Source organism: Taudactylus pleione, unplaced genomic scaffold (assembly GCF_031769625.1).
Source record: "Taudactylus pleione unplaced genomic scaffold, aTauple2 ptg000214l, whole genome shotgun sequence".
Taxonomy (NCBI): Eukaryota; Metazoa; Chordata; class Amphibia; order Anura; family Myobatrachidae; genus Taudactylus; species Taudactylus pleione.
This window is the reverse complement of record NW_028284616.1, coordinates 5,755,132-6,043,489: the sequence shown is the minus strand read 5'-3', so window position 1 is coordinate 6,043,489 and position 288,358 is coordinate 5,755,132. Positions and strand designations below refer to the sequence as shown.

Sequence of the window (288,358 nt, the reverse complement as noted above, 5' to 3'; positions counted from 1 at the left end):
TCTCATTGGCTGCTGCGCCCAGTGCAAGAACTGGGCTCCTGCAGCGGGTAATGGGAGAGACGTCATGAAGTCTCTCCCATAATGCAGAGCACGCCAGCCCGGGAGGACTGACGTGCGATGGCGGCGGGAGCAGTGGCCGGAGCCGGAGCATGGATTCAGGTAAGTGTATTTTTTTAAAAAAAATGTATTACTTGTATTTGTCTGCCCTAATCGGAGGAGAGGTGGGGGGCACTGCTCTGGAGGAGGTCCTCTACTGGGGGCACTACTGGGGGGGACTACTACTGGGGGCACCGCATCGTGAGGGGGGACCTCTACTGGCGGCACTACTGGGGAGGGACTACTACTGGGGACACTGCATCGGGAGGGGGGACCTCTACTAGGACTACTACTGGGGGGGGATTACATAAGGGGCTTAATACTAGGGGCACCGCACTGGGGGGGACCACTACTGGTGGCACTACATTTGGAGGACCTAGACCACTACAGGGGGCACTGTATAAGGGGCACTGTATAGGGGGGGGATCACTACTTGGGGCCTGCATAAGGAGGACCACTACTGTGGGCACTGCATAGGGGGGACTACTAATGGGGACATTATATAAAGGGCACTGCATAGGGGTACCACTACTGGGGGCTCTGCATGGGGGGGACCACTACTGGGGGCACTGTATAAGGGGCACTGCATAAGGGGGACCACTACTGGGGGCACTATATAAGGGGCACTGCATAAGGGGGACCACTACTGGCGGCACTATATAAGGTGCACTGCATAAGGGGACCACTACTGGGGGCACTGCATAAGGGTGACCTCTACTGGGGGCACTATATAAGGGGCACTGCATAAGGTGAACCACTACTGGGGGCACTATATAAAGGGCACTGCATAGGGGGTATCACTACTGGGTGGACTGCATAAGGGTGACCGCTACTGGGAGTACTATATAAGGGGCACTGCATAAGGGGGACCACTAGGGGCCTCATAGGAGGGACCACTACTAGGGGCCTCATAAGAGTAAGACTATATAAGGGGGATCACTACTGGGGGCACTGTATAAGGGTAACTAATGGGGGGCTGCATAAGGGGGATCACTACTGGGGGGTACTGTATAAGGGGCACTACTAGGGACCTCATAAGAGGGACCACTACTGGGAACATTGTATACTAGGGGTACTGTATAAGGGGCACTACTGGGGTTAAGGTGCATATGGAAAGGAATGTTCAGAGTGACGAAAGATTTTGACACGACCCCATTGTTAAGTGACCATGCCCATTTTTTTTGCCGCACGCGCCTTCAACGCGCGCACTTAGGGTGGGTGTGGCTCCAGTTTTACATTTGCCCTGGGCTCCAAATACCCTACTTACGCCACTGTTCTCTATGTCCATCACCTACCACTCCACCCCGCCGCAGTCTACGCATACGTGGTGATGCGGTTAAAGCATACTTACCGACATTTGTCTTCTCCTGCCCGGGGAGGAGAAGCAGGTGGGATTTGTTGGGGGTGGAGCGACAATATGGCGCGAACGGTGCATATTTAAATAAGGGGGTGGGACCAAATGACACGATTCTATGAAAATCGCCTCATTAGGTCATGCCCCCTACTCGCAGACCCGCCGGTCCGCAAGAAGATCCTCCTTATTCTGCCCACTTCACTAAGAAGTGGGCAGAATGCTGGAGAAGTGCCTACCCTTCTGGGGCGTGCGGGGGGTACCTGAAAAATCGAGAGTCTCCCACGACTTCCGGGAGGGTAGGCATGTATGGGTTAAAGCCATAGTTAGAGGGCGAGTTTGTTCAGTGGCCAAAAAGTAAATGTTATAGGCGACTGGATGATGCAGGTGACTGGATGATGTCACACACTTTACGCACATCGTAAAGGATGCCAGCCTGCTCTTCAGCACCCCAAACATACGCTCAATGACTGACTCTGTAGCAATGTGTGTGTTGTTGCACCGATGCTGTGATGCACCTCGCGGTTTCAACAGAGGTGTCATGAGCCAAGTCTGACACCCATATCCTGAGGCACCTAATTGATGAAAGAGTGTTAACATACTTAAAACAATAATTCAACAAGAGGATTTTAATAATTTAATGACCCAAATAAAAAAATAAAACAACTACAATTATTTTTTGCAATACTTGCAATTTTGGAGAACAATAAACATGCTATCACAATCAAACACCATTATAAGTTACAATCACACATGAACTAAAGAGTGTATACTAGCCAGTAATCACATGTTAACTTAAACTACACATTATTAGAGATAAACTAACACACCTCGTTCTGCTAACATTATATAAATACAGGCAAAATAACATACCAAATAGCCAGCCCTCCAGCATGTGTCATCTTCAACCCTCTCCCACAGGGCTGACTGGCACAGGATATAGGCCATACTTGCCTTTTTTGAAAACTAGTTTCAGGGAGAATGTAGAATGCGGAATGTGGCGCGCTGTTAACGGGGCATGTCATGCTCTGCTCAAAGGTTGTGTCTAACTCCACCAGTGGGCGTATCTATTGACACTCAGAGTGTTTCCTGCAGTGAACCAGGAGACTCCCGCAGGATAGGTAAGTATGCTCCTTACCGATAGTACCCAGAAGGCGCACAACCCCCATACCCATACAGTGCTCAGCAAACACCCCCATACCCATAATGTTCAGTATACAACCTCCCATACTTACACTCAGCATACACCCCCCATACCCATACAGTAATCACCATGCATCCTTCCATAATAACACAGTGCCCAGCATGCACCTCCTCCATACCCACACAGTGCTCAGTATACACACCCCATACCAACACAGTGGCCAGTATATACCCCCACATAGTGCTAAGCATATATACCCATAGTGTGCACACCCCATACCCATACAGTGCCCAGCATGCACACCCCATACCAACACAGTGCCCACTATATACCCCCACATAATATGAGATATGGTAAGAACTTACCCTTGTTATCTCTATTTCTACGAAGTCCATAGGGTTCCACAGGATACCTTGGGGTATAGATGTGACGTCAGTCGCAGGGCACCAAAGAGTTAAGCTTTCAGCCTCCCAGGATGCACTAGGTCCCCCTCCAATACCCCGCCCCCGGGCCAAGGCACCTCAGTTAGTTACCAAGCCATAGGCCGGAGGAGGAGAAGGAAGAGAGAGAACAAAGATCTGGACACATACAAGAATCACATTCTCACCAGAGGGAGACGGAAAACCGGTGACCAGAGCAAAGCCCATCTGCAGCACAGGTGCGACAGGGCGGGAGTCCTGTGGAACTCTATGGACTTCGTAGAAATAGAGATAACAAGGGTAAGTTCTTACCATAACTCATATTTTCTACTTCAGGGTCCATAGGGTATCCACAGGATACCTTGGGGATGTCCCAAAGCAGAATCCTTTAAGGGTGGGGACGCTCCTGTGCAGAAAGGAGAATCCGCCGCCCGAAGGAAGCATCCTGAGAGGCGAAGGTGTCAAACCTGTAATACCTCACGAAGGTATGGACAGAAGACCACGTAGCAGCCTTGCAGATCTGAACTGCCGAGGCACCACGTCTAGCTGCCCACGAAGGACCCACAGACCTAGTGGAATGAGCCTTCAGAGAAGGAGGGACCGGTAGGCCTTCATGAAGATAAGCTTCAGAAATAGCCATACGGATCCAGGCTGCCAAAGTTTGCTTTGAAGCAGGCCAACCCTTTTTACGGAAGCCATAGAGGACAAACAAAGCGTCCGACTTCCTAAATGAAGAAGTGCGGTCAACATAAGGCCCGCACAACATCCAAAGAGGCCTCACCCACGGAAAGACCCGGTGAGTTAAAGGCCGGAACAACTATTTCCTCGTTAACATGAAACTGGGAAACAACTTTGGGAAGAAACTCGGGCCGAGTGCGGAGCACTGCCCTGTTCCCATGAAAAACCAAGAAAGGGGGTCTACAAGAAAGAGCCCCTAACTCAGAAACACGTCTGGCCGAAGCAATGGCCAGAAGGAAAACAGTCTTAGCTGTTAGCCATTTAAGATCCACTGAGCCCAGTGGTTCAAATGGCGGTCCTTGGAGAGCCCTCAGGACCACAGCCAAATCCCAAGGCGCCACAGGTGGAACAAAGGGCGGCTGAATACGGAGAACACCTTGCATAAAGGTGCGCACATCCGGGATTGTAGCAATCCTACGGTGAAACCAGACAGATAGGGCCGAAACCTGTACCTTCAAAGAAGCAAGGCGAAGCCCATGATCTAGTCCCGCTTGCAGGAAGGCGAGAATCCGAGACAGACGAAACTCCCGCGGTGCATAACCTCTCGGTCGACACCACTGGAAGAACGTATGCCACACGCGATGGTATATCCTCGCGGAAGACGGTTTCTGAGCTCGTAACATGGTACGCACCACAGAGCTGGAAAACCCCCGGGACCTCAGCATGGCTGTCTCAACAGCCACGCCGTCAAAGACAGCCGAGTCAGGTCCGGGTGAAGGCAAGGACCCTGAGACAGAAGGTCCGGTCGTAGCAGCAACCGCAGAGGACTGTCCACGGACAGACCCTGAAGGTCTGAGAACCAGTGCCGTCTGGGCCACGCGGGAGCTATCAACAGGAGCGTCCCTCCTTCCTGTTTGAATTTCCGGATTACCCGCGGAAGAAGGGAGACCGGAGGGAAGAGGTATGCGAACCGGAACGTCCACCGGACGGACAGAGCATCCACCAGAGACGCCCCTTCGTCTCTTGTGCGAGACCCGTACACCGGCAACTTGTTGTTGTGCCGGGACGCCATGAGGTCGATTTCTGGAAGACCCCACCTGTCCACCAGTAGTTGAAAAATGTCCGGGTGCAGGAACCATTCCCCCGGATGAACGTCCTGGCGACTTAGAAAGTCCGCCTCCCAATTTAGCACTCCCGGGATGAAGACCGCTGATATGGCCGGAAGATTGCGCTCCGCCCAAACCAGGATCCGAGAGACCTCTACGAGAGCCGCCCGACTGCGAGTTCCTCCTTGCCTGTTTATGTAGGCCACGGTGGTAGCGTTGTCCGACTGGGCCTGCACCGGGTGACCCTGGAGAAACCGCTGTGCCTGCAGGAGAGCATTGAAGACCGCACGGAGTTCCAAGATATTTATTGGAAGCTCCGCTTCTGTCGGCGTCCACCTGCCCTGGAACAAGTGTGGACCCGAAACTGCTCCCCAGCCCCGAAGACTGGCGTCCGTTGTCAACAGGACCCAATTTGGAACCCAGAACGGACATCCCTTGTTGAGGTGGGTCGTCTTTAACCACCACGCAAAGGACAGGCGAACCTCCGGGGTGAGCACAATCGTCTGGAACTTCAGAGACTGAGGCAGCCCATTCCAGTTGGACAGGATCAGGTGCTGCAGAGGTCTGGAGTGAAACTGGGCGTATTCCACCATGTCGAACACCGACACCATGGAGCCCAGTAACCTCATCGCCGAGTGTAAGGACACCCGGCGGCTGTGCAGACAACTGCGCACCCTTGACTGTAAAGCAGAGATCTTGTCCTCCGTCACGAAGATCCTCTGCTGTCCCGAGTCCAATAAGGCTCCAAGATGCAGAATCCTCCGAGACGGGATTAGAGTGGACTTCTGCCAGTTGATTAGCCAGCCGTGCCGTTGCAGCAGTGCAATGGTCAGGTCCAAGTGGTGTAACAGGAGCTCTGGAGATCCTGCCACCAATAACAGGTCGTCCAAGTACGGCAACATGCGGACTCCTTGCAGCCGCAGAGAAGCCGCCATGACCGCCATCACCTTGGTGAAAACACGTGGTGCTGTCGCCAGGCCAAAAGGTAATGCCCGAAACTGGAAGTGGTCGCAGCGGATTGCAAACCGAAGGAACTCTTGATGGCGCAAAAGAATAGGGACATGCAGGTAAGCATCCTGTATGTCCAATGACACCATGTAGTCCCCAGGTTCCAGCGCCAGAATGATGGACCGTAGGGTCTCCATCCGAAACTTCGGGACCCGCAAAGACTTGTTGAGTGCTTTGAGGTTGAGAATCGGACGATATGACCCATTGGGTTTCTGTACCAAAAATAGATTTGAATAGAAACCCAGGCCCCTCTGGGAGAATGGAACAGGCACTATAACTCCAGCCTGGAGCATAGTGTGCAATACCTTCCGCAGCTCCGTAGCCTTGTTCCGGTCTGATGGTAGACCCGTGGTGAAGAATCGAGCTGGGGGTCTGTGCCGGAAGGAGAGGGCGTACCCGTGGGAGACCACCTCCAGAACCCAAGTGTCTGTCGTAGTGAATGACCAACACCGGGAGAACTGCAGCAGGCAGCCTCCCACCCTGGGATCCCCCAAAGGGAGGCCCGGACCATCAGGCCGCAGGCTTGTCATCTGGCTTGGGGGCCGGACGTCTGGTACTCCATGCCTGTTTCCGGGGCTTGACCGATTTCTTAGGGCCAGCCTGTCGAGGAAACGACTGTGGTTTGGGCCTGCCCTGGGCCCTAGATGACCGAAAGGACGATGGTCCAGAACCAGAAGGAGCAGCGGCCGACGGGAGACAAGCAGATTTGGCTGCCGCCAGCGTGGCCACAATCTTATCCAGATCCGGACCGAAGAGAACTTCTCCGGTAAACGGCAACGCTTCCAGACCTTTCTTGGAATCTGCGTCCGCCTTCCAGGATCGCAGCCACAAGGTGCGACGAGCCGCTACCGCTGCTGAAGAAATTCTAGACACCAGAGTACTAATGTCTAGAGCCGCCTCGTTGATGTAGGTGGCCGAATCACGGAGATTGCCAATCAACTCCGCCTGTTCGGCCGGACAGTCGGATTCAAAAGAAGCCTCTAATGAATCTGCCCAGCGCTCCATCGCTCTGGCAACCCAGCAAATGGCCATAGCCGGCCGTGCTGCCCCCCCTGCAAGGGAATAAGCGGACTTCAGGCAGATTTCTACCTTGCGGTCCATAGCATCCTTAAGGGAGGACATGGATGGCATCGGCAATGTGGCACTACGGACAAGACGGGTCACGTGAGAATCCACCTGTGGAGGGGATTCCCACTTAGCAAAATAATTATCCGCGAACGGATAAGCCACTGCCAGGCGTCTCTGCGGCTGGTATCTTTTGCCAGGTTGTTTCCACGCCTCCTCTAAATGGTCCACCAACTGACCCGAAAGAGGAAAGACTGTGGCATCGCCCTTCACATCTTTGAAAAAGGCATACTTAGATTTAGCCGCTGGGGGAACTTCGTCCTCAATCACCAAGGCTGTGCGGACCGCCCGAATAAGTCCAGGAATATATACTTTGGACTTAGCATCAGCGTCCTTAGTATGGAGAGGTTCCTGATCGTAAGGATCCAGAATCTCCCCATCATCAGACGTCCCTTCGTCATCCTCATAAGGAGCGGACAGAGACGCCACCGGCCTTTTATGAGGCCGCATCACAGACTCCCCTTGCAACACATCCGACAAGTGCTGTACAGAACTCGTCAGGGAGTTAACCCACGCTGGCTCCTGAGAACCCGGGAGCGGGGAAATAGGGAGACTGTGGGGTACCACCAATTGTCGTGGGAACCCCTGCATGGGTGACGACACCACAGACTGCTGGGACAAACCCATCGGAGTAAACGCGGGCTGCGGAGCTAACTGGCCCACTAAAGCTGTTAACGCCTGAGCGAAACAAGCCCAGGGCGGCTCCTGTACCGGTGCTGTAACCGTAATAGGCCACGCCATGGACAAACACTGCCGGCAAAGGCCCTCCGCGCTACCCTCCCCCTCCGCTAACGGTACTTTGCACGTGGTACACTGTAGCCGGAGGGGAAAATCACTTTCAGACATGATGGCACCACGTATGTGACCTCTCTCACCAATTAAGTATTAAATAGGCGAGAGACCACCCTGTAGCACCGCACTGCAAGGGCTTTAGCAGAAAGAACAGGGACAGTAATAAAGCTGACAGTTTTGAGAAGATAAAGTTACAGGCAGCAGCGCTAGCACAGTCACATACAATGCAGAGAAATAACAATTCCTGCACTAACAGCGCTGATCACTCAACTACACAGACACAGGGCCTGGTAGGACACAGCGCTGCATACACAGACCTGAGCCACAGCGGAGGAGAGGTATGCGGGGGGACCCAGACCACGATGCTTCCTTCCAGGCTTCCAGCAGCGTTCACCATGCGTTGCAGAGAAGATGGCCGCCGAGGAGCAGAGAGAAGCTGGCCTGGGGGAGGAGCGCTGACACAGGACCAGTCAGCACAGTGCAGAGAGGGCTGTGTGCAGCGGGGGAGGCGCCGGCTGTGAGACAGGGAAGGCGCGCTCCCCTGGCATGCATTTAACCCCTGGGACGCCTCAGCAATACCGCTCTGCTGTGGTCCGCTGTCCCAGGGGGCAGTGGAAAGCGCAGGTTCAGTACCTGGCTCCACGCTGCAGCCAGTCCCCAGGGAGCCCCCTGCCTGGGGACTTAGGACCATGTGTCCAGCGGGGACCCACCGCGGGACCCCGCTGCTTACCTTTGTCCCCCTTGGATCCGGCCATGGTCCGGAACATCTGGGGTCACCGCTAGCTGTGACCCTAGATGCTCACCAGCATCCCCGGATCGGTACCGGCGTTCTGGTACCGGCGGGGGTGTAGGGAAGACAGCATGGACGTCAGGACTGACTGTCCATGCTGTACATCCAGATGTGCAGCCACAGCTGCACTGAAGAAAGCTTCAGGGGCTCTTCTAGCCCCCACTCCGACAGGTGCTCCCGACGCCAGCCGGGCACCAAACTAAACTAAGGTGCCTTGGCCCGGGGGCGGGGTATAGGAGGGGGACCTAGTGCATCCTGGGAGGCTGAAAGCTTAACTCTTTGGTGCCCTGCGACTGACGTCACACCTATACCCCAAGGTATCCTGTGGATACCCTATGGACCCTGAAGTAGAAATACCATACAGTGCTCAGCATACATACCCATACAGTGCCCAGCATGCATACCCCATATCCACACTGACACAGTACCCATCATACACCCCCATACAGTGATCAACATACAACCCCTATACCCACAAACTCAAAGTGCCCAGCATACAGCCCCCCTACCCATACCATGCACCCCCCCATATACATAGTGCCAGACACACACATACAGTACAGCAATACATTACTATTCTATACCTGTAGCGCAGCCACACAGCATCTGTCATGGCCCTGTGTCCAGCAGCAGAGAGCAGGGATAACTAGAGGAGAGGGTAAATACTGCCCTCACTGCAGAAGGGTGGCAGCTGAAGCTCTACAATTCCAGACACCTTTCTTTCATATGCTTTCCCCCTGGTGGCCGCCGGATGCAATTACAGCTAGAGAAGGTGCTCTACAATTGCCGACAGCAGAGGAATGTGGGGGATTTAATTAAGTTTCTGGGGCATCGGGAGACTGTGCCTTGATCCGGGAGTCTCCCGCAGGAATCGGGAGGGTAGGCAGGTATGATATAGGCATCATGGCAAGACGCTGGGTAACCTGCAACCACGCTGAGTATCTTGAGGTTAGCATCGCAGACCTCCTGCACATTGAGGGAGTGGTAGCCATGTCTATTTACATAGACAAACCCTCTTTAATGCGGTGTTCTTATCCCAATGTGGGTGCAATCTATGGCTCCCAGCACATTAGGCAATGCTGAGAGCCGATAGAAAGCTACCTTTAGGTCCTGCTACTCGGACTCATGATGGGGGAATGAGATATATGTACACCACAACTTCTTCAGGGCAGATAACACTTGAGATAAATGCCTGGAGAAAGTGGCTTGTATAATCCCCAGCACTCTTCCGCTCACTGACTGAAAAGATCAGTGGCAAAAAAATGCAGGGAGCGTATTAATTTATGCAGCAAAGACAATGCATAGCTGCTAGCAGCCAAAGGCTCCAAATCATCTCTCACCTGCTCATATAGGGTCATGAGGTTTGTGCTGTTCAGTCGAAATAACTGAACCACCTCATGATCTGAGAGGGAGTCCAGGTCCATCCTTATTCTATATCCTCGCCTGGCACGGAGCCTAATAGAGACATGGATTTGGAAATGCTCCTGCGCCCTCCTCCTGTGCAGCTCCTCCATAGTAAGCAGGTCACAAGCATACAGCTCCAATAACGACTGTACAAACTACATTTCTCAAACCCTCACAGGTGCAAAGGCTGTAGGTGTGATTTATATAGGGATGTTATTGTGATTTATGGAGTCCACCTGAGTAAATTATGCTCAGATTTGTTACATTCATGAAAAGGTCATTTAACTCGCCTATCTGAGCCTGTTCTAAAGTTTGTGAGATTTTTTGTAATGTTTTGGATGCAATTTTATAACTCGAACCCTTTTACATTTGGCGAGTCCTATCTTTAACATTGGAAACCATCTGGATGAGAGTTTGAAAATCACGACTTAGCTAGAGGTAAGATCCATGCGAATTTGCCTGTTCTCACACCCTATTACATTTGCGAGTTCTGAAAAATTGCGAATTAAACGACACACACACATTTCACAAAATCGCAACCTGTTACATTTGGCCCAATACAATGCATGCCCTTTCTGTGCCAATTCAATTTCTTGACAATTTTCAAACCCTTGACTCTGGACAGATAAGGGTGAATTAGTATGAAAGTGAACAATATATACATGCATCTACTTTACTTGACCGAGAGACCCTGATTTTGTAACTTGTCAAAATGTGTCAGGAATGTCAAACTGTAGAGCACGGACCCTTCTTTCGGCCCAAACGTGGTGTGACGATGAAGTTATTCTCCTTACCCCAAATGGAAACAGGGAAAGATATAGTATTATACCCTCACAAATATTTATTTTTAAAATCAAATAAGATCACAAGGAGCATCAACATATGACATGCATAAGCTTACAAAGAGCATCAACTTATAAAACATGGGCCCTCATTCAGAGCCGTACGCTCTGAGCAGAGTGCACGCTCTGAATGAGGGCCGGCCTCCATGAAAATGGAGCGTCCTTCTGGACGCTCGTATAGCTGTGGGTCACCACCCACAGGCTATACGAGCGTGCATTTTGATGGCCGCGATGGTCGAGACCATCGCGACCATCGAAATTGCGAGCCGGAGCCTGCGGTTGAGGTTTTCAACCGCAAGCTCCGGAGTGATTTTGGCTCTATCAGAGCCAAAATCACTCCCACTGACATCACTAGTGATGTCAGTGGGCCGGCTTTTGACGGGAGGCGTTCCCGTGGGAACGCCCCCGTCAGGGAGGCACGCCCCCGGCATGCCTACCAAAGGGGGCGTGCTGTCAATCAACATTGACAGCACGCCCCCTTTGATCGGACACAACGAGCGAAGGACTTTCCTTCGCTCGTCGCGTCTGGCACATGCGCATGACGGAGCTCCCTCCGTCGTGCGCATGCTCAGTCCAGAACATCGACCCACTTGCGAGCGGACAGCCGCTCGCGAGTGGGTCTGAATCAGGCCCATGGTGTACTCATACAATGTAGCATTGGTATAGGAATGAAGGATCCCTTCAAATCAAGGTGATACTAATGGGTGCCAATGGGTTTTGAGTGCTCCAGACCTCTTTTTCACACCGCCCTGAGTAATATTCTCATGATCACACCATGTATTTTTCCCCTGCTCTACAGTTTGACATTCTGGATACGTTCTGACAGGCTACAAAATCAGGATTACTCAGTCAAGGAAAGTAGATACATGTATATATTTTCTTACATACTTTCACCCATATCTGTCCAGCTCCATGTGTAAACTCAGGGCTGCAAACAGCTCCGCCATGCCCAGATACTGGGAACGGGCATGGTCAACTAAGGGAGGTGTGGCCAGACCCCCTCCTTATGAAAAAGAAAAAATATAATATAGGCACCACTGTCTGTGGGGCGGGTGAGTGTGATCGCTTCCCCGGCATATCACACAGGGAGAGAGACAACTGACTGCTGCTGTAAGTCCATAAGTCCCACCCCTAATCTGCCCAAATTCCAACCACATCTGGCCAAACCTCTAACCCATATCCACCCAAAAAAGCCAACATTTGGACAAATCCTCCTACTTCCTTTTGAGGTCTGTGAATTGGTCTGGCCCTCAAACATACCTTTGCAAGGTAGTGACACAGTCTGATATCATGAACCACGTCTGATATATGCCTCTAAAAAATTATTTTTTAAACACTGAGAAAAATTAAAAGATGCAAAATGTTGTCTCCATTATCCAGCAATGAGGGCTGTTTTACCAAGCCGCCTCCACGCTCCATCCTCTCTGCTAGTACAATTTTCTTATGTGCATCGACGGCATGATGGCTGTGCATGCACTGTGTCCCAACCTGAAGTAAAGAGATAGCAATAGCTATCAATGTACCGCCAAACGATTTGCCAGGAAAGGCTCCTATTGAAGCTGCTGTCCAGGCAAAGTGGCTTTGTCCAAGAGCAAATGTGTTGCTTTTTTTTTTTGCCTTGGTCCTAACTCAATGAGACCCATTATGTCTTGAACAAATAATTTCAATAAATATTTAAAAGGAAAAATAAACATAAAAGGGATTAATAGTGCCAGGTTATTAACCATACACATACATGCCGACAATCAGCCCCCTCCTTCCGGGAGGGAGCTGATTGGCGGCTAACAGCGGGGGGCGTGTCCAGCCAGATGTGACACATTGCCGTTATTTTCGGCACTGTGAAGCAGGGGCGGGGCCATGATGACGCGATTCAGCACAAATCGCGTCACTGGCCCCCCGCTGTGGGGATTTCTAGTGGATTCTGGGGGGAGGTCGGGAGGGTTGGGGAATGTCGGGAGGCTTGTCTGCCTTTCCGGGGGGCCGGGAGCTGCACCCGAAAATCTGGAGGGTAAGCAAGCCTGACCATACATGACCCACCTACTGGTCCCCATCCAATAAAATAACCCCTGGGGGTAGATTTATGAAGTGTCGGTCTGTCAAAGCCGCCGAGCATCAATGGCTTTGACAACCTGCCCGTTAGTAAATCTACCCCATAGTTTTAAGCATTTTGTCTTTGTATAACATAAAAGTACTGCTAACATATATAGAAACTTCTGGAAATAGTTATGTATAAACTGAAAATTCTGATGATTCTCATAATTTATCATTGCTGCTGAGTTCAGAAGAGATTTTAGTGTTCATTAGAAAAATGTGTGTATCTTTAAAAAGAACAGACCCATACCATAAATAATTACAGAGATTAGAAGTGACCTTGGAGATAAACTTGTGTGATCATTGGGCTTCTCAATGATTTATAATAACCTTTTAATTTTACAGCGGGGAGTATTTTATTCCATCTATAACCCTCTACTACTAGAACCAAACTACAGAATAATAGTGAACTATAGTGTTATGTCAAATCAGCTCAATCATATGATATAATAGAATAACACAAGGGCAAATCAGCCAGAATCCCAGGAAGTCTATAGCATTCTCTGGATACTTGTACAGATTATATCCTGTCTCTCTTCCTCTGCAGTCTGTATGGACTGAAATAACTGCACTATATGGTTAGTTTACATTACTCTGAACAGGAAGTTCATGTAGTTAGCTGGTGGCTAGGGATTTCTAGTGTCATGGCAGAGACATTTTGTTCTGAAAAATTGGTTGGAAATAATCATATTAAACAATGTACTACAAACAATAAATCAATTGTTAAACAATGTTGTGGATGTGGCCTCTGCCCGAAACATCTACATCCAATTGCAGCATACCCTCCACCTTCAAACATACATGAGACAATCACAACACACATACTGTAACTTACAGTATACACAAGACCAATTGCAGCTTACATTGGCTCCATTCACTCTCCTCTAGCTTTCCTTTTCTCTTGTCCCTCCTGCTTCTGTCAATTACATTAATTGGGTCTCTTATGTTCATACCAATGGGTAATGGAACTCAGTGGAATCACTAAGGGTGTGTGGGGGCTGTAGCCCGCAACAGGTGACACCATCTGAGGGGCGACAGCAAAATAACAGAGCTGCCCAAAGCTTCTTCCCTTGTGGAACAAGATAATACTCTTGCTCACTCCATAATGGGCTTATACGTTCCTCTCACTCCTAAATACTTTCTGCTACTGATGTGTGTTGCTGATGCTACTCACCATCAGCATAAATTATTTAGGCATATAATCCCGGCAATTAGCTGCATGGAAAAAACACAGGTCATAAACGTGATCATAGCCAAAGTGTGGCAGATATATTCCATGGAATATGTGACTAGCATTCTCAGGAAGTCTTCCAAAAGTTTCACCAAAACATGTGAGCCAAGGACCTCTCATTTGTATGCCCTTCGAGTATTTAACTGAAAATCTTTGACATCATTCTATTGCTATCCCCTTGCATGGACATGCTGCCTTTGAGACTGGTTTGCTATTCGGTAGATACGTAGAAAAATACAGCTGAGTTAAAAAATCACCCCACCCTTTTTCTGTTCCACCTCTTTTTCTTTCCTCTTCTTTTTGGTTGTGGGCATCCACCCTACTTCCCCCAATTACTTTCTTCACTTAATATTATTATTCTTATCATCTTTATCTTTTCTCTACACTTTTCTTCGGTAAAATACAAAATCTGGATGAGATTCCCTTATTGCACACAAGTGCCTTATACACAGATTTTACCTGTCCTAATATTGTTTTGCAAGACTCATGCTTATTATTGTTGCAACACTTGTCTTTTATAGATCTCTATGTAGGCCACTTATCTGTTGCCTCTCGTCCATTTAATAAAATTTCCTTTAAAAAAAAAAAATCATGTTCTCACAGTAATGTTCTGGAGGCTCCATTTATATTTTTCTATTAATTCCAAGTTCAAGAAAGCTGAAGAGGTATAGCAGCATGTTGCACAAGGCAGATACAGCAATCAACCAACCGTATTGTACTGGATTTTGCTACTGAAGAGTAAGTGTCACTCTCGTCAACACCTGATCTTTGTGTATAGCCTTTTGCAACAAGACAATCTATGTAACAGGCGATAGATCCATCTGCTTTCATCTTTTTGCAGAAAATCCATTTGCTCTTGACTATATGGTAGTGACTTGGTCTCTTACCTATAATCCATGTTTTGTCATTGAGTAATGTAATGTTCTTGTATATTGCTGATTTCCACTCACACCACTCATTGATTGACTTTGCCTCTTGTATATTTTGGGGTTCACGGATGTGATATTTACAAACTCACAATATCTCGTTGGTAGTTTTCTATTGTTTGCTCTTGCAGAAGTCTTTTTCTGTAGTTGGATGTTACAACTTTTGCAGCTTTGAATACTTTATATCTTTATACTTCATATTCCTCTGACTGTAATAGGATCACATGTGTTCTGTGTAGTGAACAACATTTATTACAACTGAAATATGATACCTGAATCAATATACCAGAAATCTGCTCTGCAGCTGTCTGTGACACTTAAAGTTAATTCATTGCTACTATTGCACTTCTTTTTCTCTGCCGTATCCACATTTTTCAGTTTACATTCAAACAGTTTGTGTCCTGCCTTGTGACATACATAACACTTGTACTTGAATTTTCAGGTATATTAAGTGTGTAATGCAGTATTCTCAGCATTTAATTAAACTAGTGCACATTATTGGAACTGTAACAGTTTTGTCTTAATGATTTCTCGGCCTGATTCATTGCTAAATGCAGATCCCCGATGTTCGGGAATCTGCGCAAGTGCATTACCCATTCTGCGCATGTGCAATCCTGCTTGCAGACTGGCAGCAGACTGTTAGTGATTGACAGTCTGCTGCCGTTTGTGGGTGGGGAGGGGGCAGTGATGCCCTCCGTTCCCCGAAACGGAGGCGTGTCGCCGCCGTTGGGGGGGGGAGGGAAGAAGCCAGCATCTGTGTCGGCTGATGGGGATTTCATGGTGAAATAGTCGCCCAGCTTATAGGCCCGGGGGTGACTAGTTTTAGGGCTCCTGGACCTACGAGTCCACTGAAGAAATATTGCTGTTTTGAAACTTTGTGTAACATCTTGCCTGTGAAACTACCATATCCTGTGTACCTGCCTGTGGTGAGCAATAATACTACTGATGGATTTTACCCGGTCTGTGTGATTCTTGTCACATTACAGTATATATATATATATATATATATATATATATATATATATTGCGGCAGTATCACCAGAGGTGGCACTGGTGAGCAGCAGATTCTGTGTGGGGCAGGGGAGATCCGCCCACACATACTAGAGAAGCATTGTGGGAAGATGCCTAAATGGCTGCCTTGTGGATAGAGCACAGGTATGGGCTGATGAGAAGGCAGACCAGTCAGAAAGCCCAGTGAAGCTGAGCGAGCCAATGGGGGCCAAGAGGCTTGTGTCTGGACCTTGCAGAAGGAAAGGGGGGACCACAAACTCTCAGACTGTGTGACAAGAAAGCAGTGAAGCTGCAGGCTGAGGAAGCCAGGACCTAAATCTGCTGGATACATGGAAGGCCACCAAGACTGTATTTGTGTAGCTGTGGCAGCCAAGCCAAGCCAGGCTGGAGCCAGCGATAGACCTGCAAGAAGCAGACAGAGACTTTGTTGCCAGACTAGCTGCACCACGCTAGAGAGGACTCAAGAAGTGAGTTAGATGCCCTAAACAGGGGCTAGGTTGTTTATTAATTTCTGTTCCTCTGTGTTGTACCTGTTTTTCCCTTCTGAAAGTAAAGCACCATCTCATTTGTTTTACTTGAAAGCTGTGTGTGGACCCTCATTATGCACCTAAACACTGCACCAATCCACCCTCTGCCAAGCTAATTACCCCCAAGATATCTCTATATATATTATATATATATTAGGGGTGAGCGGGTTCGGATTTCTGAAATCCGAACCCCCCCGAGCCCCCCCGATCCGAGTCCGATCCGAGTCAGGCTCGACTTTTCCCGCCTGACTCGGATCTGAAATCGAGGCAAAACGTCATCATCCCGCCTTCCAAGTCTCGCGGGTTTTGGATCCTATATAAGGTACCCGCGTCTGCGCCATTTTCTCACTCGGCTGTGGACAGTGAAGAGGGAGGGTGGGAGTTAGGGCTGTGTAGTGTAGTGTAGTGTAGTGTAGTGCTGCTGTTGTCCACTACTTCAAAGTCCATAGGGGCTGGCTGTGTTGTGCTGTGCTGCTGTTGTTAATAGGGGCTGTGTCCACTACTTCAAAGTCCATAGGGGCTGGCTGGACTGTGTTGTGCAGTCAGTTCTCCATAGGGACTGTGTCCACTCCAAAGTCCTGTGCAGTGTCCCAGTCCTAAAGGAGTGCTGTAGTGTTGTCCAGGGGGTGCTCTGTCCATCAGGGGTGCTCCCCCCAAGTGCTAAAAAAATAATATATTTTCTGTGTTTGTGAATTGTGTGCGCAGTAGCCGCACGTGCATCAACAAAGTAGTGCCAAACGTGCGCCTGTGTCATAAGTAAAGGGCCGGCTGGCTTGACCATTAAAGGGTGCTGTAACCCCCGAAAGTACACTCCAGTCCAAACCAAAAAAAAATTATTTTCTGTGTTTGTGAATTGTGTGCGCAGTAGCCGCACGTGCATCAACAAAGTAGTGCCAAGCGTGCGCCTGTGTCATAAGTAAAGGGCCGGCTGGCTTGACCGTTAAGGGTGCTGTAACCCCCGAAAGTACACTCCAGTCCAAACCAAAAAAAAAATTATTTTCTGTGTTTGTGAATTGTGTGCGCAGTAGCCGCACGTGCATCAACAAAGTAGTGCCAAGCGTGCGCCTGTGTCATAAGTAAAGGGCCGGCTGGCTTGACCGTTAAGGGTGCTGTAACCCCCGAAAGTACACTCCAGTCCAAACCAAAAAATAAATTATTTTCTGTGTTTGTGAATTGTGTGCGCAGTAGCCGCACGTGCATCAACAAAGTAGTGCCAAGCGTGCGCCTGTGTCATAAGTAAAGGGCCGGCTGGCTTGACCGTTAAAGGGTGCTGTAACCCCCGAAAGTACACTCCAGTCCAAACCAAAAAAAAATAATTTACTGTGTTTGTGAATTGTGTGCGCAGTAGCCGCACGTGCATCAACAAAGTAGTGCCAAGCGTGCGCCTGTGTCATAAGTAAAGGGCCGGCTGGCTTGACCGTTAAGGGTGCTGTAACCCCCGAGAGTACACTCCAGTCCAAACCAAAAAAAAAATTATTTTCTGTGTTTGTGAATTGTGTGCGCAGTAGCCGCACGTGCATCAACAAAGTAGTGCCAAACGTGCGCCTGTGTCATAAGTAAAGGGCCGGCTGGCTTGACCATTAAAGGGTGCTGTAACCCCCGAAAGTACACTCCAGTCCAAACCAAAAAAAAATTATTTTCTGTGTTTGTGAATTGTGTGCGCAGTAGCCGCACGTGCATCAACAAAGTAGTGCCAAGCGTGCGCCTGTGTCATAAGTAAAGGGCCGGCTGGCTTGACCGTTAAGGGTGCTGTAACCCCCGAAAGTACACTCCAGTCCAAACCAAAAAAAAAATTATTTTCTGTGTTTGTGAATTGTGTGCGCAGTAGCCGCACGTGCATCAACAAAGTAGTGCCAAGCGTGCGCCTGTGTCATAAGTAAAGGGCCGGCTGGCTTGACCGTTAAGGGTGCTGTAACCCCCGAAAGTACACTCCAGTCCAAACCAAAAAATAAATTATTTTCTGTGTTTGTGAATTGTGTGCGCAGTAGCCGCACGTGCATCAACAAAGTAGTGCCAAGCGTGCGCCTGTGTCATAAGTAAAGGGCCGGCTGGCTTGACCGTTAAAGGGTGCTGTAACCCCCGAAAGTACACTCCAGTCCAAACCAAAAAAAAATAATTTACTGTGTTTGTGAATTGTGTGCGCAGTAGCCGCACGTGCATCAACAAAGTAGTGCCAAGCGTGCGCCTGTGTCATAAGTAAAGGGCCGGCTGGCTTGACCGTTAAGGGTGCTGTAACCCCCGAGAGTACACTCCAGTCCAAACCAAAAAAAAAATTATTTTCTGTGTTTGTGAATTGTGTGCGCAGTAGCCGCACGTGCATCAACAAAGTAGTGCCAAGCGTGCGCCTGTGTCATAAGTAAAGGGCCGGCTGGCTTGACCGTTAAGGGTGCTGTAACCCCCGAAAGTACACTCCAGTCCAAACCAAAAAAAAAATTATTTTCTGTGTTTGTGAATTGTGTGCGCAGTAGCCGCACGTGCATCAACAAAGTAGTGCCAAGCGTGCGCCTGTGTCATAAGTAAAGGGCCGGCTGGCTTGACCGTTAAAGGGTGCTGTAACCCCCAAAGTACACTCCAGTCCAAACCAAAAAAAAAATTATTTTCTGTGTTTGTGAATTGTGTGCGCAGTAGCCGCACGTGCATCAACAAAGTAGTGCCAAGCGTGCGCCTGTGTCATAAGTAAAGGGCCGGCTGGCTTGACCGTTAAAGGGTGCTGTAACCCCCGAAAGTACACTCCAGTCCAAACCAAAAAAAAATTATTTTCTGTGTTTGTGAATTGTGTGCGCAGTAGCCGCACGTGCATCAACAAAGTAGTGCCAAGCGTGCGCCTGTGTCATAAGTAAAGGGCCGGCTGGCTTGACCGTTAAGGGTGCTGTAACCCCCGAGAGTACACTCCAGTCCAAACCAAAAAAAAAATTATTTTCTGTGTTTGTGAATTGTGTGCGCAGTAGCCGCACGTGCATCAACAAAGTAGTGCCAAGCGTGCGCCTGTGTCATAAGTAAAGGGCCGGCTGGCTTGACCGTTAAGGGTGCTGTAACCCCCGAAAGTACACTCCAGTCCAAACCAAAAAATAAATTATTTTCTGTGTTTGTGAATTGTGTGCGCAGTAGCCGCACGTGCATCAACAAAGTAGTGCCAAGCGTGCGCCTGTGTCATAAGTAAAGGGCCGGCTGGCTTGACCGTTAAGGGTGCTGTAACCCCCGAAAGTACACTCCAGTCCAAACCAAAAAAAAAATTATTTTCTGTGTTTGTGAATTGTGTGCGCAGTAGCCGCACGTGCATCAACAAACTAGTGCCAAGCGTGCACCTGTGTCATAAGTAAAGGGCCGGCTGGCTTGACCGTTAAGGGTGCTGTAACCCCCGAAAGTACACTCCAGTCCAAACCAAAAAAAAAATTATTTTCTGTGTTTGTGAATTGTGTGCGCAGTAGCCGCACGTGCATCAACAAAGTAGTGCCAAGCGTGCGCCTGTGTCATAAGTAAAGGGCCGGCTGGCTTGACCGTTAAAGGGTGCTGTAACCCCCAAAGTACACTCCAGTCCAAACCAAAAAAAAAATTATTTTCTGTGTTTGTGAATTGTGTGCGCAGTAGCCGCACGTGCATCAACAAAGTAGTGCCAAGCGTGCGCCTGTGTCATAAGTAAAGGGCCGGCTGGCTTGACCGTTAAAGGGTGCTGTAACCCCCGAAAGTACACTCCAGTCCAAACCAAAAAAAAATTATTTTCTGTGTTTGTGAATTGTGTGCGCAGTAGCCGCACGTGCATCAACAAAATAGTGCCAAGCGTGCGCCTGTGTCATAAGTAAAGGGCCGGCTGGCTTGACCGTTAAGGGTGCTGTAACCCCCGAAAGTACACTCCAGTCCAAACCAAAAAAAAAATTATTTTCTGTGTTTGTGAATTGTGTGCGCAGTAGCCGCACGTGCATCAACAAAGTAGTGCCAAGCGTGCTCCTGTGTCATAAGTAAAGGGCCGGCTGGCTTGACCGTTAAAGGGTGCTGTAACCCCCAAAGTACACTCCAGTCCAAACCAAAAAAAAAATTATTTTCTGTGTTTGTGAATTGTGTGTGCAGTAGCCGCACGTGCATCAACAAAGTAGTGCCAAGCGTGCGCCTGTGTCATAAGTAAAGGGCCGGCTGGCTTGACCGTTAAAGGGTGCTGTAACCCCCGAAAGTACACTCCAGTCCAAACCAAAAAAAAATTATTTTCTGTGTTTGTGAATTGTGTGCGCAGTAGCCGCACGTGCATCAACAAAGTAGTGCCAAGCGTGCGCCTGTGTCATAAGTAAAGGGCCAGCTGGCTTGACCGTTAAGGGTGCTGTAACCCCCGAGAGTACACTCCAGTCCAAACCAAAAAAAAAATTATTTTCTGTGTTTGTGAATTGTGTGCGCAGTAGCCGCACGTGCATCAACAAAGTAGTGCCAAGCGTGCGCCTGTGTCATAAGTAAAGGGCCGGCTGGCTTGACCGTTAAGGGTGCTGTAACCCCCGAAAGTACACTCCAGTCCAAACCAAAAAAAAATTATTTTCTGTGTTTGTGAATTGTGTGCGCAGTAGCCGCACGTGCATCAACAAAGTAGTGCCAAGAGTGCGCCTGTGTCATAAGGGCCGGCTGGCTTGACCGTTAAAGGGTGCTGTAACCCCCAAAGTACACTCCAGTCCAAACCAAAAAAAAAATTATTTTCTGTGTTTAGCCGCACGTATATATCAAATCGATATAACATAAATGGAGGACCAAACTTTCTCCGATAAAAATAAAATAGAGAAATATCAAGAACCACTTCCTCCTAGTGCTGAAGCTGCTGCCACTAGTCATGACATAGACGATAACATGCCATCAACGTCGTCTGCCAAGGCCGATGCCCAATGTCATAGTAGAGGGCACATACAATCCCAAATGGCAAAGTTCAGGAAAATGACCTTGAAAAAGACATTTAAATCAGCTGAAGAGAAACGTAAACTTGCCAATATGCCATTTACGACACGGAGTGGCAAGGAACGGCTAAGGTCGATCCCTAGTATGTTCATGACTAGTGGTTCAGCTTCACATGACGATGGAAGCCCTCCTCCCACTAAAAAAATCAAAAGAGTTAAGCTGGCAAAAGCACAGCGAAGAACTGTGCTTTCTAAGAAGATATCACAAATCCCCAAGGAGAGTCCAAGTGTGGTGGTGGTTGCGATGCCTGACCTTCCCAGCACTGGACGGGAAGAGGTGGCTCTTTCCACCATTTGCACGCCCCCTGCAAGTGCTGAAAGGAGCACCCACAGTCCACTTGCTGATATGCAAATTGAAGATGTCACTGTTGAAGTACAACAGGATGAGGATACTGGTGTAGCTGACGCTGAGGAGGAAGTTGACGAGGAGGATTCTGATGGTGATGTGGTTTGTTTAAATCAGGCTCCGGGGGAGACAGTTGTTGTCCGTGGGATGAAAAAGCCCATCACGGTCATGCCTGGGCAGAAGACCAAACATTCCACCTCTTTGGTCTGGCAATATTTCTATCCAAATCCGGACAACAACTGTCTTGCCATATGTACCATATGTAAAGGTGAAATAAGTAGGGGTAGGGACGTCAACCACCTAGGAACATCCTCCCTTATACGGCACCTGCAGCGCGTTCATAAAAAGTTACTGTCAAGTTCAGAAACTTTGGCTAAGACCGTAAGCAGTCCAGGGACACCTAAATCCCGTTGTCCTGTTGTATCCAAGCGCCTGCAAACCACACCGTCAACTCCCTCCTCGTCAATTTCCTCCTTAGTCAGGATCGGAAGTAGTCCTGCAGGCCATGTCACTGGCATGACTGACTCTCCTATCCGGGATTCCTCTGGAGGATCCTGCATTGCTACGCCTACTGCTGCCGCTGCTGCTGTTGCTGCTGCTGGGAGTCGTTCATCATCCCAGAGAGGAAGTAGGAACACCACTACTTTTACTAAACAATTGACCCTCCAACAGTCCTTAGCGAGGAGGATGAAGTACGACAGCAGTCATCCTGAAGCAAAACGTATAACTGAGGCCTTGACTGCTATGTTGGTGTTAGACGTGCGTCCGGTATCCGCCATTAGTGCAGTGGGATTTAGACAATTGATGGAGGTAGTGTGTCCCCGGTTCCAAATCCCGTCTAGATTCCACTTCACTAGGCAGGCGATACCGAGACTGTACAGAAACGTCAGAAAAAGTGTCCTCAGTGTCCTGAAAAATGCCGTTGTACACAATGTCCACTTAACCACGGACATGTGGACAAGTGGAACAGGGCAGACTAAGGACTATATGACTGTGACAGCCCACTGGGTAGATGTATCACCTTACGCAGCAACAGCAGCAGCGTCACCAGTAGCAGCATCTCAGAAACGCCAGCTCGTTACAAGGCAGGCTACGCTGTGTATCACCGGTTTCAGTAAGAGGCACACCGCCGACAACCTCTTAGAGAAACTGAGGGAAATCATCGCCCAGTGGCTTACCCCACTTAGACTCTCCTGGGGATTTGTGATATCTGACAACGCCACCAATATTGTGCGGGCATTACATCTGGGCAAATTCCAGCACGTCCCATGTTTTGCTCACACAATAAACTTGGTGGTGCAGAATTTTCTGAAAAGCGACAGGGGCGTGCAGGAGACGCTTTGGGTGGCCCGAAAAATTTCTGGCCACTTTCGCCATTCAGCGACTGCGTGCCGAAGACTGGAGCGCCAGCAAACACTCTTGAACCTGCCCCGCCATCACCTGAAGCAAGAGGTTGTGACGCGGTGGAACTCAACCCTCTATATGCTTCAGAGGATGGAGGAGCAGCAAAAGGCCATACAAGCCTATACATCCACCTATGACATAGGCAAAGGAGGGGGTATGCACCTGACTCAAGCGCAGTGGAGAATGATTTCCGTGTTGTGCAAGGTTCTCCAGCCCTTCGAACTTGCCACACGTGAAGTCAGTTCAGACACAGCCAGCTTGAGTCAGGTCATTCCCCTCATCAGGCTTTTGCAGAAGCAGCTGGAGAAAGTGAAGGAGGAGCTAAGACGGAGCGATTCCGCTCGGCATGTGGGACTTGTGGATGAAGCCCTTCATTCGCTTTGCCAGGATTCCAGGGTGGTCAATCTGTTGAAATCAGACCACTACATTTTGGCCACCGTGCTTGATCCTAGGTTTAAAGCCTATGTGGTGTCTCTCTTTCCGGCCGACACAAGCCTGCAGAGGTGCAAAGACCTGCTGGTGAACACACTGTCAGCTGAAGCGGAACGTGACACGTCAACGGCTCCTTCTTCATTTTCTCCCGCAACTGGGGCTGCCAGGAAAAAACTTAGGTATCCTAAGCAACCCGCTGGCGGTGATGCAGGGCAGGCAGGACCAAGTTTGGACATCTGGTCCGGACTGAAGGACCTGGCAACAATTTCTGACATGTCTACTGTCACTGCATATGATACTGTCACCATTGACAGAATGGTGGAGGATTACATCGGTGACAGCATCCAAGTAGGCATGTCAGACAGTCCATACCTGTACTGGCAGGAAAAAGAGGCAATTTGGAGGCCCCTGTACAAGCTGGCTCTATTTTACCTGAGTTGCCCCCCCTCCAGTGTGTACTCCGAAAGAGTGTTTAGTGCAGCCGGGAACCTTGTCAGCGAAAGGCGTAGGAGGTTGCTTCCACAGAATGTGGAGAAGATGATGTTCATCAAAATGAATTATCAGCTCTTCCAGGGAGACCAGCCTCCAGAAGGTACAGAGGGACCTGTGGTGGTGGATTCAAGTGGGGACGAGTTAATACTTTGTGAGGATGAGGATGTACACACTGAAGAGGGTGAGGAATCGGTGGATGAGGAGGATGAGGATGACATCTTGCCTCCGTAGAGCCAGTTTGTGCAGGGACACATTAATTGCCAGCTTGTTTTGTGGGGGCCCAAACGAACCAATCATTTCAGCCACAGTTGTGTGGCAGACCCTGGAGCTGAAATGATTGATTTGTTAAAGTGTGCATGTCCTGTTTATACAACATAAGGGTGGGTGGGAGGGCCCAAGGACAATTCCATCTTGCACTTCTTTTTTTTCTTTGCATTATGTACAGTTTGGGGCCTAGTTTTTCTAACTGCCATCCTGTCTGCCACTGCAGTGTCACTCCTAGATGGGTCACGTGTTTGTGCCGCCCACTCGTGTCGCTTAGCATAGTCATCCAGCTACCTCGGTGCAACCTTTTGGACATGAAAACACTATTGTGAGGTGTGAGGTGTTCAGAATAGACTGGAAATGAGTGGAAATTAAGGTTATTGAGGTTAATAATAGCATAGGAGCAGAGAAACCAACAAATTCTGTGATTTTAGCTGTTTTTATGCTTTTTAAAAAAAAAATACAGATCCAAAACACAAAACCCAGAACCCAAAACACGGAAGGGTGGTTTTGGCAAAACCAATCCAGATCCAAAACACGAAGAAAGATCCAGATCCAAAACCAAAACACAAAACACGAAAAGTGGCCGGTGCACACCCCTAATATATATATATATATATATATATATATATATATACATATATATATATATATATATATAGATAGATAGATAGATAGATAGATAGATAAAGTCAGATGTCCTGACTGACGCATCCAAACCCCTGGACCTAGAAACCTGAAAATCGGAGAGTATACTCCATCCATGATGTAGGTGTCCACTAAGAAGGGATTTCTCGAAATTCAACTCCTAAGGGGGTGAAAAGGGTTAAAATTTTTCATCCCCTATTCAATGTCCTGCCTGTCTGGCTCATCGTGGCTGTAGCACAGATCATATTCATACACCAACTGTTATCCCAAGTGCAGCCAAACATCACTGGCAGTTGGTGAGGGAGGAAATTTTCCATGAAAGATGATACTTTGCCTCTTTCTGAGACCCAAAATTTGCCGGGAAAAATCAGAATTTGGCAAGAAAATCCAAACCGATCTTAGCCTGCACATCTTATTGCATAAATATTGGGACATTGACAGAATTTTCATATTTTGGCCTCTATTCACCACCACAATGGCTTTGAAATGAAACAAACAAGATGTGCTTTAACTGCAGACTTTCAGATTTAATTTGAGGGTAATTACATCCAAATCAGGTGAACGGTGTAGGAATTACAACGGTTTCTATATGTGCCTCCCACTTTTTAAGGGGCTAAAGGTAATGGGACTATCAACTCAAAAGCTATTTCATGGACAGGTGTGGGCTATTCCCTCGTTATTTCATTATCAATTAAGCAGGTAAAAGGTCTGGAGTTGATTCTAGGTGTGACATTTGCATTTGGAATCAGTTGCTGTCGACTCTTGAAAAATCAAAACAAACCCATCAGAGAGATAGCAAAAACATTAGGTGTGGCCAACTCAACTGTTTGGAACTTTCTTAAAAAGAAAGAACGCACCGGAAAGCTCAGCAACACCAAAAGACCCGGCAGACTATGGAAAACAACTGTGGTGAATGACAGAAGAATTATTTCCCTGGTGAAGAAAAACCCCTTCACAACAGTTGGCCAAATCAAAAACACTCTCCAGGAGGTAGGTGTATATGTGTCAAAGTCAACAATCAAGAGAAGACTTCACAAGCGTGAATATAGAGGATTCACCACAAGATGTAAACCATTGGTGAGCCACAAAAAGAGGAAGACCAGATTAGAGTTTGCCAAACAACATCTAAAAAAGCCATTACAGTTCTGGAACAACATCCTATGGACAGATGAGACAAAGATCAACATGGGAAGAGAATAGTATGGAGAAGGAAAGGAACTGCTCATGATCCAAAACATACCACCTCATCAGTGAAGCATGGTGGTGGTAGTGTCATGGCATGGGCTTGTAAGGCTGCCAATGGAACTAGTTCCCTTGTATTTATTGATGATGTGACTGCTGAAAAAGCAGCAGAATGAATTCTGAAGTGTTTCGGGTAATATTATATGCTCATATTCAGTCAAATGCTTCAGAACTCATTGGACGGCACTTCACAGTGCAGATGGACAATGACCCGTAGCATACTGCAAAAGCAACCAAAGAGATTTTTAAGGCTAAAAAGTGAAATGTTAAGCAATGGCCAAGTCAATCCCCTGACCTGAATCCGATTGAGCATGCATTTCACTTGATGAAGACAAAACTGAAGGGAAAATGCCCCAAGAACAAGCAGGAACTGAAGACATTTGCAGTAGAGGCCTGGCAGAGCATCACCAGGGATGAAACCCAGCGTCTGGTGATGTGTATGCGTTCCAGACTTCAGGCTGTAATTGCCTGCAAAGGATTTGCAACAAAGTATTAAAAAGTGAAAGTTAGATTTAGATTTGCTTAGTTTGTCCCATTACTTTTGGCCCCTTAAAAAGTGGGAGGCACATATAGAAACCGTTGTAATTCCTACACCGTTCACCTGATTTGGATGTAATTAAACTCAAATTAAATCTGAAAGTCTGCAGTTAAAGCACATCTTGTTTGTTTCATTTCAAAGCCATTGTGGTGGTGAACAGAGGCCAAAATATGAAAATTCTGTCAATGTCCCAATATTTATGCACCTGACTGTATGTGTATATATATATATATATATATATATATATATACACACACACACACACTAGCTGAAGTACCCGGCGTTGCCCGGTTTTATATCTTCAAGTTGTTAAGTTAGGCATCCCTGACCAATTGCCGCCCCTCTGTGACGTTTTCATCAAAATCCATCCAGTGGAAGGCCCAGAACAGACTCTCTGTTTGAAATTTCTATCCAGCATACACCAATGGAAGGTCCAACAGGGACAAAATCCTCAAGTTATTAAGTTAGGCATCTCAGACCAATTGCCCCCCCTCTGAGAAGTTTTTCATCTAAATTCATCCAATGAAAGGCCCAGAACATGCTCCCCGGGTCAAAGTTCTGCTCAGCATACACCAATGGGAGGTCCGACCGGGGCCCTAACCCCCTAGGATATCTTCTGGGATTCTATATTACTATTCTGTGAAGTTTTCATCCAAATCCATCCAGTGAAATGCTCAAAAAATGCTTCCGAGGTCCAAGTTCTGCCCAACGTACACCAAAAGGAGGTCTGACTGGGACCCTAACCCCCATAAAATCTAGCCAGGATACAAATGGACCACCTCACATTGATTTAATCTCAATCAGTTCAGGGCTATCCAAATGTATTACCAGACAGACAAACAAACCAATTAATTTTTTCTATAAGATATATATATGTGTGTGTAAGTCTTGGAAGACCAGCACTCTGCTTATATAGTTACAATGTACTCTGGTGCCCTCTGGATAATTGTAATATGGGGACTATATCAGTGGCACTTGGAGACTTAAAGACTGTTAAAGCAAATAAGTCACATAGACTACCAACGTTTTGGGGCCAGCATGCCCCTTTGTCAAGGCGAGTACAAAGAATGAAAAAATATGAGATATGGTAAGAACTTACCTTTGTTATCTCTATTTCTACGGAGTCCATAGGGTTCCACAGGATACCTTGGGGTATAGGTGATGACGTCAGACATCGGGCACCATAGAGTTAAGTTTTCAGTCCTCCCAGGATTCACTAGGGTCCCCCTCCTATACCCCGCCCCCGAGCCAAGGCACCTCAGTTAGTTACCAAGCCATAGGCCGGAGGAGGAGAAGGAAGAGAGAGAAAGAAGATCTGGATACACACAAGAATCACACTCTCACCAGAGGGAGACGGGAAAACCGGTGACCAGACCAAAGCCCATCTGCAGCACAGGTGCGACAGGGCGGGAGTCCTGTGGAACCCTATGGACTTCGTAGAAATAGAGATAACAAAGGTAAGTTCTTACCATATCTCATATTTTCTACTTCAGGGTCCATAGGATATCCACAGGATACCTTGGGGATGTCCCAAAGCAGTATCCTTTAAGGGTGGGGACGCTCCTGTGCTGAAACGAGAATCCGCCGCCCGAAGGAAGCATCCTGAGAGGCGAAGGTGTCAAACCTGTAATACCTCACGAAGGTATGGACAGAGGACCACGTAGCAGCCTTGCAGATCTGGACTGCAGAGGCACCATGTCGAGCTGCCCACGAAGGACCCACAGACCTAGTGGAATGAGCCTTCAAAGAAGGAGGAACCGGCAGACTTTCATGAAGATAAGCTTCAGAAATAGCCATACGGATCCAGGCTGCCAAAGTTTGCTTTGAAGCAGGCCAACCCTTTTTACGGAAGCCATAGAGGACAAACAAGGCGTCCGACTTCCTAAATGAAGAAGTGCGGTCAACATAAGTCCTTAAGGCCCGCACAACATCTAAAGTATTCCTCATTAACATGAAACTGGGAAACAACTTTGGGCATAAATTCAGGACAAGTGCATAGCACTGCCCTGTTCCCATGAAAAGGGTCTACAAGAGAGAGCCCCTAAATCAGAAACACGTCTGGCCGAAGCTATGGCTTAGCTGTTTGCCATTTAAGATCCACTGTGCCCAGTGGTTCAAACGGCGGTCCTTGGAGAGCCCTCAGGACCACAGTCAAGTCCCAAGGCGCAACAGGTGGAACAAAAGGTGGCTGAATACGCAGAACGCCCTGCATAAAGGTGCGCACATCAGGAAATGTAGCAATCCTACGATGAAACCAGACAGACAGGGCCGAAACCTGCACCTTCAAAGAAGCAAGGCGAAGCCCATGGTCTAGTCCTGCTTGTAGGAAGGTGAGTACCCGAGACAGACGAAACTCCCGCGGCGCATAACCTCTCGGTCGACACCACTGGAAGAACGTGTGCCACACGTGATGGTATATTCTCGCGGAAGACGGTTTCCGAGCTCTTAGCATGGTACGCACGACCGAGCTGGAAAACCCCCTGGACCTTAACATGGCCGTCTCAACAGCCACGCCGTCAAAGACAGCCAAGTCAGGTCCGGGTGAAGACAAGGACCCTGTGACAGAAGGTCCGGTCGGAGCGGTAACCGCAGAGGACTGTCCATGGACAGACCCTGAAGGTCTGAGAACCAGTGCCATCTGGGCCATGCGGGAGCTATCAACAGGAGCGTTCCTCCTTCCTGTTTGAATTTCCGGATTACCCGTGGAAGAAGGGAAACCGGAGGAAAGAGATAAGCAAACCGGAACGTCCACCGGACGGACAGAGCATCTACCAGAGATGCCTCTTCGTCTCTTGTGCGAGACCCGTACACCGGCAACTTGTTGTTGTGCCGGGACACCATGTGGTCGATCTCTGGAAGACCCCACCTGTCCACCAGCAGTTGAAAAACGTCCGGGTGCAGGGACCACTCCCCTGGATGAACGTCCTGGCGACTGAGAAAGTCCGCCTCCCAGTTTAGCACTCCCGGGATGAACACAGTAGATATGGCCGGAAGATTGCGCTCCGCCCATACCAGGATCCGAGACACCTCTACGAGAGCCGCCCGATTTCGGGTTCCTCCTTGCCAGTTTATGTAGGCCACAGTGGTAGCGTTGTCCGACTGGACCTGCACTGGGCGACCTTGGAGAACCCAATGCAACTGCTGGAGAGCATTGAAGACCGCTGTGAGTTCCAAGATGTTTATTGGAAGCTCTGCTTCTGCCGGAGTCCACCTGCCGTGGAACAAGTGTGGACCCGAAACTGCTCCCCAGCCCCGAAGACTGGCATCCGTTCTCAACAGGACCCAATTCGCCACCCAGAACGGACGTTGAGATGGATCGTCTGTAACCACCAGGCAAGGGACAGGCGAACCTCCGGAGTGAGCACTATTGTCTGGGATTTTAGAGACTGAGGCAGTCCATTCCATTTGGACAGGATCAGGTGCTGCAGAGGTCTGGAGTGAAACTGGGCATATTCCACCATGTCGAATACTGACACCATGGAGCCCAGTAACCTCATCGCGAAGAGCAGAGACACCCGGCGGCTCTGCAGACAACTGCGCACCCTCGACTGTAAGGCAGAGATCTTTTCCCCCGTCACAAAGATCCTTTGCTGTCCCGAGTCCAATAAGGCACCGAAGTGCAGAATCCGCTGAGACGGGATCAGGGTGGACTTCTGCCAGTTTATCAACCAGCCGTGCCGTTGCAGTAGTGCAATAGTCAGGTCCAAGTGGCGGAGAAGGAGCTCCGGAGATCCTGCCACTAAGAGAAGTAAAGTACAGGCAGCAGCGCTAGCACAGTCACATACAATGCAAAGAAAAATCAATTCCTGCACTATCAGCGCTGATTCTCAACTACCCAGACACAGAGTCTGGTAGGATACAGCGCTGCATACACAGACCTGACCCAAATCGGAGGAGAGGTATGCGGGGGGGCCCAGACCACGATGCCTCTGATTCCAGGCTTCCAGCAGCGTTCACCATGCGGTTGTAAGATGGCCGCCGAGGAGCTTAGAGGAGGCTGGCCTGGGGGAGGAGCGCTACTACAGAGCCAGTCAGCGTTGCAGAGAGGACTGTGCAGCAGGGGAGGCGCTGGCTGTGAGACAGGGAAGGCGCGCTCCCCTGGCATGCATTTAACCCCCGGGACACCGCAGCGCTACCGCTCTGCTGCGGTCCGCTGTCCCAGGGGGGTAGTGGAAGCGCAGGTTAGATACCTGGCTCCACGCTGCAGCCAGTCCCCAGGGAGCCCCCTGCCTGGGGACTCTGGACCATGTGTTCAGCGGGGACCCACCGCGGGACCCCGCTGCTTACCTTGCTGTCCCCCTTGAATCCGGCCATGGTCCCAAACATCTGGGGTCACCGCTAGCTGTGACCCCAGATGCTCACCAGCATCCCCGGATCGGTACCAGCGGGGGTGGAGGGAAGACGGCATGGACGTCAGGACTGACTGTCCATGCTGTACTTCCAGATGTGCAGCCACAGCTGCTTGAAGAAAACTTCAGGGGCTCTTCTTAGCCCCCACTCCAACAGGTGCATCAGACTCCGGCCGGGCACCAAACTAAACTGAGGTGCCTTGGCTCGGGAGCGGGGTATAGGAGGGGGACCCTAGTGCATCCTGGGAGGACTGAAAACTTAACTCTATGGTGCCCGATGCCTGACGTCATCACCTATACCCCAAGGTATCCTGTGGATACCCTATGGACCCTGAAGTAGAAAGAAGCTTACTTTACATAGGGAGAAGCCTGCTAGAAATGATGGTTGGATGTGGTTCAGGATGCTCCATGTGGCGCCCAGAGTCCCGCTTAGATGACTTCACAACGGGGGCGCCCACCTGTTGTCACAGCAACCTGGACCAGCCCAGGTCAGTGCGACTGTCAGTCCTGCCGAAAAGAAAATAACAGAGAAACATAGTGCATTGACAGTGAAAAGAAATCCCAGTGTGTGCAAAAAGTAAAGAAATTAAATATAGAGTGGGTACTACAAAAGCATCAAAAACAAATCTAAGAGAAAATACTGGTTACATATACTGTAGAATGGTAAGATATGCAATACATTATAACACTGGAACAAAAGGTGGACAAAGGAAATAAAGGGGGGATAGAAGAGAACGAGGGAACCGTAAAAGGTGGGGGACATAAAAGAATAGGGAAGAAAAATGAGGGTGAATAAGGAAAGGAATGGACATAGAAAAAAAGGCTTGAAGACTCCACAGATTAAGGTAAAAATAACAAAGATGCTTGAAAACCCAAAAAGGGTGAAATTATCAATATGCAGAACAATATATGTTTAAATATTTAACATAACACAATGGCAATTACAGCAATTACTATAAAGTAGATAAATAAGCAAAATAATAGAGCTGAGAGACTCAAAGTCAGTATGGAACTGTCAGGCTTAATAGAACACACTCCATGCAATTTTATCATTGAGACCATAAGAACTGATCATGTTCAGGTTGAAGATTCACCTGGCTTCCAACTGTAAAAGGCGACCAGCCCTGTCCCCTCCTCTGCTGGAGTTTGGTATATGATCGATGGCTTTATGTTTAAACATGTAAAAGGAATGATTCTTCTCCACAAAATGCCTGGCTGCAGGCTGATCAGAGGGTTTGCCAGATAGAGCGGCCTTAATAGCCGACCAATGGAGGGCCATGCGCTCCCTACTCATGTACTCTAGGCGCAAGGGCATGTGATCAAATATACAATAAATGTGGAGGTGCAAGTCATAACGTGCTTTATATTGTAAATATGGCCCGTATGGGGAAATCTTAAAGATGGACCCATCTCCATGTTTCGGCAGGTGATGCAGTCAAGACATTTCTGATGCAAAGTTGGTTTTGACGGTATGCACAACTGTATCTATGATGTTCCTACCCCTGGTAAAGAAGGCCATGGGTCTTTTGTTCTTAAAACAAGGTAGATCTTTATCAATAGAAACGATAGGTCACAATCAGGGGTGTATCTAGGGGTCCAAGCGCCCCAGGCAATGTAATGGACTGGCGCCCCCCTCCCCCCATAGGCAGTGCTTTAGTTGTAATCCCCCCTATGCTGCATTGCCCCCAGTAGTAGTCCCCCCTATGCTGCATTGACCCCAGTAGTAGTCCCCCCTATACAGTGCCCCCAGTAATAGTCCCCAGTAGTAGTTCCCCTATACAGTGCCTCCAGTAGTAGTCCCCCCTATACAATGCCCCCAGTAGTGGCCACTCCCCCTAAATTGCCCCCAGTAGTAGCCACCCTTAAACAGTGCCCCCAGTAGTGGCCACCCCTCCTAAATTGCCCCAAGTAGAGGCCACCCCTATAAAGAGCCCCCAGTAGCGGCCACCCCTATTTCAGTGCCCCCCCTGCTGTGCCAGGCTTACACACACACACACACAAAGAAAAAAAAATACACCTTACCCGATTCCCACTCCTGACGCAATCGCCGCTGTCTTCTATGAGTCCCAGCTCTCCTGCATGCTGCGGGGGGAGCCGGAAGACGGAGCTCATGAGTGAGCTCCAGCCAGCTCCCTCCGCGGACGACGCAGCAGCAAATGAGAGTCTGTCTGACTCTCATTGGCTGGCTGCTAGTGCAAACACACAGCCGCCGCTGGCAGCTGAGTGTTTGTAAACTGTGTAGGGCAGACCGCTCTCACTGCGGTCTGCCCTACACTTGTGGGGCCAGGGAACTAGTCCATCCCTTGGCTGCTGGAGGCACTACCGGACGGCGCCCCCCCTTTGGTCGGCAATGTAATATGCACACCAGTCAGAGGCACAATAATAGGTAAGTCCTGCTAATATTTAGACTGTGTAGTGCAGCTTTGGTTCATTTTTGGGGTGTGGGTCCCCTAGATTGCTTTGCTGATCTGCTTCAGGGCACCACAGTATAACACATTTTCCTTTAACACATTTTAATACCTCACTGTCTGTTTCTTTTATATATCTGTATTTCACTTTTTTATTTTTATGCTTTATATGCGGCCAGCGGCTGCTCTTAACACTTCACTTTTCTCATTAGAGCGGTACCTTGGGGTGGTTTGGCTGGGCTAGTTTGGGGGTGTCCTGCGCTCTGGATTTGAGCCTTAGTATGTTAGGGACCTGCCCGACAAGAGGTTACCCGGATATGGTGGGCAGGCCCATAACCTTGGCCAAGATTATGCCAAAAACCTCTATTGTATTTACTGCAAAATGTCTTTATTTATATATAATCAGTTAATTTGGAGTTGTGCACCTGTATTTCTTCTTTGTGTATATATCAATGGTCTCCACAGGTAGCACCTCCAATTATATATATATGTCCAGAATGTGCAGTCTGAGATCTATTTTCTTTGCTAGTGCAAACACACAGCCGCTGCTGGCAGCTGAGTGTTTGTAAACTGTGTAGGGCAGACCACTCTCACTGCGGTCTGCCCTACACTTGTGGGGCCAGGGGACTAGTCCACCCCTTGGCTGCTGGTGGCACTGCCGGACGGCGCCCCCCCTTTGGTCGGCGCCCCTGGCGAGTGCCATCCTGGCCAATGGGTAGATACGCCCCTGGTCATAATGCTTTTGTGGCTCTCTGGATTACAGCACTAGAGGTGCTGTATTGACTTTTCTGGGGAATCGCCCCTCTCTGCTTGGAATGGAATAAAAAACTCCTGGGTAAAGATAAAACCTCACGTTCTGATTTTTCAAAACTGAGGGATTATACACCCTTTGCAGAAATTTGCTGATGACCTTGTCCACTTCATGCTCCATTTGGGCCATACTGCTGGTAATTCTTACCACTCTAATCATCTGGGACTTAGGAAGCCCTTTCTTAAGCGCCATTGGATGATAGCTGTTGGCCTGTTATTATTATTATCCTTTATTTATATGGCGCCACAAAGGATCCGCAGCGCCTTACACAGTACATAAATGAGCACACAAGAAAAAACAGTAATAGTAGTACAAAACAATGCAGGACAAGGACATGGTTTATAAACATTGCTGCATACCACAAGCAACAGGGCATAAGCAACCAAGTGTTAGGTGCCAATTGGGGAGTTAGGAGTACATGATACTATAAGTAAGGGAGGAAAAGCACATGAGGGATGAGGGCCCTGCTCGTGAGAGCTTACATTCTAAAGCCTATAGAAGAGTATTCTTGTCCATTGGCTTTGTGTAAACTCCATTTTAAATTATGCCATCAGCTATGGTTACCTGAACATCAAGAAAGTTTAAAGAGCTGGAACTGTACTGGTAGATAAGTTTAATGGGGGGCTCTCTGGAATTGATGTTATCCATCAGACTTTTAAAGCTGTTTTCACCTCCGGACCACAGCAAAAAAAGATAATTTATGTAATGAGCAAAGGTTATAATGTGTGTAGAGACACTAGGATCTTCAAAACACGTAGCATTCGTCCCTGAACATAAATATGTTTGCATATGAGAGTGGTACTTTACTCCCCTTAGCGCAACCGGTCTTCAAAAGGTATATACTACCATTAAACATTAAGTAGTTTCTAGTGAGTGTCTGCACTAGAAGATGCATGAAGAGGGCCAGGTCAACTGAATTCATTTCCTCAGCTCTTAAGAAGGTATCCATAGCTTCCAATCGGTCTTTATGAGGAATGCTGGTGTATGGGCAGTTTACATCCATACCACAAAATTAGAATATTTGGTGGAATAGTGTTAATGTTTTCAAGAAAAAAACATAATAAAAAAAAAAATGTAAAAAAATAATATATATATCTATATATATACTGTATACATACACATACATACAGTGGGGCAAAAAAGTATTTGGACAGCCGCCGATTGTGCAAGTTGTTGCACTTTAAAAGATGAGAGAGGTCTGTAATTTCCATCATAGGTACACTTGAGAGAGTGAATCAGAACAAAAATATAAATATTTGGACAATCATAAAGCTAAACTCAATACTTTGTAAAGTAACCTCGGTTGGCAATTACAGAGGTCAAACGTTCCTGTAGTTCTTGACCAGGTTTGCACACACAGCAGCAGGTATTTTGGCCCACTTTCAGTGCAGATCTTCTCAAGATGTGTCATATTTTGGGGCTGTCGCCGGGCAACACGGACTTTCAACTCCCTCCACAGATTTTCTATTGGGTTGAGGTCTGGAGACTGGCTAGGCCAATCCAGGACCTCGAAATACTTCTTACGGATCCACTCCTTAGTTGCCCGGGTGGTGTGTTTGGGGTCATTGTCATGCTGGAAGACCCAGCTACATTGCATTTTCAATGCTCTTACTGAGGGAAGGTTTTTCCCAAAATGTCACAATACATGTCCACATTCATCCTCTCCATAATACGGATCAGTCGTCCTGTCCCCTTTGCAGAAAAGCATCCCCAAAACATGATGTTTCCACCCCCATGCCTCACAGTGGGTATGGTGTTTTTGGGATGCCACTCATCATTCTTCTCCCTCCAAACATGGCGTGTGGAGTTTATACCAAAAAGTTCTATTTTGGTCTCATCTGACCACATGACATTCTCAAAATCCTCCTCTGGATCATCCAGATGGTCACGGGCAAACTTTAGACGGGCCTGGACATGTGCTGGCTTAAGCAGGGGGACCTTTCGGGTACTGCAGGATTTGAATCCATGACGACGTAGTGTGTTACTAATGGTAACCTTTGTAACTGTGCTCCAGCTCTCTTGAGGACATTGACCAAGTCCCCCTGTGTAATTCTGTGCTGATCCCTCACCATTCTCAAGATTATTGATACCCCACGAGGTGAGATCTTGCATGGTCGAGGGAGATTGTCAGTGATCTTGTATTTCTTCCATTTTTTTATAATTATGCCAACAGTTGATCTCTTCTCACCAAGCTGCTCGCCTATTGTCGAGTAGCTCATCCCAGCCTTGTGCAGGTCTACAATTTTGTCCCTGATGTCCTTAGACAGCTCTCTGGTCTTGGCCATGGTGGAGAGGTTGCAGTCTGACTGTTTGAGGGTGTGAACAGGTGTCTTTTATACAGTTAACCAGTTCAAACAGGTGCCATTAATACAGGTAACGAGTGGAGGATAGATGAGCTTCCTAAAGAAGTAACAGGTCTGTGAAAGCCAGAATTCTTGCTGGTTGGTAGGTGTCCAAATATTTATTTTCCGCAAGAATATACAAATAAATTGATTAAAAATCATACAATGTGATTTCCGGAATTTTTTGTTCTGATTCTGTCTCTCACAGTTAAAGTGTACCTATGATGGAAATTACAGACCTCTCTCATCTTTTAAAGTGCAACAACTTGCACAATCGGTGGCTGTCCAAATACTTTTTTCCCCCACTGTGTGTGTGTATATATATATACACATATATATATATATATATATATATATATATAAAGACTACGGGCTGATAGATGTCAATTTACAAATTAAGTGTATGTGTATAAAAAAAAAGTTATATCTAGTGGTGAAGAATGCAGATCAATTCTCATGTTTTCTGAGAGTCAGTGTAGGAACTAGTCAGACAGAAAGACTTTGACATAGTTGTCTTAATATATAAAAACAAATGTCCTGACTCACTGACTCATCCCAGCCCAAACCTCTGGACCTACCAACATGAAATTCAGGGAGTATATTCCTTCCATGACCTAAGCACCTACTAAACAGGGATTTTTCAAAATTCAACTTCTAAGGGGATGAAAAGTGGCAAATATGTTTCCTTCCCCTGTGCAATGTCCTGACTGACTGACAACGCCCTGCCCAAACCCCTAAACCCAGAAATATGAAATTTGGGGAGTATATTCCTTCCATGATCTAAGCACACACTAAGCAGGAAATTTTCAAAATTTGACTCGGGTGAAAAGGAGTAAGATGTTTCCTCTCGACTGAGGTGATTGGGTGACAAAGCAACATGGCCCAAGCACTGTGGGACTGTAAGCTCATTGTCTGGGACGAGAGTACCATGGCACACAAGGGGGGTATTGAGGCCCTGAGCAGAACCCTAAAAGACATCAGGGTCAACAATGGAGTTATGGGGGATGTCACCGTGCAGGTAGCTGGAGACTTCCAGCAGACTCTGCCAGTAGAACTGAGGGGAACTCGAGCTAACAAAGTTAAGGCATGCATCAAGGCATCGTATCTGTGGCCCCTCATCTGGAAACCCTCAGGAAAAACATGAGGGTCCACTGGAAGAGCGATGTGTCTACTGGGCAATTCTCCTAACCCCTACTCAAAATAGGAGGGAAAGGTGACCATCCCTGCAGGCCTAGGCATAGTGGGGAAGACCCTAACAGACCTCTCAGTCAGTATATATGCTGATATTGTCGATATCTAAAAGAATTCCATGGACTGGCTGTGCGAGCATGCCATTCTAGCCCCCAAGAATGACACAAATACAGTATTTAATGACACTCTACTTCAGTTGTATGAAGGGACAGAAATGGAGTACATGTCCGTGGACTTGGTAGTGTAAATGGATGATGTGGTCCACTACCCCGTGGACCTCCTCAACAACCTCGTTACTCCTGGCCTCACAACCCACAAACTTCTCATCAAAGTGGGGGTTCCAGTGCTGTTGCTGCGGAACCTCAGTCTGCCTAAACTCTGCAATGGCACTAGGCTGCAAGTAAAGGCCCTCCACATGAACGTCATCTAGGCCCAATGTTCAGCGGCTGTACTGAACATGCAGAAAACAGAGCTGTATCAGCCGGAAGCATTGAAGAGGAGTCAGTCACGGTAGACGAGTAATCAGGGGTACTGGAGGGGGGGGGAGCACTGTGGTGCATATAGGTGGGAGCATGCCGCATCTCCCGCACCCAGCATAGGGGTAAATGCTGATGATAGAGATGACTGCTGCTGGAATGTTGCATAGACATACGTCTCAGAATACTGCCGTAGAATTGAATTTGCATACTGATAGTAATGTGCATGCAGCGTATGTGTGCCAATGGGAATGCAGTCAGGATACCGACGGGTGCTATCCCGCCCGCCGATATCCCGACACTTTCATCCCGACATGGGTCGAAATCTTGACGCCTATTATTAGCCCCACTACGGAATCCCGACACCCGGCTTACCGAACAAAGGTAAGCCGGGTGTCTTACCGCCTAGCTGCGGGGGGAGGAGGGTTAGGTTTAGGGACCCCCGGGGGAACTTAGGGTTAGGCACCCCCCAGGAGGGTTAGGGTAGGGGAAGGGGGGGTTTAGGCTTAGGCACCACTAGAGGGGGTTAGGGTTAGGCAACCTCCCCGGGTGGGTAAGGCTTAGGGTGCGGGAAGGGGGGTTAGGTTTAGGCACTAACGGGGTAGGTTAGGATTAGTCACCCCTAAGGAAGGGTTAGGGATAGAGGGGGGAGAGGGGAGGGTTAGGGTATTTACCTTCAGCTGTCATGATTTCGACCCGCCGGGCTGCCACTGTCGGTATTTGATCCGCCAGCATTACTTACCGATTCCGTGCCAATGAGTATGCATTAAGTTCAACTCAAAATACGACCAAATGACCCTGGTATTAAAATATAAATTTAGGACCAGTAGCAAGTATTTACATCTATGCATGCCTGTGTGTGTTTTTAATTTTCCATCCTTCACAACAAAAGAAAGGGTTACAATACTAGGGATATTTTAGACGAAAAGTACTATTGTGTCCTTGTATAAATATTATACCTCAGGCTTCCTACTCCAGCACTGTACATGTCCTTGTGAGATAAGACTGTGTGTAAATACTGTGCTTTATTAGGATGTGTGGAAGGGCTATTGCTGGGTCTCCTGTTTTTAAATGTTGTGTTCAATTGGATGTTCCCATCCCTCTGCAATGTATGCTATGTTTGGCTGACAAAAATGCTACATTTCATAAAAACAGTAGCTTCTTGTCCATGGTTGTTTTAAGATTCAATAGGGCAAAGAGCAGAGATGAAGTATGGGTCATTGTTTATAAAGGGATTGTGACAGATGCTAAAGAGAATTACATCAAGAATACATAGCAAGTGGCATTGTTAGTGTAGTGAAATACAGGACTTATGGAGATGTTTCTTGAACTAGGAATAGTAGATTTATATGTGATTATTTTTTTTTATTGCTGATGGATTGTACAGTACAAGAGTTGGGTCACAGCATGGCTTTCAGCCAGCAGCTTTGAGACCATTAAAAAATTATAGCACTGTTAGTGATCACTTCTTCCCTGGATGTGTGGATTTCTGGACCTGTTGTCCTGGCGAGGGATCTAGAAGTGATTCATCTAACACTGGTTCTCAAACACAGACCTCAGGACACCAAATAGTTCATTTTTTTCAAGTCACCTGTGGATCTTTCATGTATGACAGTTGGTCATACACTTGCGCACCTGCTAAGTGACCTGGAAAACATGAACTGTTTGGGGTCCTGAGGGTCGAGTTTGAGAACCACATACATCTGCAATTAACTGGGACAATTTGGAGTTTTGCAGATGATTGCCCCAAAAATATCTGTAGTACTATCTAATAGTTTGAATTGGCTCACCTGTATAATGCAAACCTGGAGTTTAATTTTTAACAGACACCTGCAAGAAAATATTGGCCTTTGCCATGGGATGTCCACAAGCTAGTTAGACCCAGCAGGCAACAGCTGACCATGGATAGGACAAGGCAATAATAAGATCAGTTTACAGAACATATTCATAGGCAAGTCAGATGTGGACAGAAAGCTATACAATGAGGCAAAAGTCAGGGGCAATAGCAAACAAATGTAGCTAAAAGATCAATTAGTTATTTAGAATAGCACTGAATCGAAGGTCCTAACTGTAACCCCTTTCTGTGGCATGCAAGGTAAAGGTGTATGCAGTGGCGTAACCAGGGTATTTGGAGCCCAGGGCAAATGTAAAAATGGAGCCCTTCCCCCCATGTGCGTGCGCCTAAGGCGCGCGCGTTGAAAAATGGGCGTGGTCACTTAAAAATGGGGCGTGTCAACATGACACACACCCCTCTATCGTCACTCTGAACATTCCTTACCATATGCACCTTAACCCCATTAGTTCCCCTTATACAGTACCCCCAGTATGCAATGCCCCCAGTAGTGGTCCCCCTTATGCAGCCCCTCATTAGTTCCCCTTATTCAGTGCCCTTTATACAGTTCCCCCAGCAGTGATCCCCCCTATCCAGTGCACCCTGCAGTGGTCCTCCCTGTTTAGTGCCCACAGTAGTGGTCCCCCGAGTGCAGTTCCCCTTGTAGTAAGCTCTTATATAGTGCCCCCAGCAGTAGCCCCCCCATGCAGTGCCCCCAGTAGTGGTCCCCCTTATGCAGGCCCCCAGTAGTGATCCCCCCTATCCAGTGCCCTTATACAGTGCCCTTATACAGTGCCCCCTGTAGTGCTCCTCCCTATTTAGTGCCCCAAGTAGTGGTCCCCTTGTAGTAAGCCCCTTAGTGTCCCCAGTAGTAGTTTCCCTTGTGCCCCTAGTAGTAAGCCCCTTATATAGTGTCCCCAGTAGTAGTTTTCCTTGTGCCCCTAGTAGTAAGCCCCTTATATAGTGCCCCCAGTAGTAGTCCCCAGTAGAGGTTCCCCCTCCCGATGCAGTGCCCCAGTAATAGCCCCCCAAGTTGTAGTCCCCAGTAGTGCCCCACCCCCAGTAAAGGTCCCCCCCAGTAATGATGCCCCAGTAGTAGCCCCCCCTCCGTAGTGCAGACACACAAGTTAGAAAAAAAAAATACACTTACCTGAATCCACGCTCCGGCTCCGGCCACTGCTCCCGCCGCTGCACGGCAGTCCTCCCAGGCTGGCGCGTTCTGCATTATGGGAAGGACGTCATGACGTCTCTCCCATTACCCGCTGCAGGAGCCAAAAGGCGGAGATCATTAGTGAGCTCCAGCCCGGCTCTTGCAGTGGGCGCTGCAGAAGTCAATGAGAGTCTGTCTGACTCTCATTGACTGCTGGTTAATACACACATCGCTGCTGCGCTGGCGGCGATGTGTGTATTAAACTGCACAGCCTGAGGCCGCCTCTCACCCTCCTCCTGGCGCTATTGGGTAAGCGCTCAGGCGGAGGGAAGGGGCTCGGCTGTGCAGCACAGGACCAGTGCTGGGTGCAGGGAAGCCTAGTGCCGGTCCTGTGTAAATGTGTAGAGCTGACCGCACACACTGTGGTCGGCGCTACACTGCCTAACTAAGACGGGCCGGGCCATGGCCGGCCGTGCCTCCCTTCCTCTGCCTGTCCTAAGGCACCCAGGGCACGTGCCCCGCTTGCCCTGCCCTAGTTACGCCACTGCTATAGAAGTTGTACACACACTAACAGTGGACCCAGGTGTAGGCTTAATTAGGCCACTCTGGCCTACTAACTCATTGTGAAGGTTAATAAGTGCCTCGGTTTGTGACCGAATAGCCTGAGTGAGGTCAAGCATCCTTCAATCAATATTGGTAGCCATTCTAATTTGTGTTCCCTCTGCCACTCTGTTAGTATTAGCTATTTTTTTTAAAGAAGATGATGTATTGAATCCATTTGCTGTGTTTGTTTCTCCATAAAGAAGATTTTCTTAGTTCTAAAACTATCAAGGGACAAAGCTATCTCATGCACAGAAGGGGGACCTGGAGGCGATGTGTGCTCCATTTGCTGGGTATTGTTTGTAACCACTGAATATTTTCATCCACAAGCATAGCAGGATCTACTTTGACTAATACCTTCTCCTGATCATCATCTTCTTCCTGACGATTAATTTGAGGATTTGGTGGATGTGGACTTGATGGACCTAAAAAAAGGTAAGGATTATTAATTTAAGTGCTCAAAAATGTTTTCTTGGGGAGGAGGGGATCTACACAGTTATTTGGACACTGCATTGATTTTGGTTTGTGTCCAGATGACATTATAAATCAGTGTCGTGGACTAAAAAACTGTGAACATTATACTCATTAATTTATGCCCGCTTTAGGGACATTTTGCCGCTGAATGGTAATGTACATACTAATTTGTTGAGTTTCCTACTTTTCTATTTTAGCACATATGTGCTGCATGTTCTTCTACACGTGGACGAGTCCTTTTGGAAGAAGCCTTCTTCCTCCCTGGAGCAGCTGCAGACAAAAATTCCAGACATTATTGTTTGCCTCATTACATGTATTGGCAAAACTATTTTGAGATGCACAAATGTCTGTATTAACAACACCATTTTGAATAACTAAATAGCGAAACAAAACTACTGTCTGTGTTTTCAACCAGCGCAATGGGCCTTTCTGTGCTACAGCAGCTTATCTAACATACATATTATGGATGTGGTTTATTATCGTTTAGTTTGCTAACATTTAGATTAAACACCACAATGCATTAATGGACTGTAAGTGCTGTAGAACAACACATCCCAGCATACACAAAAATGTAAACTCATTTACTCTGTGCAATCTATGTCACAGCATACATGTATGAGTTGTTCTACAGCAGCAGCTTATTGTACACTAACAGAGCAGCACTAACACCCAAGTTGATTACGCTATTATAAATATGTAATCTAATAGTATTGCTATGTTCCTCACCAGTAGGGGCAGAGGTTGGAGGACGATCTGTATCCTATATGAGTTCTGGGTAGGATCTCTGGTGGAATGATCTGTTTCAGCTCTTGTTCATAAGCTGTGCAGTGTATGGAGATGTGACGCCCACCACCGATCTTGCGGGACAGCTTAACTTCATCTGCCGTTTTCTCCTTTAACACACATTTGATATCGTTTTTTTAACATTTGAAATGTCAAGTCTGCAGCTACTAACAGCTTCTGTGATGCCACATTTGTTTCTTTCTGGCCAGGGGGGTACATTGTGCACGTTCTCCCAGTAAACGTGTGAACACTGGTACCATAGCATGTACCAGTGCTGAATTTTCTTCATAAGTGAAGCGAATATTGCGCACACAGCGCTTCTTCCTAGGCAAAGGATCATCTGGCCCAACATCCCCCACCTCCTCCTCTTCATCCTCCCCCTCATCTTCATCCTCCTCCTACTGTGTGTCTTCATCCTCCTCCTGCGCTTCCTGGTCAGACAAACCTTCCTCCTCCAGATCACTCAGACTCTGCCTGACAAACACCTCCTGATCCTCAAGCTTCTGCTGAGCTTTCCTGCTTGCCATGCTGCATAAATTCTTGGACAAACCACACCTACCCTCTCATGCACTCAGGGCCCGATTCAGACCCGCTCGCTAGATGCGTTCGCACGCAGCCTTTAGCTGCCAAAGTATGCCAATCCAGCGTTCGCACGGCAAGACATTAGCACACCCACTATGCGTGTGATCGCGGTATGTATTTAGACGCCCACTTTCCCTGAGTAACACACGTCATCTCCAGGAAGTTATTAAATAATCGGTAACATCGGACACCATACGCAGCACTTGTGGCTGACCATACCCTACCGCAAGCACTGCGAGTGATGTGTGTAATTCAGCCATGTGACGTGTATGCTGACGCTGCGTCTTAATTATGCACGCCCCTGAAACGGCGTTCAGATGCACAGACACGCCTGCGTTCGCACAACTATGCCCCGTTTCCAATGACCACCCTCATCACCACCCACAAACGACTTGTTCTGTCACTCATTCTAGCGAGGCGTCTATGTGCAAGGGGCGATCGCATGAACTGGTTTGCTCACGCGCACTGCATCTTATACGCATGCGCAGATTGCAAACATCGTCAGGCTATGTGCGAAAGCATCCTAGCGAGTGGGTCTGAATCGGGCCCTTAGCTCGTCACTTCCTATCAAAGCACAAAATAGTGCCTATGGAGTTTATATGGTGTGTGTAGTGGCTAAACCATGGGACTTTGCCCTGCCAATGGGTGATTCTCTTTGTGTCAGTTTGCCTGCTGAAATGAATGTCACATTCCAGTTGATCTGAAATTTGCGGGTCTTACCAGGGAGTATTCTCGCGAGAAGTTGCATGCGAACAACGTATGTGGCTGAAATATCGCTACGTATTACTTACATGAATTGGGAGTAAAACTCGCAACTTAAAAACAAGCGATTAGGTGCGAATGCATGTGTGTGCAAAAACTCACACCCTGTTACATTTGGTCCATTATCTATCAGAGAAAACAATATCCCTGTGAGAGATTTTATGATCAAAAATCAGTTTTACTTTCTGATCTTCTGTATTCCACACTAGCTGGGATACCCGACGGGTTAAAGACTGGACCCTGAAGTAACCTGCAGCATTCATTTTTTTTTTTACATTGTCCTCGTTTATAACCTGGATAACTATGCAAATTAGTAGTAAATTACAGTGCACGCAGGCATGTTCTCATACCGTTTGGAATGGGGTATTTCAGGAGCAGACTGACTTACAGAACAGAAATCAGTATAGCTTCCAAATCAGTTGAGATTCATAAATCACTGCAGAACAGAGGGGGTGGTTCAGCTGCGAACGCATATGCTATCGCAGCTGCTAACATGGTAGCAGCTGCGATAGCTGTAATATGGTAAAGCAGCAGGAGGTGTCACAACTCCTGCATGCATTATTGATCTGAGTTGCAACCAAGGATGCAACATTGGATCATCTGTGATCCCTTCGGCCGGCTGAGTGACCACGGGATCACGTAAGCCGGCCAGGCAGATAAGTAAAAGAGGCCAGGAAATCTCCGTCAGCTGACGGAGATCCTGAACGCAACACTCCACCCCCAACAGTGGCGTTAAGTCTCTGTTTGGGAAACAGGCCATCGCCGCCCCCTCCCTACTCAGAAACGGCAGCAGACTGTTAATTGCTGACAGTCTGCTGCCGGGAAGCGTGCAGGATCACAGACCCATACTGCACATGCACAGTACGGGTCAGGTGCTTGTGCAGATTCCTGACAATTGAGAATCTGCATGATCCCTGTCACTGCATCCACAGCTGAATCCCCCCTGAAATCACTCTGCAGACCAACATTGAAGACCATGTCTAGCAGGGCTGCCATCAGGGGGAAAATGCCAGGACTGGAGACCTGTTCCCGGACAGAGGGGCACACACCCACAGTGGCACTGTGTGGCTGAGATCAATATCCCCTCCAAATTGTGGATTGATTATGCTGTCTGCCAGAGTCTGAATTTATCAAGTGCTGAGCTGCTCATGAGCCTGCCAGGCACTCTGCTAAGACCCCCGGGGTGACTGCTGTAAGATGAGACAGTGAGTGAAATGCTAATAATGCATACTGTTTAATTTCAAAGTTTATCATGCAAACACAGAGAGCTGACTGACTCCGTACTCCATGTATGCGACTGTTGGAAAAGTGATATAACACAGCACTTTGGAAGAGATGAGAGTGAGTATGAAGTCAGCCCTAAAACCTCTGTAATTTAAGAATGTCCTGGTTTTATGAGATTGTGTTACAGTATGTGTCCCTGACTAAGTTCAAACCTAGGCGAAAACCTAATCATGGTAAAACTACACCACCATGCCAAATCTGGTGGATCTAGGTACAAAACTCTGGCTATGCATAAAGGGCAAACAGACAGAGACACATACGTTTTCTAATTTATTATATAGATAAAACATTCCAAAAATAGATATTTAAGTTTATATTATCTTATATATAAAATTGATTGGTCTTTTTTTTTGTTGTCTGTCCGTTTATGCATACGGACACCCCTGCACCAATTGGATTAAACCAACACGAGGTTGTCAGTTTGGATCCTGGCCAGATTTTAGAGGGGTTAGGGTCCCGGTTGGACCTCCCATTGATGTAAGCTGGGCAGAACTTTGACCTGGGGAGCCTGTTCTGTGCAATCCACTGGATGGATTTTGCCAAAAACTTCACAGAGTGGTAACATTGGATTCCAGAAGACATATTAGGGGATTGGAGTCCTGGTATGACATCCTGTTGGTGTACGCTGTGCAGAACTTTGACCCAGGGACCAGTGGCATAACTAGGGTTTTTGGAGCCCAGGGCAAGTTTAAGAATGGCACCCCCCCACCCTAAGAAAAAATTGCGCGTGGTCACATACCGATGGGGCGTGCTAACATGCCAAATGGGCATGGTCACTGAAAATGGGGTGTGCCAACATGACATGCCACCCATTTCTCATCACTTTAGAAACATTCTTTTCCATTCCATATGCATCTTACCTATACGGTAGTTTCTCACAATGTGGGACCTCTGAAGAGATGTATCTTCCCTGGGACGACGGCGTCTTCAGTCGGTATTCAATATTCATGTTCTGTAGGTCACATCATCCAGAAGATGCCTGTTTGTGTAGGAATATTAACAAGGTCATCATCATACAACAGCGGTTGAACCAGACTCCTTCCCCCTGTGTAACTGCCTTCACCATGCATATCTCAGTCACACAATCTCCCCCTGCATCGTCTCTTAGCACACAATCAGCTCCCTACCTGCATCGTCTCTCAGCCACACTATCACCTCCCCCGTGTCGTCTCTCAGCCACACCATCTACCCCCCTGCTTCGTCTCTCAGCACACAGTCACCTCCTCCCTGTGTTGCCTCTCAGTAACACCATCACCTCCTCACACTGGGTCGTCTCTCAGCACACCATCACCGCCACCCTGCGTCATCTCTCAGCCACACCACCACCTACCCCCCTGCATCGTTTCTCAGCAACACCATCACCTTCTCCCACTGGGTTGTTTCTCAGCACACCATCACCTCTCCCCATGTCGTCTCTCAGCCACACCATCACCTCCCCGTGTTGTCTCTCAGCACACCATCACAGATACACACACACGGACATATGCACACACAGACACACACACACTGATACAGACACACTGACAGACAGACACACTGACACAGATATCCACACACACAGATACACACACACTTTTCACACAAATGCAGCCAGCCAAGTAAAAACATTGCTGACATCAAATGAAAGTCATGGCCCCCTCCCCTCCTCATAAGTCCAACCCCCCCTCCTCCCCATGGTAGTCTGACTCCCCCCACAGCAAAAAAAATAATACTTACCTGTCTGATCCGGAGCAGAGAGAGCGCTGGGTAAGGAGAATCACCCCGTCAGTCACACCATCGCCTCCGGCGGCAGCTCTCAGTCAATATAGATGGAATGAGAAGACTGCCTGGGAGGGGCTGCGTACTTCTGCTGCAGCTCCCCCTACAGTCAACCCCAGCAGCACTGCTTGTTCAGTCAGTCCGGGTGCAATTGTGGCGGGGGTGGGTACGATATCCTGGCCGGGGGTGCCCCTTCTGCTGGGCCTGCTACGGTGCCCAGGCCACGTGCCCCACTTGACCTGCCCTAGTTACGCCACTGCCAGGGACACTGGGCAGAACTTTGACCCAGGGAGCCTGTTCTGAGCTTTCCATTGGATGGATTTGGATGAAAACTTCACAGAGGGGTACAATTGGTCTGGGATGCTGAATGGAGTGGTTGGGGTCCTGGTCGGACCTAATGGCAGAGTGCGCCGGGCAGAACTGTGACCCAGGGAGCCTGTTCTGGGCCTTCCGCTGGATGGATTTGGACAACATAACATAATAAAACTTAATAATTTGATTAAACCTGGGCAACGCCGGGTACAGCTAGTTTCAAATATTTATAATAGCTGGAGTACCCGATGTTGCCCGGGATTTTAAGAATATTTGGTTACACATCATCCTCCAACCAATCTCTCCTTAGGCAGGCCTCAATGAAAAGTCTGACAAACTTCCCCATAAACAGTCGTAAGGTCTTCGAAAAAAGTAGGACCTGTAACGGTGTAAAGCAAACTTTGGAGATAGAAGCATTAAAAATTTGTTGGATGTACAGGGCAAACACGGCCAAGAGCTTCTGTTGCTCTGATACCAGGATGACCATCTACAGCGACTCCCTGTTTTCTGTGCAGAAAAACTTTTGGAGAAGCATTCCATGTGTAATTTTTTGGCAGCTCACAGTACAGAAGGGTCTTTGCAAAGTTGTCATTTTGACAGTTGGAAGAAAGAAGTGAATGTTTTTTCGTAATTTGGTATAGTCAGAGAGCTGAGAATGCTTGCAAAGCCTGCTAAAGCTCTCTTTGATAAAAAACATTAAGATCATGACAAAACATGACAACACAAAACGCGTGCTCCGAGGCCCTACCCATATGCCGTGAGGCCCCACAATGATCATCCAACAAAAATTTTATTTTTTAATTAATTAAAAATTAACAGTAATTAATTTCCATTTAAAATGTTTTTAGTTGCCTCCGCCTTTCTTCCATTTTTCGTGTGATGCCCTTGGAGTGGTCCTTGGCTGGATTCTTTTGGGCTGCCCTGCGCCTCGGACATGAACCCCTTAATGTTAGGGACGCCGGTATAGAGGAGCCTTGACGCTGGCCCGACGCTAATTAATCATATATTTGCAAATGTATGCAACCAATACCTCTAAATTGCTATTATTATGTAGGATTCAAATATTTTTGCTAATATTGCTGCAGTGTGCTGGAGGGAATCTCTTTTTCTCTGTGGTTCAGTGTAAACCCCGCCCATTACAAGCACCTGGGCAATATCATTAAGCTGATGTGAGCAACCACCATACTTTCGATTTGCAGTTCTGAGAGGCATGAAGGGAGCCAGCATTGGGAGGATGTGCTGGTCCATATAGTGCCATTTGGAGGTTTTTGGGGTACCTCCTAGGTGAGTCGGCTCTCAGCTTATACATGTGCTGTTATTATGCAGTACATTAATTGTAATTATATGACCCAGAGTGGGTGCTACTATATTGTAGCAATAATTATTTTGGGGTGAGCGTTTGGGCGTGGGGACCCCGGAGTTGCTCTGGCTGGGCCTTTTTCAGGGCATCACCACTTAATTCACATAGATATTTTTTCATCACCTTTCTATTTGTTTATTATTTATGTAATTTTAATTCCTTCTTATATTAACACTTATTGATTATCTTGACACATCTATACTTTACACTTCACCACTATCACCTTTCTTCCATTTTTCGTGTGCCCTGGGAGTGGTCCTTGGCTGGGTTCTTTTGGGCTGCCCTGCGCCTCGGACGTGAACCCCATAATGTTAGGGACGCCGGTATAGAGGAGCCTCGACACTGGACCGGCGCTTAATCATATATTTGCAAATGTATGCAACCAATACCTCTGAATTGCTATTATCATGTAGGATTCCAGTATTCTTGCTAATATTGCTGCAGTGTGCTAAAGGGAATCTCTTTTTCTCTGTGGTTCAGTGTAAACCCCGCCCTTTACAAGCAGCTGGGCAATATCATTAAGCTGATGTGAGCGACCTTCATACTTTCGATTTGTATAGAAAGACAGAAGTAAAGAAGGACAAATTTTCGCTTTTATATAGTATAGAAGAAGATAGAAAAGAAAAAATAGTAAATAAGCTAAATCCTTTTCTAATTCCGTACCTGACCTGTAGAGGGCAAATGCTATGCAAAAATTGTGGTTTTTAATTAATTAAAAGTAATTCATTTTGATTTAAAAAATTTTTAGTTGCCTCCGCCGTGTTTTATTTAATATGCTCGTATGTAAAATATCACGATCGTGGCTTATAAACTGGGATTTGTATAGAAAGACAGAAGGACAAATTTTCGCTTTTATATAGTAGATAATATGTTTGCCAGAAAACATTACAGCTAAAGAGCAGTCGCTAAGCCCTGCCATATAATTTAACGAAATGATATCTCTATTTGCATCCCACTGACTTAGTGAACGGAAATCCTTTTGACAGTGGCATGTGACAGGATGCTTGGTTTTAAATGTAGGAGGAAATATTTTGAAACATTAATGGGACATCAAAATGATAAAAAAGCCTTTAAGTTTATGTACTTCCTTCTTCACAAGCCTTATCTCCCAATTCACCTTCCAGAATCTTTTCCTTGTGAGACATATGTTAAAGTAGCTTTACAATTTTCATAAATTACTCATAGGGAAAGAGTAATATAATTATAAGGACACTGCGTGACTAATACATAAGCCTAACTGATACAAAGCTGAATGCATTTTGCGGAAAAAAATAAAAACGCAGAATTCACCCAAAAAGGCACATTTTACACAAGTTGAAGACAATTTTCAAACATAGTATAAGTGCCAGTTTTAAGCTAGGAGAAATATTAATATATGCACCAAGTTCATGTAAAATACAATTAAATTCAGACATATGTACTGTACAAAATAAAAGAATAAAGTGCAATTAAAAACAAACATCTATTGCACAGGTTCTCATATTCGGTCCTCAGTACCCCAAACAGTGCATGTTTTCCAGGTCTCCTCAAAGAATCACAAGTGAAATAATTAGCTCCACCTGTGGATCTTTTAAAATGTGTCAGTGAGTAATGAATACACATGTGCACCTGCTGGGTGACCTGCAAAACGTGACCTGTGTTTGAGAACCACTAATCTATTGTATTCCCTTTTTAAATATCAAATGGGAACCTACTTTCATGCTTTAGATCAATTGCAAATATTAACGAATCTGAAAAGTGTTTATAAATCTCAGAAACCCGGCGCTCAGAATCCCGACGCTGCCATCCCGACAGGGTTAGGATACCTACACCTGCAGGTAGGTATCCTAACCCACTTCCTAGTGGCCTAAATCTAACCCTCTCCCCCCACAGCCTAACCCTCCCCCTAAATCCAATACATACTGTCAGGAAGCCAGTGGTTACATGGTAGTTACTTTTATATGTTTGTAACAATTATATTTATGACATACTAGCTGTAGTACCTGGCATTGCCCAGGCAAGTCCATGACCAAATGTCTGTAGACTTAAATTCATAGGGGATTTTGTATGCAGACATCGGAGTGACATTTAAAGTAATGTTATGAAGAACATAAATAATAGTAGTGAAGTTCACCGCAGGCCAGTTTTATAGACAATATTTAATGTTTTTGTTTCTGGCGACAAAGTATTCAGATTGCCACCACTTGAAACTAGTGAGCAAGCCGCGTAAACCTGTCCACGAGAAAAACAAGACGTCTCCAAGTGTATACTTGCCACTTTCAGAGTTTGGCCCTGTGATTTGTTGATGGACATGAGTACATTTTCTCCCTTTGCTGATCTTGTTGAAATGGTAGCTCCGATGATATTTTTTCCAAGACTCGTAATATTGTATCGTTACATAGTTTGCACTGCTCCTCCATCTTCCCGATTGTTATTAGAGGATGAGACGCTGTATTCATTGGAAGGATCTTAGTGAAATGCCGCCATTAGCATAGAAGCCCAATTAGCCCTTTTCAAATTAGTGCATGCCACATGTAGCTGTTGAAGCCTTGCATCATGCTGTTTGTCTGATTGGGATGCTGGAAATGAGGTTTCATAGTCAGCAGCAGCCTCTCGGCGCATAATCGTTTGCTCTTGTGTATCAGATGATTGAAGCTTCATTTGTCACTGAGCTTGCCTGTGCGCTCTCATTTGTGTTTGTGCAGAAGTTTCTCCAGTGCAAGCACTTTTTGCTGTTCTAGCATTAGAGGATATTTTTAACAAACTGCTCTTATGTTTGCCTGGCATTATTATTGGAATAAAATGTGTGCATGTGTTACATTATTGAAACAACACTGGAAGCAAACTACACTGGAATATGCACTGCTAGAGAAACATAGTAATGCTATAATCTTGTAATGCTACAGTATATTCTTTTTTTCAGTGGGAGTTATGGGAAAACATATAGCCTATATTCTAATCCAGCCTCTAAACTAGTCTTATGCCAATTTTCAAGTCAATCAATTAAAAGGTTTGGGTGTGATTGAATAACAAACATCCATTTCATTTTTACATATCAGTAGGGATATTTCTAGTGTTGCTCTGGTTTGTATTCTTGCAGTCGCAACTATTTTTTTTATATTAGCACCAACACCATATTGTTTCTGTGTGGTTTGCCTTTTCGAGGGTTGGTCACTTCAGGTGAAGGGGCAGGTATATTATTATTGGATTAATACAATTTTATTGAAAAGCGCTTGCACCATTCTATATGTATACTTTTTCTCTAGCTGATACATATATATAGCTGATCGCTTATTGGTCTCAAACATTGTCTCATCACTGCCCCTATCAAGTTTTTCCCTTTCAGCCTAGCCCACAATGTAAGGTTTTATAGTACATAGCAATCTGACCTTGTGTATTTTGCTACTCTTAGCTTTGGTCAGGTGCTGCTGGGCTGAACCACAATACAGGTTATCAAGTAGGTGCACCTAAGTCCATACAACTGCGCCAACGCGTTTCGAGTACTGCTGACTCTTCCTCAAGGTTGTATAGACTTATTGGGTAAGGCACCACTATTTAAGTGTACTTTAACCCAGAAGTGCACTCAATCATTAATTTCTAAAATACTCCCAAATAACTAAAAGGATAATCAAATCACATATGAACATTTACAATAAGATATATATATTTATCCTCAAACCGTCGTTGAATAATCCTATAAAATGCAAAAATAAAAAGTATTACTTCCAGGTCATTCTGCATCTCAACAAAGCTGGCTGGAAGGCAGTAATGTGTCAGCCGATACATCACTTCTGGTTAGGCAGACACATGGATCGGGAGACATGTACCCTCCAACTGGGACGCTATTAGTCATATATACTTCTTATTAATAGAGGCTTGGATCACTGTCTTCTCCGATAAACCAGAAGTGACATTTGCGCTTCTTTGCGCTATCACCGGAAGTGACGATAGCATCTTTTGTGCCTACTTGGTGCTCCCATCCTGTTTGAGGGTACATGTCTCCGGATCGGTACCTATCAATTCAGTTACCGCTGTGGGGGGCACATTTTTGAAGACGGACTGACGCTTCTGTGAAACCGGAAGTGAAGTCACAATCCATGTGTCTGCCGAAAACGGAAGTGATTACTGCCTTCCAGCCCGCTTTGTTGAGATACAGAATGATCTGGAAGTAATACAAAAATAAAAAGTATTTTATAGGATTATTCAACTACTGTGAGGATAAATATATATATATATATCTTATTGTAAATGTTCATATGTGATTTGATTATCCTTTTAGTTATTTGGGAGTATTAATGATTGAGTGCACTTCCGGGTTAAGGTACACTTAAATAGTGGTGCCTTACCCAGTAAGTCTATACAACCTTGAGGAAGAGTCAGCAGTACCCGAAACGCGTTGGTGGACTTACGTGCACCTCCTTGATAAAATGTATCGTGGTTCAGCCCAGCAGCACCTCGCTTTGAAGGAAGAAGGAAAGGGGATTCTGGAACCTCCCATTTCATACTCACTTCTAAAGCACCTAGTGAGGTGCTGAATACGGTACGGTTTTATTTTGGCCATTCAATGATATTGTTTTTATTTTGTATAACATTTTATATTTAAGGCTAAGAATTAAGGCCTTTTTTGTTTGTGATTTTTATTAAATCAATTGTGGACATACTGCACTATTTGCACTCTGTTTTTCTCTTTTGGGGTCATATTGATGAACGGCTGGAAACATTGACTGTTTGAACAATTGACTGACACCATTGAATTGTATACTGTCATCTTTTGGAGAGATCAATGGGATTTAAACATCACAAGAATTCCCATGTAGTAGCGCCACAAGTGTCATTTGCACCTTTATTATTATTCATTTGACTATTTCTGTAGTTTGTGGAAATCCACTATATTTGATATTGTGGCAGCTTTTTAATACTTGAGCCATTTTGTTCTTTTTTTAGATACGTTTTATTTGACTATTTTCCACTTTAGAACTAAAATAGGCTGCAATATGTTCTCTCATTTACAAAATAGAGAGAATTTGGTTAAGGATATTTTTAACCCACAGGTAGGAACAGATAGTATTGATATGACAGATGACAATCTGGAGACAGCCATGGGAAAATTAGAAACCTGGCTGCTAAAAGAAAATAAGTTGTGGTGGGAGGTGGCACCTCAGAAAAATACATGTCTGATCAAATAGTACCAAAAGGTCTTAGATTGAAAAAAGCACCATCTTTTAATAACGGAAGTGATTAATTTCATAAGGAATGAGATCTTATACTAAGCACTTGCTCTATCTTCCTTATTCAGGGAGAAGGGAGATTAATGAAAAAATAAAGATCTTACAAACCCTTGTAAGACCCTTCCAAGAGCTGCTGGAATTCATCATTTTAGAAAAGGAGATAGAATTCAAAATAAAAAAAGAACACTATTTTTAAGAAACAGAAAAAACTCTCCATAGATTATGAATTTTACAATAATAAAGGAAATATCATAAAAACTAAATGTCCAGATAGTCCCTTAACTTTATCAGAGGAATCAGACTTGAGTGAAGATGATACTCCTAGAAAACACAATAGACCTGTCTATAAAGCTAAATTTCCCAATAGGAAAGAGTCGAAAAGAGAAGTATATAGAGGATATACCCATAAGAGGGACTTTAAACACCAATGGAAAGAAAACCTATTCTCTTCCCTATAACAAGGAGAATGGGCAGATCAGATTTTAAAGGAGAAAAAACCATAGGAAGCAATACTATCAATTCAGACCTAGATTTAGGGATGAAGATGGACAGAAATTTACTAATAGTAGGGATCGTAATACCTATGACACAAAGGAAGGTTTCCTTACTAATATATATGAAGCATTGGAATATGACACTTATACACCAAAACCTTTTTTAGGGAAAGAAAGGAGATTCTCCCATTTGAAAAGATAAGATACCCCAAGTATAGAGGAACTAGAGGGGGTGCGGGAAGAAATTATAGGAAAAAAAAAGAGAAAATCCTATTCGAAACCCATGAATCAAACAAATTGCCCTGTACTTCTGGTGATACTAACTTTTTTAACATTAGCAATAAAGTGCTCACAACTCATGAACAAAGCCTCTTAAAAAAGGGCCTTAAATTTGCCCCTACTAAAAATGCAGATGTTTTTAAAACTTTTATATATATTCTGAAATTTGTTCGCAAGATCACCCTTAAAAAATTTTTCCGGCTAAACAAATTAAGGAACCCCAAGCACCAACTATAGAAGGTCTCCCATTCAAGATATTATCTGTGTTTTATCCATCCCATATGAAGGGAACCTTTGTGGATTGTTTTAATAAATTGGTGACTGAAGATTTGAATAAAATTAAAAAAAATTACAAACCCATGAATAACAATCTTACCCGGAAAGAAAAAGATATAGTAATTAAACCCAGTGATAAGGGAGGGGGAGTCACCATAATGGATGAAAATTATTATACCAAGGAGATATATAGACAATTGGGAGATGGTGGCACATATCAAAAATTAAAAACGGATCCTATAAATAGAATTAAATCCAATTATTTTAAGTATCTTACAAAATATAGAGAAATAGGTACTATCTCTAAGAAGGAATTTGATTTCCTTGCAATAGAACAACCAAAAACTCCAACAATATATATACTTCCAAAAATTCATAAAAGCATGCTACCTGGAAGACCCATTATTGCGGGAGTTGGTGGCATTACCACCCATTTGTCAGAAATGATATTTTTATCTGCAACCTCTGGTAGTAAAAAATAAGTCCTACATTAAAGATACAAGTGATATCATAAATAAATTGAGGAATGTGAATTGGGAGGAATCGATGTTATTGATAACTGCAGATGTGACATCCCTCTATACCATAATTTTGCATGAAAAAGGACTAGAAGTGACAAAATCATTTTTGGACCAATCCGATCTTACGGAAGATAAAAAGAACTTCATAATTGAAGGGATGAAATTTATCTTAGAAAATAATCATGTCTTTTTTTAGGGAACATATTATTTACACAAAATCAGGACTGCTATGGGCACAAAATTTGCGCCGTGCTATGCAAATTTATTTCTGGCGTATTGGGAACTCTCTACTGTTTGGAGGGAAGGATGGGCACAACAATTAAGATTATGGCATCGTTTTATAGACTATGTCATTTTCATTTGGCAAGGCTCTAAAGATGATTTAGATATTTTCTGTAAAATGCTTAATACTAATGACCTTAACATCAAGCTCTCTTTTGATATTAGTCCGAAATCTGTTAACTTCCTGGACCTCACAGTTTATATAAAGGAAGGATTTTTGGAAACAAAGGGATTTGTAAAAGCCACTGATTCATAGAATTATATCAATAAAAAAAGTCAACATCATATGAATTGGCTAAAAGGAATACCTAAAGGCCAGTTTATTCGACTCAAAAGGAATTGTAGTGAATTTGTAGGAGTTAAGGAACAAAGTGAAAAGATGAGCCAAAGGTTTCAAGCATAAGGATATCGTACAGAAGATTTAGAAAAAACAAGATAGGAAGTCACCCAAATGAAGAGAGCTTTACTGGAACCAAGAAATTCCAAGATAATAGATAAAACTATGGGCCTCATTCAGACCCACTCGCAAGCGGCTGTCCGCTTGCAAGTGGGTCGATGGTGTGCACTGCTCCGTCGTGCGCATGCGCCAGAAAGTCCTTCGCTCGTTGTGTCTCATCAAAGGGGGCGTGCTGTCGATGTTGATTGACAGCACACCCCCTTTGGTGGGCGTGCCTGCCAGACGGAGGCGTTCCCAAGGGAACGCCTACCGTCAGAAGCCGGCCCCACTGACATCACTAGTGATGTCAGTGGGAGTGATTTTGGCTCTGATAGAGCCAAAATCACTCCAGGGCTTGTGGTCAAAAACCCCGACCACAGGCTTCTGGTCGCACTGGCGATGGTGGCGATGGTCAAGACCATCGCGACCATCATCCTGCACGCTCGTATGTGCTGTGGGTGGTGACCCACAGCTATACGAGCGTCCAGGAGGATGCTCCATTTTTATGGAGGACGACCCTCATTCAGAGCGAGCGCTCTGCTCAGAGCGTCCGGCTCTGAATGAGGGCCTATGTATGATTTCTCTTTCATTACCACCTATAGTGCCAATCATAAAAAAAATTAAAATATTATTAAAAGGCACTGGCACATTTTGAAATCAGACCCAATATTACAGGGTTTGATCCCCTCAAAACCGAATTTTATATATAGGAGAGCGCCAAATTCAAGAAGCCATCTAGCCAAAAGTGCCCTACCTTATAATAATAGTAACCCTATAAGAACAGAAGGGTTTCATAGATGTGGACTTTGCATTTTTTGTCAATTAATACCTAGCAAGGAATCTAAATACACCAACTTTGTGGTAAAAAATAAAGAATATTAAATTAAAAACTTTATCAATTGCCAAACAAATAATGTGGTGTATTTGACAGAATGTGAACTAATCTCTATAGGTCAAACATCCAGAGCTCTTAAAACTCGCCTTTCTGAGCATGCTAGGAGAATTAAGAAGGGCTTAGAAACTCATAATTTATCACATCATTTTAAGACATGTCAGGATTGTAATATTAAGGGTATTAAGAAATGTATGGGTATCCAAACCATTAGGGCATCCGGGAAAGATAGAGATGAGGAATCTATGTTGGCCAAGGCAGAAATGTCCTGGATCTACAGATTTGATACTATCGTGCCCCAGAGCCTTAACAAGGAGTTCAAATTAAAATGGTTCTTCTAATATTCATTATTTTTTAGTATTTATATTAGTATTAATGTGTAGTACAACTCAGGTCCCTTTATGTATTTACATTTTATAAAAATATTTTTTATATATATATTTATTATATACATTTTTATATGGATTTAGGAATATATTTTATGTATATTGTCTTGGGAATTTTTTTTATTGAACCGGATGTTTACATTTTTCCATTTCCGGTTTTGGCATGTTATGCACTTTATTGGTTGTCATTTAAATATTTTTGTTATCACTGGAAGCCGCATGGTGTGGTGTATCCATAGCCGTACTGGGAGGCTATTAGTCATATATACTGTACTTATTAATAGAGGCTTGGATCTTTCCGGCGCTGTCCTCTCCGATAAACCAGAAGTGACGTTTGCACTTCTTTGCGCCGTCATCGAAAGTGACGATAGTGTGTTTTGTGCCTACTTGGTGCTCCCATCCTCTTGGAGGGTACATATCTCCTGAGCGGTACCTATGAATTCAGTTACCGCTGTGGGGGGCACATTTTTGAAGATGGACTAACGCTTCCGTGAAACCGAAAGTGAGGTCACGATCCATGTGCCTACCGAAACCGGAAGTAATGTATCGGCTGACAAATTACTGCCTTCCAGCCAGCTTTGTTGAGATACAGAATGACCTGGAAGTAATTCAAAAATAAAAAGTATTTTATAGGATTATTCAACTACTGTTTGAGGATAAATATATATATATATCTTATTGTAAATGTTCATATGTGATTTATCATTTTAGTTATTTGGAAAAATTTTAGAAAATTAATGATTGAGTGCACTTTCGGGTTAGGGTACACTTAAATAGTGGTGCCTTACCCAGTAAGTCTATACAACCTTGAGAAAGAGTCAGCAGTACTCGAAACGCGTTGCCGCAGTTATATGGGCCTAGGTGCACCTACTTGATAACCGGATATCGTGGTTCAGCCCAGCAGCACCTCGCTTTGAAGGAAGAGGGAAAGGGGATTCCAGAACCTTCCATTTCATACTCCCTTCTAAAGCACCTAGTGAGGTGATGAATATGGTACGGTTTTATTTCGTCCATTTAAGGATATTGTTTTTATTTTGTATAACATTTTAGATTTAAGGCTAAGAATTAAGGCCTTTTTTTGTGATTTTTATTAAATCAATTGTGGACATACTGCACTATTTGCACTCTGTTTTTCTCTTTTGGAGTCATATTGATGAACGGCTGGAAACATTGACTGTTTGAACAATTGAATGACACCATTGAATTGTATACTGTCATCCTTTGGAGAGATCAACGGGATTTAAACATCACAAGAATTCCCATGTAGTAGCGCCGCAAGTGTCATTTGCACCATTATATTATTCATTTGACGATTTCTGTGGTTTGTGGAAATCCACTGTATTTGATACTGTGGCAGCATTTTACTACTTGTGCCATTTTGTTCTTTTTTTATATACGTTTTATTTCACTAAATTACATGACCAACTGGAATAGGACCAGTAAAAGTACACATTATGCAATGATTGCTGACTTTCCCTAAACTGATAATGAAGTCATTCAACAATTGGTAGTGTGAATATAGCAGCAACAAATTGGTATAACTATCTGGAAGAATAAGTTAATAAAACACTCATATATGAGATCCTGCTTTCTCCTCAGTTAAATACATAAAACATGTGAAGGTTGATCATATAGTTACATTTGGCACTTCTAACTTTAATGTCACATTATATATATATATATATATATATATATATACACATATATATATATATATATATATACACATACACTACCGTTCAAAACTTTGGGGTCACTTGGAAATGTCCTTATTTTTGAAAGAAAAGCACTGTTTTTTTTAATGAACATAATATTAAATTAATCAGAAATACACTCTATACATTGTTAATGTGATGGTAGATGACTATACTAACTGCAAATGTTTGGCTTTTAAAGGAATATCTACATTTCCATTTCCAGCAACCATCACTCCAGTGTTCTAATGGTACATTGTGTTTGCTAAGCGCATCAGAAGACTAATGGATGATTCGAAAACCCTTGTGCAATTATGTTAGCACAGCTGACATAATTGCACAAGGGTTATACCAGTTTTATAGCTTCTGTAACTGCTCGTTACAGAAGTTTTAAAACTGGCCTTCCTTTGAACTAGCTAAGTATCTGGAGCATCACATTTGTGTGTTCGATTATACTCTCCAAATGGCCAGAAAAAGAGAACTTTCATGTGAAACTCGACAGTCTATTCTCGTTCTTAGAAATGGAGGCTATTCCATGCGAGAAGTTGCCAAGAAACTGAACATTTCCTGCAACAGTGTGTACTATTCCCTTCAGAGAACAGCACAAACAGGCTCTAACCAGAGTAGAAAGAGAAGTGGACTGTGCAACTGTAGAAGAAGACAAGTACATTAGAGTCTCTAGTTTGAGAAGTAGATGCCTCACAAGTCCTCAACTGGCAGCTTCATTAAATGGTAAACGCAAAACGCCAGTGTCAACATCTACAGTGAAGAGGCGACTCCGGGATGCTGGCCTTCTAGGCAGAGTGGCAAAGAAAAAGCCATATCTGAGACTGGCCAATAAAAGGAAAAGATTAATATGGGCAAAAGAACGCAGACATTGGACAGAGGAAGATTGGAAAAAAGTGTTATGGACAGACGAATCGAAGTTTGAGGTGTTTGGATCACACAGAAGAACATTTGTGAGACGCAGAACAAGTGAAAAGATGCTGGAAGAGTGCCTGATGCCATCTGTCAAGCATGGTGGAGGTAATGTGATGGTCTGGGGCTACTTTGGTGCTGGTAAAGTGGGAGATTTGTACAAGGTAAAAGGGATTTTGAATAAGGAAGGCTATCACTCCATTTTACAACGCCATGCCATACCCTGTGGACAGCGCTTAATTTGAGCCAATTTCCTCCTCCAACAGAACAATGACCCAAAGCACACCTCCATATTATGCAAGAACTATTTAGGGAAGAATCAGGTAGCTGGTATTCTGTCTGTAATAGTGGCCAGCGCAGTCACCAGATCTCAACCCCATTGAGTTGTTGTGGGAGCAGCTTGGCTGTATGGTATGCAAGAAGTGCCCATCAAGCCAATCCAACTTGAGGGAGGTCCTTTAGGAATCATGGGGTGAAATTTCTTCAGATTACCTCAACAAATTAACAGCTAGAATGCCAAAGGTCTGCAATGCTGTAATTGCTGCAAAAGGAGCATTCTTTGACGAAAGCAAAATTTGAAGGACAAAAGTATTATTTCAAATAAAAATCATTATTTCTAACCTTGCCAATGTCTTGACTATATGTTCTATTCATTTTGCAACTCATTTGATAAATAAACAAAATTGTCTGGGTGACCCCAAACTTTTGAACGGTAATGTATATATATATATATATATATATATATATATATATATAGCTAAATAGTACAATAATACCTAATATTTAGTTTGAATAATTTTAAATAAAGAGTGTTTTTATGGATTTACTTTTAGCCCATTGTGCACCATGTTGCATGACCTCACATTTTTGTGACCTCACAGCCAAAGGTTCTGGTCTGCGCAAGCCCCGTTCTGAGTGTGTGCTCAACGGGCCCTGCATGATCGCTCTTTCGCCCCTTAGCCGCAGCATGATTGACATGTTGCAGTTTCTTGGGCTTGGCAACCACTATTGTACAAAATGAGGGCGTCGCCCCATTTTGTAAACGTGCCAAGTCCAGGGTCTGTGTTTCCAGCAACCATCACTCCAGTGTTCTAATGGTACATTGTGTTTGCTAAGCGCGTTAGAAGACTGATGGATGATTAACCCTTGAAAACCCTTGTGCAATTATGTTAGCACAGCTGAAAACGGGTTTGCTAGTTAGACAAGCTATAAAACTGGCCTTCCTTTTGAGCTAGTTGAGTATCTGGAGGATGCTCACGAGGATGCCTTGAGAAAGCCTGACTGGTGAAACGGCCGTAGGCTATCTGTAACCGAATGTTAATGTCATGTAACTAAATTCAATGTTAATATGTTCCCAAATGCATATAAACCCCAGCCATTGACGTGTAAGGTAAAATTATATATGCGCTATACATAGTGCTGAGACGAATTGCTATTGCCTACAATTATTGAAAGCTATGCTAAATATATGAGGTGTATGGTCCAGCTAATGATGTATACAATGATACATGTGCTATATGCAGTGCTGGGAATGATTGCAATTGCCTAAAGGTTCAGCTGCATTATTGTATACATGAATACCCAGAGCTGCAAAGGTTAACATTTTTACCTATAAAATCTTTTTTTATGGTATGCGATTCACACACATATGATATAATGGGAACTACTAATATATCACATGTAGTGGAGACCCATTAATACTAGGTGTATTGACCAACTATATACTAACATAATTATACCTGCTGTGTGGAATTTAACCTTATAGCTAAGAGACTCAGAACTACAACATATATTTGTGTATACTGTATAGCTAAGAAATATTTACTATAAGCATTGCATGGTAATACATAAGGATAAGCATAGGAAGAGGAGACACTATCAGTTTGGAATACTGACTATACACTATCTTAGTCACTGCATTGTTTGATACAATTTGCTACTTCCTTCTAGAAGCTGATGAAGGCATTTAGCCTTAACAAATCATTATTTGCACATAAATAACAGAATAAACTACAAGTAATGAACCATTGTGTTACTAAAACACTTATCATATTGAAAGAATGACAATTTGACAACGGTTTTGTTTTGCATATTTTATTGTACACGTTAATTTTCATCTCTTTTGCACAATTCTATATTTTTATATTTCACCATCTAAAATTTAATACAGTGAGATTTTAATGCATACCTTTTAAAAATATAAATTTTAAATTACCAACGTGGGTCCCAGTGCACCCATTAAAACTACTTACTTTTCTACTTTGTATATGTGATTTCCTATAATGTTTAAGTAGTGGGTAGCACCTCAGCAAGCTTTATATTTATCCTGTAGATACAGATGAACTGAGTAACTGCTAATTGGAGACAGGACAAACGAAAATGTAAACTATAAATTACACAATAGATGGCTGGTGCGGGATTGGTGCTCTATCTGTAACTACTGCGGAATAAGCTTTGGCTTACGCAGACTGGCCAACGGCAGCGACCATCGCGACCGTCTACGGACACTGCACTTGGATCGTAGATGCATGCAGAAGGTGTCTGTTTCTTACAGACACCTCTGGCTGCATTTCCATTTTACTTGTACGGTATTGTGCTGCCACTTCCCTGCAGCTGTGCAATACCATCCACATCGGAATCAGGCCCAGTGTTCCTTTTAATTGCAATTTCATGAAATTGAACAAGAAATTTTTTTTCGACAGAGATAAGTCATTCCATCATCAGGCTGAACTAGCAAGTGTTGGTAATTATAAATCAGATTCAGTATTCTGCGCTATAAGTATAAAATGAACGAAGCAGCTCAGTAAAAAATAAGTACAATAAAAAATATATATGAGCACTAATAAAATTAAGAGAAAATATAGAAACATATTAAAAAAAAATTATGTTTATAGCCCTTTTAGGCACGGGTGGGAGTTAGTGGGATATAGATGTTAAGTCCATTATAAACTATGCACATTGCGGTCCATGAGGTGTGGGCTGGATGCTAATACTAGCCCTATTAAACCCTACCTCTAAGGACTGCAAGTCCTCCATGGATTACTGTAAGCTGTCAGCCGGAGATCGAATTGCCGTGTCACCCGTCGATGAAGTCAGGCGTCCAGGCTGTGTATGGTAAACACTGGTGGCTTCGTATAAGGTGCTGCTCCACTTTGCTCTGTCTCACCGTGTTTCACGCTGCTGCGGGTGCTTTTTCAAGGAAGAAGAGGACCTTAAAAGCTTATCCTTTTATAGGGAAACTTTATAGAAATCTTTAAAAATAGGAAGTGCCATCACAAAAAGAGCGGTATGCACATGGTAAAAATTATTTTTCTTTTTTGATTTTTTTGATACTTTCTCTTATATGAAAAATAAATAAAAATATGAAACATGATTGTCTGTTAACTAAATATAAATAGGTATTTGTGGCAGACAAATTTAGAAGAATTTTAATTAAAGAAACACTTTTAGTTCTATGTATATATTTAATCCATAGGGTTCCAGGGTTTGTAGTTGGTAGATCCATTTGGTTTCGTTTTTCTTTAGTTTTTTGACCAAATCTTCACCTCTCCAATGTGGTGTAATTTTCTGAATGCCCTGGAATTTTAGTCCTTTAGCATTACTGTTGTGAAATTTCAAGAAGTGTGCAGAAAGACTATGAGCAGTTAGGCCTCTTTTTATATTGTATAAATGCTAAGATATTCTGATTTTAATTTTTTGTTTAGTTTAGCCTACGTATTGAATTCTACAAGGACATTCAATCAGATAAATGTCCCCTTCTGTTTCGCATGTGAGTTTTTCTTTTATTGTGAATTTTATCTTTGTTTTGTTCGATTGAAAATCAAGAATGAGTTTCGTTGATGTTGATTGATTTTTACAGCCCGTACAGTTGAGGCAATGATGAAAACCTTTGTGAGGTTTCTTCTTGTTTCTCCAAAGGAATTAAGCTACTTGTTAGTTCATTTTTGGGGTTTCTGGCCTTCTTATAAATCATTCTTGGTTTTTCGGGCAGTATTTTCTTGGCTTCTTCATCTAACATGAGTATATGCCAGTGATTTGATAATATCCTCTCAATTTCTCGATAATTTCCATTATATTGTGTGATGAAGGTTGGGGATCTTTCCATCTCTTGGTTTTCTTTGCTTTTATATACTAAAAGCTCTTTTCTATCTAGTTGGGATACTTTGATATTGATTTTGTCTTTCACAAAGATTTCCAAATCAAGGAAAATCAACATTTCTTTACTGTTTATTGTTGTGAATTGTAAATTCAGATTGTTAAGATTCTAGGTCTTCTTTTGAACCTTTCCAGACAAAGAAGAGGTCATCAATATATCTCGACCAGTGAAGAATTTATTTTTTGAACAGGTTGTTGTTCCATATGTTTTGATGCTTCCACCACAAACAGGATGGCATAACTGGGTGAAAAGGATATTCCCATTGCGGTACCTCTTAACTGCAAAAATAAATCTCCATCAAACCAGAAATAGTTGTGGTGCAAAATAAAATAGATATTGTCCATTATGAAGTTGATTTGGATATTTGATATTTTTGATTGAGTGGATAGTGAGTGGATAGTGTCTTGTGACTTGGCAACCTGCTTCATGGTTTATTACCATGTATAAAGATGTAATGTCACTTGTGCATAGGATGTAAGACTCTTTCCATTCAATCATTTAGATTTTTTGGAGAATGCTCATAGTATCTTTCAGAAAACTTTTCTGTTGTTCTACCAGAGGTTGTAGAAAAAAGTCCAGATATCTAGAGAGATTTGCAGATAACGATCCTATTCTGGAGATTATTGGTCTTCCCAGCGGTTTATTTCTATTTTTATGCACTTTGGGGAAGTGATACATGGTAGAGATTCTTGGGTGTTCTTCATGAATACAGGCAAATTCTATCTGTGTAATTATTCCCAAAAGGAGGCCTTCTTCTAGTCACTCTGTCAGAGCTACAGCATTCCTCTGTGGAGAGAGAACCTTCCAGAAGGACAACCATCTCTGCAGCAATCCACCAATCAAGCCTGTATATTAGAGTGACCAGACGGAAGCCACTCCTTAGTAAACAGCACATGGTAGCCCACCTGACAAAGATTGAACTCTTTGGCGTGAATGCCAGGCGTTGTTTGGAGCAAACCAGCCAATACCATCCCTACAGTGAAGCATGGTTGTGGCAGCATCATGCTGTGGGGATGTTTTTCAGAGGCAGGAACTGGGAGACTAGTCAGGATAGAGGGAAAGATGAATGCAGCAATGTACAGAGACATTCTGGATGAAAACCTGCTCTAGAGTGCTCTTGACCTCAGATGGTCGAGGGTTCATCTTTCAGCAGGACAACGACTCTAAGCACTCAGTCAATATATCAAAGGAGTGGCTTCAGGACAACTCTGTGAATGTCCTTGAGTGGCTCAGCCAGAGCCCAGACTTAAATCCAATTGAACATCTCTGGAGAGATCGGAAAATGGCTGTGCACCGACACTACCCATCCAACCTGATGGAGCTTGAGAGGTGCTGCAAAGAGGAATGGGCGAAACTGCCGAAAGATAGGTGTGCCGTGCTTGTGGCATCATATTCAAAAAGACTTGAGGCTGTAATTGCTGCCAAAGGTGCATCAACAAAGTAATGAGTAAAGGCTGTGAATACTTATGTACGTGTGATTTCTTAGGGGTTTTTTTTTAATTAAATTTGCAAAAAACTTTTTACACGTTGTTATTATGGGGTATTGTGTGTAGAATTTTGAGGACAAAAATGAATTTATTCCATTTTGGAATAAGGCTGTAACATAACAAAATGTGGAAAAAGTGGAGCGTTGTGAATACTTTCCGGATGCACTGTATACCAACCTTCATGCAAAATTTCAACAGAATCGGAGATGGGGGCCCCTGGTCCATTTGACATGGAATGACCCATTTTTAGTTTTTTTTTTTTTGTAACTGCACAACGACATGAGAGAAAGAGACGCTAGTCTGAGGGCCTGATTCAGAGACAGACCCAATAGCGATATTTACGCAAATCGAGCAATTGTTTGCCATTGCGCATGCGTGTCATTCGCTCTGCGCATACTTAGTGACTGTTTACGACCACAGAGGATTCACTCGCAAAATGAATGACAAGTACTGAGTGTTTGGAATGCAGATATTGGGGGGCAGGAGGGGGGTAACAGGGGGTGGTTAGGCAAAGGCAGATGTGTCTGAACGTTTAAGCGCTGTTTCATGGGCATGCCATTGTGATCACTTTTGCAGCATTCGAGCACTCTGCATGTCAGGAGAGCTGCATTGTTTGCGGCTGCTCAGACTTGACTTACAAGCTGCACGACTGGCCGATGTGCGTTAATGTTACCGGTTACTGAGCGACATTAGAAGGATATGAGAAGGCAGCAGTGGGCATCCCTATGCTTGGGTAAACTTTGGAAGCATTAGCATATTTTTGCAGCTGCGTTCAGCTGTGATGGCATTAGCACCTGTCTCTGAGTCAGACCCTGGGTAGTAAGCACTCATTCTGCCACTGAGTCTAGAAGCCTGTGACAGCACACCGGGCTTTAAATCTGGGTAGACAAGATCACAAAACAATGCTAAAAAACAAAACTCAGGAGTGTAGTTAGAAAACAAACATAAAATGTTAAATCAGTATTTCATGGTTTGACAGTTATTGTTTCTTTTTAATCTATCCTAGGCAAAAAAAGAGTTAGAAAAAGCCTAGTAAGTATTAATAAAAAAATATTCGCTGGGTTATGGGATACGATACGTGTAAGATGCCGGTGGACGGGATCCCGGATGTCTATATACTGATGGCGGAATCCCGACGCTCGGTGTAATGCAGACGACGCCATGCTGAACACATGAGGATACCAATGTCCGGCATCCCGAACGCAAGGATACAGGTAAGTATTACACTTATCCCGGGGATGGGGGGGGGTTAGGTTTAAGAACCTCCCTGGGTGGTTTAGGGTTGGGCAGCCCGCAGGAAGGGTTAAGCTGCGGGATGGAGGTTAGGCACCCCCGGGGGAGGTTAGGGTTAGGCACCCCCTGGGGAGAGTTAGGTTTAGGTTGTGGGAAGGGGAGATTAGGCATCATCGTTGGGAGGTTAGGGTTAGGCAACACCAGGGGGAGGTTAGGCACCACCAAAGTAGGGTTAGAGTTAGGGAGGGATAGTGGGAGGGTTAGGGAACTTACCGGACCCTGTCGGGATTCTGCACGATCAGGATATGAACCGCTGAGATCTCATGCACCGCCATATCATACCCAACCCGTGTTATGCTGGTTACAGATGTATAATTATTTCAGTAAATTAGGCACTGTGTGGCCAAGTCTTAGGTAACCAAACTGATCGATCCATTTGATCAAAGGAACCAGGTTGGATAAAGACCATTAATAGCTGTGTGGGAGATCACCAACTGATCCAAAAGTAGTATGGGAATGGCAATCTAGTCTGTCACCATGGACCCCGAGGATTAGATCTGTTAAATCTTGCCCTCATTTGTGCGTACCACAAAAAGGCCGTGGTCTCAAAAGGGGCGTGGTCACACAATAGTATCCCCAATTCAAATTACGCCACAGTAGCACAATCTTATTCACATTACACCGCACATAGTGCCCCTGATTTACAGTACACCACATAGTAGTGTCTCTTATTCATGTTATGATACACAGTAGTGCTTTTTACACAATGCCCACATTAGTGTCCCTTATACACAATACCCACAGTAGCAGTGCATAGCTCCCAGTAGTGGTGCCCCTTATGCCGTGCCCCCAGTAGTAGTGCCCCTTTTGCAGAGCCCGCAGTAGTGGTGCCCCTTATGTAGTGTTCCCAGGAGTGGTGCCCCTTATGCAATTCCCCCAGTAGTAATGCCCCCATTAGTGGTGCCCCTTACACAAAAAGAAACATATAATACTTACCTAAAGCCCCGCTCCTGCGTCCGCTCCTCGGAACTATGGGAGAGACGTTATGACATCTCTCCCTTAAACCACTGCGGGAGCCGGAAGGCAGAGCTCAGTAGTGAACTCCAGCCTCCGGCTGCCGCTGTAGGGAAGGAGCCGGGCAAACGCTGGTAACAAAATTTCAGCGGGCACCAGGCAAATGGAGTAGGCAGCAGCAGCGCCTCTCCAGCCTGGCGCCTCCCTGTGGTGCAGGGCTGGCTGAGCGACTGGCTGGGTAAGATGGGCGGGAGGAAGTGGAACTCGTTCAGCCTCCAAATAGAACTGACGGACCACAGTTCCGCCCCACTTTAACCCCTGGGTATACTGTATGCAAACAATATTCACATTTGTTTCATTTTATTCTAAAGCCCTAATAAAATTTACAATCTACATTTAGCGTGAATCGAAAATGTGCATAAAAAATTTTCTACGTCAGTGAGCCGTCAAAGAGTACTATAGCTATCACTGATTACACTCTGCATTTATTTTACTTTGCCGGATGACTTGTGGCGGTTCAGAAACTGAATATTTAAAATGATGGCAAGATCATTTTTAAAATTTCTGGGTAAGCACATTCTTAAGGCATGTGAAGAGGAGCGAGAAATTTTGTTTTTCTGAGGAAAAGTAAAAGACTTTTCCTGCTGCAGCAGTATGATGCTTTGAAGTAACCATGTGGGAAGTTCATTGGCAGTATAATGCACAGAGCGTTGGGCATTACATTACACACTATATTCTAATACAGGTGTCAAAATAATAAACATAAAACTTTTACAATCACTAAATATGTTATACGTGTACAGCAGAGTGAGAAATTGAACTGAGTCTACTGGGGATAGGTATAAATATGATGTTAGCAGAAGATGAGCCCAGAATGGACTGTATGATGTCCAGAATGTCTGCATTCCTATACTATGTAATGTCTGTGACCAGAACACTAATATAAATAACAAATATCACCATAGAAATATTACTTGAATTTTCCAATACAAAATAAATTGAAAAAGGAAAATAAGTCCATCATTTGTTTTCACAATGTAAATATACATGTTCCAAATCGCTTAAAGTTTCATCAGAAGCATGTTTTCTGCCTTAAAATAGTACATACGTTCTTTTGTTTAGTATATATGTGTCTTAGATTTGACCTTGCTCTGACAATGGGATATTTACTAGGTTATAAAAGGAAACCACACAGCTGGGAGTCAGTCTACAGAGAAAAATCTCTTCAGTGTACTAGAGAATACTTAGGGATTTGGAAACTTCCAAGAACCACACACATGAATAACATCAGTACTGACTCACACCCAATCTCTCAATTTACTTAAGAAAAAAAAAAACATTTTAACTACGTTCTGGAGGCTTCCTTTGGCTAGTTCCAGACAGATTTGTGTGTGTGCTTACCAGTATATCATCTTTACAGGAAGTCTATTTTGTAAATCCACCACCCATTGTGTAAAGCAGTATTTCCTCTCATCTTCCCTTCCCTGACTTGGACAACGGCTCATGTGCGTAATAAAATATTTACTTTGCCATTGTTTGCTATTAAAAGGAAAGTTCCAATGAAAGCATGTATCAGTTGGACATGTAACATGTCCCTGTGCATGACAATATAATTATTATAGGGAAGCAAAACAATTAGTTTGACAGATTCCATTGTATTGCTTTATAAACAGGAATACAAAAGATATTAAATAGTTCACCCCCAAATTCATCATGTTGTTGGTTTTGTTGCCAAGACAAACTTCTCACTACACAAATCTGTTTGTGGAGTGTATCTTACGTGTTTTCCACAACTACGGCTAATGCAGAGTAGTATCATATGCATAGTTACTAGTTATTGAAGGAGCTTTCTCTCGTATGCTGAGACTCAGTGGACCTACAGAGCGTCAAGAGGAAAAAGACTGCACCAGCTAAGTGGATAAATATATGAGACAGTCACAAAGTGCTAGTGAATATGGTGAGACAGAAGGAAACACACAAACAAGATTTTTTTTTTTCAAACTGTTTTATTGAGAAATTTTACTAGACAAGGGCGGGGGGAGGGGATACATAAGAAATCTAGCTTTCACAACACTGGCAAAGAGATAGATATCCAATTGTCAGAAAACATATGTTCGGACTAAACAGAAAGTCAACTATAGTCAATATTTGCAGTAGTCACTGTCAAATTAAAAGTGCAAATCAGCAAGAGGGAATTTGGGGGACCCTAACCAATATATAAGCCTATCAACAAGACCCAGATAGAGAACCAACCCAGTTTCTATAAACCAAAGGATATGGGGAGAGGAGCCTTCTTTTCAATGACACTTGAGATGCGTTCCATCTGCTATAAAAACCAAGGACATAGATATTGGATTTATATTTTTCCAGAAGTGAGAGATCTGGCATTTGGTACCGTTTAGAATGTAAAAATGACTGGGTTTTGATAGATTCGGCAATGGTCTAAGAAAGAGAAGCATGGGAGTATGATCCCAGTGATCCAGGATGTTAAGTAGATGAACCTCTTTTCAAGTTGGGATTATTTTAGAGCAGGACCAGAAGATGTGGGGCAGAGCACTCAGCTGACCACAGCCTCTCCAACATAAATTCCAGGTAGAAGGTAACATTTTATGTAGACTATCCGGTACGAGGTACCAATGCTGATACACCTTCAAGGAGTTTTATCTAATGCGTACTTAAGAGAAAGAGGATACAAGATTGTTACGAATGTGCACCCAGGTGTCCCATTCAAGGGTCTTCCCCATGTCCTGCTCCCATGCTAACTCGTGCGGTCTCTGGTGGGAGTATTATAAGAGAGCAAAAGGCAGTAGATAGATGATAAACCCTTAGCTATGGAGGGAAGCCAGCATAAGGATTCTAAAGTCTTTCATTTTCCAAAGGGCAGGTGTCACACATCAGGGCCTGAACCCTCAAACTTGGTTCAGTGGCGTCACCTTAGGAACATCTGTGCTCCTTCTGGCTGCCTATGGCACTCCTGTGTCACTGTTGTAAACAAACAGTCTGGTTGCATGGGTGTAACCATATTGGATTCTTGTCAGGTAAACACTGCAGGCCAATCAGGACCAGGACTGTAATCATATGATTCCTTCCACCAATGACGGTTATGAGTACCCTATTTAAACCTGCTCCAGTGGTTTAGTCATTGCCAGAACATCTCACTACTTTCTCTGGGGATAGTTCTCTGGCTCAAGGTATCTGCTGGTTCCATCACTGTTCATGTATTATCAACAAATATCCTGCATAATTCTAGTGCCAGTGTCATCTGCAAGAATCCTATATTCTCCTATTGCCTGTGTTATCAGTGGTGACTTTGTTAAGTGTCCAGTCTCCTGCAAGCATACCTGTTTACCTTCAAATGCTCCTGATCATCTGTAAGCACACTGGTTCATCTGCAAGCACTCCTGTTCATCTACAAGAATGTTGGTATCCTGTTGCCCCGTCATCTGTTATCACTCCTGAGACTCTACTGGTGCTCCAGCAAGTCCACCTGCTGCTGCAGTTGTTGTAAAGGATTCCACATTCAATCCAAGGATTTGTCTCCAGCAAAAGTTACCATCCAGCATCTGTCCTAGTCAGTGCTCTGCCTCCATCTACCAGTCTTGCTACTTACCACCGTACCGATCCACCTAACACATCCTAGGTGTGTTTGGTGAGTTCCGGTTATCTACTAGCTGGGGCTATTGCTGAGTCTCAGTTTCCATTTCCATTTCTGTGCTGGTGAGTGGGGTCCGGATCTAGGTGTCTTTGGATGCACAGGTCTACACTCCCCTCCTCTAGTCTCAGGTCTGAGTTCTTGATTCCAGTCAAAGTTCTATTTGGTTCTGAGTCTATACTTGTCTAATCTCTGAGTTTTCAGTAGTGGGTGCCAGTCTCTAGTTCCTGGGGTTCAAGTGTTGAGGTTGAGTTCGCTATGATCGGTTCCAAGGTCTCATTCTGGTGGATTGCAGTGAAGTCTCTGGTTTCAGGGTCATTCCCTATTCCAGTGCTTCTCTGTTACAGGTCATATTGGATGAGCAGAAGTTTCATTAAGGCACCTAGTTTCAGCTTTCAATCAGCTTCAACTAGACCCAAGGGTCCCGATATGGATCAGCAAATACAGACAACTGTGATAGCAGGTGCTTATCAATAAATTATAAAAATTGCGGATTTAGATATGTTGAAATAGTCTATTCGAGGGAAGATTCAATTCTGAGATCTGCAAAGGTAGGAAAGCTTCTAAGGTGAGCTTAGTCAGAGAAATAGGAACCACCAAAATCCAGGAAGTGAAAGTCCTATGATCTAAATCTGAGGGGAAAGTAGGGTTATCCCAGACAGGAGAGAGAGAAGGGGAAAAAAGGACAGTAAAGAAAAGGCACAAGTTGCAAAATCCAATATGGTGAGGGAGAAGGAAACTGTGGGAGACTGTTTAAATAGTGGATTTCTACAAATAGATTGGATCCAACATGAACAAAAAGGACCTGAAAAACATAAAATAATATAAGCAGGATAATTATTTTAATAGCATTTCCTCACCCTGTTCAAGACATAAACTGCTAACTCCATCTGGCCAGGTCTGCCACTACGGTCCAGCACAGTTCTGGGTAATTTGTAGAGTAAAACTGGTCCTAATTTTTGGTTAATGCCCAGATACCTAATGTGTTTTTTTGCCATTTAAAATCATAATTGGAAGATAAACTCATCCAAAGAGAATGTGACACATTAAGATCCAGTATCTCTGTTTTACTTGAGTTCATCCTACAACAGATTTGTGAGGGTAATTAGTGGGTTTGTAATTGTTAACAGAATATCATCTGCATATAATTACATTTTAAGTTCTGAGGATCCAACTACTACTCCTGAGATATCAGGGTTACTGTAGGTCTGATTTTGGCAGCTAAGGGTTCTATAATTAAGGTAAATACCAATGGGGAAAAGAGGCATTCCTGACTCTTACCATTATGAATAGAAAAGGAAGAACATAGTTTTTTATCCAGGAGGTGGTTGGGTTGTCATAAAGAGATTCAACAATTGTAAGGAAATCACCATTGAGATGGGAAGACCAGACAACTTAGAACAGTGAATCAGAGATATGGCACATCTGATATTATCAAGTGTTTTTTGCCCAGGAATGAATCCCATGATTCGATAACGCTAGCAAAGCGGTTTGCTAGGATTTTTGCAAACAACTTAAGATCATAACTTAAAAGTGAGATTGGGGCGGTAACTGCCACACTCAGTCAGGTCTTTAGGAATCACCATTATCTCGGCCCTTGTGATGGTGCTATCAAAGTTGCCACTCTTAAGAATGGCATTTATGAGCTCAGTCAATACTGGGATAAGGGGTCTTTGAATTTATTTTATAATAAATAATGGGAGACCAGTAGGAGCGGGAGCAGAGGAGGATTTTAAAGATTTAATGGTATGCTCAATCTCTTCGGAAGAGATAGTCTTATTGAGCTTAAGGACTTGAGAGGAGTATGTCTTAGGTAAAAAAACAGGGATGTGGAAAATAATCTATTCTATTCTTGAGAGAAGAACAGTTATGGTATAACTTCAAATACATTTCCTGAACATTGTACAATAGATTGAGGTTTATAAACCAGTTGGTCTGAGGAGTCTTCAACAGGTAGTATGCTATTGAGAGTGTGACGTGCTCATTTGGAAGCCAGCAGGACATTTTCTCGATCATAGAAACAATGTTGGAGCCATAAAAGTGTTTTGCCCACTTTTGCTGATATGATTTGATTTATTGGCCTTTAAGAGAAAGCAAAATGTATAAATGGAGCATCTGGAATGAAGTTGATGACTCCTGGTGAGCTCTTCAATTTGAGGGGTATATTTACTAAAGTGCAGTTTTTAGAAGTGGAGATGTGGCCCATAGCAACCAATTAGATTATAGCAATTATCTTCTAGAACAGTGTTTCCCAACCTCGGTCCTCAAGGCACACTAACAGTCCAGCTTTTAGTGATATCCATGCTTGAACAGTACTGATTGAGACACTTGTGCTCAAGTATGGCTATCCTTAAAATCTGGACTGTTGGTGTGCCTTGAGGACCGTGGTTGGGAACCCGTTCTAGAAGATGCTAGATAAATGTTAAGTAGAATCTGATTGGTTGCTATGGGCAATATCTCCACTTCTAAAAACCCGCACTTCAATAAATATGCCCGAGTTTCCAGTGCGATAATCCGTTGATGTTCTGTAAATCCATGGGCTTTAGTGACTGAAATTAAGTGGCCTCTAATGCATGCCTTATGGGCCTCCCAGACTATAGTGGGAGATATATTTGAGGATTGTTTAATAGAGAAGAATTCCGCAAAAGCCCTCTACGCTTCCAAGATTATATCAGACTTAAGCTAAAGAGATGGATTGAGCTTCCACTTGGGGGGTGGGAAGGAAAGGGGGAGGGGGTTGTAGCAGGAATACCTAGAGAGACCACGGAATGATCGGACCAGGACAGAAGAGACTTAAGCCCCAGACAAGCCAGATTGCCATGTCATTAAAAAGAAAGTGGAGGGTATGAGGAGATGAGTAGTGTGTATAAGTACGGTCCTGTGGACAAAGGGCTTGATTCATCACAGAAATGCAATTGCAACCGCGTACGCAGATCGGTCGATGGTGCGTACTGTGCATGCATCGCAGTGCGCGTTAGCACTGTTATCATCGATGCAAAAAGAAAGCCATCGCAAAGTGAGAATGGGCGGAGAAACGCAGGCGTGCCAGTCTGTTTGAACGCCATTGCATGGGCGTGCATAAATTAGCCACTGCGACATGCGACGGCATATGCAGCTTGAGTACATACTGCGTGCGACAAGGTTAGCAATTTCTGAGTAACGTAAGACTTGCTGTAATTGGGCATGAGGGGCAGATGTAACTCCATGTTACCCCGATGTATACGCAGGACTGCAAGGTATTAGGGATGTGAGATAGCGGTAGTGGGTGTCTCTATGCTGGCTGTGCAAATGCTTTGCGATTGCAGTCATTAACATGTTTTCACAGCAGACCTGTGAGCGTAATTGCAGCCACGATCACAATAGCGATCCGTGCTGAATCAGGCCCAAAGAACTCTCCAAGCATAAAAAAGGTTGTTGTTTAATGAAGGATGCAATTTCATTCAATTCAGAAAAGAGGAGGGACTTATTTTAATCTTGGGGGACTAGTCCAATTTCAGGTCCAGAGTCATGTTAAAGTCTCCTACAATAATGCGGCACACTTTTTTTGATCAGGCATGTTAAGAAGGAGGTCAGAAAGGCACTCTGGGCCTGATTCATAGTTGGGAATAGAGTGAGATATCTCTCTCAACTGTGAACCTGAACAAACCCTATTGCAATGCAAGGGGTGTAAATACATACATTGTTTTACATGTGGGGTAAATACTGGCTGATTTTGCATGTAGCCCACATACAGTCAGGTGCATAAATATTGGGACATTGACAGAATTTTCATATTTTGGCCTCTATTCACCACCACAATGGCTTTGAAATGAAACAAACAAGATGTGTTTTAACTGCAGACTTTCAGATTTAATTTGAGGGTAATTACATCCAAATCAGGTGAACGGTGTAGGAATTACAACGGTTTCTATATGTGCCTCCCACTTTTTAAGGGGCCAAAAGTAATGGGTCAATCTAAACAATCCTAAATCTAACTTTCACTTTTTAATACTTTGTTGCAAATCCTTTGCAGGCAATTACAGCCTGAAGTCTGGAACGCATAGACATCACCATACGCTGGGTTTCATCCCTGGTGATGCTCTGCCAGGCCTCTACTGCAAATGTCTTCAGTTCCTGCTTGTTCTTGCGGCATTTTCCCTTCAGTTTTGTCTTCATCAACTGAAATGCATGCTAAATCGGATTCAGGTCAGGGGATTGACTTGGCCATTGCATAACATTCCACTTTTTAGCCTTAAAAAACTCTTTGGTTGCTTTTGCAGTATGCTTCGGGTCACTGTCCATCTGCACTGTGAAGCGTCATCCAATGAGTTCTGAAGCATTTGACTGAATATGAGCATATAATATTGACCGAAACACTTCAGAATTCATTCTGCTGCTTTTGTCAGCAGTCACATCATCAATAAATACAAGGGAACCAGTTCCATTGGCAGCCATACATGCCCATGCCATGACACTACCACCACCATGCTTCACTGATGAGGTGGTATGTTTTGGATCATGAGCAGTTCTTTTCCTTCTCCATACTCTTCTCTTCCCATCACTCTGGTACAAGTTGATCTTTGTCTCATCTGTCCATAGGATGTTGTTCCAGAACTGTAATGGCTTTTTTAGATGTTGTTTGGCAAACTCTAATCGGGTCTTCCTGTTTTTGAGGCTCACCAATGGTTTACATCTTGTGGTGAACCCTCTATATTCACTCTTGTGAAGTATTCTCTTGATTGTTGACTTTGACACATATACACCTACCTCCTGGAGTGTTCTTGACTTGGCCAACTGTTGTGAAGGGGTTTTTCTTCACCAGGGAAATAATTCTTCTGTCATCCACCACAGTTGTTTTCCGTGGTCTTCCGGGTCTTTTGGTGTTCTGAGCTCTCCAGTGCATTCTTTCTTTTTAAGAATGTTACAAACAGTTGATTTGGCCACACCTAATGTTTTTGCTGTCTCTCTGATGGGTTTGTTTTGATTTTTCAACCTAATGATGGCTTGCTTCACTGATAGTGACAGCTCTTTGGATCTCATATTGAGAGTCGACAGCAACTGATTCCAAATGCAAATGTCACACCTAGAATCAACTCCAGACCTTTTACCTGCTTAATTGATAATGAAATAACGAGGGAATAGCCCACACCTGCCCATGAAATAGCTTTTGAGTTGATAGTCCCATTACTTTTGGCCCCTTAAAAAGTGGGAGGCACATATAGAAACCGTTGTAATTCCTACACCGTTCACCTGATTTGGATGTAATTACCCTCAAATTAAAGTCTGCAGTTAAAGCACATCTTGTTGGTTTCATTTCAAAGCCTTTGTGGTGGTGAATAGAGGCCAAAATATGAAAATTCTGTCAATGTCCCAATACTTATGCACCTGACTGTATACTGCACATCTTTATTATTACTCTACAATTTAGATGTCAGTTTGGAAACACTCATCCCAAATCTAAATCTCTCTGCAAATTTTAAATCTGCCCCACCTGCAGTGCAGCATGGTTTCACCAAGATGATCAGTTGAGAGAGATATCTCACTCTATTCCCAAGTCTGAATCAGGTAATCTGTCCCATGCTAGGGGCATAAACTGAGGTGATCATTAAGTATGATTGGGAGAACCGAGCAACAACAATGATAAACTGGCTTTGGTGGTTCGAATAGGAGTTGTCAACAGTCAGGGATAACGTGCTTCAGATTAAAAGAGCTGTGCCTGTTTCTAATACCCCTTTTCCACTGCTTAAAAACACCTGGATAATTGCTGTGTCTACCAGGGACTCAGCTCAGTGGAAATGGCTCCAAGGAAAAAATCCTGGGTCTACTGACCCAGGATCTCTTCCAGGGTATCTAGCAGGATTTTTAGCAAGTAAAACCCGGTGACTCTGCAGTGGAAACAGCTCTTAGGGTGCATACACACCAGGACGATATTGGCACGATTTGAGATATCAGCATGACAAATTTTGTACATCACCTAGTGTGTAAGCACAAATGCGCCCTCCCGCTGGTCGCAAACGTTATAGCGTGATTGGCTGTGCTGCACAGTCAATCATACGATACCGCATGCGGCGCCATACATATTAATGAAGGACGGAAAACAAGTAATCATTCGGTCGTTCATTAAATTGTGCAGGTTGTATTGGCAATCATGCGATGTCCAGGGTGAAGGCAAATCGCCCTGAACATTGGCACGATTGCCGGTCGTTTAGGTGTGTACCCAGCCCTACCTGGGTTTTTTGACCCAGGTAATTGCAAAAGCCGCCGATTGGTCCTTCCAAGGTGCTAGCTGCTGTTGTAAGCATTAAAGGACCCAGAGACCAGAGGAGATGCCTGAATAAAAGATGTCATTAAAAATTGTCATTAAATTAAATAAATTATAAAATAAATAATAAGAATTAAATGACATTAAAAAAAAATAACAATAAAGGATGTCATTAAAAATGTCATTAAATGTGGATGTCACTAAAAATGGCCTGAATAAATGACATCCACAGGTTTTGCTGGGCTTACCCGTGTTCAATGGAGACGGAGGCGACCTAGGAAAAACCTGTGATGAGGGTGCAGTGGAAACGGGGTCTAAGCCGGGTACCACCCGGCAAAATGCCAGGTGAAAAATCCTGGGACAGACCCAGGATTTTGTTGGAAAAGGGGTATTAGTAGAAGTAGATTAGAAGGTTTGTGGAAAGGAGTTAGTAGTCAAGGAAGGGTGGTCAAACTTAAAATGTGTCTTTTGTAACAAAATAACATCAGGTTTTTGTCTTTTAAAGAATTGCAATGTCAGGGTTGTTATACAAGCTTTCCCACTTGCCAAAATACCCGGGTTATTGCTGTGTCAACCCGGGTAGTGGCTCAGTGGAAAAGGCTCCTAGGAAAAAATCCCAGGTTGATTGAACAGGGATTTCTTCCGGGGGTATCGAGCAGGGATTTTAGTGGGTAATACCCTGGCCAAGCTCAGTGGAAACGGGTTATCAGCCTCTTCCGACTCGAGACCCCATTTCCAGCTTGGTGATTGGGTGGTATTCAGAAGCTGTCTGTATGACAGCTGTCAACGGGGAGCGATTACAGCCTCCCCGTATGGTCCGCACCATTACGGCTTTTACCTCATTGCCGCTTCATACAGGGAGGCTGTAATCCCTCCCTATCCATCTCCCCGGTAATAGCTGCGACATCAAAGCCTCCTGAAAAGACAACCCCTTTCAGACATAAGCAGGGTTTTTCAGTGTTTTACAGTTTTGTCATTTAAAGTGGACGCTTTGCTGGCACACAATAATGAGGTCATGCAAAGGTTCATGCCAGAGTGTTTGCCCACTGTGATTTCCATCCTGCTTCTTCCAGTTAGCTGCAGCCTGTAACGGACATGTAGCTGAGCCAAAATGCCAGAAGTATATAAACAATAAACCTTTCTCTAGCAAGTAGTACTGCTGTAAAGTATTCAGACGGTCCTCAGAAACTTATAAATTGCCCATTTGATTGATATCATTAAGGAACAGTTGAGTGTTGCATGTGAGATTAGGGGGTAGAGTACGCAAGACCAGAAGATTGAGGAGTTGTACTTTTTCATTTTGTTCCAGACTCCAGTTCTCTATGTAACCAAAGGTCTGTCTAAGGCACATCATTCACTTAGAGGCGTGTCCACTCCACTCTTCTCTCTGTGTGTACATAGAGCAGCCCTAGCCTAGCTAGGCGCAGCCCAGGAGTAAAATCCCAGGTTGCACCATTCAGACATGGGCAGGGTTGTCTTCCCAGGACTGAAGTCCCGGGAAATACCTGGTCAACTGCAGAGGCGGCAACCCAGGAACATACCCCCGGGTTGGTGCCTTTAAGAAAAACATGAGAGCTGGGAATTTTGCCCGAGACAGGCCAAAAACCCGGGAATCTCAGTATGTCTAAAGGGGGTATCATTGTAGGAGCTTAGTCCTTTGACATTTAAAGTCAGAGCTCTAAGTCTCATGAGGGGTCATATGAAGTAGAGCACTGGGGAGGGCTCCAAGGCAATGTCAACCTAGAAAAACTAAAAAGGGCTAATTTGTGTTGGAAGTGGAAGAGAGCTGGGAGAGTGGCAATTTGGGAATGGGGAATAAAAACCATAACAGGAAAGTAAATGGTCAAAGCCAACCAAGGGCACAAGGAACTCCAAAAGAAGTCCATAAGCGGGGTCGTGGTGGTAAGGGATAGGACAGCTCAGTAGGTGAGCACACCATAGTTAAAATCAGTGGGGATGGTATGTAGATGGGAACACAAGGGGGCGAAGGTCAGCTACTTTTACGGGGGGTGGGTGTGATCCACAAGAAGAGGCAGGCTATAATAAAAAAAACAAAAACAAACCAACTATAAAACAAAGAAAAAGGTCTTCTGAACCTGTCACCCACAGCAAAACACAGAATCCAGTGGAAATTAGTCAATGTGGTGTGATAAATGGCATCTGAATGAATGGGGCCAGAAGAACCTCAGGACCATTCAGGCAAAGGAGGGCCTAGCTTTCTTGGGGCTGGGAGTAACGAAGGTCGGAGCAGGTCTCAAATGGCTCACTGGAGAAGAGCCCCAGCAACTTAAGAATGGCTAGGCCCTAATCTGTGGATGTAACAGTAAAAGACTTTCCAAGATGCGAAAAGGACAATAAAAAAGGGGAATCCACATTGATATAAAATTTTACGGTTGCGTAAAGCCTTAGTCACTTGATGCAAGTCCCTTCGCTTTTTTAGCGTGCTGGGCCCCAAATCTTGGAAAATAAGTGGATGTACACCTCTGTAAGGAATCGCAGGGACATGGCGTCAAGTCAAGGGGATTTGGAATTTAATATGGAAATAGTAAAGTCAGAGGACTATATCTCAAGGAGGTTGATCCCCAGGAGGATTAGGTCGGAGGGCTCTATGGGCCCAATCCGAAGGGAACAGATCAGTGGGAGTATCAGGAAGAATCAGCAGAAATAAACCTTCCAAATAAGAGAAGAGCTCAGAATTTTCGACTGTCTCAGGGATGTTTATGGTGCGCAAGTTGTTGCGTCTAACCAATTCTCAAGAACTCCTGGTCCATAACTTCTTGATATTTACAGATGTCATCTGATTTTTTTTTTTTAAGGGCATCAGTGCGGATCCCAATAGATACAATTTCTGCTTTAAGTTCCTGAACTGCTTGGTGCAGAAAGTTCTGTGATTCTCGTGGGGTAGTACAACAAATTGATAAAGGTCAGCTGTGGGAGTAGGAAAGCAGGGCTCAGAGACAGGGTCCGCATTTGAACCAGACAATGTGGTGAATTTGCTTTTCTTTGCAGAGAAAAGTAGGAAACATCTCCGAAAGAAGGTTTGCTATGTCACTGTGACATATTGGAGTAGATGTATTAACTGCCGAAGCGGCATCAGCGCACGTTACGCTTCTTCCCCATGTATGATTGGGGGGTTTGGCGATAAATGACTGGGGCATGTCACGACCAGGGTCTCTCGGCATGGTAGTCGACGGGTAATACCTGTGAGGACGCTATGGTGAGGGGCGTCTGGCGGTGGCAGTGGTGCCTGGCGAAGAGCATTGGCTGTGCATGGTTCTGTGGGGGCATACTATCACTCTGGTCTGGTTAGGCCTGGGGGTGCTTCCGTTCCGTTCTGGCAGGGGCGCCGCCATCTTGTCTCCGGTCAGGTGACCTAGTTGCCCTATCCTGTTGTGTCACATGCTCCTCTCTGACCTGTCACGGCTGAGCACTGGGGATTTAAGGGAGTTCAGAGCTCCCTTGCATTGCCAGTGCAACGTGTATCTCAGCCTAGCTGAGAGGGAGTTCTCTGTGATTATCCTGGTTCCTGTGACTTCGCTGTCTGCCAGTCTGCCTGTCAGCTCCTAGCTTCCGCTGGACTACCCCACTTCCTCCATCACCCTTGCCCATACCTGAGTGCCTGAGCCTGCTGACATCCTGCTCATTTGCCTTAGTTCACTACCTGAATACCTGGCTTTCTATTTCCTGCATCACTACCTGTATACCTGCTTGATCATTTTCAGTCTCACTACCTGCACACCTGGACAGCTCTAATTGTTTCTGCCTGGACATTAACCCATTGCTCCCACCACAGAACTTTTGTGCACATTTATATATTCCTGGACTTTTATTTACTGCCATAGTTTATGTCTACTCAAGCACATATTAAAAAACCTAGTTTTTTATTCAAACCCGCTTCTGTGATTGCTCCTGCTACCACCTCGAGTCCACAAACAACCCAGAACATAACAGGGTGTTATGCTCCCGTCATTATTGGCACTGCTATCTACAAGATAGCAGCGCCGATAATCTGGGTAATGTATGAATGGTCAGTTCTCCTGACCATTTCGCCAGCTGCAGCTATCGATATCGGCAGGTGCAACTTGGCGATTCCCTATCCCCACAACAGGGACAGCGCTGTCCCTACTGCGGTGGCTGCCGGCCGGGACTGAGACACAGCGCATCAGCATTAGGCTGATGCGCTGTGTGCTCTAGTGGGGATTGCCAGCCGATGAGATGTTCTTACATCTCATTGTTAGTGCTTCCTGCTTCGCCTCGGTAAAGATGACAAGCAGGAAGCGTTGTAGCGGCACACTAAGTGCCGCTATAATACATCTCCCCCATTATTAATAACAGGAAAATCAGTCACAAAGGTAAATATAATGCTTTAGAATGCTGCATCCTTCAGTCCCTCTTAGGGGAAATTACATAGACGCTAATAACCAGAAGTAGGAAAATATAGAAAATTTCAAGTCAGGCATAAAACAGAAAAAAAATTGTAGAGCTCCCTCTAGGGGTGGGTACAGATAACCACTGAATAGAATATTATATTGAGCTGGTAATTTAAGTGAAGAGGAGATTGGATGCAATCTACAATGCAAAAAAGTGGTGACACCAAAACCCACAGGTGATGGAAACAGCTGGGGATCCCTCAGTTTCAGAAGACAGCAGTTAGTGAGAAAGAGCAGGCACCACTACAACCAGCACATCTGAAGGCACCAGCAGTGACACCCAAAATCCCCAGGGCAGGAAGGTGTCAGCTATTCTCCTATGCCAAAGGCAAGCTGGCAGGGTGCTCTCACGGTGAAGCAGTAGGGAGCTGTTCAGCAGCCGGATCAATGTGAGGACGCTGATGTAGACAAGGCACAGGCTCCAGGGACACTGAAGAGCGGTCCGTCAATCAGAACTGACACAGGCAACACTACCAAAGGCAGCCCGGCGGGGAGTCAGACAGGAGGGCTCTGTACCAGCGAGGCACAAAACGAATAGCAGAGAGGGCCTCTGCGTCCTTGTCTTTTGTGTATATCTTTTTTTTTTTAATTTGTATTTATTGAAAAAAAAAAAAAAATAATGCACATCGCATATAAACAAAAAGATGGTACATAGGAAAAAGTGTATAGTGACAAAATCCAGCAGGGTAAAAGGAAGCAATATTGATAAAAATATTTTTAAATTGTAGATAATATTAATAAAATAAAATAAAACCAGGAGACCCAATATACGTGAAAAAAAAAAAAAATCGCAAACCCTGACATGAAAAGCAGATAATAACCTAGTCCAGAGGTTCCCAAAGTCCGCCATTACAGTCCACATTTTAGGGATATCCATGCTTGAGCACAGGTGACTTAATTAGTACCTCAATCCATTTGATTTAACCATCTGGACTCAAGCTTGGATATCCCTAAAACATGGACTGTAATGACGGACTTTGGGAACCTCTGACCTAGTCTAAAACAGAGGGGATCCTTTAGCAACCACTTCCATGTTATACCATGTAGTCACACTGACTACTTTTCTAACATACAGTAATCTCTAGTAGATAATGGTAAAGTAATCAAATAAGGTAGCCAAATTGTGAAGAATTGTTCAGATCAGGATTCAACATCTAAGGAACATTCAATCCAATCCATCTGGTACAAATAAGCCAAACGAGGTAACATAAGAAAGATGGGCATAGGATCTTTGTGTATCCATTGGGACAAAATATTTTTTTTAGAAGCGGCTGTCACAGAAGCAAGCAACAATCGAACTCTCTTCTGCTTAGGGGAAGGGGTCGTGGGGGCATCAAAATTTCAAAAAGCTCAGGACATGTGAACCGTAAAAGATTTACCCAAATCATTATTAATGTAAGCTTGAACAGCGGTCCAAACAGCCTGCACCACTAAACACCCCAACATTCAGTGAACAATATCCGCATCCATAGAAGAACATTTAAAGAGTTGTCTGAAGCACCCATGAGAAACCGAATATGCTCTATGAAGCAATTTATAATGCATCTCTGCATAAGAAGATGAAATCAATTGTCTATTAAGCGTGACACATAGCCTAACAACAGTTTTCAAATCAATCCCCGCAAAAATGTCTCTACATTTGGCTAGCCCTGTAGTGACTTTAGAGAGATCCAACTGATGTCTGGCATAAGAATAAATCAGTGATGTAGTTTGGGTATTTCGAGATTGCAGCCTCACTATACTATCGAAAGAACTAGTTAAATCAGTAGATGTAAGACGGGATAGCAGTTGAGTGATGTAGATAAAAGGGGAAAATCAAGAGTGGGGTATTTCTCTTTAAGTTGTGACAAGGTGAGAACAGAGGAGCACTTCAAATCTAAGAATTGATATACCAAGACCGAAGACTGAAGGTGCCTTAGCTTCACCATGCTGAAAATCTGGATTGGAAATCGAGCGCATAAACAGAGTTTGATGATTGTAAACCAAGACGTTTTCTAAGTATACATCAGGCGTATAAAAAAAAGAGGGTTCGTTAGTAACTCAGGAAAATAAAGCCTGAGGAGTGTAATAAACTCACAAGGTCTGAGCATGTACTAAAAGCCTGATCCAAGGCAATATAAACAAAATCATCACCTCCTCCAATCTAATGCATACCGGTAATTAGCAGCCAGAGCATAAACCTGTGCACAAGGGAGATTGACCCCCACCGAGTAGCAGATTTTGTTGTAATTCAAAAAAAGAAATAGAGGATGTTTATTAGCCCATATAAATTTAGTCAGTGCCACATTGATGTTGTCAATCTCCCATTTTGTAAGTACAAAAAGGAGCATTTGGAGTAGATCGAGGAGGCGAGTTAAAGAGATCATTTTGTATAAGTGATGGCTTCCCAAATTTGATATTGGGAGATGTTTCCATCTTGTGAAATCTTCCAACATTTGGTTAATAAAGTAAGGGAAATTACTATAACATAAATCTGAGGGAGAGGGCGGAATACGTAACCCTAAATATTTTAAATGACCTTGTGCCCACCTGAAGGAAAAATATGAGATATGGTAAGAACTTACCTTTGTTATCTCTATTTCTACGAAGTCCATAGGGTTCCACAGGATACCTTGGGGTATAGGTGTGACGTCAGTCATCGGGCACCATAGAGTTAAGCTTTCAGCCTCCCAGGATGCACTAGAGTCCCCCTCCTATACCCCGCCCCCGAGCCAAGGCACCTCAGTTAGTTACCAAGCCATAGGCCGGAGGAGGAGAAGGAAGAGAGAGAAAAAAGATCTGGATACACACAAGAATCACACTCTCACCAGAGGGAGACGGGAAAACCGGTGACCAGACCAAAGCCCATCTGCAGCACAGGTGCGACAGGGCGGGAGTCCTGTGGAACCCTATGGACTTCGTAGAAATAGAGATAACAAAGGTAAGTTCTTACCATATCTCATATTTTCTACTTCAGGGTCCATAGGGTATCCACAGGATACCTTGGGGATGTCCCAAAGCAGTATCCTTTAAGGGTGGGAACGCTCCTGTGCTGAAAGGAGAATCCGCCGCCCGAAGGAAGCATCCTGAGAGGCGAAGGTGTCAAACCTGTAATACCTTACGAAGGTATGGACAGAGGACCACGTAGCAGCCTTGCAGATCTGGACTGCAGAGGCACCACGTCGAGCTGCCCACGAAGGACCCACAGACCTAGTGGAATGAGCCTTCAAAGAAGGAGGAACCGGCAGACTTTCATGAAGATAAGCTTCAGAAATAGCCATACGGATCCAGGCTGCCAAAGTTTGCTTTGAAGCAGGCCAACCCTTTTTACGGAAGCCATAGAGGACAAACAAGGTGTCCGACTTCCTAAACGAAGAAGTGCGGTCAACATAAGTCCTTAAGGCCCGCACAACATCCAAAGTGGCCTCACCCACTGAAAGACCAGGTGAGTTAAAGGCCGGAACAACTATTTCCTCGTTAACATGAAACTGGGAAACAACTTTGGGAAGAAATTCAGGCCGACTGCGGAGCACTGCCCTGTTCCCATGAAAAATCAAGAAAGGGGGTCTACAAGAGAGAGTCCCTAAATCAGAAACACCTCTGGCCGAAGCTATGGCCAGAAGGAAAGCAGTCTTAGCTGTTAGCCATTTAAGATCCACTGAGCCCAGTGGTTCAAACGGCGGTCCCTGGAGAGCCCTCAGGACCACAGCCAAATCCCAAGGTGCCACAGGTGGAACAAAGGGCGGCTGAATGCGGAGAACACCTTGCATAAAGGTGCGCACATCCGGGATTGTAGCAATCCTACGGTGAAACCAGACAGACAGGGCCGAAATCTGTACCTTCAAAGAGGCAAGGCGAAGCCCATGATCTAGTCCCGCTTGTTGGAAGGTAAGTATCCTAGACAGACGAAACTCCCGCGGTGCATAACCTCTCGGTCGACACCATTGGAAGAACGTATGCCACACGCGATGGTATATCCTCGCGGACGACGGTTTCCGAGCTCGCAACATGGTACGCACCACAGAGCTGGAAAACCCCCTGGACCTCAACATGGCTGTCTCAACAGCCACGCCGTCAAAGACAACCGAGCCAGGTCCGGGTGAAGACAAGGACCCTGCGACAGAAGGTCCGGTCGTAGCAGCAACCGCAGAGGACTGTCCACGGACAGACCCTGAAGGTCTGAGAACCAGTGCCGTCTGGGCCACGCGGGAGCTATCAACAGGAGCGTCCCTCATTCCTGTTTGAATTTCCGGATTACCCGTGGAAGAAGGGAAACCGGAGGAAACAGGTATGCGAACCGGAACGTCCACCGGACGGACAGAGCATCCACCAGAGATGCCTCTTCGTCTCTTGTGCGAGACCCGTACACCGGCAACTTGTTGTTGTGCCGGGAAGCCATGAGGTCGATCTCCGGAAGACCCCACCTGTCCACCAGCAGTTGAAAAACGTCCGGGTGCAGGGACCATTCCCCCGGATGAACGTCCTGGCGACTTAGAAAGTCCGCCTCCCAATTTAGCACTCCCGGGATGAAGACCGCTGATATGGCCGGAAGATTGCGCTCCGCCCATACCAGGATCCGAGACACCTCTACGAGAGCCGCCCAACTTCGTGTTCCTCCTTGCCTGTTTATGTAGGCCACGGTGGTAGCGTTGTCCGACTGGACCTGCACCGGACGACCCTGGAGAACCCGATGTGCCTGCTGGAGAGCATTGAAGACCACACGGAGTTCCAAGATATTTATTGGAAGCTCTGCTTCTGTCGGCGTCCACCTGCCCTGGAACAAGTGTGGACCCAAAACTGCTCCCCAGCCCCGAAGACTGGCGTCCGTTGTCAACAGGACCCAATTTGGTACCCAGAACAGACGTCCCTTGCTGAGATGGGTCGTCTGCAACCAACAGGCAAGGGACAGGCGAACCTCCGGGGTGAGCACTATCGTCTGGAACTTTAGAGACTGAGGCAGCCCGTTCCACTTGGACAGGATCAGGTGCTGCAGAGGTCTGGAGTGAAACTGGGCATATTCCACCATGTCAAACACCGGCACCATGGAGCCCAGTAACCTCATCGCCAAGTGTAGAGACACCCGGCGGCTGTGCAGACAACTGCGCACCCTCGACTGTAAAGCAGAGATCTTTTCCTCCGTCACAAAGATCCTTTGCTGTCCGGAGTCCAATAAGGCTCCGATGTGCAGAATCCGCCGAGACGGGATTAGAGTGGACTTCTGCCAGTTGATTAACCAGCCGTGCCGTTGCAGCAGCGCAATGGTCAGGTTCAAGTGGCGTAGAAGGAGCTCTGGAGATCCTGCCACTAATAACAGGTCGTCCAAGTACGGCAACATGCGGACTCCCTGCAGCCGCAGAGAAGCCGCCATGACCGCCATCACCTTGGTGAACACACGCGGTGCTGTCGCCAGGCCAAAAGGTAACGCCCGAAACTGAAAATGGTTGCTACGGATTGCAAACCTGAGGAACTGTTGATGGCGCAAATGAATAGGGACATGCAGATAAGAGTCCTGTATGTCCAATGACACCATGTAGTCCCCAGGTTCCAGCGCCAGAATGATGGACCGTAGGGTCTCCATCCGAAACTTCGGCACCCGCAAAGACTTGTTGAGAGCTTGAGAATCGGACGATATGACCCATTGGGTTTCTGCACCAAAAAAAGGTTTGAATAGAAACCCTGGCCCCTCTGGGAGAATGGAACAGGCACTATAACTCCAGCCTGGAGCATAGTGTGCAAGACCTTCCGCAGCTCCGTGGCCTTGTTCCGGTCTGACGGTAGACCCGTGGTGAAGAATCGAGCCGGGGGTCTGTGCCGGAACGAGAGGGCGTACCCGTGAGAGACCACCTCGAGAACCCAAGTGTCTGTTGTGGTGACCGACCAACACCGGGCGAACTGCAGGAGGCGGCCTCCCACTTTGGGATCCCCCAACGGGAGGCCCGGACCGTCAGGCCGCAGGCTTGTCATCAGGCTTAGGGGCCGGACGTCTGGTACTCCATGCCTGCTTCCGGGGCTTGGCCGATTTTTTGGGACCAGCCTGTCGGGGAAAAGACTGTGGTTTGGACCTGCCCTGGGCCCTATAAGACCAAAAGGACGATGGTCCTGAACCAGAAGGAGCCGCGGCCGACGGGAGACATGCCGATTTGGCTGCCGCCAGCGTGGCCACAATCTTGTCCAGATCTGGACCGAAGAGAACTTCTCCGTTAAAGGGCAACGCCTCCAAACCCTTTTTGGAGTCAGCGTCCGCCTTCCAGGATCGCAACCACAAGGTGCGACGAGCAGCCACCACTGCTGAAGAAATTCGAGACACCAGTGTACTAATGTCTAAGGCCGCCTCGTTCATATAAGTGGCCGAATCACGGAGATTACCAATCAACTCCGTTTGTTCGGCCGGACAGTCGGAATCAAAGGACGCCTCCAATGAATCCGCCCAGCGCTCCATCGCTCTGGCAACCCAGCAAATGGCCATAGCCGGCCGCGCAGCCCCCCCCCCGCAAGGGAATAAGTGGACTTCAGGCAGATCTCCACCTTGCGGTCCGTAGCATCCTTAAGGAAGGACATGGATGGCATCGGCAACGTGGCACTACGGACAAGACGTGTCACATGAGAATCCACCTGTGGAGGGGATTCCCACTTAGCAAAATAATTATCCGCGAACGGATAAGCCACTGCCAGGCACCTCTGCGGCTGGTATCGCTTGCCAGGCTGTTTCCACGCCTCCTCTAAATGGTCAATTAACTGGCCCGAAAGAGGAAAGACTGTGGCGTCACCCTTCACATCCTTAAAAAAGGCATACTTGGATTTAGCAGCTGGGGGAACTTTCGTCCTCAATCACCAAGGCTGTGCGGACTGCTCGAATAAGTCCAGGAATATATACCTTGGACCTAGCGTCAGCGTCCTTAGTATGGAGAGGTTCCTGATCGTAAGGATCCAGAATCTCCCCATCATCAGACGTCCCTTCGCCATCCTCATAAGGAGCCGACAGAGACGCCACCGGCCGTTTATGTGGCCGCATCACAGTCTCCCCCGGCAAAACATCCAACAAGTGCTGTACAGAACTCGTCAGGGAGTTAACCCACGCCGGCTCCTGAGAAACCGGGAGAGGGGAAATAGGGAGACTGCGGGGTACCACCAATTGTCTTGGGAAACCCTGCATGGGTGACGACACCACTGACTGCTGGGACAAACCCATCTGTGTAAACGCGGGCTGCGGAGCTAACTGGCCCACTAAGGTTGTAAGCGCCTCAGCAAAACAAGCCCAGGGCGGCTCCTGTACCGGTGCTGTAACCGTAATAGGCCGCGCCATCGACAAACACTGCCGGCAGAGGCCCTCCACGCTACCCTCCCCCTCCGCTAAAGGTACTTTACATGTAGTACACTGTAGCCGGAGAGGAAAATCACTTTCAGACATGATGGTACTAAGTATGTGACCCTCTCACCAATTGTATTTTAAAAAGGTGAGAGACCACCTTGCAGCACCGCACCGCAAGGGCTTAGTAGAAAGAACAGGGACAGTAATAAAGCTGACAGTTAGAATAGAAGATACAGGCAGCAGCGCTAGCACAGTCACATACAATGCAAAGAAAATCAATTCCTGCACTAACCAGCGCTGATCACTCAACTACGCAGACACAGGGTCTGGTAGGACACAGCGCTGCATACACAGACCTGACCACAAGCGGAGGAGAGGTATGCGGGGGGACCCAGACCAAGAGGCTTCCTTCCAGGCTTCCAGCAGCATTCACCATGCGTTCAGGAAGATGGCCGCCGAGGAGCAGCGAGGAGGCTGGCCTGGGGGAGGAGCGCTGCCACAGGGCCAGTCGGCAGAGTGCAGAGAGGGCTGTGTGCAGCGGGGGAGGCGCCGGCTGTGAGACAGGGAAGGCGCGCTCCCCTGGCATGCATTTAACCCCTGGGACGCCGCAGCGCTACCGCTCTGCTGCGGTCCGCTGTCCCAGGGGGTAGTGGAAGCGCAGGTTTTTACCTGGCTCCACGCTGCAGCCAGTCCCCAGGGAGCCCCCTGCCTGGGGACTCTGGACCATGTAACAGCGGGGACCCACCGCGGGACCCCGCTGCTTACCTTGCTGTCCCCCTTGAATCCGGCCATGGTCCGGAACATCTGGGGTCACCGCTAGCTGTGACCCCAGATGCTCACCAGCATCCCCGGATCGGTACCGGCGTTCTGGTACCGGCGGGGGTGTAGGGAAGACAGCATGGACGTCAGGACTGACTGTCCATGCTGTACAACCAGATGTGCAGCCACAGCTGCATGAGGAAAAGCTTCAGGGGCTCTTCTTAGCCCCCACTCCAACAGGTGCACCCGACTCCGGCCGGGCACCAAACTAAACTGGGGTGCCTTGGCTCGGGGGCGGGGTATAGGAGGGGGACCCTAGTGCATCCTGGGAGGCTGAAAGCTTAACTCTATGGTGCCCGATGACTGACGTCACACATCCTGTGGATACCCTATGGACCCTGAAGTAGAAACTAATCTCCCCACCCAGTCTTAGTATCGACATTTAAGGCCAGTGCTTCAGTTTTGGAAAAATTCATAAGAAAACCAGACAATTAATTAAAATCTGGTAACGAGGCCAGTAAAGAGAGGAGCGCTGCCCGTGGCTCACTAAAATATAATAAGAGATCATCTGCAAAAGCAGAAACTTTGATAGCATGGACCCCGACTGCAATCCCCCTCCACTCAATGTCACTAATAAAAGTACGGATTAATGGTTCTAAGGAGATATTAAAGAGCAACGGAGAAAGGGGACAACCTTGGCGAGTTCTCCTATACAACATGAATGAAGAGGTGTTGAGACCATTAACTGTAAGGAAAGCCTTCAGCTGGGCATAGCGCATTCAAATAAGTGTATAAATTCCGGGACAAATTGTTGAAAATGAAGAACTCAAAATATGGTACCAGGAAACGCAGTCAAAAGCCTCATCTGCGTCACAACTGACAATAATTGCCTCATAACAACACTGTGAACAGAGCAGTGCTGCGATTAACATACGAAACATTGTGCACTGAAGTTCGACTCTTGATAAACCCATTTTGTGCAGGATGAAGAATACGTGGTAGAATGCATTGGAGTCGCTGGGCAACTAATCGGGTAAACCGTTTCAAGTCTTGGTTTAACAATGAAATAGGCCTATAAAATTGTACCAGAGTTGGGCCTTTCCCCGGCTTAAGAAAAACCTAATTCTAGCTTCATTAAAGCCAGTAGGCGGGAAATGGTCTTCTATCAATGCAATAAACAAGGATAATAAATGAGGCAGTAAGTGAGGAGCCAATAGTTAATAATATTCGGCTCCAAAGCCATCCGGGCCAGGGGACTTCCCTTTCTTTAGTGATTTGATTAAAGAGAGAAGTTCCGATCCGTAACCGGTTCAATTAAGAGCTCTCTCTCCTAATCAGTCAAAACCTGTACACCAGCTTTCCAAAGAAATTGCATACCCAAGGCCGCGTTGTCAAGAAGAGCCTCATATAATGTGCGATAATACTGTAAAAATGCCAGATATAGCAGATGTGTCAGTAAGAACGTGTGAACCATCAGTTTTCAATTGTAGAATGTGAGAAGGAGCGAATCGGGACCCAATTAAATTTGCCAACATTTTACCACATTTATTGCCACCACGAAAAAAACTATTATGGTGAATATTATAAGAGGCTTGTTCAGTGCACAATGAATCATATATTTGTTTCGCAGTATTATAAATTTGTCTGTTCTCAGGGGAGTCCCTCAGCAAAAGAGCATCATAAGCATTCGTTAAATCACGGCTAAGATCGTCCAGCCAAGAGGCCAATAACCTACCCTTGCTGGACACATATTCCATAACCTGACCATGTACTACCAGCTTTGAAGCAGTCAAAAACAAATTAATATCATTCACATGTTCTACGTTATCATCTACATAATTAAGAAAGGCCCTTTCCAAATGACTACGAAAATCAGGAGATTTTCTAAATAGGCAGGGAACCGCCAATTATAAGAAATAGAAATGGGAGAGGTTAAAGGAAACTGGAGCGCGGTGAGAAAGAGTTACGGGTTCAATATTAGACGTTACTACACGTTGAAGGAGAGTATTAGAAATTAGCCAAAAATCATAACGCGAAGAGGAATGATGAGGATGAGAATAAAAACAAGAAAAAACAAGAAAACAAAACTACTTTTAAAAGACATTTTAGGTATTTGAAGATCCCAAGAGAGCAACCCAAAGGACCGCCATGTGAAGCTGAGAGCAACAGCTTCAGACAAGAAAGGGGAAAATGGGGAAGTAACAGGAAGGACGGATAACATACCCAGTAAGAACAGGAAAGGAAAAAGGAACAAAAGGAAAGAGAGTGGAGGAGAAAGATAAATGCAGAGCACGGAAATATAAGATATTGTGAAAAACATAAAAAGGTACATGACAGAAAATACATTAACTTATACAGTATGACAAACACAAATAAAGATTAGGTAACATAAGCATAGTGGTAAAACATCTTATAGACAGCAGCATCCAAAACAAAACTACAAATAGTATGATAAACCTGAACTTGAGCCAAGTAGGAGACTTGATACAAGAGACGTTCACTATAAATCAGCCTGCATCATTTATGTGTATTGAGGACTGTGAGGTAAGAGAGTCCACAAATTTTTTTGCGTCAAGAAGGGTATCAAAGAAATAAGATTTTCGAGCATGGGATACCCTCAATTTGGCAAAATACAATAACACAAAACGATATCTCAGTTCTGTGAGAATTCTCTCCTCTTGGACGCCACCATGTAAAAGAAATCTTGGAATAGGAGTAACTTGTCGCCTTAATACATCAAATCTGAAAAGGGAGCTGGGCGGTCAGGGTCGCCCAGCCGCTTGCAAGATGGTGACCGCGACAGCACCCTGTCACACAGGGCTGGATGCCGGTGTTCTGGGAATCGCGGGGGGGAGAGCCTCACGGGGTCCGAGCAGATGTTCACCGGCCACCGCTAAGGTACACCCGCTATAGATGGTATATTAGCTAGGTGGCCGTGGGAAGAGCCGTAAGCCAGCGACCATGTAAGTAGGACAGCCCACTGGAAGTCCCTGTATACCTTTTTGATATTTCATATTGCAAAAACAATATCAGTACATAGAATGCATTTCATTTGTGACAAAACATGCAAATCATAGTGGACATATTATAACAGAAGATACAGATGTGTCCACATACATCTAGCCTCCTTGTGCGTTAAATAGCCCTTCTAGTCGCGCCATGCCGTGGTGTGACTCTGTAGCGCCTAGCGTCTTTTTCCCTTAAAGTGTGCGTTATTTGCAAAGCGATGCAAATAGGATGCACAAGTAGCTTTTGCTGATTAAAATGATTATATTATGAATATTCTGTGTGCGATTGCGGGTGCGTTACATGCTGGGACAATGTAACGTAGCATTTCGTGTGCAGATACAGCTGCAGTCACACACAGAATATAGGCATGCTGCATATCTTGTGTGTCCTATTCGGATAACTTTGCAAGTCAGACGCTCTGCGCTACCGAGTCGCACGGCACTCATGCATTATGTGTAACACGACTTGTAATGCACGGAGGATAGATGTATGTGAACACATCTATATGCAATAGACTGAAGAGCCACCAATAACATACTAAAAGGGGAAGCATAAAATTAAATTAAAGATCAAAGGTGAATTCCAAGTGTGCCCAGTTGGGGGAATAATAGGGGAGGCTATCATCAGTTTTCCCCGCCTCCACTATCCCTGCTCCAAGCAATGTAAACTAAGGCGTGTTGTTGACTTTTATGAATTTGATATCTGGTGACATTAGGAAGTGTGGTAATATAGCTATGTGTTTTTCTTTGTCTCATAAGTTCTCAAGCCAATCCATTCTAAAGATGTGTACTAACGTCTCCCTTTTAAATCCAATTTTGTTGAATGTTTTTTATACCAGCTGTTCTTATTGCTGAAATTAGTTTTTTTTACTGTGTCTAGTGAATCTCTGACTCTCAGAAAAAGGCCTCCAACACTGCCCACTCGGGCCAAATGGGACACAATTCACCAGCTGATTTTCAGCATAAGTGCATATCAATACCCAGAAACATCTCTCCCATAGTTCAGAGGAGCAGCCAGGCGGACCGGAGTCAGCGGACGCAGAAGTGGGGCTTAAGGTAAGTATTGTTTGTTTTTGTATAAGCAGCTTCACTATAGAGGGCATTACTACTGGGGGCATTACTACTGGGGACATTACTATTGGGGCATTACCATTGGTGGCACCACTCCTGGGGGCATTGCATAAGAAGCAACACTATTGGGGGCACTATCACTGTGGGCACTGCATAAAGGGCAGCTCCACTACTAGGAGCACTGCATAAGGGGTACTACTACCGGGGGTAGTGCATAAGGGGCGCTACTGCTGTGGGCATTGTATAAGGGGCACTACTACTGTGGGCATTATATGTATTAGGGGAACTACTACTGTGGGAATTGTGTATAAGGGGCACAAATGTGGGCACTGTGTAAAAGGGGCACTACTACTGTGGGCATTGTGTGTATTAGGGGCACTACTACTATGGGCATTGTGTATTAGGGGCACAAATGTGGGAATTGTGTAAAAGGGGCACTGCCATATGTCATACATGAAAAAAGGACACTACTATGTGGTGGAATGTGAATCAGGGGTGAATCGACGCGCACTGTCCCTATTTTTTTTTTTTTAAGCGCAGAGGCAGGGGGAGGGGGGGGCGAGGGTATTAGTTCCGCCACTTCTCTAGGACCACTTTAACCACTGTCTCTTACTGTATGTGTAATATGCTTTCCACAGCTCATGGGGTTGATTTAATTAAAAGCAAGTTGGCTTGTCTCACTAGTAATTGCGTAGGTGCAGCACTTAGGGCAGCGCCGTATTTGGTGATTTTTGTATGTAGGACTGCTTATTAAATTCTCAGAGTCAGGGCTGAGATGAGGGCGAGATGAGGTACGATTGCAAGCGTTTCTACAACATTGCTACAGCACTTCACCCTGCTTGCACCTAATAAACTGAAAACTCCTTGGGGCAAAAATATCTTTAACATTCTGATTAATATCATTGCACATAATTTGTTTGTATTTTGATCCGCTCAATGTACAGGACTGCATAATATGACAGCCCTTTAGATATACACAATATTATTATATAAAGGTTTCAACATTTGATAAATAGTTTGTTTTATAAATCCTCTTTTTTTTTTTTTAATACTGCCTTCCTAAACTCTTCTGTGTATCTTTAATGGACATTTTCAGGTCTTTGATTGGTTTCCTGATAAGTTCTGAACTGTTCTAGTGACCATTCTCTGAATTCTTCCTGTTTATCTGCTTGTATGGTCTCCACAACTGTACACAGTACTTGAGCTAATGGGGCACATCCACTAGCAGACATAGAAACGACTGCACAATTACAACATTGTAATCGTTCAGTCGTTTCACAGTCTGGTGCTGTGCCTACACTGAACGTTCAGTCGTTCAGTGTAGGCACATTAATCATCCATTAACATGCTCAACCTGATGTTATGATTGATTGATGTCGGAAACGACCAGTGGGAGCGCGCATCGCTGGCACGATTCATGAGCGGTTGAACGATAATGTTATCGTTCAATTGCTCACTGAAATCGGCAAGTGGATGTGCGGCATAAGGCTTTACTAGTGACATATAAAGTAGCAACATCAAAGTTATCTTTCTGCTATTTATATATCTTCCTGTACAGCCAAGTCTAGTGTCTTTTTCCGCTGCCTGACTACACTGCTTGCTTACCTATATATTACATCACCATCTATTCAGTTTTAGAGATTTTGTGTCCCACGTGCACTGTTTTACTCATTGATCAACATGAACCTGTTGTGAGCATTTCTAGTACCTTTCATGTATAGCACTACAAAAAGGGTTCACTTCAATTAGGGGCGATGCAAGTTATGTGCTGTGTGGAACAGTACAACTCCTCTTTCTCTTTGCACCGCAAATAAGTGAGCAGGAAAATCAGCAATATGCACAGTACCGTAATGGTCAAATATTGACCCCTAAATGCATATTACAGTTCTGTTTACAAAGGCATACTGTACTGTATATTCAGACAAAATATAATCAGCCAAATATGAATACAAGTATACGTTTTAAACAGTTGGGATATATTAGGTAGCTAGTGAACAGTCAAGTTGATGTGTTGGTAGCAGAAAAAATGGGCAGACATAAGCATCTGAGCAACTTTGACAAGGGGGAAATTGTGATGGTTAGATGACTGAGTCAGACACCCCAAGTCTTGTGGGGTGCTCTCGGTATGTAATGGTTAGTACAGGTTGATTCTCCCATATCCAAATATTCCAAAATATGGAATATTCCGTTATATAGTTTTTATTGAGCACGACTAAGATATTGACAGCTTTTCTTCCTGATGTTTCAATGTACACAAACTTTATTTAATGCACACAATTATTAAAAATATTGTATACATTTATCTTCAGGCTGTGTGTATAAGCTGTATATAAACTTAAATTTTGGGTATGTATGCACACTTTGTTTGAGGCACAAAATTATAAAAAGTATTCTATAAAATTATTATTATGTATATAAGGTGTATATGAAGCATAAATGCATTCTGTGTTTAGGCTTGGGTGCCATTCCCAAGACTTGTCATTATGGTATGCTATTCAAAATACGGAAAAATCTGATATCCAAAATACTTCTGGTCCCAAGCATTTTGGATATGGGAGACCCATGACCCTGAACCAGCAACAGGGTCATGGGCGCCAAAGGCGCACTGATGTACGTAGGGAGTGAAGGTTAGCCCGTCTGGTCTGATCCCGCAAAAGAGTTACTGTAGCACAGATTGCTGAAAAAGTTAATGTTGGCTATGATAGAAAGGTGAGAGAATACACACTGCAGCACTGCTTTCTGCATATGGGGCTGTGTAGGTGCAGATCGGTCAGAGTGTCCATGCTGACTTCTTTCCACCACGAAAGTGCCTATAACGTGAGCGTCAGAACTGGAGCATGGAGCAGTGGAAGGCCAGGTCTGTTAAATAATTTTTTCTTTTACATCAAGTGGACAGACAGGTGCGTGTGCGTTGTTTACCTGGGCACCATGATGCACTATGGAAAAAAGGCAAGCCAGCGGAGACAGTATGATGCCCATGGCAATAGTCTGCTGGAAAACCTTGGGTACTGACATTCATGTGGATGTTACTTTGACATGAACCACCTACCTAAACATTGTTGCAAACCAAGTACACCCGTTCATGGCAACGGTATTCCCTGATGGCCTCTTGCAGCAGGATAATGCGCCCTGTCATACTGCAAAAATTGTTCAGGAATTATTTGATGAACATGACAGAGTACAAGGTGTTGACTTGGCCTCAAAATTCCCAAGATCTCAGTCCGATGTATATGGTTAGCAGTGTTAACGTAAACAATTTACATAAAATTAAATGCATGATGTGATCAATCTAGTCATGTGTTGTCTTATTTGACAGCTACTGTATACATTTCATTAAGGTACACTTTCAGTCATATAATACAAGTGATACAAGTTGGAGGACTGGATAACTTTTAAAACTAACCAATAAACATAACAAATGTGCATTCAATAATACAAATTAGCTATAGAAGTCTAAATGATTGGAATCCAACTAGTTTGATATTGTCTTCAGAAGCTAAGAAAAGTTACCGGTGTGTCTAAAATGACACAACAACATATAATTATGCCATATATGTAAAAGGAAGTCACTTTCCAATGCAGAAATCAGAAAATATAATATCCAGGATGTCCTCTGCTCCCACCTTGCCTGTGATAGAGCCAAGTTGCCTCTGAGCAATACGTAGCTCCTCTGCAGCCAGAACCAAATCCTGTTGCCGATACACATTGTAATGTTCCAGGGCATTTAGACATGCAGTAAGGTGATGTCTATGGCGAGTTTGTGTGATTGTAGGTGCTCCCTGAAGAGGATCTCCACAGCTGCAGATAAATGGAGAACAAACATTGCAGTGTTCAATATGGAGGAAATAAACCCATTTACAGTATACCACCTATATAGACTTGATATATCATGCCTTTAATTTGGGACACATGAATTACACAGGTTCTGTGGCTGGCTGACTTCCAGTCTCCATTTCACCTGGTTTTAATCAGCCACAGAGCCTGTATAGTTCATGTGTCCCAAATTAAAGGGATGATATGGCAAGCCTACAGCTATACAATCCAGGGAAAATATAATATGGTATAACAACTCAGTGACAGAATGTAAAGAAACATTAAAAAAAAAAAAATTATATATATTATATATATTATATATATATATATATATATACACATATATATATATATATATATATATATACATATATATATGTGCAGCATGAACATTGTCATGGGGTATTGCATGTGTTTTCCTATTTTGAAATGTAACATCTACAGCTCTGCATACAGTATTTATTGCATAAAAAACTTTGTATATAAAAGGGCTGGTATACATATAATAATGATATACGAATTGTGCACAAATCCATTTTCTCTATCATACATTTGTATGCAAAACTAGACTGCACTATTAATTCATAGAAGAGGTGCATCTATCTCACATGGCTTCCAAATTGTTTCTGAGGATTCTCAAAAAGTCGCTGACTCCTTCTCCCGTATGGCAGGACAGAAGACACATTGGTGGTAGCTCAGGCTCCTGGCATAGCTTCTGCATGTTAATGAAACTCTCTGGACTCAGCAGGTCTATTTTGTTCAGCACCACAATAGCACTCCTGCGAGTACGCCCCTGCATGCTGGAGAAAAGGTTCTGCAGGTGGGAAAGCAGAGACTCCTGAGACAATAAATTGCTGCTGAGGTCTATTACTGCTATTAAGATGTCTGCTTCCTCAGCCCTAAAAAACAACAATAAAAAAAGGATTAGACCATCAAGAACACTGCTTAACAATTTCTGATTTAATATAAGATTATTGCTGCTGTATTTGGAAAGCTATTGGTGCTTAAAGTGGATGCAGTATTCACAGACACAAATATCTACTATAATAGTATTGTTGCAAGAGTCTTTAGCCACTGCTGTTTAAGCTCTGCACATTACTAGTGTTTATTCTAGCACCCTGCACCTGTCACAACCCATGCAGTTGCGCTTTCCTGCCTGGGGTGTCATTTATACTTTGGTCTCTATATCAGAGGTTTGTTGCATCGGCTGAGTGTGCTAGAAGCACCAAAACAGAGAGCGACACCCCAGACAGGAAAGAAGAACTGCATGTGTTGTGACAGGTGCTAGAAGTACCAGAGCAGAGAGTGACGCCCCAAGCAGGAAAGAGGAACTGCACTTGTTATGACAGCTGCAGAGTGCTAGAATGAACACTAGTGTACACTCAAATGCAGGGCAAGCATACCTGCAAAATTCACAATTGCATCATTTTGGAGGCATACTTTTTGGACCTGCTATAGTGCAGGTGCCAAGTGCACACAGATGAGGACGACATGTCGCAAATTAGACACATAAACGACCTATGCAAACATATAGGCATCTTGGGTGTTTCTTATTTTAGAAAATAGGGTTTTGTTTGAGTGAAAGTTTCTTTTAAATAATTTATTCCCAATAATAATATATTTCCAACTCTGCATGAATCTCAATCTAAAAACAAAAATACTACAAAACAGAAATTCTTTAGTACTGTTGAAAGTTAATAACCCAAAGCTATAAAACATATCCAAAATGTAAATACATGCACCCCCCTAATTCACCATTATTCAATTATATAAGACAATGCTACTTAAAAAAAAAAAAAGCTGTTAGAAGATTTTATTTACAGGAGAGGTTACAGATTGTTACAGATCCTTGTATGTAGAAGACACAGGGCCTGATTCAGCTTTGGGAATAGAGTAAGATATAGCACATAACTGATCATCTTGGTGAAACCATGCTGCACTGCAGGTGGGGCAGATTTAAAATGTGAAGAGAGATTTAGATTTGGGAGGGAGGTGTCCAAACTGAAATGTAAAGTGCAGTGTAATAATAAAGCTGTGCAATATATGTGGGCTACATACAAAAGCAGCCAGAATTTACACTATATGCAAAAAAATGTATGTATTTACACCCCTGGCATGCAACATGGTTTGTCCAGGTACACAGTTAAGTGCTAATTCTCACTCTATTCCCAAAGCTAAATCAGGCCCCATGGTTCCAAATATTGCAGAGATCATATAGGATCGAAAGAACAGGAAGTTGAATAGATGACTGAACAAATTTGTTCTATAATACTCGTATATGCAGTTCAAGATGCAAGGTTACTTTCATTGAGTAATTTGAATGCCTCAATTTAAGGATAAATGCAAATTTATATCACACTGGTATAAATACCTTTTGTTTTAAAAAGGCAACTACTACGTTGTATTTACAATGAAAATAATTCTGGTTTCTTGAAGTCTACAACACTGTAAATGTATAGCTGCTTTGTAAAATAGGATTTTAGTACTTACCGATAAATCCCTTTCTCCGATTCCACAGGGGACACTGGAGCCTCAGTACAATGGGGGTATAGGAGTGGGTTAACTGGGAGCTGGCACCTTTAAATAAAAAACTACTGGTAGCTAGCTCCTCCCCCTCTATACCCCCCCCCCCCCAGGTCAGTCTAAAAACAACTGTGCCCGAGGGGAGCTGAAAAGTAAGGAGACAGAAAAGCTACATTAATCACATATACATAAGAAAAACACATATACATGAAAACAAGAACAGGTCAGTCAGACAACATTAAACGCAAACTAGCTTCTGATCCTGTAAAAACAGTAACAATGCAGGCAGAACAGCGTAGTGGTGGGTGTCCGGTGTCCCCTGTGGAATCGGAGAAAGGGATTTATTGGTAAGTACCAAAATCCTATTTTCTCCTTCATCCACCAGGGGACACTGGAACCTCAGTACAATGGGGACGTCCCAGAGATTACATCACGGGTGGGAGAGCGCTGAGAGCCCTGCAACACCGCACGGCCAAACTCCGAAGCGGAGGCCGCAAAAGTATCAAAACGATAGAAACGTAGGAAGGTATGCGTGCCTGACCAAGTGGCTGCTCTACAAAGCTGGTTTAAGGAAACCCCGCGAGCAGCCGCCCATGAAGGACCTACCGAGCGCGTAGAATGCGCCGTAATAGGACCCGGTGGTTGTTTGGAAGCCATCACATATGCTTGCCTGATAGTGAAGCGAATCCATCTAGAAATGGTCTGTTTGGAGGCCGGCCAACCTGGACGGGCCACATCAAACCGAATAAACAAAACATCCGATTTACAGAAGGAGGCAGTCCTGTCAACGAAAATCCGGAGTGCTCTGACTACATCCAAGGATTTTGAATTGGAAGAGTCATCCTTAAACACCGGAACCACGATAGGCTGGTTTATATGAAAAGCTGTCACCACTTTGGGAAGAAAAGCCCTTTGAGTGCGCAGCTCCGCCCTATCCTCATGGAAAATAAGATAAGGATGGCGGCAGGATAAAGCACTGAGTTCTGACACATGCCTTGCCGAAGCGAGAGCCAACAACAGAACCACCTTCCAGGGTAAGTACTTTATCTCCACTCTCTGTAATGGCTCAAAAGTATCAGACTAGAGGAAGGCCAACACCAAATCCAAATCCCAAGGTGCTGTGGGAGGTACAAAGGGGGGTTGAATCCTCACAACTCCCTGGAGAAAAGTCTGTATATCCGGAAGCAAAGCCAATTTCCTCTGAAAGAAAATGGACAACGCGGATACCTGTACCTTTAATGAACCCAGACGAAGGCCTGCTGTGAGACCAGCCTGAAGAAAAAGGAGATGTGATACCTTAAAGACTGAAGGAGGAAAATTACGTCTCTCACACCAAGCCACGTATGTCTTCCATATGAGGTAGTAATGTTGAGAAGTGACTTCTTTCCTAGCCCGAATCATCGTGGGAATTACACTAGACAGAATACCCTTCTTTCTGAGGACGGCCCTTTCAATAGCCAGGCCGTCAAACGAAGCCGCCTTAAGTCGCGATAAACAAATGGGCCCTGAAGAAGGAGGTCGTCCTGAAGAGGCAGTGGCCACGGCTCGTCTATTAACAGATTCTGTATCTGGGAGTACCATGCTTGTCTGGGCCAATCTGGTGCTATCAGAAGCACCTTGATCCCTTCCTGCCTGATTCTTTGAAGCAGGCGTGGAATGAGCAGAAACGGAGGGAGTAGGTAAATGTAATGAAACTTCCACGGAGCCGTCAGTGCGTCCACTGCAGCTGCCCGTGGATCTCTTGTTCTGGAGTAGTAAACTGGTAGTAGGTGGTTTAACCTTGACGCCATAAGGTCGGCTTGAGGACAGCCCCACCTCAGCGTTAGTTGCTGGAACACCTGAGGATTGAGTGACCATTCCCCTGGATGAACGTTCTGCCGACAGAGGTAGTCGGTCTCCCAGTTTTCTACTCCTGGGATGAAGATCACAGAAATCGCTACTGCGAATTCCTCTGCCCAAAGCAGAATCCTGGTTACCTCCCTCATGGCGGCTCTGGTTTTTGTGCCGCCCTGCTTTTTTATATACGCCACTGCAGTGGCGTTGTCCGACTGGACTCTGATTGCCTGCCCCTCCAGCAGCGGATGCGCCAGCTGGAGAGCATAAAATACCGCTCTCAACTCTAGGATATTTATGGGCAATCTGGCTTCCTGCTGCGTCCAGTGCCCCTGAAAATGCTTTCCCAGAGTCACTGCTCCCCAGCTCCTCAGACTTGCGTCCGTGGTGAGGAGGGTCCAATCCCACACCACAAACCTTTTCCCCGCCAGCAGGTGGGAAGGGTTCAGCCACCAAATGAGAGATGTTCGAGTCTGAGGCACCAGAAGAACTCTCTGATGGAGAAAAAGGTGGGATCCTGACTACTGGGAGAGGAGATCCAATTGAAAAGGACGGGCATGAAATCGTGCATACGGAATCACCTCGAAGGCCGCCACCATCTTTCCCAGAAGGTGGATACAGAGATGCACAGACACTCAGCGATGTTGTAAGACCAGGCGCACCATATGCTGAAAAGAGGCAGCCTTGTCTTGAGGCAGAAAAACTCTTTGCTGCACTGTATCATTCCCAGGAATAGTAAACGCTGTGTGGGGATCAGGGAGGACTTTTTGAAATTTAGTATCCAACCGTGTTGTAGGAGGATGCTCTGAGTTAAGCGAATGTCCTTTAACAGCCGAGCTTCCGAAGAGGCCTTTATCAATAGATCGTCTAAGTATGGAACAATGACGACCTCGTGACCCTGCAGTAGGGCCATCATTACCGCCATAACTTTTGTGAAGACTCTTGGAGCTGACGAAAGTCCGGAAGGTAGGGCCTGGAATTGAAAATGCGACTCTAGGACCGCAAAACGAAGAAAGGCCTGATGGGGGGGCCAGATGGGGATGTGGAGATAAGCGTCCTTTATGTCTAAGGACACCAGAAACTCGTTCCTGTCGAGACCCGCTATAACGGATTGGAGAGATTCCATCTTGAATTAGAAAACTCGAAGATGAGGGTTTAAATCCTTGAGATTGAGTATGGAAACGTAAAAGGCACGCTCCAACCCTGGGATCCCCCAAATGAGAAGGAAGACGTCATGCGGCAGGCTTGGCAGCTGCCTTGTCCTGCTGAGTATTGGAGGCGGCTGATGCTGAAGTTCTACCTCGGCCTCTGGAACCTCTGGAGAAGGCCAGACCTCCTCTGGAACGCCCCCTAAATCTTCCAGAGGCACAAAAGGATCGAAAGGAGGGACCTGCCAAAGATCTTCTAGTAGGAGGAGGAGCTGCAGATGGTAGGTAAGTGGATTTCCCACCTGTAGCTTGTGAGATCCACTTATCTAATTCCGATCCGAAAAGTACCTCCCCAGTAAAGGGAAGGGCCTCTACCGCTCTTGGACTCTGCATCTGCCTGCCATTGACGCAGCCACAGAGCCCTTCTAGCAGATATAGCTAATGCTGAAGATCTGGCGGATAGATTACAAATGTCCTTAGATGCTTCTCCGAGGAAAGCAGCCGACTCTGCGATCTGTTCGGCTATCTGAATTAAGTCGTCAGATTGCGTACCTATCTTAATCCCCTCAGCCAGCTGCAGTGCCCAGGCTTCAATGGCCTTGTTCACCCACAAATGACTAGTGCTGGACGCATCAAAACCCCTGCAACTGTATACAAGGATTTCAATGTGTGTTCCATCTTCCTATCCGAGGGTTCCCTTAGGGAAACCGCGCCAGGCACCGGAAGCACCGTTTTCTTGGAAAGACGGGCTACTGACGGGTCCACTGCTGGAGGAGTTTCACATAATCTCATACTGTCAGGTGGGAAAGGGTAATAAGACAGATATTTCTTAGAAATTTGAAATTTTTTGTCTGGGTGTTTCCATGCGGAAAAAAGAATCTCATCCAGCTCTTCAGATGCTGGAAAGGTAACAGACTGTTTAAATCTTTTACCAAAAATCGATGGTTTTTCAGTAACCTCTAAATCCTCTACGTGCAACACCTGGTGTACTGCTGAAATTAAAGCATCCACGCCCTGAGATGCAGGTTCGGGGTCTTCAGGAATGTAAATTTCCTCTTCCTGAACCTCGCCCTCTTCACTGTCCTGCAACTCCTCATCTGACTCATCCCAGTGTAAGGGATTATGAATCAATCTCTTACTAAGGACTTCAGCAGGAGAAGAAGAAGCAGGTGGGGCCTGGGACATTACTTTTGTAAGTCCCTCCACAGATCTGGCCAGAGAGTGAGCCCAATCTGGTTCAGCTGCTGTTTGTCTCAGCCTCTCCCTGTCCTTACGAGCTGATTCCAGCTCTGATGACAGATTTTATATAACTGCAGTCACTTGTTCAGACCACCTAGGCTGGACTACAAGATTAGTATCCTGAGGTAAAGACACACATTTATCACACAGTAAGGAAGCATTAGATTGTCCCTGTGTGAATTTTTCACCACAAGTCTTGCATGAAAAAGACTTCTGTGCTGCTTTAGACCCCTTGGTAGACATGTCTGTTACAGACACCACACCCACACACACAGAGAAAAGGACAGTAATGCAATAACAGATTTTTCAATCACACCACACAGAGACCTGAAAGGGGCACAGAGGGAAATAAACTATAATGCTTGCAGCGCTAATAGTGCTGATAACAAGAATAAAAAATGCAATTGCTGATACACAGAGTACTAGCCTGACTCCTGCACAGCTCTCTCTCCACCCTGTAGTGCGTGCGCCTTGTGCTTAAAATGGCCACCAGCGGCCTTCTGGAAGCGCTGAGGCTGCTGGGAGGCAGGAGCAGAAGGGAAACTTAGGCTCCACCCCCCCCCGCTATGGCGCACTCAGCGCTAGCGGAGCGCACTGTGAATGCCCGCCTAAATACATGTCCTGGCTCCTCTGCTAACCAGGGAGCCAGGAAACACTAACCTTAGCCCTGCCTGTGCTGCCGGCGGAGGGCATATGCTACTGGGTCCCGCGACGTGCACTGCATGCAGCGCGTCTTTGGGAAACCTAGAGACTGAGGTCTCTGTAGCAGGAGACCTCAGCGCAAACCGCATGCAGCAGCGGTGAGGATCTCCCCGGCAGCTCCCTCGTCGCAGACAGACAGGGGCAGTAGGCTGCCTGTCTGTCCTCAATGCTTGAGTATTTTTCCGGAGCCCTAAGGAGGCTTACGTCCAGCTCCCAGGGCACATTTTTAGACTGACCTGGCGGTGTATAGAGGGGGAGGAGCTAGCTACCAGTAGTTTTTTTATTTAAAGGTGCCAGCTCCCGGTTAACACACTCCTATACCCCCATTGTACTGAGGCTCCAGTGTCCCCTGGTGGATGAAGGAGAAACTATTTACTATAATCTTATAATTATTTATTATGATCATTTATATATGGTGCAACCAATTATGCAGAAAGTGCAGAGAATATTTATCATTTATATCAGTCCCTGTCCCACTGAAGCTAAATTCTCTAACACATCTACAATCTAAAGCCGCGTACACACTTGCCAATATTTTGAAGGATTGAACGATAACCATTTCGTTCACAATATCGGACAGTGTATGCCAAAAACGACCAGCGATGCACGCTCCCGCTGGTCGTTTACGATATCCCCAGTCGGCTGTACAAGTAGCCCAATCTGGGTATATCGTGAGCGTTGACATACTGTTGAATGCGGCATGGCCCCGCTCATTCCCACGCCGTCTGTCACTGGTCGGCATCGGCAAGTGTGTATACACTTGCCGATGCTGGCACCCCCCTCCGGGCCCGCCGATGACGATATCGCCACATACACACACGGTGTAGTGTGTATGCAGCTTTAAGTCCATAGCCATTTAACCTACCAGTATGTTATTGGAGTGATGGAAAAAAACAGCAGGACCTCAAGAAAACTCACACAAAGAAACATACAAAGTCCACACCATTCATGAATGGAACTCACCCCTGTGCTATAAGGCAGCAACACTAGCCACTGTGTGACCAAAGCTAATATTCTGCCCGCACCATAATTTTATTATTAGTATTCCATTGGCTGTAGATGTAATAGGAAAATACACATGAATATTTTTGTACTGTTCCTTCCTGTAGAGTAGAAAACATAAACTGGAATTTATGTTTCAAATTTTTATAGCAAATCTGGTCCTATGTGTTTAGGTGCGTACTTGATGACAACAGCTATCAGCACTAAGAAGAAAATCAGATGACATATTGCTAGCTCATACCACTGAGAAGATACTTTGCAGCATGTATGAAAACCATTAAGTGGTTCCTATGCTTACCATATGTACCCCTTGTATAACATATAAACAGTGGTTTGAAATCCCACCCTAGTATGGTGTACAAAAGGATACAGCTGTCTGTATCTTTCCAGGAAATGTTTATCTGCCAAGAACATACAGTAGTAGGAACTTTTTTCCCCTTAGTAGTAACTGACATTTGGCAGAAAAGAAGAGTGAGATGGTCAGCTCAGTGACGATGATTGCTTATGTGCCCCCTGCTTTTCTTAGGAAATGTAAAATGGCGGTCCAAATGTGGGATGTACAAACTGTAGCTGTAATTCCTTTTAAACAAAACAGATACACTGTTTATGAATAAGGATTATGGCCTAGTAAAGAATTAAATTAGGATTTGGGAGTAAACTAAAGTTACCAGTCATTTTTTTCTGACACTCTCAATTAGGAACAGTTTTCTGCTGTTCTCTATGGGGATTTTTGGGAAGGCATAAGTCAGGGTACAGGGCGAATTTAGACTTGGGGTTTGTTTTATTAGGTAGCTCTTGTTCCAGGGAAGGTGCTTTTTGGGGTTCAGGTAATTGAGAAAGTTACAGTTTTTAAACTAATACCTCACAAATGACCTTTTATATAGATAGGGAGCTTTAACTTGTTGCGCAGCTTCAGTAGGTGCCTCCAGCAGGGGGGTGTACTCACTGTGGCTTCATCTGGGTGCACCAAGATGGCTATCCTTTGCAGGCGTTAGCGGCAACGGGACCCGGCAATGATAGCGGGCAGTAGCGACGGCAGGGACCCGGCAACGATGTAGGAGTTAGCCAGACTGGGACCTGGCAGTGGCGGTGCGGGCGTCAGCGGCAGTGGGGGGAACTGGCGGTGTGGGCATTGGTGGCGGGCCTGGATCCGAGTGGATCCAGTCCCACCCAGCTATTCTGCAAAGTTCGGCAGCAGAGCCCATTTAAAAAATGGCCGCCGCGAGCCAATCACGGCTCGCGACGTCATCGCCCCGCCCCCTTGGGTGGCTTATATAAGCCAGCGCGAGGAGGCGGCATGGCAGTCCGACAGCCGGGAGGGATCAGTGAAGAGCTGCTGAAGAAAGAATACAGATATGGTATGCATTCACACCCTTTGGTTAACTATAGATTCAGCACTCTCACAGAGTGAGATTGCTGTCACTCACAAAATGGTGGAGCTGCTAATTCACAGAATTGTGTGCTCTTTGGAATACACACATGCAGTCTATGCAAATGAGGTCTGAGCAGAAGATAGAGCTGCGTAGAGGAGATCAGCGGTGTTGATGGGGAGAGGAGACAGAGCGAAGTAGATGGGGGAGACAGAAAGGAATGGAGAGGGGGAAGATTAAGCAGTAGAGATGGGGGGAAACCAAAGTGATTCAGGAGGGTGGAAAACAGTTTTGTGGATGGGGGGGGTGAAAAGTGATGCAGTGATGAGTGTAGAACAAAACATTGCTAAATGTGGGTGGACTTACCAGGATGTAAGAATTCCTATATTCCTGTAATACCCATTTCACATCGCAAATGTACCCTTTCACACTGCGCAGTAACCCGGGTTGCTGCGCATTCATGTTCAATAACCCAGGTTATTTGACGGCAGTGTGAAAGGGGTATTATTCTATCAAAGTTTAAATATAATCATTCTGGATTCTCTACATAGCAAGTCAAGTTACTTTTTTATGATAACTTTTCTATACTAAAATTGAGTACAATGGTATCTTTACCTTGCACAACATGTACTCTTAGCAACTCATTTTCCACTGTTTATGGATTTCCTTCTTCCATAATCTCAACATGCCCCAAAAATCAGATCCAACACAAGTGACCCATGCCATGCAGCTTTATGTTTATTCTGCGACTTTATATCAATTCCTCTGTGACAACAAAAAAATAATCCCAAGTACCTAGTACATTATTTGTGAATTAAGAGGTAAGATTGAGGAAAAAGTAGTAAAATGATGGAATATGTAGCAAAGTTGTGGGAAAAGTAGCAAAACTGAGGAAAAATGACACAGAGCGGGAATCACGGCATATGGTGCAAAAGGGATAGGTGTACATCAATGCCGACATATCTGGAAACTGCTCAGACCTTTATAACTCAAGTCCTCTTTCATGCCCGAAAAAACAATAGCCAGGATGGGACTGTGTTCTCAATGCTAAGTGAATGGCTGGCTTCTATGTGCTACTTCCTCCATATAAGAAATTGATATGACAACAAGGTGATTGCCCAGACATATTTTACACTGTTTAGTAATCCTAGCGAGCCTGTCCAGCCACTATTCCATCTGGTGAGTTCTGCCGTTCCAGATCCAGACTCTGGCAAGAAACCCCTTTCCAGCAGTAAGAAAATATTTCCCTGTATATTCCAATGCACATCTAGTTTCCTATTACTTATGTAGACAGGGCATCTGTTCACAGTGCGGGGAGGGTCCTGGACAGCCCACCACCTATGGGAGTGCTGGGAATGTCCCCACAGTGATGGAAAGAGGCACGTTCCTTTTTGGTGTGCCCTCGTTGGTGATCAGCACCCTGTCCTAAAACCTAAAAAAATCCTATAGTGTACACTAGAACTATGCGCACTGTCCAAACAATGCTTTGTATAGAACATGCTGAAAAGAAATTAATTCATATGTGGAGTTGCTGAAGCCAGGGGACACATTGTGTTATGGAAGCAAGAACACATAGGCAAGGTTTACAATTGCCCACTTCTTATAAATAAATTTAGTATATGCCATAATACATAAATTGTGCCAGAACAGTTCATTACTTGCAGCCCGTTACATAGACACCACTATTTTTATTTTTTCTCCATTGTTGCTGCCAATAAGTTGGTTTACACAGTGCTTATTCTGTGCCATAGTCTTGGCCATCAATTTTAGTGACTAGTATATATTCACTTTAGTAATGCTGCATTCCCTTTTCTTGTATGTGACCTATTTCTGCTGCTTGAATAGGCTTAAGGCAAGGCAAACAGGCAACTCAATAAGTATTTTACATTTTAGATGCCTGTTCTGGATGCTGCAACAGAGGATCTGGCTCATTTGGTGACCTTCTATATGTGATGAAACAGGCAGGACACATGTCCTATTGATGCTCGGACTTATGGCCCTGATTCAGAGCCGGACGCTCTGAAAGAGCGCTCGCTCTGAATCAGCTATTGCGAGTGGCCAGAATGATGGTCGCGATGGTCAAGACTATCGCGACCATCGGGCTTGCGACGAGACCCTTGTGGTAGGGTCTCGTGGCCGCAAACCCCAGAGAGCTTCTGGCTCTAATAGAGCCGGAAGTTCTCTCACTGACATCACTGGTGATGTCAGTGGGGCCGCCCACAAACGGCAGGCATTTGCATGGGAACGCCTCCGTTTGTGAAGCCACCCCCACGCCACGCCTCCAAAACGGTGCGAGCTGTCGATCAAAATCGACAGCCGCCCCCTTTTGCTGCGAGACCTGGAGCGACGGAGCGACAGTCGCTAGCCGGGTCTCCCGCATGCGCACGTCGGAATCGGCTCCGGCGTGCGCATGCGCAGTGTCCTAACATTGACGCGCTCGCAAGCGGGTTTGAATCAGGCCCAATGTCCTATATCACCTTGTGCAATTTTACTAAATCAATCTTTGTTGTTTAAGAAATAGGACTAAATATTAATATGAAATGGTTTAGTAAAGATATTATAAAAGGTTATGAAATAAAATCACAGCCTAGCTATAAGCTAATCACCTTGCTTTGGCCCGTCTCACACCTTCCCTCTCAACTGGGTCCTCAGACTCTCGCAGCCCTGCAGTGTCACTCAGGATAATGGGATAGCCTCCAATATTCAGAGTAGCCTCCACCACATCTCTAGTGGTACCAGGGATAGCAGACACTATGGCAGTCTGCTTCTGGCCTACAAAAGAAAATTGATAAAAACAATAAACTAACATGGTAAACCTAAGAATTCTTATAGATCTTAAATAACCAGCAGAACTCAAATCTACAAAAACAAAACGGATTGCACTACAGCGCACTTTCTTTTGGGTGTCCAGTATACTGAAACCTTTAGGGGAATAAGGGCTTGATTCAGACCCGCTCGCTAACATGGATACTCTCGCTGCTGCCGATGGTATGCAGTGTGTATGCATCGCAGTGCGCATGTGCATACCTTAGCAAAAGTTCACAATGCATTCACTCACAGGACATAGACAGCCCATCAGAGTGAGTGACAGGGGAAGCAGTTTGTAGGTGGTAACAGGGACTGACCATTAAAAACGGGGGAGTGGAGGTGCAAACACAGGCGTGCCTGAGCATCTCAACGGCGTTTTATATGTGTGCATAATTATAAGACAGCATCATAGTACATGCCACCTGGCTTGTTTTTACACTGAAGTGCTCGCAGTGCTTGCGGAAGGGTAAGGTCAACCTCAAGCGCTGCGATAGCATCAGATGTTACCCGATGTACCGATGGTTGCATACACTTCCTGGACATGACATGCACAAGTGGGCGTCTTAAAACAGGCTGGTGGTGGTCTGCATACACTATGTGATCGCTCTCTAAGAAATACTGGGCGTGCTAATGCATTGCTGTGCGGTAGCACTGCCTACGCAATTTGCATACACATCGTGCGAGCGGCTTTGAATCAGGCCCTATGTTCCAAATGCATCCAGAGTTCCATTAAAATAAAGGTCAGGCCAATTGGGCAAGCCATCAGTAAAGGTTATCTTTAGATTGCTTTCCACCTTGCTATTCATTTTCTTCACCTATTGAGGATTTTATGTCATTTGCACAATTAACACCACAGGGATTGGAGCAACAAAGCTGCTTTACAGCGTAAACACAACCTATTACTTTGTTTGTGCTTTTAACACAGTGTAGGCACGCTCTCAAAACTTCACAGTAGCATAGTGTCCTATGTAATAAGTACTCCCATATATCTCCATTGTATTTTACTAAGCATTAATGCGTCTAAGTGCAGCAGGCAAATGTGAAATTAAAGTGGAGTGAAGTAAATGGCTGTCAGGAACCTTATGTGCAAAGCTCCATTTGCTTACATTATTTTCACCATTTTCAACTTAAATTAATGAAAGTGTCATGAAGTTCAAATTGATATTTGAGGCATTCACATGTGGTGAGAGGAAGGTAGTCTTAGGCAAAATACATGTTGTATAGCTGTTTGCCACAGATGTAACAAAAACTATAAGGGGGGGAGATTCAATTAGGTGTGGGGCTTACACTGCAGCTAATTGAACACGCTGCCTGATACACTTAGCTGCAGGAAACCTGCATTAAGTCCCAGAGGGTATATTTTTCCTCGCAGTCTCAGGAGCTGCGAAGAAACATCTGCGTTAGAGTGCAGACTCTGCATTTTAACATGGCTTAACCCATGATTTACCATGCTGGGAAAATGCAGATTAACTGCATAGCTTCGTGAGTGAAAGGCTGAGCTATTCCACCGTGCCTAATTGAATTCCCCCCAAACCCCATCCAAACCCAGATATGAGGAGGTGTGGTTGTGAATAAAGGCATTCAGTCCTGGTGGGAGACATGTTTTCAAACTGTTTAACACATACAGTATATCACTGGCAATACAGCAATTTCTGTGACTGTTGCACAACATATGTACTATGCCAGAATAACTGCACACCTCATATCTGGGTTTGGATTTATGACACTACTGTAGCATTTCTTGAATTCACATTTTCAACAGTGCATACATACACTTTCACCTCCAATTCCCTCCTTCAGTCTGGAGTATTTTAGTCATTAAAGCTCATCACAAACTTGCTTGTGTGCTTAGTTTTTACGCAAACAAGAAAAATTATCTAAGCGCTACGCCTAGGCATATGCAATGGTACCAGTGCATTCATGGAAGAATAAGAGAACCATGGAGAGAATGTGTCGTTGATAATTAAATACTGTAGTGTGTTGAAAGCAAAAGCAAGCTTATGCTGGGTACACACTAGACGATATGTCGTCCGATCCGGCATATCGGGCACATCGTCTAGTGTATTCCTGCTATGTCGCTGACAATGCGAGATCAGCGACATCCTCCGTTGGTCCTACATGCAGCGCCGATGTGGGATGTCATTAGCGAGGGCCATGATACCGAATGCAGCATGGCCCCCGCCGTCGCTCCATCGCTGCCCGCATCGGTAAGCGTGTATGTTCTTGCTGATGCAGTCTCTACCATCGCTGCTGAGGTCTGGCTGGGTACACATCATCTAATGTGTACCCAGTCTTACAGTAGTAGAAAATCTTACATTTTTTACGAATATACCCAGAAACACAAATAGTAACATTACTATTAGGCAGTTCAGCGTATCCAGTGTGTAACATGTGACATATTATAGTTCTAGCACTGACAAGGTATGAAATGGAGTGTTAGACAACATAGTTACAATATAAATCTATTTATAGCTATTGTAAACTAGAATACAAAAAACACATCAGGATAATAGATAACATAATCAGGTTTAAATAGCAAATAAGTGGTCAGATATATACTATAATATGTTAATATATTGATGTGTCTTGTCACTGTGGTGAGTATGCTAATTAAGCAATAATGCAGGGCCTGAACAGGGCCTGATTCAGCAAGGAACGTAGTTGCTTATACACATGCGGTCCATTAATTCCCACTGCGCATGCATCACAGTGCTATCAGAGAGGGGCTGTTATGTAACGCCTACACCAGCAGGGCATTATTATTCCCACCTCCAGACCAACTAACATGCCCATTTAGCGATTCAGGGATAGATATGTGCAACTACACCTGAAGGCTGACCCAGGACCTGCTTGTTGTTAAGTCTTGCATAGCTCCCTACTACCCCACTGTCCCTAGTACTGTCACCATCCTATCAATTATAGCCGTCGATAAACAATAATATCATCAAGGGCGCATTTTTCACCATTCCTTTATACGCCATCTCACAGTTTCTGTTTGTTGTCATTTACAATGAATGGCAGTGTAGCTGACATGTTTAGTCCAGCACAGTAAAAGTCCCTCTATGTCTAAACAAGCCTAACAAGGGGATGGCCTCTTAGATCAACACTTATCCAGTATGTGAATGATCTCCTTTTGTGGAGGCTGGATTTACAAACACCTCTTTCTGAAATGAAATTAAACACTTCTCCATGTATTTGTAAATAAGGGACACTATTCAAAACTGTAGCTGACACAACTCACAGTTGTGTACCTTGGAAAGTAGTTACACCAGGCACCAAGGTCCACACTCCTGTCCTGCATACTGCTCCAAGATCTTAGACAATCTGTGAAGTCCACTCATTCCTGACTCAATAGCTACTGATATGAAAGGACCAAAGTATATACACAATTACCATGAGCCGCCACTTGTCAATTTAGGCATCCCTATCTAGAGTCCTAAGATGGGCCACCATGCACCACTTCTCGGGAAGTAGAAGTCACTATTGACAGCAACTTTAAAAATGCACATGTCCAGCCCAACCATGCTCACAATATCAAGCCAGGAGGGTTTTTAATGAAGTTTATGTGCAACACACATCTCCATGCATGTTGGGAAGAACCATTCCAAGTTCTCCTAAATACTACAACAGCAGTTAAAAAGAAGATTGCATGACCCACTCATACATAAGTACCACAACCAGTAGCAGCTCTCTAGCAGATAAAAGGCCAAAAGCTGAGGACTTCAGGAGGAGAAGCAAGCGTCAATAATATTACATCATCACCCTCGGCAAAGGCGGCTGTCACCCAAACTTTTGAAATTCCAAATCATACAACGCCTACAGTATACCTTTTCAAAAGCAGAAATTACTAGTTAGCGATTATTCCCCACACCATTATAACACAGCTACTGTAAGAGCTTGTCACTGCTTATCTGCTATGTGATTTTATTCTTGTTGTGACCCCATTCCCAATGTTGTAAGACGGCAAGTACAGTCCCATTTCATAACATATATAAATCATGAATGTCCTACCACCTAATATTATACTTTTTATGTGTGATCTGTAGTCACTACATGAATTCCTAAATAACGCACCGGAAAAAAAAATGTTTTCCTTTAATTACCTCTCTTGCCCTGTCTGGATCTGTTTGCTACAACTGCTTTTTCCCATCACACTTCAGACACTTTTCAAAGAAATATTAGGGGAGGTTGACCCCATTAGTTATTCCTATTGCTATCAAACGGGTCACATCCTAAAACGAAGAATACATATTTACACAATGATACACACTTACGTGGAAGGAAACAGAATCAAAATGCTGTAATGAATGATGCATGTGACTGTTTAACCTCATTTGAGGAAGTACACTGTCAGCAGGCCTGGGACAGAAATAAATAAATATATTATATATATTATTGTTAATTTGTAGTTTTAATTCCAGAAAACAAAACGGAAAATAAAATAAAGAAGACTTCTTACAAAACACCATGCTGTATGCATCAGTCACAACAGGGGGTCATCAAGTTGCTTATATGGATCTATAGAGACTCATTGGATTGACACATATAAACATTAAAACTTAGAACATGATCACTAAAAGAAACCATAAGAATTTTACTATCAAAATTACTAAAACATATTGGAACTGATGCAGAGTGGGCAAAAAAATTTGAGCATTTTACAATTGAAAAACGTGCGTAAAATTAGCATGTTGTGACCTATATGGAGATCTCGAGATGTATTCTGGTCGGCAACAATAAAACTATGCGTCTGGTTTACAACAGGCAGACATCACAAAGACTATTTTCGCTGTTTATTTTATGTGCAACACATTCGCTGTTAGGCATCAATTAAAATGGAAAAATTTGTCTAATACAGTACAAACAACTGCTCGTCTTGCGTACCCCAAAGAAAAAAAAATGTGCTTAAGTCACACAAACAGAACCATACCTTATGCATGAGCAACGAATAAAAAAATCACCAAACAGTACAGTGGTTAACTAGTGCTGTGACAGTCTTCGTCATCATCATGATACTATTTACATGTGCTACTGACCACCTGAAAATAATACGGCTTTCCCAGAAGCATATGTGTATTTTTCACAGTCAGCATGTGTTCTCAATTGCGCAAAAACTTTCTTACTTTACCTGCAGTAGAATGCCCATGTTCCACCAATCCAGACACAGTCAGACATAAATAAAGAATCAAGCAAATCTGCATTATTGCCTGTGCATGTGCCCACTGTTCGGCGGCATTGCAGTGAAAATTCAAACAAAATACGCTACCATAGCTAGCACTGTACTAACTAACTAACTAACTAGGTACTGCATCAGTCCCATTATTTTAACACAACTTACTTTACCAAAAAATAGTTCGTAAAATGACAGAAAGATAAAACAAAAATCTTCTGTTTCCAAGGTAAAAGACAGCAACATAAAAAAATGAGTTACAGTATGGTAAAACTTACCTTTGTTAACTCTCTTTCATCCAAGTCCATAGGGTCCACAGGGAGACCTTGGGGTGTAGGTGGTGGTTGAGGACCTGGCACCACACAGTTAAAGCTTTCAGCTCCCAGGATGCACTGGTCCAACCCCCTATTCCCCAGCCCCCAAGCTAGAGGCACCTCAGTTCTTGACAAGCCAAAGATCAGAAGAGGAGAGTGAAGGAAGACTGGTATACACAAGAATCACACTCTCACGTAGAAGGAGACGGGAAACCGGTGACCAGAAACATAGCTCATATGAAGTCAGGTGTGTCAGGGCGGGTGCCCTGTGGACTTCGAAGAAAGAGAGTTAACAAAGGTAAGTTTTACCATAACTCTCATTTTCTTCTTCAGGGTCCATAAGGCTCCACAGGGAGACCCTGGGGATGTCCCAAAGCAGTCACTTAAGGGTGGAGACGCTCCTCAGCTGAGAGGAGAATCTGGCTTCCATATGAAGCATCCTAAGAGGCAAATGTATGAAAGGCATAAAACCTCAGAAATGTATGAACAGAGGACCACGTGGCTGCCTTACAAAGCTGCTCAGCTGAGGCGCCACGGCGAGCTGCCTACTAAGGACCCACAGAGCAAGTAAAGTGAGCAGTAACATTAGCGGGTACAGGAAGGCCTGCCTGCGTGTAAGCCTGTGAGATAGTCATAAGCCATCTAGCCAATGTATGTTTGTTGGCTGGCCATCCCTACTTGTGATATCCATAGAGCACAAATAAGGAGTCTGATCTCCGAAGGGAACTGGTACGGTCCACATATATCCTGAGGGCACGGACCACATCCAAGGAGGCCTCATCTGCCAATAGGTCCGGTGATTGCAAGGCCGGGACTACAATTTCCTCAGGAGAGCGCCCCTAAATCTGACACCCTTCTGGTGGACACCATAACCAGAAGAAAAAGAGTCTTCGCTGTGAGCCACTTGAGTTCCACAGAATACAGAGGTTCAAACGGAGGACTCTGGAGGGCATGAAGCACCACTGGAGGGACAAAGGGAGGTTGTATATGAAGGACACCCTCGAGGAAGGTGTGGACATCCGGGAGTGGAGCAAGTCTACGCTGGAACCAAATGGATAGAGCAGAGACATGCACTTTCAGTGAGGTCAGGAGTCCAAGGGCCAATCCAGCTTGAAGGAAGGCTAGGACTCTGGAAATCCTAAACACTTGGGGGTCATAGCTTCTGGTACGAAACCATTGGAAATATGTATGCCACACTCTGTGGTAGATCCGAGAAGAGGCTGGCTTAAGTGCTCTGAGCATAGTTTTGACTACAGAGCTAGAGAATCGTTTGGACCTCAAGAGGGATGTCTCAAGATCCACACCGTCAAAGACAGACAACCCATGTCCGGGTAAAGGTAAGGAGCCTAAGACAACAAGTCCGGTCGTTGAGGTAGCAGGAACGGAGTTTCGATGGAGAGACTCCGAAGATCTGAGTACCAATGACATCCACCAGCAGGGGAGTAGCGTGTAGCCAGGGTGCCCAGAGCATGTGCGTGCTATGGCGCAGAGCCCCCCCCCTCAAGTGTTCCATGGAGGAGACGGGTCCATATGGAATTTAAAGAGAAGTAAAAACTGTAGTAGTGCCCATATGCAATGCCCCCTGTTGTGGTGCCCATATGCAATGCCCCCTGTAGTTGTGCCCCTTAAAGTAGTGCCCCTGTAGTTCTGCCCCCAGTAGTAGTGCCCATAAGCAATGCCCCCTGTTGTTGTGCCCATATGCAGTGCCCCCTGTAGGGGCGGCGAATGTGACGATAGAGCGGGAGAATTCTGAGTAGCAGCTGTCTCTGTGGCACTACAACTCTCATTACATTTTTCTGACTACATGTCATGTTGTGGGCGGAAGAGAGGATCACATGAACTCTGGAGGGTACCGGGTGGAAGTGACCCCTATGTTACATGCACATACAACGCTTGTAGCAGATGATATCCGGCAGTGGAACCTTATAGAAAAACGGAAGTGACGCTTGTGAACTGGCATCGTCCGCAAACCGGAAGCGACACTCCGCCACCGGGCGGACGTGACGTATACTGAAGGACCCGGGCGGAAGTGCCGTCACTGGAAGCTGCCGCACGGCAAACCGGCGGAAGTGAGGGGGAGGACCCACAGTCAGTGGGTACTTAAGGAGTAACAGAGGGACGTTCTCACCATCCTGACGAAGCCTGAGGTGCGGGCGAAACGCGTAGATCAAGTGAGGTAAGGGACATCTAGAGACGTGGTTCACACGTTCTCCACCCTTACAAGTTTGCCGGCAAACGACCTCTACCTCTACAGACACCTGACATACAAGGCATTGGGCTGTTTAAGCCCCTGATTAAGGTACCGCTTTTATTGACTTTCTTTTACAATAAGACATTGGAGCAATACAGCCCGGAGGGTGTTACACACTATCTGAGAGACCAAGAACTTAGCGCTATAAGCGCACTTCCTCATTACCGACCCACTGAGGGCTGCAACTCATAATTTTTGTTTTATGTGGTTTGTCTTTATATGTTGTCTACTAGTAGTAGCTGTTTTATATATTTACTTATAATTTTTGAATGCCCTATTATCTAATTGTGTAATAAATTTCAGATACATTTTTATTTACGGTTATTGATTCTTTTTTACGATCCTCATACTGAAGCGCCAGGGATAATTCTATTTTCCAACTAATTTATACAGGGCAGGTGAACCCCTGTCATTTCATCCCCAGGCAGCATCCCAGAGGTGTTTGGGAGTTATAGCGCAGCCATCTCAACCCCTATTTTTGTTCCCACTGTAGTGGTGCCCATATTCAGTGTCCCCAGTAGTTGTGCCCTTTAAAGTAGTGCCCCTGTAGTTCAGTCCCCCCCTGTAGTTCTGCTTCCCCCAATGTAGTTCTGCCCCTGTAGCTGTCTCTCCTCCCCCCCCCTCTCCCAGCACTTACCTCATCCATCGCGGGCGTCGTCCGGGGTGTCATTGCCACTGCCGCCCTGACTGGATCTAGCTGGATCCACCAGGCGCGGCCACGCAGGCTCCTCAGCCGCACACTGCATCACTGGGAACACTGGTCTCTGAAGTGATCGGAGTCTTCCTTAGCCTCCGATCACTTCAGAGACAAGCGTTCACAGGGCAATTCTGGCACCTGGCAGGCTGTCAGCTTAGACAGCTTCCGGGTACACAGCGCGCGGTGCCTGCGGACAAATTCGGTGCCTGGAGCTTGTACTCCACTGGAACCGCCCTCCCAACGCCCCTGTCCACCAGCAGGAAAGTGCCTCCGTCTTGTCTGAACTTTGGAAGAACTCGAGGAAGAAGGGGGACTGGAGGGAATAGGTACGCAAACTGGAAGGTCCACTTCACTGATAATGCATCTACAAAGGTTGCCTCGGCATCTCTTGTTCTGGACCCGTACACTGGCAGTTTGTGATTGTGTCGGGAGGCCATGAGGTCCACCTCTGGGAGGCCCCATTTGCTCACTAGTAGTTGAAAAACCTCTTGGTGAAGAGACCATTCCCCGGGATGTATGTTGTGACGGCTGAGGAAGTCTGCTTCCCAATTGAGAACTCCCGGAATGAACACCGCAGAGATGGCCGGGAGGTGACCCTAAGCTCATGTCAGAATGCATGACACTTCTGTCATCACTGCCGGACTTTGAGTGCCTCCTTGATGGTTGATGTAAGCCACTGTTGAGGCATTGTCGGACTGTACCTGTACAGGTTTTCTGTGAAGTATGTTCTGGGCCAGTATGAGGGCCCTGTAGACAGCTCAGTTCCGATATGTTGATTGGCAGGGTTGATTCGACCAATGTCCAGCGACCCTGAAAGGAGTGTGGACCGGTCACTGCGCCCCAACCCCGGAGACTGGCGTCCATTGTTAGGAGTACCCAGTCCGGGATCCAAAAGGGGCGACCTTGGTTAGATGAGATGTCTGTTGCCACCATGGGAGTTACAACAGCAAAAGGAAAAAGATGTAGTGTAATGGTGCACAAATCTATTAATTTGCAAATTAAAATATAACTTTTATTAGGTATTCATTAAGAAATAATTCTGCTCCGTGAATAAGTAAATCGGCAGTATTCAAAAAAATTATAGAGTATAGAATAGAATGTGAAAAAAATTAAAATAATGTGCCAGGGGTCTTGTCATACCATTCAAAGGAAACTCCTTATAGTATCCTAGATATTAATGGTCACTATTATATCATCTATTCATCTGATGATCACTAAGATATACTGTATGTCTATATCTTGTCTATTTGCCAAATATAATATGTGGTTAAAATGAATAAAGCATATGATTTAACAAAAGTTGTGTGTTGTTCTTCTGCATCATATAGAACACAATATAACTGTCATGTGTGTAGGTATTGTATACACACACAGAATAGTCTGGAGGTGCAATTATCATCTTTTATTATTAGGGATATCCATCTCCTATTATGAATTTATGATTACTGAATTAGGTTATTACACGTTAATTAATTATCTAGTGTCGAAGCTGGTTTAGTGGCTGAGACAGAATCAGTGTAAAATTAGCTTGGAGCGACGCCATCTTGCAAATGGCAACAAGACTCCATCTTAAAAATAAGAATCTGCAAGACACCGTTTTGTGACCAGCGCCATTTTAAGTTACAACTCACGAGCCATTCTGGGGACAACCTTGCATAGAGAAATACCAAAACAAACACAGTATCAGGTAGCAACTAGAAAAACAGCTTCCTGAGAAAAGGAATTAGAAAAAAACAATACACCAGAAACTGTGGGTGTTTTTGCATGTAAATGGAGATACTCCACATGTGGACAGGTGTAGCTGTGGCAACTGTAATATGGCCCAGACACTTGAACTAAATCTGCTCTTTTAAACTCAGACAGGCTGGCACCAGCACGGTTGGGGGTCTCCACCCTGTTTGAGAGTGAAGCTCATTGTCCATAACACATTTGCATTGCAGTTTGAAAATGTTAGTAAGAAATTATATATATATATATATATATATATATATATATATATTGTGATAGGATCACTGGTAAAGTGGTCTGTGGCAGGTACATTTGTCCCAGATTCCTGTCTTATGTGTTTTAAACCCCCAGGAGAAAGTCTGCAGTGTAGCAGGCTTGAGTCTCGGCTTTTTGAAAAGCCGGTTTGCAACTGGGGGTTGTGGATGAGAGGAGAGGGAGGGCTCCACCCACGGCCACTCCAGGTTTTGGTTCTCGCAGCCTGGTAACAGGCTTGTTAGGGTTCCCACCTGAGAGTGGCCAATATAAGCCTTGTGTGTTTAGGGCTGAGTGTCTCACCTGGGAGAGCAGGCAGGGAGTTTGCTCAGAGACACTCGAAAACCTAACTGTGAGTGTTGTGCTGTGCCTTTGTTGCTGGTGAGGGCATTAGGCCCTGCCAGGTTCTGGTAGTGAGGGAACCACCTGTGAAGTTAGTGCCCCGACAGGGCTAGGATTTATGTTTATGTTTTCTTTATGTTGTTTCTGACATTGTACAATAAAGACTGGCGCCGACTAGCTTGTACTCGCATCCAGACTGGTGTGCTGCTTCCCTGCTGCTGTGTGTGTGTGTGTAAGGAAGGAGACCTCTACCCAGGAGAGGGACCCCTAATCTGACTGTGTCACAATATGGTGGAGAACGCGGGCAACCACACACACTGAAGTTGCAGCGACAGGAAAACTTTCCGTTTAAAAATTAAAGGGACAGACACCCAATTGGTGAGTGTGGAAATAACACTGTGTCCTTGGAGTCCCATAGAGGAGGCGTCAGCCAATGCTCAGAGAGACAAGGTTCAGCTTCCAACCTACACCCCAGGACAAAATGGAGGACATTATTAAGGCCTTGCTCCAAGCTACAGCAGGAGACAAACAGAGTTCAGCAGGAATCCACCAGGGTGCAACTGTTGGCCTTGGAGACAGCCCAGAGGCAACACCAGGTCGCCGTCGAGGAAACCCGCCAGGCCTTAGCGGAAAACAGCCGGGCCTTAGCGGAAAACAGTCAGGCCATAAAAGAGGTGGTACAGCACCTGGTCGCCCAGCCCAGAGATGTTACTACTGGTCCTCCCACCACCACTCACTCCATACGAGCCAGTCACTTCCTCCAAAAGATGACTTCGAGCGATGATGTGGAGGCCTACCTCACCGCATTTGAAAGAACGGCCGAAAGGGAGAGTTGGCCCAAGGAGCAGTGGGCAAGTCTGGTGGCACCTTTTCTTTCGGGGGAGCCACAAAAGGCCTATTTCGACTTATGCTGGGAGTTCCATATGGATAAGCCTCCACGTTCACAGATGCATGACCTCGTCCATCTGTCCTCAAAATGGCTACAGCCTGAGACGCTGACGGGACCACAGATCGTGGAAAGGGTCGTGATGGACCGGTACCTGCGATCATTACCTGTGACTCTGCGCAAGTGGGTGAGCCATGCAGACCCTAAGTCCGCGGACCAGTTGGTCGAGCTGGTGGAGAGGTACGTGGCGGCTGAGGAGCTGATGAGTATACCCCACCGAGCCCCGATGGCGCACCGGCGAACTCCCACAGACACTGGTAAGACTGTTCCAGGGGAGAAGGGTGCTGGGCGGTGGAATGTACCTAAGACTGAGGGTGTAGAACCTGGAGACAGGCCTGCCAGGCAGGGAAGGTTCTTGCCCCGTGAACGACTAGACATTAATATGACTCAGTGTTTCCGATGTGGTGGCTTCGGCCATATTGCCGCTAATTGTTCACTTACAACTGAACCTATGCAATGTGATACTGCTCATGTCTACCGCAGGGGGTCTTTCTTTGCACAGATAGCCTGTACGGCTGACCGGCAGGCTGAGACTGATAAGCACATGTGTGTACTCACTGTAGATGGCAACCGAGTAGAGGCACTGTTAGACTCTGGTAGCTTGGTGACACTTATAAAAGCTGAGCTGGTGAACCCCTTACGGCGTTAGGGGAAAACTGTTGGTGTGACCTGCATACATGGGGATACTCGATATTATGTTACTGCCAAGGTGAACATCGAGACACCATGTGGTTCTGCTATAGTTTCTGTGGGTTTGGTGCATGGTCTGATGTACGATGCAATATTGGGGAGAGACTTTGCTCACTTCTGGAAGTTGTGGGAAAGCCGTTTTGTTCCAGAGGTGAACAACCCCGATCCATTTGAGAAGGTTGTCGATGTAGTGGAGGAGGGAGTTTCTTCTGAGTCAGAGTTATTCCCTTTTTCTACTATGATTGGCGAACTAGAGAATGCGGAGCGTGACAGTGGCCCGCCAACTGATGTGCCTCCCACTGAGGTGGGAAGTGTTGTTGGGCCAGGTGATCGTCTGCCTGATTTAGAGGACAGAAGAGAGATCTTTGCCGTGGAGCAGTTGAATGACCCTACTTTGGTAAAAGCCAGGGAGAATGTAAAAGTAGTTGATGGTAAACCCGTAGACCCTGATAGTCCTTTGTCCTATCCCCACATGGCAATGTGGCAGGATTTGTTATATCAGGTGACTAAGAAGGGGGAAGATGTTGTGGAACAACTAATAGTTCCCAAAGCCTACAGAAGAACAGTGTTGGATCTGGCCCATGGTTATATAACGGCAGGCCATCTAGGGGTAGAGAAAACCACTGAGCGAATAATGCATAAGTTTTTCTGGCCTGGGCTTCATAAAGAGGTATCTGACTTTTGCGCATCCTGCCCTGAGTGTCAGTATCATGCTCCCAGGCCACATTTTAAGGGTCCACTAGTTCCATTGCCTATTATAGAGGTGCCGTTTGAAAGAATAGCGATGGATTTGGTTGGACCCTTAATGAAGTCTGCCAGGGGACACCAGTATATTCTGGTCATAATGGATTACGCTACCAGGTACCCGGAAGCGATCCCGTTGCGCAATACGTCAACCAAGACCATTGCCAGAGAGCTAGTTCATGTCTTTAGCAGGCTGGGTATACCTAAGGAGATACTAACTGACCAGGGTACACCGTTTATGTCAAAAGTCATGAAAGAGTTATGCCGCCTGTTCAAAATCGAACAATTAAGAACTTCGGTTTATCACCCCCAAACCGATGGGCTGGTCGAGAGGTTTAACAAGACGTTAAAACACATGCTTAGGAAAGTGGTCGACAAGGATGGTAGGGATTGGGATTACTTATTGCCGTATTTATTGTTGGCCATAAGAGAAGTTCCCCAGTCCTCCACCGGGTTTTCACCCTTCGACTTGTTGTATGGGAGACACCCAAGGGGGTTACTAGACATTGCCAAAGAGACATGGGAGGGGCAGTCTAGTCCTTACAAAACGGTGATTGAGTATGTTTCTCAAATGCAGGAGAGAATTGCTGCGGTAGTGCCGATAGTGAGAGAGCACCTGGAACAGGCTCAACAGGCACAGCAGAGGGTATACAACCGCAATGCTCGGTTAAGCAGCTTTGCTCCTGGGGACAGAGTGTTAGTATTGGTTCCCACTGTGGAAAATAAACTTTTGGCTAAATGGCAAGGGCCCTTTGAAATCTTAGAAAGAGTGGGGCAGGTCAATTACAAAGTTTACCAGCCGGGGAAAAGAAAGCCGGACAGATATACCATATAAATCTGTTAAAGCCCTGGAAAGATAGAACGGTATTGTCGGCCGTCCGAGCCCCTCCAGTAAATCCAGGGCCCTTAGTTCCCGAAGTGACAGTGGCAAAAACCCTGTCGGCAATTCAACAACAAGAGGTCAAGGAGTTTCTGATCAGAAATAGGGTGCTGTTCTCTGACGTACCTGGGAAAACCTCGGTCATTAAACATGACATCATCACTGACCCAGGGGTTAAAGTTAATCTAAAGCCCTATAGGTTACCAGAAGCACAAAGAGAATCGGTGTCGAAAGAAATTAAAAATATGCTAGAGTTAGGGGTTATTGAAGAATCACATAGTGAATGGTCAAGGCCCATTGTGTTGATTCCAAAGCCCGACGGGAGTGTGCGTTTCTGCACTGACTTCCGAAAGTTGAACAGTGTTTCAAAATTCGATGCATACCCGATGCCAAGAGTGGATGAACTGATTGAGAGACTAGGGACGGCAAGGTATTTAACCACTCTTGACCTAACCAAAGGGTATTGGCAAGTACCGTTAACCGAGAGTGCCAAACAAAAGACAGCTTTTTCAGCGCCAGAGGGCTTGTTTCAGTACAAGATGTTGCCCTTCGGGCTACATGGGGCACCTGCTACCTTCCAAAGAATGATGGACAGGATTCTAAGGCCCCATAGACGGTATGCGGCTGCTTATCTGGATGACGTGGTCATTCATAGTCCTGATTAGCAGTCTCACTTACCCAGGGTACAAGCAGTGTTGGACTCCATCTATAAGGCAGGTTTGACAGCCAACCCAAAAAAGTGTTGTCTAGGCATGGAGGAAGTAAAATATTTGGGATACACCATTGGCAGAGGCCTGATAAAGTCTCAGCTCAATAAGGTTGATGCCATACAAAACTGGCCACGGCCTCTGAATAAGAAGCAGGTGAGAGCCTTCTTGGGAATTACGGGGTACTACAGGAGGTTTATACCCAACTTTGCCACCATGGCAGTCCCACTGACGGACCTGACCAAAGGCAAACAAAAAGTCATGGTGGAATGGAGTCCTGAGGCAGAAAAAGCTTTTCAGGAGTTGAAAGTAGCATTGTGTTCCCAACCAGTCCTGATGACTCCTAATTTTGACAGGGAATTCATAGTACAAACCGATGCATCAGAAGTAGGTATAGGAGCGGTCCTGTCCCAGAACAAGGAGGGTGAGGAACACCCTATTTTCTATCTAAGCAGAAAGTTGAATGTACATGAGAGAAACTATGCCACAGTGGAGAAGGAGACGTTGGCCATAAAGTGGGCGTTAGAGGCTCTCAGGTACTACTTGGTTGGAAGAAAGTTCAAATTGATCACTGATCATGCCCCTTTGAAGTGGATGTCCGAAAATAAGGACAGTAATGCGAGAATTACGAGATGGTTCTTGGCGTTACAAACTTTTAAATTTTCAGTGGAACACATGCCAGGAAGCCAGCTGGCCAATGCTGACGCGTTGTCACGTGTTCATTGTTTGGGAGCTTCAGTTGTTCCGCCCCACAGGTCGAAACAAAGGGGGGGGGATATGTGATAGGATCACTGGTAAAGTGGTCTGTGGCAGGTACATTTGTCCCAGATTCCTGTCTTATGTGTTTTAAACCCCAGGAGAAAGTCTGCAGTGTAGCAGGCTTGAGGCTCGGCTTTTTCAAAAGCCGGTTTGGGACCTGGGGGTTGTGGGTGAGAGGAGAGGGAGGGCTCCACCCACGGCCACTCCAGGTTTTGGTTCTCGCAGCCTGGTAACAGGCTTGTTAGGGTTCCCACCTGAGAGTGGCCAATATAAGCCTTGTGTGTTTAGGGCTGAGTGTCTCACCTGGGAGAGCAGGCAGGGAGTTTTCTCAGAGACACTTGAAAACCTAACTGTGAGTGTTGTGCTGTGCCTTTGTTGCTGGTGAGGGCATTAGGCCCTGCCAGGTTCTGGTAGTGAGGAAACCACCTGTGAAGTTAGTGCCCCGACAGGGCTAGGATTTATGTTTATGTTTTCTTTATGTTGTTTCTGACATTGTACAATAAAGACTGGCGCCGACCAGCTTGTACTCGCATCCAGACTGGTGTGCTGCTTCCCTGCTGCTGTGTGTGTGTGTGTAAGGAAGGAGACCTCTACCCAGGAGAGGGACCCCTAATCTGACTGTGTCACAATATATATATATATAAAATCCATCATAAATAGAATCACATGACGCACATTAGCGAATGCATAATATCCTGCATGCGAACGCTGTTTATTAGCTGCATGCGTGCTCATCTGCCCCAAATCAGATAAACCTAACTAGCGTCTTTTCCCAAACCCCTAATACTTACATAATGCACACTCACATAAAAGGTTCCATAACTTTAAAGTATAAGATCCAAGTTTTATTCATTTATTACTAATGCTGTGAAATAAAGGCTATTTTGGTATCTAAGGTTTAATACGTGATAAGTAAGCCGTGTTTGGTATTATACTGATCTGCACTTTCTCAACAGCTTTCCGGTATCATCGGTGTGAAGATCGCAACATGTATTCTCAACTTATGGATCGTAGAGATATAAAGCATAAAAATGCATTTTGTGAAACTAACAGCTTAGATTTGCATGCAGGGGGAATAGAGGAGACAATAGACTGTCGGAGGCTGACCTGTGTCCATTTGAATCAACCTGTTAAATATCCTGTAACAGATGCACCCGCACTGGGAACCAATGGGATCAGCAACAAACCTCTCTGTTGTGTTGTCTGTTTTTGTAAGGGTATAAATGTGTGTGTTGTGACCCCAGTCTGGAGTCTTCTTGCTGATTGACGGAGGTTTCTTGCTGATGCCGGTATCTGGTCAAGAGCGCGTGCGTATGTAAAACTGTATCTTGGGTCTGTATAATTCTTTGCGCTAAATTGTACTTAGATCTCAGTGTGTAACTAACTGTACTTTACTTGAATAATACTTTGTGCTTTGGAAACACATGATCAGGGTCTAAAGTCTTTATTTTACTGTATGACTGCGTACGCAAATAGCGTCAATTTTAGAGGTTTATAGGCAGGGTTTAGAAGGTATAGGTAGCTGCATTTAGAGGTTGAAATCCAGTATCCTTACTAGTCTTGGAGCTATACAAGGTGATCTTCTCCCTTGTATTCATAGATACAATAACCTCATAGGTATATTTGAGGGAGTATCCGATTATATCTATGACCATTCCCCAATCGTCACATAGGGAATCTTACCAATGAAGTAGGCTACATGTATATATGAGTATAGTGCCTTGATTGTAATTCTGAGATATTTCCCTCTCTAATAAATAAATAAATCTGAAGTTATTTGGAAATATCTCAGTTATAACATATACATATGCCCCTACAGACTAGTTTGCACAAAATCTTAACAAATAGAAATCAAGTAGTTTCTGTAAATCTGTTCATTCACAGAGATGAAATATGTGACATATTGATATTGAATCAAACGGGGTAAATCACATATCCAGCTGTACCCACACTGTTTGAGAGCATGGATAAATTGTGTGCTAGGATATTTGTTACAATACTCGTTTGTTACATTGCATCTTCCTAGCAGTGAATCTATGCACACATCTTCTGGGAGCTACTCTGACAGTTTTGCCCAGCATTCAGACACAGTCACTGAAGCCATGGTCAGCGTTTAGTAAGTAGCACGCGGTATGAGGGAACCCCTGGCATACACACCATTGCGCATTTCACCTAGTGCTTAATCATGGTAACAACCAGATATGTTCTGCCACCAAGAGAAGGAGAGACGCACCTCCAGATAGAGTACCATTGTCTGAGCTTTGATCCGATGGGGTAACCCGTTCCACCTGGAGAGGATCAGCCTTTGCAAAGGCCTGGAGTGGAACTGAGCATACTCCACCATGTCAACGGTGGACACCATGGATCGCAGAATCTGCATTGACTGGATCGACACCCGGCGACTGTGGAGACATCTGCGCACTCATAATTGAAGTGTGGAGATCTTTTCTGATGTCAGAACAATTCTCTGATCCTGAGAATCCAGCAGGGCTCCCAGATGAATCATTCTCTGTGAGGGATTCAGGGAGGACTTTTTCCAGTTGATTAACCATCCATACTTGTGAAGGAAACCAATGGTTAGCCGCAGATGGCGGTGAAGCACTTCTGGGGATCCTGCTAAGAGCAGGAGGTCGTCCAGATATGGCAACAGTTAGTCACCCTGACCATGCAGGTGAGTCGCCATAAATTTGGTAAACACCCGTGGAGCTGTGGATACTCCAAACGGCAGAGCCTAAAATTGGAAGGGTTGCTGTAGTATAGCAAACTGGAGACATCGCTGATGTGAGGGCGCTATAGGTACATGTAGGTATGCGTCCTGAAAATCCAGAGATACCATAAAGTCCTCAGGCTCCATAGCTAGGATGATGGCGCGTAGGGTTTCCATCCTGAAGCTGGGTACCCTGAGGAATTTGTTCAGGGATTTGAGGTTGAGGATAGGCCGATGAGACCCATTCGGCCTTTGAACCAGAAAGAGAGTAGAATAGTAACCGGTCCCCCGCTGAGATAGCGGGACTGGCACAATTACCTCTGCTTGCAGCAAGGACTGTATGGCTTTCTGGATTTGTAAGGCCTTGCTTGGGTCTGAAGGAGGGTCTGTGTAGAAAAACTGGTGGGATGGCCGTCAAAGAAATGAGAGGGCGTACCCGTGAGAGACCACTTCTCTTACCCAAGCACCCGTGGTGGTTTGACACAGCACTGGACAAACTGAAGAAGTCGGACCTAAAAGATGTAGTCCGAGGCTTTGCAGTAGTAGTTGCTGAAGGCAGAAAAGCAGTTTTTGATACCGCCAATGTGGTTACAATCTTGTCAAGGTCTGGGCCAAACAAGATCTCCCCATTGTAGGGTAACACTTTTAGGCCTTTCTTGGAATCCGCATCTGCCTTCCATGAGCGTAGCCACAGGGTACGGCGGGCAGACACTGTCGTAGCTGAGACTTTGGAGGTTAGGAGACTGGCATCCAATGTCGCTTCTCCAAAATAAGAAGCTGCATCTCGTATGTGAGCAACAAAAGACATCTGATCCCTAGAAGCATCTGAGGGAAAAGAGTCTTCAAGTGCGTCAGCCCAGCTCTCTATAGCTTTAGCCACCCATGCAATAGCCATGGTCGGACGGGAAACAGCCCCTGAAAGAGAGTATAATCGATTCAAGGCAAGTTTCAACCATTCTATCCGTAGGGTCCTTCAAGGAGGATACCGTAGGGATAGGCAACGTAGTGCTTTTAATAAAACACGTAACATGCGAATTCACTGCAGGGGGAGTCTCCCATTTTGAACAGTGAGCCGCAGGAAATGGATAACAGGAGGTCAGATGTTTTTGGGGCTGTAACCTCTTACCAGGCGACTGCCAGACTGCCGCCATGTGTTCAGCTAATTGATCCAATAGAGGGAATTCTGCTGAAGCCACTCTGTTGTTTAAACAGTGGGTGCTTTGATTTAGGGGCTAGCTTGTCATCTTTTATTAGTAAGATGGACCTAAAAGCTCGCACCAAGGCAGGAATATTAATTTTAGACTGACTCTCAACCTACCCCGGAGGGGAGTCAGTGTTAGAGATATCAGCATTTTTTTGTCTCCTCAGATTACTTCAGAATCTGAGAGCTGCGTGGACTGTGAAGATAACACAGGACGCTTAGAATTATTGATTGCTGTGGTAACCCCATAGGGGCAAAAGTAACCAGCACCCGAGGAAAGGAAGCGCCGGGGGGTCTCTTGTGCAGGAGCTGGGGGGTCTGATGGGCCTGGTGGAGTATAACATTTAACACATAACCCATCTTGTATCAAATCCTCCTCACTTAAGCCTGCAGCAGATAATTTGCATGATAGCATTAAGGGTGCAGATGCTTGCTTTGCTACTCTTGCCTTGCTAGACATAGCTGTACAGTAGTATAGCACACAATATGGCACTGGGTATAATGCAACTACTGGGTATGTAGGATACAAGTAGGAATGCAATATACTGAATCTGTCTTAGGCTTGGGTAAGCTGCAGGAGCGCACAGCACAAATATTGCATTGTGCAGTAACCAACTGTATGTGACAACACTCACCAATACATTTATTGTAGAGATGTGAGGTCATGGGAAAAATCCTGAATACACCTGTATGTTAGGGCAAAGTCAGAAAAAAAGGGAAAGATATATGCTGACAGTATAGAGAAATAGACAGGCAGCGCTAGCATAAGTCACATACAATGCAGAAGTACAATATAACTGCAGAATGGCACTACAATCAACTACACAGATTCTGTGGTCAGTGACTCAACATCTGGTAGGTTATAGCGCTACATGGAGAGGTATGTAGGGGGACTGAGAGAGTTGTGGCTGAGCCTGGAGAAAATTGCCACCGGAGACCTCTGAGGGGGCGTGGTTGGAGGAGGATAGCAACTCAGGGAAGCGAGACCTCAGAGGAATGGCGCCCTGAGCTGAGGGGCCGATTTAATGGGGAAAGCTGACCTACCCATGCTGATTTTTTAACCACCGGGACGCTGGATTTCAGCTCCATATGTACCCTGGTGGTCTAGCGGATCACTGTGGACAAAGCCTGTGTTCACTCTCAGCTCCTCCGGTCTATCCCGAGACCGGAGGTATGACTGCCAATCCGCGGGTGTCCGGGCTGCAGTCTAGATCCGTCCGATGCCCGTCGAAATCTCCAGCCGAAGCTGGCGTTGCAGCGCCCGGAGGGGTGATGGAGCGGCAGCGCAGACGTCCTGCTGACAGTCTGCTGCTGCTCGCTCAACAGATAAAGTACTAAAAATAAATAAAATCATAAAAATAAAGCTATTTGGGCTGCCTAAGCAGCCCGCTGCATAATGGTGACCCAACTCCGGCCGGCCACCAACGAAACTGAGGTGCCTCTGGCTCGGGGGCAGGGTATAGGGGGTTGGGCCAGTGCATCCTAGGAGCTGAAAGCTTCAACTGTGTGGTAGCCCAGTCCTCAACCACCACCTACACCCCAAGGTCTCCCTGTGGAAATAAAAAAAATCATTGCAGAGTGCCAGCACTTTGATCATTTTGTATATGGAGATCCAGCAGAGTCTGCAGAATGATCAAAGTGCTGGCACTCTGCAAGGAATAAAGGGCGCTATTCTTACGCCAAGATTTGGGATTTGGATAGTCAGAAAAAAATAGTATAAACTGTCTGAAGAAGAGTGCAGCGGTCCCGTGAAATATGGAACAAGTTCATTCGGATTTGATGTACATATGCTGTATTTGATGGTCGCCTTTGAGACACAGATGTGATTGAATTAATGACCTATGACAATAACTTAATAAATCACTGGCTTTTAAGAAGTATTATTGACTATTCAAATGGGGGAACCTGTGAGAGAAAGGACTTTGCTTATTGATATATGTTAGGACAACCTACTTCAAAGTAATGAAACAGTGTACAGTGGACCTATTTAGTTAAATACTCACACATTTTATGTATAGTATATTATTCAATTCTCTGTGACACACATTTCATATAGGTTGATGTGTAGCTTTACTTGCTTTGCAATGTGTTGCACAGAGCTGTACATTTCTCCTTAATTTTATTCAGAAAAATAAGTTCTAAAGTAAAATAACATGTAAGTTATAAAGTAAAATAACATGTAAGGTTTGGACAAATCTGCAACTGCATGTTTAGTGTTGTGAAAATCAGTTTCCTGTGCACTCCTATTGGGAGTTTATGCTTTTATTGTTTACTGGCTATTTTCAAGATTTTGACTCTCAAGTGTAGTGTTCAATTGTGTTCAGATGTTATTTAAAAAATATACTTTTCTGGGGAAGTAAGGGGAGGGAGCAGATGGCTGCTAACCAAGCAATGATGGTTTAAAATAATTTAGGCATTCAGTAGTACTACCAGTAGTATTTCATACACATGATATAATGCTGAGAATTGTGACTTTAAGTGAATTGTGTCCCTCAAGTATTAGTCCTATGCCCCCCACTCTTTTCACCTCGATTTACTTGCCCTACCCTGAGTTCTACCCTTCTCTCTTCTCATTTCAAACTGTCTATATGTGATCTCCTCTTGGATGTCCCAATACGTTCCCAGACTTAATATGTCTAAGACTGATCTCATTGTCATACATCCTTCTTGCTCCCTCCTCCCCCTATCACCGACAAAACCATCATCTATTCAGTTCATCAAGTCCGCTGACTGGCCCTCACTCTCTGCTTCACTCCCCACATTTTATCTACTAAGCCTAGGATGGAAATAAAGTGGACAGAGATAAAGTACCAGCCAACCAGCTCCTGTCATTTTTCAAACACAGCCTGTGACATGGCAGTTAGGAGCTAATTGGCTGCTACTTTATTTCTGTTCACTTTATCGCCTTCCAAGGCTTAGTAAATAGACCCCTCAGAGCCTTATTTATTATCGAGTTTTATTTGATAAATGATGCCCTCAGTCACTTAGAAATTCCTGTCGGTTCGATCTTTGGAACTTCCCCAGAATTCACCCCTTCTTCTCCATCGGTTACTAAATCATTTGTCCATTCCCACAATTTCTTGTCTGGACTATTGCAACCTTCGCTTTCTGATCTTACCTTCAACTGCCTCTCTTCTCTCCTCAACAATTTTGCTATATCATTAGTTTTCAAACTTGGTCCTCAGGACCCCATACAGTTCATGTTTTCCAGGTCACTTGTGGATCTTTAAGTGACAGTTGGTCATACACCTGTGCACCTTCTAAGTGACTTGGAAAACCTGAACTGTTTGGAGTCCTGAGTTTGAGAACCACTGTGCTAGATTGTTCTTCCATTAACTATTCTATTGCCGGGTACACACTAGACGATAAAATGAAACTATATGAACAATAACGATATATCGTCTAGTGTGTATGGCCCGAACGACTAATGATGCGCACTCCCGCGGGTCGTTAACGATATCCCCAGTCGGCTGTACATGCAGCTCAATCTTGAGATATCATGAGCGATGCCATGCTGCTGAATGGCCCCACTCCATCCGCCCCCCCACCGTCTTTCTTCAGCATCGGCAAGTGTGTATGCACTTGCTGATGCCGACATCCCCCGCCGCTGACGATGTTGCTGCATACACACATTGTCTAGTGTGCATGCGGCATATGTCTCTGTCTACCCTCTTCCCTTCACTGGCTCCCTATCCTATACAGAATGCAGTTAAACTCATCTTCACCTAAAAACTTTTACACCCACCTCTCCTACACATCCATCTCTTTTCCACTCACTCTCTCGCCTGCCCGCTCTCGTCAGTCGAATACCACAGCTTCACCTTCCGACTGATTTCCACCTCTCCCTCCTGACTCCAAGATTTCTGCCGTGCTGTCCTTAACGTATGAGAAACTCTCCCTCATCATTCATGGCTACAAACGCGCCTTTCAAACTGACTTATGCACCCTAGCCTACTGCATCTATGCCTTGTCCGTTCTTTCCGCCCACATCCTTTACCCCTCCTAAATCCCCAATACCCTCACTCCTTTCCTTCCTTTGTAGAATGTAAGCTCTTGCGGGCAGGGCACTCCCTCCTATTGTTTTATCCTTCCTATTTTTTGTTTTATAATTGCTATATAAGAAGCTGCAGAAACTTGTGGCGCCCTATAAAAAAATAAATAATGCCCTTCTGCTCCACGGGAGGTTTCTGTCCTCCCTCTCAGCCTGATAATATTATTGAGACCCCTGTTATTTAGGAGGCACATCTGTAAATAAGTTGGAATTTCAACTGTTGCTTTGATTGGGTACCAAAAATGCAAACAAAAACCACACAAAAAATACACTCATTAATTTTTCTCACAGCTACTTTCATGCAATTAGCGAACCGTTAAATCATTACACAAGTTATAAAGAGATTGTCCCCTATCTTTCATATTTCCCAATGTTTTATAGTATTTTTTTTAGACAGAAAACTCTTAAAAGTTATGATGTAAGCTAAAACCAACAGTAAGGTAACTGAAATTAAAAAATAAGTGTACCAGGGGGCATGACCTGACGGAGAAGTGGAGAGGACGCACGTTTGGGAGCTCTCCCTGTGAACAAGCTTATTCTGCCTGATTCGGGGTTATTCAGACCCCCCTCACCGGAGACTTACCTCCAGATAACAGCACACCGGAGCGCGCTGGACTGAGGGACTTTGGAACCTGACAGGCATCCTTTTGCCTTGCGACCTAGCGACGCTGCTGGAGCCGGGGACTGGAGTCTGGGACCGGAAGATCCGCGAATAGTCACCGGACATTACAAGGAGGGACCTACACATGACTACAGCACTGCTGCTTGTAGAAGATATCCCCCGGGTGCAGCGGTGAGTTGTATATGTGGAACACACAGATTATACTCTTTCTGCTGGGCGTCTAGACGCCGTTACCGCTCCTGCGGCCGCCATCTTTCTTTTACATCCGGCCACCATTAACACTACCCTCTGCACTCTCCCTTTCAGTGATCAAGGTGGGTGACCTGACGGCTGGCCCGGGCTCTATAAACTACCACTGACTCTTCTGTTGTAGAGTTGCGCAATTTAACCTGAAGCAGTGCCCACACAGAGGGCTGAATTGCAGCATCATATGCATGCCAGTTATAGCTGGTTTGGAGAACTCACTTACCCACTGCACGTACGACCTCCCCTCCATTTCTCTCTGTTTATAGATGCCCTGCTAACCATATTGCAGTGACTAAATAATATCTTGGGGAAGGCCTGCGCTGTGGACCCACCATTGCGGCGGACCCTCCACACTTGCAGGGTGAAGAACAGCTCCATGCCTCTGCCTCATATTAGTGGCAGCTGACAAATACCCCTGCAATTTGAAACCGATTAAAGTGATGCCCTCCCCCCCCCTCATGTCGGTTGATGGGATCCAACGGTATATAAAATGATCTGTGTCTAGAGGTGAGACATATATGGAAGTGAATTAATCTAGCTGCCCTCACTTACAAAATCTTTCCTCCATCTACAAAAGTCTGTGCTTATATTTGCCCTCATCTCTTATACGGTTAGAAATGGAGAAGTTTGTCACGCCTAAGCCTCCGCGATCACGAGGAGACTGTCGCAAAACAGATGGTTTACCAACGGATGCTGCAGGGCAAGACGATTCTTCGGTAGAGGGTTCTGACCCACAAAATTCAAATCCCATATCGTATAAAGACGTTGTTAAAGCAATAAAGGAAACAATAACAGCAGATGGATACATTTGCAGCAAGTATTAAATATTTAAAGAAACAACTAACCCAGACAAACACACATGTGAAAATGAATGAACAACATTTAGGTGAAGCGTTCCAGGATATTGCCCAATTGTGACAGCAAGTTGATCTGGACTCTAAACTTAAAATTCAACTCAAAATAGAATAGATGACCTCGAAAATCGTTCAAGACAGAATAATTTACGCCTTGTGGGGCTACCGGAATCCATTAAATCCGACGTGTTGGTGGACTTTGTCTCAACCACATTGCCTCTGTTACTACAATTCACTTCAGATTTAGGCCCTCTGATTGTAGAATGAGCGCACCGCTTGGGTCCCACAAGGGGAAACATAAACATACGACCCAGAGCCGCCATATTCCGCTGTATCAATTATGCCCAAAAGGAGGAACTATGGAAGGCTTTTAGGAAAAAAGATTTGGTGAATTGGGAGTCAAATCGTCTTCTCCTGTTCCAGGACTTTTCGCAGATGTTTCTAAGGCCCGGAGAGAGTTTACGCCAATATGCTCAGCTCTGTTTAAGAGCAACAGACGTATTGCACTTCTTTTTCCGTCCTGACTACGAATATTCAGCGATGACGGTTTCAAGGACTTTCTTTCAGTTGATGAGGCAAGAGGTTATCTACAGGAGGAGGAGGCTGAGACGATAGATCATGTCTACGATTCAACTATGTTAGACCAGGACTGACGTAAGATCCAACCTTTATGGGCTTATCTACTACAAAGCTTAAAAGTCCCTTATATCTTTTTCTTTGTTTGAACAGAAAAGTATAGGGATAATGTTATGACTAAATGAACGTTTTATATGTCTACTGTTTGATACATTCAAAGTGAGAGTTTGATGTATTGCCTTTGCTGGTATTAGATTGTAATGTGAGTGGTAGTGTCTTTCCTACCATATTGACTAGAAACTAAGATATATTGTTCTGTATGAACACCTCAAAATGAGCGATTACGCTGTGCTACTATTTGATTTAGTTTTATTGGAATCCTAAAAACCAGAGAGGGGTATGTTATGCTCTTTGCGACCTGAGGTGTCTTCCCATGATTTGGGGATATCCCTTCAGTTCACGATGGAAAATTTGTTGGACAAGGGTTGCCTAGGGGCTTCCTTTGTCGAAGTTATCTGTTGATGCGTTTATATGTTTTACCTCTTTTTGAATAGAAAGAGGGTGTTATGTCTGCATACCTTTTTGTGTCCTCCCTTCCCCTGGTCCTGTCTGATACCTTTCATCCTTTATGTTAGGATCTGGTGTACCTCCCGTGACAAATTGTCCTTGGTTAAGCACTTCCATCTATCTGCATACTATACATGTCTCCTGCACTGTGTAACACACTTAGCTCCACTGACAATATTTATGAAAATCTATTTTACCCAACATAAACTCCCAGTTGCTTTTTGATGGTCTCGTTGAAATTTTGTACATTTAACATTGGTGGAATCAATTTGCCAGCTAAGAGAACGAAAATACTCACACTTCTGAACAAATTAAATGTTGATGTAGCTATGTTACAGGAGACATCTCACGGATGAGGAACATGAAAGACTGACAAAGTTTAAATATAAAATAGTGGCTTATTCATCTTACAACTCGAAATCTAGAGGAACGACTATTCTAATTACAAAATCTGTACCCTTCGTTATACATACTAAAACATGTGATCCAAATGGAAGGTTTGTGATAATGGATTTATCTTTTTGTTCAAGATGTATTACACTATTTTCATTATATGCCCCGACTGTTTATTGTAGATCCTTCTTCACTATAGTAGTCAGGAAACTTTATGCATACTTAGATTCTAATATTTTAATTGGAGGAGATTTTAATACAGTGGCTGCTCCAGAACTGGATTGTAGTGGCCCCATGACACGACGAAACATCTCTTCCCAGCTAGGTATTAAATTTCAATGCGCTCAGTTAAATCTTAGTGATATCTGGAGAGCGAGAAACCCCACAACATGTGCATATACGTGTGTCTCTGCTGCACATGGGTCTCTCTCCCGTCTAGACTACCTTCTGGTTTCAAAACACTTGTCACCAAGTATATCTAGGACAGATATTGATCTGGTTGCATTATTAGACCACGCGGTGTTATGGCTTGACATAAGACTCTGGAGACTCTAGGGGAGGACATAGACAGTGGAGATTTCCCACTTATTTGGCCTCGTCTCGTAGTTTCCAGCAATCTTTACTTTGTTTGGGAAGATTATGTATCTAATAATGAGAACCATAGGTCAGATCCAGCCCTATTTTGGCAAACGGCGAAAACTGTTTTGAAAGGTCATATAATCTCTTATACTAAGGCACAAAATGTGTCAAACTCTCGCTCTTTTCTGTCCCAGTCATTTCGTATATACTCGAAACATCCTACAAGAGTGAACAGACTGAAATATATTACTAATAAAACACAGTTTAAGGCTCTACTTGCACAAGAATCGGATAAAAAGATTTTATCCTCTAGATATAGATTTTACAGATATGGGAATAAGGCCCTCATTCAGAGCCGCTCGCTAGCGGCAGTATGCTCGTTCCGAGCGATGTTCGCACATCTGCGCATGCGTACGGTTTTTAGTACGCATGCGCTAACCAGTCAGTGCGGCCGAAAATCGTTTGTACGCTATATAGCGAGTGCCTGCCATTTTGAGTGACAGAATGAGGCATATGTGGGTGGTAACAGGGGAAGGTGCTTGAAAACGGGGGAGTGGAATTCGAACGCAGGCGTGCTTAAAGGTCAAAACGGGCGTTTTAAGGGAGTGCATAATTAATACAGCAGCGTCATTGACCACGTCACTTGGTTTTTTTAAACTCAGAACGGCTCGCAAAATAGCGGTTGAAAAAACCAACCACAAGAATAGCGAGCAGTTCATACGCTGTACGATGTACTCGATTAATCTAATAAATAGCGGACATGACGTAAGGTGCGAGCGGCCAGGGGGCGTTTTTATCAAATAAACGAGCGTATGTTTTGCTCGCTCGTTCAGACTTAGAGGTGTGAACAGACTGCAATTTGCGAACGGATCATTTGAATAGCCACCCCTTGTTTTTGAACGAACGACCGCAAATAGCGAACGGCTCTGAATCAGGCCCTAAGTCGGGTAGGCTACTTTCACATCTTTTAATCACATCTCCTCTATCATCCTCCGGCTGTAATTACAGCTTTGCAGGATGATAGCGGAGTCACGAGGACAAAGACTGAGGAAGTACTAACTATACTTATAGGTTGGAGTAAAACTCCATATAGTCAGGACCCTATATCAACAGAGAATAAAAAAACAATTCCGGGAATCTGTGACCTTACCGCGAACCACCCCAGAGCACATAGAAGCTCTACTGGCACCTATTTCAGAGGAGGAAGTAGGGGGAGTTATTCAATCTCTAAAATCGGCAAAAACCCCAGGCCCTGATGCACTCAGTGGGGAGTTCTTTAAGATACTTAAAGATAAAATCGTACCCACATTGACCGAATTTTACAATTCTATAATAAATAATGGCTCCATGCCACTTTATTTTAATGCAGCGTTAATTAGATTAATACCTAAAGCAGGTATAGATCCATTGTCCCCTGCCTCTTATAGGCCAATATCTCTACTTAACTTGGACTACAAAATATATACAAAATTGTTAGCGGAAAGGCTTAAAACCATAGCTCCTTCTTTAGTACATAAAGACCAGACAGGTTTTGTCTGGGGGAGACACTCAGTATCTAATGTTAGGAAAGTGATTACTGTGATATATCAGATCCAGACCTCCGGGGGCCCGAAATCCAATATGTTAATCTCACTTGATGCAGAGAAAGCTTTCGATATGGTTACATGGGACCACCTTTTCGAAGTGCTTTAGTAGGTTTGGGTACCCGGAGGCATACCTAAATGTTATCAAACTGTAATATCACGCCCCATATACGCAAATTTTTGTCAATGGATAATTGTCCCAACCGTTCAACATACAGCGTGGAACGAGGCAGGGCTGCCCTATGTCTCCCCTGCTTTTTGCTCTAGCTCTTGAGCCACTGGCAGTAGCGTTAAGGAACTGCCCAGATTTTCACGACATACGGTTAGGAGTAAAACAGTATAAACTATCACTTTTCCCAGATGATATGCTTTTAATGCTATCTCAACCTGACATTTCTATCCCTGCCATTCTAAAAACAATCGGCACATTAAGCTCTTTTGCTGGGTACAAAATAAATTATGACAAGTCTGGGGCACTCCCATTGCAGAAACTCTCTCACAGTGGTATATATCCAACCTCATTTGCTCTTTTTCGGTTAGTACATGAAAAGATCAAGTATTTAGGGGTGTATATCACTGATTCCGTAGAAAGTTTATATTCAACCAATTACCAACTACAAAACCTTTCTAGCTATTGAAAGTTTAATAATACGGTGGCAACATTTTCTGCTATGAATTGTGGTTATCAAATCGATTCTGTTTCCAAAATTAACTTACCTGATGCAGATGCTACCTCTTAAAATGACAAATGTCGACATGCGTTAATGTACGCAGCAATTTTTAAAGTTCTTGTGGCGGGAGGGAAAGCCTTGGATAGCTCTTAGAAAATTGACACAGACTAAACTTAAAGGGGGCTTGGGGTTCCCAAACCTGGTAGCCTTTCAAAATGCAACACACTTCAGATATGTTAAAGATTGGCTTCTGAACACATCGGCATTTACTGATTTAGAGTTGGAGAATTTCCCTATTCCACCCCTATGCACCAGTGTCTTTGGTACAGACACCGAGACATAAGATTCCAGTACAATTTCTACATAATATAATATTTAGAGATACGTATCCCTCATGGTTAACTATTAACAAAAAACTAGGCCGCTCGAATGTCTCAACTAAATACATCCCGATCTGGGGAAATGTAGACTTTGAACCATGGCTTCAAAATACAACTTTTCTTGAGTGGAGAGAAGCAGGAATAGCTCAGATAAAAGACGTGTTTGACCCAGGAGGTGTGTTATATTCATTCCAACAAATGCAAGATAAATATGCTATACCACGCACACATTTCTTTATGTATCTACAGATTCGCCATTACGCTCTTACTTTTACTTCCTCACTTAATCATTTGCCACCTTCAGATGATTTAGAAAAGCTACTTCGTTATCTTAAGACTAACCCATACTAGATCAAACAGTTATATGTTGATCTCATGAATGTTAACCAGTCCAAATTGTGGTCTAATACTTATGCAGCATGGACACCTCACTCAGATGGGCAATGCCCATCTAATTACATCCTAAAATATTATCCCAATACGTTAAAATATTTACGTAGCTCTTTATTACAGGAAATTCACATTAAATTTATTAACAAAGCGTATATATCTCCTACACAAAGAAGTCAATTTGTCAGAGACACAGTGGGGGATTGCCCGAAGTGCAAGACGGAAGGAGCTAATTTTTACCACTGTTATGGAGGATGTAGGAAAATCAAACGCTTTTGGAATAAAGTTTTGAATTACATAAATGAAATAACACATCTACGGTTGCCTTTGCATATAGTCCCCATTCTATTCTGCAACTTTGATGTTTGGGTTCCTTTTATACAGAACCATAGCAAATCTGAGGTGTTCCCTTTCCTTACCGTTATACTGACGGTGGCAAAGAAAATTATTCTTCGAACATGGTTAAAGCTCCCTTACTCTCCGTAGTTCAAACTAATCTGCTGGAAATTCTACATTTTGACAGACTCTCTACATTCCTTGATATAGAAAAAGGGGTGGAGGGCTTCTTTAGAAAATGGGGGGTTTATATACTACACTTAAACAGCTCAGTACAAACTGACATAATGAAAATCTTTGAAACTATTGTATGCTCTTCGAACAGAAAACGGTCTGCCTCACCAACGTAGGCAGACGAGTAGAGTAGATTTTGCTCCCCTACTCTTAAAGTTAAAAGGATAGGCTTACCGGTCTTGCCAGAATATATGATAAGCTTCATAACATAAAGGTATTATGATTATAGGATTTATAGGTTGCGGAGAGGTATAGTAAGAATGTAAATTAGTGAACAGACAGGACCTTCCCCCCCCCCCCCCCTTACTTCCCTTTTCTCCGTTTATTTTGCTTATATCTTTTGGATACATTTTATATACTGTATGATTTGTTATGATTACAGCAAATTACATTGGCAACTTAATTGTCTTGCTATTTGAATTCGCTTTGTCCTATACTATAATTCGATTTTACTTTGTACTCCAGCTGAGGTATGTAAAAAATGTTCTTTTCAAAAATTCAATAAAAAAAGATTTGTAAAAAAAATAAAAAAAATAAAGTGTACCAAGCATTGACTTACAGACTATACAGACTAAAGGTGCGTATCCACTAGCAGATAGTGAAACGACAGTACGATTACAACATTTTAATCGTACAGTCATTCCTCTTTCCCTGCAGTGCCTACACTTAACGATTTATCATTCAGTGTAGGCACCCTCCCTCATACCTGAACATGGTCAGTCTGTCATTATCGGCAGACTGACCAGCATGTTCAGACGATGATTGATGTCGAAAACAACCAGCGGGAGCGTGCATCGCTAGTCGATTTCGTCATTTTCATGCTCGATTCATGCCCGATTAATGAGAGATTGAACGATAACGATATCGTTGTTGTTTATTTTAATCGGCAAGTGGATACGCGGCTTTAGTTTTGTTTTCAGGCTAAAAATGGTTAAAACCTGATTTCTGAACAATATATGCTTCCATACTAACTGAACAATATATGTTTCAGTACCATCTTGTGGCCAGCTGTATTATTACAGGTGTAAATAACAAATATAGTTAAGCCTTAAATTGTTATTTAAACCTGTAATTTTGTGGCATAAGTACATCCACAATAAAAATATATCCTTGCCACATTTTCTGTAACAGTGCAGGGTTCCTGTTGAAACCATGATCAAACAATGGGGCAGATGTATTAAACTCTGGGAAGTGATAAAGTGGAAAGTGATAAACGACCAACCAATCAGCTCCTGTCTGTTATATTTCAAACACAGCCTGTAACATGACAGTTAGGAGCTAAGTGGCTGGTGGTTTATCACTCTCCACTTTATCACTTTCCAGAGCTTAGTACATCTGCCAATGGGTCCTGAAAACCTGTCCCTCTTCCAGTCTTTACTCACTGTATGGCCCCTTCCCTGATGAAGTTCTGCAGTGGGTAATAACAGCTGTACATTAAACGCTGATGGGAACATGTAGGGATGAACGCTTTTGCACCCTGAAGAAGAGATGTATGAATGTATTTATTTCAAGTTCAACAATACATCAGCAGCACATGCCATATCTACATCAGGAGTAACAAATAGGCAGTAGTGGATTTACTGCTAGGCAACATAGGCCGCAGGGGGGAATTGTTTATTTCCAGGGGGAGGGGGGTGGTTAGGCAGCGGATCTGGCCACAGGAGGGGTGTATGTTTGGTGTTACCAGCATACACTGGCTATAGTCCAGGGGAGGTAGTGGGCGGTTTCCATGTGTGTTTGGGGGGGTGATGTGATGTGCGCACTATATAAATAGCAATGAACAAATGTGAAGGAGCTGCGATTCATTTCACCTAATAAATGTACCTTTAAATAGTTTAAGGATTCAGAGCACGTGGATCACCAGCCGCTGCTAATTGGCTGCCGATCAGCGTGCTCCAACTGGTTCATGACAAGTGCCAGAAGGTGAGTTGCTGGGAGAGAAGGCATAATGTGTTAGGGGCATTACTGTGTGGCGTAATGTTATAAGGCGCATTACTGTGTGTGGCATAATGTGTAAGGGGCATTACTGTGTCGCATAATGTTATAAAGAGCATTACTATGTGTGGCATAATGTGTAAGGGGGCATTACTGTGTGGCATAATGTGTAAAGAGCATTACTGTGCGGCATAATATGTAAGGAACATTACTATGTGTGGCATAATGTATAAGAGGCACTACTACTGTATGGCATAATTTGCATTAGGAGCAATACTGTGTGGCATAACGTCAATGGGCTTTGTGTGGTGCAATGTGAATGGGCTCTGTGTGGCATAAAGTGAATGGGCACTACTGTGTGGTGTAACGAGAATGAGGAGCACTACTGTGCGGTGTACTGTAACTAAGGGACACTGCTGTGTAGTGTAATGTGTTGCAGGGGCACTACTGTGCTCTATAATGTGACTAAGGGGCACTACTGTATGGCATAATTTGAATTGGGGGTACTATTGTGTGGTCACACCCCTTACCAGCGAAACCACACCTGTTTTTATTGGCAAACACTCTGCCTGCTTCAATTATGGATAGGTGCACTATTGCTCTTTATTTACACACAGGACACCAAAATGTGTAGTAATGGCTTTGCTTTGGTGTGCACAGATGTCTCCTCTGTTTTCAGCACCCCTGCCCTAAAAATGTCATACAGTGAACACTATATAATCCTCTACAACTGCTAAACTAGGGCTTGGTCAATTGGGAAATTGCCTTCCCTTTCTTTTTGTGTGACCTACAGTTTTAATAAATAATTTTTATTTACCATGTTTTTATGTTCCTTCTCAATGCTTGTAACATGAGGAAAAATGACAAATAATGCAAGGAGAATAAATCAGGAATGAAAATATAGTTATAGATTGTTTTAGTCAGGGGGGGTCCAAATCCGTGTCTTGCTTAGGGACCCATGAGGTCTAAACCAGCCTCTGCAAATAGGTGTAAGGAAAGTGTAGGGTTTGCAAACAGATGTGGCTTGTCAAAGTAGTAAATGCTAATGTTGCATTAACCTGTTTGTACACAATATAATAATACAATGAAGTGTCATAAAAAAATCTTCCCTGATGGACGGCTGTAAACAAATGTTTTATCCTGTACTTCTGGAAGAGAGAAAGCTGTTAGAAGAGGCTGTGCTCAGAACTGTTGCGTAAGCAGCGGGCAGATAAAGCAATGAAAACCTATATATTGTACAAAAGACGGTTGTTACAAATCTGTGGTTACTCAGCTGAGTTGGCTCAGTTTTTTTTTTTTCATTCTGCTTTGCCCTTGATAGAAAGCAAAAACTGAACATATCAGCACATATTTAAGTATAGCAATTTTTATTAAAATATCTGTTTTTCAAGTAAATGTAAGCTAAAAGTATGGTAAAGGACATTTTTATTATAAGAAAGAACATAAGTAAGATCTAAGGATCTGAGTAGGCACACAACCTGACCCACCCATTTTACACAAACAAATTGGTATGCATCAAACTTCCAGGTTTCAACCTGAAAACTACCATTGGCTGAGAGGTTACATCAACTAACCTAAGTTTAAGAACAACAAAAAATGAGAGTTATGGTAAGAACTTACCTTTGTTAACTCTCTTTCTTTGAAGTCCATAGGGTCCACAGGGAGACCTTGGTGTGTAGGTGATGGGAACCAATCCAGGCACCACGCAGTTAAAGCTTTCAGCTCCAAGGATGCATTGGGTCCACTCTCCCTATACCCCGCCCCAGAGCCAGAGGCACCTCAGTTGGTAAAATACCAAAGACCGGAGGAGGATAAGAGAGAAGGAAGACTGAAACACTCAAGAATCACACTCACAGAGAAGGAGACGGGAAACCAGTGACCAGTATGATAGCCCACATGAAGCCAGGCTCGTCAGGGCGGGTGCCCTTTGGAACCTAATGATTTCGAAGAAAGAGAGTTAACAAAGGTAAGTTCTTACCATAACTCTCATTTTCTTCTTCAGGGTCCATAGGTTCCACAGGAAGACCTTGGGGATGTCCCAAAGCAGTCCTGCGCTGAGAGGAGAATCCGGCGCCCAAAGGAAGCATCCTGAGAGGCGAAGGTATCAAATCCATAGAACCTTAGAAAGGTCTGGACAGAAGACCACATGGCTGCCTTACAAAACTGAACAGCCAAGGCGCCACAGCGAGCTGCCCACGAGGGATCCACAGACCGAGTAGAATGAGCCTTAACAGAAGTCGGAGCAGGCAGGCCTGTCTGCGTGTAAGCTTCTGAGATAGTCATACAAAGCCATCTAGCCAATGTTTGTTTATTGGCTGGCCATCCCTTCTTTTGAAATCCATAGAACACAAACAAGGAGTCTGATTTACGAAGAAAACTGGTACGGTCCACATAAATCCTTAGGGCGTGTACCACATCCAATGAGGCCTCACCTGCCTAGAGGTCTGGTGATAGGAAGGCCGGTACTATATTTCCTGATTAATATGGAAACTAGAAACAACCTTAGGAAGGAACTCAGGGCGAGTACGAAGCACAGCCCTGTCCTGGTACAATATCAGAAAAGGAGGACGACAGGAGAGCGCTCCCAATTCTGACACCCTCCTGGCAGATGCAATAGCCAGGAGAAAATTATTCTTAGCTGTTAACCACTTAAGTTCCACTGAATCTAGTGGTTCAAATGGAGGACCCTGGAGGGCCCGAAGAACTACTGCCAAATCCCAAGGAGCCACTGGGGGGACAAAGGGAGGTTGAATCCGGAGGACACTGTCAGAATGCGGCCTGGGATCGGCCGCTACTCACCTCTGCGCTGGTGTCCTTGGGCTTAGGTGTCCAGACGCTGGGAGTGGAGGTGAGTGGTGACTGAGTATTCTCCCTGGGGTCCGCTAGGGCTTCCATGCGTGCGTCCTGGTTTCCGGGGTGCCGGGCATGGGCGCAGCCATGTTGGCTCATATCACCTGACTAGTCTCTCCCAATGATAGTCCTGTGGTCACTCAGCTGATCTCCTGACCCAATGATCAGCCACCCAGGTATTTAAGTCTGACTCCAGGAACAAGTAACTGCTGTTCAACTTCGTTGTTCCAGTGCCTGTGATACTCCCACTGTTGCTCTGTGCTAATTCCTTCAGCGTGTTGCTTCAGCCTGCTCACAGTTCTCCAGTTTCCTGTATTAGCTTCTATGCTAACCCTTAGTCTGAGACTTTAGCTCTCTCACAGTACTTCAGTGTTTCATGTCTCTTTCCTGTGTGTCTTTGTATATGTGCTGCTAATTCTATTGCAGTTTTCCTGTGGCTATTACCTTGTGTCACTGAGGTGTCAGATTACCTGCTATTACTATTAGCTCCCGGCTGCACCTTTTAGCTTTCCCAGTATATGCCTGTCTTTTCTCTGTGTCTTGTTTGTGCAATCTGCACCTGCATATGTAATTATTCCCAGTTTATGCATGTGTCCAGTCTGCTCTGTGTTTGCATGTGTAGCCAGCACAATCAGTGCCAGCATTTCTAGCTTTCCCAGTATTAGCCTTTGTCCATGCTACTCTGTGTTTTCTGCACTAATCAGCACCACCATATTTAACTGTTTTCCAGATCCATCTCCAGAGTTCTAGCATTCCGTTCACCTCCAGTATTATAGCATTCATTATAGTCCCGGTCTTCTGCCATTCCCAGGTAACTGTCCAGAGGGCCGCGACCTGCTCACTTGGTGCAGCGAAAACCATATTAATCCTTGACTTAGGCTCCGCCTCTTGCAGAGGGGAGTCGGGGTTAGAGGCATCAGCCACCTCTCCGTCATCAAAAAACATCTCAGACTCTGATAGCTGTGTGGATTGAGATGACAACACATGACGCTTAGCAGGCCTAACGGGCTTTACACTCTGCCACATGGTCTGAAGAGCAGTAGAGGAAGCTGCCAGACTTTGCACTGAGGTAGAGAAAACATCCACCCATGGTGGAGGTCCACTCTGTGGTAATCCCATTGTTGGAATGACAGCCTGCTGTGGTACAGGAAGGGTCTGCATAATAAGTGGTAGTCCCTGTGAGGGAGAAGTGGGCTACTGTGGTACACCCATAGGAGGAAAAACAGCTGGGACCGCCAGGGGGTCCACAATGGAGGCCAGCATCTGGGAAAAAGCCACCCAAGGGGGCTCCTGTACTGATGTCGGGGGTTCGAGGAACGTGGCAGGTTATAACACCTCATACATACCCCATCCCGAACCACATCCTCCTTTGCAGTACATAATTGCAATACATAATCTGCAAGATTGCGGCATGGGTACAGGAATGTGTTCATTACCCTTGTCTGCAGGGTAAAATAATGCACAATATGGCACTAGGTAAAAAGCAACCACGAGTATAAATACTAACAGGGAGCAATATACTGGTCCTGTATTATGCCTAGGTAAGCTGCAGGAACCTGTTGCCTAAATATGGCACAGTGCAGCACACAACAGCATGTGACAGACCTCACGAATATTTAATTTTATATATATATATATATATATATATATATATATATATATGGTCAGGTATGAACCACCCTAACAACACCTGTATTAGGGCAGAAACAGAGAAAGGGTATAGCCATAAGCTGACAGATAGAAAAAAGAGACGCAGATAGGCAGCGCTAGCACAAGTCACATACAATGCAGCACTACACTCAACTACACAGACTCAGTGTCTGGTAGGAAATAGTGCTACATACGCTGACCCTAGGGAGAGTATGCAGGGGGACCGGACCACGCGTTGTCCTGGGAGAGCTGCGACTGCACCATGAAGAAAATGGCCGCTGGAGACCTCAGAGGGGGCATGGCCAGAGGAGGAGAGCATCTCAGGGAAGCCAGACCGCAGTGGAAAGGTGCGCTGAGCTGAGGGGATGAGCCACTTAAAACAGGAAAGCGGTCTCCCCTGGCCGATTATTAACTCCTGGAACGCTGGTTTCCCGCACCAAATTGTCCCTGGTGGCCCAGTGAAGTGCGATGGCCGATGCTTGTGTCCACACTTAGCCACCTTGGGTCTGTCCCCTGACACCGGAGGTATCGACTGCCATAACGCATGGGTCACCGCGAGCGGTCAATTGGACTGCCGCTAGCCTGCACATCACATATTAGGTACGGCTGACACTAATAATATTAATCCATCTCACGGCAAACTCGGGTTGCCTTGACAAAACTTGTAAATGTGAAATGTACGTCGCCGGTGGGAGTAGTTTTCACTACTCAGATGTGTTTTTCCCAATATAAATGTATTAATATCTAACTACTCTATCTGTGTGTGCTATGCTATAGCGATATCACCAATCAACAGCCCTTGCTATATGTGCTCAATGCAATAGGCACTTTGTTGCAGCGCTATTTAGAATTATTAGCGATATTTTGTTATGATACAGCCCAGTTTAGGCTAAATAGCACCTGACATGACTGCTAATTCAGCACGCTATGCACGTGTCAGCCGTACATAAAATGTGATGTGCAGGCTAGCGGCAGTCCAATTGATGTATCTTCTCTTACTGTGGCATAACGCTGCTCTAATCTAACAGCGCAGGATGCACAACCAAATATAATATACACTATAACAATAGCACTGTTTGGTAGAAACAATCCTGAGTGGAGGTAGTGCCCAGTGTTTGACTTTTCAGACTACTCAGTTCTAGTATTACTATAACAGCGCTTAATATAAATATTAACACAATACGCTGTGCACGTGGCAGTAGTACTTAACAGGCAGCATGCAGGCTAGCATTTTTTCTTTTTTATTACTGCGATATAATACTGCCCAAATTGAATAGTGCGTGGTGCAGAACGCAATATAATATATTGTATGTTAGCAGCATAAGATTAATCCTGAGCAGAAATATTGCTCAGTGTTTTTTGATTACTCAACCATCAAGTAATATTCATATTTAAAAGCCAGAGATTTTGTCAGTACCTGACACTCCTTAAATTAAGAGGGATTTAATACTTAAACTGATCCTATATTTTGGGATCCTAAATAAGCATACACAGCTCCTAAATCGATCTTTATTTAAGATTATATGGTCATCAAGAATACTCACTATAAAATTTGCCATCAATTGTTGCTTTATCCAACTCTATGCAGTCATTGATATTTTGTATGATTTAACATAGGGTTGGAAATTATAATTTCACTGGATCGATATCACAAATTTATGCACATCATTGATATTCAGGCCCTTTTAGTTGATAGTGACATCTAGTGGCCAAGAAAACATTTGTGGTTTTCTGAATTGCAACATTGTTGTGCAATCAAGAAAATTATTATTTATTAAATGTATTGTGTGACAAGCATCAATATTCAGAGCTGGATCAGAGCACTTTAATAAGATTACAGCTTAAATGCAGAGCATAATCACAATGATGAGTAAATATATGATTTGATCGATATTATTAATTGGGATACAAAACACCATCACTTATTTAATATATTGTTATTACATACAATGTTTCTGTTATATTTCACGTTATGAGTTTATGTTTAATTTTTAGCATAATGAATAAAAGTTATATTTTAAACTAACCTTTAGTGCGCCAACAAAGAGGACATTCTTCTCTCTTTTTGTGTTGTTACAATAATTCAATATTGTCCTTGGCAGCACCCCCATCAACTTTATAAATAATGACATTTGATAATTGTTAAGTTGGGGCGTTCTTGTTACTTACCGTCATAAAAATACCTACTAGTGCAAAAGTTTTCCCACATTCCTTTTCCCTTTTATACTTGTTAATTATAATGTATGCCTTTCAACTCTACTCCATCATTGGCTCTACCTAGCTCAAGCAGATCATATGAACACACTGTAGACGGTGGATAGAGTCAGTGATGTCTCAAATACAAAGAACACATTAGTACTCACTTATTATGTTCAACAGGCTGCTTTTCCCAGCATTGGTTTCTCCTGCTAGAACCACCTGTACGCCATCTCTCAGTCTCTCTCCTCGTCGGTTGTCCCCGAGATGCTCTTCCAGCTCTTTCTGAAGCCTTTCAACCTTTTCATCAACTGTCAAATTGAATAAATAAGATAATGATATTAAAACTACTGCAACTTTAAGAGAGTATCTATTCAGATGGAAATGCTAGGTCTGGATAAACATTATACTAGTGGCTTAATTCACACTTCAAACTAATCCAGTCCACACAGTGGCCCTCATTCAGAGGCGGTCGCTAGGGCATGGTTGATCGCAACGAGCGATTTTTTGTCATGTGCGCATGCGTGTCGGCATTGCGCGTGCGCAAGCCAGTTCTTGCGAGCTAAATGGAGTCTGTCGTCAGTCACTACTTGGTCGTAGCTCTGATTGACAGTTCCATTTGTGGGTGGTAACATGGGAAGGTGCATGTGAACGAGGGCGTGGCGCTGCGAACGCAGGCGTGTCTATTGTAAAAAGAGAGATTTCAAGGCGTGCATAAATTACTGAGCGGGTCATCGCACATGTCATACCGCAGCCTTTAAGATGCTACTTCTCATAGTGCTTGAGTTAGCCCAGGGTCTTCATCAAGCACTGCGACTGCAGGCGATGGTTTCTGCCTCTGCCGATGTCTGGAGTCAATTAACAAAGTAACAGGTGTTTGTCATTGCAATGTATATTAGCAAAGTGGTTGCGTTAATTGGCTTTTTTTTCTTTTTAAAAGGAAATTACATTTGGTTGATCTCGGTATGTGATATTTATATTACATTTGTTTGCAAAACCATTTAAAATACATTTAATAATCATAATTCTCTTTTTTTGGTTCAAATGCTAAATACATGTTTTTGTAGATTTTTTTTATATTTTTTTAGGTTTGTGGTACTGCACATTCCAGCATGCTTTGTTTTTTTAAATAATAAAGCCAATAGCCAGATTTTTTAAACCAAACATCAAAAAAACACATGCTAAATTTACATTAGAAGAATAGACAAAAAAAAACAAAGCGATTGCACGCTGCTTGCATTCGCTTCGAAATAGGCAAAAGAACCATCGAAAGTGCAGATGTGGAAACTTGACTCTGCCAAAAAACCACGATGGTCACAAATATTGGCGCCAGCGACCGACAAATTTCTGCGACTGTAGTCCATGCCCACCCCTTTACGAGACTCAGGAGGTGTGTTTTCATTGTGATGGGAGTTCCCTCGCCTACGATGTGCGCTGCGATTTTACGCATGATTTGCATTTTCTCGTTCTTTTATGATACGATCGATCGCGCCCTAGCGACCGCCTCTGAATAAGGGCCAGTGACTTTAGCATTACCTTATCAATTAATTTATAATACATAATATTTGACAATCTGAATTATTTAACTGATATGTACAAAATACCTGTTTGTGATGCTAGCCAATTGAACATTATGTTTACATATGAGCAGCCAAAGTACCCTAGTACTTTAAGAAAATAAGTATTGTTTTCTTTACATAACAAATAGAAATTTCTTTAGCACAAGCATCCTGCTCAGTCAGTGATGTGTTGAACGTTTCCATGAGTATACAACGGGATTCAAAACATCGTCTTCTGCAAGTATAACAGTACAATGAATACACATTCTTCTTGGGCCTGTTCATGTATTACATGGATATGAAAGGTTTTAGATTTTGCTACACTAAAGGTGCGTACACACTAGACTATATTTTACACGATTCGCCCGATTTCGAAAGCATCGAAACGACAAATCGTGTAAAATATGTCCAAATCGTGAGTGTCCACTCAGTATCACAATGCGCGTACCCGCAGGTCGTACATCGCATCTTCAGATCTTGCCTACAGCCGGTAAGATCTGCCAATCTCGTACACAATATGGCGGTATATCGTGCAGTGTTTATGCCTGAACGATATGTTGTTCGAATCCATATACGAAGCAGACATCACTTGCATGCACGGATCAGGGAGATCCGTGATGCATGCATCTGTGTAAAAAAAAAATTAAGCACAGATGCATGGACGGAAAAAATAAAAAACGTAGTGGCCCTTCCCCTTCTAAAGCACAACCAGCCCCAGGCTTTTGAGACCCAGTACTGGTTGTGCTAATTACAGGGGACAAATGACGTAGGGGTCCCCTGTAATTAGCGCAACCAGCGCTGGGCTCTGATCCGGACCTGGTTCTGGAAATACAGAACAACAAGTACCAGCATGCAGGGCATTACGGGCCCGCTGGTACCTGTAGTTCCACAGCAAAAGCAATATAAAAAAAACACAGAACACACACTGTAGAAAGTATAACTTTATTAAAACATAAATGCACACACACATGTACACACACTATCTCACATACTGACCTATGGCCCTCATTCAGAGCCGCTCGTTAGCGGCAGTACGCTCGTTCCGAGCGATGTTTGCACATCTGCGCATGCGTACGCTTTTTAGTACGCATGCGCGAACCAGTCAGTGCGGCCGAAAATCGTTTGTACGCTATATAGCGAGTGCCTGCTATTTTGAGTGACAGAATGAGGCGTATGTGGGTGGTAACAGGGGAAGGTGCTTGAAAATGGGGAGTGGAGATCCGAACGCAGGCGTGCTTAAAGGTCAAAACGGGCGTTTTATGGGTGTGTATATTTAAAACAGCAGCGTCATTGACCACGTCACTGGGTTATTTTAGAGCCAGAACTGCTCGCAAATTTGTGGTAGCAAACACCAACCACAAGAATAGCGAGCAGTTCATACCCTTGTCGATGTACTCGATTAATCTAATAAATAGCGGACATGACGTAGGATGCGAGCGGCCAGGGGGCGTTTTTAACAAATAAACGAGCGTATGTTTTGCTCGTTCGTTCAGACTTAGAGGTGTGAACAGACTGCAATGTGCGTACGGATCATTTGAATAGCCACCCCTTGTTTTTAAACGAACGACCGCAAATAGCGAACGGCTCTGAATGAGGGCCTATGTATCCCTGAAGCCCATCGCGTCCACTTGTCCAGTAGAATACATAAGGTACCTGTAAAAAAAAAAAAAAAATCCATACTCACCTGCTCCTATGCGTGGATCATGTCCTCTTCGTTCAATGTAGGCAATCCCTGGTCTTGGCAAAACAAAAAAACGGAAATACCCAGTCCCCCTAAACTAAGTACTGTCCTCTAAGGACAGTACTACCCGAATGATCGCTCAGCTGCGGTATTTCCTTATGGAAATCCCGGTGCTGCTCGCTCATTGGCTGAAAGAGGCGAGCCTCCCACCTCTCAGCCAATGAGCGGTTCCCATCAATGAAGTTAATGATGAGAACCGCAAAGGTAACCTTAAGTAACTTCGCGATCATAGTAATCAGATTTTTTTAATACACAGCAATAAATAAGTATATTCTGGATTGAAAAAAAAAAAATTAATATTGGGAGTGTTGCATGTGTTATGGCCCAACTCGGGGTCCTTCTTTCGAACAGATATCTGTGGTTTCTTTACGCTTAGCAAAGTGATCTTTCAATGTATAAAGTAGAAACTTGCGAATAGCAAGAGAACATTTCCTCAAGGCTTAACATTATCCTATTATGGGCCATATTCAATTAGAGCGGACCCGCGATACTTTTCCGCCTCCCAGACTTTTTGCCTACATCGCGTGTTTTGTAGGCGGAAAAGTATCGCGCGCATGCACGCTTTACCCCATATTCAATCTGAGTACGCGAAAACAGGACCCGGCGAAACTTGAATAGGAGGAAAGTACTGTCAGATTTTGGGAAATCAGCCTGACACCTCCCCAAAAGATGCTCTGACATGGGGGTTAGCTATGGTACCCCCCCCCCCGATTTAGCTTGCAGAAGGTATTTGGTGTTTTTATACGGGCTCAACAGCTGCTAAATAGCGTTTTTGTATACGTGGTGCAGAATAGCATTCAGGAGGTTTTTTTGCAGAAAATAAGTTGTCCCAGCAGATTTGGGGTACTTGAAAATGGGGGCCAGCATAATTAAAAGTTGCTAAAGTTAAGTTGAAAAAATCATTAAAATCCACCTGGCGCAAGCACCTGCAATCTAAAAAACACTTGGGGCATACTTGGGGACCCCCCCCAGAGTCAAGTTCGCTAGTTTTTAACTTTGTCCCCCAACATTTTTTCTTTTACGCCCCCAAATTCAAAGTAATTTTTTTGGGGTGTTAAGTGTTTTTTAAAAAAAATTTGAGACAGTTTACCTTTGGGGGACTGTCTGAAGGCTGCACGGGGGTTCCCGCAAAATTGCACCCCGAAACCCCAATTCTGCACTTTTTTCCGCCTCCTATTCATAGGCAAAACTTTTCCGCCTATTACAGTGGTTCCCAAACTTTTTGAATCATGGCGCCCTAGAGTAGCCGCATTGGTTTCACGGCACCCCTCAGCCAAATGTTTGTTATTGAGAAGTTCAGAAAAAATGTAGTAAAGTAGTAAAGTGAAGTAAATTGTGCTGACCTGTCATCCTTAGGTTCAGTAAAGTGGTTGTGGACAGGTTTAAGCTTCTGTTTGTCCACATATTTACATTACATTGACCATAAATATTTTGATTTGGTGCTGGACTACCAACCTGAGGCACCCCTGCAAGTGTCCTGAGGCACCCCAGGGTGCGATATCAAATCAAAAAGAGAAGGACAGTGTGAGACTATTGAGGTGCACACTAAGACACAAGGAAATCGTATTTTAGCAAAATAATAAAACTTAACTTTTATTCCATATGTAAAAGACACATATTTATATTGACATTTTATGATTTTTAAAATAAAAAGAGAAAGAGGTGCTAATAGTATGAGAAAAGTGTTTTAAAAATCAGTCAAGTCGTTCCATAGAGTCACAGTAGGATAATATTTTTAGCTCTTATATTTCATTCACGTGATAGCCATTTCATATATGCCGTCAATAATTCTGTATAATCACCAAGTAAAGTGAGAATACATCAATTATTGTTAATTGGATAGTGGTATGTGATAACGACACAATCGATGTTTTTAAAGGCACAGGATAATTTTATTTGCAATTAGAAAGAGCAGCCGCAACAGTGTAGGCTAGTTATTGCTTCACTGTTGCTCTGATCCACAGTTCAACTGTATTGTAACAAATTGTTAATATTGTGTCCACATATCTATTTAACAGTCGTCTGGAATTCCTATGTGAGAAAGAAGGTGTATAGAAATTCTTATATTGATCATCTTTGTTCTTAGTATGAACGCACTAATCTTCATACATACATTAATAATGAGGTACACATATGATTGAATATATATCATAAAATGATATTTCGTAGTTGTTTGCATGGGTGCTTATTCTTTAATCTCACAATTTATTCTGGTATTTATACAGCAATGTAATTGATCTATCATACACTGCTGCTGTGAGAAAAAATGTATATAGGAATTCTTGCATTGGTATTGTGTTGTTAATATGAACACACTAACTTCATGTGTATATTAATAATGAGACACGCATATAATCAGGTATATATCATGTGATGATATTTCAATATTATTTGAGCATAAGCGCTTATACCCAGGGTGCCACGGCACACAGTTTGGGAACAACTGGCCTATTACATTGCATTGACTTTCCGCCTAGGTAGAAAGTCTTCCAAATTGAATATGGAGTAAAGTCAAAATAGGCGAAAATGACGTAATTGGCAAAAAGTTTCCGCCAAAAATACGCGGAAATTCGCTTTAAATTGAATACGGCCTATGTGTTGTACCTTTGTTGAGGATTATAATATATCTGTCTCTATCTCAGATATATATATATATATATATATATATATATATATATATAAGGTTCAATTAAATACTGTAGTCTCAGTTTTAATTTCACATTACGGGGGAGATTTAATAAAGCATTAAGGGGAAGATTTAATAAAGAGATATATAATTGTGAGAGATAAAGCACCAACCAATCAGCTCCTGTTATTTTTCAAACACAGCCTGTAAAGTGACAGTTAGGAGCGGATTGGTTGGTGCTTTATTTATCTCCACTTTATCGCTCTCCAAGCTTTAGTAAATCTCCCCCTTAGTGTGCAGGCAACATCATCAAGCCACCATCTATGGTTTCAGCATCAATTTGCAAATGAATCTATAACGGAACTTGTATCAGTTATTTAAAAAATAGTTTATATTATTTGCCTTGTTCTGAAGTATAGTGTTATAGATATACCATATTTATAGCTTATGTTTTAATCATTGTATTCATTTGGATAAGTTATGTACCTATTATGTAAGTTCGTATTTTGTTCTTTGTTTTTATTATCAGACTCATCGATACATACATATCCAGCATTCTCAATACATAGTTTTAACTTTGTTTTCTATATTTTCATCTCTCTCTCCCATTCAGTCTTTTCTCTGAGTCACCAACAGTCTACTGTCTATTCTTGCATGATGCTGTGCTTCCTTAAAAGTAATGGCCTATTTCTGAGTTAAATAGGTTGCAATTTTTAGCTGACTGAGCATGCACTACAGCAAACATATCCATCACTGCAAATTAGAGACAGATTAATCTCAGCCATTTCTCTCCGTACATGAATTGGGCATTTCTGAGTGTCAACCTGGTGGCGACTGGGCATACGCATTGAAGATGACAGTCTCTCAAGAGTGTCATGGATGTGTAGCCACATTGCGTCCTATTAGGAGCTATGTGTATGCTGAGGGGTAGTTTACATCAGATGGATCTTTTACAGCTAGCATGTGGTAGATTTAGGTGCCGATACTAATGATGACAGTTGTTCTCATTCAAGGAAAAAGTGGGGTGATGTGATGCTTATACATTACGTGACATACATCAAATTCGCATTCCATTTTAAAATCCACCAGCATTCCAAATGCAGCCGCATTTGAACCTGTGAGCAACACCAAATCAAGGGGGTCATTCAGACCCGCTCACGAGCAGCAGTACGCTCGCAAGCGGGTCGATGTTCCCCACTGCGCATGCGCACGGCGGAGCTCCCTCCGTCGTGCGCATGCGCGAGACCCGGGGAGCAACGGGCTTTCCATCGCTCCGGGACTCGCACCAAAGGGGGTGTGCTGTCGATGTTGATTGACAGCACGCCCCCTTTGGTGGGCGTGCCGGGGGCGTGCCTGCCAGACGGAGACGTTCCCATGGGAACGCCTACCGTCTGAAGCCGGCCCCACTGACATCACTAGTGATGTCAGTGGGAGTGATTTTGGCTCTGATAGAGCCAAAATCACTCCAGGGCTTGTGGCAGGGAGACCCTACCGTAGGGTCTCCGTCGCAAGTCCGATGGTCGCGATGGTCTTGACCATCGCGACCATCATCATGGACGCTCGCTATAGCTGTGGGTGGTCACCCACAGCTATACGAGCGTCCAGGAGGACGCTCCATTTTCATGGAGGAGGGCCCTGATTCAGAGCGAGCGCTCTGGTCAGAGCGTCCGGCTCTGAATCAGGCCCCAAGACCAATATCTCTATAATGGAAGTCCATGCCCTTTCACTGGCCATGGTATCCTCTCCAACACCAGCCTCTATCTCCCTCCATTGATCGCACCTCCCCCTTTCGGTCAGTCAAGTCCACTGCCTGGATGTCACCCTCAACTTCGCCTTCTCTTTCATCCCTTCAACTCTTTCAATAATAAATCTTGTCGATTCCACCCAGAATGAGGTTCTCCCTCACCCTGGAAGCTATTAAAACGCTTATTCACATAATCTCTTGCTTAAGATTTCTGCAACCTACTGATCTCTGGCCTTATGCAGTTTATCCTCAATACTGCTGACCACCAAAATTTTCTCTCTCGTCACTCCACCGTCCCATTCAGTGATCAATTTCAAAGCCGTAAGCCACTCTTCTACTCCCTACATCTCCCTCATTTCCAGACACACTCCCTCTCACGCACTTTGTTCTGCCAAGGATAGTCGCCTCACATATTCCCTGATCATCTCTTCCTACTCATGCCTTCAGGATTTCTTATGTGTTGCTCCTATCCTCTGGAGTGTAGTCCTAAACCCAATAAGACTTGCAACCAGCCTACTGGTCTTTAAATGTGCCCTTAAAACTCATCTTTTCATTCAAGTCTACCACCCTTTTTCATAACTATCTTACCTCTGAATTACCCAACTCTGCCCCCACTCTCTAGTTTCCTACTATTTCTGCTGTAGAATAGACGACCAGGGCCCTCCATTCTCTAAGTAACTGTAGTTGTATAATTTTCAGGTTTCTAATTGTGTGTATGTATACACACACACATATAGATGAAATAGTAAAAAAAAAAAAAAAAAATACTATAGGAATACTAAAAAAAAAAAAAAATTGAAAATGAATGAAGTGAAAATAAATGACAATAGACATGTTATCAATAAATTTGCTACATGTAATACAAAGAATGTTGCATATTTATATAGATTGTGAATGCAATAAATTCTATATTGGTCGGACCTCCAGACCATTAAAAATAAGATTGGCAGAACATTTACAAAATATAAAAAATGGCTTTGAAGCACATGTACTTTCCTCGCATTTTACAAAAAAGAACGTTTGCCAGCAATCTAATATAAAATGTTTTGGCGTTTTAAAGGTAGTATCAGGCAATTGGAGAACCAAGGATATTCCAGGTAACTGGTACGATCAGAAATTAAGTTAATTTTTGGGGGGCGCGGCCTAGCAGGACGCATCTCTGTGCGGCTCCCACCTTCCCTGCTTCCAACGGCTCAGAACAGGCCTCCCTCTCTTTCCAGTACGGCAAACCAGCTCCCCACAGTCACCGCCGATCTCGACTCCCGCTGCAGCGGCTCGCACCCGGCGGCAACTACCGGCTATCTCCGCCCACCCACGGACTGCACCATTAGCCCTGCTAACGTCTTGCATAGCGGGGACGCTGCAAGACACCACCTGGAAGCCCCAGCTGGCCCTCAACCCCCGTGTGGGCCACCCTGCCTCCACCCGCGGATCTCACCATTAGCCCTACTAGTGTTCTTACATAGCAGGGGCACTGCAGGATACCAGAAGCCCCAGCTAGCCCTCAACCCCCGTGTGGCCCCCATGCCTCTGAATTTCTGCTCAAACAAGTCTGGTGCTGCTGTGGAGAGTCTGCCTGCTATGAGGTTTTTTTTTTCTCTCTCACTACATAATGCCTTACTGCTCTCATACAATATGCCTCTTATGCTCTGAGTGATACCCTGACCAAAGTGTGTAAGTGGGGCTAACTTGCTCTTTCAATGAGAGTCTATTCCTGATCAAATCCTTTCTTTAAGGGAATATTACTGCTTACATCACCCTTCTGTGGAGCTGATTCAACATTCACCATGTCAGAGACAACGTAGACCTGCTGCTACTCCTAAATCTAGCATCCTCATGCGTGGGAATAATTAGGTTCCCTTGCTCGACAATCCCCTCCTTCTGATCATGTGTCAGGTCCTGATGATATCTCTCCTTCTGATGTGACCCTCTCTCCTAAAGATATTGTTTCTATTGTCACCAAGACGATTCAATCTGAAATTAGATCTATTCTCGCAGAAGTACGGTCGGAAATTACGAACTGGGTTCTCGCACTGATGCTCTAGAGCACAAAATGGAGGAGGTATGTCAATTCCAAAACGTCATGGAACAAGAGTTCACCGATCTGAAAGCGGAGCTGGAGTCCCAGGAAGAACAACTTGAGGATTTGGAGAACCACAGACGGAAAAATATTCGTATTCGCAACATACCTGAAACAGTGTTGGCGGAAGCCCTCCCGGATTACTTGGAGGGCCTGTTTTTACAGCTCGTTCCGGATATTTCCAAAGACTTCCTCCTTTTGGATCGTGTTCATCGAGCCCTCCGTCCCAAACCACCACCAGATCAGCCGCCACGAGATGTCATATTGCGCTTTCATTATTTCAAGACTAAATACCAAATAACTGCATCTCAGCTCCAAATATTTCAAGACCGTGCTCAATCAACACTTCGGAAGCGGCGAGATTTGTCAATGAGACAAAGGCACTTCGGAATCATAACATTAAGTATAAATGGGGTTTCCCTTTTCAACTTCTCGTCACCAGAAATGGATCAACGCTTGTTGTTAAGACTCCCACTCAAGGCTACAAACTCCTTCAAACTTTCGGCATCATAGATGAACTTCCTGAGGCCTTACGGAAACAGATTGAGTTTCCCAGTCTTTCCGCACCCACTTCAGAATGGTCTACAGCTTGATAACTCCCTACACTGGGTTTATACATGAAACTATGCCTTTGAGATAACGAACTTGCCATTATATACTGTTTACTACTTGGTATTGTGTTTCTAAGTTCCGATTATATGCCATCGTCATCATCCTACGATTATCTACTTACATTGTATTATATGTGCCATTGTTTATTACTAAATACCTGTTAACTCTATATATAGGTCTTCCTTTATGTTACATTTTAAGTGGTGCGAAATACGATATATAGGCCTATCCTTAGGTCACACTTTACATAATTCAACGATGACCTAATTATACCGTATTACATATGCTATTGTTTATGACATTACATTTGTTGACACTATCTAAATGTTTACCCTTATGTTACACTCTATAGTTTACTCCACTTTGTGCTTAACTGATGTTTTCTATGTGTATTTATGTATTCAAGTGTAGGAAGTCATGTTTGTTTCATCTCATTTTAATATATCTTTTGTCACCAGGCCATCATTTTCATTTATTAATTTATTTTATCTTTATTTTATTTGATATTTTTAAGGCGAGTCGTTATTCTGTCACACTTGATATTCTATTTTATTTGTCCCTTTCAGGAGCTCCCACACTATGCCTAAATAAGTTTTCCAAGCTTTCCTATCCCCTCTCACCACTTGGTCACCATTCACAACAACACCCCCTAATGCTTTTTCTTCTCTATCTCCTACTGAGCTTGTGCCACGCTCCCCTCCGAAAGGAGTGTCTCCACTGCACTTTCCCTTTCCACGATAGACCCAGCCTTTCTTAGGAACGGGTCCTCTACCTCCCTTTATTCTCTTTTCTTTTTCATATGTTTTTTATTATATTTATTTATTATTATTTATTAACAGTTTCTTATACAGCTCAGCAAATTCCATTGCGCTTTACAATTTGAATCAACATTAACATTTTACTGGGTTGTAAAAGACATACATAAAGGTAAGAGGGCCCTGCTCGCAAGCTTACAATCTATAGGAACAATTACATATCCTTTTTGCTTCCATCTTTCCCTATCCCCAGTCGTTGTGTGTCCCCATATCTCTTTTCTGCTCAAACATCTTTTATCCACCATGAAATTACTCTTAATGTCAATGGCCTCAACTCCCCTACTAAACGTACCATGGCTATCCAATATTTTTCACGGCGCAAACCTGACATTGTCATGCTGCAAGAGACCCACCTGAAAGCCCCCCATCCTTCTCTAACATGTAAACAATATCCCCACGTTTATTATTTCTCCATGTCAGCCAAAAGCAGAGGCACTGCTATTATGTTACACCGTGACCTCCCTACTGTTATCCAGGATTAAATCACTGATCCATACGGTCGCTTCATCATACTTACCACCACTTATAATCAGACTCCCATTATACTTGCCTCCGTTTATGCCTCAAATGTGCAGCAAGGTTCCCTATACTCCTCTTTCTTTGGCCAACTAGCTCGTCTTCCCAAGTGTCTTACAATTATAGGAGGTGACTTTAACACCACTCTCAATCCCACCCTGGATAGATCCCGCAGAGGTGACTCCCTCCCAAGCCCATGCTAAACTTTCGAAAAGCCTCCTTTCACAGCTTTCTCTCCATAATCTCTATGACGCATGGTGGGTCTTATACCCCTCAGCAACAGGTTATATTCACTATTCCCCTCCCCGCGATTTATACACGCGCAATGATTATTCCTTTGTAGACCGTGCATCCACCCAGACACTCCTCGGGCTCAAACACTTCCCATTTCTTGGTCCGACCACTCGGCAGTGGAAATAGAAGGAACCGTCCCACAATCGCCCAGTTACACCCACCATTGGCATTGCAATGATTCGTTATTGTTAAAAAAATCCAACTTAGATGACCTCAAAAAAGCTACTATCCGTGGACACGTTAGTATGTCAGCTGCCCAACGGAAAGCTGAAATTGCACGTATCTTGGAACTTGAACACGCACTCACTTCCCTGACTCAACTCCATCAACGTAACCCCAAGAACAGTACATATTTGAGAATCCTTGCTACCAAAGGTCAACTCTCACAAATAAAAAAGCTGGGTCCGGCAGCAGTTTTAGGAGAAATTCAATAAAGCAGACTCACTTTTAGCGCACAGGCTCTGTGCCAAACGCACCCGTAATCATATACATGCCCTGAAGTGTCAAGATAGTTCCATTACCCATGACCCCCAGGAGATGGCTAAACAATTTTGCAACTTTTATGCATCACTCTATAACCTCTCATCTACTCTCCCTAATACCCCCCATCTGGGGATGCTATTCGCCAATACCTAAGCTCTAGTTCTCTTCCTAAATTGTCTATGGCTCAACTTGCCGCACTTAATTCCCCCATTACAGAAGAAGAATTAACTGAGACCATTAAGCAGCTCTGTCGCTCAGCTGCACCAGGTCCAGATGGTTTTACTAGTCTTTATTACAAAAAGCTATCTGAGCATCTACTCCCTATGCTACGATCTTTATTTATCTCGCTCTTAGAGGGTAATTCGCTTGGAGAAGCCACTACCAGGGCTAACATTATTGTGATCCCTAAACTGGATCGTGACCTCCTAGAAATGGGTAATTATAGACCGATTTCCCTTCTAAATGTCGACATAAAATTGTTTGCGAAATACTAGCTAACCATTTGGCTCCACTCTTACCCTCCCTGGTTCACCCGGACCAAGTGGGGTTTATCCCCAATAGGCAAGCGGCAGACAACACTTGTCGTCTCATTGATCTTATTCATCTCACACAAGAACTCTCTTTGTCGGCACTGGTAGTGGCTCTCGATGCGAAAAAGCCTTTGATAGAGTAGACTGGCCTTTTAATCGTTTATTCCATTCCTGGACCTGTCAAAACATTCTCTTTCCTCTCAATATTGCTCCGTTGCGTACCTTTTCCTGACTTTGCCAGCATACAGACTCGGTTCTGCATCCCACAAAGTTTTTTATCAATACCTTAAAATTCGCCATTTCTATCACTGCCTATCGACAAACTCTCCACTCCTCACTTGTCTTCCCATAGAATCTCTATGTAGGCACTCTCGAGCCTCTAGGAGTCTTATCTCAACTATATATATATATATATATATATATATATATATATATATATATATATATAAGTTGCTACTATCATACAACCAACCTCCAAAAGGAGGCCCATGAGCTCTCCTGGGAACGTGACACAGGGGAGGCTCTGACCCCTGAGAAGTGGTCCGAAATTAGATTGGAGATTGCCAAGAGCTCCATCTCTGTAAACTCTACTTTCATTGATACATGGTTTCTACCCATCTACACTCAATTTATTCTACCATTTCAGATTAATGTTGGCGCTTGTGTGGCCAACGGGGAACCTTGCTGCACATTTGGTGGTCCTGCCCTCACATTCAACCCTTCTGGAGAAAACTTCACAACTTAATTAAGTCTATTATTGGCATTTCAATGCCTAACTCTCCGCTTCACTCTTTGTTATCCCGACCCATACCACAGGCTCCACGCCCACTTCAAAAGCTAATAAAACATATTCTGAATGCAGCTAAATGCCACATTCCCTCCCTCTCAGCTACTATTAATGTGATCTGGTCCATTTACAGAATGGAAAGGATCACCTCTGTATTACATGACACCCCAAATCACCTAATCAAGGTCTGGACTCCATGGACTATTCACTTTGAGGCAAAGCCCCCATTAAACACGATATAACTCTTTGACTGTTTGTTCTAGATATATGGACTGTGGTGACTCATACCGACTGGTACCCTTTACCCTCCCTCCACCCCTCTCATTCTATACCTTCAACCCTGGCTCTCTTCCTATTCCATACTAATCATCCCCCAGCTTAATATAGTTTTTGCATTTAGGTCAGCAATAAGAATACTGCTTTATCTCAGAGATTTTCTTCAGTCATTCTAGCCATTTACTTATTCACATCTTCCATCTGTGTATTACTCTATTTCAGATTATTTCTCAGTCAAATTTTGCAGCTGATTGTGCCCTACTGGCTCTTACTCCCCTTTATGTTGTTTCTTATACATAATTTTGTATACTGTGTAAAAAAATAAAAATAAAACTTCAATAAACAAATTATTAAAAAAAATAAAATATATATATATATATATATATATATATATATACCCTGATGCCGTCAGGATTAAACAAGGATTTAGAAATTAAATGCTTTTTAAATTAGAGACTATATTTTTAAAAGGATGATTTTAACATATTTTAATGGTTGTATAATTTTTCTCCAATATCAGATTACAGTTTATATGCACATTATGACATTCTTTACAATTTGTCCAAATCAAAATGGTGGAAAGGAGACTGCCTGTGAAATCGAAACTAAGCCAAAATGGCAGATTGGATACTTCCGGCTGATACACCATAGGATATATAATTGAATTCCCCCTCAAGCGGAACCGGATATAATTAGACTTTGGGCGCCAAATGAACATGCCATTTAACTGCTAATAGGAAGTCTTCATAACAACATCATCCGGGAACGGTGATAATTATAAAGACTGCTTTTTAGTTAAGTGTATTAATTGTATAGATAGAAATGTCTTGGTCTTGGATCTTTATGGAAAGAGACCTTTTTTATGTTTGTGATGTAATTTACTAGACACGCCCATGCCCATCTCTCTTTGGTTGCTTAACATATAAATAGTGAATTCTTTAATATTGGCTTGAAAAAGACCATATATTGGTCGACGCGTTGGCAGAAAGGAGCGGTTGGCAGTGTGGACCTCCAGACAGACATCAACCTGTAGTTGGTGCCTGTGAACTACCCTTGGGAAACACAGAAAACTTTTAAGGTCATTGTTTGTTTTACATCTGGTAGGGGGCCATCTACTCAGCTTTTTAATCTTGTTATTTGTTTATGTGTCTGTGAATCCTTTACATAGTATGAGTGAAAATAAATGTAATGAAATGGGATCACACTATGGAGAATATGTTTTCCTTTACATAATTATTGCATAAATTCTTCTGATGAGAGGAGAGGAAGGAACCTGATGGAAAGTTGAGAGAGTTGTTGATATGCCCATATATACTGTGTATTACATTGTGTTTGTGAGTGCATCATTTAAAGGGGTTGAAAAAATCCCAGAATATACAGAGTTTCTATTGCTATGGTTAACTGACGCATCTACTATATTTATTTCACTGAGTGGTACGTTACACATATGTTACTGCATTACGCGATCAGTTTGTGTGTTTTATCTTTTTTATGTATATCTTGAGATCCAATTGGAAGATAATATATGCCCAATGGTTGGACAAAGAGATGGAACACAAAAGTTTTGAAAAATAAGTATTTCCTTTTACTTTCTTACATATGTTTGTGGATTTAAATTTACCTATAATGTTGGCGAAGAATTGGACCATACATTGGTCAGCCAGGGTATGCGTCAGTGGTTGACTCAATTCCCAACCCTCTCAATGGAGGATTTAATACGAGGGTTATCAAGATCACGTGCACTATTGAGTGCTAGCACATACAATGAGTTATTTTTAAACATTTACCATAGAACCTATTTATCTCCCCACAGAAGATACAGAATGGGTCTGTCGGACACTCATACATGTCCTAGATGTGATACAATAGAGGCAGACTTATATCATTGCATATGGCAGTGTTCAGCAGTTCAGGGCTTTTGGAGAAAAGTCAAACAAGATGCTGAATTACACCTGGTAAACTACGTACCCTTCACACCAGAATGGGTGGTACTAGGTATTTTTCCAAAGGGGCAGAGGCTCACCCAAGGCAGCAGAAAACTATTAATAGCTATAAGAGCTGCAGCTAAGAAAACTATCTTACAGGAATGAACATAACTTTCACATTGTACAAAGAAAAACTGAGATTTATTTTTAGAATGGATTGGGTAGAGACCATGTTCAATAGAGAAAGGAAGGCCTCTTCTTTTTTTTGAGACTTGGGAGAGTTATATTCCCACCTTGTCAGACACAATGCAAACACAAATTTCTAACTGTATGCGTAGGACACAATGGTATGAGACACGGATCCACTGTCCCTATAGTATGGCAGGGTCTTTATTAACAACGCTTGCAGAGCTATCGCATATGTGGTAGACCCTTGGGCACGGTTCCTGGTCCAAATAGCAATTTTTAGCAGTTGAGAGTCACCAATATATGGGAAGATGGGTAGACTCTTGATAATCAATGGTGGTCACGTAAAAGCAAGACTCTCAACTGCTAAAAATTACTATTTGGACCAGGAACCGTGTCCAAGGGACTACCACATGTGTGATAGCTCTGCAAGCATTGCTAATAAAGACCCTGCCATACTATACGGACACTGGAACTGGTAACTATAGCCCAAACGGGAGTGCACATCCCTACTCACCATATAGGGTCTTTGGGATTTGGAGTCTCCATGAGATAATTGCGTCAAACTTATCTATAACTGCGATTGCAGCAGTACATGGTGGTTAATTTTTGTTAGACATTTTACAATCTACAAACTGCAATTGCAGCAGCATATGGTGGATCATTTTTGAGATTCCATTGTGGTTTTAGCGTGCATTCAGATAATATTGAGATTAGTGTATTTACTTCTATACACACGTTTTTATATTTCTTTTTATTTATGGTCATGTTCAAGTATACGATTACATTTTATGCATCTCATCTATGTTGATTGTATTTATACTATTTTGCGCACTGGTATATTATACTATTGGTTCTTTACCCTGAGACAACAGGTCTACTCGTAGAGGAAGCTGAAGAGGAACGTCTATTCAGAGCCTTTGACGATCGGAGTACCAGTGACATCTGGACCAGGCTGGAGCTATTAACATGACTGTGTCTCCCTCCTGTCTGAACTTTTGAAGCACTCAAAGAAGCAGGTAAATTGGAGGGAAGAGATATGCTAAATGGAAGTTCCATTTAACCGACAATGCGTCTATGAAGGCCACGTCGGGGTCCTTTGTTCTAGATCAATAAACTGGAAGTTTGTTGTTGTGTCTGGAGGCCATGCGATCCACCTCCGGAAGACTCCATTTGTCCACTAGAAGCTGAAAGACTTCTGGATGTAGAGACCACTCTCCTGCATGCACGTCGTGACGGCTGAGGAAATCCGCCTCCCAATTGAGAATCCCCGGGATGAACACTGTGGAGATGGCTGGGAGATTGTGTTTGGCCCAGGTGAGAATGTGGGACACTTCGGTCATTGCTGACTGACTTTGAGTGCCCCCTTGGTGATTGAGGTAGGCCACAGCAGTGGCGTTGTCGGACTGTACTTGTACTGGCCTGTTTGTTAGAATATTCTGAGCCAGAATGTAGATGGCTCGAAGTTCCAGGATGTTGATTGGCAACACTGCCTCGACTGGGGACCATCGGCCCTGGAAGGAGTGCTGGCCAGTTACTGCGCCCCCCCTCGGAGGAGAGGCCAGTCCGGGATCCAAAAGGGACGACCCTGGTTCAAATGGGAAGTCTGTAGCCACCAGGCTAGGGACAGGCGAACCTCTGGGGGAAGGGGATCACCATCTGGGATTTGAGCAGATGGGGTAGCCCGTTCCACCTGGAGAGGGATCAGGTTTTGAGGGGCCTGGAGTCAAACTCCACCATGTCGAAGGTAGACACCTTGATCCCAAGGCCTGCATTGCAGAGTGAATCGATACTGCGATTGTGAAACAGTCTGCGTAGTCTGAGCTGCATTGCTGAAATCTTGTCCACCGTTAGGAAGATTCTCTCAACTCAAGAGTCCAGGAGAACTCCCAAATGTACCATCCTTTGAGAGGGTATCAGGGAAGACTTTTTCCAGTTGATCAGCCAACCGTGCAGCAAGGCAATGGTTACCTGCAGATGGCTGTGAACGGTTTCTGGGGAGCTTGCCAACAGCTAGAGATTGTCTAAGTACGGGAGCAGTCTGATACCTTGACGATGAAGACAGGACACCATAACTGCCATGATCTTGGAAAAGAACCGAGGGTCCGTTAAGAGGCCAAACGGCAGAACCTAGAATTGGTAATGTTGCTGCAGTGTAGCAAACCGGAGATATTGTTCATGAGAAGGCGCTAGGTACATGTAGGTAAGCGTCCTGAATGTCTAGGAATACCATAAAATCTCCAGGCTCCATAGCTAGAATAATAAAAATGGAAGGTTTCCATGCGAAACTTGGGCACCCTGATAAACTTATTCAGGATAGGCCGATGGTACCAATTGGGCTTCTGAACTAAGATAAGGGTAGAATAATAGCCCTTGCCCCGTTGTGAGGAGGGGACCCGAATTATTACTCCTGAATTCAGTAAGGACTGAATGGCTTTTTGGAGCAGCAGGGCCTTTGTTGAGTCCGATGGAGGTCCTGTGCAAAAGAACTGTTTGGGTCACCTCAGGAAGGAGAGGGCGTATCCGTGGGAGACCACTTCTCGTACCCAGGCATTTGACGTGGTCTGATGACAAACTTTGGCGAATTGAAGAAGTCGGGCTACCACCCTGGGAGGGGCCCGACCCACAGGCTGCAGGCTTGTCCTCAGACTTGGCAGTTGGACGTCTAGTAGCCCAGGCTTGTTAGGCCCTAGGCTTGGAGGCCTTGGCTGATGTCTGTTGCCGTGGAAAGGACTGACCCTTGGCTTTGCCTTGAGGGCAAAAGGACCGAAAGGATGACGTCCGCGGCTCTGTAATATATGCAGAGGGCAGGAACACAGTCTAGTTAGTCGCCAAAGTAGTCACAATGTTATCCAATTCTGGACCAAATAGGATGTCTCCTGCATAAGGCAGAGACTCTAGAGCCAATTTTGATTCTGAATCTGCTTTCCAGGAACCTATCCAAAGAATACGGCGGACCACTGCCGAAGTGGCAGATACCCTGGAGGCCAGGAGAGCCGTATCCATAGCTGCTTCATCTAAGCAGGAGGCTGCATCTCTAATGTGAGATATGTAGGACAGCTGTTCCCTCGACGCATCAGGAGGAAAAGGCTCATCTAGGGCCTCTGCCCAACTCTCAATGGCTTTTGTCACCCAGGCCGTAGCCTTAGCAGGACGAGTAATAGCTCCTGTAAGAGAGTATATAGATTTATGACAAGCTTCTATACGTCTATCTGTGGTGTCTTTCAATGAGGTTGCAGTAAGAATTGGCAAGGTGGCATTTTTAACCAGACGTGTTACATGATAATCCACCATTAGGGGAACTTCCCATTTAGTACAATCAGTAGCTGGAAGTGGGTAAAAGGAACTGAACGGTTTTAGAATTTGGAACCTTTTACCGGGCATATTCCAAGCTTCACTCATGTGATCAGATAGCTGGTCAGAGTGAGGAAACTCTGGTAAAACAACCTTTTGTCGCTTAAAAAGTGCGTGTTTTTTCTTAGAAGCGGGTTCATCCTCTTCTATTTGTAGAATATTTTTAACAGCTCTAGTTTAGAGGGTGGCTCCCCTTCTCCTGTGACGGAGTCAGAGTGAGAGAGATCTGCATCTTATGCCTCCCCAGATGATATCTCAGAATCAGATAACTGTGTGGTCTGGGAAGATATCATAGTACGTTTAGTAGGTAAAGTATTATCTTTTTGCAGCATTTGCTGAAAACCTGTACAGGTATTAGCCAAACTCTGTACGGAGGTAGACAGTACGTCTATCCATGGGGGAGGCAAAGGATTTGCAGGGGGTGCCTGCTGTGAACAGTCCATAGGGGGAGCTACCACAGGGACTGCTACTTGGTCCACAAGTTTTACCAACATTTGTGAAAAGGTAGCTCAGGGTGGGTTCTGAGGGAGAGATACCGGGTCTGATGGACTTGGGGCTGTGTAACAATTAATACAGAGACCATCCTGAATGAGGTCCTCTGTGGCTAAGCCCGCAGAGCAGGACTTGCAAGATATCATAGTAGGAGGAGCAGCAACAGGCTACTTGTTATTCTTTCCTATGCCAGACAGTCACAAGAATAATAGAATACACAGTATGATACAGTGCAATGAACACCTTGCAATGTAATATGGCACAATGTAGTGTGCAACAGCGCTATATATTACACAGTGTAGTGTGCAACCGCGCTATATAGTATGTGATAGTCCTCACACTTAAATAGCAGATGTGAGGTAAAATTAATCCCCAATATCTTAGTATGTAAGGGTATAGTAGAAAAAAGGGACAGGTATAAACTGACAGTATAGAAAATAGAGATTAGCGCTAGCACAAGTCACATACAAACGCAGAATCAAAATCAACTACACAGACCACAGTGGCTGGTATATATAGCACTGAATAACCTGGCCCGTGGGAGAGGTATACAGGGAGACTTGTCCCAGCATTTCCCGGAGACCTGCTTGTCTAAAATGGCTGCCGCGCGTCTCTGAAGGGGCGGAGGGTGAGGGAGGAGCAGCTCAGGGAACACCAAGACAGCAGTGGAAAGATGCCCTTAGCTGGGGGAGGGGCTGCTGGGAGAGTGCCTTATCCCCTGGCTGACATTTACCACCGGGTCCTCTGGCCTTATAATATGCCTCTGCACCAGTATCATTATGCCCCGGTGGTCTAGTTGAGTAGTGGGCGAGCCAGTGTCCACATCAGTGCCTCCGGTCAGTCTCCTGAGACCAGAGGCAAGACTGCACAAAGACGCTGGTCCACGCGAACGGGGTTCTGCCTCATCTGACCCCTGGATTTCGGGCTGCAGTCTGGGGTCCGGGGAGCCTGCTAGCTAGTCCCCCTCGGAGCCCTGCCGGTAGTACCTAGCACAGGCTTGGTATCATGGCGCTGAGGAGGGGTGATGGACGTCTGGAGGACAGTCTGGTGCTGCTCACCCATTTGGTAAAAAAATAAAAAGTTAATTAAATCATAAAATTAAAGCTTGGGCTGCTTAATGCAGCCCTCTGTTATAATGGTGGTCCAGCTCCTGCCGGACACCAAAAAAATCTGAAGTGCCCTCAGGCTGTGGGCGGGGTAAGAGGGGGAAGGCCTCGAGCATCCTGGCATTGAAAAGCTTTGCTGTTGGTGTCTGGTCCTCCAGGTCCCACCTACACCCCAATGTCTCCCTGTGGAGCCCTATGGACCCTGAAGAACAAATATTACATATAAATATACTTATATATATATTTTGGGGGGTTTGTGGTCGCTTTCTGCTTGATAGCTATAATATATTCTCACATGCTAACATACTTCTTCACTTACTGTAACTGTGAAAAACTTTTCTTATCATTTTAAACACTGCAAGTATATTGCTCAACATAACGAAGGTTAAAATGGCATGTAACAATGCAGTCTAAAGATATCAATCTAAACATACGTTAAGAGGTTAACCTACCAGAATACAAAAATGTGCAAAACACTGGTGTTAGTGATGTGGTCAGGAGACACTTGAGAAACTTAAAAACCAAATGGGGTATGGTAGGCTGAAAAGTTTTCACATGATGCTCTCCTCTGCTTACATTGACTCATAGGCAACCTCTAAGGGTATTAAGGGCCGTATTCAATTAGACGCGAAAAGCCGCTTTCAGCTAAAAAGTTTCGCCGATGACATCATTTCGCCAGGCGGAAAAGTATTGCTGTATTCAATTCCAACTACTTTTTGCGTATGCGAAAACGCAATGCTATGTAACAGGCGAAAAAGATTCGCCTATGAATAGGTGGTGAAAAAAGTGCAGAATTGTGGTTTTGGGGTGCAAACATCAGGAAACCACTCAGCACCATTGGGACAGCCCCCCAAAACATAACTGTGTCAAAAAAAAGCCTAAAAAAATGACGATCACCACAAAAAAAAAAAAAAAACAAAGACTGGGTACACACTTAAAAACTAGCGAAATAAGCTTTTGGGGCGTCTGCAAGTCTGGGAGAGGTGTTTTTTTCATTGCAGGTGCTTGCTGAAGGTGCGCTTTTTACGTTTTTAAAAACTTCACTTTTGCAATTTTTACCATGCTTGCACCCATTTTCATGTACCCCAAATTTGCTGGGACTAGTTATTTTCTCCAAAAAAAAAGCTAATTGCTATTCTTCACCACTTGTGCAAAAGCGCTAATTAGCAGCTATTGAGAGCATTTAATACCTTCAGCAGGGCTATTCGGGGGGATCTACATTGATCCCCAATGTTAGTGCATCTTTTGGGGGGTGTCAGGTTTCCCCTAATCTGACAGCACTTTTTTTTTGCCTGTTTGCGTTTCGCCGGGTCCCGTTTTCACATCCTTTGGAATTGAATAGGGCCAAAAGCGGGGCTGCGCACAAACAGTTTTTTGCCTCCAAAACACACAAAGTCGTCGAAAAGTAGATTCCGCCGACGGTGGCAAAATTATCGCGGCAAATTGAATACGGCCCTCAGTCATGATGGTTTTTTTTAATGCAAGTAGTATTTATTAAAATGTTTGCATATGGACAAAGAAAGTGACAAGGCAAACAAACAAAAACTACATAATAATGCACGTGTACATCTGAATAATGAAATGGATACATATCATGGAAATAGTCACTATGTACCAACAAAATCAAAATTACATAAAGTATCCAACTTAAAAATAAAAAATACACTCTATAAACAAACAAGAAAGATAGAAAGAGTAAAAAAGACCAAGAAAGAAGAGAGAATTACGGAAAAACCTTTGATGGAATATCTTCACAGAATTCCAACAAGGGGAACCAGATCAGCGAATAATTCTGAAATTTATCAGGAGAGGGCATTATGATGTCATCCATTGATCTAAATATTTCTATTCTTTGAAACCAGTCAGTAAGGGTCGGTGGGGAAGTAGATTTCCAGCGTACAGGTATAATAGTCTTAAGGGGCACATCCACTAGACTATCTACTCCCTGTCCAATCTTTAAACGATTTTCCCTTGATTTTTTCCCTTGAAATTTTATCTTTCAGTCTGAACGATTTGCAAACGATTGCAAACTATCTTTAATAGATCAAGTGAACTTGACCTGCATGTTCAGTCGACTGATGAGACGATCAAACAACCAGCGGGAGCGCACATCGTTGATCGTTAACGACCAAACACTGCACGATTTATAAACTATTTTTAAATGATTGAACGATAACGACGTCGTTATCGTTCAATCGCCTGCTAAAATCGTGTAGTGGATGCCCCCCTTTGGCTGCACCGCTGAAATAGTTCAACAGTGAGTTTTTGTAAACCAATAAGGGCGATACATGAAGATTTAATAACCAGAATTCAGGCCCATCTGACACCCCTGAACCTAGTACTTTGCGTGCAACCGATATTACGTTATCCCAGAAAGTTTGCAAAACCGGGCAGGACCACCATATATGAAGTGGGGAACCCAAATCCGCATCATATCTCCAACAACTTGTCGGTACCCCAGGATACATCTTGGACAGGGTGGACGGGCATCGGTACCAACGGGACATAACCTTAAAATCCCAAGAGTCCCAAGAGTAAGTATTTTAGTAGAGCTACTCCAAAACTTTTCAAAGAAAGACCTCCACTTAGGGATACAGATATCCATACCAAGGTCCCTCTCCCAATGTTTTGTGAAATTTGGTAATATACAGAAATGGTTCTCAATTAGATATTTGTAAATAGATGATAATAAGTCATGATGTTTTAAGTATCTGAAGTATCTCTGAATAACTGTAAAAAAAAAAAAAAAAAACAGCAACTAGCATTTTCCTTCAGAGGGTTTTCCAAGCTATTTAAAGCACATAACATGTCAGCTAGAATTATCTTGGGATTTCTTACCAGCAATCAGAACGCCTTCCTCCACATTATCATCTTCACTAAAATCTATAAAGGCTTCAATATGGGCTAGAGCCTGGCAAGAAAAGAGTTAAGAGTTCAGTAAATCAAAATTAAAGAGTCTAAACAATTGGACTTTAAATATTGCTTATATGTACGCTAAGGAGAGACTTGCATTAGCAAGTTTTACTGTTTTTCACAAACCCCGAAAATGATCAAATAGTTACTTATGCTGACCCTGAAAGGCTACACAATGTATAAAACTTTGAATTGCAAAATCATATACAGACTACCATTAGGCACACCTGAACGGAATATGTTTTTCCACAATGACTATACCTCCTTTATTTCTATTGTATAGGTATGACCAAACATGGAATGCAGCAATGACAAATCTATAGATTATTCAACTGCACTGAAAATAAATTGCACTTCTTCAGAGAGCACAGAGCCTATTTTATTTTTATTTATTCACTATTGAAAGTCAAAGGCAAACTGTTAATTTTACCTTACGATAAGTAAACTTCATTAACTTGCATTAGATTCCACATGTACTCCAAGGGGTAAATTTACTAAAGTGAGAGTTTTTAGAAGTGAGTTTTAAAAAGAGATGTTGCCCATAGCAACCAATCAGATTCTAGCTATGATCTTCTAGAAGGTGCTAGTTAAATGTTAAGTAGAATCTGATAGGTTGCTATGGGCAACATCTCTTCTAAAACTCACTTCCAAAAACTCTCACTTTAGTAAATTTACCACAAAATCTCCTCCACATGCCCACAACATGCCACTTAGACTACCCAAAAGCCCAGTGATTTAGTATATCTCCCCTTCTGATTGGAGAATGACCAGCACCATCCATTAATCAGTCTGCTACACAGTCACAAACTGCATGGTAGTGCCTGAGAACAGGCAAAGGAGGCTTCCTGGTCACTAACATTGTGTTTAAAACATAATGAGAGCAGTCGGGCAGGATCCTCTCTCTGCTTTTCACCTGTCAGATACATTTATGTAGTGTGCAGCTTCAGAGAGCCTGTCTGTGCTAGACACCTTCCCCACACAGACCTCCCAAACTTGCCTTTCATCCCTCCACACTTAAACTTATTTTAAACAAACCTCCCAAATGTCCTGATTTTGCTTGGGACATTCCTGAATCTCTGACCTCAAATGGGCTGAGCTTGATTAGATTGACGATGGGGCTTATTTTTCTCAAATCTCCATGTCTCAATGCGGTGAGGTATGCAGCTAGTTCTACTAGTTGCTGCATTCAATACTCACCACAAAGAAGGAGAAGACACTGCACTCCCTCCTGTGTTATGCGGTGACATCACCACATTGTGCAGAGGGAGTCACATGATGTAGAAGTTGCTTCCAGTCAAGTCTAAAGGCCCCTACACACTAGACAATATTTTTAACGATTTGGCCGATTCCAATGCATTGGAACAACAAATCGTTGAAATCGTCCAGTGTGTACGCACTATGCGCACTCCCGCGACCTCGTTCGTCTCATCTTCAGATCTTTTGTACATGCAGGAAGATCTGTCAATCTCATTAACAATTCCCCTCAGATCGTGCAGTGTGTACGCACTACCAAACGACCAGGCGATATGGTTACAATACATAGTTAACGATCTAACCACCAAAAGACGCACAATATATCGTTTGATCATTTGTTAGATTGCACAGTGTGTATGCACTAAATAGTTTCCTGGGAGTTCAGGCGAAATCATTGACGACATTGCATAGTTTGTAAGTAGTCTAGTGTGTACCTAGCTTAACAAAGCAGAGAGTAAGTGGGATAGAGAGGAGCTGACTGGTGGATGCAGGTGAAATTTCCATGCCTACCAGTTGCCCAAAACGGTTTTAGATGTTCTTCAAAAACAAGAGATATGGTAAGAACTTACCTTTGTTATCTCTGTTTCTACGCAGTCCATAGGGTCTACAGGGTTGACCTTGGGGTATAGCTGGATCTGGATCCACGGGCACCACGCAGTTAAAGCTTTGCTGCTCCCAGGATGCACTTGGGTCCGTCCTCCTCTATACCCCGCCCCCGACCACAGTTGGTGAGCAGCCAAGGCCGGAGGAGGAGACTAAACAGAGAGAAGGAAGACTGGAACACACAAGAAACCATACTCACAGAAATGGGAGACGGAAAACCGGTGACCAGCCACACAGCCCATTTGAAGCCAGGTGCGTCAGGGCGGGCGCCCTGTGGACCCTATGGACTTCGTAGAAACAGAGATAACAAAGGTAAGTTCTTACCATATCTCTTGTTTTCTACTTCAGGGTCCATAGGGGGTCCACAGGGTTGACCTTGGGGATGTCCCAAAGCAGTTCAACTAAGGGCGGGGACGCTCCTGTGCTGAAAGGAGTACCCGGCGCCCAAAGGATGCATCCTGAGAGGCGAAGGTGTCAAACGCATAAAACCTCAAAAAACGTCTGAATTGAAGACCAAGTAGCCGCCTTACAGAGCTGAACAGCGGAGACGCCACGTCTAGCAGCCCAAGAGGGACCCGCAGAACGAGTGGAATGAGCCTTAACAGAGGCTGGCACAGGTAAACCCTCCTGTACATAAGCCTCACAAATAACTGAACGAAGCCAACGGGCTAACGTTTGCTTGTTGGCAGGCCAACCCCTCTTGTGAAAACCGAAGAGGACAAACAAAGAATCCGACTTCCTAACCGAAGCAGTCCGGTCCACATAGATTCTAAGTGCCCGGACCACATCCAAGGAAGCCTCACCAGCAGAAAGATCAGGTGACTGAAAAGCTGGCACAACAAGTTCCTGATTAATGTGGAACTTTGAAACCACTTTGGGCAAAAACTCAGGACGCTTGCGGAGCACTGCCCTGTCCTGGTGAAAAATCAGAAAAGGAGGGCGACAGGAAAGTGCCCCCAATTCTCAAACCCTCCTGGCAGAAGCAATTGCCAGGAGAAAAATGGTCTTAAACGTCAGCCACTTGAGCTCCACCGACTCAAGCGGCTCAAAAGGAGGACCCTGCAAGACCCTCAGTACCACCGCCAAGTCCCACGGAGCCACCGGAGGCACGAAGGGAGGCTGGATCCTGAGAACACCTTGAAAAAAGGTGTGAACATCTGGCAGTGTAGCAATCCGTCGCTGAAACCACACGGACAAAGCAGACACATGAACCTTCAGAGAGGCCAGGCGTAAGCCGAGGTCCAAACCCGATTGAAGAAACTCCAAGATTCTGGAAACCCGGAACACCTGCGGGTCATAGTTTCTGGATTCACACCACTGAAAATAAGTGCGCCACACCCTGTGGTAAATCCGCGCGGAAGCAGGCTTGCGTGCCCTAAGCATGGTACCAATGACCGAACTGGAGAAACCCCTAGACCTCAAGACGGCCGTCTCAAGAGCCACGCCGTCAAAGACAGCCGACCCAGATCCGGGTAAAGGCAGGGCCCTTGAGACAACAGGTCCCGACGCCGAGGAAGAAGGTACGGAGCGTCGATGGAGAGGCACCTCAGATCGGAGTACCAAGGACGTCTGGGCCACGCCGGAGCCACCAGCACGAGCGTGCCGCCGTCCTGCTTGAATTTCCGCAGAACCCGAGGAAGCAGGGATATCGGAGGAAACAGATACGCCAGGTGAAACGTCCATTTCACCGACAGAGCGTCTACCAGACAGGCGCCTGCGTCTCTTGTCCTTGACCCGTAAACGGGCAACTTGTGATTGTGACGGGAGGCCATCAAGTCCAGCTCCGGCAGCCCCCACCTGTCCACGAGTAGCTGAAACACCTCTGGGTGAAGCGACCATTCACCGGGATGCACGTCGTGACGGCTGAGGAAGTCCGCCTCCCAATTGAGGACTCCGGGAATGAAGACTGCCGAGATCGCTGGAACGTGACACTCCGCCCAAGCAAGAATGTGAGACACCTCCGACATTGCTGCCCGACTGCGAGTTCCCCCTTGGTGGTTGATGTACGCCACCGTGGTGGCGTTGTCGGACTGCACCTGAACCGGCCTTCTGTGAAGAGCGGGACCGGACGACTGCAGGGCCCTGTGCACAGCCCGCAGTTCCAGGATGTTGATGGGGAGAAGTGCTTCTTCCGCGGACCAACGACCCTGAAGCGATAATGAGCCGGTCACTGCCCCCCAACCCCGGAGACTGGCATCCGTCGTGAGCAGGACCCAGTCCGGGATCCAAAAGGGGCGCCCCTCGACCAGATGCACTGTCTGAAGCCACCAAGCCAAAGACTGCCGAACCTCCGGGGACAACACACCAGCACCTGCAAGCGGATCCGGTGAGGTAACCTGTTCCATTCCGATAGAATCAGCCCCTGCAGGGGCTGGGAATGGAACTGGGCAAATTCCACCATGTCGAATGTCGACACCATGGACCCCAGAACTCTCATAGGTGAATGGACCGACAGGCGGCAACTGCTCAGGCAACTGTGTATCCGCAGCTGCAGGGAGGAGACCTTCTCCGGAGTCAGGAAATTCCGTTGCTGACGAGAAACCAGCAGGGCTCCCAAATGAATCATCCGCTGTGATGGAATCAGGGAGGACTTCTTCCAATTTATCAACCACCCGTGTGCTTGAAGACAAGCAATGGTCAGGTGGAGATGTCGAAGAAGCACCTCCGGGGAGCTCGCCAGCAGCAGAAGATCGTCCAGGTACGGCAACAGACGTAGACCCTGACCCCGAAGGTGGGCAGCCATAACTGCCATCACCTTGGTGAACACCCTCGGAGCCGTGGAAAGGCCGAAAGGCAACGCCCGAAATTGGTAGTGATGGTTCAGGATAGCAAACCTCAGATACCGCTGATGTGCCGGTGCTATGGGCACATGGAGATAGGCGTCCTGGATATCGAGGGAGACCATATAATCCCCAAGTTCCATCGCCAGAATGATGGAACGCAACGTTTCCATCCTGAACCTGGGAACTCTGAGGTATCTGTTCAGAGACTTCAAATTCAGGATAGGGCGATGAGAACCATTGGGTTTCTGTACCAGAAACAGAGTAGAATAGTACCCCGTCCCGCGCTGAGACTGCGGAACGGGAACAATGACCCCTGCTTGTAGCAAGGATTCTATAGCTACCTGAATCTGACCAGCTTTGGTCCTGTCCAGAGAAGGACTCGTACAGAAAAACCGGTGGGGCGGCCTGAACCGAAAAGACAGGGCATACCCGAGAGACTCCATCTCGAACCCAGGCATCCGTGGTGGTATTGTGCCAACACTGGGTGAATTGGAGAAGTCGGCCTCCCACTCTGGGGTCCCCCAGAGAGAGGCCCGTCCCATCAGGCAGCAGGCTTATCTTCCTGCTTGGAAGAAGGGCGCCGAGCACTCCATGCTTGCTTCTTGGGCTTGGGTGCGGCCTTGGTCGCCGAATGTCTCGGGAAGGACTGGCCCTTGGCCTTACCCTGAACCTGAAAGGACCGAAAGGCAGAGCTCCTCACTTTAGCCGGCGCAGAGGCCGAAGGGAGGAAAGCCGACTTGGACTTAGCCAAAGTATCCACTATTTTGTCCAAATCCGGACCAAATAGTAAATCACCATTAAAAGGCAAGGCCTCCAGACCCTTTTTTGAATCTGCATCAGCTCTCCAGGACCTCAGCCACAGGGAGCGCCGAGCAGACGCCGCTGCAGCCGACACCCTAGAAGTGAGCAGACTGGCATCCAAAGACGCTTCCCCAATATAGGAAGCTGCATCCCGCATCTGTCCCACTAACGCTCTCTGGATATCCGGAGCCTCATCAGGAAAGGTATCCTCCAAGGCATTGGCCCATGCCTCAATGGCTTTAGCCACCCAGGAGATAGCCATGGACGGGCGAGCCACCGCCCCGGAAAGAGAATAAATGGACTTTAAACAAGTCTCCACCTTCCTGTCCGTGGGATCCTTCAAAGAGGAGATAGACGGCAATGGCAGCGTCGCGCTTTTGATCAAGCGGGTAACGTGGGAATCTGGCCCTTGAGACAACAGGTCCCGACGCCGAGGAAGAAGGTACGGAGCGTCGATGGAGAGGCACCTCAGATCGGAGTACCAAGGACGTCTGGGCCACGCCGGAGCCACCAGCACGAGCGTGCCGCCGTCCTGCTTGAATTTCCGCAGAACCCGAGGAAGCAGGGATATCGGAGGAAACAGATACGCCAGGTGAAACGTCCATTTCACCGACAGAGCGTCTACCAGACAGGCGCCTGCGTCTCTTGTCCTTGACCCGTAAACGGGCAACTTGTGATTGTGACGGGAGGCCATCAAGTCCAGCTCCGGCAGCCCCCACCTGTCCACGAGTAGCTGAAACACCTCTGGGTGAAGCGACCATTCACCGGGATGCACGTCGTGACGGCTGAGGAAGTCCGCCTCCCAATTGAGGACTCCGGGAATGAAGACTGCCGAGATCGCTGGAACGTGACACTCCGCCCAAGCAAGAATGTGAGACACCTCCGACATTGCTGCCCGACTGCGAGTTCCCCCTTGGTGGTTGATGTACGCCACCGTGGTGGCGTTGTCGGACTGCACCTGAACCGGCCTTCTGTGAAGAGCGGGACCGGACGACTGCAGGGCCCTGTGCACAGCCCGCAGTTCCAGGATGTTGATGGGGAGAAGTGCTTCTTCCGCGGACCAACGACCCTGAAGCGATAATGAGCCGGTCACTGCCCCCCAACCCCGGAGACTGGCATCCGTCGTGAGCAGGACCCAGTCCGGGATCCAAAAGGGGCGCCCCTCGACCAGATGCACTGTCTGAAGCCACCAAGCCAAAGACTGCCGAACCTCCGGGGACAACACACCAGCACCTGCAAGCGGATCCGGTGAGGTAACCTGTTCCATTCCGATAGAATCAGCCCCTGCAGGGGCTGGGAATGGAACTGGGCAAATTCCACCATGTCGAATGTCGACACCATGGACCCCAGAACTCTCATAGGTGAATGGACCGACAGGCGGCAACTGCTCAGGCAACTGTGTATCCGCAGCTGCAGGGAGGAGACCTTCTCCGGAGTCAGGAAATTCCGTTGCTGACGAGAAACCAGCAGGGCTCCCAAATGAATCATCCGCTGTGATGGAATCAGGGAGGACTTCTTCCAATTTATCAACCACCCGTGTGCTTGAAGACAAGCAATGGTCAGGTGGAGATGTCGAAGAAGCACCTCCGGGGAGCTCGCCAGCAGCAGAAGATCGTCCAGGTACGGCAACAGACGTAGACCCTGACCCCGAAGGTGGGCAGCCATAACTGCCATCACCTTGGTGAACACCCTCGGAGCCGTGGAAAGGCCGAAAGGCAACGCCCGAAATTGGTAGTGATGGTTCAGGATAGCAAACCTCAGATACCGCTGATGTGCCGGTGCTATGGGCACATGGAGATAGGCGTCCTGGATATCGAGGGAGACCATATAATCCCCAAGTTCCATCGCCAGAATGATGGAACGCAACGTTTCCATCCTGAACCTGGGAACTCTGAGGTATCTGTTCAGAGACTTCAAATTCAGGATAGGGCGATGAGAACCATTGGGTTTCTGTACCAGAAACAGAGTAGAATAGTACCCCGTCCCGCGCTGAGACTGCGGAACGGGAACAATGACCCCTGCTTGTAGCAAGGATTCTATAGCTACCTGAATCTGACCAGCTTTGGTCCTGTCCAGAGAAGGACTCGTACAGAAAAACCGGTGGGGCGGCCTGAACCGAAAAGACAGGGCATACCCGAGAGACTCCATCTCGAACCCAGGCATCCGTGGTGGTATTGTGCCAACACTGGGTGAATTGGAGAAGTCGGCCTCCCACTCTGGGGTCCCCCAGAGAGAGGCCCGTCCCATCAGGCAGCAGGCTTATCTTCCTGCTTGGAAGAAGGGCGCCGAGCACTCCATGCTTGCTTCTTGGGCTTGGGTGCGGCCTTGGTCGCCGAATGTCTCGGGAAGGACTGGCCCTTGGCCTTACCCTGAACCTGAAAGGACCGAAAGGCAGAGCTCCTCACTTTAGCCGGCGCAGAGGCCGAAGGGAGGAAAGCCGACTTGGACTTAGCCAAAGTATCCACTATTTTGTCCAAATCCGGACCAAATAGTAAATCACCATTAAAAGGCAAGGCCTCCAGACCCTTTTTTGAATCTGCATCAGCTCTCCAGGACCTCAGCCACAGGGAGCGCCGAGCAGACGCCGCTGCAGCCGACACCCTAGAAGTGAGCAGACTGGCATCCAAAGACGCTTCCCCAATATAGGAAGCTGCATCCCGCATCTGTCCCACTAACGCTCTCTGGATATCCGGAGCCTCATCAGGAAAGGTATCCTCCAAGGCATTGGCCCATGCCTCAATGGCTTTAGCCACCCAGGAGATAGCCATGGACGGGCGAGCCACCGCCCCGGAAAGAGAATAAATGGACTTTAAACAAGTCTCCACCTTCCTGTCCGTGGGATCCTTCAAAGAGGAGATAGACGGCAATGGCAGCGTCGCGCTTTTGATCAAGCGGGTAACGTGGGAATCCACCGCCGGCGGAGTCTCCCATTTCCTGCAATGAGCTTCAGGAAAAGGATAGTTCGCCGCCAACCTCTTCTGTGGATGGAACCTCTTACTGGGTAATTGCCAGGCCGCCGCCATATGATCCGATAATTGATCAGACAGGGGGAACACAGTAGAAGTCACCTTGGCCTTTTTAAAATTAGGTAACTTCGACCTAGGAGCCGGTGCATCATCCTCAACATGTAGGATAGCCCGCACCGCCCTAACTAAGGCTGGAACATTAATAGAGGACTTAGCTTCCACCTCCTGCCCCATGGCATCAGAGTCAGAGTCCTCATGGATTTCGCCATCATCTTAGGACACTTCCGAGTCCGACAACTGTGCAGCTAGTGAACTCACAACCGGACGTTTAGACGCCCTTGGTGGCACATCACCTTGCAACATGGACTGAAACGCCGAGGATGAAGCCGCCAGACTCTGTACGGAGCTGGAGAGAACATCCACCCAAGGCGGAGGAGCCGTCGGAGCAAAACTCTGCAAAGGCACTACAGACTGACGCGTCACTGGGGAAGACTGCACATACACAGGCAGTCCCGAGTAAGGAACCACAGTCTGGGCACCGGGGGGAGACCGCAACATTTGTGGAACACCCGGGGAATGCGGGATGGTGGGCTGCGGCAACGCCCTAGAAGGGACCGCTGATGGGACCGATAACCAGTCCGCAATAGACGCCAGCACCTGTGAAAACATCGCCCAAGGAGGGTCCTGTGATACAGGGGGGTTGGAGGGGCCCGGTACCAACTGGCACCGCCCGCACAGACCATCCTGAGATAAGTCCTCCCCATCAACTCCAGCAGCACAGCGTCTGCAGGAAAACAGCACAGGAGCCACAGAGCGCTCAGTCTCCTCATCAGACATGATACCGTAAATCACCAGAAATACGTATCACCAGAGGAATTACGGTTTTAACACCCGCGCACTCACCAGTATGCGACACAACAGCCCAGATATGGTACTGTGTAGCACACAACAGTATGTGACTGACCCCACAAATACGTGATTTATATAAGTGAGGGTCTCAGAAAAACGCCCCTCCCCCACACACCTGCCGGGCCGTAGGAGAAGGAAAGGGATAGTTATAAACTGACAGCAAGGAGAATAAGTCACAGACAGGCAGCACTAGCAATCGTCACATACAATGCAGAAAAGTTAGTACTCACTGCACCTTCCGCTACAATCAACCGCCCAGATTCAGTGTCTGGGAGGGCTATAGCGCTGTGTACACTGTCCTTTAGCAGGGGAGAGGTACACAGGGGGACCGGTCCACTTGATACCGCCTGGGAGTCTGCGATACCTGCCAGTAAAGATGGCCGCCGGAGACCTCAGAGGAGGAGTGGCCGAGAGATAAGAGCAGCTCAGCGACGCCAGACTGCTAGTTGAAAGGCGCGCTGAGCTGAGGGGAGGAGCCGCTAGACAGGGAAGGCTGCCTCCCCTGGCTAGCAATTAACCCCCGGGTTGCCGGTCCCGCTACCAGCCTGTTACCCTGGTGGTCTAGCGGACACGCGGGGTATTCCTCAATAGAGGGGGAGCCCGCCGCCGCCGCTAGCGCCTCCGGTCTGTCCCCAGAGACCGGAGGCTTCTGACTGCATAAAAAGTATCCGCGGGCCGCCGCACGCGGCGACCCACGGCTTACCTGATCCCCGTCGCGTCCGGCAGCAGTCAAGGGAGTCCCCAGACCCGGCTAGTACAGGCTCTGGGGTCCCGCCGTGATCCCCAGAGCTGTACTGGCGTCGCGGCGCCAGCGGGGAGAAGGAGCGGCAGCGTGGACGTCCTAAAGGACAGTCTGATGCTGCCGCTCTAACAGTGTAACAAAAGTAGAAAAAAATAAAAAAATTTCTCTTTTAAAATAAAGCTTAGGGGCTGCTCCTGCAGCCCCACTGCGACAGGGTGACCCGACTCCGGCCGGGCACCAACTAAAACTGAGGTACCTGTGGTCGGGGACGGGGTATAGAGGAGGACGGACCCAAGTGCATCCTGGGAGCAGCAAAGCTTTAACTGCGTGGTGCCCGTGGATCCAGATCCAGCTATACCCCAAGGTCAACCCTGTGGACCCCCTATGGACCCTGAAGTAGAAATAAATTTATTTTGAAGGATTTATTAACGGCTTTAATTTTGGGGGGCAAAAGTTTGCTGTTTGTTTTGTCATGCTCTGAGGTTTTTGTAAATTCGACCTTGGTTCAGAGAGAAGGACAATTGTGCGAAGCTTGAACTCTGGCTACTTCAGTCGACTTGGGCTGAAATCAGCTAGATCTGTACTTGAGCTGAACCGGACTGGATACAGGGGATTTGCTGAACTGCGACAGCACAGGACCTGGGTGCAGCATCCACTGTAAGGGACAGGTCTCTGAGGAGCACAGGTAGTCTGGACACAGGCAGGGCTGTGGAAGACGTTGCACTGGTAACCAGACTGTGAAGCAGGAAGTCTCTTTATGGCACTGCCTGAGCACTGATTGGCTAACAGGGTCAGGTGTCCGCTATAGTGAATGATTGAAGAAAGGGAACCAGGCGCTAAGTGGTGCATGGAATCATGTGACCGCTGTAGAGACAGAGGGTCTCATTCAGACCCAGTCGCAAGCGATGAGCGCTCGCAACCGGGTCAATGTTAAGGCCCTGCGCACGCGCAGTGCGGCCCCTGCCCCGCAGAGTGAGAGAAATTCTCTCGCTCCGGAGCTCACTACAAAAGGGGCGACTGACGATGTTGATCGACAGCTCACCCCGTTTTGTAGGCGGGGCGGGGGGGTGGCAACAAAAACGTTCCGCCGTTTTCTGGGCGGCCGCACTGACATCAGCAGTGATGTCAGTGGGGAGCTTCCTGCTCGATCAGAGCAGGATACTCCCTGGGGCTTGCGGTTGCCGAAACCCAACCTTAGGGTCTCGTCGCAAGCCCCGATGGTTGCGATGGTCTTGACCATCGCGAACATCACCCTGGTCGGTCGCTGAAGCTGTGGGTGGTAATCCACAGCTTAACTAGCGACCAGGAGGCCGCACTAAAAAAAAAAAAAGCGGCCGCCCTCATTCAGAACGAGCACCTCTGAATGAGGGCCAGAGACTCTACTCAAAGCATATGGAGAATGCCGGACACTGGCATCTCAGAGAAGACCATGCTTCCTCCTTTTGACAACACTGCACATTACAGCCATGCAGGTAGAATGATCAGCACTAAAGGACTGGAACAGTACATCCACATGATCTCTGTAGCCCAGGTCTAAAGCTGGCCACACACTAGACCAACTTTCATCCAACTATCCAACTAGTTGATTGGTTGGAATGAAAATCTGGTAAGGAATGGGAGTAACTGATGATCAGCAATTTGCTCCTAAATGCCAGAAAACAGATCAAAATGGCCGAGCAGACAAGTTTGTTTAATGTTTGATCTAAACAATTTGTTCTAACAACAGTTTTTGTCCATTTTCCGGCGTTTGGGAGCAAATTGCTGTTTGTCATTTGCTTTCATACCTTATCAGATTTTCATTCCAACCAATCAACTAATTGGCTGGTTGGATGTAAGTTGGTCTAGCTTAACTCATCAGCTCTCACAGACAGAGAGACTCACAGGTGTGCAATCAGTCCAGAAAGGCATTCCTGGAGCTAGCAACACAGACATGCTGCAGCCTGCAAGTAATCTGAATATCCTGACCTGCAGAGCAGGTTACAAAGGTAAGTCACAGGACAATTAGTAAAACATAAGTCAGGATCGTGATATGTTTAATGCAAGAATATTGCCACGGCATGGCGCGACTAGGTGGTTTATTTAATGTGCAAGGAAGTAAAAATAAGAGTTATGGTATAATATACCTTTGTTAACTCTTTTTCTTCGAGGTCCATAGGGTCCACAGAAAATACCTTGGGGCATGTGGTTGGAGTGATCCAGGCACCAAACAGTTAACAAGCTCCCAGGATGCCCTTGCTCCTCCTCCATATATACCCTGCCCCTTGCTATAGGCAGTTAGTTTGTTATCAAGCCCAAGCAGGAGAAGAAAAAAAGATGAGAAGGAGGAACCCTTGTACTCCAGAAAAGATTACCCAATAACACAAGGTGCGTTAGGGTGGGTGCTCTGTACCATAACTCTCGTTTCCTTCTTCGGAGTCCATAGAGTCCACAGAAAATACCTTGGGGATGTCCCAAAGCAGTTCCCTTTAAGGGTGGGGATGCTCCTTTGTTTCAGTAGAAAGGAAAATCCTACGCTCAAAGGAAGCATCCTGAGAGGCAAATGTGTCAAATGTGTAAAATTTGACAAAGGTGTGGACGGAAGACCATGTGGCGGCCTTGCATATTTGTTCAACAGATGCACCACAACGAACCGCCCACGATGGTCCCACAGATCGAGTAGAATGTGCTATTACTGTGTTTGGAACCACAAGACCAGCTTGTATGTACGCTTGAGAAATTGTCATACGCAACTATCTGGCCAAAGTTTGTTTGTTAGTTGGCCAGCCTCGTTTATGACAGCCATACAAATAGAGAATCCGACTTTCTAATGGAGTTGGTGCGATCGACATAGATACATAGTGCATGAACAACATCCAGTGATGCTTCACCTGCCGAGAGACCTGAAGCCTGCAAAGCCAGAACCACAATTTTTTCATTTACATGAAACCGGGATACCACCTTAGGAAGGTACCCCGCCCTAGTACGAAGAACAGCTCTATCCTGCTGAAATATCAAAAAAGGAGAGCGGATAGAAAGGGCTGCCAAATCAGAGACCCTACAAGCAGAAGCGATAGCCAGAAGAAAAACGGTCTTCGCTATAAACCAGTTTAGTTCTACTGATTTCAAGGGTTCGAATGGGGGAGTCTGTAAAGCCCTGTGAACCAACGTCAAATCCCACAGGGCTACCGCAATGGTGTCACCCTTTGCTGAAACCGAACTGAAAGTGCAGATACCTGAACCCTCAGGGTGGCCAGACGGAGAGCCCGATCTAACCCAGCCTGAAGAAAAGAAAGCACTCAAGAGACTCTAAACACCTTAGAGTCAACATTTTCTCAGTTGCCACCACTGAAAATACGAGTGCCAAATCCTATAATAAATGCGGGCAGAGGAAGGTTTCCGTGCCCTCAGCATTGTCTGAATTATGGGATTGGAAAAACCTTTTGCTTTTAAGACGGAGGTCTCAAGAGCCACGCCGTCAAAAGACAGACGAGGAAGGTACGGATATAAGCAGGGACCCTTTATTAACAGGTCCGGCCTAAGAGGAAGAGGCCACGGAGTGTCCATGGAGAGACTCTGTAGGTCGGTAAACCAATGGCATCTTGGCCAAGCAGGAGCTACAGTGCATCCGGAAAGTATTCACAGCGCTTCACTTTTTCCACATTTTGTTATGTTACAGCTTTATTCCAAAATGGAATAAATTCATTTTTGTCCTCAAAATTCTACACACAATACCCCATAATGACAACTTGTAAAAAGTTTGAGATTTTTGCAAATCTAATTTAAAAAAAAAAACTAAGAAATCACATGTACATAAGTAGTCACAGCCTTTGCCATGAAGCTCAAAATTGAGCTCAGGTGCATCCTGTTTCCACTGACCATCCTTGAGATTTTCCAACAGCTTAATTGGAGTTCCACCTGTGGTAAAATCAGTTGATTGGACATGATTTTGAAAGGCATACACCTGTCTATATAAGGTTCCACACTTGACAGTGCATGTCAGAGCACAAACCAAGCATGAAGTCCAAGGAATTGTCTGTAGACCTCCGAGACAGGATTGTCTCGAGGCACAAATCTGGGAAAGGGTACAGAAAAATATCTGCTGCTTTGAAGGTCCCAATGAATGAGAACATTGGCCTCCATCATCTGTAAATGGAAGAAGTGTGGAACCACCAGGACTCTTCCTAGAGATGGCCAGCCATCTAAACTAATCAATCGGCGGAGAATGGCCCTAGTCAGGGAGGTGACCAAGAACCCGCAGGTCACTCTGTCAGAGCTACAGCATTCCTCTGTGGAGAGAGGAGAACCTTCCAGAAAAACAACCATCTCTGCAGCAATCCATCAATCAGGCCTGTATGGTAGAGTGGCCAGACGGAAGCCACTCCTTGGTAAAAAGCACATGGCAGCCCGTGTGGAGTTTGCCAAAATGCACCTGAAGGACTCTCAGACCATGAGAAACAAAATTCTCTGGTCTGATGAGACAAAGATTGAACTCTCTGGCGTGAATGCCAGGCATTGCACCCACATTCCAGACCCACGGCCTACTCCCACCGAAGCTCCTCATCCCCACGGGGACCTCCGGTTGGCCTCAGCCGTCCCATTTGCATCGCTCCCACACTTGCTGCTGCAAGCGCCTCCACCCTAACCATACAGACCACAGATCGTCACACATCAATCCCGTCCCGGGCAGTCCATCTACCTGCCAGAAGGGTGACCCACACCGCACCCCCGGCTCTCACAGGGGGACCCACCCCAGTGACCCGGCACCAGTGGCAGCTCCCACAAGCAACTCAACTCCACTGCTGCATTCACAACCACCAGCACCACCCGGTCGCTGACCGCTGCAAAATAGAAGATCCTCTTGAACAACAGCTACTCATCTTTACCACCGCAGCAGCTTCAACCAGTCAACAAGGTACTGCAGCAACGCAACAAACCTACGGCCTACCGTCCTCAGGCCTTACCTACCGGTAGGTACAAGACTTTTCATTCATACGCGGGACACCGCCAGGTGTACTACACCCACCCACCACACCATACCACTCTCGCTCCCTCACCCACCGAGACTCCCAAGACTGTACACCATAGTGTCCAGCCGGGGGAACGTGCCGATCTATTGAACCGTGCGGAAAGAAGCCCCCTGAAAGGGTCGTCCCACCTCCCCAGTCTCTCCCCCCTCACACCTACCACCACACCCACCTTGTTGCCCAGGACTATATAGGAGAAGCACTGTGGAGACTACATTGGAGACTACTCCAATAAAACCGTTTACTCCCACCTTGTGTCCGCCTCTTGCATTCCATTGGTCCACCCCTCCCCACTCATTCACACCACACACACTAGCAACCACTTACACAGTCCAACACTCCCCCATCATCATTGCACCCACAGGGCGAGCGCACCTTCCGTACCCCACCGTCTCTATCCAATTTTACGCAGGACCCGGTACGCCTGCGATCAGGAAGTACAGCACCCCACTCACTCATATAGCACACCTTTCAGCCCACTAACATATCACATCTGCCCACATAGCAGAGCGCAGTCCTACCCAACCATCACCGCTCATCACCAGGCCAATACCATCCCTACAGTGAAGCATGGTGGTCGCAGCATTATGCTGTGGGGATGTTTTTCAGCGACAGGAACTGGGAGACTAGTCAGGCTAGACTAGAGGAAAAGATGAATGCAGCAATGTACAGAGACATCCTGGATGAAAACCTGCTCCAGAGCGCTCTTGACCTCAGACTGGGGCGACGGTTCATCTTTCAGCAGGACAACGACCCTAAGCACACAGCCAAGATATCAAAGGAGTGGCTTCAGGACAATTCTGTGAATATCCTTGAGTGGCCCAGCCAGAGCCCAGACTTGAATCTGATTGACATCTCTGGAGAGATCTGAAAATGGCTGTGCACCGACGCTTCCCATTCAACCTGATGGAGCTTGAGAGGTGCTTCAAAGAGGAATGGGCAAAACTGCCCAAAGATAGGTGTGCCAAGCTTGTGGAATCATAATCAAAAAGACTTGAGGCTGTAATTGCTGCCAAAGGTGCATCAACAAAGTAATGAGAAAAGGCTGTGAATACTTCTGTACATGTGATTTTAGGTTTTTTTTAATTAAATTTGCTAAAATCTCAAAAAAACGTTTTACACGTTGTCATTTAGAGGACAAAATTTAATTTATTCCATTTTGAAATAAGGCTGTAACATAACAAAATGTGGAAAAAGTGAAGCGCTGTGAATACTTTCTGGATGCACCGTATCAGTATTACTATCCCGCCCTCCTGCTTGACCTTCCTGATGACCCTTGGAAGAAGAGAAAACGGAGGAAACAGATACGCCAGTCTGAACTTCCACCTCACTGCCAGAGCGTCCTAAAACTCGGCTGCAGGATACCCGGTTCTGGACCAGTAACTGGAACCCTGTGGTTGTGATTTGAGGCTATGAGGTCTACTTCTGGAAGACTCCATCTGTCCACCACGCTCTGAAATACCTGTGGATGAAGAGTCTGTATATCCTGCCGACTTAGGAAGTTCGCTTCCCAATTGGGGACTCCTGGTATGAACACAGCGCTCTAAATACTGCCCTTAATTCCAGAACGTTTATGGACAGGAGAATTTCCCTGGCTGTCCATTTTCCTTGAAATGTGTCAACCTGTCACTGTGCCCCATTCGTGGATGCTGGCATCGGTCGTAAGGAGTACCCAATCCGGAATCCAGAATGGGCAACCCTTGTTGAGACGGTATGTCCGCAACCACCATGACAGGTGGTCTGTGACTTTATTGAGTGGTACTCCCCGTTCCAGTGTGAGAGAATTAGCCGCTGCAATGGTCTGGAGTGGAACTGGTCATATTCCACCATGTTGAAGGTGGACACCATGGATTCCAGAACCTGCATTGCTGCAAGAACAGATACTGACCAGCTGTGAAGAAGCCTGCGTATCCGCAGTTGAATGGCTGCGATCTTATCTTCTGGCAGATATATCCTGTGTGCCAGAGAATCCAGGTGCGCCCCTAAATGCACCATCTGCTGTACTGGAAGAAACGTTGACTATCCAATTTATGATCCATCCATCTCTGTGTAAACAGGCAATTGTCAGTCTGAGATGATGCAGCAACTCTTGTGGCGATTGTGCCAATGGTAGGAGATCGTCCAGGTATGGCAGTATCATGACTCCCTGGTTCCCTGGCAGGCTGCCATTACTGCCAAGATTTTGGTAAACACCCGAGGAGCTGTTGATAAACCAAACGGCATTGCCTGAAATTGGAAATGTTTCTGCAGCACTGCGAACCGCAGAAACCGTTGGTGGGACGGTGTAATTGGTACATGAAGATATGCATCTTGAATATCCAAAGACACCATGAAATCCCCCGGTTCCAATGCCAACACAATCGACCGTAGGATTTCCATACGAAACTTGGGTACCCGGACAAATGTGTTGAGTCCCTTCAGGTTTAGAATAGGCCGGTGAGACCCATTGGGTTGGAATAATATCCCTTTCCAAGTTGATTCACTGGAACCGGGATTATTACTGTATAGCCTGCTGGCTGGCCAAGGCTTTCGTAGAATCCGTTGCCGAAGTTGTGCAGAAAAACATTTGCGGGGGACTTCTCCAGAAAGTAAGGGTGTACCCCTGGGAGACCACCTCCCGAACCCAAGCATCTGTTGTCAGATGACAGGTGTCTGAAAACTGAAGAAGTCGGCCTCCTACCCTGGGATCCCCCAGGTGGAGGCCTGTATCATCAGGCTGCAAGTTTAGTTTCAGACCAGGAAGCCGGACGTCTGTTTGGCCAGGACTTCTTAGACTGTGGTTTCCTGCGAGAACAAGTTCTAGTGGAAGATTGACCTTTTGCTTTTCCTTGCAGCCAAAAGGACTATTGCTTAGGTCTAGTACTAGATGCTGAAGGTAGACCAGCCGTTTTAGACGCTGCCACCATAGCAACAATCTTGTCTAACTCTGTGCCAAACAAAATGCCTCCCGTGAACGGAAGGGATTCCAGGGGTTTCTTAGACCCTTCATCTGCTTTCCAGTCTATTAACCAAAGGGCTCTCTGAGCCACCACTGAGACAGCTGATGCTTTAGAGGATAACATACCAGCATCCAATGCTGCCCCTCCCAAATAGGACGCTGCCTCCTTAACATAGGAGATAATTGTCAGCTGTTACTTGGAAGCTTCTGAAAGGGTATCTTCCAGTGCCTTCATCCATTCCCCAATGGCTTTGGAAACCCAGGCCGTAGCCATGGCTGGGCGAGTAACAGCTCCTGATATAGAAAAGACTGCGTTGAAACAGGTTTCAAGTCTCCTATCTGTGGAACATTTAAGAGAGGATGCAGATGGTATGGGCAATGTGGCACTCCTAACCAGATGTGCCACATGCGTGTCTACTGACGGCGGAACTTCCCATTTGGTGCACTCGTCCAACGGAAAGGGGTATAAGGCCTCAACCTTTCTTGTAATATGGAATTTCCTATCCGGAGAACTCCATGCTTCCCCCATAAGTTCCGAAAGGTGCTCAGACTTGGGAAATTCAGCTTTCACAACTTTCTGGCGTTTGAATAATTGAGCCTTTCTTTGTACCAGCTCCTCATCGTCTATGATTAGCACAGCTTTGACTGCCCTAATCAGGGAGGGGACATTTGCTGTTTGAAAATGGTCTTCCTCTTCCGAGATAGACTCCTGAGAGGAGACCAGCATATCCCCACACTCTTTAGAAGATGTACCAGAATCTGTGGGCTGGATGGCGTGTGAGGCCGACTGCCTTCTGGTTTTTGGCTGTACTGGCCTAGCTGCTTTTTGCGGTTGCTGGAAAGCTGCTGAGGACTAAGCCACATTCTGACCTGAGTGAGCATACATATCCATCCAGGACGGATGCATAGGGGGCATAAACATAGTAAGTTGCAGCTGCTGAGGGTATCCCATCATTGGGGACGGCCCAGGGACCACCAACCTGTCTGTAACCTGCGCCATGATCTGTGAGAAGGCAACCCAAGAAGGTTCCTGTCCAGAAGCAAGTAGAATTGACTGATGTGGTGACTCTTTAAAACAGTGACCACATAATCCATCTCGTATGAAGTCCTGTGGGGATAACCCCGCTTTACAGGCCATACATGACACCAGAACAGGGGCAGCAGCCACCTGTCTTTCAGTCTCTTTGGACATAACAATGGCCCTCATTCAGAGCCGTTCGCTATTTGCGGTCGTTCGTTTAAAAACAAGGGGTGGCTATTCAAATGATCCGTACGCACATTGCAGTCTGTTCACACCTCTAAGTCTGAACGAACGAGCAAAACATACGCTCGTTTAATTGTTAAAAACGCCCCCTGGCCGCTCGCACCATACGTCATGTCCGCTATTTATTAGATTAATCGAGTACATCGACCAGCGTACGAACTGCTCGCTATTCTTGTGGTTGGTGTTTGCTACCACAAATTTGCGAGCAGTTCTGGCTCTAAAATAACCCAGTGACGTGGTCAATGACGCTGCTGTTTTAAATATACACACCCATAAAACGCCCGTTTTGACCTTTAAGCACGCCTGCGTTCGGATCTCCACTCCCCATTTTCAAGCACCTTCCCCTGTTACCACCCACATACGCCTCATTCTGTCACTCAAAATAGCAGGCACTCGCTATATAGCGTACAAACGATTTTCGGCCGCACTGACTGGTTCGCGCATGCGTACTAAAAAGCGTACGCATGCGCAGATGTGCAAACATCGCTCGGAACGAGCGTACTGCCGCTAACGAGCGGCTCTGAATGAGGGCCAATATCTCTAAAGTTATGCAAAGTCTGAGTATAAATGTGAAAATGTTTCACATCCAATATATATCCCATACACCTGTAGGAGAGGGTTAGTGAGGAGAAACAGCAGTGATAGCTTATGGCTGACTGTTATTCAAAAATAAAAAAGGCCGCATAACACACAGCAGATTTCATAAGTCACATGCAATGCACACAGATATACAAATGATATATCAATTGATATATATATATACACACACATATATATGCACTAAGCTCTATAGTCAACAACCAATAGCCCAGGTAGGATATGGAGCTCCGTATGACCTGATCACCGCAGGAGAGGCATACAGGGAGACTGACCCAAGCTCCTGAGCACACTGCCACCGAGAGCACCTGAGAGTGGTCTCTGTCCAACTCATATAGAGGGAGGCTGGGAGGAGCAACCGGGACGCGGGAAACTCTAATCTGAACCAGCGTCTGAGTAGGGGGAGGGGCCGCCAGAGGAAAGCATACCTCCCCTTTGCTGTATAGAACCACCTGGCACACAGACATGGCCGCCGCCATCAAGCCCCTGGCTGTCAGGATCCCTCATGTCCCAGTGGTCTAGTGTTGGAGACAATTTGCACATGGCTCCTCACAACAGCGTCTCCCGGTGACTTACCACCGCCGGAGGCAAGGACTCCACACATGGTTCCCTGCGTCAGTGGCCACGGGGACCACCTTACTTGCATCACTGATGTTTCCGGTTGCAGTCCTGGGCTGGCTAAGCCTGCCGAAATCACCAGTTCAGTCATTGGTGTTGCGGCGCCGGAGCAGCGACACAGGCGTCTCCCCTCAGTCAGCACATGCCGCTGCTCGGAAGGAAAAGAAAACAAAACTTGTATGGGACTGCTGCCGCAGTCCCACTGTCAGTAAGGTGCCTTCTCGCAAAAAAAAAAAAAACTGACTGCCTATAGCCAGGGGCGGGGTATATATGGAGGAGGACCCAGGGCATCCTGGAAGCTGAGAGCTTGTTAATGGTTTGGTGCCTGGATCACTCCAGCCACATACCCCAAGCTATTTTCTGTGGACCCTATGGACCCCGCAGAAGAAATGTATGTGGACACATCTGCACTTTCCAAATCTGACTTCTTATCCAGTTAGAATGGCATTATTTTATTCTTGTAGCTAACATATTCCCTTAGATGTACTGTGTCTGGGTTAAGAGCAAGTTTATATAAACAAATGTCAAAGTAGATAATAAGAGAATACAATTCTTGTAATCCCCATAACAGTGCCAATGGTCCTATAGTCATCATACATAGAACAAAAGTATTTAGATCCTAACCCTGAGTAATTGATTGCTCCATCTATGGTATAAATGTCCAAGATCTCCAGACATCTGGCGCAAGGCCTGCCGCCTCTGAGCCTCAGTTTCTGCATGGATGAGATCCCCAAGACCTTCTACTTCCGTCAGATCAAGTTTTCCATTCTGAAAGGCTCTTTTTGTGAATTCGCCTGCTTCCGCTGGACGGAGCATTTGTAAAAATCCTAGAAACAAGAAATTAAGAGGGAAAAGTTTCTGTAGTTTGACATTATGATGGACTTGTTGTTTGGTTTAACACATAAAAATCTCTATTAGTCTAGCTGTAATATACTACTTTAATGACGTAATATGTTTAATGTCGTTTTAGTGTTAAAATATATAGAACTCATTTAAAGCATGCCTAATGTTCACAGTAGCCCTTTTTGCAGTTTATGGGGTCTATGTACTAAGCAGTGATAAGAGACAGAGTGAAAAGTGATGGGAGCTGATTGGCTGGCACCTTATCACTTTTCACTCTGTCTCTTATCACTGCTTAGTACATAGACCACTATATTTCCTTAATTATACTAGTATTGTAATTTTTTTCTAATATTACAAAAAATGGTGTTTAAAAATTCAATATAATAATGTCCATATACAATCTAATTGAATTCCTTATATCCCCCTTGTTAATTGTGCTCACAGACTATAGGCTTGCATTTCCAAATGAAATAGATATGAATGTGTCTCCACTTTTTCTTCAATAAACATCAAAGTAAATTGTTTCTTTCACTCCTTCTGGCCCATATGTGAAGGTCCTGAGGTATCAGTTGGTTGGTGTGCAGCACAAGAAACCCTGCCACAAGTGTAGGAGGCAAGAAAGAAACAACTTGGCATTCAAATTGAAGTATACTGAAGAAGAGAGCGGGGACATCACATCAATACGAACAAGCAAGCCTACAGTCTGTGAGTACAATTCACAATGGTACGCAAAGAATGAGTTTAATTATATGAACTTATTATTCTTTGTACTGAAGGTCAATTTTTTGGGGATATTAGAAAAATTTAGTACCTCTGTTTGTATAGTGTTGGAGAGTGTCCAAGGCGTTAAGAAAGAAGAAAAAGCAATAGTTATTATCTGGATCTACCAGTGTCCCCAATGTCTGTGCCACACCACTCTCCTCTTGCCACTCAGCAGAACACCATACCACCTCCCACCCAAAATCCGTTACACCTAGGATTTAAGGAACCCACAGCAAGTGAGAAGAAATGAAGGTGATAATTGTGGGAACCTTCCTGGAATAGAGATTGACAGCCTGATTAGGAGTCTGTACAACAACAGGACTATGGCTCTCATTCAGAGGCGGTCGCAAGAAGTGATCGCTCTCTCTGAATGAGGGCGGGCGCTTCTTTTTTCTGTGCGGCCTCATGGTCGCTAGCTAAGCTGTGGGTTACCACCCACAGCTTAGCGACTGACCAGGGTGATGGTCGCGATGGTCAAGACCATCGCGACCATCGGGGCTTGCGACGAGACCCTAAGCTTGGGTCTCGGCAACCGCAAGCCCCAGAGAGCTTCCTGCTCTGATCGACCAGGAAACTCCCCACTGACATCACTGCTGTCAGTGCGGCCGCCCACAAAACGGCAAGCGTTCCGTCAGGGACACCTCCGTTTGTGTAACCATCCCCCCGCCCCACCTACAAAACGTATCAACATCAACAGCCGCCCCTTTTGTAGTGAGCTCCGGAGCGAGAGAGTGTCTCTTTCGCTCCGGGGCTTGTGCACGCGCAGTGCGGCTGCTGCGTGTGCGCAGGACCAAAACATCGAGTCGGTTGCGAGCGCTCAGCACTAGCGACCGACTCTGAATGAGGTCCAATGTTTTCTGCAAACTCATATTAAATCTGTCCCAACTTTGAACTATCCAATGATATCCACAGCTATCTGTAAGAAATGGACCAATGTCTTCATGGCCAAAACAGAAAGAAAGGAGGACAATTTCCCTAGTAATCACCAATGAGAATTAAAGGATCCATTGAAATTAAACCCTTGCCTCAGACTAATTTTAGCAAAACTGCCTGATATTTCCAAGAGCTCTAAAATAGACTGCAGATAGCTCAGCTCGCCATATAAATTGCCTTCTCAATATTAAATTTTTGCAAGTTAGATGGCAAGCCAGATCTATGGCATCCTCACTTATGTTGAACACCATAAAGATACTGTCAGTGGCCAGACTGAATCCAACTTGCCAAGGTTCAATCAACTTTGCAAACACTGAAAAGGTGTTCTGCCAGGATTTTGGTATACATTTTAATGTCAGAATATACAGCAAAAAAGAACTGTCATTTTTACATAGCGTACAATCCTCGAAATATTACTATCAAGCATGTCTACAGCAACTGGTTTGCTCTGAAAAAGATGATTAAAAAAATCTGTTTCGGGAATTACTTAAAACAGGAGCAATTTTCTTAAAATATTGGCCAGATTAAAATCCTGAATTTCCCTTATTACTTGGAGGTTCTCAATTGACACTATTATCTTATCATCCAGTTTTACTGCTGGGCACGCTCTCACTTGTACTTTTAAATTGGAACAGGTTCTATTACAGACAGTTTCATAAAATCTAAGTGGTCCATATCAATCTGTTACTAGACTATATATCACTGTTGTATTTGCAGATATTTCAGTTTTAATGTGCTAAAAAAACAAGAGATATGGTAAGAACTTACCTTTGTTATCTCTGTTTCTACGAAGTCCATAGGGTCCACAGGGTTGACCTTGGGGTATAGGTTGGGAACCAAATCCGGGCACCACGCAGTTAAAGCTTTTAGCTCCCAGGATGCACTTGGGTCCACTCTCCCTATAACCCCGCCCCCCAGCCAGAGGCACCTCAGATTGTAAGTAGCCAAAGGCCGGAGGAGGAGAGAAAAAGAGAGAGAAAACTGGAACACTCTAGAACCATACTCACAGAAAAGGAGACGGGAAGCCGGTGACCAGTAACACAGCCCATATGAAGCCAGGTGCGTCAGGGCGGGCGCCCTGTGGACCCTATGGACTTCGTAGAAACAGAGATAACAAAGGTAAGTTCTTACCATATCTCTTGTTTTCTACTTCAGGGTCCATAGGGGGTCCACAGGGTTGACCTTGGGGATGTCCCAAAGCAGTTCAACCAAGGGTGGGGACGCTCCTGTGCTGAGAGGAGAATCCGTCGCCAAAAAGGAAGCATCCTGAGAGGCAAAGGAAACCAATGCCTAGAACCTTAAAAAGGTATGGACAGAAGACCACGTGGACACCTAGTAAGGCAAAACAGCCGAGGCGCCACGACGAGCCGCCCACGAGGGTTACACGGCCCGAGAAAAAAACAAGCCTCAACGACAGAAATGCCCACCCATGGGTAGGCCCCTGAGGAAGACATACGAGGCCATCCAGTCAACATTTCATTATAGGCCGGCCATCGTTTCCTGTTAAAACCAGAAACCGCAGACCACCAATAAGGAGTCCGCTTACCATAAGGAACTTGAACGGATCACATAAAGCCAAAGAGGCCGGACCACAGTCCATGAGGCCACAACAGCCGAGAGGACTGGGAACTGAATGGCCATACCATAAGTTCCAGAATAATATGGAACCTAAAAACCACTTTAAGAAGAAACACAGGGCGAGAGCAACTCACACCCTGACATGATGCCCTCCAGAAGAGGGAGCCACATGAGAACGCTCCCCATTCAGACACTCTCCTGGTTGATTTAAACACCCTGAGAGAGAGAGAGAGAGAGAGCTTAAACAATAGACCATGTAATGGCTATCACAACCAGCGGTTCCATGGACTGTCCCCGGAGGGAACAAAGAACCACTACTAACTCCCCAGGAGTCCCTAGGGAGGATAAGTGGAGACATAATCCAGAAAACACTCCAAAGGATGAACTGGATACCAGAGCGGAGCAATTCCATATCTTAACCATACCGACAGTGTAGAGATCCGCACTGTCAGGAAGGCCAGGCCAAGGGTGAAACCCAAGCCAGCTGGAAGGAATGCCAGAATATCTGGAACTCCTGGACACCGGAGGATCGTATCGACAGGTACGATACCATAAGAATTATGTATGCCACAGTCCGTGGCAGATCCCAGCAAAGTCTGGCCTATCTGCTCTAAACATCTCAATGAAGACAGAGCCAGGGAAGCCCGAGGACCACAGTAGGGGCGCAGTTAAAGACAAGCGATCCAGATCCAGGGAAAAACAAGGACCCTGAGACAACAGGTCCAGATAGTGAAGCAGTAGGAACGGAGCATCGAGGAGGAGACTCCGAAAATCTTAGTACCAGTGATGTCTGGGACGACCTGGAGCCCCCAGAAGGAAAGCCCCTCCGTCTCGAATTAAACTTCCGAAGACCTCGAGGAAGAAGGGAGACCGGAGGACACAGGTACACAAAGTGGAAGGACCACTTCACTGACAAAGTCACTGAAGGTAGCTTCAGTACTCCTAGAGCTGGACTGTAACACCGGTAATGTGTGATCGAGTCAGAAGGCCATGGGGATCAATCCCCTCAGGGAGGCCCCCTCTGCTCACCAGGAGTTGAAACCTCTCTTGGAGAAGAGACTAGTCCCCGGGATGCACGCCGTGACGGCTGAGGAAGCCCGCTTCCCAATGGAGAGCTCCGGGAATAAACACCGCAGAGTTGGCCAGGAGAAGACCCTTGGACTATGTCAGAATGGGTGACATTCCTAACATTGCCACCCAACTACCAGTGTTGCCTAGATGGAAGCCACTGTTGTGACACTGTCGGACTGAACCTATTCAGGTTAACCGTGACAAATGGGTTAGGCCAGAGTGAAAGTCCAAGACAGCTTAAAGTATCAACAAGGTAAGTGGCAGGGCAGAAGCGACAGACGTCCAACTGCCCCGAAATGAATGCGGACCAGACACTGTCTTTAGCAAAGAACACCCTGGACGAGATGGCCATAGCCACCCGGACAGAGACCAACTCGCCTCCGTAGAAAGTATCATCGTTCGAACAGTGATCCGATGGAAAAAACTCGATCCATCTGGAGGGGAGTCAATTATGGCAAGGCCTGGAATGGAACTGAGCACATTCCACCCTACCAAAAGGTAGACACTCTGGTAGACCGCGCATCACAAAGAGTAATGACATATGTCGACTGCGTAGATATCCGCACCCTCGAAGTTGAAGAGTGGAGATCTTGTCTTACGCCAGAAAAATTCTCAGATTCTGAGAATCCAGCAGTGCTCCCAGATGAAGAAAACCCTGTGAGGGATGCAGGGAGGACTTTTCTGTGACGAGAAGAAGCCCCGGTTATCCTGACCTGGCGGTAAAGTACCTTGGTGATCCTGCTAAAAGTAGGAGACCGTCCAGAGAAAGGAGCATTCGGATACACTGAACAGGTGAACTGTCAGAAAATCCATAAAGCTGGTAAACCCCGGTGGAGTTGAGGACAGCCCCAAAAGGCAGAGCCCGAAACTTACAAGTGTTGCTGTGGCACAGCAAACCTGAACCCATGCTGATGAGAGGGCTCTGTATGTACCCGTAGGTACGTATCCTGAATACTCGGATATACCATAAAATCCCCAGGTTCCAAACATCGGATGATGGAGCATGGACGATTCCACCTGAGTCAAGGCACCGTTGGAATCTGATTCAGGGATTTGAGACAGAGTATAGGCAAAGGAGGACCAGTCGGTCACCGCCCCAAAAAGAAAGTAGAACAACCAGTCCCTCACTGAGATAGTGAGGTTGGCCGAAATAGCTCTGCTTACCACAAAGACTGTATAGCTTTCTGGGATTGTAAGGCCCTGATCAGTTCTGAAGAAGGGCCCGTGTACCAATGCCTGTGAGGAGGCTGCATGAGCAATGAGAGGCCGTTGAGAATCAGTACCTCACTCTGGAAATTCCCCAGATGTAGACCTGTCCCGTCAGGCTGAGGGTATATCCTCAGGTGTAGAAACAGGGTCGTCCGGAAGTCCAGGACTGCTCGGTACTGGATATGGTGGCCCCCGTGGAGGCCGACAGCCTAGGAAAAAACAGGCCTTTAGGCTGACCCTGAGGACAAAAAGACTTAACAGAGTTAGTCCGAATGTAGTGGGAGTAGCTAAAGACGGTATCTCCCCATTAGTGATACTGCCAATGATGCAACGATCTTGTCAAGGTCAGGACCAAACAAGAACTTCCCCCTGGAAGGAGTGTGCACCTCTGCTTTCCCATAACGCAGCCATAGGGTACTGCGGCGGATACAGATGCCGCCGAAACCCTGAAAGTTAGAAGACCGGCATCCCATGAGGTAATCCCACATATGACCACTGCATATTTTGTGAGCGGCAAAAAGATATTTGAACCTCAGACGTGTTGGAGGGGAAAAACGTCACAAAAGCATCACCATGCGATGGCCATGGTAGGACGGGCAACAGGCCCTGAAAACGAGTACATTGATTTCAGGCAAAGTTACCACCTACGGATCCGTAAAATCCGTCCAGGCCGGGATGGGAGGCGTATTAATGCCTGTAACCCGATGATTAACATACAAATCCATCCCAGAAGGGGATTTCCATTACTTGTGAGGACCCTCAGGGAATGGGAAACAGGAGGCCTTTGTGACTCCTCGTATCTGGGGACAGCCAGACTCCCGCTATGAGATCCACCCGCTGGGCAGAAAACGGGAGATGTATGATACAGGTGCAGGATCGACATTCTCTATATCCAGAATGAGCCTGGCTACCAGCCCCAAAGCAGGGATAATAATACTTGAGATCGGCTCCCCCCCATGTGAGAGGGAAAGAGCCGAATATACCATCCAGTTCACGGCAGAGCCACTGGTCAGTAACCACAGGGCGTATATCACGCCAATTAGTATTTCGTATAAAACGACATCCACCAGGGTGGCCGTTGTGGTAATCCCTGCAAGGGGAATGACAGACCGATGTGGTATCGGAGGTAATTCATGTACTGTGAAAAACCCCGGCAGGGAGCGATAGTCTGTGACACAGGGGTAAATTGCAAGAAATTGCGAGATACCCCGAGTTCAAAAGGGCAGTATGGTGAAGTAACTCCAAGCGAGTGACGACAATGGGGCCCGCCCGGCGATCCTCAAAGGAGAGGATCCTGAGAAACAACGCCCTTTAAGGGGGTCGTGCAAGGGGCCCGGCACCAGATGGTGCCGCATACGTAAACCTTTCTGAGTTAAAATCCTCCGCACTAATTCCTGCAGGCTATGACTTGCAGGATAGCAATAATGGGTGCAGTATCGTGTGTAATCTCCTGGTCAGATATATCTGACTATCTTGACGGAAATATTAAGCAGCGCCATACCGGTCCTGACTGACGCTAAGATTAGCTGCAGGAACCCATTATCAGCGTACGCAACTCACAGTTCCATCTAAAATATGGCAACGTGCAGCACGCAACAGTATGTGACAAACCTCACAGATATTAACAAATATATATATGTGAGGTCTCAGAACCACCCCAGGTACACCTGTATTAGGGCAGATAAAGAAAAGGGATAGATATACACTGACAGGTGAGAGAAAAAGCAGACAGTCAGCACTAGCATAAGTCACATACAATGCAGAAAAATATATATACATACATAAGCATGACATATAATATACTGCACAATGTCGCTACATTCAACTGCCCAGATTCAGTGTCTGGGAAGGCTATAGCGCTGTGTACACTCACCCAAAATGGCCAGGTACGCAGGGGGACTGGGCTCACTGACATCCTAAGAGTTCTGCAGCACCACAGAGAGAAAATGGCCGCTGGAGACCTCAGAAGAAGCGTGGCCCGCGGAGGAAGCAGCTCAGCGACGCCAGACTGTATTATTGAAAGGCGCGCTGAGCTGAGGGGAGGAGCCGCTAGACAGGGAAGGCTTCCTCCCCTGGCTAGCAATTAACCCCCCGGGATGCCGGCTCCCGCTGCCGCTATAATCCCTGGTGGGCTGTGGACACGCGGGGTATGCCTCCATGGAGGGGGAGCCCGCCGCCACCGCTAGCGCCTCCGGTCTGTCCCCAGAGACCGGAGGCATAAGGCTGCATGTACACGCGGGTCACCGCAAGCGGTGACCACGCGACTTACCTGTCCCCGTCGATCCGGCAGCAGCCCAGGGATTCCTCCAGAGCCCGGCTAGTACAGACTCTGGGGTCCCGCTGCGATCCCCAGATCTGTACTGGCGTCGCAGCGCCGGCGGGGTGTAGGAGCGGCAGCTCAGACGTCCATTGGACAGTCTGATGCTGCCGCTCTGAAGAGTAGTAAAAAAATAATAAAACAAAACTCTTTTAAGCTTAGAGGCTGCTAAGCAGCCCCCCTGCAGTAACGGTGACCCGACTCCGGCCGGGCACCAACTTAAACTGAGGTGCCTCTGGCTGGGGGGCGGGGTTATAGGGAGAGTGGACCCAAGTGCATCCTGGGAGCTAAAAGCTTTAACTGCGTGGTGCCCGGATTTGGTTCCCAACCTATACCCCAAGGTCAACCCTGTGGACCCCCTATGGACCCTGAAGTAGAAACAGTGAACCTCACCAGTGTTCTCCCCAGAAATTTTTTCCAGCCGGGTGGCATCCAAAAGTACCCGGGTGGGGGCCTTCGCAATTATGCGCGCGCCGGGAAAAGGGGTATCTCCCAGACCAATCCAACCTGACATGTCTAAGGCTGCTCCCCCACTGGTTCTCAGTCAAAAGTGCCCATTATGCAGTGCCCCCTGTACTTGTGCCCTTTATACAGTGCCCCCGGTAGTTTTCCCCTTTATGCATTGCTCCCTGTAGTTTAGCTTTGCCCTTATGCAGTTCCCCCTGGCTGAAGTAGTGCCCCTATGTAGTGCCGCAGACTGGTCCCTTATGTAGTGCTACCAGGCTTAAATAGTGCCCCCAGGCTGGCCCCTTATGCAGTGCCCCCAGGTTTAAAGTGTCCCTTATGCAGTGCCCCCAGGCTGGCCCCTTATGCAGTGGACTACATGTACCCTCACAGCAATGGACTACTCCAACAGCATAATGCACCATGTCATCGGCCGCAAGTTGTCCAAAATTAGTTCGAGGAGCATTCTGTAGAGTTCTGACAAGTGGTGTGGCCACCACGTTCACCCAACATGATCCCAATCAAGCATTCATGGGACGTGGTGGAGAGGTCCATTCGCACCCAAGATCCTGCACCTACAAATATCAGGGAGCCATGGGAAGCTATCCAGGTGGCATGGGTCTACATCTCTCCAGAGGTCTTCCGTCCACTTGTAAAATCGATGCCACATCGAAATGCTACACTTCGTTGGGCTAGTGGGGGTCCTATACTAGGCACCTATCTCATGACTTTTGGCACTTCAGTGGTCTTGTAAATGAAAAGAGAAGCAAAGATCCTTGATGGGAGAATAAATGAGTATATAATGGAGCACATTACTCAAGAAGAAATGTTGCTAATGAACAAAGCTAAGGTTATGGCACCAAAATGCAATGTCTATTGATTCCTGTAATGCAAAAAGTGGTTCTGCACATATATCTAAAAAAATATAATGCTAGTACAATTACTGAATCACTATCGATCGCAATATTGCATAAGCACACAGTTCAACTGCGATAGCAGGCTAATCCACTGCGATCGCAATGCAAACTCAGCACTACATAAGGATGCCCACTTTACCATACGCACATCCGTAATACTTACCAGAATAGTGAAACCATCAGTACCATCGGACCCATATGCACAGTTGCACAAACCCTGACCTTACTCAGAAATTGCTAACAGCCACGCACACTAGACCTCAGGCTGCGTAGGCTATCGCAGTGGCTAATTTATGCATGCCCCTGCAACAGCGTGCGAACACACTGGCATGCCTGCATTCGGCCGACCACCCACAAACGGCACTTCCTGTCAATCACTCTGCGATGGGCCTGCTTAGTCACTGCGTTCGCAGTCCCCATCACAATAGCTAATTTGCGCACGCGCACTCCAATGCATACACATGCACAGAACGCAACAATTGACCGACTACACGCGTATTAGCAACTGCGATCCTTGCTGAATCAGGTCCTAAATTCTTCACAATTTACAACTCATCATAATATTGTATGATAAATGAAAGCCTTTCTCCAGACACTGAATTTTGTTAGAAGCTCCCATAAAAGTGAAAGTTTGTCTTCATTAACAAACCTAAAGCCTGTAGTATGCCACTGATCACAGCTGGCCCACCATGGACATGGTATTCACAGCAATCTTCTCCTGTGAAGCTACGTGGACCTGCAAAAGAAAATAAATTAAAATCTCAAAAGGTTGAATTACAGTATATTTAAATTATTAACCTACTGAAATTTCTGATAATATAATGAAAATATTTGAAAACACCACCTGGTCATTACTGCGACATCTCACCTAGATCTATTCATCCGTCAAAACATTTCTCTTTTCGCTTATCTTTTGGATTTTGGGGCTGATTCTGAAATTTTTGAACAACTTTTTTTTTTTCCCTATATTTTATTTTCTATTTTCATTTTTACTTTTTTATTTCCCCTTTTCGACCCTTCTATTTCTTTCCCCCCAAAATAAAAATATGTATTCATTGTTGTTACTGTCAAATGTATTTCCTTATTGACATTCTTTATGTAATACAAACTTTTACATTTTATTGTAATATTGTCATACACTGAATACAATAAAAATGTTTTTCAAAAAAGAAAAAAAATCTTGACAGGTTGGTCAAAAAAAACGGAAGCTATGTTAGAAAGCTCTAAAAATATGTGCAATAAAAAACGGGTATTAAAGAGACATAAAAACATAAAAGTGCTGTCTGTATATCGCATAATATTCTTTGCTCTCCATTAGAAAAAGCAATTGTGGTAGTGTATTCATGTAAATTTAATTATCATAGTTATGGTGCTTAAAATGGATGCTATTGGCAGATTTTGTAATTCAACATTTAAATATTTTAGTTTTGGTAATTATTTTCACATCCATAAAGAGAACTGCCCACACCCACGAGTCAGTAAAGGGAGGGTTTGGCCTGTTACAGGGATAAAAGCATTGCTGTACTTCACAACACAACCACCTTTTTATACTCTTGTTACATAATGCAATGTTTAAAACTTGCCTGCACATCGCTACTGGGAACGCAACAAAGAACACACTTTGAGGGGGAAGACAAGACTGACATATGGCTGCACAGCAGTTTTGGCAGTGGCGTCACAAGTAGGGTGACACCAAGGTGCAGACTCCCCCTCAGTAACAGGAGCCGGGTGCTGCACTGTATAATTAAATGCAGCACTTGGCTCCTGACACTGTGAGGGAGCCGATCGGCACTGCATACAGGGCAGTCCGCACCTCCGGCACCCCCCCTGCCCCCCCAGTAATAACGGGATCACGTGGGTTCGGCTGCGAGGCCACGCACACAGCATCCCTCCCCATCCCGGGTGACACCGCGGGGAGGGACGCCACTGAGTTCCAGCTACCACGGGCAATCTGCCTAAACTATTTGAGAGGCATGCAGGTCCGATGGGCGACATAGTCAGCGAGGGTCATGCTGCCAAATGCAGCATGGCCCCCCGTCGTCGCGAAATCGCTCCCATACACACTTGTCAATGCCAGGACCCCCGCTGGGTCATTTAGCACAATAGTTCGACTGGGTACACATTGTTAAATGTGTACCCCTCTTAAGATTAATTGGCATTACATTAAAATTATCAGTTCTTGACAAATAATCTTTATTGGCACATTATCTGCACTCAGAAAGCTGTATGCTATGGGTTGTAGTGTTTACAGAATGGTACACCCATTTTGTTTATTTGCAAAAATTAAAAATATCCTAAATACAGTAATATTCCATTTGTAAAACATACTTAATTTGAACTTTTTTTTATCCCAAAATAATGCTCATTTGACCTTTTTTTGTTTTAAATTACTCATGACATTTAATATTGTTTTTTGTGATTATGTTTTCTTTTCAAATTGTCCCTTATTTAAGTAAAAGGCATCCAACTGATAGTAATAACTCCTCCTATATTGGGAACGTATATACACACCCCCCAGCCCTAATTTGTACACTGAGCAAAAAGGAGCCTTATTGACGATATAGATGTAAATTACAGTATGCAAAAAACTGAGTTGTTCCCAAAGCGCAACCTCTAATGGAACCTATAACAATAATGTCCCATAAATATCCAAGTGTTCTTTTATGAAGTGATTACACCTTAATGTAAATTAGTCCACGCATCCCCTAGTGTGTATGTATGTATACTTTAGCAGTGAAAATTTCTAGAAGCCAAATAAAAATCACAGGAAAGAAATTGATACTCAATACAACTGTTTTAATAATAGCGTTTGTTTATAGAATGGAACTTATTTTCCCCAATGGTAAATAAAGGCATAAAATATTATAAGAATACAAATAGATACATTTATATCTAAATTTTTAAATCTGTAGGTGTGGTATAGAAGATAATATTATGATAAAACATATTTTAATAATTGAATATCAAATATAAGCAAAACCGTAATTTTTATTTAATATTCCATTATTAAAATACAGTTTTTATCGGGTAGCTCGGTGGAAATCGAATCCAAGACCTCAGAGCACTGAGGGCGATTCAATTCCCACCAAGGCTGTATCTGTGTGGAGTTTGTTAGAGCTCCGCATGTTTGCGTGGGCTTCCTCTGGGTTCCCTGGTTTCCTCCCACTATCCAAAGACATACTGGAAGCTTAACTGGCTTCTAACAAAAATTAACCCTAGTGCATATGTATGTAATGTTTGTGTACAGCCATGGCCAAAAGTTTTGAGAATGACACAAGTATTGGTTTTCAAAGTCTGCTGCTTCAGTGTTTTTATGATGGCAATTTGCATATACTCCAGAATGTCATGAAGAGTGATCAGATGAAATGCAAAGTCCCTCTTTGCCATGACAATGAACTTAGGGCCCGATTCAGACCCGCACTTTAGATGCGTTCGCACGCAGCCCTAACAGTATGCAAATCTGGCGACCCACTGTGTTTTGGCGTGCGATCGCAGTGTGTACTTAGACACCCACCAGCCTGTCATAAGACGTCCACTTATACATCCCCAGGTAGTGTATTCAACAATCGGTAACATCAGACCCATATGCAGAACTTGTGGCTGACCATACCCTACTGCAAGCACTGCTAGTGCTTCAGTGTGTAATTCAGCCATGTCATGTGTATTATGACGCTGCGTCTTAGTTATGCACGCCTCTGAAACGTCGTTAAAACACACAGACACCTGCGTTCACACCACCACACCCCACTTCCATCGACTAACCCGTTGCCACCCACAAACGGCCCAACCTGTCACTCATTTTAGTGAGGTGTCTATATATAGGGTGCGAACGCTTCCCGCTCGCATGGACTAGTTCGCGCATGCGCAGTGCATCTTATACGTATGCGCACATTACAAACATTGGCAGGCTATGTGCGAACGCAAGCGAACGTGCCCTTAATCCCAAAAACAACCTTTCCACTGCATTTCAGCCCTGCCACAAAAGGACCAGCTGACATCATGTCAGTGATTCTCTTCGTTAACACAGGTGAGAGTGTTGACAAGGACAAGGCTGGAGATCACTCTGTCATGCTGATTGAGATAGAATAACAGACTGGTAACTTTAAAAGGAGGGTGGAGCTTGATATAATTGTTCTTCCTCTGTTAACCATGGTTACCTGCAAGGAAACACGTGCAGTCATCATTGCTTTGCACAAAAAGGGCTTCGTAGGCAAGGATATTGCTGCTAGTAAGACTGCACCTAAATCAACCATTTATCGGATCATCAAAAACTTCAAGGAGGTTCAATAGTTGTGAAGAAGGCTTCAGGGCAACCAAGAATGTCCAGCAAGCGCCAGGACCATCTCCTAAAATTGATTCAGCTGTGGGATCGGGGCGTCACAAGTGCAGAGCTTGCTCAGGAATGGCAGCAGGCAGGTGTGAGTGCATCTTCACGCACAGTGAGGTGAAGACTTTTGGAGGATGGCCTGGTGTCAAAAAGGGCAGCAAAGAAGCCACTTCTTTCCAAGAAAAACATCATGGACAGACTGATATTCTGCAAAAGGTACAGTGATTGGACTGCTGAGGACTGGGGTAAAGTTATTTTATCTGATGAATCCCCTTTCAGATTGTTTGGGGCATCTGGAAAAACGCTTGTTCGGAGAAGAAAAGGTGAGCTCTACCATCAGTCCTGTGTCATGCCAACAGTAAAGCATCCTGAGACTATTCATGTGTGGGGTTGCTTCTCAGCCAAGGGAGTGGGATCACTCACAATTTTGCCTAAGAACACAGCCATGAATAAAGAATGGTATCAAAACATCCTCCAAGAGCAACTTCTCCCAACCATCCAAGAACAGTTTGGTGACGAACAATGACTTTACCAGCATGATGGAGCACCTTGCCATAAGGCAAAAGTGATAACTAATTGGCTCGGGGAACAAAACATCAAAATTTTGGGTCCAAGGCCAGGAAACTCCCAGACCTTAATCCCATTGAGAACTTGTGGTCAATCCTCAAGAGGTGGGTGGGCAAACAAAAACCCACAAATTCTGACAAACTCCAAGCATTGATTAGGCAAGAATGAGCGGCCATCAGTCAGTATGTGACCCAGAAGTTGATTGACTGCATGCCAGGACGAATTGCAGAGGTCTTGAAAAAGAAACGTCAAAACTGCAAATATTGACTCTTTGCATAAACTTAATGTAATTGTCAATAAAAGCTTTTGACACTTATGAAATGCTTGTAATTTTACTTTAGTATACCATAGCAACATCTGACAAAAAGGTCAAAAAACACTGAAGCAGCAGACTTTGTGAAAACCAATACTTGTCATTCTCAAAACTTTTGGCCATGGCTGTATATGTGGAATATAGATTGTGAGCTCTATAGGGGCAGGGACTGATGTGAAAGACTAAATATTCTCTGGAAAACACTGTAGAATATGTGTGCATAAATATATGTTAACAAATACAATTTTTGTACTTACCAATAAATCCATTTGGGGGACACTCCCTATCCTTGGGATACAGAGTGCACAATGCAGCATTTGGCATTCAGACAACTTGTTTGTAATGTAGCTCCTCCCCTATACAACCCCTCCTTGCAATACAGATGTGTCCTCATACATCTAGCCTCCTTGCGCGTTAAACAGCCATTCTGGTCGTGCTATGCTGTGGCGTGACTTGGTAGCGTTGAGCGTCTTTTCGTGCAACTTTTTAAATGTATCTTATTCACACAACTATGACAATAGGTAGCACAAGCAGCTTCTGCTGATAAACATTATATGCAGCTCGCCTATATTCTGAGAGCAACTGCGGGTGTTTCTGCACGTGAAAGTATACATTACAGTGAGACTATAACGTAACGTTTAGCATGCAGATACACCGGCAGTTGCGCACAGAATATAGGCATGCTGCATATCATTTTAATCAGCAGAAGCTGCTTGGTTACCTATTCACATCGCTACGCGAATAAGACGCATTTGAAGGTAAAAAGTAGCACGAAAAGACGCACGGCGCTACAGAGTTACGTCATGGCATGGCGCGACTAGAAGGGCTACTTAACGCACAAGCATGTAGGAGATGGCTAGATGTATGAGGATAAATCTGTAAAAGAGTGCTGTCTTTACAATACAGTACAATTCTAAAAATAAGTGCTATTACCATATTGTTACAATGTATATACAATACCGTAGAACATAATAACAAAATTATTAGCAGCGTAGCCTACATAAGGAAAGCACTAAACCGAACATAGCATACTATACACCGTGTAGTGCTGAAACAAACATATAGAATACCATACCATGGCGTAGGTAATGGCATAGGTAATATATAGTGTGTAGTAAATGTACAGTGCAATATGCATAAAAACAGTGCTGTAGCTATGCATATACAATACCATCCAACTTTGCTTTGCTTGAGGGCGAGGACCCCGAAAGAAGTCACATGTCAGGTGTGGGATGTCAATGGAAGGAGGTCCGTGGCCGGAGCCTATTTACCCACTCAAAAGTGCAGACAGCCTTCTGGCTTTATACCCAATGACCGCCATAGTGGTGGACAGGAAACAGAAAAATAAAAGATACAGGCTGCATAGGCAGCAATCTGTAGCACACCTACCCTGCTAAGGCACTAAAAAAAACTAAGGAGTTATTGCAAGAAGAGGTTATATGAGGGAGAAGCTACATTATAAATTAGTTGAAACAGTCTGAGTGCCAAATCCTGCATTGTGCCCTCTATACCCCAAGCTTATTAGTGTCCCCCCAAAGATGTAAGACAAAAATATTTTTTTTCTTACATTTTTTAGCGTAGTATCCAATTATATCCTACACATGTCATTACTGCTCAGTGTAGCAAAAATGAAAAGAAAAGTTTGAAAAAATTATCACCCCGGATTAAACACTATGAGGTCAATTCAATAAAGCGTGAGGTGGGTGTAACAGCTTGGAAACACCGCCAACAGCACTGCAACTCACCCCCATTATCAGGACGATCTCGACTCGGACTCGCAATTTATTGCACTCAGCCCCATGGGCTGTGAACAAAAATCCACGAGTCCAGAGGTACCATAAATGCGACAAACAGCCGCACTTACTAACAGCTGTGTGTAAGTAGCATCTAATTGAATTGAGCCCTATTTAACTGATACGTTTATTACATTATATAAGCAGTGGCATTACATTTGTGTAATTAAATTGTTTGTGATATGAATTCATACAAACAATAATAAAAAACAATAGCAGGTATAAAGAAAAGTTGACATATATTAGCATTTGGAGCAATTAAACTATGGGTTCAGATGCGATGTATGGGTGATGTTGGCAATATGGCATTATGACAGTGTTTGAACACCAGGAACAGCACCATACAATACATTTTACCTTGCAGCCCCATAGGGATGCGCAGGAAAATGCACAATGTTAGCCTACCATGTGCAACTAAACTGACCTCAATGGGTCTCTAGGAGAGTCCAACGCACATCTCTTTTATTAGAGTGAAATATGCATTTACATACTGCACACACATCAAAAATGCTTATAAATACGTATGCAGTTTCTGTTGCATCCCACAATTGTGACTTGTAAAGGAACGGTGGAACGGGGAAGATAAGGGTCAGGGTACAGATTGAGCATTTTAATGTTATTGCAATATAATTAGAGATTGTCACATCCCCACACACACTCGTCAGGAGGTAGAAATGTTGCAGATACTGAACTCGCAGAGTTAAGAACTGTGGTGAAGAGTTAAATAAAAGAACATACTCCCCTCTCTTTTTAGTTTGTCTCATCATTGTCAAGTTGATCATGGTATGTGGCAACATAAATATACGCTTAAAGCAGGGGTGGGGAACCTTTTTTCTGCCAAAGGCCATTTTGATATATATAACAATATTTGCGGGCCTGGTGCAGGCCACGCCCCTCCATGTGATGTCACACAGGGGCGGGGCCACAATAGCTGGTGATTACAGCAATGCCCAGAACATCCTGAGGATGCTCCAGGGAGCTGTAAGGGCAGCAGTGTGACTATCTGAAGCATTAAGGACTCTCCAGGCGGCACTGCTGCATAGATTCTGGCTGCAGGATCCCACTCTAGGCACCCTGATAGCCAGATGAGGCCAGCAGAAAAAAGCTCAGAGGGCCAGACCAAATGGTAGAAGGTTCCCCATCCCTGGCTTAAAGCATATCTTGAGGCACTTTAACCGTACCTTCAGACAGACACATAACACAACATACTGAGTTGCACGTTTCTTAAGGTATTACCACTTAAATGCACAATTTTACAGCATGCATTTTACATGTACAGTGCATCCAGAAAGTATTCACAGCGCTTTACTTTTTCAACATTTTGTTAAGTTACAGCCTTATTCCAAAATGGAATAAATTAATTTTTGGCCTCAAAATTCTACACACAATACCCCATAATGACAACATGTAAAAAGTTTTTTTTGAGATTTTTGCAAATTTAATTAAACAAAAAAAAAAAAACCTAAGAAATCACCTGTACATAAGTATTCACAGCCTTTGCCATGAAGCTCAAAATTGAACTCAGGTGCATCCTGTTTCCACTGATCATCCTTGAGATGTTCCTACAGCTTAATTGGAGTCCACCTGTGCTAAAATCAGTTGATTGGACATGATTTTGAAAAGGCATACACCAGTCTATATAAGGTCCCACACTTGACAATGCATGTCAGAGCACAAACCAAGCATGAAGTCCAAGGAATTGTCTGTAGACCTCCAAAACAGGATTGTCTCGAGGCACAAATCTGGGAAAGGGTACAGAAAAATATCTGCTGCTTTGAAGGTCCCAATGAGCACAGTGGCCTCCATCATCTGTAAATGGAAGAAGTTCAGAACCACCAGGAGTTGGCCGACCATCTAAACTGAGCGATCGGGGGAGAAGGGTCCTAGTCAGGGAGGTGACCAAGAACCCGATGGTCACTCTGTCAGAGCTACAGCATTCCTTGTGGAGAGAGAAGAACCTTCCTGAAGGACAACCATCTCTGCAGCAATCCACCAATCAGGCCTGTATGGTAGAGTGGCCAGACAGAAGCCACTCCTTAGTAAAGAGCACATGGCAGCCCTCCTGGAGTTTGCCAAAAAGCACCTGAAGGACTCTCAGACCATGAGAAACAAAATTCTCTGGTCTGATGAGATTGAACTCTTTGGCGTGAATGCCAGGCGTTGTTTGGAGGAAACCAGGCATCGCTCATCACCAGGCCAATACCATCCCTACAGTGAAGCATGGTGGTGGCAGCATCATGCTCTGGGGATGTTTTTCAGCGGCAGGAACTGGGAGACTAGTCAGGATAGAGGAAAAGATGAATGCAGCAATGTACAGAGACATCCTGGATGAAAACCTGCTCCAGAGCGCTCTTGACCTCAGACTGGGGCGACGGTTCATCTTTCAGCAGGACAACGACCCTAAGCACACAGCTAAGATATCAACGGAGTGGTTTCAGGACAACTCTGTAAAAGTCCTTGAGTGGCTCAGCCAGAGCCCAGACTTGAATCCAATTGAACATCTCTGAAGAGATCTGAAAATGGCTGTGCACCGACGCTTCCAATCCAACCTGATGGAGCTTGAGAGGTGCTGCAAAGAGGAATGGGCGAAACTGCCCAAAGATAGATGTGCCAAGCATGTGGCATCATATTCACAAAGACTTGAAGCTGTAATTGCTGCCAAAGGTGCATCAACAAAGTATTGAGCAAAACCAAAATCAGAGAAACATAAGGGCGCTAATCAATAGGTAATATGTTTAATAGTTAAAACATGAAGCATGTAGTGATCACGTTATCACTACAAAATCAGAAAACAACACAGAGTACATAAAATAAATGAAAATAAATAGATAAATATGAAAATAAAATATAAAAATATATATATAAGTACTGACAGAGTAGAATATAGCTACCTAATTACATGAACACAGATATCAGTATGCACCATGCAAAATAAAAGCATTATTAGATGGCGTGAATATTGTATAGGCTCCTATGGAGCATAATTCAGTGCTCCTTAGCAGCATATAACATGAGAAAACTGATGAATCCAGTTGTCACAATTGTGACTCCATCCCGAAGGAGATATAGACTAAATGTTATTTGAAAAAGCTCCGTATTTCGTAGTTCAAATCCCAAAAATGGTCAGTATGGATATGATCTCCTATTCTTCTAATGAGCAGCAATTCCACTGTCACACAAAAGAACAAAAACAACTTTGTATACGTCCAGTTGAAACACTGTTTAGTGAGGCTACAGAGTCTTAATATAGGTTTCCAATAGTGATTTTAAACAACATGCATGTTTGTTGGATATTTTTTGTGTACATATCCCACTCTATTTATCACCACAGTGGTATCCCTTACATCAAGCACGGTGCTGCATGGCAGGTGCACAAGCCAGCAGTATTGTTACCATTCGCTGTATCTCAAATGTAGCAGAGAGATACACTCGTGGCAAACGGAAACCCAGAGACTCGTAGCCTTGTCAGTAGGTGAGCACTCGTGACGCGTTTCTCCGCCTCAGGCTCATCGGCGGTTTCTTCAGACGGTGTGCTCCCCCATCTTAGCAGCGGCTATAAGTACCGGACTGATTAGTCAATTGGTAGCAGGTATTTCTCCCAAGTACTATTTTGTACTATTTTGCACATGCGCAATCTCATATGTTGCACAGACCTCGTTTCAGATGTAAATATGCAACACTGTATTTAGATAGAGTTGCTAGTCATTAAAGACACTTAATGTTGTACGGATTTCGGTGATTGGCATCCAATAGATAAAAATACATGCCAACTGTTTGTTGGTGCATAACTGACCTAACGACAGCATTAATAAGTGTAGAGAGCAAACAAAGAAACACATTACATATGATAAATTATCCTATATCAGATTCCAATTAATTGATATTTATTATATTTAAATTTATCTAAATAGACAATATTTTTTATATAAAAAATTAAATTAAAATATATAAAAATATATATACACAAACTATTAAATGGTGCGCAGATGATCTGATAAGGATAATAGAGATAATAAGGATAACATAATTGAATATAGAGAGTAAGCAAACAATCGAAGTTCTTAATGTACACAGGCTATTAGATGGTACATAACTGATCTGATAGAGATGATAAAAATAATAGAGATAGCATCATTGGATATGGAGAGCAAACAAATAATCGGAATTCTTAATCGGCCTATATCGAATTCAAATAAATCGATGTAATATATCCATAAGCACATATTTGTGTATGAAAAATCAGAAGTTGGCATACACATCCATGTGTGTACAAACACCGCACACATGTATGTGTGTGCGTGTGCACACTCGCAGACCCACATATCTCTGATTCAACAGAAGGAAAAGAAATTAAGTAGAGATAAAACAGACTATGAACGTGCTCAGATTAGAAATTTTAATAGAATAAGGAGAGATGAGCATAGTTTCTCATTCAGAGAGAGCCCTCGGGCATATACCAGAGGAACGGGAGGTGGTTATAATTATAAACAAACCCCGTCTAGATTTGATAACATCAAAAGGGGCCACCCTGGGAAAAATGGTACTAAAAAATTCCCATATAGGAAGAATAGTTGGAGAGAGCAGGATGTGTCCCTTGAAAGGTACACACATCCAAATAGATTTGACCCGCTGAGTCATGAACTTCGCACCAGCTTCAAAACCCAATATGTTCAACCTCTTTGTAGACCTAAATTGCTATGTTCGTACTTTAAAGATATGAAAAAACAAAATCTTGAGGGCTTTCCCATTATTCTGGATCAGGGTGATGGTGAAGCCCTAGAGACCTTGGAAGCATTGGGCGCCGAATCCAGTTCCCTGGATGGAAGCCTAAAATATTCACAAGTGTTTGATATCAATGGTGATTATCCTAAAAATACTAGGACTCTCAAACAGAAATCAGATTTTATCCCCTACAGTACAGAGGTCCATATATTGAGAGCTTTTATCAATCTACTCTAGAGGATTTTAGGACCCTTTGTGAAAAGGCATATAATGAACAGTTGAGGAATAATATGTCTAGACAGGAAAGACAGGCGATGAGGGCCCTCAGGGAAGATCCCGACATCACCATTAAGCCAGCTGATAAGGGCGGTGGGGTCGTCATATTAAACACGGTAGATTACATCCAAGAAGCCCATAGGCAATTGCTTAATGAGTCACAGTACACTGTGTTGGGTGGCGACCCCACCGCCCTTTTTCAGAACAAAATGAAAGACCTGTTGGATGATGCACTTGATGGTGGGGTGTTGGACACAGACACTGTTAAGTTTTTATATACTACACACCCCTTAATACCCACTTTTTATTTTCTCCCTAAAATCCACAAAACACTACATTCCCCACCGGGTAGACCTATTATTTCGGGTGTGGGTTCACTAACAAATAATTTGTCTTATTTTGTTGACACATTTTTACAGAAACATGTTCAAACGTTACGATCATACATAAAAGACACAACACAATTTTTGCAAATGGTGTAGGGTATTAAATGGAAAAGTAGTTATAATTTTGCCACTTGTGATGTGGAATCTCTTTATTCCAATATTCCACATGAGGAGGGCATCAAAGTAGTTGAGCACTATCTAAAGAATGATACCAATATCACAGAAGCACTTTGTATTTTGTTCTTTCATCTATACACTTTATTTTAAAACACAATTATTTCACTTTTGATTCACGGTTTTATCTACAGCGGTAGGGGACTGCCATGGGAACCAGGTTTGCCCCAAGTTTCGCTAACCTATATATGGGGAGGTTCGAGGAAGAACATGTGAGGAACCAGGAACTTGGGGCGAACCTGGTTCTCTATGGCAGATACATAGATGACCTTTTCTTTATTTGGGATGGGGAGAGGGATTCACTTCAATTATTTTTAGATCAGTTTAATCACAATTTATTTGGTTTGAAATTCACTTACACCATCAGTTCTACATCTATCAACTATCTTGATATTACACTCGATATAGGGGCAGATGGTGATGTTGTGACAAGGACCTATATCAAGGAGGTTGACCAGAGTAGATATTTGAACTATAGGAGTAACCATTTGAAAGTCTGGAAAGACAATATTCCGAAGGGGCATATCCTTCGTGTTAAAAGGAACTGTTCCAAATTTGAAGACTTTGAGAAACACGCTATGGTTCTTCATAAGTCCTTTTTAGAGCAAGGTTACCCTAAACATCTACTTGATAGGGCATTCAGAGATGTAAGTTGGCTGGTTTTGGACAATGGGTCACATGGCAGTAGAGTTATGAGAATAATGATAGGACTTTGACATTTGTCACCACTTGTAATTCATATGCTAGGGACATTAAGAAGATAATTAACAAAAATCTTCCATTACTAAAACTGGATACATACATAGGTCCATCTATTGCACCCGGCAAAGCAGTGATTTTCAAAAAATCAGATAATTTAAAAACCAAACTTGCCCCAAGCCATTTTAAAAGAATGGATATGGAACACACTAACACTCTTAATTGGCTTCCTCCAAAACCACCAGGCTTCCATAGATGTGGTAGTGACAAGTGCACCACCTGTAAACACACTGAGAGGAAAGTTATTGATTTCAAATCATTTGTCTCCAATGAGACTTTTGTGATTAAAGATTTTCTGAACTGCAGGTCCTCCTATGTCATTTACATAGTGGAATGTGGTTGCGGTATACAATATGTAGGCCGCACAACGAGATCTCTACATACCAGGTTTATGGAGCATAGGAGGAACCTTATTAAGAAAATAAAAACACATCCACACTCCAAACATGTGACCACCTGTCAGGAAGGGATTAACAACATTACGGTCAAAGCAATAGAGCATATTAAACCAACTAAGAGGGGTGGGGACAGATACAACTATCTCTGCAAACGTGAAGCCTACTAGATATTTTGATTGAAAACTTTAATTCCACAGGGCCTCAACGATACGGTGGAGCTCAATAACATAGGCTAGCTGTATGCTGGTAGGCTGACCTATGGATGTTTGGCTCCTTTTCGTGTCGTTGGTGACATGTATGTTGAGTTTGTTATGTCACTATATGCTAACATATACAGTATGCATATAGATATGACATCAGCCAACTGTTTTTGGTTATATGCAACCACTTGTGAGTGCAGAGGCTAATCCTCTTTTTCTCTCCCTATGTTAAAATACACCTACTAGGCGAACGATGTGGGGGAGTCTGATCATACGGACTGCTTCCACGTTGGCTGGCCTAGTCTGTTTCAGATCTGCTTTGTGATATTTTGGGTTCTTTGCTCTGTGATGTCTTGGGATTTTTTGCTGGTAGGCACATCATCCATGGAGTTGTGTCCTCACATATGTGATGATAACTAGTATGTTTCAGTTAGATGGTTTCTTTTTCTGTTTTCCTCTATTTTGCATTTAACACCAATTGGTATAGGTCGGTTATCATTAGTAGTCATGGCCATATCACGTAGATAGATCAATGAACTGTCAGGTTGTTTAGATTTCTGGTCCTTCCACATAATAAACACCAATTATGTCAGTATATGTTTATGTAGACAGTAGGATTAGGATGTAGTTTTGGCCACATTAGACTTTATGGAATGGGACTGCAGGATAATCCATGTGGATGTGGTCCAGAATATATTTAGGAATGTGTGACTTATATCATGTGTAATCATTACGTTGATCAACAATATGGGTCCACTCCTAACATGATGTAGGACATGTTATATGTTTCTGATCAGCAGTAGAGGTAAAGCTAATTGTATATATATATATATATATATATGTGTATATATATACTTATATGTATGTACACATATATATTCGTCTGGGGGGTTGGCCGTAGGCCTTTCTTCCTTTCCATATGTTTTTATTATCTATAATTTTAGATGATATGTGGGTCTGCGAGTGTGCACACGCACACACATACATGTGTGCGGTGTTTGTACACACATGGATGTGTATGCCAACTTCTGATTTTTCATACACAAATATGTGCTTATGGATATATTACATCGATTTATTGGAATTCGATATAGGCTGATTAAGAATTCCGATTATTTGCTTGCTCTCCATATCCAATGATGCTATCTCTATTATTTGTATCATCTCTATCAGATCAGTTATGTACCATCTAATAGCCTGTGTACATTAAGAACGACGATTGTTTGCTTACTCTCTATATTCAATGATGTTATCCTTATTATCCTTATCAGATCATCTGCGCACCATTTAATAGTTTGTGTATATATATTTTAATTTAATATTTTATATAAAAAAATGTGTCTATTTAGATAAATTTAAATATAATAAATATCGATTAATTGGAATCTGATATAGGATAATTTATAATATATAATGTGTTTCTTTGTTTGCTCTCTACACTTATTAATGCTGTTGTTAGGTCAGTTATGCACCAACAAACAGTTGGCATGTATTTTTATCTATTGGATGACCGAAATCCGTACAACCTTAATTGTCTTTAATGACTAGCAACTCTATCTAAATACAGTGTTGCATATTTACATCTGAAACGAGGTCCGTGCAACATATGAGATTGCGCATGTACAAAATAGTACTTGGAAGAAATACCTGCTACCAATTGACTAATCAGTCCGGTACTTATAGCCGCTGCTAAGATGGGGGAGCACACCGTCTGAAGAAACCGCCGATGAGCCTGAGGCGGAGAAATGCGTCACGAGTGCTCACCTGCTGACAAGGCTACGAGTCTCTGGGTTTCCGTTTGCCACGAGTGTATCTCCCTGCTACATTTGAGATACAGCGAATGGTAACAATACTGCTGGCTTGTGCACCTGCCATGCAGCACCGTGCTTGATGTAAGAGATACCACTGTAGTGATAAATAGAGTGGGATATGTACACAAAAAATATCCAACAAACATGCATGTTGTTTAAAATCACTATTGGAAACCTATATTAAGACTCTGTAGCCTCACTAAACAGTGTTTCAACTGGATGTATACAAAGTTGTTTTTGTTCTTTTGTGTGACAGTGGAATTGCTGCTCATTAGAAGAATAGGAGATCATATCCATACTGACCATTTTTGGGATTTGAATTACGAAATACGGAGCTTTTTCAAATAACATTTAGTCTATATCTCCTTCGGGATGGAGTCACAATTGTGACAACTGGATTCATCAGTTTTCTCATGTTATATGCTGCTAAGGAGCACTGAATTATGCTCCATAGGAGCCTATACAATATTCACGCCATCTAATAATGCTTTTATTTTGCATGGTGCATACTGATATCTGTGTTCATGTAATTAGGTAGCTATATTCTACTCTGTCAGTACTTATATATATATTTTTATATTTTATTTTCATATTTATCTATTTATTTTCATTTATTTTATGTACTCTGTGTTGTTTTCTGATTTTGTAGTGATAACGTGATCACTACATGCTTCATGTTTTAACTATTAAACCTATTACCTATTGATTAGCGCCCTTATGTTTCTCTGATTTTGGTTTTTATCTCTTGGGAGTGATCCACTTTTTCCCAAATTGGTAGGGCTAGCTGTTAATAGGTAGAGTGTGTTTCAAACTAGGCCCCTATTGTGTCTACAGGTAGTAGCGCCTTTGGATTTTTCTTAAGTATTGAGCAAAGGCTGTGAATAGTTATGTACATGTGATTTTTTTTTTAATTAAATTTACAAAAATCGCAAAAAAACTTTTTACAAGTTGTTATTATGGGATATAGGCCCTCATTCAGAGCCGTACGCTCTGAGCAGAGCGCACGCTCTGAATGAGGGCCGGGTTCCATGAAAATGGAGCGTCCTCCTGGACGCTCGTATAGCTGTGGGTCACCACCCACAGGCTATACGAGCGTGCATTTTGATGGCCGCGATGGTCGTGACCATCGCGACCATCGGAATTGCGAGCCGGAGCCTGCGGTTGAGGTTTTCAACCGCAAGCTCTGGAGTGATTTTGGCTCTATCAGAGCCAAAATCACTCCCACTGACATCACTAGTGATGTCAGTGGGCCGGCTTCTGACGGGAGGCGTTCCCGTGGGAACGCCCCAGTCAGGGAGGCACGCCCCCGGAACGCCTACCAAAGGGGGCGTGCTGTCAATCAACATTGACAGCACGCCACCTTTGATCGGACAAAACGAGCAAAGGACTTTCCTTCGCTCGTCGCGTCTGGCGCATGCGCACGACGGAGCTCCCTCCGTCGTGCGCATGCTCAGTCCATAACATCGACCCACTTGCGAGCGGACAGCCGCTCGCGAGTGGGTCTGAATCAGGCCCATTGTGTGTAGAATTTTGAGGACAAAAATGAATTTATTCCATTTTGGAATAAGGCTGTAACATAACAAAATCTGGAAAAAGTGAAGCGTTGTGAATACTTTCCGGATGCACAGTAGATTTTCAATATAAATGTGAGGTCTGATTTTTAAGGCCGGGTGCACACTAGAATGATATCGGGACGACAAATTGTCTACATCGTCTAGTTTGTATGCACAATTGTGCTCTCCCGCAGGTTGCATACGGGATCTTCTGGTTGGCTGTGCTGAGCGGCCAATCAGACGATATCATATGCGGGGCTGTGCAGTGTAATGAAGGAGAGAACGAGGTATCGTTGCGTCGTTCATTAAATCGTGTAGTGTGTACGCCCAATATGTTATGGTCCGGGGCGAGGGGAATTCCCCCTGATCATCTGCATGGATTGCATGTCGTTCTAATGTGTACCTGGCCTAAGAGGTCTGATGGGTATAAATTATATATTTTCTAATTGAAGTATTACAGAAAACATTAATAGAAAACACTTAATATAACTGGAAATTTTAAGAGTTTTCAAAAAATATTGGCCCCAAAGAAGATGGAAATATTCCTTGAGATAATTTTGTAGTTTATTTTTAGTGAAAAACAGGCTAACATACTAAGTGAAAGTATGATTAGTGGATAACATAATGGTGACAAATAATCTGACAATAATTGGCAGAAATCTGTTTTGTCAGTCATTGTAATTGAGGTTGCGGATAGGCTGCCCATAAAAGGGTCAATCTAAATCTGAAATCTGAAAGGTCTAGCTAGCTCCATTCACACGTAAGCAGACTTACCAGTATTTTATGACTAGAAGATGTTTAACAGGATTGTTATGGGGTTCAAATTAGATTTAAAATGGTCTATCCGGCCATCAAAATCACAGTGTGATTTATTCTCCAATACAATTTTAGATCTTAAATTCTATATAGATGACCTAGAGAGAAGAGAGTACAGGGCCGAAGCAGGGCGAAAATGTGCCCTGTGCTGGCCCACCCCCCTAACATGCCTCCGGGACCAGGAAGATACAGGGGACATGTCAGGCAGTGACTCTCTCGACTGCAGGATGTCATTCCAAGCACCCTGCATGTCAAATACAGGTGCCTTGTGCAGCCACTTTGCCGCCCGTGTAGGCCCTGCGCCTTGGTGACAGCACCACTAGCCCACTCCTAGTTATGACTCTAAGCGACTAGAATAGCTTGTAAATTAGTGTTCTTGCTAGGCTGTTTTAGCAGGGCGCCGCACCCTGCCAAGTTTAAAAGGGCAAAATGAGCCATGCCCTTTTAGCGGCACCCTGCTAAAACAGCCTGCCCTGGGCCTTTCCAACACGCGGGTCGCAGCGTCCCGCGGGTGGAAAAAGTTGTGGTGACCAATCACCCCCGTGTGAATAGACGCCGTTTATTTATTCACCGTGAGGGGAGAGCTTGGGGAAAGCCAAGCATCTCCATAAGTGCTGGGCATGCCCCCAAGTGTGAAAAATTGGGGGCTTTCCCCCTCCCCGATTGGCCACGCCCTATTATCATAGGATGCCCTGGCCACGAGTCTGCACCCTACCGCATTCTAGCGGGAACACTCTAAATGTATTAACCAGAAAGTAGGCATGCTTTCACCTGCTATAAGAGCATTATTAAATATCTGGAAAACATTAGTACTAATATATCACTAATAAAGAGGTTTAAGTTAATAGTTACAGTTTTAAAGTAATGTACAAGTATCAGCAAATAAAAATCTACATGTCGGAAAAAATGACTGTTACCCAATTTGTTATAAAATTTTAATGTAGAAAATGGAGAATGGTAATATTATGAGGTATGACACTACATAACATGTATTAAACAATACCTCCATTTTGTTTTCTAGCCAGCATATGGGAAATTATTTATAATGGTAGTAATATTATATATTCTCATAGTTGCAATCATCTTATTTACTTTTTATTATTATGAATGTTTTTGGTGAATGAAGAATAAGTCCTTTAAAACAATCATGTCTTGCCCAATCCTAATAACACTTGTTTGATACTCAGGACATTTTCACTTGCTGAATTTTAAAGCTTTAGAAAGCTCTACTCAGACTAATGATTACGGATGGCCTGCAACCATCAATGGTCTATAGTCAGGCACCGATGCTGAAATCTAGGGCAGCATTCAATCTTTTCAACAACAATAAAAAAAACACATCGGCAGCGCCAGTCCAATAGCGGAGGTCTGTGCATGCTACCATAGTATATAGGGAAACAAATGTGAGCTCCCCTACACATTGCCCTGAGGAAGAGCTAGTCAACTCGAAACGCATTGGTTGTGGAGTGGAGACAATTGAAGTAGAGAGGAGCCTGTTCCAGGAGATGAGGACATTAAATGCCAAAAGGTCTAAAAGGTTTCGGAGCCTTCATCCAGTATATATCTATATGCATCTAACATACTGCTTTCTGATAAAGCCTCCAATCTACATTATTATTACCTTGTGAAATTGTGTGCTGTATTGTTGAAAAATAAATTCATATAAACAATATTATACAATGCTTGGGACATTCTCTCCTTTATATATTTTTTCTATATATATTGAAAAAACTCTTCTCCTGCTGGACGCCACAAGTGACCAACTGGCAATATAACGAGAAAGGGAAGAATTACTCTATATCATACTACTCTATTATCCTTCTAGTATGTTTGTGTGTCATTATAGTTTGACTGTACACTGTTGATGTAAGCACCATTATCCTGACCAAACTTTTACCACACATTATTGCTTGGGTGGAACCAAGGTTAAGGATTAGGCAGCTAAACATCTAACCATTGAGCGCCACTTTGTGTTCTCATAAACCATATCTACATGTTTTTTTACTGATGGTTTAATCCCATTCAACCATTGATGGAACAACCTTCAATAGTCATCACTACTGTGGAGTGATCTTCCTGTTCCTGAACTATTACTTTCTTACATCATAGCATTGTAATGGACTGTATTATAAAGTATAAATGAAATAAATACTAAAGAAAAAAATTCTCTCATGTCACCTCTGAATGTCCTACAGAAGCAGAATATAAGTAATAGGTTAATGTATGTGTTAGATCACTGTTACTGACCTGAAAACCACACAACCAGCCCTCTGTCCAACAGCTCCCCAGACCTTGGGCACAGAATTGATGCCAGCTTAACTTGCTGCGGAGGAGGCAATGTTTGCCATTTAGTTAGAATGTGTAGTGCCTCTTTGCTCTCAGGACCACTAGTGCGAATAACTGCCACACCACATTTTCCACGGCCAGACGAGAGGGAAAAAATAGTATCTCTCACATCATGATGCTTACACTTCTTCAGTGGACTGCAAGACACAATGGATTTACGTCTTTAGCATTTTCTAGAAGGGATTCTGCTGCTATTCTAACACCGACAACAGAGCTGCAGCAAGTATGTGACTTATCTGTACATCTATCAAGCATTTTGTGATGTAAAACAATGTATATTATACAGTCAGGTGCATAAATATTGGGACATTGACAGAATTTTCATATTTTGGCCTCTATTCACCACCACAATGGCTTTGAAATGAAACAAACAAGATGTGCTTTAACTGCAGAGGGTAATTACATCCAAATCAGGTGAACGGTGTAGGAATTACAATGGTTTCTATATGTGCCTCCCACTTTATAAGGGGCCAAAAGTAATGGAACAAACTAAACAGTTCCTGCTTGTTCTTGGGGCATTTTCCCTTCAGTGTTGTCTTCATCAAGTGAAATGCATGCTCAATCGGATTCAGGTCAGGGGATTGACTTGGCCATTGCATAACATTCCAATTTTTAGCCTTAAAAAACTCTTTGGTTGCTTTTGCAGTATGCTTCGGGTCATTGTCCATCTGCACTGTGAAGCGCCGTCCAATGAGTTCTGAAGCATTTGACTGAATATGAGCATATAATATTGACCGAAACACTTCAGAATTCATTCTGCTGCTTTTGTCAGCAGTCACATCATCAATAAATACAAGGGAACCAGTTCCATTGGCAGCCATACAAGCCCACGCCATGACACTACCACCACCATGCTTCACTGATGAGGTGGTATGTTTTGGATCATGAGCAGTTCCTTTCCTTCTCCATACTCTTCTCTTCCCATCACTCTGGTACAAGTTGATCTTTGTCTCATCTGTCCATAGGATGTTGTTCCAGAACTGTAATGTCTTTTTTAGATGTTGTTTGGTAAACTCTAATCTGGTCTTCCTATTTTTGAGGCTCACCAATGGTTTACATCTTGTGGTGAACCCTCTATATTCACTCTTGTGAAGTCTTCTCTTGATTGTTGACTTTGACACATATTACACCTACCTCCTGGAGAGTGTTCTTGATTTGGCTAACTGTTGTGAAGGGGTTTTTCTTCACCAGGGAAATAATTCTTCTGTCATCCACCACAGTTGTTTTCTGTGGTCTTCCGGGTTTTTTGGTGTTGCTGAGCCCTCCAGTGCGTTCTTTCATTTTAAGAATGTTCCAAACAGTTGATTTGGCCACACCTAATATTTTTGCTATCTCTCTGATGGGTTTGTTTTGATTTTTCAGCCTAATGATGGCTTACTTCACTGATCGTGACAGCTCTTTGGATCTCATTTTGAGGGTCGACAGCAACGGATTCCAAATGCAAATGTCACACCTAGAATCAACTCCAGACCTTTTACCTGCTTAATTGATAATGAAATAACGAGGGAATGGCCCACACCTGTCCATGAAATAGCTTTTGAGTTGATAGTCCCATTACTTTTGGCCCCTTAAAAAGTGGGAGGCACATATAGAAACCTTTGTAATTCCTACACCATTCACCTGATTTGGATGTAATTACCCTCAAATTAAATCTGAAAGTCTGCAGTTAAAGCACATCCTGTTTGTTTCATTTCAAAGCGATTGTGGTGGTGAATAGAAGCCAAAATATGAAAATTCTGTCAATGTCCCAATATTTATGCACCTGACTGTATGTATAACAGGTATGCTTAAACACATAGGGGGGTATCCAATTACCTCGCCCGATATCCAATTAGCCCCGTAGTCTGCCTGACGTGGGCACTTATAGGGGTTTATATTTCGGGACCTGATGTGTCCCGAAAAAAAATCCACGATAATTGCCATTTTTTCACCTGAAAAAAGGCGAAAACACATAGGTTCCACAATAAGCTTGCGGACCTATGTGTTTTCGGGAGAACTATCCTATTATTTAAACCAAAATAATAGGATAGAGTGAAAAAAAACATCGGCGAAAATCTGGGATAATCGGCGGGAAATCCCTGTTTTTCACCGATCGCATGTTCGTCTATGTGTGTGCTTCTATTCCATGATGTACACAAATGTGCACTAGGTTTACAATGTAAGGTTTGTTTGTTATGTGCCTTCATATCGTAGTATATGCTGTATGTTTGTGATATTACTGAAAATGATGTGCGTGTCCAAAAGGGCAACATAGCGTCATGGTTTGCATTCTGTAACAGCTGCCCAACGTATGCCCTGACCAGGCCATTGCCCGGGGTGTAGCATGCTGTGGTGCCTGTGTGGTGATCAGATCAGATCAAGATATGCTTTGTTAAATTAATTAAAACACTAAAAGCACTGGACAGTTTCCACCTGCAGTGCAACATGATTTTGCCCAGGTGCTGAGTAACTTGTTTTTTTCTGCTTTGTTCCCAACTCAGAATCTGTCCCTAATTGTTACCCATATAGTATAAGCCCAACCCTCTTTACTATTAGCAAATAATCTCTTAAAACAGTGCAAACATTGATGAGTATAAACACCAGAGGGGGTGAGTGCTTTCATATGTTGTAGAGCATAGCATTAGAGAAATTATGGAAGCAATTGTCCACTCGCTTGATAATGTTCAGCAATGTGTAGACCTTTTTAAAGATTTAACTTACTTAAGACATTATTATTTAACATCAGTAGTACCTAGGAAAGGTGCAATATGAAGTTGACATTCAGAATGTTGACAGGCTCTGATTGTTGAGTCAGAATGGCGACATGGCCAATATCGACATGCAGAGCTGCCACCAGAAATTGTGGGGCCTGGTACTGGCAAAATAGGCAGGGCAGCCCCCTCCCCCCCAGGCCCCCTTATCACATTACTGTCTTTCCTCCCCCTCTACCCCCCTAACTGTGATGCCCCCTCCACTCCCCTCAGTGTGACTGCTACCTCATCCCCTCAGTATGTATGTGGTCCTCCCCCAGTGTTACCCTCTCAGTGTGGCCCAATCCTCACCATCTGGCCCATCCTGTATGGGTCGTTGAGCTTGAGCTGGTCCGGACCCTTAACGGCTGTCTCTGCTCCAGCAGTCAATGCTGCTCCGGGGTCTGCTCATAGTACCGGGCCAGGTTCAGCTCCTCCGGCTGGCTGCTCAGGGGGCTCTCCTGGTGCTCCACCATGACACCAGACACGGCAACAAGCACAATTTGGCTGGACTGGGAGGGCAGATATGCACCGACAACCAGGGAGAAACAAACAGCGATACCCCCGGGAACTTCAGATATATGGTGCCAACTGTGAGCCAATCACAGCCCGCAGACCATCAGCTAATCAGGAGTGGCCGCTCCTGATTGGCTGTTGGTCTGCAAGTTGTGATTGCTTGCGGCTGTCGCTATATATCTGAAGTGCCAGCGGCAGCGCCATTTTCCCCTGCCTGCAGCTGCACATCTGCACTACTTCCACCCAGGCCCCCGCTCTCTTCGGCGCGCCAACCCCCCCCCCATGCCAGTCGACATGACATGGCAACAAATATGGATAAAAATAGTTTATTTTTGCATAATTTAGCCGAACCCTAAACTAACCATTAAAAAACACAAACATTTTATGGTATATGCTGACATTATGAACATGTTTAAATTCATAACCTGACATTCTGACTGAACAGCCCTGGGAAGGGGTATGTACTTATACAATAGAAAACAATCAGTGCTGTTTATTAGTGAGATTAATATGATTTAAGACACCTATCTAATGCATGATACTTACTGTAGATCATTTAGTATGATGGCAATGAGCATGTGTAAATCATGTCCACTGACTTAAAAGTCAAACAATGTTATGCACAACTTAAACAGATTCATTTAATGAACTAATATAGACACAGATAAATATACAATATACACAATTACATAACAGTTGACTATGTTAAAATGTTGCAGATTAAATTATCGTTAGGAAAATTCAGCAATGTTTACATATGTAGCGATTTTAATTAAAGTATGTGGATGTATGGAAAACTTTAAGAAAAGTGGGTGTATTTAGTAGCGCTTATTGTTAAAAACCTTTTGAATCGGGATAATGGATAAATTACCCAAAGGTGTGCAAAATAAGGTCATTTATTACACACTTAAAACAAGTGTTATAACTTGATGGAATATTCAGAATTTTGAAAGAAACTTACAAAATAGTGATGCATTGCTGCATCAGAGAGATGGAATGCTGCTGGTTAGAAACAAATCTCCACCAAAATTAGGAAGTCAGAATGAAGAGCACCATTTCAATGAGAGAATGAATGAGGGTATAAATAGATACCATGTTTAGACCACAAGTCACCTTTGCCTGAGGAAGGATCTCCAACGATCCGAAACGCATTGCAGGAGGTGTTTTGTGGACCAGGAGGAACTTTTCTTTGGGAACCCAGCCATCCTTGGACTACTAAGCTTTCTGTGGTGGTGCCGAGCGATTGAGGCCCGTGACCCTTTGCTACCCATTAGCACTAGCCCACCGCAGCACCCGACCTTGGTGAGAGGCTGCTATTTGGAACCCTACTCCTATGTCCTATATTGTAATATATTTATTTTCTAACTTGCTATCGCATGTTATATACATGTTTTTTACTTTGTTTGTTTTAAGTGTGTAATAAATGATCTTATTTTGCACACCTTTGGGTAATTTATCCATTATCCCAATTCGAAAGGTTTTTAACAATAAGCGCTACTAAATACACCCAAAATTTTCTTAAAATTTTGCCTTGAAGTTTGGTATTACTTCCATTTTGTGTTTTTTGGAGCTGCAGGATTGTTATTTTTTGCGCATAAAAGTCTAAACTCATTTCCCAAGAGAATGATGTATGGAAAACTATCATACATAATAACTGGAATACTAAAATCACTGTCCTGACAGTTTAATTTTTGTGGGGGAATAGAGTGTACAAGAGACAATTTTCACCCTGGACTCCGCTTAGTCTAGACCTGGCTCTGCATAGCAAACATGGATAATGCATATTGTAACGTGCATGTCTACTGTGCCATCAGTAAATGCAGTTTTGTCATATTAGTATATTGTGAATTATTAATATCCCCCAACATAAAAGCATCAATATGAAATATTTATTATTTAGCAATATGCAATCATTATCATTTAAAAATAATGATGACATTTCCATTAATATCCATGAGGCAATTAATATAAAGACCATATAAAGAAAGAGTGAGTACATGCACTCGTAAATTATTTCCAAGGCATTTGTACATTCTTGCCTGGCACACTATGCAGAACCAAATGTTTGTTAGTATGCTAGGAACCCTGTAAGAGAAACTATGGCAATAAGCCTAGAGTGCACATTTAATTAACTACACAACCTGTGTTATAAATATAGTGACGATTGGCAGAAAATGTAGACTCATCATTCACAAATGAATGTTATCACCTTGCCATAGTGCATGTATGAAAGACTGATCATTAGTGAACATAACAGCTGTTAGCAGACAAACATTTTTTTTTTTTTTTTTATTTCACTTCATAGTCCATGAAAGAATAAACTGATTTTATGCTTCCTATACTATACCTAAGTGCATCATGAGACCCACACCAGAAAACAATATGAGATATGGTAAGAACTTACCCTTGTTATCTCTATTTCTACGAAGTCCACAGGGTTCCACAGGATACCTTGGGGTATAGGTGATTACGTCAGGCATCGGGCATCATAGAGTTAAGTTTCAGCCTCCCAGGATGCACTAGGGTCCCCCTCCTATACCCCGCCACTGAGCCAAGGCATCTCAGTTAGGTACCAAGCCATAGGCCGGAGGAGGAGAAGGAAGAGAGAGAAAAAAGATCTGGACACACACAAGAATCACATTCTCACCAGAGGGAGACGGAAAAACCGGTGACCAGAGAAAAGCCCATCTGCAGCACAGGTGCTACAGGGCGGGAGTCCTGTGGAACCCTATGGACTTCGTAGAAATAGAGATAACAAGGGTAAGTTCTTACCATATCTCATATTTTCTACTTCAGGGTCCACAGGGTATCCACAGGATACCTTGGGGATGTCCCAAAGCAGTATCCTTTAAGGGTGGGAACACTCCTGTGCTGAAAGGAGAATCCGCCGCCCGAAGGAAGCATCCTGAGAGGCAAAGGTGTCAAACGCATAATACCTCACAAGGGTGTGGACAGAGGACCATGTAGCAGCCTTGCAGATCTGGACTGCAGAGGCACCACGTCGAGCTGCTCACGAAGAACCCACAGACCTAGTGGAATGAGCCTTCACAGAAGGAGGAACCGGCAGGCCTTCATGAAGATAAGCTTCAGAAATAGCCATACGGATCCAGGCTGCCAAAGTTTGCTTTGAAGCAGGCCAACCCTTTTTACGGAAGCCATAGAGGACAAACAAGGCGTCCGACTTCCGAAACTGCCCTGTTCCCATGAAAAATCAAGAAAGGGGGTCTACAAGAGAGAGCCCCTAAATCAGAAACACGTCTGGCCGAAGCTATGGCCAGAAGGAAAACAGTCTTAGCTGTAAGCCATTTAAGATCCACTGAGCCCAGTGGTTCAAACGGCGGTCCTTGGAGAGCTCTCAGGACCACAGCCAAGTCCTAAGGCGCAACAGGTGGAACAAAAGGCGGCTGAATTCGCAGAACGCCCTGCATAAAGGTGCGTACATCAGGGATTGTAGCAATCCTACGGTGAAGCCAGACAGACAGGGCAGAAACCTGCACCTTCAAAGAAGCAAGGCGAAGCCCGTGGTCTAGTCCCGCTTGTAGGAAGGCGAGTACACGAGATAGACGAAACTCCCGCGGTGCATAACTTCTCGGTCGACACCACTGGAAGAACGAATGCCACACGCGATGGTATATTCTCGCGGAAGACGTTTCCGAGCTCTTAGCATGGTTCGCACTACAGAGCTGGAAAACCCCCTGGACCTTAACATGGCCGTCTCAACAGCTACGCCGTCAAAGACAGCCGAGTCAAGTCCGGGTGAAGACAAGGACCCTGTGACAGAAGGTCCGGTCGGAGCGATAACCGCAGAGGACTGTCCACGGACAGACCCTGAAGGTCTGAGAACCAGTGCCGTCTGGGCCATGCGGGAGCTATCAACAGGAGCGTCCCTCCTTCCTGTTTAAATTTCCGGATTACCCGTGGAAGAAGGGAAACCGGAGGAAAGAGATAAGCAAACCGGAACGTCCACTGGACGGACAGAGTATCCACCAGAGACGCCTCTTCGTCTCTTGTGCGAGACCCGTACATCGGCAACTTGTTGTTGTGCCGGGACGCCATGAGGTCGATCTCTGGAAGACCCCACCTGTCCACCAGCAGTTGAAAAACGTCCGGGTGCAGGGACTATTCCCCCGGATGAACGTCCTGGCGACTGAGAAAGTCCGCCTCCCAGTTTAGCACTCCCGGGATGAAGACAGCTGATATGGCCGGAAGATTGCGCTCCGCCCATACCAGGATCCGAGACACCTCTATGAGAGCCGCCCGACTTCGGGTTCCTCCTTGCCGGTTTATGTAGGCCACGGTGGTAGCGTTGTCCGACTGGACCTGCACTGGGTGACCTTGGAGAACCCGATGTGCCTGCTGGAGAGCATTGAAAACCGCTCGGAGTTCCAAGATGTTTATTGGAAGCTCTGCTTCTGCCGGAGTCCACCTGCCCTGGAACAAGTGTGGACCAGAGACCACTCCCCAGCCACGAAGACTGGAGTCCGTTGTTAACAGGACCCAATTCGCCACCCAGAACGGACGACCCCTGTTGAGATGGGTCGTCTGCAACCACCAGGCTAGAGACAGACGAACCTCCGGAGTGAGCACCAACGTCTGGGACTTCAGACTCAGAGGCAGTCCATTCCATTTGGACAGGATCAGGTGCTGCTGAGGTCTGGAGTAAAACTGGGCATATTCCACCATGTCGAATACCGACACCATGGAGCCCAGTAACTTCATTGCCGAGTGCAGAGACACCCGGCGGCTCTGCAGACAACTGCGCACCCTCGACTGTAAGGTAGAGATCTTTTCCCCCTTTGCTGTCCCGAGTCCAATAAGGCTCCGAGATGCAGAATCCGCTGAGACGGGATCAGGGTGGACTTCTGCCAGTTTATCAACCAACCGTGCCGTTGCAGTAGCGCAATGGTCAGGTCCAAGTGGCGCAGAAGGAGCTCCGGAGATCCTGCCACTAAGAGAAGGTCGTCCAAGTACGGCAACATGCGGACTCCCTGCAGCCGCAGGGAAGCCGCCATGACCGCCATCACCTTGGTGAAAACACGTGGTGCCAGGCCAAAAGGTAACGCCCGGAACTGAAAGTGGTCGCTGCGGATTGCAAACCTGAGGAACTGCTGATGGCGCAAAAGAATAGGGACATGCAGGCAAGCGTCCTGTATGTCCAACGACACCATGTAGTCCCCAAGTTCCAGCGCCAGAATGATGGACCGAAGGGTCTCCATCCGAAACTTCGGCACCCGCAAAGACTTGTTGAGAGCTTTGAGGTTGAGAATCGGACAAAACGACCCATTGGGTTTCTGCACCAAAAAGAGATTGGAATAGAAACCCTGGCCCCTCTGGGAGAATGGAACAGGCACTATGTGTTGCGACATATTGATCAATTTACGCTTTTTTTCTACCAGTTTTCACATCTTCAGTGGACAAGCTTTCCAAGTCCTTTATTGCATAATCTGTGCTAATAGAACCAGAACATTTCCAGTGATATACTAAACCGGATTTCTATCAACTTCCTTGTTCGGGAAAACTTCTATGAAATGCGCAGATATTACATTTTGAGATGTTCTGCCTTCTCTGATTAGACCTTATATTTACCAAAGCCGATCAGACTTTGTCATACTTCAGCAGTTCTTTAGCTCTTCCAGATTATATTAACCATTATGATGTGAAACTGGCCTGATAGGCATAGGAACACTTCATTTTCTGAAGTCTTTCTGGAGAAAAATGGGTCAGATTCCATTAGCAGCTTTAGCTGAAAAGGTTTAATCGACCTGGGAGAATTTACACATTCCAATAAGTATCTTTTTCAAGACATTAAGAGAATATATATTTCCATAGCAGTCTACTAAAATATCATTTTCCTTAATCCCAAACGTTCATCTTACCCTAGAACATTAAAGGGATTAATGCCATCAACTACATTCCAACAATTTGCACTGTCTTTTTCAAAAAATTTCAAAGGACAGAGGGTCTGATTCAGAGGAGCACGCTGCTTGCGTGCGCTCGCTCTGAATCAGGGCGTTCTTTTTTTTTTTCCGGCCTCCAGGCTGCTCGCACAGCTGTTGGTGACCACCTACAGCTTGTGCGAGCGGCCTGGCGATGGTCGCGATAATCGCGACCATCAGGCTTGCGGCGAGACCCTGCAGTAGGGTCTTGGCTCCCGCAAGCCCGAGTGGACTTCCTGCTCTAATAGAGCAGGCAGTCCACTACTGACATGAGTGATGTCAGTAGGTCCACCCACAAACGGCAGGCGTTCCCAAGGGAACGCCTGTGTTTGTGCAGCTACCCCCCCTCCCCGCCTACAAAACGGGGCGAGTTGTGAATCAACATTGACAGCCGCCCGTCTTGTAGTGAGCCTCGGAGCGACGGGGCTGCCGTCGCTCACTGGGGCTCGCGCATGCGCAGTGGGTTAATATCGACCCGCTTGCGAGCGCTGTGCGCTCGCGAGTGGGTCTGAATCAGGCCCAGAGTGCTGAATGCATTGTTAGCAAATACTGATCATGTACCACAGAGGGGCTCCAGCACTTATGGGCCCTTATACTTAAAACCCAATTTACATCCTAGGAAAATGTGGTGGCATATTAATGAGCATCTTTTATTCTGTTTAATTTTATCTTGTTAAATAATGATTTTATTAACCATCACACATTAGATTCATTAAGACAAATGCCGCTGGAATCAACCATATCCAAACTTTCATTACACTGCATGCCCACCCCGAAGCAACAGCCCAGCAAAGTGGCCATCAGGAAGCATATATAGAGAGAAGAGTGAAAATATAGCAGTCTCTGCTTCATATTTGCACTAAACTATAGATCACATAGGGGTCTATACACTAAACTTTGTAGAGAGATGAAATGCCAAGCAGCTGATTGGTTGGTACTTTATCTCTTTCCACTTTATCTTTCTCCAACAGAACGGCCACTCGGCAGAGTCGCCGTCTTATCTGATGCATACACACTTACCAATTGTCGGCCCGATGCTGACCACCCGTATACACAGCACAATGCACCAATATATCTGCAGATAATCATCCAGAAAGTATTCACAGCGCTTCACTTTTTACACATTTTGATATGTTACAGCCTAATTCCAAAATGGAATAAATTAATTTTTGTCCTCAAAATTCTACACACAATACCCCATAATGACAACGTGTGAAAAGATTTTTTTGAGATTTTTGCAAATTTAATAAAAAAACAAAACTAAGAAATCACACGTACATAAGGATTCACAGCCTTTGCTCAATACTTTGTTGACGCACCTTTGGCAGCAATTACAGCCTCAAGTCTTTTTGAATATGATGCCACAAGCTTGGCACACCTATCTTTGGGCAGTTTCGCCCATTCCTCTTTGCAGCACCTCTCAAGCTCCATTAGGTTGGATGGGAAGCGTCGGTGCACAGCCATTTTCCAATCTCTCCAGAGATGTTCAATTGGATTCAAGTCTGGGCTCTGGCTGGGCCACTCAAGGACATTCACAGAGTTGTCCTGAAGCCACTCCTTTGATATCTTGGCTGTGTGCTTAGGGTGGTTGTCCTGCTGAAAGATGAACCGTCGCCCCAGTCTGAGGTCAAGAGCACTCTGGAGCAGGTTTTCATCCAGAATGTCTCTGTACATTGCTGCATTTATCTTCCCTGTAACCTAGTCTCCCTGTTTCTGCCGCTGAAAAACATCCCTGCAGCATGATGCTGCCACCACCATGCTTCACTGTAGGGATGGTATTGGCCTGGTGATGAGCGGTGCCCGATTTCCTCCAAACATAACGCCTGGCATTGACATCAAAGAGTTCAATCTTTGTCTCATCAGACCAGGGAATTTTTTTTCTCATGGTCTGAGAGTCCTTCCGGTGGATTTTGGCAAACTCCAGGTGGGCTGCCATGTGCTTTTTACTAAGCAGTGGCTTCTGTCTGGCCACTCTACCATACAGGCCTTATTGGTGGATTGCTGCAGAGATGGTTGTCCTTCTGAAGGTTCTCCTCTTTCCACAAGGAATGCTGTAGCTCTGACAGAGTGACCATCGGGTTCTTGGTCACCTTCCTGACTAGGGCCCTCATTCAGAGCCGCTCGCTATTTGCGGTCGTTCGTTCTAAAACAAGGGGTGGCTATTCAAATGAACCGTTCGCTAATTGCAGTCTGTTCACGCCTCTTTGTCTGAACGAGCGAGCAAAACTTGCGGTTGTAATTTTGAAAAATACGCCCCCTTGCCGCTCGCACCATACGTCATGTCCGCTATTTATTAGATTAATCGAGTACATCGAACAGCGTATGAACTGCTCGCTATTCTTGTGGTTGGTTTTTTCAACCACTATTTTCGAGCAGTTCGGAGTAAAAAAAAAACAAGTGACGTGGTCAATGACGCTGCTGTATTAATTATGCACTCCCTTAAAACGCCCGTTTTAACCTTTAAGCACGCCTGCGTTCGAATTCCACACCCCCGTTTTCAAGCACCTTCCCCTGTTACCACCCACATACGCCTCCTTCTGTCACTCAAAATAGCAGGCATTCGCTATATAGCGAACGATTTTCGGCCGCACTGACTGGTTCACGCATGCGTATTCAAATCCGTACGCATGCACAGATGTGCGAACATCGGTCAGAACGAACGAGCGGCCGCTTACGAGCGGCTCTGAATCAGGGCCTAGGGCCCTTCTCCCACGCTCAGTTTAGACGGCCGACCTACTCTAGGAAGAGCCCTGGTGGTTCCGAACTTCTTCCATTTACGGATGATGGAGGCCACTGTGCTCATTGGGACCTTCAAAGCAGCAGATATTTTTCTGTACCCTTCCCCAGATTTGTGTCTCGAGACAATCCTGTCTCGAAGGTCTACAGACAATTCCTTGGACTTCATGCTTGGTTTGTGCTCTGACATGCATTGTCAAGTGTGGGACCTTATATAGACAGGTGTATGCCTTTCAAAATCATGTCCAATCAACTAATCAACTGAATTAGGCTGTAGGAACATCTCAAGGATGATCAGTGGAAACAGGATACACCTGAGCTCAATTTTGTGCTTCATGGCAAATGCTGTGAATACTTATGTACATGTGATTTCTTAAGTTTTTTTTTTTATTAAATTTGCAAAAATCTCAAAAAAACTTTTTACACGTTGTCACTATGTGGTATTGTGTGTAGAATTTTGAGGACAAAAATGAATTTATTCCATTCTGGAATTAGGCTGTAACATAACAAAATGTAGAAAAAGTGAAGCGCTGTGAATACTTTCCGGATGCACCGTATATTAGACATCAGCTCTGCTGCATAGCCGGAGCAAAATGTCCGTGAACTATGTTGTTCACATACATATAGCTGGTATACACCAGCCAACGTGCCCACAATATACCGGCCTTTCAACAGAATGGCCGATATGTCGGCCAGTGTGTACCCAGCATTACCTTGAAAGGGTGTGGATTAATAGATTGACAGTATCTAGATAGACAGTCAGTAGATAAGACACCAGAAGGTAGAGAGACATTAGGTCGACAGGGTTAAAGGTTGACAGGTAAGCGGTCAACATGGACCCTAACCATAGTCCTAACCCTAATCCTCCCACTAGTGCCTAATCCTAACTGTCCCCTTCTGCAGCCTAACCCTAACAATAATGAAAAAACATGTGTTGACCTTTTTGGCGTCGGCTATTTGCATGTAGACCTTCTGACCACGTTGACATTTTGACCCTGTTGACCTTTTGCACTGTCGACCTATTCACTGTCTACCTTCTGATGTTAATCTATTTACTGTCTATCTACCATCCAGATACCCTTTCAACTGAGTGGGAAGATGGAGGGGGATTAATTTAAGTATATATTTGTTCCATTTAAAGACACTTTTAAAAATACTTCAAAATACGCCTCTAACACCAGGGGGCGGCTTAATTTGAAAGAAGGGACTCCGCTTGGTTTAAAAGTCAACGAGCACAAAACAAAAGCAAGAAATGAACAATCAGGACTATAACGGACAACCTTGTTTGGAAGAGCTTTTAGTGTAAAACTAACCAAGTTTGTAAAGCAAACAAAGGAATTTGTGACTTAGAGCCTGATTCTGTAAGGATCGCTATTGCAATTACAGCTGCGAATTTGCGCTGAACTCAGCTGTGAAAATATGTTAATGCTTTACAAAACTCAGCCGGCATAAAGCCGCCTACTACGACTTTGTCACATCCGTCCAATGTTGCTCTTCTGCGTAAACATCGGTACCATTGACGCACATCGCACAGGTACGCAGAATTTACACAAAGTCTGACCAGCCGCAGAAACTGCATGTCTAATCACACGCAGTGGGCTCTCATGCTACCTATGCAATCACTGTGGCTAATTTATGAACACCCAAGCAACGGCATTGAAAAGGACAGGCGCGTCTGTGTTATTTCGACCACTCCCCGTCACCACCCCCAAATGCTCACAGCCTGTTACTCACTCTGCGATGGATTCCTCTGTGCGTCCGTAATTGCACTGCGATCACAGTGCACACGCAGTGTGGCTTATGCGCATGTGCAATGAGTAACAATCGCTCGATCTGTGTACGTAGTTGCATTAGCGATCGCTGCTCCATTAAGCGCTTGGGGTGGGAGGGATGTATCAATTGGAAAATTGCAGTAAAACCAAATGCCAGTTTTACCATATATATTAAAAAGAATATATGGGGTTGTAATGTGCCAATATGCAAATGTATCTATAGAAGCTTATTGGCTTCTCTTTGTAAGAAACCCTGAAGGGGGATCTGAAGGATACCTCTCCATCCCCCCCACAGCTTGCACATGTGCAATAGGACTCCCGAGTCATAAACCCAAAATTATTCTCATCACCGGGACAGCTCTGATCAGAAGCGCTGTCCTGGAAGGTAAGTATTACTGCATACTAGAGATGAAACTTGCCAGTATGCAGGCAAATAAACTGATATCCTACCCTTAAGCTGGGAACACAATATACAATGCGTCGTACAATATACCGTTCCATCACGGATCAAAACAGTGTATCGTCCAGATCATGCAGTGTGTACACCCGATCCGTCGTTCATCGCATTCCCCCATCTGCTGTTCTGCACAGCAGACGGGACAATGCAATGAACAACGCCACGCTGCTACATGCAGCATATAATGATACATTGCGCCATCGTACACTGGATCATGAAGTGTGTATCGTTACATTGCATTGCGTTGTTCCATCGCTGGGAACACACATTGTATAGTGTATACCTAGCTTTAGGGTTTGGAAACAAACAGGATCAGAGGTCACAAGTTGCTGAAATTATATTGTCCCCCATCTACTTCTGAAAAAATTAAAACTGAATACACCTCTAATTTTAACAAAAAAACTTGTTGTGATTAATGAGTAATGCTGGGGATACACGGCCATATAAAATGTCTGTCAGACCGACAGACATTTTATCTGGCAGCCTGCCAGCCGCAGATGTCGCAGGCATACACTGTGAGATTTCTCTCACAGTGTATCAGCCCGACATCCGCGCTTCGCCCCCGGAAGGAACAGGGAAATGTCTGTCTGCCAGCCGTGGCTGGGCATACACTGCCCGATAAGTTTACCGGGAAATATCGCATCAGACTGGCATGCTGGACAATCCGGCATGCCCGACCGAGCCTATATTTAACCCTCGGTCGCCCCCCCACACACTACAATTATCGGGGCGATCCGCCGATATCAGGCGGATCTCCCCGATAATTGTAGCATGTATGGCCAGCATAAGACAACCTGAAATCTTACAGATGGTAAAAGGTGCAAGGAATGGCAACAAAATGCTATAGTATAAAAAAGGAACACTAATAACAGTCATCAGACACAAGCACAAGACGTGCAGGAGAGGGGTTAGAAATAAGAATATAGTATAGCATGTAAAAAATATATATACATTAAACTGGAGCACTAATCTTGTAAAGAGTCAGCTATTAGGTTAGCATCACATTAAGGCCCTGATTCAGAGCCGGACGCTCTAACAAAGCGCTCGCTCTGAATCAGGGCGTCTTTTTTTTTTTTTATGGAGCAGCCTCCTGGCCGCTAGCATTGCTGTGGGTTGCCACCCACAGCTAATGCGAGCGGCCAGGATGATGGTCGCGATGGTCAAGACCATCGCGACCATCAGGCTTGCGACGAGACCCTTGTGGTAGGGTCTCGTAGCCGCAAGCCCCAGAGAGCTTTCGGCTCAAACAGAGCCGAAAGCTCTCCCACTGACATCACTTGTGATGTCAGTGGGGCCGCCCCCAAACGGTAGGCATTCTCATGGGAACGCCTCCGTCTGGGCAGCCACCCCCCCACCAAAGGGGGCATGCTGTCACTCAACATCGACAGCAAGCCCCCTTTGGTGCGAGACCTGGAGCGACGGATTGCCCGTCGCTATCCGGGTCTCGCGCATGCGCACGACGGAGCCGGCTCCGTCGCGCGCATGCGCTCTGGGCCACCATCGACCCGGTTGCGAGCATTCAGCGCTTGCGACCGGGTCTCAATCAGGCCCTACGGATGGACATCGGAATTCGATGGTTAGCAACCATCGATGTTTCTGATTCAATGAAAGTACTTTTTCCATCAAATAGGGGGGAATTTGATGGTTCCCAGCCATCGGATGCAGTTTTACGATGCCCATCTGATGGCTGGCTGTATTTTTCTGCTGTGGACACCCGGAAGTGGCGTCAGCAGCTCAGCTAAAGTGTGTATGCGCAAAGCTATAACTGCTTCTGCGCATTCGCAAAGTACAGACAACCATTGCAATGGTTACACTATCAAATGGGTGCGAATCGTGATGCAATGTCTAGTTGCCATTGCATTGCTGGATTTGATGTTGGAAGCCCGGCAACCATTTGATACCGGGCTTCCGATGTCCATTCCTATGTCACATCCCTGTCAAGCCTCACATAGTATAATTTTTTTTAATTGTTGCTTAATTTGTACTAATCCATTGTAAGTAATGGCTATTTAGCAGAGGGGAGCAGGGCTTGGGGAAGCAGGAGTGGCTGCTCCAGGTCCCCTCACCAGCTGCCCAGGTACTTACACCCACATGCATCTCGCATACTGTTATATGTGAACTTCTTTGTCATACATTGAAAAAATAAACGACTTACTCTTTTCTCTGCTTAAGCCTGCAATGCATCCACGCTGACCTTGAAGGGAATGACTTCAAACATCGCCTCACAAGCCACATGTCTGCCCACTTCATTTGTTGATCATTTCTGATCCCTAATATTAATCTGAAAACAAAGCAAAAGAATGAAGAACTAATTATTAGCATTAAAAGAAACACATTTTAAAATTAAAACTAATATTATTTACTTTATGTTCATTCCTGAAATTTACTATGGGAATTATGGGATGTTAGTATAATCACTTTTTTCTCACGTCAGACATGAGACACTCAGAGGTCTCGTTATGAGCTTACATTCAGCAGCAGCGTCATTGTCACACACTGCACACATGTCACTGGGTAATGTATTCTCCTGGCAGCAGCAGTCACGGGAAGGGGGAAGCCCGCACATGCGCACACAGTCACATTTACAGACGCCGCCAACCAGACGCTGATAGGCGGCTCGTCCCGTTCTCGGTAGCCGCGTCCTGTGACTGGATAGCAGAAAGTGCATCGACCTGTCTACAGCCCAATCCGCTGAATGCGACGTTTTTTAAATCCCACCCGTGTTATTTAGCATGTTGAGAGTGTCGCTGTCAGCGTGTAGGGTGCGGGCTGATGGTTGTCGGGCCGTGAGGGTGAGCGGTGAGTTTAGCTCCCCGGTGTGTGACTGACTACAGTGAGTATACGCTGCGTAGCAGTTGGGCTGTGCCTGTCATGTCAGAGTAATCTCATGCACCCTCCAGAACTCCGCGCCCCGCCCGCCCGCTGCTGTTCCCGGCAGTACAGATTGTGCCCTGCTGTAGCGTAGTTGGAAAGTTATTGGGGCCTATTCATCAACACTAAATGGCCCGGTAACCGTGCCGCATATTCTAGTTACCGGGCTATTCATCATAAGGGGTCCGGTAGGGCCCCCTGATATTCAGCAAACTGAATTTGCTTGCGTGAACAAGCGCTGTCTTTAGATGGTGCTTGTTCTCAGATCCCTGCTCCTTCCTAAGGGGACAGAGTTTCAGGGATGCTTAGAGGGTTAGGGCTAGACTATACAGCGCTGATGGACCTGTGACGTCACACCCTCGTGACCTGACCTGAAAGGGGGAGGGGCGGGGATGCTAACAGGGGACCAAAAGTGTCCGCTCTCCGCACTTCGGGCACGGTGGCTCGCTGCGCTCGCCACAATTATTTATTCCCCCTCTATTCCCTAGTGGATGGTAACACAGGAGCGGTCCAGCCTCCTGCAGCGGTCACGTGGTGATGTCACAGAGGTCCTTTAGCCACATAGGAAATAGCAGCAACCGTGCTTAGAGGGATCCGAGCGGATCCCTCTGTCGCCTCCTCACTACTTCGTCTGCGGCTTGGTGCATGCATGACCTCGGGTCATGCATGCGTAGCTGGGATGACAGGGAGGAAGTACTAACCGAGGGGACAGCTGCTTTTGGAGCAGCTGTCCCAGCATCGGAGCAATGATGAATTCCTCTGATGTCAAGTTTCCCCCACTGCGAGTAGGGTACTGAAGTATCTCTCGCAGCGCGATGATAACAATCATCGGGGACCATACAGCCTTCGATGATGAACAGGCCAAATTGTCTCAGTTGGGTGGTAGGAAAAATGTGCGATAACTCTGTGGTTAGGGCGCCCTGACCAGGATTTTAGACTGGTTTAGCCATTTTACACGGCCAAACCAGGTTTAATAGGGCTTGAACCCCACAATAATGAATGGGTGCCCAGAACAATTGAATTGTCCCATGGGTATCTTATTATGCTGGTCCACAAGGAAGGCAATCTAATGAAGATTATAAATACACTCACTACTTCATCAGGGGTGGAAGAAATGAAACGTGTTTGGAGGCTTCCCTCTGTCTTGCAGACATATGAAAATACATGAGGGGAAATGTATTAAGTCTTCAAGTGAGATAAAGTGGAGAAGTTAGGCAAAGCAACCAATCTGCTTCATTTGTAATTTCAAAGACTGCTAGATAAATGGCAGTTAGAAGCAGATTGGTTGCTTTGCCCAACTTCTCCCCTATATCACACTTGGCTTTGAAGATTTGAAAAGTGACACTATTTAAAAGTACACCTTCATTTGTCACCATATGAAAGGGTTTAATGGCTTAACATGCTGCACTATGAGTGCTCTCTCCATCTTATATTTAGGAAATCTTTGATTTCTTTATCTGGAGTTGGAACAGGTCAGAGGAGCAGCAGCTGTAAGCATTCACTATTTTGAACTTTAAATTGTTAGGAGTGCTGAAGCCTAAACAGAAATGTTATAATACAGGGAGTTTGGAAAGTCCCTCTGCAGTGATTGTGTTAATGTGTGACTGTCACACACTTATCACATAGGAGATGTACTAAGCTCTGGAAAGGGATAAACGACCAGCCAGTCAGCTACTAACTGTCATGTTACAGGCGTTGTTTGTAAAATGAATTAGAAGCTGATTGGTCATTTATCACTCCAATTTATCACTTTCCAGAGCTTAGTATGTTTGCCCCATAGTCATTGCAGAGGGACTTTCCAAATCCTATATATATATATATATATATACACACACACACACACTGCATCCGGAAAGTATTCACAATGTTTCAGTTTTTCCACATTTTGTGCCTTATTCCAAAATGGAATAAATTCATTTTTGTCCTCAAAATTCTACACACCGTACCCCATAATCACAACGTGTAAAAAGTTTTTGGGAGATTTTTGCATATTTAATAAAAAAAACATTAAAGAAATCACATGTACATAAGTATTCACGGCCTTTGCCATAAAGCTCAAAATTGAGCTTAGGTGCATCCTGTTTCCACTGATCAACCTTGAGATGTCCCTACAGCTTAATTGGAGTCCACCTTTGGTAAATACAGTTGATTGGACATGATTTTGAAAGGCATACACCTGTCTATATAAGGTCCCACACTTGACAATGCATGTCAGAGCACAAACCAAGCATGAAGTCCAAGGAATTGTCTGTAGACCTTTGAGACAGGATTGTCTCGAGACACAAATCTGGGGAAGGGTACAGAAAAATATCTGCTGCTTTGAAGGTCCCAATGAGCACAGTGGCCTCCATCATCCATAAATGGAAGAAGTTCGGAACCACCAGGACTCTTCCTAGAGTTGGCCGGCCATCTAAACTGAACGATCGGGAGAGAAGGGCCCTAGTCAGGGAGGTGACCAAGAACCCGATGGTCACTCTGTCAGAGCTACAGCATTCCTCTGTGGAGGAGGAGAACCTTTCAGAAGGACAACCATCTCTGCAGCAATCCACCAATCAGGCCTGTATATTAGAGTGGCCAGACAGAAGCCACTCCTTAGTGAAAAACGCATGGCAGCCCACCTGGAGTTTGCCAAAAAGCACCTGAAGAACTCTGGTCTGATGAGACAAAGATTGAACTCTTTGGCATGAATGCCAGGCGTTCTGTTTGGAGCAAACCAGGCACCGCTCATCACCAGGCCAATACCATCCCTACAGTGAAGCTCGGTGGTGGCAGCATCATGCTGTGGGGATGTTTTTCAGCAGCAGGAACTGGGAGACTAGTCAGGATAGAGGGAAAGATGAATGCAGCAATGTACAGAGAAATCCTGGATGAAAACCTGCTCCAGAGCGCTCCTGACCTCAGACTGGGGTGACTGTTCATCTTTCAGCAGGACAACGACCCTAAGCACACAGCCAAGATATCAAAGGAGTGGCTTCAGGACAACTCTGTGAATGTCCTTGAGTGGCCCAGCCAGAGCCCCGACTTGAATCCGATTTGAACATCACTGGATTGAGAGATCTGAAAATGGCTGTGCACCGACGCTTTCCATCCAACCTGATGGAGCTTGAGAGGTGCTGCACAGAGGAATGGGCGAAACTGCAAAAAGATAGGTCTGCCAAGCTTGTGGCATCATATTCAAAAAGACTTGAGGCTGTAATTGCTGCCAAAGGTGCATCAACAAAGTATTGCACAAAGGTTGTGAATACTTATGTACGTGTGATTTCTTAGTTTTTGGTTTTTTTATTAAATATGCAAAAATCACAAAAAAAAAAAAATTTACACATCATTTGGGGTATTGTGAGTAGAATTTTGAGGACAAAAATGAATTTATTCCATTTTGGAATAAAGCTGTAACATAACAAAATGTGGAGAAAGTGAAGCGTCGTGAATACTTTCCGGATGCAGTGTGTGTGTGTATTATATTCTCTCATAGGGTCCCACTTGTCTCAATGTGTGCGCTGTGGAAGCCAGAGCTCGTGCCCCAAAGGCTCCCGCTGCTAGGGATACGGGACAGACCTTGAAGAGAATCAGGAGTGGGACAGAACAAAGGGGGGTGGTTGCTGGGCCATGGTTGAAGCGGAGTCTGAGGGAAAGGGACGGGCTGCTGCAACACTGCAGGGGGTGTATCAGTGGAAAGATGTGGGCGGGCAGACTATGATGACCCGGCATATGTCAGGTCCCCTTACGATTATATTTGTCTACATAAAGGTCATTGAAGCCCATCAACCTATATTGAACCACGCTCATCAAGTCAACTTTATCATGGAGGTTATAAATGCAGAGTGGGCTCTTGACTTTGTCATTGTTAAGGCCCTAAATCGAGTGCCTTTAGAATATGTGATAGCCTTCTCCAGAAACAAAACAGAGCTCTGGTTAATGGTAGAGAACTGGTATACGTTCGGGAAGCCGGCGGACACAATGCCGACCGCCGGCTTCCCGACTGCTTAATCCTGGCGAGGGTTAAATGACAGGCGTCTAAATCTAGACGCCTGTCATATTACCGACGCCGGGAGCCGGCGCCTGGCATCCCAATCGAATGGCGCGGACAGCCGAGCAGGGAGGGGGTTAGGTTTAGGGCTCCCAGGGGGACTTAGGGTTAGGCGCCCCCCCCCCTCGGGAGGTTAGGGTCAGGCTAGGGGAAGGGGGGGTTAGGGTTAGGCACCCCCCTGGGGGACTTAGGTTTAGGCGGGGGGGTTAGGTTTAGGCACCCTAAGTGAGGGTTAGGGGTTAGAATTAGGTTAGTTTATACTTACCTTTAGGACGATTGGGATTTGAACCATGCGGCCAGCGGTAAATCATACCGAATGCAGGAGAACCATAGCTGGTAGCAGCTTGCTTTCTGCAATGATTACTTCATCTCATGTTTCCGCATTCCACTGTTTCACCTCTTTTGAAACCAACCAATTGGTACAATAGGTGGTGCTAATGGGTTTGGACAGCAGAAATAAATAATCTGCCTATGATCAATATAAATAAGAACAATGCTTCCCTTAGATGTGGTATTGTTCTTATCAATGTTGAAGAATTAGTGGGTCTAGAAGTGTGTATCAAGTTTTTCGTTAAGCTGGGGGTACACTATACTATGGTTTGATTCAATTAACTGGGAGTGTAATAGCGATGGGAGGGAACTCCCGGAGCTATTCAATTCACAGCGATGTTAACTCCGACAGAAGCTGTTAAGTTGGGAGAATGCCGGTTCTCGTGACTTAACCTGGGTATTTAGTCGTGAGAACTGGCATTCTTCGATTAAAGTGTCGGCCTCGAAGCTGTGCTATTTTTTTTTTTATTTTTTTTTTGTAGGCCCCAGAAAAAATACTAAGCATGGTGTGACCTTTGACTAGGTAGTAGAACATGAGCTTTGCAGTACTTTCCCAGTGAAGATTATTATTTTTTAGGGTGGAGGCAGAATGAGCACTTGGTTATGTGTGTGATATGTTCCTACTACTGTACTGAAACAGCAGGTTAGTGTGGGAAATGGATCCTCAACATTACAGTTGGTCTGTTCTAACATTTTGTGCATTTTCTTTGTTGTGCCATTTGAGTCTTTTTTTCTTTTATGAAAGTAAAAGTAAATGCAAGAAACCTGTATGTAGTGAAAATAGAAATATATATTTTTCTTGTTTAACGTATAGCTTAAAAAAAAGAATTCCAGACACATTAAAAACATGTTTTTTCTTTCTTACAATATAGGCATGGAGGGAGGTTCCAACTCATTTGGGAGTGTGGACGGCTCAGATCCATCATCCAGGAAGATTCCTGCAGACGTGCTTTCTGTTTTCATGTGTAAATCCTGTAATTCTGTTCTAGGGGATGGAGAGAGTGTATGTGGAAATAATGATTCTCTGAAGACTATAGCCTTCGTTCGAGTAACTAAACATGTGAAGTTGAATACCACTATTGAATATGGTCTAAGTGGTGGACTGGAAGGCTGTGCCTATTACCTATTAACCTGTGATTGTTGTAAAACAAATATTGGCCTAAGCCTACATTCTGCAACTCGTCAACATGCATACCTGCTACAACTGTTCTGTCTTTTTAAGGATCAAATTTTGTGTTATCTCTTTAAAACACAAGAGATTGTGGAAGGAAAAGATCTGCACTTTGATTTTTCACAGTACAGCCTACTTCTAGATAAATTACAATCAGATCTCTGTGAGGCAAACCACCGAATTGAGCAGTTATCGGCTAAGCGACAGAACCTGCAAGATTCACCTGAAAGTCTTAATGATGATCATAGTTGAGTTACTGCATTAGCTCTGTCATGATGTGATCGAGAGCTAATACTTCTAAGTAAGATCACTGATGTTTATGTTCTACTTAGTCCAGGTTGTTTTTGTTGCATCCCTTTTGGAACACTGCCTTAGATAATTCACACAAAATCTTGTGAGAACAAGCCATTATGTGTCTGTATAAGCTACATTTTAAGTGAATTTGTCTCAAATCAACCTTTAGGCAAGCCAGTGAAAAGTTTCTCCAATATAATATCGTCAAAAAGCTTTCGATACAGGATAACTGGCATGAATGTTGTAAACCTATTTCATTTGAGGTCCTGCCTCACTCGTTCTTCATTACTGTAATAAAGCTGCCTCCTGCAGTCAGAGTATATTTTCTAGTTGCTAGGTGACTTGGCAGCTCAAATTTTGTTGCCCATTGCGGTAGGCAATTGGGACATTAGAATCTTCAATTAACAACCATTTACTATTTGATAGAAAAGCATGTTGTCTGGGCCCATACAAAGGATTTTGTACTTGCTCACATGAATCTTATCCCAAAATGTTTTCTAGCCAGATACAATAAATTAATAAATGTTCTTTATCCTGCTCGGCAAATTAATCATTTGATAATTGATTGTGACTATTGTGGTTTATACTAAATGAACAGATTTGTACGTATTTTGATGTGGTTTCTGTTAATCTACAGATGTGTCCTCTTACGTTCATGCTCAAGCTGCGCCATACATGCCTCCTGTGATTAGACCACGCTCTGAAAAATGCAGACTTTGGGGCTAATTGATTAGCCCAGTGGATCAATTAGCTGGCGGTAAAGTACCGCTGCTAATTCAATCCCTCCTCCTTTTATACCTGCAGATGAGGGTCGTTCATACACACTAAACAACCATCATCTCTCGCAGCAGGTCCCCTGGCCGGGTGGTGTCGGGTGCTGGTCTGCCCCTCTCCCAGCGACCTCTGATGCAAGTGTACGGGCGGTCAGCAAACTGCCCGTATACACTGGTTGATGCAATATGTCCGTGAACTATGTAGTTCACAAACATATCGCGGATATACACCGGCTGACGGGCACCCGATATTTTAGCCGATCAATTGCAGGCGGATCTCCAACGGAAGAGCAGTGAGAGAATAAATTCTCACACTGCACCTGCACTACTGATTTCCTCCAAGCACATTTCATCAGGGTCCATAGGCTCCACAGGAAGGCCTTGGGGTGTAGGTTGGATCTGGATCCCGGACACCATGAAGTTAAAGTTTTGCTTCCAGGATGCACTTTTCCATCCTTCCTATACCCTGCCCCCGAGCCTAGAGGACCTCAGTTTACGTTGGTGTCTGGCCGGAGTCCGGTCACTGTTATCGCAGGGGGGCTGTTTAGCAGCCCCAAAGCTAATTTTATGATTTAGATAATTTTTTTTTCTTCTGTGAGAGCGCGCAGCAACAGACTGCCCATAGAACGTCTGCGCTGCCGCTCCATTACCCTGCCGCGGTGCCAATACAGATCTGGGGATCTCGGCGGGACCCCAGGGTCTGTGCTAGCCAGGCTCCGTGGGACATCACGGACTGCAGCCGGATGTATGGGGACAGGTAAGGGGATCACCGCTTGCGTTAATCCACATATTAGCAGTCCAAATCTCTGGTATGTGAGGACAGACCAGAGGTTCTGGCTGTGGAGGCAGGCACACAATACCCTATGCTCCACTAGACCACCAGGGACTTGTAGTTGGTGAGGGAGCCATCATCCTGGGGGTTAATTGCTAGCCAGCCTTCATAGCGGCTCCTCAGCTCAGCGCACCTTTCCTCTGAGGTCTGGCTTTGCTGAGCTATTTTCTCTGGATGGTGCATCGCAGAGCTCTCAGGACAGTGTGTGATCCAGTCCCCCTGTATACCTCTCCCTTGGGTTAGTGTATACAGCACTATAGCCTTCCCAGACACTGAAACTGGGCAGCTGATTGTAGTGCCAATTTGCAATATGTGATATATATCTGTATTGTATGTGACTTATGCTAGCGCTGACTGTCTTTTTTTTCTCATCTGTCAGTTTATAGCTATCCCTTTCCTTTACTAGGAACCCTAACAGGTGTATTTAGGGTGGTTCTTTGACCTCACATATATAGATTCAAGTATTTGTGAAGTCTGTCACATACAGTTGTGTGTTGCACGGTGCCATGTTGTTGGACCAGTGAGTTGCATACGTTGTGAGAAGGGTCTGACCGCTATTCCTAGTGTTAGTCAGGACAAGTGTAGCGCTTCCTGATTTTCCATAAATATATATGTATTGTCAGACATGTCTGACAAGGAGGTTGAGCACAATGCTGCACCCATTCTGCTTTCCTTCAGGGGTGAGTAAGGAGGATTTAACTCAGGATAGGTTATATGTGAGGTGCTATCAGTTGCCTGGCCCCTCAAACCCCCCAACAATGGGACAGGATCCCCCTTGGGAGTTTTTTCTCAGGTCCTGGCCTCTATTGCGTGTCGCCTGGCTGTTTTACCCCATATGGAGTTACCTCAACAGATCATCCTTCCCTCTCAGGGTATCCCGCATTGTCTGCAGTCTACTCCTGTTCCACAGTCTGTTACTCCCTACCAGGGATTACCGCAGTATTTGGAATCCCCATCGGTATCCAGGGACTAACACAAGCTGTACAGCCACCCTGGGTGGATGTTTTCTCTAGTTCAGTTCAGACTTTGGCAGCTTCCTCTATGGCCTTTCAGACCATGTTGCGGAATGAAAGACCTAAGAAGGCATCTAAACGCCCTGTATTGTCATCCCAGTCTACGCAACTATCAGACACAGAAGTGTCGTCGGATGATGGGGAAGTGGATGAGGCATCTGATTCCCCTTCACAGGAGGTGGATCCTAAATCCAGTATTAATGTTCCAGTTTTGGCGTGGGCAGTCCGATCCATACTAGATATAGAGGATGACGTTCCTGCCCCTAAATCCAAATACCCTCAGTTTAAACAGGTAAAGGTGACTGGCAGTTTTTCCACTGACCAGCTGGTAGGTCAAATGGAAGAAGCTTGGCAAGCACCTGGTAAGAGGTATCAGCCGCAAAAGCGTTTGGCCTCATGTTATCCATTCCCTGACGGACACTGTGAGAAGTGGTGTGGACCTGTGGTGGATTCTCATGTTACTTGCTTAATAAAAAGTAACACGCTGCCAATGCCTTCCATTTCTTCCTTGAAGGATTCTACGGATAGGAAGGTGGAGATGTGCCTGAAATCAATTTACTCTCAGGAGCGGTTGCCCGTCCGTCCATGGCGATAAGCGAAGGTTGGGCAAATGTTCTGGAGGACACTTTGAGTCTCAGGACCCTCGGGCAGAGGTCTTTAGTGGCCCACATTAGAGATGCAGCTGCTTATATTGGTGAGGCTTCTTTGGATGCCAGTCTACTGACCTCCAGAGTCTTGGTCGCGGCAGTGTCTGCTCGCCGCTCTCTGTGGCTGCACTCCTGGAGGGAGGATGCAGATTCTAAAAAGGGCCTGGAGGCCTTGCCCTACAATGGGGAGATATTGTTTGGCCCGGACCTGGACAAAACTGTAGACACACTGGCAAAAATCTAAATCAGCATTTCTGCCATCAGCATCTGCACCTTCCAAGGCTATATCCTCTTCCTTTCGTCCCTCAAGGAAAGCCCAAAGGACAATCTTTCCCTAAACAATCGGCGACCAAGCCTAAGAAACAGGCCTGGAGCGCAAGACGCCCTGCTTCCAAGTCAGATGATTAACCCTCAGCCTGATGGGATGGGTCTCCCTCTGGGGTATCCCAGAGTGGGAGGCTGACTTCTTCAGTTCACCCAGTGCTGGTGTCACACCACCAAGGATGCTTGGGTAAAAGAAGTGGTCTCTCGTGGGTACGCCCTCTCTTTCGGGCGAAGACCTCCCCACAGGTTTTTCTCTACGAGCCCTCCCAACAAAAACGAGGCCTTGCAGATCCAGGAAGCCATAAGCTGGACATCCACTATACAATTTTCTGTCAGATATCTGTCCAATCTGGCTGGTTGGAATGAAAACCTGGTAATGTATGGGAGCAAATGACAGTCGATAATATGGTTTTAAACACTGAAAAAAAGGACAAAAAATTGTTCAAATTGGTTACATTTGTGTGTTTTGACCAATTTGTCTGAACAACCATTTTTGGCTATTTTCCAGTGTTTGTGAGCAAATGGACGATTGTCATCAGTCATCAGCACGATGCTTCGAGTAAACCTGCTTCAGCCAGGATATACCACAGGGTGTGGCATACATATTTCCAGTGGTGCCGCTCTCAGGATTACGACCCTCGGGTGTTTCCTATTTCCAGGATTCTGGCATTCCTTCAAGCAGGATTGGACCCTCGGCCTTCGCCTGGCCTCATTGAAAGTACATGTCTCCGCACTGTCAGTGTGGTTCCAACGAAGGATAGCTCCGCTCCTGGATATCCACGCAGGGTCCTCAATTTGAACCACTAGATTCAGTGGATCTCAAGTGCTTAACAGCTAAGACTCTCTTTCTCCTGGTGGTTGCTTCTGCCAGAAGGGTGTCAGAATTGGGGGCGCTCTCCTGTCATTCCCTTTCTGATATTTCATTAGGAAATTAATCAGGAAATTATTGTACCGGCCTTTCAGTCACCTGACCACTCGGTAGGTGAGACCTCATTGGATGTGGTCCGTGCTCTCCGGATTTATGTGGACCGGACCAGACTTCTTATTTGTGCTCTGTGGATGTCACAAGAAAGGATAGCCAGCCAATAAACAAACATTGGCCAGATGGCTTCGTATGACTATCTCAGAGGCTTACACACAGACAGGCTTGCCTGTTCAGGCTTCTGTTTCTACTCATTCTACTGTGTCTGTGGGCAGCTCTTCGTGGCATCTCGGCTATTCAGCTTTATAAGGCGGCCACGTGGTATTCCATTAAGTTCTATGCATTTGCCTCTCTGGGTGCTTCCTGTGGGCGCCGGATTCTCCTCTGAACGCAGGAGCGTCCCCACCCTTAAAAGGACTGCTTTGGGACATCCCCAAGGTCTGCCTATGGACCCTGAAATGAGAGTTATGGTAAGAATTTACCTTGGTTAACTCTCTTCGAACTCCATAGGGTCCACAGGGCACCCACCCTGATGCACCTGGCTTCATATGGACTATGTTGCTGGTCACCGGTTTCCCGTCTCCTTCTCTGTGAGTGTGATTTTCGAGTGTTCCAGTCTTCTCTCTTTTTCCTTCTCCGGCCTTTGGCTACTTACCAACTGAGGTGCCTCTAGGCTCGGGGGTGGGGTATAGGTAGGATGGACCAGTGCATCCTGGGAGCAAAGATTTAACTGCATGGTGCCCGGAATCCAGATCCAACCTACACCCCAAGGTCTCCCTGTGGACCCTATGGACTTCAAAGAAAGAGAGTTAACCAAGGTAAGTTTTTACCATAGCTCTCATTTTTCATATGCCATGTTCTCCAGTGTTGATCTGCAGAAATTTCTGCTTGGCAATGATTTCTGAAACAATAGAGATTTCTGTTCTGTAAATGCTCATGATCAATCCCATTCCAAACAGTCAGAGAATATGCCTGCTTGCACTGTCATTTACTCCTAAATTGCATTGTTAACCAGGTGCATATGACTTCTGTGTTCCTTGTCAAAGCTTTTCCCCTTTAGTATACCACACCATTGGGCTAATTCAGAGATGTGCTCTAACCCGATGGTTGACGTACAGCTTTGATTGTTGTCATTATGCGCCGGCGCAAGACCTGTACTGCGCATGTACAGTATGGGTCTTGTGTGATTGCACGCAGAGCGGCAGCAGGCTGTCCGTAATTGACAGTCTGCTGCTGTTTCTTGGTGGGGTGGGGGCGGTGATGGCCTCTGTTTCCTAAATGGAGGCATGTCGCCACCTCTGGTTGGGAACGAAGAGGCTGGTATTTCTGTTGGCTGATGAAGATTTCCTGGCCTTTTTTGAGCAACTGCCATGGGTCACTTGGCCGGCAAAAGATCACGCAGATGTTCCACTGCTGCGTCCATGGACGCAGCTCAAAACAGTAATGCATGCAGGAGGCGTGATGCCTCCTGCTATATTACCATAATAGTGCTATTGCAGCTGCTAACATGGTAGCAGTTGTGATAGCAATAGCGTCAGATGTTGAATCACACCCCATGGGGTTATGGACGAGGACAATGTAAACACTGGGTATCCCAGCTAGTTTTATTATATGGTTACATATTCATTTTTTTTTTCTTTTATATACATTAAGTGTAAATAATAAGAGTAAAAACAAATACACAATCTGGGATATGACATCCACACAGGGAAAGCACATATATGTTTTAAGCATTAAGTGATCTCCTGACACCCCTATTCTTCACACAGCAGGCAAGAGACTGGGGTACACCAAGCAAAATTATAGACTTACGGATGCTGACGCAACCAATCTCCATTAAATATAAAGGTCATTCCATTGTAACTCACGTTACAAAGTGACATAGCTAACAATTAGCAATTCCTGTATACAGTTATTTAAAGCATGACCTGTCATTAGTTTCTTGGTAAATTATTTATGACCAGATATTTATATAGCACACACATTCTGCAGCGCTTTACAGAGAATATTTGGCCATTCACATCTGTCCCTGCCCCAGTGGAGCTTACAATCTATATTCCCTACCACATGCGCACACACACTCATACACACTAGGGTTAATTTTGTTGGGACCCACTTAACCTACCAGTATATTTTGGAGGAAACCCATGCAAACACAGGGAGAAGAAACACTCCACAGAGGGCCGTAGTGGGAATTGAACCCACAACCTCAGTGCTGTGAGGCAGTAACCATTAAACCTTCTGTGCTGCCCAATAAAAAATTATCCCAGGTACTCCCAGTCGCTTATCATGTAGAACTTTTGTAATTCTACCCAAACCACCTAGGAATAAAACAGAAACAGTGTTTAGGAGTATTATTATTTATTATCAGTTATTTATATAGTGCATACATTTTCAGCAGCACTTTACAAATAATATATGGTCATTACTCCAGTGGGCCTTACAGTCTATCTACCCTACCATATGGACACACAGATATACTAGGGTTAATTTTTTGTAGGAAACCAATTAACCTACAGTATGTTTTTGCATTGTGTGAGGAATGTGGGGTATCTGGACGAAATCCATGCAAGCATATGAAGAACATACAACCTCCACTCAATTAGGTCTATGGTGGAGAGTTTAATTGGGGACCATGGTGCTGTGAAGCAAAAATGCTAACCATTACACCATCCTTGATGCCCATTATCAGCATTAAATAATGAGTTAAATCCTGCATACCAGCTGGCCCTAAAGATATGTACTGTACATTAGACAGACTTGATTATTTCAGGATTTTTAGACTATAAAATCATGATTTTACTCTCCATAACTATGCACTTTAATCTGTGGTTGTAGAAACATGCTTTAGGTTTAATAAATTGTTATATATGTTTTTATACTTACAGTAACTTGGATTTAAATTGTAATTTGATACTCCTAAGAGACTGGGGTATATGGATGAAAGCAAATATGGAGGAAAAAGCAGCACATTTCAGCTCTTTCCTCCATATTTGTATCTGCTAACGAGGGAGCAGGTGCATAGCATTGATTCCTTTTTTAGGCAATAATACTCTAATCTTCAGCCTCCATAGCAAGTCTGATAAACCTTGATTATCTTAATACAGACAAGCATAAGTTTTTAGGTTTGGAAAGCTTCGTAGTTAAATTAAACAAAATGCCCACCAAATCTTTCCGTATGCTAACTGAGGCTTAAGAGGCAGATTGTATTGTGTATATTGAATGGCACAAAAGATTTATTGTCGGTCGTGAGAATGTTGAAAATGATGAACACCCCAGATGGCCTTGCACATCAAAAACATATGTGGAGAAAATTGTTCGAATTGAGCGTCGACTCAGGTTCCGACTGATAGGTGAAATGGAAAACATCATCAAAGAAACTGTAAGGCAAGTTTTGCATCAAGATCTTAACATGACAAAAGTTTGTTCTAAGATGGTTCCAATGCTCATGGCCGAGCAGAAAGGAAATTGAAAGCAAATATTTTGGAACAAATACAAGCAGATTCGCATTTATTAGATAGTTATGATCTTCCCTTACGATCCTGAGACAAAACGCCAGTCCATGCATTAAAAAAAAAATGTATATATAAGGAAGAAAAAAAAGAAATTGGCGCTAAAAAACTCAATTGCTTTTTGAATATAAAATCCAATATTATTATATTAATATACAATTGAGAAGCGGATGTCTAAAAACACAATATACATTTATTAGAATCAAAAAACACACATGTAGCTAAAATATACAACAATAACTATGGGAGCATATATGTGAGAGTCATGTGATGGGATACACTCTATGGATATCCTTATGGGAGTTGATGAATAGGAATATTATCCAGATGAATGGTCAATACAAAATCGATATAGGTTCAAAGGCAGCAGATAATTACCATGTAGAAATCCTTTGGGATGGCAGTCCAATTAGCAGAATAACGGCAATGGTGATGGTATAGAAGACTGGAATTGAATCGTCAGTCCACAGGAAAAGTCCCTCAGGATGGAGTTTAAACCAGCAGATCACTGCAATGGTGTTGTCGTCAGCTGTCTCCTCAGGTGTTTGAAGGTGAAAACATGAATGGAAAAGCTGCAGAATAATCTCTTGGTGAGCAATAAAGAGATATCCCAATGTCCATAGAGTGTTTTTAGATTAACACTCTATGGACATTGGGACATCCGCTTCTCAATTGTATATTACTATAATAATATTGGATTTTATATTCAAAAAGCAATTATCAGTTTTCTAGCGCCAATCTACTTTTCTTCTTCCTTATATATACATATTTAGAGGCTGACTACCTCTGATTGGCTGCTTATTGACAGCGCACCCAAATCATTTTTTGTACATTAAAAAAAAAATACCATTATCACCAAGGATGAAGAAAACATCTCAAAGCAAATTCAAAGGCATGTTAATTGTTTTCTTGGAATGGGTATGTAATGCTGGCTGTCGGGATGCCTCCTGTCAGAATACTGACAGCGGCGTCCCAATGGTTGGTATTCCGATGGGTCGGGTAATTATACTTACCCTACCTTCTTACAGCCTAACCCTTCCCCCTTAGTGCCTAACCACCCACCAGTGGTGCCTAAATCTCCCCGCTAGGGGTGCCTAACTCCCCCCAAAAAAACCTAACCCCGCTATGATCCCTAAATCTAACACTCCCCCCTCCCACGGCTAATGCTAAGGGCGCCCCGGACTTACCTTGTTCGGGCTGGTGTTCCGGCGTCGGGATTAAGATAGGGGTCGGTATTTCGACGCCTATCTTAAGTCCCTTGTCCGGAGTTCACTGTAGGTATTGTATAGGCACCGCACCCGCTGGTCTCATAACTACATCCCGTTTTCTTTGATATCAAGGGTGTTATTTTGGAAGACTGGGTACCAGAAGGCGCAACAGTGAATCAACATTACTACAAAAATAAAAGAATCAGGAGAAAGAGGCTGGAGTTGTGGGAAATGGTTTCATCCTCCATCAGGACAACGCACCAGCCCAAACAGCTCTCTCTGTGAATCAGTTTTTTGCTGAGAAACAGATTGCGGTGCTAGAACACCCTCCATACTCGCCAGACCAAGCACCGTGTGACTTCTCGCTTTCCCCTAAAGTCAAAACTGTACACAAGGGAACCTAGTTAGCTCCAGTTATTGAGGTAAAGAAGAAAACAATGACCTGTTGAGACTGCTGACAGATTATAATCTACAGCACAGCTTTGACCAATGGAAAATAAGAATACAACAATGTGTGGATACAGTAGGAGTACATAGAAGGAATGGAGTTAAAATGTACTTAATATAATTAAACATAAATTATAGCATCAGTGTTGTAATTTAATATCCACACTTCGTATCTGAACCTGTGATAAAAGTCTTGAAAGAATATATTGAGGATAATCTGGCTAGAGGTTTTATCACATCCTCTACATGTGATCATCATTGATGATAGAGCTCTTAATGCCATATATGAATTGCTATCTTTTGCCTTTGATTTCAGAACTTTTTGAAAAGCTTCAGTCTGCTAAAATCTTTACTAAACTTGCTCTGAGAGGGACCTGCATGTTGATTTGAATTAGCCCAGGAGATTAATGGAAAACTGCTTTCAGGTCTTGATACAGACACTTTAAATATTTAGTTATGCCTTTTGGTTTATCAAATGCCCCTGTAACCTTTCAATTTCTATTAAGTTCCATTACATCCTCGTCAGCCTTGTAATAATTTATCTTGACAATTACTTAGGCCCCTACTGAGCATAAAAGGCACATCAAAACTGTGTGAAAAAGACTACAACAACACAATCTTTAAGCAAAATTGGAGAAGTGTACTTTTCATGTAGACAGTATTGAGTTTTTAGACCATATTGTCTCTTCTGGCGGTCTCATCATGGATACCACTTTTGACATTGTGAGGAATGATCCACCTCGGCTTTACAGGCCTTTTAATTTCTTAAAGAAATTTTTCAATCAGCTGAAGTGTTTGCTCATCCAGCTCCATTTACCATTCAGGTTTATGCTTCCGTAAACACTATTGGGGCCATTCTATCCTAGCATAAAGGGCCTAAAAGTGATTTTTATCCATATGCTCAAAAATTATCCGCAGTGGAACAAATTGACTCAATAGGGGATTGAGGGCCTGATTCAGACCCGTTCCCTAGATGTGGCCGCTCGCATCCAGCGTATGCAAATGTTTCAAAGTGACGCCATGGGAAGCGAGCGCTTGCTAAGGCATAAGCACACCCACTTTGGCAGTGCAAGCGATCGCTCTGTATATGCTGACACTCACTAGCGTATGTAGAGACGCCCACTAGTGCACGTCATCTCCAGGAAGTGTATTAAAACAATGGTACATCGAGCACCATCGATAGTGAACGCATTACTTGCGTTAGCCTTACCCTGCCGCAAGCACTGCGAGGACTTCAGTGTAAAAAACAGGCATGTGGCGTGTACTATGACGCTGCCTGTTAATTATGCACGCCTTAAAAACGGCGTTGAAACACCCAGGCACACCTGCGTTTGCACCTCCACTCCCCCGTTATTAGTGTCCTGCCCCTGTGTTACCACCCACAAACGGCCTCTCCTGTCACTCATTGCACTGGACTGTCTTTGCTGAGCGAGCGACCGGCCTGCAATCGCACAGACTAGTTCACGCACATGCAGAACGCAGAGTGCGCATTCGCAAAACATCGGGCCTCTTGCGAGCGCACAGCGCTAGCGAATGGGTCTGAATCAGGCCCTGATAGTTAATTGCCATCCAGATGGCCCTGAAGGAGTGACATCATCTCTTAGAAGGGGCTTCTACTCCCATTACAATCTTCATAGATCACAAAAAACTTGAATACTTAAAAACAGCCAAGAGACTTAGGGCCTGATTCAAACCCAGATGCTAAGCCGTGGATGCACGCTATGGGCGATTGTCGCCCATCTGCTCATGCGTATGCGTCAATATGCTCATGCACGAGTCACTCACTGTGCTCGGGAATTGTGCACTCGTAGTACACAGACTGACACAGTGACAGTGCCATTTGTGGGTGGTAACAGGAACGATGGAGTGGTGGTGCGAACACAGGCGTGTCTGGGCATCAAAACGGTGTTTAATGGGCGTCCACAATTAGCATGGAAGCGTCATTGTACACGCCACTTGGTTGTATTTCAGCCTGCAGTGATCGCAGTGCTTGCGGTGGAGTAGGGTCTACCTCAAGCGCTGCGTGCTGCTACAATGGCTCTTGATGGTTCTGTTTAATAATACACTTCCTGGAGATGAAGTGTGTTAAGAAAGAAAAGTGGGCATCTTTAGACCGGCGTGCGTTCACTCTGCAGTCACTCTCTAAGACATAGAGGGCGTCATTACACCAGACAGTGCGATCGCGGAATTTGCATACCCGGCCCCTTTTGGCGAGAGAGCGCAGCTTAGCGTTCGGGTCTGAATCGAACCCTTAATGCTAAATAATCACGTTGGGCATTGTTATTTTCACGTTTTAATTTCATGGTGTCCTACCGGCCTGGAGCACGCAATAAAAAAGCTGGTGGTCTTTTGTAATACCCTGAAATTGCAGGTGTATTGCTGTGTTCAATTTTGCCTGCAGTCTGTAAGAACAAAACTAAATTTCCAGAAGCCATTTCAGCAGTTTAAATTTCAAAAGGTCCTCTCTATTTACAGCAATCATTTCTTGTATGTGCTCATTGATTGCTGTAAATAGAGAGGACCTTTTGAAATCCTCCGCCCACAAAGCTGAAGACAAAAATGATTTTTTGTTTCCGTTTATTACTTCGTTTAATACGCAACACAAAGAGGTAGAAAAAATTGTTAAGAAGCATTGGAACTTACTCACCAGAGATCCAGTTTTAAAACCTTTCATTCCCATGAAACCTAAATTTATATATAGGAGAGCACCTAACATCAAGAATAAGATTGTAAAAAGCGCAGTCCCACCAAAAAAGAACAGGTAGAATTACAACTAAGGGTTTCCATCGCTGCGGCGTTTGTATAGTATGCAGGACTTTTACTAAACAAGCCTCAAAAATAGAAGATTTTAAATCAACAAAAACTGGACAAACCAATAAGATAACTGATTTTATATCTTGCAACAGTAAAAACTGTATTTACCTAATAGAATGTACATGCCATCTCCAATATATTGGACGAACAACTAGGTCCCTTAAAGATAGATGGGCAGAACATCTCAGAAACATTAGAAGAGGTTTCGAAAATCATTCTTTATCATCTCATTTTAAAGAACACCATAATAAATCCATCAATGGTATCAAGTACATAATGGGTATAAAAGTAGAGAGGGGTCATTGGAGAATGAACAAAGATCATGGGAACTGTCTGGCAAAAACTGAGATGAAATACATCTTTGATCTCAAGACCCTTCAACCGAATGGTTTAAATTCGGATTTTGAACTCAAATGGTTTTTATAAAAAGCAGTTGATATGTTTTCAGTTTTTATTGTATTTTTTATAATTATTTGAGGTAGAGTAGGGCCATTTGTTGGGAAGGAAGATAATGCCCTTTTATTGAATAATAAGGGATGTTATGCTATTTATTTGTTTATTTATTGTGGGTTTCTATTGAATTTTGCCACTGTCCGGTATGCATGCCGCTACCGGAAATGACGATCAAGAAGGTGCATGCGGGTCAAGCTTTTCTTGTGCATTCCACAGATTTGGGGACAGTCTTTTCTTAGCAGCCGGCTGTGGGGGCGGTGATCGGCACGGACCGGAAGTGACATCAGCGGTCACACGCAGAGTCCGCTTCCGGCTAAGGGAGCGCAGTCTGAATACGGGGGCGAAGTACAGCCGGCCCAGAAGTGATTCAGTTGCGTCTCACAGCCGGGGACCATTTTCTGTTACACTACTGGCTGGGAAAGTATGGTTCCAAGAGACGGACCGGAGGTGATGCCGGAAGTGACGCATGCGGGTCACCTCCAGACCGGAAATGCAGCCGAGTGCGTTCCACAGCCGAAATAATGTGTTTTATGGATTTATTTTGTCATATAATTATTTAATATTGGCTGTTATTTGTACAAGGAACATTTTTATGGCTATGTAAATGAGAATATGTACGTTAAGTGTTTTTAAGAATAAGATTTATAACCAACCAATCGAGTACAGGGGGAGGGTACTTAAAGGACTTCAGTATACCAAGAAAATCACACCTTGAAAAAGACTCAATTCTTATAGTTGAAACGCGTTGGTGATATTCTACAAGGCGGCAAAAGCAGAGGGTGGTTCTGGACTGAGGACAACTGTATACAGAGTCTGGAGGATTGCAGATTCCTGTGCCCAGGAGGTGTTAATTTCCATTACGTGCATTTAGGTGTTACAGCAGTACACCAACTCCATCTGCTACGCCTTGATTTTTATTATATATCCGGAATTTTTCATTGCATTCATATTGTGAATTTGTCGTTTGAATTAAAACTGTAATACACTATGGTAGTTTTTTTTCTTGTCTCTTGTTTTATATATATGAATTTATGCCGTAAGAGACTTTGAAAATCCACCCGTCTACAGTGTGTTTGGAGCTCCATAGAAGATATTCCAGTTTCAATTCTCCTCCCCTACTACAAAGGAATTGGAACTATTAGACATTTGACTAATTTTCTTCATTATTTTTTCCTTTTTGGATATGGGTCAGAATTTTTTGTCCACTATTACTGTTTTGGACCGTTTATAGTTTTGTTTGCGCTTTGGTGTTATTTTATTGTCATCTTCTGGGAGGTCTTCTGATGTTGGAGCTGCAAATAACTGTGTACTTCCTGGTTCTCCTTCTGCTTCAGCCAACCAGCAGCAACTAGTGCCTATAAAAGGACTTCCTGGATGCCCAGCAGATTGCCAGTGTGTCTATTCTCATAGTTTATTACATGAGACCTGTCTTTGTGCTCCCCAGTGTACCCACACTGAACTTTCTTGATCTGCTATGTATATCAGTTGTCAGACTTCTAAATCCAATGCAGCAAAAACAACTCATGTACCAGCCCGGAGTTCAACCTCTCCAGTACTAGCCCAGAGTTAAGCTTCTCCTGTACCAACCCGGAGTTCAGCCTTTCCAGGTCCAGCCTGGAATACATCCGCTCCGCTTCCAGCCCGGAATTCAGAGAACAAACTTCAGCAGTGCCACTAGAATTTCAGCACCTAACTGCCACTTGAATTTTTGCTTCTCCAAACTTGCTTCTAAATACATGCGCAGGAACTACAAGCCTTCCAGTTTCCAGAATATCGCTGGCTATTCTCTTCCAGGCGAATAAGTGAAGGGCAGATACCTCTACATGTGTAAAAGTAAACATCAAACAGGGCACTCCCTGATCTAAATGACTATAATATGTGATCGTGGGAGAGAAAGAGCTTTCAGATCATGTGACTATGTCACGTGACCAACTGATATATATATATATATATATATCTATACTGCTGTAATTTGAGAGGAAGATATCTTCAGTAAACTACTTTTATTAAAGTATACTAATAATAATATGAGAGCTGTGTAGTATGTTTATTGATATATGTACTATTATTATCTTTTTTTGACCTAATTATTTTAAATTGATGAGTGACTTCAGGTGATTTCAATCACACTAAAGACATAAAGGGGTATTTATACCTGTGCAACTCCATTCTTCCTCTGAGGAAGCTGTTTAAGACAGAGAAACGCGTTATTCAAGAGATCCTGCACCTCTGCTACAGCAACTACTAAACTGCTAAAACACTGCTATCATTGCGCCAGAGACAAACCTGCACCAGAGATCTTCGAGCAATCAGTGAGCACCCTCTCCTGACTGACGGCGCATCCCCTCTGAGTGGAGTTTAGATACAGTGCTCACTCAGAGGATTCCCTCCGTGACAGCAGCACCAAGTGGGCATACTGAGACCAATCAGGCCAGCGACGGTCGGTGGTTCTGTGGGACGACCACAACACCAGACACCACACCCGCCCCCCTTATAAAAGAATGACACTTCAGTATACCTCTGGTGGCATCTTCTCGTGTTCCACATACATGTCAAGCTGCGGGTGAGTTGGAATAATTAGCACCACCCGCTAACACTTTTCTTCCCCAGAGTGGGATACCACCTTATTGCACGGTTAACTTCAATCAGTACTTAAAGAGACTTTGCTATATCCTTCTACCAAGTGTGAGTCACTACCCATTGTACACTGCTAATGAGTAATGACATTTCTGCATTTGCCGAGCTCATGCTGTTTTATTCACAGAGCTAAAATTTAAAACTATATAACAGAAAAAGGTTAGATTGATGCAACCTGCGCCACACAAACCGCAGCTTAGTCCACTCTTAGGGGCACCACACCTCCAAATCAAAGTACAACAAACAATAGAGTGATCCAAGAAAAGCGTAATCCCTTAGTATTGTGTAAATGGATATCCGTCCAGGCAAACGTATTAGCTTGAAACAGAAGAAAAGATGTATAGCAAATTACGCCTTCAAAACCAATATACGTCTGATTTTTCTGAAATTTTCCTCATGGGGCTCACCTCCCAAAAATAAAATGCGTTCATATAAAGGTATCTTTCTTTCTTCACCAATGGTTTAAATGGAAATCTTAATCTCACATCCCCCACTCGAGACCCCTATGGACCACACTCACCTGGGAACAGGTATCTATGTTCCTATAAAGGTTTCTTTGTTAGTGGAGGTGAACTTTCATATCAAAAATAGGTTCATGTGTAACCAGAAAAAAAGTCAGTTCCACCAATAGAAAATAAAAAATGTAATGAACAAAAATGTGGAAATGTTGCACAACAAAAGACAGACATCTAAAAAAAAATTTATTTCAGGTTGGAATTATACCACTATAGTTAAAAAAAACAAATAGAGGTACCATAGAGAATATATTAAAAAATCCAATAAAATACTTAGCAATAGCACCAACATGTTTCTGACCATAAGGTCCTTCCTCAGGGTGTACTGAATATTAAAAATGAGAGGGTATATATACTCTGGTTTAGATCATATAACTTCTAGTGATTGCACAGTATAGTATAAAACCCGGATCTAACTCTATCGATCCCTTACAACAAAAAACATATAACATCCTTAAAAACATATTGAAATAACATACAGTATAGTGACATTCAAAATACCATCAGTGTATATGTACAAAATAGAGCCACAAATATTATATACATTTTCTCCAAAAAACAGCTCGGAAATTTGTTGTATGTCCAGTCCATACTTTATGGAAGCCCTTAGTTGTCCTATTTGGGCGCCAAAACAGGTCTGATGTATGGAGCAAGGAGCGGGATGGCAATCACGTTAGCGCTGCTGGGCACCAGAAGTCGTCATTGTCTCCCGACCGGAAGTGGCCACGCGGCAACGGCTCTGTTGTAGTCCGGTCCTTTCAGGAAACATCAGATGAGCTCAATAGTTCCGCCCATAAAGATTAGCGGATATAGCTGACAGCCGTGGAGCTTGTAGGAACATACTTCCAGTGCTTAAAGTACACGCAATCTTCAACTAGTAAACAAAAGCGGTTGTCATGCCAACCGGAAATCCTCATGTGGTATTCCATGGGAATTCTCCCAATTTGTCCGGTAAACATAAAAAATGTATATAAAAAGACACATAATTAGTAAAAATAATAAAGACTATACAGATAGTATAAGCAAAACATAAAAACTATTAAAACTATAAAAACCACTTCATCTCAAAGTCAATATTTAATCCCCTTGGCGTTAAAGATTTTAACAAATATATTGTTTTCATTTCCATTTTAGCAAGAACCTCATCTCTAGTATTAGTCCTCCAATCGGGTTTTACTACTTTAATGCCGCAGAAAGACGTCAAATATTTAATATTGCACTGATGTTTAGTTTTAAAGTGCAAAGAGACGTTATGTGTTTCTAGACCCCTCTTGATATTTCTCACATGTTCCGCTAAACGGTCTTTTAACATTCTGCTTGTTTTGCCAATATATTGGCTACCACGGGAACACTCAAGAAGATAAATGCAATATTTTGTGTGACATGCGATGAAGTAATCTATACTAAAAACCTTATTTTTCTGGGTTGATTTATATTGTGTTATCCTAAAACTAAACATCAGTGCGATATTAAATATTTGACATTTTCTTATAATGCCTATGCCTAGGGCCGGCTCTGCCTGGGGTGGCTCAGCTGAGCTGGTTTGGGAGTGTCCTGCGCTTTGGATTTGAACCCTAGTATGTTAGGGACCTACCCTACAGAGGTTACCTGGATATGGTGGGTAGGCAGTGGCGTAACTACTGCCCCCGCAGTGGCTTGGAGGCGCCGGGTAGCTTGGGGGCGACGGGGGCAGTGGTTATGCAACTGCAACTGTGAGTGCTGGCCTCTGAAGTGATCGGAGGCTAAGGAAGCCTCCGATCACTTCAGAGGCCAGCGTTCCCAGTAATGCAGTGCGCGGGTGACGTCATGACGTCACCCGCGACCTGGGGAACCTGCGCGGCAGCGTCTGCTGGATCTATTTAGATCCAGTCAGCGTGGCAGCCGGAGAGACAGCCCGGATGACAGCGTGCGAAGTCAGGTAAGTGAGGGGGGGAGAGGTTTGGGGAGGCCATAACTACGGGGGGCACAACTACGGGGGGCACAACTTCAATGGGCACAATTACAGGGGGCCCTGCATAATGGGCACTATTACAGGGGGCCCTGCAGAATGGGCACTATTACAGGGGGCCCTGCATAATGGGCACTATTATAGGGGGCTCTGCATAATGGGCACTGTTACAGGGGGCCCTGCATAATGGGCACTGTTACAGGGGGCCCTGCATAATGGGCACTATTACAGGGGGCCCTGCAGAATGGGCACTATTACAGGGGGCCCTGCATAATGGGCACTATTACAGGGGACCCTGCATAATGGGCACTATTACAGGGGCCCCTGCATAATGGGCACTATTACAGGGGGCCCTGCATAATGGGTACTATTAAAGGGGGCCCTGCATAATGGGCACTATTACAGGGGGCCCTGCATAAGGGGCACTATTACAGGGGGCATTGCATATGGGGCACAACTACAGGGGGCATTGCATATGGGGCACTATTACAGGGGGCCCTGCATAATGGGCACTATTACAGGGGGAATTGCATAAGGGGCACTATTACAGGGGGCATTGCATAAGGGCCACTAGTATAGGGGGCACTGTATAAGGGGCACTAACTTGATACATGCAGTTTACAGGTTATAAACTATGTTCCCAATAATCTGGTTCTACACGGACATAAAAACTGTGCAACCTGTCTTGAGCTGAGGTGACAGACTGGCAGGAGCAGAGTTGAGGGTTGGTGAAGTAGATCTGTCAGGGTGGGATGTAATGGGCATTACTGTTTGGCATAATGTGTATTTGGCATTACTGTGTGCACAATGTGCTATTAGGGGCATTACTGTGTGGCATAATGTGTAAGGGGCATTACTGTGTGGCATAATGTGTTGCATGTGGCATTACTGTGTGGCATAATGTGTTGTATGTGGCATTACAGTGTGGTATAATGTGAAATAGGGGCATTACAGCATGGCATAAATTTGTTATAAGGGCATTACTGTATGTCATTATGTGTTATACGTGGCATTATTGTGTGACATGTGTAAAGGGCATTGCTGTGTGGCATAATGTGTTGTAAGGGACAATCCGGTGTGGCACACTGTGTTATAAGTGGCATTACTTAGTGTGTCATAATGTGTAAGGCACGTTACTGTATCATGTAACCACACACCTTAAACGACGTCTTTGGGTGTGTTTGATCTTTGGGTGGGGAAGGGGGAGGGCGCCTGAAACTTTTTTGGCATGGGGGAGCAAAATTTATAGTTACACCACTGTGGGTAGGCCCATAACCTTGGCCATGATTATGCTAAAAACCTCTATTTATTGCAAAATGGTGTTGCATAATGTATTTATATATAATCAGTAATTTGGAGTTGTGCATCTGTAATCTGCCTGATTATGTGTAAAGGACATTACAATATGTGGCATTATGTGTAAAGGATATTACAATATGTGGCATTATGTGTATAGGGCATTACAATATGTGGCATTATGTGTAAAGGGCATTACAATATGTGGCATTATGTGTATAGGGCATTACAATATGTGGCATTATGTGTATAGGGCATTACAATATGTGGCATTATGTGTAAAGGGCATTACAATATGTGGCATTATGTGTATAGGGCATTACAATATGTGGCATTATGTGTATAGGGCATTACAATATGTGGCATTATGTGTAAATGGAATTACAATATGTGGCATTATGTGTAATATGTTTGTCCTGTCCATATTTATAATGTTAATAAAAAATGTGGACATTTGATGGTTTTATTTAAGAAACCTTAATTAATATTTGTAAAGGATGGATATTAAATTGATGGGCGGGGGGCGCCAAATTACTGTCTTGCCCCGGGTGACAAAAATCTTAGTTTCGGCCCTTGTGGGCCATAACTACAGTACCTTGAATTATTTTAAATGCAGATGTTGTAGATTTTGTTTTGCTTTTTTACTTTTTCATTTATCCCCAAATGTAATTTATTTTTACTGTTAGTTTCAGCAACATGTGTGTTTTACAATGCTTGCTTAGGCAGCAACCTCGGAAGTCTATGTTAGAGTTTAACACTGATCTTATAGTTACTTTATAATATAGAGGGTGTCTATTTAAAACTGAAAACAGGATGATGCCACCAACATGGTTTCAGTGAGCCCAGGAAATGGCTACTTCACACAGCACAGATTAATGAAATATAGACAACTATGACTGTGTGTCCAGATATCCATGGGCCATAAATATCCCAACCTTTTGAGGCTTCTCGTCACATTCACTGACCATGAACAGAAAACTCCAGGAATGTTTATTATTTATTAAAAAAAGCCCCTAAATTTGTAAAATTTCAAAGAAAGCTCCCAGAGTTCAGGACACTTTACAATGACAGGACATGCTCTAACTGCTGTAGCAACTGGGAATTAGCAATTGATGAGATGGCAGAGATGATTGGACAAGCTGCGTATGGTCATCCAATCAGCTTCCACACCCTAAAAACAGACTTACTCTGAACCTCAATTCTCCAGTTAGTAAAGCTAGTAAGATATCACTGAGTAGTCCGCTTAGATTAGGGATGATGCTTTTTTGGCTATGACCTGCTAACGCCCTACATAAACCTCCTTTTTTTCTGCCTCACTTGAGCCCCGCTAGCTGATTGGATTGGATAAGGTCCCTGAGGTGTTCACTATATAAGGAGGACTACTCTGCTGGGCTTGGCGCTTGTCTCAGTCTCGAGTCATATCTTGACGTCAAGACCGGGCGCGGATGGGCGTGGTCTTAGCAGTCAATCATTGACTGCGTGAGTGTGACTATGCCCTCGGCAGCCAGACTAGACTGCACTCACCAGGTGACTGCGGGTGCAACCCTACACCGCAGCACCCATGCAAAACCCTCCCAGCCATTTTCACCATTCATAATTTTGACAGCATGATGTCAACATGTTGACCTACAAAACAGGCAGCATGTCAACATTGATGAAAAGCTGACATACTGACAATGTCAACAAGCAATTGTATTCCTAACCCTAATTTCAACATGTTAAGTGTTAACATTTTAACTATTTCGACATCATAACATTCAACCTTCTGTTATCGACTTTATGGATGTTGACATAGTGACTGCATAAACAATGGAGGTAGGGTTGAATCTGTCTGGGCATATAGTAAAATGAGGATAGAACTTTTGATGGGTTTTCTTTAAAATTATCAAATCTTTGAGCCTTTTTTGTAGACTGATGATTGGTTATACATTTTTTGTGTGAAAGAAATTGTTTTCTTTTTTCTTTTATAGAAGGATAGTTTGAAAGAAACATTTATTTTATATGAACATAATAAGATGTTGGAAATATGTGTGTACAGGTGCGGTTGGAATGGCAAAGTACACACCAGCTGATGCCTTATCATTACACACAGCCTAGTCGCTTACTACACAACAAGCTTCTCCATGTTACACTTGTGGCTGTTAGATTTTGCAAAGTCTCTTTACCCATCTTGGATTTCCACTCACACCATTGGATCTTGACTTGGGCTTCTGGATATCATGAGGTTTACTAAATGCCACAAGTAGGAAGTCAAACTATGGCATCAAATTCAGTAGCATTGCTGTAGCAATATATTCTTCATCTACTTGCACTCCAACAGATGTTAATTGCTGTGAGACAGACATCATTGTGTGAATGTAATCCGTCAAATTTCTGCATTCACATAATGTGTGTTATACAACACACATCTTAAATTAATTCTTCTCATGAGACCTCCATCTTGATACGTTGCCTGCAGTGCTGTCCACGTTATTTGCTGATGTATTCCCATGTATAAAAGAGTATACGTATTGCCCTACACTTAAGTCTATGGAACCCATGGCTCTTTCTGTATCATCTGGCTTGGACCTTCACCATGGTCTAATATGACCTTTCACAACCTTTCATGCTTTAATGGCATTTCCATAGCGAATGTACCATTTGTATAGTTCTCTGCACCTTTCGACTTGATAAATCCCATCATGGGTGTAGCTCCTTTGTTTATGCTCCTTACAGACATATCTATGCAACTTTAGTACACTAATCAGTCTCTCTACTGACACAATGTGCTGGCACTCTGTGCTGTCCTCACTCAGGGCTCTATTTATTAACTTTATTTTTTCTAAAATAAAGTAAAAAAGGGTGTTTTGACACCCTTTTCACATTATTTTATTTTCACCTACAGTTACTATAGGGCAATTGGAGCAGCATTCGTAAAAATCTGCCAGGTAGTTACTAAAAATAAATTGTGAAAAAAATACCTAGGGAGGCCCTGTGATAATAACGCAATCTGGAGGTGGTGTTATCCAGGGTCTCCCCCGGTTACCGGACTCAGGCAGAGCAGAGCCGTGAGCCGGCCCCAGTGATCAGCTGTGTGGTCTAAACAGGCCACAAGCTGATACACTGCAAAAAAAAATAGTAAAAATTTTTTTTTACTTACCTGACTCCATGAACTGGTGGGCGGGGTTCCGGTGATGTCTCCCCTCTGGTCAGCTGGTCTCCCATGCTGCACTGCGGCCCGGTCATCAGGTGATCGTGCCCCAGTGCAGTAGGGGATATCACCTGACCGGAGGACATGGAAGACATCACCGGAGGCCCGGATCATGCACCGGAGGCCCAGGGGCAGGGCTTAGCGCCAGGGGGGGGTTGCAGCGCGGGAACTTTGTCACAGTATTATTTCCGAAAATACCGTGACTAGTGTGCTGAGGGGATTCGCAGGGACAGAGCTTTATCGCAAGCTCTGTCCCTGCAAGGGATTTGTAGTAACTAGATTAGATTCTGTGCTTGCACACTGCGCTGGAAACACTCTGTGCTGTCTTCATTCTGCATCCTGTAGCAGTCTGTGTCTTGAATGTGCTTAAGATTGTGCCTGTGTGCCTCTGTAGGCATCCTAGTAGCTTTGGGCCTATGTACTTGGGCCCATGAACTTGTAGCCAAGGCATTTAGGTGCCTGGGCCCATATCTTGTTGGTATGGCAGAGTTATGTACACACCACTGGATGCCTTATCACTACAGACAGCCCAGTTGCTTAACTAGTGTATGATTTATTTAAGGATATATAATGTACAGCCATACTCAATGTGATACACACTGGTTGTAGATGGAGCGCAGCTTGAGTCGTACGGGGAGTGAAACAGCTCAACAGCCGGTGAGTGTATGTACTACAAACGGGTAGCGGTACAGGGTGCTGAAACACCCCCTGCACATGTGACATTATGAGGCCACAAAGAGGGAGCCAGGACTAGGAAGATAAGCACTAGGCACAGCCTAAGTTCATGATGGCCAGCTTTTCAGGCTGTAGGGTGTCACTTTAGGTACCCTGCAAGCCAAATACAGGTGCCACTGGAGCACCTCTATTATTATATTTCCCCTTCACTGTTTCCAACCACAATCACTGACCTATGTAAGCAGAAAGAAACCTAACACCCACATATGAAGCCCACATTATTTGTAAGGTCTATCAGCTCCACTTTGGTGTTGCTTTCATTTTTTCTCTTCCAGATCCAGTTTAATTATTTCCAGACAAACTTTGCTGCTTGGCTCAATTATTTTCTGCTTTTTGACCTACTCCTATACAAAGTGATTTCAACATTTACATTGACAATCCTACGATCTCTGCTGCCACAAAACCTACGATCTCTGCTGCCACAAAACTCAGTGAACTTCTACAGCTTCCATTTCCTCTCTAGGTTCTCTAACTTTGCCTTCCCACTTTCAACAACCCAATTTCCTTTAGGGTCACCCTACCTCATGTTACCATCCATGCACCCACAGCCAATCGCATACTGGGACCATAAATACTCTTAATCCCATATACTTCTAAGGAATCTATATTTGAACCTCTATATACCCCTGCCTGTACCTTCTACAATCCTTCCTATAAACCTCTAAGGATGACGCTAATTTGCGTATGCAGTCATACAATAAATAGAGACTCCAGACTCAGAACATGTGGTTCTGAAGCACAAACTATTATTCAAGTAAAAGTACAGTCAGTTACATGCTATGATCTGTGTACAATTTAGCGCAAAGGAATTATACAGACCCAAGTACAGTATACATACGCAGCGCCTCTGGTCCAGATGTTAGGTATCAGCAAGAAACCCCTCATCCGTCAACATTCAGCATGAAGACTAAAAACCCAGTGTTTGAGCACACATATTTATACCCCCCCAGAATAGACAGGACAATAGAGAAGTTTATTGCTGATATCATTGGTTCCCAGGGGAGAAGCATCTGATACAGTGCATTTAACAGGCTGGTTCAAATAGACTCACCCAGCCTCTAACAACTGGGGGTCTTTTCCCTTCCGCCCCCATGCTACATCCTAACAGTTGTTCATAAAATATAAATTTTGTTGCTTGTAGTCTCTGTGGTCCATAAGTTGGGAATGCATGTTGCGATCTCCACACCGATAGTACCGGAATTCTGTTGAAAGAGTACGCATCAGTACGAAACCAAACACAGCTTTCGTAGCATGTATAAAACCTTAGTTATCAAATATCTTTATTTCACAGCATTTATACTAACTGAACCAACTTAAATCTTATACTTTAAAGCTTATTAAACCTTATGTGTGAATATGTAATGTGTGAGTATGCGGGGTTTGATATAAGGACGCTAGTTAACTTGGGGCAGATGCGTGTGCATAAAGCTAATAAAACAGCGGTTTCATACAAAGTCCTATGCATTCGCTAGTATGCGACTAGTTAACAGCGCAATTGTGCGTATTAATGTGTGTATGAGGAATGATGCACTTAAATCCTCGCTAAGTGAACATCTAGCAGTGTGACATGCTGAGCCTGATAGTTCCACATGCCCCCTCTGTCAGCAGGCCCCCACCTGTCCCAGGCTTCAACAGAAAAACTCTTTATTCTCCCAGTCTCTTGTGTGAATGCAAATAGCCCAGCTACAAGAGACAGACCTAAGATAACACTCTAGTCTTTTAAGTCATTTCATTGCAGGAAGCTTGCTAATGTAAGGTGTGTATTCGAGCCAGGCCACCTGTAGTGAGAACAGACACTATCCAGGAAGCTTATCTACACAAGCTAGTTGTCACATGGCCATTTGCTCTATTCATCTAATGCAATCCAATTTTGACATACTGTAAAGCCATTTCTGAAATATATCCTTTATAATACGTAAAGTCATGAAATAGGCTTTTGGTGAATTGCCGTAACTTATGGCGATGGTCACAGATGCATTCGCATGATGTTAATAGTATTATCGCCACATGTACTAAAGTGTGAGTTTATCTAAAATGGCGCTTAGGCGGCCATTTCGCAAAATGGCGTCGCTGCGATTCCACTTTAAACTGATCTTGTCTCAGCCAATAATCCAGTTTCGACACTTCTCATTTTGACTAAAATAACTATGGCTAAATTTACTAAGAATTGTGTTTGGTCGATTTGGCAATCATGTTTTTCAATTTGAAATGCAGCAGCTGGAGCGTCATTCACGAAGTATAGACATTAGAGGACTGTACTATGTCCGGTGGGTCCATGCTTCTCATTTTTTTATTTTAAGAAGACTGTGGATACCTACAGGGAATGAAGAGGACCAGAGTATGTAGCGTCAGTGTGAGAGAGTGAAGGAGTGAATGTATGTATGCGTAATAAACATATAAAACATATGGGGCCAAATGTAATATGGTCTGAGTTTGTAAAATGTGTGAGTATAGAGCTATACTCACACATTTTTACAACTCATCCTATGTAATAGGGTGCGAGAACATGTAAACTTGCATGTGTCTCAGACCCCCACAACTCGCATCCAGATGTTTTGCCATTGTGAGGATACAATTTGGGAAATGTAATAGAGTGCAAGTGTTTAACTCACACACTATTACTGACTGAAAACTCGTCAAAAAACAGACCTTCTTCAGGATAGTGAGTCTAGCCTGAGCAGGTCCGAGTTACACAGAAACATGCACAGATCCGTGAGATTCATGCATGTTTCTGTGTGTATAAAAATAGTAAGATGTAAAAAATAAAAAAAGATGTGGGGTTCCCCCCTAAAAGCATAACCAGCCCAGGGTTCTGTTGAGCCTGTCCTAGTTATTAAAATACAAGGGCAAAATGAATAGGGTTTACAGGGGGTATTTTATGAACCAGCACCGGGCTCTGTTGAGCCGGTCCTGGTTGTGGAAATACAGGGGACAAAATGAGTGGAGGTCCCCTGTATTTTCCATAACCAGGACCAGACTCTTTCTAGTGGGGGTGTAATGCCACAGCCGGGGAACTCCCCTAATAAAGCGGTCCTCCCCTCTCCAGGGCTATCCCCGGCACCCTTGGGTGGTTGGTGCCAGGTTGATTGTGTAAATGTGTAAAAAGAATAGATGAAGTAATATTGTCTTTTACTGGAGAACTAGAGGTACCAGCAAGGCTCCCCTGCATGCTGGTACTTGGAGAACCACAAGTACCAGCAAATTAAATATTAAAATAACCACAAGACACATACCGTGAAAGTAAAATTGTATTTAAATATACATTCAGGTGCATAAATATTGGGACATTGACAGAATTTTTATATTTTGGCCTCTATTCACCACCACAATGGCTTTGAAATGAAACAAACAAGATGTGCTTTAACTGCAGACTTTCAGATTTAATTTGAGGGTAATCACATCCAAATCAGGTGAACGGTGTAGGAATTACAGCGATTTCTATGTGTGCCTCCCACTTTTTAAGGGGCCAAAAGTAATGGGACAAACTAAACAATCCTAAATCAAACTTTCACTTTTTAATACTTTGATGCAAATCCTTTGCAGACAATTACAGCCTGAAGTCTCGAACGCATAGACATCACTAGACGCTGGGTTTCATCCCTGGTGATGCTCTGCCAGGCCTCTGCTGCAAATGTCTTCAGTTCCTGCTTGTTCTTGGGGCATTTTCCCTTCAGTTTTGTCTTCATCAAGTGAAATGCATGCTCAATCAGATTCAGGTCAGGGGATTGACTTGGCCATTGCATAACATTCCACTTTTTAGCCTTAAAAAACTGTTTGGTTGCTTTTGCAGTATGCTTCGGGTCATTGTCCATCTGCACTGTGAAGTGCCGTCCAATGAGTTCTGAAGCATTTGACTGAATATGAGCATATAATATTGCCCGAAACACTTCAGAATTAATTCTGCTGCTTTTGTCAGCTGTCACATCATCAATAAATACAAAGGAACCAGTTCCATTGGCAGCCACACATGCCCATGCCATGACACTACCACCACCATGCTTCACTGATGAGGTGGTATGTTTTGGATCATGAGCAGTTCCTTTCCTTCTCCATACTCTTCTCTTCCCATCACTCTGGTACAAGTTGATCTTTGTCTCATCTGTCCATAGGATGTTGTTCCAGAACTGTAATGGCTTTTTTAGATGTTGTTTGGCAAACTCTAATCTGGTCTTCCTGTTTTTGTGGCTCACCAATGGTTTACAACTTGTGGTGAGCCCTCTATATTCACTCTTGTGAAGTCTTCTCTTGATTGTTGACTTTGACACATATACACCTACCTCCTGGAGAGTGTTCTCGATTTGGCCAACTGTTGTGAAGGGGTTTTTCTTCAGCAGGGAAATAATTCTTCTGTCATCCACCACAGTTGTTTTCCGTGGTCTTTCGGGTCTTTTGGTGTTGCTGAGCATTCGGTGCATTCTTTCTTTTTAAGAAATTTCCAAACAGTTGATTTGGCCACACCTAATGTTTTTGCTATCCATCTGATGGGTTTGTTTTGATCTTTCAGCCTAATGATGGCTTGCGTCACTGATAGTGACAGCTCTTTAGATCTCATATTGAGAGTAGACAGCAACTGATTCCAAATGCAAATGTCACACCTAGAATCAACTCCAGACCTTTTACCTGCTTAATTGATAATGAAATAACGAGGAAATAGCCCACACCTGTCCACGAAATAGCTTTTGAGTTGATAGTCCCATTACTTTTGGCCCCTTAAAGAGTGGGAGGCACATATAGAAACCGTTGTAATTCCTACACCGTTCACTTGATTTGGATGTAATTACCCTCAAATTAAATCTGAAAGTCTGCAGTTAAAGCACATCCTGTTTGTTTAATTTCAAAGCCATTGTGGTGGTGAATAGAGGTCAAAATATTAAAATTCTGTCAATGTCCCAATATTTATGCACCTGACTGTACATGCGCACTCACATTCACACTCACATTCACGAATACTCACCTATAATGCCTCTAGCCAATCACGTCCACTTGTCCTGTAAAATCCATGTATCCTGTAAAATAAATCCATACTTACCTACCCCTTGTTCCGGTCCTCTTCTGTTCCTGTAGTCATCCATGTCTTTGGAAAATAAAAAACGGCATTACCCAAGCCCATGGACAGGTACCATCCTCTAAATACGGTACCTTGCAAATGACGGGCTCAGCAACTGCATTTCCTATATAAATGATTTAGCTGAGCGTTCACTGGCAGGCCTCCTCCTCTCTCAGCCAATGAGCGGCTCCCACCATTGTCTTCAATGGTGTGACCCACTAGGTGCATGCTTGCACTTCTTCCTCACAGGCCTTGACTTTGCCACTACTTCTAATGCTGGGCATACACAGCCAGATAAAATGTCTGTCAGACCGACAGACATTTTATCTGGCAGCCTGCCAGCCGCAGATGTCGCCGGCATACACTGAGATTTATCTCACAGTGTATCAGCCCGACATCCATGCTCCGTCCTCGGGGGAGAAGACATTTCCCTGTTCCTTCCGTAGGAACACAGGAAATGTCTGTCTGTCGGCCGCGGCTGGGCAAACACTGCCCGATGCGGCCGACAGTTTACCGGGAAATATCGCATCGGACGGGCATGCTGGACAATCCGGCATGCCCGACCGAGCAATATTTAACCCTCGGTCGCCCCCCCCACACGCTACAATTATCGGGGCGATCCGCCAATATCAGGCGGATCACCCCGATAATTATAGCATGTATGGCCAGCATAAGATAAAAATCAAAAGCATTTGAAAATATATTTCTAACTAAAACAAAGTCTAATTTTCTCACCTCACTCAATTTTATGCTCTTTGCAAGACCCAACAATGCACTAGCAAAAGTGATCTGTGATCTACTTACAGCAAAATCTAAGGATCATTTCTCCATACTCATCCACCTAGACCTCTCTGCTGTTGTTGAGACTGGATCCCTCTTTTTCTGTGTTCCCCTCAATCAGGGGCCTATTCATCATACGATAAATGGCCCGGTAACCATGCGGAAAAGCTAGTTTCCGCATATTTAAGATACCGGGCTATTCATCATCAGGGGTCCGATAGGACCGCCTGATATTCAGCAAATTCAGAAAACTGAAAGTTCTCTGACGGCGTTTTTTCTCGGATCCGAAGAGGGATCCTCCACCCCTCCTCACTACCTCCCCGGTGGCTTTGCGCATGCCTGACCCGAGATCACGCATGTGTAGCCGGGACGATGGGGAGCAGGTAAGTAACGCAGCTACTACAATACCAACCATGAAGACAACTGCTTTTTGCTCCAGTGTCACGTTTCACCATTGCGAGTTGGATACTTAAGTATCCCTCGCAGCGAGTTTAGTACTTCATCATTGGAGGCCATACAGCCTTCGATGATGAATAGGCCCCTCAATCTGTTAGTCTTTCACCCATACAGCAATATAGTAACTTTTTATGTCATATATACTGTATATATATATATATATATATATATATGTTTAGTGAGAGATTACAGCGCCAACTGGGTATAGAACCTCCAAGACCGTGTTACAATTACGTGTTATTTACCTCACACACATATATACTTCAACCCAACCAAGATTTATAAATGGTTATCATGCACTTCCCCAACGATATGGGTGTCAGCTCAACCAGTAAAAACAATCTACCTGTGGTAATCTGCTACATATATAAAAATGGAGCTATTAGAACTGGAATAGAGCGCCTTATGTGCTTATGTACTTTTGTATATACACAATCGGTATTGAATTAATTAGTGAACTGTGTAAAAGTGCTACAGTGCAAGTAATAATATATTAAGGGATACCTCCCAAACAATGAGGTAACCAAAATAAATATCAATCAAATTCATATAATTGTGCAACCGTGCCTCAGTTATTAAAGTGCTTAAAATATAAAAGTGCAATTCAAACAATTTAAAAAAGTAGAAAAAATTTTTTAATCAAAAACCAACAATAATCTCCTTCCACATGAAGGATAAAATACATAAAAAAAAAACAAAAAAAAAACAATAGCACGTTTGTATATATATATATATATATATATATATATATATAAAAATACCATAAAAAGTCAGATTAAATAGGAATTTAAAAATTATATATAAATATAGCTTATCTGATAAAAAGTGGCAAGTTCATGAATGGGTAGAAAACAGGAGCATCCAACGTGTTTCGTCCGTATCCTGGACTTCTTCAAGGGGTAGTAAGGCACCTGTGGGGTATCCAGCTTTTATACCCCCTCAAATAAGGACAAACAAGGAAGTTGAATTACAGTTGAGATGCTGTTTAAATTTATATTCCTTGCTACCCGTCGAGTTCTTAAAGATCTTTCTCTCTCGGTGCAGGTATTTACACACATTGCATCTACCGCATTTATAACTCCGTGGACAACTGGGAAGGATGCTGGATTTTAAAGTATTGGTATCCTTTAACATGCTAGGTGCTAGAGCATCTTTAATGGTTACCGGAAGTAGAAAGATGGCCGCGAGTGAGGATGCCAATGTGAGCACTAAGATGAATACCGGCAGCCAGGGGAAGCGCGAACACGTGATCAGATGATCGAGCAGAGGAAGCGGACTGACCAGCCTATCACGGACAGCCAAGGATGGTGTGTAGCGCCGTATGCAAATTAAGCGGAAGTCATGTGAGACGGGAATACCGAATGGAAGTGAGCAGAACACACTGCACACTAAGTGAAGGGCGGAAGCATCGCGGGAACTAAGGGCGGAAGTGACGCGATAAACTATACTTGAACTACTATTATATACTTAAAGATCTAAAATGACATGAACATGATGATGTATATGAATAGTGTGGCTAATAAGAGAATAGTTCAATGAAAATATAACAACTATGACTATTTATTAAGCTTATGCTAATCGGAAAACCGGGAGTGATGTCACTAACGATTCCTATCATTCCTTGTTTGTCCTTATTTGAGGGGGTATAAAAGCTGGATACTCCACAGGAGCCTTACTATCCCTTGAAGAAGTCCAGGATACGGACGAAACGCGTTGGATGCTCCTGTTCTCTGCCCATTCATGAACTTGCCACTTTTTATCAAATAAGCTATATTTATATATAATTTTAAATTCCTATTTAATCTGACTTTTTATGGTATTTTTATATATATATATACAAACGTGCTATTGTTTTTTTTTGTTTTGTTTTTATGTATTTTATCCTTCATGTGGAAGGAGATTATTGTTGGTTTTTGATTAAAAAAAAAATTCTACTTTTTTAAATTGTTTGAATTGCACTTTTATATTTTAAGCACTTTAATAACTGAGGCACGGTTGCACAATTATATGAATTTGATTGATATTTATTTTGGTTACCTCATTGTTTGGGAGGTATCCCTTAATATATTATTACTTGCACTGTGGCACTTTTACACAGTTCACTAATTAATTCAATACCGATTGTGTATATACAAAAGTACATAAGCACATAAGGCGCTCTATTCCAGTTCTAATAGCTCCATATATATATATATATATATATAAATATATATATAGTACTTGAATTGTCCGGCACTCAAGAGATGGATTCAACGGTCCGGGTGCCCCTCCTGCTGTAATCCATATGATACAGGTATGTAGAGACGTAGAAACGGATGGCACGCCGGTGTAAGAACAATAAATCAAGCCACTCAGTAGTGGTAGTCAACGTTTCAGAGGCATGACCTCTTTTATCAAGACCTCATCATATATATATATATATATATATATATATATATATACACAGCAAATATGTGAGCATGAGTGCAAAGTATGTTCATGTTATAGAAATCAAAAGTTGTTTGCACTTTATAAGCTATAGGTTATATCTGATAGGTTACTAGTCACAGGTTATAAATTATACGTAATAAGTTATAGGGTACAAGTGCAGGATTTCTAGAGGGAGGTGTCATGTCACTGGGGTTTTGTAGATTTGGATGTGGGATAGTAGTGGAAGCATGAGGCATTGATAATGTTTCTACTCATCAGACCCTTACTAAATAGATATGAATTGGGTGCTTGTGAACAAACAGATATAATATAGTCTTTAGGAAAATACTAGCTAGAGTGACAGAAGCACAACAGGTATAGGGGCCTATTCATCAAAACATAATTATCACATGTGATAATTATGGTTTGAACTCGCTGCAATTTCAAACACAGTTTCGGAGGCATTTAACATGCCTCCTTTTCTAAACTATCACCTCCGAAACTGTGTGAAACTTTTCACTGCCTGCCTTCAAGCTGCGCATGCAGACTACACTGCCCCAAGCACCCCCCATGGGTGTGCGATACGGACCCCCCTCCCACCACGGATGTCAGGTGTTGCTATCGGGCCACTGCACACAAAGCATTCCTTTCTACTGGCAGCGGCGGCACCTACTAACCTGGTGGGAAGGGATTTGCTGTGTAAAATGGGATGTGTCATATACTGTACCCCTGATGGTATATTCCTAGATATACTGGAAAAGGTTGCGCATGAGGTACAGGACATATTGGACACACCTCAAAGGTTACTGTTGCACTCTGCCGTCTTAGAACAAAGTCCATCTCAGGTAAAACAAATGTTATTGCAAATACCGGGTTCCCTCTGGACCAAAGATGGACAGGACACTAGATTGATGGCAAATGTAGCTCCTGTACTGGTTAACTTGAAGAGTGGTAGGCAGGCTCCAAAAATCCCTCAGTACCCATTAAAGCCTGAGGTGGAGCTAGGGGTGTATCCCATAATTGCGAGGTTATTGCAACAAGGGATTTTAATTCATACAGCTAGCCCAGCCAACAGTCCTATTTTTCCAGTGAAGAAGGCTGGGGGGTGGGGCTATAGATTAGTACAGGATCTTAGGGGGGTTAACAAAGTTGTTGAAAGCCAATTCCCCATAGTGCACAATCCAGCTGTCATCCTCATGCAGATTCCACTGTCTGCTACCCATTTTACTGTCATTGATCTATGTTCTGCTTTCTTCTCTGTTCCTCTACACCCTGACTGTCAATATCTATTTGCATTTTCCTACAGAGGGGTACAATACACATGGACAAGATTGCCCCAGGGTTTCATAGATAGCCCCAGTATTTTCTCTCAAGCCTTACACGACTGTTTGCAATCTTTTCAACCAAGCAATGGGTCTGTCCTCATTCAATATGTAGATGATTTAATTTTGTGCTCTGATTCGTTTGTCATGTTTAAATGATACTAACCTGTTGTTGCTTCATCTCTCACAAACAGGGCACAAGGTTGCAAAGGACAAATTACAGCCATGCCAGACTAAGGTCAAATACTTGGGACATTGTCTAACCCAGGGGCTATGACACTTGACAATGGACAAAATTCAGGCCATACAGACCATGACACTGCCGCAAAACCAGCAGCAAATCCGTACCTTCTTGGGCATAATCCGTACCTTCTTGGGCATGTGTGGATACTGCAGGACATGTATCCCAGGTTTTTCTATTTTGGGTTTACCATTGCAGGACTTAGTTTCATCCTCAAAACACAACCGTGTCATACACACTGAGGAGACAGAGCAGGCTTTCCTTAACCTTAAGGATAGTCTGACAAAAGCACCTGCCCTGGGAATACCAGATTATGAAAAACCCTTTGAGTTATTTTGTACGGAAGCTGATGGCTGTGCAGCAGGTGTCCTCACACAGAAACATAGTGACACTAGTAGCCCTGGAGCATACTACAGTGCACAATTGGACACTGTGGCAAGATCACTCCCTATGTGTTTAAGAAGTGTAGATGCAACTGCTCTTCTGGTAAATAAGAGCGAGGATGTAGTATTAGGGCATGATACAACTGCCCAAACCAGACATGTCTCCTCAGCAAGGTTCACAAAATGGGAACTAGCTCTGATGGCACCTGCAAATATTACCATTAAATGGTGCAATACGTTAAATCCAGCAACGTACTTACCATATGTGCCTCGAGATGCACAAAGGGTGGAGGAAGGTGAGTTTTGCAGGTATACTGACACACATGATTGTATGGAATATTTGAATCAGACCTTTACTTCAAGACCAGACATACGTGACACACCATTAGAAGATGTAGATTTGACATTTTACATGGATGGGAGTTGTCATAGACAGACAGACACAGGAGAATTATACACAGGTTATGCTGTTGTAAATGACGAGGATGTTGTAGAAGCTGAACCACTTGGTCCACCTCACTCAGCCCAGGTGGCTGAACTGGTGGCATTAAGGATAGCGTGTGAGTTGGCAGAAGGTAAATCAGCTAACATATACACGGATTCTAAGTATGCCTTCGGGGTAGTACATGATTTTGGGGCTCTTTGGCATCTTGGGAACTTTATGACAGCAGCAGGCACACCAGTAGCACATTCACAGCACATAAAAGGACTTCTGGCAGAAATTCAATTACCAAAGGCAGTAGCTGTCATCAAATGCAAAGCCCACACATGTGAAGAAGACCCAGTGTCGATGGGCAATAACAGAGCAGATGAAGCTGCCAAATGGGCAGCAGGGTTGCACATAAATATACCAACTAACAATGTGATGGTCTTCCAGACAATAGACACACAGAAATTAATTGAAATGCAAGATTTGTGTCCCCTACGGGAAAAGGCAGTATGGAGATCGAAGGGATGTGGTCAGGGGTCCTCAGGACTCTGGAGAGATGGACAAGGTAGGCCTGTTGCTCCCAAGGCATACTACCCAAGCTTGGCTGAGGCAGCACATGGTCTGGGAAAAGAAGGTATGTGCAAGTTGGTCAGAGCATATTGGTGTGCACCCAGTTTACTTCTCAAGCTGGAAAGAGAGCAATGTCCTGTCTGACTTGTTTGAGGAAAAATGTCAGGAAGACAATACCCACCGAGCCATCCCATATCCCTCCGACAGATGGTCCTTTTCAGGTAATACAAATTGACTTCATTCAATTACCACTTTGCCGGAATCTTAAGTATGTATTAGTTTGTACTGATGTATTTTCTAATTGGGTAGAGGCATATCCAGCTGCCACTAATACTGCTGTTTTTATTGCTAAAAAGATTGTTCAGGAGTTTGTATGCAGATACGGTATCCCTAGAATCATAGAAAGTGATAGGGGTACTTATTTCACTGGTGATGTTTTCCAGAACATGTGTAAACTAATGGGAATTAATAGTAGACTTCACACCCCCTACCGACCGCAAGCCAGTGCGAAGGTGGAGAGAGTGAACGGTACTATTAAGAATAAACTGAGTAAGACCATGTCTGAAACTGGATTAGGATGGCCAGAAGCCTTACCGCTCGTCCACCATAGCATCAGAACCACACCCAGATCTCCTCTTAATCTGTCCTCCTTTGAGATACTGTTTGGGAGGCAACCTCATTTGATTGTAAGTCCACAGGATGATTTGAAGAGTAATAATGAGGTTACTGTGAGAAATCTTATAAAAATTAGTAGACAGCTGAAACAACAGCAACATAAATTGAAAATGTTGTTATCTGATATGCCAGAAACAAACTGTCATGATGTTGAACCTGGAGAATATGTTATGATCCGAAATTTCTTATGCTCAGGTTGTTTGACAGACCGGTGGGAAGGTCCTTACCAGGTGTTGATGACAAGTACCACATCGTTGAAGGTAGCAGAAAGAGATACCTGGGTCCATTCCACTCACTGCAGAAAGGTCAACCACCCTAAGGAGGTACAAGGCGAAATCGAGACAGACAGCGCGGACCTGTCGATTGCGAGCTTGTTCCAGGAGAACTAAAGACTGCAGCGAAAACACCTGAGCTGGAGACGTGTGCAGATTACTATTCCAGCAATGGAGTGGCGATCTGTTTTTGTGTCCTCTTCTTGTTCCAGGGTTCTTCTCATTCTTATTTGTTTCAGGATTTCCTATTTCTGTGACGGAGGACAGATGATGGAGAGGGAGGCCAATAGTGATGTCAATAAAGTGCAGTCAGAGGAGAGAGCAATAAAACAATCAGGGCAAACTATGGTCAAACTCAGTTCAGGGATTGTTAAGAGATCTGTTAGCCATGAAACTCAGAGACGGTGTAAGGGGTTATTGTCTGATGAATATTGTATTTGCGAGTACTGTGGGTCCATAATTGATGAGAAATGCATCCAACGATGCAAGTCCAAGAGTAATCTGTATTTGGGCGAGCATCATGTAGAGGATTACCATTCGTTGGTGGGTAAGGTCTTAAACCATACTGAATGTTGGGTGTGCTCACAAGTACCTCAAGGACAGAGTAAACCGGGATTAGTGTCATACCCATTATAGTTAGCAGAGGTACTTGAATTACATGGGGGAAGACTGGTGGACAAGAAATATAATATATCTAGATCCCCCTAGTCTTAAGCTCCACCAGTACCAGGTAGATAGATCCCTGATATGCTTAAATATCAAAAATTTCAGAAAACCAGGAAATTGGGAGGTGACCTGGAACAATCAGACAATGACTTATTCACACTGAGCTGAAAATGAGCCTATCGATTCTGAACTTCTACGCAGAATTATTGCAAATGGGAGATACTTCCGGTATAGGTACACATGTAGATATGATACAGTAATGGTTCACAGAGTATCATTAGAGTACTGTGCAAATATTATACAAACAGAAACATATACCAGTCAAATGGGGGAATTGGGAGCAGTTCTTTGTAAGAATAATGTGTTCAATGATAATGATGCATTCTGTTCCTTACGTTCTCCCAGATGATGTGTATTTTATATGTGGAAGGAAAGCGTACAAGTGGCTCTCTCCGAGTTCTGAAGGTTTATGTTATCTTGGAAGGGTACTTACCAGAAATCACGACCCTTACACATGATGAAATGATTGGTATCCATAAAACTGCACCACCCCCATACATACACACACAGTATGAACATCGTGACAAAAGAAATATGATCCCTGGTGAAGAACATATAGCCACACAGTTGATTAGTGAAACAACTGGCTTCCAAATTTTGGTAGCATTAGATCCCACCAGGATCACTCGGGGAACTTTAAATTTTAGATACATCCAAGACCTGGCTAAATTAATAGACAACATCACCGAGATGTATGATGACACTTTCAGGTATATGGGTAAGGAGCTACTGGCTTATAAAAAGGAATTGGTACAACATAGGTTAGTGTTAAACTACCTGACAGTTGTTACTGGTGGATATTGTGTGACTTTGGCCACCCAATTTGGTGTCAAGTGTTGCACATACATCACCAATAATACTAATGACCCGAAAGAGGTGATTGACCGGAGAATGGATGAAGTCCTACAACTGAAGTTGGAATTTCGGAAGGACCATAATACTTCCTTGTACGAGACTGAGGTAAAGGTAGAGGAATGGTTCTCATGGCTAAACCCTGCAAAATGGTTCTCCGGTCTGGGAGAGTGGGTACAGGAGATGATTGCTAGTGTAGGTAAGCTACTTGTTGTCATCTTAGTAATTGGTTTATGTGTCAGATGTGTTCCTACTGTATTGAAGTGTGGAAAAAGTACCACCAAGGTAAACAGTAAGAATTAAATCCTAATAGTGGTGAGTGATGGTGGTATAGGTACTAAGGTTGATGAAGAACTGCATTACAATCCTGAAATTGAATATACCATCAGATAATAACATGTGAATAGGCTTGGTCATGTATGATAAAATATTGTAAATGTTCCTTTAAACATTCTAGATAATGTAGTCTGAATTCCCCAAAACTTCCTTTATAGGTTCAATGAGGTCTCCCATCTTACCAATGGTCCCCTATAGATCCGCTGAGTGCATATAAGGGTTGTTTTACCCTTTCTTGAATCGCATTATTGATGGTTCAATGACCGAGTTGTGTCATACAATTTAGAACACTGAATAATAATTTATTATGCATGACTAAGTAGGTTAAGAATAGAATGTGATAGTTTATGTTTGCTATCAAAGGGTGGACTGTCAAAGTCAAATAATTGGTTATGATCATTGTACAATTATTATCTGACAATACAGACGTCTATTGTCTGATGTATTGCTAGGACGCTACTTTGCGTCGGTGCAACCCGATGCACTAAAATGCGTATCCACAACACACATACGCTGATGCACATAACGCACACAGATAGAAAATGTATATATACATATATACATACACGGACGCTCATATGTGTATTCACATACTTACACATGGACGCTGTCAGGGCTCAGCCGGGGATCGGCTCTCACCTTCCATCCCACCAGCTTCCCCTGACATCCCAGGCGGTCGGGCAGCTGGCGCGGTGGCGGGGGAGAAGCTGGGCATTCTACCCGCATGCAGCAGCTTCCGGGTGGGCTGGTGTCTGGCATCGCAACTCCGGACATGGGTGCCGCCATGACAGTCGGCCCATGTGACAGTATCTCCATCCCAGGATAGGTGAGTGATCAGCTGATGCTGTGCATATATCAAATGGTTCCCCTGGGTATATATACTGCCCCACTGGTTACAGGAAGATGCATGAACAACGGTTGTCTCCTAGTGTGCTATAGTTGAGTTCCCGGTCCAGGTTCCTATCCATCGTTACAGCAGCAGTGTATACCATCCTTACCTGTGTGCCTCACATCTCTGGTGAATATCCATGCAGCAGTGTATACCATCTCTACCTGTGTGCCTCCCGTCTCTGGTGAATGTCCGTGCAGCAGTGTATATCATCTCTACCTGTGTGCCTTTCATCTCTGGTGATCCCTCGTGTAACCGTGAGTCCATCTCTACTTGAGTATCTTCCTTGCTAGTGATCTATGTGTCAAGGGGTTAATACACCGCACTGTAGGTTAGCTTTAGTACCTACCCAGGCATATCCTCTCGGGCCACGGGTGTTGTGTCTCTATTCCCACGGGGCTTGGGTACCTGGCCAAAGGACCGCGACCTGCTCTCGGGGTGCAGCGAAGTCAAATCCCGCTTGGAGGGGTCACTGGCGAACACCATCCCGTGGGTTAAATTCTGCACCTTTGCCCAGGTCTCGCCAAAAACTCAAGACCTGTGGATGAGGAGAACATATATCCAGGCCCCTCATCTGCACTTCCTCCCACAAGTTAGGTCCACCACGTCCCACATTCCAGTCTCAGACGTGACAGTTTGTTCAAGAGTTGACCTCTCGGATGGACAACCAAGAGGCGGCCCAACAACAAGTGGCTCAGTATTTACAGGAGCTTTTCGAGGCAACTGGTTTCTATTCAAACCACGTTGGCTTCTATTCTTCCGGCTTCTCCGGCTGCAGCCCCTGCACCCTCTCCTCCTGTTCCTCTTCCGGTGGTTCCAACTCTCAAACCCCGACTCCAGTTGGCAACCCCGGAGAGGCTTGACG

The 288,358-nt window shown here is 44.6% G+C and overlaps 1 protein-coding gene across 1 annotated transcript; it reads right to left on the bottom strand.

The window, feature by feature from the left end:
- Positions 1–97,333: 97,333 nt before the first annotated feature.
- GTPBP3 (GTP binding protein 3, mitochondrial) lies at positions 97,334–243,020 on the bottom strand. Its single transcript, XM_088478518.1, has 10 exons — positions 242,616–243,020; positions 242,302–242,427; positions 225,902–226,137; positions 206,209–206,295; positions 196,110–196,312; positions 174,933–175,005; positions 151,136–151,279; positions 111,266–111,431; positions 99,451–99,741; positions 97,334–98,827 (listed from the first exon to the last, which is right to left on the bottom strand). The coding sequence occupies exons 2-10, from the start codon at positions 242,394–242,396 to the stop codon at positions 98,596–98,598; spliced, it is 1,527 nt and encodes a 508-aa protein (XP_088334644.1). The 5' UTR covers positions 242,397–242,427; positions 242,616–243,020; the 3' UTR covers positions 97,334–98,595.
- Positions 243,021–288,358: the final 45,338 nt, after the last annotated feature.

Bases quoted from the DNA above. Each gene is read 5' to 3' on its own strand.
- GTPBP3 (XM_088478518.1), bottom strand. From the start codon at position 242,396: ATGAAGTGGGCAGACATGTGGCTTGTGAGGCGATGTTTGAAGTCATTC. The intron at 196,313-206,208 runs GTTTGTTAATGA...TCTTGTTTCTAG, and splicing joins TGGCATACTACAGGCTTTAG to GATTTTTACAAATGCTCCGT. The intron at 151,280-174,932 runs GTAAGAAATCCC...TCAATTTGACAG, and splicing joins GGAAGGCGTTCTGATTGCTG to TTGATGAAAAGGTTGAAAGG.